We start from the raw sequence: 272062 nt of genomic DNA on the forward strand, positions 1-272062 counted from the left end.
AGGTGGCTAATTTTTGTATTTTAGTAGAGACGGGGTTTCACAATGTTGGTTGACCAGGCTGGTCTCAAAACTCCCGACCTCAGGTGATCTGCTTGCCTTGGCTTCCCAAAGTGCTGGGATTACAGGCATGAGCCACCACACCCTGACAAAAATGAGCTTTTTAACTAAGCACAAAGCCCAGATATCAGTTAATAAGAAAAAAGAGAATGAAAATATTCAGAGACAATTGGCAATTTCTTTTTTTTTTTTTTTCTTTTTTTTTGAGACGGAGTCTTGCTCTGTCGCCCAGGCTGGAGTGCAGTGGCGCGATCTCGGCTCACTGCAAGCTCCACCTCCCAGGTTCACACCATTCTCCTTCCTCAGCCTCCCGAGCAGCTGGGACTACAGGCGCCTGCCACCACGCCCGGCTAATTTTTTGTATTTTTAGTAGAGACGGGGTTTCACCGTGTTAGCTAGGATGGTCTCGATCTCCTGACCTTGTGATCCACCCGCCTCGGCCTCAAAGTGCTGGGAATACAGGCTTGAGCCACCACGCCCGGCCACGACAATTGGCAATTTCTGTCACAAATCCTTGGTTAGTGTTACTTTGGGTTTTTTTTCTTATTTGTAGAAGTTTTTTTTATATGTAAAGGAAATTATCTCTTTGCCTGCTACAGGACTTACAAATGATTTATTTCATTGTTTATTCTTTTGACTTTGATTATGGTATTTTGTCATGTAACTATTTTGATTTTTTGTACAATTTATCAAGGTTTTCTTTTTTTTACAGTTTCTAAATTTTGAATCATATTTAGGAATGCCCTCTCATGCCAAAGTCTATCATGGCTTCTTCTAGTACTTTCACAAGGATTCAGAGCTTGAAAGATTCAACCCTAAGGTCAGAGACCTCTTGGAACCAAATTTCGTATCTAAGGTGTAGGCAATAGAAGTGGCAGCTGGCTCACTGGTTACTGGCTGGGATAATTCCATTATCTTTGGAGACTTATTAGAATAGTCTGACTCTATAATAGTATTGAATGGGACTCAAAGATTAATGCCACTCGCAGGTGCCTGCAGCATGGTTACAGAGCCTGGATGGCCATAGTACAGTAAGAATTTGCACTGAGTGAGATGCAGGTGGTGTTTCTGAAATGGAAAAGTAGCCAAATCAGAAATTTATTAGTAGGAAACACAAAAGGAATCCAAGGGATGTTCATCTGTAAACCTGAGAGAAGGTATTTTAAAACTGTCACTGTTCACATTGGCAGGTGACTACTCACTCTAATAGCTCCTTCCTGCCTCTGGTGATACTAATGGACAGGGCAAAGTTCCCCAGCATACCCCATTACAGCCTGCAGCCACAGGGAGTTAGCGAGGGCTACACCCCTTTGCCTGGACATGACTAATCTCTTATAAATATCTTATTGATTTTGGTAGGCTGCTAATTATTTTTCCTGGAAAAAAAGTAATTTAAATAGGATGTGACATTGATAATGACATAGTTTGATTCAAAACACATTTTTAAAAATTTGATGAATACACAAAGAGTTGTTAGTCAAACATCTATTAAACTTAGTCAAACATCTATTAAACACAATTTCCAAAGCTGAATTCTAATGTTGTTTATAGCTCTGGATTGAAATAGTCAGAGAATTGAATGTTCTTCTGGAGGTATAGGAACAGAAAGTTAAATGCATAGCAGTTGGAAACATCACCATAATTTGTTCCTTCTAAAACCAATCAGACCCTGAAAAGCATTATATCATATACTCCAAGAGAGTGAGATGAATATTTGAAACCAGAGATAAACTTAATGCCACACATTAAAATAGCACTTTTCAAAAACAGTGAGATTATCTCCTTTGCTCCTCATCCTCACCCAGTGGGGTAGATGGGACACCAAAAGGAGGAAACTAAGTAATAATCAACTTGCCCAGGTGGCTACAGAGATAGTTTTTGGAAAAGCTACAATACAACCTAGAATTCCTGATTTTCAATTCTGATAAGTCATTTGACAGTAGCCAAAAGTTAATAAGAAAATAGTTTTTAACATGACTTACATGGCCCTTTCATTTCATGGGAAATTAAAACCATGGTGAATCTAAAGATTTTGTCCCCAAGCCATGCTGAGACTTACGGGTTATCATACTATTGGTTGATAGGTCTGCTTTTCCTTCTATGGCTAAGACAACTAGCACTCACCAGATTATTTTAGTAACTGGAAGAGGAAGAGGGGAACACAAGTGCCATACATGACCTTGTGTGACTCCACAAACTCTTTTTAAGCTTCTTGGAGAAATAAACAAGGTTTGTTAGTTCCAGAGGTAAAATGTGTCATAATCACCAAATTGATTCCTGTAGACATCTTCCGCTTGAGATGTATGCAAAGAATTTTTGTGAGGTACAAATTATGTCAAATGTGTCCCGGGTTTTTTGTTTTGTTTTGTTTTTTTAAAAAGCAAAATTTTAAGGACTGACACAAGGGACATACAAAGGTTGAACATCAAATTTTAATCTTGAAACCTTTTATCCAGTCCTCAAATTATTAACATGAAAAGGAGTGATAAATTGCAATTTTATCATTACCATATCACTGTGTAACAAGCCCTTGTTACAAAATCTCCCTCTACTGTCTCCAAAAAACCAATAGAAAACCCATACATTATATTACCTAATGATCTATTAACAGATGAAATTTTAACCAACTTTATACCAGGAAACTATGAACAGAGGTACTTCAATCACATAGCTTAAAATATGGAGAAAAGACAGGTAAAAAAATTATCTTAACCTGTAGTAGTCTTTTTTCTTTTTAAAATTTTTATAAAATACACTAATTTCCCAAAATAAAGAATATTATGACACATTGGTGTCAACTTACACAGATGAAAGCTGATGCCAGCTTTTTCCTAACTAAAGTTCATTTCACCAAACCTTTATATATTACATGAATATCCAAGTAAAGTATTTTTTTTTAAAAATTCAACACACAGGAACATAATATACATTGTTTTTTTTAAAAAAAAGGTTAATTTAGGAATGATTTCATCTTCAACCACATAACGTATCTTTTTAAGACCATGAAACCTCTTGTCATTGCAAGACTTTTCAGTTCATGTTTCTATTTCCCAGTTTTAATTCTTAAAGGAAAAAAAAGATGAAAGGGTTTATTATGTATTTCCCATGAGAAAACTGTGGTAAGGATCTTATTCATTACCAGGCTGTCTTCCCTCCTTTTGTTTTCCGGACTACCCAGATCCATGACTGCGTGGCACCGTAATGAAATCGGTGGGAGAGGCCAATGACATCAAAGAATGTATATAAAAAGACAGGCTCTTCTGGATCCCGCCACAATTGTAAGGTGTGGGCAAATTCACTCCCACCAAGCCTTCCAGAGCTCCACAGTCACAGGAGTAGTCTCCTGGTTAACTCATCCTTGATGTCTGTCTGCTGGGAGGACATAAAAGACCATTTTCACTAATGACTTGTGTAGTGGCTAATGCATGCCTTAGCCAGAGAGGGAGCGAGTGCACTGAAGAGACCTTGGTCAGTAGTGGCTTTGGGGTAGAGAAGAGAACGCTGTTTATTTTTACACCTCCTGAATTGGTCAATTCTGAGTACAAACTCATCTTAACAGGAAATCGCAATGAAATATACACACCATGCACAGTCTATATTACTGTGGGAATCCAGTAATACATGCAAGACGTGGGGAAAGAATCACAATGGATGAATATGAACTTTTCACAGTGTTTCTTATAGCCTTTGACTTAACACGAGTGCATCACTTACCACCACTATCTCACAAATGTTTTACTTGTGTCCTGGGCATGCAGGTCAGTTGGGGTAAAATGTGAAATGACGCTTCATAGCCATTCTCAGACAGTGACTACAACTTCAATTTCCCCTACTTTCCAACCAAACAATTGAGCTGCTTCTGCTATAAAACTAAATATATTTCTAAATACATTTTGTTCAAGGGTTGTGCTGTATTCTTTCTCATTGTTTCAGTCACTTCATTCTAGGAAAATTAAAAACCCACACAATTAAATTGAGGACTAGGTCTTCAGGGTGATTCCTACCAAACTAGAAAGAGAGGGAATCACTAACTTCTCTTCTCTCAAGTTTCTGTCTCTCTACCTCAGGCCCTAATTGATACGGATTCATTTGTATGTTTGGTTTCCCAAAGAAGAAAACCAAATTAGAGAACTGGGATTTCAATCTTAAAGAAGCAAAACATAACCCCAAAATATAATGGTAGCAGGGAGGAGGAGAGGGGAAAATGCATTCACTCTATGTCAAAACGAATCTCTTGCTCTCAACAGGAGATAATCCAGCTTCTCCTTACCTATCATTTCATAAATTAATAATTTCTTAAAATCATAATCCAAAGAACGTATCTATTATACGAAAAGTTCAAGTTTAAAAAAGCAAATAAATTAGTTAAGCCTTGTAAACAATTGTCCATTTTAGTCATATATCTTAAAAAAAAAAAAAAGGTTTCTCTGTGTAGTAAATCAGACAGTACAAGGCACACCTTATACATCCGAATCCAGACTAACAAAACCCACACAAACATCTTCTTCACTCTGCTCGCTGGGGTAACTGTGCTGGGGCATCGGAGTCACATACCAATCCTTTGCCCATCTCCTGACCATCTGGAAGTCCACAAATGTGCTCTTTCTGTTAAACTGCTTTGTGCTACTTTGTTGTGTGAAGTGATTTTAAGCTTCTTCAGTGTCAGTCTCCTCATATGTTTTCCACAAAGCTTCCTGGGAAAAGGCCAGTTTTCCCATTACGTTGTAATGTGCCTTTGAACCAGCCATCCTCTCGTTTTTTATGAACAAACACAATATCTCCTTCTTTAAGTTCAAGTTCTGCCTCACTCTGAGGAGGATAGGAAACCACCACCCTGTGCCTAGAAAAGAAAGAGATTTTGGTTAAGGCGATTCAAAGCAGTGATTTTAAAAAATGGTGTACTGTTAGTCTGCACGAACCTTCAACATAAATAGGAACTAACATTAATTCATTTATGATTGTAAAACAACTCAAAATACTGCTATTTTCTGTTTAGTAGAGACTTAGTACTAACAAAGACTGGATTTGGATATGTGTGTCAACCCACTACTGATGGCCCAGACTGGTTCATCTGAGTGACCTTAACAAGGACAGCCATCCTTGTTCCCTACCAGTGTTTGTATCTTGGCCATAAAGGAGAGTTTCATTTCATTTCCCGAGAGGGGTATCATTTCTATCCCTCCCTCTTCTCCAAGGAAACAGGAGTGAATTTATTTGATTGGTGAGACTGGGAGAAGTAGCTGAGCAGGGGGGGTTCAGTCCTCTCTGAACCGCCTGCCCACAGGCTAAGGAGGCTCTGCTCCACCTCTATGTTGTAAGCACACAGAGGTCAGGAAGGTGAGTCTGGAAGTCTGTCTCTGTGTCCCTGTGTCCCTTACACTGGTGTTTGACATGGGCGAGGCAGCAATTCTGAGGAAGGTAATCTGCCCTACATACCCAGATTATCCCTTGGGAAGGTAGTCCCAAGGTCCAGACATGGAGGGGAGGGCTGTGGCCACAAATTCAATCCAACATTACCAGTAATGAGGTTGACATTCTCATCTCTATTATTCTGACATTTGGGTCTGTTTCTCCTTGGCTCAGAATTTGGAGTTAGTGGGAAAGGTGTCATTATCGCTTAAAAATGGCAGAAGCTTAGTTGGTTTAATATTATCTATGCCCCTGCCTCCATGCTCCTTAGCTTTCCTGTGCAGAATTACAGCTTATAGGAAACGAGAGGGAGGTGACTTGTTTTACACTCTATATCCTTTTATCTTTCTCTATTTTTCCAGCATTATTTGCATTACTCCTCTTCTCAACAAAAGGGGGGAAAAGAATGGTGGTGTATGGTAGCCAACCTCCAAGATGGCCCTAGTGATCCTTGCTTCCTGGTATTCACACTCTTGTGTAGTCTCCTCCTATGATGCACAGGATGACCTGTGTGGCCAATAAAATGTTGCAGAAATGACAGTGGGTGATTTCTGAGGCTAGACCATAAAAGGCATTATGGCTTCCACTTTACTTTCTCTTGGATCAGTCACTCAGGAAAACTGGCTGCCATGTTGTGAGGACACTCAACATCTCTATGGAGAGGAAACACATGGTAAGGCACTGAGGCCTCTTTCCAAAAGCCTAAACTAACCAGAAAAAGTGATGTGAATAAGCCATCTTAGAAGGGGATCCTCCAGCCCCAGTTGAGCATCAGCTCAGGCTGATGTCTTGACTACAATCTCAAGAAATACTCTAAGCCAGAACCAACCAGATGAGCTGTTCCATAATTATGTGACCCACAGAAAGTGTGAAATAATACATGCTTATTATTGTTGTAAGCCACTGACTTTTGGGCGTAACTGGTTACATGGCAACAGATATCTAATAAATACATCTTTCACTGTTTGATGCTAAGTAATGAGTAGTCAGTCATAAAGTTGATTTTGGGTTTCTACTTTCATTTGGTTCTCAAAGTCAGAAAATGAGTTTATAGCCTCATGGGACCCACTCCTGACTGAAAGTGAAAAATGTTATGGCTTCAAAATGATAGGCAGAACAAATTCTATACAACTGTCCCCAAACTTCTGAAACCCATTACAGCCTGCCCCTTTCACCAATTCCCATTCCATATAAACCAAAATCCATTTAAGAAAGACCACAGCAAGAGTCCCAGACTATTACACTAAAAAAACACATCTCTGCAAAAGGTAAGTGGCTGCTTGAACAACCTGAGCTCCTTTGGCACAGGGACCAAATTACTATCCAAGATCTGAAGCAAAAGCACAGCACAGAAGTTGGCTTATCATATCTGAGAAAGGTTCAGCTAATTCAAACATGAATATTCATAGACCACAAGGCTGGGGTTTGATCAAGCATGGAATGAGGAAGGAAGCATGACACAGTGGGAGAAACACTGGCCTAAGGATTGACACAGTCTTTAAGGTCAGTTAGAGCAGCTTAACTTTGGGCCAGTTATCTCAGCTCTCAGTCTGTTTCCTCATCTGTAGAATAGGACTGTAATGAGTTAAACAAGTATGATGCTCTTCGTATGGTGTCTGACAAAGAGTTCAACCTGAAAATATTAGCTCCCATTATGATCATATGGCTTAGACAAGAGTAGGCAGAGGCCTGGCACTTCAAGGAGGTGAAGAATGGGCCAGTCAGTGGCTGGACATCTCTAACTAGGAAACGAACTCAGGCCACAACCTAAACATTTCCTGAAAATGAGATTTGACAAACTTTAGATCAACACAGTTAGGGTTTTGGAATCCCTTCTTTGATATCTTTATTTTATTTTGAGACAGTCTTACTTTGTTGCCCAGGCTGGTGTGCAGTGATGCAATCACAGCTCACTGTAGCCTTGACCTCCCAGGCTTAACTGATCTTCCTACCTCAGCCTTCCGGCTGGGACTACAGGTGTGTGCCACCAAACCTGGTTAATCTTTTTACTTTTTGTAGGGATGGCATCTCACTATATTGCCCAGGCTGGTCTTGAACTCCTCGGCTCAAGCAATCTTCCAGCCTCAGCTCCAGAAAGTGCTGGGATTATAGACATAAGCCGCTATGCCCAGCTCTCTGACACCTTTAAAAGCAAGACAAATAATTTCATCATGAATTTATCTGAAAGAAGGATCCAGATGACATTTCTCAAGTCTAATGTCAACATGCTAAAAATCCATGAAAAAGCAATGATGTAGTTGCCATGTGGGGCAAGTTAAACATTTAAGGCAAAGCTTTATAATTCTGGGAAAAAATGTACAAGTGACTCAAAACATATTCAGAGTAGACTTCTCATGAGATATATTCCCTACTTGTTCTCTGTGAGCTGCCTTAAAGGTGAAATGGAATAAAAATGGTTATTGAAAAACTTGAAGTAAATTAGATTAATATATGCATTTTATAAAATGCACTAAACCAATTTTGTCAAAAAAAAATTTTGAACTAGAACTGCTGCTGGGCTAAGAACATACTCTTCCTGCCAAGTTCCCAGTGGGAGCAAATTTTCATTGCTACGTTTTATAAACCTCTGGGGGGGCGGGTGGAATGAGAAACTATGTGCATAATGGAAACTGTGACACAGTCTTGATCGTATGAAGACTACCAGGTGCAGGAGTAATAGACTCTACTTAGAAATCTTCCAGCTCAGGTCCTGATCTTGAGCCTTGTGAGGTGGTTTGCAGTTTTCTAATACAGATTTGTAAGGCCAAATACTGGGCATAACTGGCCAACTATTTCAGGCATTGAAAGGCTTTGCCAAGTAGAACATTTACAGACCAACAAACAGATGTTAAGGCACAGCTGCAGAGGCCCTTTACATCTGCTGCTCCACCCTCTGCCTCACTCGGATTATGCTTTTCTTTATATGAACAGGGGTTTGGGGAAGTTCTGAACCTCAGGGGTCAATGGATACTCTCCCATGACCTACATGGGACCTGCTGATCTACCTTCAAAATCTGCATCCCATCCACTCCTCTTCATTGTCACTGTCACTATCCTGGTTGATGACTTCATTACCTTCCACCTCGTCAAATATCTTTTTTTTTTAAGACTGAGTTTCGCTCTTGTCACCCAGGCTAGAGTGCAATGGCACGATCTCGGCTCACCACAACCTCCGCCTCCTGGGTTCAAGCAATTTTCCTGCCTCAGCCTCCTGAGTAGCTGGGATTACAGGTGTGTGCCACCATGCCCGACTAATTTTTGTATTTTTAATACAGACAGGGTTTCAATATATTGGCCAGGCTGGTCTCTAACTCCTGACCTGGTGATCCACCCACCTTGGCCTCCCAAAATGCTGGGATTACAGGTGTAAGACATGGGGTGGGTCCGGCATCCACCTGGTCAAATATCTACCTTTCTTGCTTCAAGTCTCTTCCTGTCCCCAACCCAGTCTATGCAGAGCTCACATACTAATATTCTTAAGTGGCAACTCTTCTTAAGTGGCAACTCTATTTGCAGCTACCCACTGCCAAAAAATCATTAACAGCTTTACAATGCCTGTGAGCAAGGTTAATCCTCAGCCTGGTATGCGAAGCCCTTGGTGATCAGGCCCTAATCTCTTTTTACACAGCTGTAGCTACTACTATCACCACAAAAGTCCCAAACACTCCCCTAAGCCTGAACATGTCCCCTATTCAGGGCCTTTACTTCCCCCACGCCACACCTTGGCTCATGCAGTTCCTTCCAGTGGGAGTCTCCTTTTGACACTATCTCTCCCACCCATACCCTATCACTCTCTCAAAGCCTGGCTCCAGTTCTCCCCTGTGAAATCTCCAGCCCCATGGCTGGAGGCAATTTCATGCTTGACTAAATCGCAGAGGCCTCCATGTATATGTCTTACAGCACTTAGCACAGTCTACATTGTATTATTACCATCTGTGTCCGTCTCGTTTATTCTACCAAGCCATAAGCTGCTTGAAGGGTGAGATGATGCTAAATTCACTTTATATGCCTCATAGTACTTAGTATAGTACCTTTAATTCTTAATAAGCATGTCAAGTGGCAAAAAGAAAAAGCCTAGTTGTATAGAAAAACTGTTTTTTAAAATGTACAAAGCTCCTTAAAAAGGAATGAAATTCTGACACGTGCTACAACAGGGATGAACCTTGCAAACGTTATGCTAAGTGAAATAAGCTGCAGGCACACAGAAGGAAGACTATTGCTTGATTCCACTTATGAGATGCCCAGAAGTCACTTACGGGGAGAGAAAGTAGAAGGGTGGTTGCAGGGCCTGGAGGAGGGGGAATGAAGAGTTAGTGCTTAATGAGTACAGATTCAGTTTAGGATGAGAAAAAGTTCTAGAAACGGATAGCAGTGAATGGTTGTATGACAACATGAATGTACTCAATGCCATTGAATTGTACACTTGAAAAAATAGTAAATTTTCATGTATACTTTACCACAATTTAAAAAATAAGATATATGAATGAATAAAATTTTTTGTTTAAAAAAAAGGTAAAAAAAAAAGGAAAGGAAAAATGTATAAAGCTGACTGGCACCTCGGTTGGAAAGCACCCCTTGTTCCCTTTGAACAAAGCACTGTGGAGGCATTATGGGGTGACCAGAGTGGCTCACAGACCGGTCCCTGAATGGCCTCTGCCTCTTGGCGGCTGTGTGACCTTAACTCAACTTTTGGTGATAACTGCCAAGGTAGAATTCAAGAAACAGAGTCTTGCAATATAAAGAAGCTCCACAGACTTCCAATGCTATGGTATTTTAACTTCCATCTGAATGGGCATTTACAATCTTTTATTAGTATACATTTCCTGTTTCCTTTATTTTTCTAGCCTCTCTGGTGTTCTCTGTAGTTCATACATTTTCATTTCTAATCGCCCCTGGTATAGCCCAAATTGGCTCCCATGTTGCTCTGGGAGGCACTCAGTTCATCACTCTGACCTGGGTGAGTAACCACTTACTGCTTTCTGCCAGTTGCCACAGCAATCTAATATTCAATTAAGTATTTCACTGGCATAACCATACTAGTTCCCTTTGTAGCTTGCTCCAAGTCCAAGTAAATTACGTCCATTTCTTCACCCAGTGGGTTCATTGTCACTGATTCAAAGAAATTAATCATGCTGGTTAAGCCCAGCTGCCTTTCTGTAAATCTATCTCTATCCAATTTGTATGTTTCCAAGTGTTCTAGCTTAATCCCTGATCAAAGATCATACATAGGGTTTTTTTTTTCCCCCCAATTTAGGAGATGAGCTTATAGGTATGTGGTTCTCAGTTTAATTCCTACATTTAAAAATACACACAGATAAAGATGACTTGCTGTGTCTCCCTGAACTCTTTATATATATATATTTTTCTTTGGAAGAAAAACCTGTCATATACTTTCTTTTATTTGCCATCCCTTCTGAAATATTTTCTTTCCACTTTCTCTTTGCAATTTCCTAATTATTTTTTCTCAATCCCTCTAAAATAGAGCCTAAAATATTTGTTCTATTGTTTCTGCTGTCATCAATTATACATTTTCTGCCTCCAGGATATAGCACTATTTCTTGCTTGTTTTCTTCAGTCTCTCTAACAAACACAGAAGAATCCTTTTGTTCCTAAGAGAATTCTCTCTGCTGACACCAAGACCTGTCAACACACTTCAAGGTTCGTCCTTCCTTACTATGAGATTGCTTAAGCCTTTACACCACGTGGTTGCTTCTTTCCATTGACAGCACCGGCTGCCCCAGTCACATTCTTTTTTTTTTTTTTTTGAGATGGAGTCCCGCTCTGTCACCCAGGCTGGATGGAGTGCAGTGGTGCAACTGTGGCTCACCGCAACCTCCACCTCCCGGGTTCAAGCATTTCTCTGCCTCAGCCTCCCGAGTAGCTGGGATTACAGGCGCCCGCCACCGCGTTTGGCTTTTTTTTTTTTTTTTTTTTTGTATTTTTAGTAGAGATGGGGTTTCACCATCTTGGTCAGGCTGGTCTTGAACTCCTGACCTCGTGATCCACCCACCTTGGCCTCCCAAAGTGCTGGGATTACAGGCATGAGCCACCATGCCTGGCACATTCTTTTACTTTAGATGTATGAGATAGGGTCATGGTTTGAGAGGAAATTTTATGCTTGTTCTCATTATAATCTGTAGATGAATCCTACCTCATAGTGTCCCAATAATATAAATTGAAAAATACTTCTGTGAAATTCTACCAGTCAGTAGAATTTTTACCAAAAGAACCCTGGGCTCCTTCTGCATTTTGCCAGGGCAAGAGTTGTTGATGCTTGTATTGTAAATCAAGGATTATTCCTAGATTCTGAAATGTTTTCTCAATCATACTGATATAAAAGTTAATCTTTCCTTCATTTTCAGCATTGAACACTTTTTATTGTGTTGAAATGTTTAAAATATGAACACAAGTAATCCCTAAATTCTATACTTGGTGGCTTTTAATTAATCAAAAAATTTCATTCCCAGTGAATAATATAACATTTTCCTATATGTTACCGCACATTTTTCCTGTTATTTTTACTGTGAGACAGATCTAAGAATCCAAGGTAAATAAATACTATTACCATCACTGTATGAAAGCAAAGGCTGTGGAAAGTTGGTCAGATTGGCTATTATATTTAATATTCCATTGAACATATGGATTATAAAAATATAAACTTGGGTAGAAATCTTCTCCAAAGACCCCTTTCCCACTTGTAAAAATTTAAATGGTTATACAAAAAAACCTATCAAAGAATTCCAGCATGCCCGGGCCCATCTGTCCTGTCATTACATTCTCCATGTTCCCTATCTGATGTGCATCCCCCGCTCCCTGAAACGCCATCACCTGTCTGCGCTAGTAATTCCTTCTTTTCAGATGAACTGAACAGCAGGAGCCTGCTGTTAGAAAGGAGCCCCTCTAAGAGGAAGGGACCGGAATGCAGAAGCCGCAGAGACTGAGGACATCTGGCAACTGAAAAGGAATGCACTGGGGGAGGGAGGCTGCAGTGCCCATGCCAGTGCCTAGGGAGAGTCTGGGCAAAGTGAACCATCACTCAAAAGAGTCACACAAATACCACAAATGAGGGGGAACACAGGAGAGATGCCCTCAGGGCTTGAAGGAAAAACTGCAGATCAATGCCTGGAGGGAGGGAGGGAGGCTTTGTGACCAAGAGAAAGCAAACAAGTAACTGGACCAACTCCAGGGACAGAAGGTGCTATCCCTGGAAAGCAGACCAATACAGCAGGAAAAAGGTTGACTCTTAGAATAAGAGATTCAGTGAATTCTGGACAAAATTTCAAAGCTTTACTAAGAGCACAACAGATGAGAGGAAAGATAAAATGATTTCATTTGTAGGGAGAGAACACTTTTTAAGGGCAATGGCTCATTTTAAAACTGGTTTTATGGGGGTTAGAGCTATAGAAAATTATTGTACAGCACTATAAAAATAAATATCATAAATTGTGGCTGGGCTCCATGGCTCATGCCTGTAATCCCAGCACTTTGAGAGGCTGAGGCAGGTGAATTGCCTGAGCTCAGGAGTTCGAGACCAGCCTGGCCAACATGGCAAAACCCCGTCTCTACTGAAAATACAAAAAAATTAGCCGGGCGTGGTGTGCGCCTGCAATCCCAGCTACTCAGAAAGCAGAGGCAGGAGAATCACTTGAACCCGGGAAGTGGAGGTTGCAGTGAGCCGAGATTGCACCACTGCACTCCAGCCTGGGCAACAGAGTGAGACTCCCATCTCAAAAAATAATAATAATAATAATAAATTGTGAGCTTTGTACTTAATGTAAGTAGGTTTGAAATTTATTCTTTTCCATTTTTCCTAGTTTATTTTTAAGTTAAAAAGTGTGCCAAAAATATGAATGCAGGCCTCAGGTTTTGGTGGATACAAATATACCTATGGCTTCATCTGAAATACAGAGGTAAGGTGAATTTAAGGCATTTAAAAACATAACACTTTATAGTAAGATTTCAAGTCGGCAACATAGAAAATGCTACCAAAAAAGCAATACCTCCACAAAGCAGAAATTTGCTTTATTTATGAAATGCAGGCACAGAGGAAATGAAGCTTACAGAAACAATAAAACAGATGACACTTAAGACAAATACTATATATTTATATGAGATATAAAGAGTCCACTATTTTGAGTATACTTCATGATGCTTTCCTATGTAATGAACAGTGCTTCATTGTTGAGTTTAAATAATCCTAGTAGCTATTTGTCTCATTAAATAATATATTTTCTTTCCTAACACATTCCTAGAACCCCAGTGGGGTATCAAACAGAACTGCTCCCTTTTGTAATAATTATTCAAGGCTGGAATCACTAAAACAGGGCTTATTACTCTGAGTGTAACTGAATCAAGTCACTTGGTCAGGAGGAGAGTCAGAACTGAGACTGAGAACTTAGCCATACCCTTCTGGCTCAGGAAGAAGAAGAGAGTTCTTCGCTAGACATCGTGGCTCACGCCTGTAATCCCAGCACTTTGGGAGGCTGGGGCAGGAGAATGGCTTGAGTCCAGGAGTTCAAGACTAGCCTGGGCAACATGGGAGACCCCGTCTTTACAAAAAAATTATCTGGGAATGGTGGCACAGGCTTGTGGTCCCAGCCACTCAGGAAGCTGAGGTGGGAGGATCACTTGAGCCCAGGATGTTGAGGCTTCAGTGAGCTGTGATTGCACCACTGCACTGAAGCCTGCGCAACAGAGCAAGACCCTGTCTCAAAAAAAGAAGAGAGTTCTCTTAGCTGACAGAATTCTCTAATTCAAGCTTGTCCAACCCGTGGGCATGCAGTGCAACACAAAATTCATAAACTTTCTTAAAATATTGTGAATTTTTTTTGCGATTTTTTTTTTTTAGCTCATCAGCTATAATTAATGTTAGTGTGTATATATATGTAATGTAAAATATTTTTTAACAGTATATATGTGTGTGTGTGTGTGTGTGTGTGTATATATATATTTATTATTATTATTATTATTTTGAGATGGAGTCCTGCTCTGTCACCCAGGCTGGAGTGCAGCGGCATGATCTCCACTCACTGCAACCTCTACCTCCTGGGTTCAAGCGATTCTCCTGCCTCAGCCTCCCAAGTAGCTGGGATTACAGGGACTCGCCACCACGTCTATTTCTTTGTATTTTAGTAGAGACAGGGTTTTACCATGTTGCTGGGATTACAGGCATGAGCCACCGTGCCTGGCCATATGAGTATATTTTCAGTGTGGCCCAAGACAATTCTTCCTTCAGTGTGGCCCAGGGAAGCCAAAAGATTGGACATACCTGCTCTAGTTGCTTCACAACTAGCAGGAAACGATGTAAATTTTTAATAAAAAAGGCAAAAAATTTAAAAAAAAAGACAGCAATTAGTGGCAATGGAATAGAAATAAGAAAGAAGTAAATCCATGAACAATTTCCCAGTGATTGACAGTTTTTACCTGGACACAATTCAGGCATGGCAGAGTAGAGAAAATAAAGGAAAAGGAAGGCTGGGGACCAACCCATTAAGAAACACGGAAGGAAAAAGGAAAACAGAGTATGTCATGCCAAGTGGGAAAAGAAATTCAGTGCTTATTTTCATAAGCTCAGTTTCAAAACATTTAGGAAGATGTGGCAAAACATCTTAAATATCACAATAATGTTCCAGCCTAAAGCCTGTTGTTCATTTTTTAGTTTTTTCCTGGAACGAAGTTGAACTTACCTTTCACAAACGACAGGTCTAGACTCATTCAAGACAGGACCCAGGGAGGAACAGGCCTGGCGAGGAGGTGGAGCGATGGGAACTGCGGAGTCCAGGGAACTTGCCTTCCTATGAAAAGCATCCTGGGCCAGGGCTGCTCCTGCCACTGCAGTCGTGACCGGTCCGTCCCCGTCCACAGGGCAGGAGCCTGCCCTGCCATGGCCACCTCCTGGTGGCAGTTCGGGCCCCACCGCTCCCTGGAGAGGAAGCTCTGCACTGCCCAGCTCCACTTCTAGGGTGGGCGATGCTGGAGGAGACACGCGGGGCTTCCGTTTAGTGGAGGCGCCAGAAAGCAACTTCAACAAACCCTTTTTTTCTTTCTGGAAAAAAAAAATAATGAGCCTTAGTTGGAGAATGACAGTACTATTGCTGGTGTAATCTAAAGGGCCCTATAGTTCATTACTACTTTTTAATTTTTAATTTTAATTTTTGTGGGTCCATAAGTAGGTTTATGGGGCCTTATGGTTTCAATGTTTGGTTTGATCTTTTTACATTATTTCTGTTGATAACTGGTTATTCATAATCTGGCCACCAAGTTTTGTGTGGTGCTAACCTGACCTTTTGCTTCTCCTCCTTCTCCCTTTCTGCTATATATTTTTTTGTTTGGTTTTGGACATTCCGTTGAAGTAGGATAAACCGATAAAAAAGATGTAAGACAATAAAACTCACCCAACTCACATCCCAGGTTTGGTAAAAGCATTAGTAGATATTTTAGGATAAAATGGAAATTTCAGATTATGGATTTAATTTCCTGAACTTCTGCCTATCCTATCTCTAATTACTGTAAGAGAGCTGACTATATGCAGAATTAAATGTAAACCTGACAGCACTTTATTCCACAGGCATGGATGTGAGCCTTATCATTTACAGGCAGTGATCAGAGTTAAGAGCTAACCCACTTCTCACATGTCGCCACCTTGATTAAATGTAACAAGCCAATAAAACAGAAGTCAAACCACATCTCCCTTGCAAGTACCTCCTTGATTAGACATCCATTTTAAGGAAAGCTTCAGTATATTTATAAACAAGTTGATTTCTCTTTTTGCAAGCAAATATACAAATAAGCGTGTTTTTGTTTGTTTGTTTGTTTGTTTTTTCAACTATCTCAATTCCACAGAAGCCATCTCTTGAATTTTTGTCTCTTGATACTTTCTCTCTTTGGTCTGCTAGGAAAATCAGATGTCAAGAGAGTGCTCCTTCATTCTGAAACCTTAAGCGTGAATGTTCTTTCTGATGACCAAGCTTAACATGATCCTTTTAAATTGTTTTACCAAGATGTCAACTATATCATTAAGTTCTCTGAATGGAAGCACTGCTTGAAAATGAAACACTTCATAGAGAACTATTTCTTTAGAAAATTCTGTAGGCAAATTGGAATTATTAAGGCCCACTAACAGGGAAACAGAAATTATAAGGGACCTGCTGAGGAATTTTTCTTGGGAATAATAGCTTAGGCTCAGTAAAAACTCCTTGGGAAAATGAATCTAAATCCCTAACAACATTGTTCCATTAGAGACAGTATGGCAGAAAAAAGGAGACAAAAGCAACTTTTATCAGACTATGAGGAAGCATCCCAGGGACAGTGCACCATAGTCCCCAGTTACCTAACGCTGCTCAAGGACATGTGAACCCATGGGCTAGAAATGGGAAGAGAGGGTGGGAGTGGGTGCTAAGGTCATTTCTGTACTTGCTTGACCTGGGCTATAGATGAGCAGAGCCAGCTGATCCCCGCCACCCTGCAACTCTCCCGGGTAGAGGAAGATCCTTTTGCATTTCTCTTTATAGCCTGTCCTCAGCTGATCTTATGCGCTTTCGCTTCACTCATTCAATGCCACATTTTCCGTGGGGCTACTATGTGCATTCTAATGAATGTCCTCACAAACTTGGACTGCCTGCATAAGTGCAGTGGCAGTGCTGTATATACCTCTCTATCTCACCCAGTGCCTAGTGCAGGGCCCTACACCCACTAAAGCTTAGAGGCTGAGAAAATACTGGAAGAGGATGAAACCAGTGGAAGGAAGGAAAAATATAGCTAGTGCCAGGCCTAAGGAAATAAAGGATATGTTGGATTCCCCAGATCCAGAGGCAATAAAGCCTTTCAATGAGCCTTTCAATAAAGCCTATAGTCAATGAAGTGGTCTGACTAAACACCTGCCAGTGCTGCTCTGTACTTATTGTAGACAGCCTGAGGTCTGGAAGGCCAAGAGATGACATGCAAAAGAATAACGTCCAGTAGCTTCTACTTCTAAGGTAGCAGTCAGCTGCAACTTCCAGCTATTCTTGCCATGACGTAAGAAAGCACACGCTAGTCCACGGACCCCCAAAGGTCCAGTGAGAACCTCAAGTCCATTGATAAATTACAATCTCAGCAAGCCACGGCTAAAGCCGTTTCTTAAAAGCTCAGTTCTGAGCACTCAGTAAAATATCAGATAACTCAACGGCACTCAGGGAACAGCCTCTAAAGTGATTAAGAAGAAAGATGACTTAATTCATCTAAAGTGATTAAACACATTAAATACAGCTTGCTTTAATGACTTCTAAGGGATGTCTTATCATCATCAACTGATGCTGACTACCCACAGAACAGAAGGCAGAGGATTAGGAATCATGGCAGGGCACAAGGGGTAAGGGGTGGGAGGTGGTAATACAGAAAAGATGCTGTCCTAGTTCCAAGGAACCATGCTTTCAATGGCATATTCTGATTTTTTCTATGTTAGCAGAACAATGTTCCACTTGAGAGAGATCATTTTGCAAACTCAGACACTTAGCATCTATGAGCACCATTATTTTTTCAAAAACCAACAGCAGAAATGAAAACTAAATGAATTAATAAAGACTGCATTCAGGCTGGGCACAGTGGCTCACACCTGTAATTCTAGCACTTTGGGAGGCTGAGGCAGGAGGATCACTTGAGCCCAGGAGTTCAAGACCAGCCTGGGCAACATAGGGAAACCCTGTCTTTACAAAAATAAAAATAAAAAAATTAGCCAGGTGTGGTGGTGCATGCCTGTGGTCCCATCTACTCCGGAGCCTGAGGTGGGAGGGAGGGTTGCTTGAGCCTGGAGGTTGAAGTTGCAGTGAGCTATGACCATGCCACTGCACTCCAGCCTGGGTGATAGAGGGATACCCTGTAGCAAAACAAAACAAAACAATACAAAAAAAAAAAAAAAAAAAAAAACACCTGGGAGGAGGAAGAAAAATCATTTGAACAAAGAAAATGAACGTTAGAGGCCGGGCACAGTGGTTTACACCTGTAATTCCAGCACTTTGGGAGGCCAAGGCGGCAGGATTGCTTGAGCCCAGGAGTTTGAGAGCAGCCTGGGCAACATAGCAAGACCCCATCTCTACCAAAAAAAAATTACCTAGGTATGGTGGCTCATGCCTTTAGTCCCAGCTGGGAGGATCACTTAAGACCAGGAGTTCGGGCTGCAGTGAGGTATGATTGCACCACTGCACTCCAGCCTGGGTGACAGAGTGAGACCTCGTTTAAAAAAATAATAGTAAAATAAAAGAAGAAAGAAAGAAAATGATCAGTAGAGACTTCAAGAAAAATGTTCAGAAAATAAAATGAATATTTAAAAACCAGATAGGACCTCTGCTTAAGAAAATCAAGAATAATAAGCCAGGTGCCGTGGTGTGAACCTGTAGTCCCAGGTACTTGGGAGGCTGAGGTGGAAGGATTGCTTGAGTCCAGGAGTTCAAGGCTAGCTTGGGCAACATGATAAGACCCTATCTCTTAAAATAAGCAAATAAATAAATGAATAAAAGAACAATAGGAAAGGTCCTAAAACACTGAAGAAAATCTGTGGTTGGCTCCTTAAGGGAGAGTCATTGGGAATTTGGGGGCAGGGGATTTGAGACACTAAATGTTGACCTTATGTGGCCCACCTGTAGGAATGCTGGCTTTTAGGAATGGATCTAGGATATGGCAGAGTGCATGTTGACCAACACCCACTTCTGCTGACTCATATGGAATTAATGTCAATGTCAGGCGAGACTTACAAAGCACCTCTAGAGATTCTGAAGTTATGCGTAGAAAATGGAAGCACTTGGGTAGATACCAGCATCAGAGGTGGTTCCTCCTCTTTTTCTAAAGCAAGGGTTAGAACTTAGAGAACTTAAGCACAATTACACAATTGTACTAATCAAAAATATTTTTTTTCAGGCCAGGCGCAGTGGCTCATGCCTATAATCCCAGCACTTTGGGAGGCCGAGGCAGGGGGATCACTTGAGGCCAGGAGTTCAAGACCACCAACATGGTGAAACCCTGTCTCTACTAAAAACACAAAAGTTAGCTGGGTATGGTGGTATGTGCCTGTAGTCCCACTACTTGGGAGGCTGAGGTGGGAGGATTACTTGAACCCAGGAGGTAGAGGCTGCAGTGAGTCGAGATCACACCACTGCACTCCAGCCTGGGTGATCTAGTTCTGTGACCCAGGCTGCAGTGCAGTGGCATTAACATAGCTCACTGTAGCCTTGACCTCCTGGGCTCAAGCCATCCTCCCACCTCAGCCTCCCAAGTAGCTAGGACTACAGGCACATACCACCATGCCCAGCTAATTAAAAATAATTTTTTTTTTTTTTTGGTAGAGATAGGGTTTTGCTAAGTTGCTGAGGGTGATCTTGTACTCCTGGCCTCAAGTGATCTGCCCACCCTGGTCTCCCAAACTTTTGGGATTATAGGTGTGAGCCACTGTGCCCAGCCTTAATCTTTTTAAAACAACAAAACACAATAAAACATATATACATATACATAAGTATCCCCAAAGATTTGGAGACACATTTTCCTGGAGATTAGTTGATCAAATAATGAAGACTTTCAACTGAATATGAAGTTAGCAGTATGTCCAGATAAAGTTGTTATACTGATGACGGTGGAAAATATTAGGGATCTCATAGAAGGAAGAATAACAATGGTAGAAAAGGTCTAGGATTTCAAACAGGAAAGAATTGAGACGAAACATAGAGTTTCAGATGCCTGTTTATCAAACCACGGAGTGCAGACACCAAAGTTAGCTAGAGATTTTAACACAAGGACAAAAATGCAGTGTCTAGAGATCCCTGAGACTTTGCGCAACAGGACTTCCAAATAAAATACTGTTCAAAGGAGTAGCCGGTTAGAAGAGAAGCTGCGACAGTCCCATCTGTACATTACAAAATTATATTTCTCTGTGGAACAGCAGCAGTAACCCACTGCAGAGCAGCTGGGTACAGAGAAAAGGAGGGGGCAATAGACACGCTATCATGTGGGAGATGTACCATGGACTGCTGGTAGGTTTAAGTAAATGGATGATGATGCTCACAAAATGACGAGGAAAGATAGAAATAATGAGGGCGTTATCAAATACCTAGATATCTGCTGTAAGTCTCAACTGAAACTAGGATCTCTAATACACTTTTTCCTTGCTGATAGTTTAATCTCACAGAAAGTTGAGCAAACTGCAACTTTGGATCTAATTCTGATCAACTAGAGGGAGGGCAGAAACCAGACTGGTGGAGATGCTCTGCTGATGAAGCAGAAATATTGAGAACTTGGAATAAAGCATGGAAAAAGAGGCTGATGATAGTCAGGTTTGAACTTCATAGTTTAAAAGAACTGATTTTTAAATGTTCAAAGAAAATATATGCATGACCTGAAACCCAAAAGGGAAGATGCTTCAAGAGGAATAGGAAGGCTCTCAAAAATGAAATTCTAACCATACAATTGCAAATCATCCCTGCAGATGAAAACATAGAGGCATCTAAAGGTACTGATGTGATCTCCCAGGGAGCAGCCTAATGGCTCAAATTTTTAAAGGGCACGTACAAAAAGATCAAGAGAAGAGCCCATAACAAAGAACATAACGTGGCCCATAGCAATTCAAGAAGGCTTAAAGATCAGAATGAGCTTAAACTTGCAAAAATGCTAAAGACAAAAAAAAATTTTGTAAGAGCTCTTTTAAAGTTATGTTTGAAACAAGAAGAACAAGAAAGACACAGACCCGCTGTGGAGGATGGTGGTTCTTGGATGGCAAGAAGAAAGGAAAGGATAATCTTCAGACTGGAGGGGAAGAACAAACTTTGACGAGAGGGAAATGAGTGAAGAGTTGGGATTTAGAGATCAAATGATTACTCTTAACAGGCTGAATTCACTCCAGGGTACAGAGAAAAATAGCAGAAGAAATGCAACCAATAACCTTTGATAATCTGGTGAATCTGGGATGAGGGTCAACTGAACAGGCAAGGAAAGGCATGTGCAAGTCCCAGTTTTCCTTTTTTTTTTTTTTTTTTTTTTTTCCCCTGAGACAGAGTCTCACTCTGTTGCCCAGGCTGGAGTGCAGTGGTGTGATCTCGGCTCACTGCAACTTCCGACTCCCTGGTTCAAGTGATTCTCCAGCTTCAGCCTCCTGAGTAGCTGGGATTACAGGCATGTGCCACCACACCCAGCTAATTTTTGTATTTTTAGTAGAGACAGGGTTTCACTATGTTGGCCAGGCTGGTCTCAACTCCTGACCTCAGGTGATACACCAGCTTTGGCCTCCCAAAGTGCTGGGATTACAGGTGTAAGCCACCGCGCCCGGCCCCAATTTTCAAACACATGACACCAAAGCACTTTGCAGACCATCTGGGAAATTCTAAAACAGTATTAAACAAAAGATTTATGAACATTTAGAAAGGGAAATAAAACTCTTCCAGGAGACACTCACTAACAATAAGTCACAGCAGAAATGATGGGGCAATGGGGAGAACTCTGTGGATGGGAGGATGATGTAAAAGGCAGGTGAATCTCAATGTGGCATCTGGTGAGTTCTCCCAGGACATCCTTGTAGATGTGATGGAGAAATTATACTAAAGACACTCTAGTCATGAAGATTCATGATTAAGTGACAACAATCATGGAATTACTAAATTTATATCAACCAGAAGTCTCTTTAGTGGACTTGGAACACTAAATGAGGTAGGAGATTTAATAAGGGAAAATTTGAAATCTGTGATATGAGGAATAGGAAAAGAAAACTTCAAGGGTATAGCATTAGAGAAAAGACACAAGGGGACACACCTGCAAATACCTCAGGGCACCATGTAGAAAGGAGATCTGCATTTTCTATGTGGGCCCTCAAAATGAAGAACAACGGTTGGAAGGTTGAGTTGAGTTACAGCTGTCTGAAGATGGCACAGGGCAGTCTTGGGCTAGGGCACTTCTTGGTCAATGGGGCACGCACCTAGGCAGAAGCCATGGCCGTTTGTCAGGGATGGGTGCTCCACAGGATGACCAGTAAGGACCTGTACTAGATGGTGCCGTAACAGGTTAACTCAAACTTTGTGGTAAAAATCGGGTCCTAAAATCAAGGTGTGGCAGGGCTGGTTCCTTCTGGAGGCCACTGGGGAAGAATCTGTTCCCTTGTCTTTTCCAGATTCTAGAGGCTTCCTGTATTCCTTGGCCTGTGGTCTCATTTCCCTATCATTCCTACCTCTGCTTCACCATCACATCTCCTTCTCTGGCCCTAAGCTTCCTGCCTCCCTTTTAAGAACATCCTTGTGTTTACATTGGGCCCACCTGGATAATTCAGGCTAACCACCTTGTCAAAAGGCTATTAATTTAATAAAACCTGCAAGGTCCTTTTGGCCATGTAATGAAACATCTTTAAAGGTTCCAGGGATCAGGAGGTGGACATCCTTGGGGAGACACTATTCTGTCTACCACAAGTACCTTTCAAGCCTTAGAGATTTAGTGAATTCTACATTGGAAGGGCCCAGCTGAAGATTCCCTGTTCTTATCAGTGGCAAGGGCTCTGAGACACATTGTCGTCAAGCCTTAAAATGTAAACCATAAAAATAATTATTTATAAATATATTAACAAAGTTGAACATGTTGGCTTGAGTGCAAGTTTAATGTAGTTAATTATAAACACTGAACAAATACCAATCTTTTTCAAAAACTCTCATGTTAACCGAACAATTAAATATTAACTTTTTAGTAGGCCATAAAGTTTATTTCCTTATAAACTGCTGTTTACAGGCTCCCTTAACCATTTAAATAGAACGACATACATTACCACTTAACCAGGTGGCTAAAAGTCTATGATCACCCTCAAACTTCCCAGAACTGGTATAGAACTTCAGGGGAAATGTGTAAAATATTGAGGAAAAAGTAATAATGACAATAAAATTATCCAGATCTGTTACCATCTCTTCTTTTTCTTTTTACATTTAACCACTCTCAATTTCTCTTGCCTCCAATCACCTGTCTCTAAACCCAACCATCGGTTATTCTTTCCAATATAACTTTCCATTTATATTTTCTTTAAAATTCAGCCCCAAATGAGACATTAAAAAAAAAAAAACCAAAAACTATGGATTTAGAAAATAATGTTTCCTTATATTTCAAGTCTTACCTCTCAAGGAACCATGCTGCTTAAGGTCAGATGTACTGGGCCATGGACCAGTACTAGCCTGTGTCCTGTTAGGAACCAGGCTGCACAGCAGGAGGTGAGCTGCAGGTGAGCGAGTGAGGCTTCATCTGTATTTACAGCCACTCCCCATCACTTGCATTACTGCCTGAGCTCCGCCTCCTGTCAGATCAGCAGGGGCATTAGATTCTCATAGGAGCATGAACCCTATTGTGAACTGCACATGCGAGGGATGTAGGTTGCACACTCCTTATGAGAATCTAATGCCTGAGGATCTGTCACTGTCTGCCATCATGCCCAGGTGGGACCATCTAGTTGCAAGAAAACAAACTCAGGGCTCCCACTAATTCTACATTATGGTGAGTTCTATAATGATTTCATTATATAGTACACTGTAATAATAATAGAAATAAAATGCACAGTTAATGTAATGAGCTTGAATCATTCTGAAACCATTTCCCCGCCACCACCCCTGGGTCCATGGAAAATCTGTCTTCAACGAAACTGGTCCATGGTGCCCAGAAGGTTGGGGACCACTGTTGTAGATAAAATAAATCCATAAGTAACACTTTTGATCAACAGTTTCATCCCCCTCACACATATATATTTTTAACAGAACTCTTATCAAGCAAGACTCACTGAGCAGGAAGACTTGAGGACAGCAAAATGATGAAAGAATGAGTAACTAAAGGGAAAAGGAAATTCCTCCACGAGACTGTAAGCTGCACAAGGAGGAGTGACTAAGTCTCATTCACTGTGGTCCCTCTAACATGCAGCACTGAGTCTGGCAAGTAGTGGGCGTTTAAACACAGAGAAACATGAGCTCTAGATAAGAGGATGGAGTGGTGCCTGCGTTTCTTCCCCACTCTACTCCTAGCACCTGGCATAGTGACTCACACATAGGGAGCACCTGAGGGTTTGTTGAACAATGAGTCCTCTCATTAGCTAAAAATGACAGACACAACATAAGAAGAAAAACAGAGAAGTAAGTAAAGCAGAGAAACAGTAAGTAAGTATGGTCTTACTTTGCTATCCTTGTCTGGTTTGGTTGCTGAACTGTTCCCACAAGCTGATGAAGCACTGTCAGGAGATGTGGGGAGTCCAGGGAGAACGGTCACTATCCGGCCACTGGGCTCAGCCTCCAGAGAAGCACTGGTGATGCTTGGGGAGGTCAGTGGAGCAGCTGCTGCACAGGCCAGAGGGGCACTGGCTCGACTGATACTGATGGCAGCAGTGTGCGTGGCTGAGCCTGGCATCAGAGGCGCAGGTTGTGGGGAGGCCAGCGAGTGATGGGACAGGCCCACAGATGCAGGGGTGAGGCCGGCGGCATTCTGTACCTGGATGGGTGTCACTGCTGCCGTGGGGCGTTCCTGGTTGTGCGCTGCAACTAGTAGATGGAAAGAGGGAACACAGCAAAATTCAACTATCTAATAGATGCTGCTCACCAAAACATGAGTCATTTCACTGCATCAGACCATGATGAAAGGCTGCTATTGTATTTATTACAATAAAGATGGGATGGACGGTGGCCTAAAAGCACTTAATCTTAGCTGGATCCCCAGACACTATCTATTGTCCTTCCAGGTCAGCCCTTGAGTCTACTGAGTGCCTGGAAGCTCAGTTTTGACCCAAGTCCCTTTACTTAGGAGACAGCCTCTCCACAGTGTTAGAGACACTGAGCCAGTTTTTGATGGTATTCTACAGTGTCAAGCGATGTCTCCCTCTAGTCCTTTTCCTATTATTCATTCCCTTTTCTTATGAATCATTTTCCTTTTTTCTGTTTTTCTGATAGAGTTCACAAGCCTTTAGTTTACCCCTCATCCCATTAGTTACCCAAGACTCTTGGGAAGGTTTTCAGTGCTACAGAACTAAGAAAGCTGTTTAAGATCCCATAGGGTCCAAAGTAGACTTGTGCTTACGTTAATCAGAAATGATCAGCACACCTGTTAGTAGAGTATCACGCAATGTCACATGGATGGTAGTAGTGAGATTTGAGATCATATGATCTCAACTATAGAAGTCAAAATTTCAAGTACTATTGACATTCTTAGGATCAGCCTAATTTCTTTCAGACTTTGGATCTATCCATCAGGCTTGAAGTAATACACAGGGCACGCTTAGCCCAAATAAACAGATACAAGGTGCCACTGAGTAGACTTTGCCTAATGTTGTTCATTATTTTAATTACATCTACATTTCTCAACATCTGTCATAAAAGATCTACTATTAGGCAGGTAAGCCCTTTATCCTGATATGTTCTGGCCTGGGTTCCTCCTTACCTGTCCTCACAGCATTGCGGGCCTGGTTGACTGTCATTTGCCCCGTCATGTGCAACAAGACCTTAGCCTGAGGACTTGTCTGGATGTGAGCTGCTGATACCACAGCTGTGGGGACAACACTGGGACTCCCAGCCACGCCATTTCCCTGGAGCTTCTGGGCAGGCCCTCCTGCCGTGGAAGGACTGACCATGGTCACCCCCCGACTTGTCTGGCCAGCTGTAGACATAGGGACTTTAGCTTGGGAAGCATTTGTCACCGCCCTGCCAAGACACAAACATAGATGGAAAGCCCAGTCCATCAGCAAAATGACAGAAAGAACAATTAAATGCAAGAAAAATGACTCAGAACTTTAAACATAGAACATTTTAAAAAATGAATGGAATTATTTTTATAAAGTTTAAGAATAGAAAATTCAAAGTAATGATGGCTCTGAGACCGAGAAAGGTCTTGAAATATATTCTGAGTCACCAGAAACCATACGTCATACTCTGCTCAAGAATACACAGTTATTGCATTCAGCTTTCCATAACAAGACCAAATATCTCCACTGACTTTCAAGGCCCTGGATTCTCCCCCTTCATCTATAGAACAAGCTAGGATCATTCCCTGACAATATCCCCATTTCCATATCTTTGCTCCTGTTTCCTGGCTTCCTACTTGCCTCCAGCTCCACATCACACATGTGCCCGTGTACATGCATGCACACACATACACACACTAGTGGAAAGTCCTCTCCGTCTTCTCTTGACATATTGTAATCTCATTTATGTTTCAAGATCCAGCATGAACACTGTCAGTTCAAGAAGCCTTGCCTCAGATTCAGGTTTAAGATCTTATGATTCTATTGTTTCATGTGGATTTCTTCTTTCATTCTGTTTCTAAACTCCACAATTGTTTATGCTTTGGCCTTTGATTACAAAATGTGGTATATTATTAGTAGTAGTAGTAGTATTTTTTTTGAGACAGAGTCTCACTGTTGCCCAGGCTGGAGTGGAGTGGTGCGATCTCGGCTCACCCCTCTGCCTCTCAGGTTCAAGTGATTCTCCTGTCTAAGCCTCCTGAGTAGCTGGGAATACAGGCATGCGCCGCCATGCCCGGCTACTTTTTTGTATTTTTAGTAGAGGTGGGGTTTCACCATGTTGGCCAGGCTGGTCTCGAACTCCTGACCTCAGGTGATCCGCCCGCCTCAGCCTCCCAAAGTGCTGGGATTACAGGTTTGAGCCAACGCGCCTAGCTGTTGTATTATTTTTTAAATAAATTCTTTATCAAATACTGCTGACTTGGTAAGTTCCTTGAAGGCAGGGCCAGTGTGAAATAACTCTCCTGTATTCATCCTGTATTTGCACATGTTCGGGGTTACAGCCAACTCTAAACATCTATTTACTCACTGAATGTAATTAAGTTCAGTATAGTTTTGTGTAATGTGTTTTTTTCCATATTCCAAATTCATTTAAACGATAACAATTCTGTATATAGTAACTTTCTACTAAGAAAACACTTCATTAACTTGAACATCCTTATTATTTACCATGAATGACAGAATTTACTGTAAGCACATATTCCTCTAGAGTTAAACAAACAGACAGATTTTTTTTTTTTCCTTAGTATGGAGTCTTGCTCTGCCGCCCAGGCTGGAGTGCAGTGGCATGATCTCGGCTCACTGCAGCCTCCGCCTCCCAGGTTCAAGTGATTATCCTGCCTCAACCTCCAAAGTAGCTGGGTCTACAGGCACGTGCCACCACGCCAGGCTAATTTTTTTTTTTTTTTTTTTAGTAGAGATGGGGTTTCACCATGTTGGTCAGGCCTCAAGTGATCAACTCCTGACCTCAAGTGATCTGCCCACCTTGGCCTCCTGAACTGCTGGGATTACAGGCGTGAGCCACTGCACCCGGCTATACAAGCAGAGAGACTTCTAATAATTGGTTTTTGATAAAAATGTTTGATAAAAAAATTTTTATAAAAATGTTTTCCTTCATTAACTTTATTTTTTTGTTCTTTGTTGCATTTCTCTTATCTATTATTATCATTATTTTGCACCAGGGAGGTTCTATCTGCCATTTTCTGGATGGGATGGATTCTGAATGTAGATTTTAACATACACAGAAAAGAATGTTTATATTGATTAAAAATTTGCAAGTCAAATTAAAGTTAACATTCTGTCACCATCTGCAACAATAGTGATTTTCATTTGATTAGGCTGCTGGCCAACCTATAAATCAAGGCCAACAGCTGACAAACATGTCAGTTCATTAAGCTATTTGTTTAAAATCAGGCGGTTTGAGGAAAGATTTGATGCAGTTAGACCTGGACTGTATATTAAATGGCTGGTGGTCAAAAACTAGGGCTCCCTCAGTGTTGATTTCATTACAGGTCATTTAACTGTTTCCAAGGCTTCTTTCCTCAGTGACCAAAAGCTGAACTATCTTTACATAAAATATATAAAATTTTGCATATCTAAAGCTCCTGTCACTCTATAACAGGGTTTCTCAACCTCAGTGACATTTTAGGCCAGATTATGATTATTTTTTGTGGGAGGCTGTCCTATGCATAGGATGTTTCACTCTTAGCCTCTATCCACTAAAGCCAGTAGCACCCCTAACCTCCAGTCATGACAATCAAAAATATTTCTGGATATTGTCAAATGTTCCCTGGGAAGCAAAACTGCCCTCAGTTGAGAAGGATCTATGGCTATACTTAAAATTTTTATTTCTGACTATATTATAGAATTCATTGTCAGAATTCAGAGGTAATTACCAAGTTAATGAAATAAATATAAATCTAGACCACCAGGGTTTGAGTTTGAGCACTTCTTCACTATGTGATCTCAGACAAGCTGTATGATATCTCTGTGCCTCAATGTAACAGCAACTAAGAAGTAAGGTTAATCAGTGTAATGCATTTATAAATCTGCCTGCCTGGCATATAGTACGCATTATATAAACACATAAGTATTAATAATATAGCTTTTCTTTGTATCAACACTATGCCTTTTCTAGTAGAAAAATACTGAAAATGGTGTTGTTGAACCTTCTCCCATTAAAGCAAATAACTTAAAACCCAGTACATTTACTGGTAGAAACCTATAATTTCACATATATCCATGTGAAAATAAGCTAAAAATTTTAGAGTTAGAAGGGATTTTAGCAGATGTAGACATGGATTTTTAAAACCTTGGCTATGTAACAGGCAATTATAATGTGAAAGGAATCTGGATAGGCTGAAAACCATGGAAAAGAACAAAGCTTCTCTGTTTAGAACATAGTAAACAATGTATTCAAAACCATACCTTGTGACTGGTGCCACATAATTGCCAGGGAAAACCCCTATCTTGCTGGTATGCATGGATGTCCCTTTGAACCAGCCATCCTGGCAGCGCTCAAACACTAAAAACATCTCCCCTTTTCTCAGCTCTAGTTCATCCTCTTTCCGAGGAGTGTATGGATATATAGCAACATACCTAGAATAGAAAATAATATTTGATTTCAGGTTGAGTAACAGACAAATCCCAAGATGCTCAAAATTCTTCCTTGGTACAAAGTGTTGAACATTTTGTACAAATGTAAACTGAAAGTATAATCCTTTAATCTATAAGTAGCATTGACAATTCTCCATTGAAAGAGGTTTTGCTGTCTACATTTTAAAAGTAGGCAGAGGCCTTCCTGATTAAGAACCTGTTCCTCCCAGTGTGGAAGTTACTATCCCGCCAAATAGTATTTGCATAGTGTGAAAGAATTAATGCAGTTTCCAAGAGTGCCTAACTTGCTACCAGAGATTATGTACCCACTGGGAAAACTGAGTTCTTCAAATGGCACTTGTTAGGCTTGAGAAGTAGCCCCAAATGAGAACATATGGTAAGAAATCCCACTGGGAAGCACAACACGCTGGCTTCTACACACAAGCTGAACCTAGAGGCTTGAGCTACACCTGCTTTTTATGCTCAGTTCTAGGGAAAAAGACTGAATTTGAAAAAATCAAGGGAGAACAAAGTCCAGATCACAAAACGTACAAGACAACCCCAAGATGCAAGGTGACTGTGCCCACGAACACATGGTAACCAGGCAGGCAACATTAACCTATAGTTCTTACCAGTGCTCTAAACAGTTGGTGTATAAAATTACACAATGCAGGATCCACGAAGACCTGGCTGTATTCTGCCATAAATAAACTCTCAACAGGATAAACTTTTCTGGATACTCATTGCTGAGGACTTAAGCTTTTTACATTCACACTGCAACTAGACCTAGATATGATTTGTGAAGAATACCTTTCTGTTACTAGTATTCTTATGCAAGAAATGAAAATAAAGATAAAAAGTTCAAACAGGAGTTGTACAAAAGAGGCAGTTTCATACCCATATAATATTCTGGCAAGCTCATGTATCAGACTGATTTTCTTTCAGCAGTTCCCTAGTTACATGCATGACCAGGTAGAAGTTTGCAGGACACAGACCGCTTGGTGAGCCATAACGCTGTCATCAGCTCATGTCAGAAAGGTGTTTCTTGACCTCTGAGGTTTGGACTTCGTTTAAATGAACACATAAGCGTAATAGACGACACCCTCACTTACACACTGGGGCGAGTCTGCGGCCGTAAATGTGCAATCTGGTCAGTGGATCCTGCCATGGGCCTCGGTCCCATTCCAGCAGCAGCAGCAGCAGCGGCGGCGCCTGGTGGTGTGGAGGCAAGGACAGTGGCAGCCAGGAGAGGGGGTGGTGGAAGAGGAGGATTCAAAGTCTAGTATAGGAAAAACATAAAGAGAAAGGGAAAAAAGGGAACAAAATACTGATTTACATCTTCCTATGGAAGGTGGGAGAGAAAAAGAATCATAAATCCATAGAACAAGACTTTAATGGAATCCACACAGGGCAGAATCAGCAGACTAACTGATATGAAAGCCTGCTTCTACAAATTCATCTCTTGTTCTCCTTTAAAATCTTAAAGCCAAAGCAACCTTTTCAGCAAACAGGTAAGTAATCACCCTTGGGAGGAGGGAAAGAAAAAAAAATGAAACAATAGCATGTAATCTTAAGATTAATAGCATTTTAAAGTATGGACTTGGACAAGGATCCAAATGCCTTTCGAGGCGGGTAGCCATGTCATGCTGCTTGCTAGGAATTAATTTGTGATTGTTTCTGTAATCTGAAACTTAAACACAACACACAATGTAGCTGTACTATATCTCAAATCATTCTTTCAGAAGAAAATTTCCTTTGATGCCTGGTCTACAAAAAGCCCAAACAATAGTAAGCCACAGTCACTGGACCATTGTTGCTACTTTTGCTTATTCTTTTCTTAACTTTGCCAGCTTTTGAAATTTGGTACTATCGAGGCTGGTAATCTTTAACAAGTACACCAGTGAAAAGCTGCTGGTTCCTTTATGGGCACAGCCTAATGGGGTTCTGCCTACAGGATTCCATGCCTTTTGAAAATCAATGGAGCAATTGTTACCTTCTGATCTATAAACCCAGATAATTCTTTAGGGTCTGTATACTGAAACTCTTGGGAAAACAGGCACACAAAGACTGCCTGAACCGCTACCTCATCCTCTCCAGATCTTTGAACCACTAGATGTAAAAACTAAGTCAAAGGAGAAATAAGAAGACTAAAGAATTTACCTAGTTAAGTGTAAATGGCTTCTATATGTCAGCATATTAACAAAATAAAGATCCAATGATTTCTAAACAGAGCTTATCCCAGTCATCTTATTTCTGTTTTTTGGAATAAAAATTTGAATTTCATCACCATTCACTATAATACATCTGGCTATTAATATAGACATACATAGTTCCAGAAACATAACGAACTGAGTGGAAAAAAATTTCAAATTTCTAGACGTACGCTGTAACTATTCGATGCATTATGTTTAATTTTTTGCTAAAGCGACTTTCAATAAAGATTTTTCCCACACTGTAGCTAAAGTGGTTGCAGAACATTTAGTGCAGAAACAAATGAGGTGCAGAGCCACTTACAAAGTGCAAACCAGGAGAAGGCGGAGGTTAGCTCAAAAAGTTGGAACGTCAGGAAAATGTGGCTCACATTCTCAATTCAAAATATGGCAGCATTAAGATTTGTTATAGCTCGCCAGGCGCAGTGGCTCACGCCTGTAATCCCAGCACTTTGGGAGGCTGAGGCGGGCGGATCACGAGGTCAGGAGATCGAGACCATTTTGGCTAACATGGTGAAACCCCATCTCTACTAAAAATACAAAAAAATTAGCCGGGTGTGATGGCGGGTGCCAGTAGTCCCAGCTACTCGGGAGGCTGAGGCAGGAGAATGGCGTGAACCCGGGAGGCGGAGCTTGCAGTGAGCCAAGATTGCGCCACTGCACTCCAGCCTGGGTGACAGAGCAAGACTCCGTCTCAAAAAAAAAAAAAAAGATTTGTTATAGCTCTGGAATTTGCATGTACTGAGGCTTAGAGCCTCCAAAACCTTTAACCAGGAGAAGGGCAAGCATTTATCCTGTTAGGCTTCTTTCCAGTGACAAAGCAGAGATAAAGATAATCCTGGTCACAGCAAATGTGACCTGGACAGTTCATGGATAATAATGCATCAGCAGTTTGACAGGTGAGATAATCGGTCTACACTGTATATAGAGTAATATATGGAGAAACTGTAAAATTACCACTTCACTGATTTCCATTTAAATCTTTCTAAGCTCAATCTCAAAACAGTGTGGCTGTGGAAAGGCAGAAAACTAATGGCATGTGCTCAAACAGAAATTAAAATCATCTATTATAGCTTAACTTTATTAAAACAGAGGCTGTACTAATTTGACCTAAAAAGAAAAAGACAAAAATCATCTATGCACCTGATAAAAACATGTCATCTTTTGTAATATAAATAAAATTTTGTAATAAAATATAAAATCACTTTTTGTCACAAAATACACTAAGTTAAATGTTTCATGTACATTACTTTTGCAAACAGTGAGAGTTAGACGTTAAGATATGGCATCAAAGAGGATATTCTGAAAGATCCCAAAGGTTCTTCCTGACAGAAAAGAGTTCTCTCTCACTTTCTGTGGCTGAAACATAAATGGTTTAATAAAATTGGGCAGATCTTTTCCCAGTGCATGCACGTTTGCATGTGTAAATTTGTGTGTATGTGAGCAAACAGATGAAGATCAAGAAACTCTGATTAAAATCAGATTCCTAGATGTTGCTTGCCCCTGTGGGGTTGGTAAAATGATAGGGTTCTGGTGACTCCAGAGCTGTGACAGACTAGGAAATTTTGTGGGTTGCTTTATAAACAACCTAAACCAAAATAATCTGGTGATGTGGAAGTTCAAAAGGTAATCCACTGTGTATTGTGCTTCAGGCAGTTTGCTGTCCTGCAAGACCTGAAATTTCCACAGAGTAAAACCACACGTAGCCTTTCATTCACCCGGAGGTGACCTGGAGTCCTGCTTATTATTTCGTAGTCCAGGCCAGCCCAGGCACCAGAGGCCAAGTATACACTCTCTACTACAGGCAAAAAACAGCTATGGACCTTCTAGAAAATGACACAAAATTCACATTTTGTTAACAATATTCTGCTCACCAAAACTAGGACTTAAGAATGGTGTGCTAATGGGAAATGGTCATATTTTGCCATGTCCAGGTTCTCTTCTCCTGACCCAGTGATCTTGAAAGAAGAGACAGTGTTACATCACTGAAGGAGCATGGCCTTTGGGGTCAAAAAAAAAACATAGATTCCAACCCTGGCTCAGCCTCTTGGGGCAGTCCTCAACTTCCTTCCCTTGCTAGAGTGAGCACCCAGGGAAGAAGTGTCTTCTCTCTGAGTGGGCAGCATTTCAGAACACTGGCAGGTGACAATGCTAGTGACACTGTGAGTGAAAAGTTCAAGTATATGGGTGTGAAACTTCTCCCTTCTGGCACTCTCCCCTCTGCTTGCCCTTTCATGCAACCTGCCCAGGTAGTGATTGGATCTTAGGATCTGGCTAAAGAGAGGGGAAGTGGTCCAGTACGTCTCAAACTTGGGCCAAGGGCTACAGGCCAGCTTACCAGTAAAGTGCTTTGCATTGGAGCTTTGGACACAAGTTCAACTGAAAATAAAGGGTTCATTTCCTTTCTAATTATCTCTTACGTGTGCATCTCCCTCACACACTCCCAGGGTAGAAAAGTGACTGGCAAGATAGACTAAGCCTTTCTGGGTCCCTTGGGCAAATATCATTAATATTCTCTAATCTACCACTATTTCTTTCTAAATGTCTGATTTCCATTCAGCCCACTTTCAACCCTACATATCAACATGTCTGAACAGTCCTTGTGTGTACTGAACTCAGATGCATGAATACTGGTTGATGAGGGAATGGTTCAAGCTACTACATGGAGATGCCTGTTGAAATTGGTCAACAGTGTTACCAAGTTCAGCAGCATTACCATCTACATGCATAAATTATAAATTTATTGTTCCACATTTGATCTACAAGAAACAAGAGAGATATGTATATCAGTTAAGTGACTCTGTAAATTCCGTAAGGTCTCTATGTTTCACTATACCAACCTGAGAGATGGAGTTAATAATTAGAAATAGTTTATGTAAATTGTCTTTCCCAGTGCCCTGGAACACAGCAGAAGCTCAATAAATAGAAGCTATTGTTATGATTAATGAGATTGTGAAGTCAGGGACTGTCTCACCCGTCTTTGTATTGGTGGCACCTAGCTTTGCTGCTAGAAGATAACAGATCCTCAATGAGCATTTCATGAATGAAAATACACTATGTGCTTCTATCCCCTTCTTAGAACAATATGGTATGGAATAAGAGGTCTCAGTTCCCGAGATGCTAGAATCCTTTCCTGTTGCTGCTATGAAAGTTCTGACCATATCCTACTCTTCACCCTGATTTTTAGATCTCCTGCCAATTCCAAAGGCTCTACTTCTAACTTTCAAACTACCAAAGTTGGCAGCCTCATCCTCTACTTCCAATTCCCTGAACCCACCCACAACAGTAAGTTCTGCTTAGCCTCCACCATGGCTACATATTGGCTATTCTGAGAATCTGACATTCAACTTTGTTTAAATACACACATACAAACATGTATGTGTATAAAATTTTTATTATTTTTATTTTTGTTTTTTTTAGGAACAGCATCTAGTCCTGGCTGGAGTGCAGTGGCACAATCATGGTTTACTGCAGTCTCAACCTCCTGGGCTCAAGTGATCCTCCTGCCTCAACCTCCCGAGTCGCTGGGACTACAGGCATGCACCACCATGCCCAGCTAATTAAAAAAAAATTTTTTTTTTGTAGAGACAGGGTCTTTCTATGTTGCCCATGCTGGTCTCGAACTCCTGGCCTCAAGTGATCTTCCTACCTCAGGCTCCCAAAGTGCTGGGATTATAGGCATGGGCCATCACACCCAGACTAAAATTTTAAAATTTGGAATGCAATCTGTTTATAAATTGGCCATGAGTGGTATTTACCTTTATTGACCTGACTACCTTATAATACCTTGCAGTTAACCACCTCTTGGCTGGTCCAGAGGATCGGGGATTATTCATCACTTGTTTTAAAAGGCCTTCTGCCATTATGCAGAAGATACGAGACTAAGATCTTCAACCTCCTCCCCTAAAAAGCGATTTTAAAAAAATTACTACTATTAATAGTTTGATGTCTGAATTAGATACATGTAATACCAATATTGCTCATAATGATGGATATTTAAAATTTTAACTGTTACATGTGAAATGTATGGGACAATGTTTATAACTTCGTTCTGCATAAAAGATTTAAAAATCTCAATTCATGAAAAAAAGCATTGGAAATAATTTTCATTTTTTATTCTACTGGTGGCATTTATTACCTATAAATCTATACCACGAAAAGCCTGCCTTCTTTTCTACCAAGCTGTGTGCCATTGCTGTAATAGTACTCACAGTCTTCGGAACCAATTCAAATTTTAAATAGAATGCTTGACACAATTAATATAAGATGCAGAGGGCTCCTGCTACTGAGATTTTCCACTTAAACCTGACATATTACATCTAAAACATTTCTGCCAACCTACCAGGCACTCTGAGATCTAGACATCTCCTGGGATGACAGGCAGGTTTGTTTATAATTAGGTTTTCATTAAATGAAATTGGCACAGTAGACATACTGTTTAATCAACCTTCCTCTTGCTTAACATGCAGGTTTTCTTATATAATCCTAAAATAAAATGGCTGAATGTAAATTAATTTTTGTATATCCATGTTCTCTTGTGACCTGTCTCATTGATTTGCCTCAGAGTGAGCCTCCAGGTAAGAGCAACTGGCCATTTACTACATTGTATAATTTTCAGCCCACAAGAGCTAAAATTAAGCCAGCCTTATGTCTTTTCCCACTACAGGTTGAATATCCCTTATCCAAATGCTTGTGACCAGAAGTGTTTCGGATTTTGAATTTTTTTAGATTTTAAAATATTTACTTCACCAGTTAAGCATCCCAAATCCAAAAATCCGAAATCCGAAATGCTCCAATGAGCACTTCCTTTGAGCTTCATGTTTGTACTCAAAATGTTTCAGATTTGGGAGCATTTTGGATTTCAGATTTGAGATGCTTAACCTATAATTAAATTTTCTATTATCTGAAAAGTTAAGTCATTTTCTTTCCCTTAAGAAATCAAGTTAGAATTTTATCATGCAAGGCAGTCATCTGGAAATGAAAATATCAACTCATTGTGTACGCGTACTGTGAGTGGGAAGGAAAGGAGAGAGTCTCCCCTGGAGATGAGAGGTCATGATGGTTAAGGAACTTGGCTCTGGTCAAATATCCAGGGCTAATAGAATCTCAGGGAAACCAAATTTCACTAAAAGTTAACTGAAATTCATCTTCTCCCCAGATGAATCCAGGCATCTTCTCCTTTGCCAAGCAGCTGTACTATCAAGAAAGTTGTAACTGTTCAGGAAACATTAAAAACGAAAATAAAAAAACAAACAAAAAACACCTTTAACCTCTAGCTACAACATTATTAACTTCCATTTAAATACAAGAACATGCTTAACTCTAAAAAGTTTTCAAAAGCCTAAGTCAAGCTAGGTAATAACTCTATATTTATTTATATCCCACCTTGTTTCTAAATCAGTTTTCAATTATTTATAGATGTATCAAGACAAAATAAATAACAAATAGGAAAAACAAGGCAAATGGAAAATGAAAACAATAAAACCAGCCGGAGCCAACATTTTGACTAATTATGTTGTGGAGTCTTTGCTGGAGGGGCTACAAATCTGGCCCTAAGCACTCTAGCAGAGGGAAATAAAATCTTTACAACATGTATAAAACCCACAACCTAAAAACAAACCAGCTGCTTAGAAGCCTCCCTATTCCTGGTACAGACAGCAAAGAAAACTGTAACAAAGTGAACCAGGCCCAACTTGCAACAGCCCTCAACCGAGCCCAAAAAGGAGATCAATAATGTTCATCCCTTTCTATGATCTAACTCTGTGAAGTAGATACTTACTTTATGGCTAGGGGTACTGAGGCTTAAAGAGGCAGAGTACCTTTTCCATGGTCATATAACAAATAAATGGCAGAGCTGGGCTTCAAACCCTGACTGTTTCACCGCAGGCCTGCACCCCCATCATCAGGACACACCAATGGTATTCTCTGCAAACAGCACAACTTACGACTGTGGGCAGGCAGGGTGATGCAATGGTGTAGGTACTAGGGCAGTCTAATTTAATGATCTTTTCTATCGTAATTCAACTCAGCACTGGAGCAAATAGAAAATATAAGCCAAAGCTTTGGCCTGGATGAGAGATGTCTCACAACTGCTAGTTCCTTGCTTACAATTTTAGGAAACAAGGTCTTAAACAACAGTCTTTCTCTACTACCGAAGGTTGCATTTGCTTGTTGCTTCCCTTTTAATTTTCTTTCCAGAATGGCCCTCTTCTTTGTATCTGTATCTCCTGGCTACCCTAATTCTCCCTATTATTTTCCCATTTGGATGTTTTTAAGCAATTAGCTTAAAAACAGGATGTTTTGTTTTCAGAAGGGAAATCAACATAATCTAAGGGGGCCTTCCAAGACTGAAGGTGTCTTTAAATAGCCACTGCTACAGACCATATGGACACAAGACAAGAAATTAAAGAATGAATCTTTAATGTAGAGATTTGGTATCGATCTGTCATGTGACTCAAAGTAAACCACCTTCAGGACCTGTTTCCTTAGTATTTCCATAAATGTGTCTTTATAAGAAATAAGCAGGATCTAGAAACTCAAAAGAAATAAAGGTTAAGCTTCAGAAAATCAGGTTGAACTTTAATGAAAATTAAATGTATTTTTGAGTTCTTCTAATAGCTTCAGGCCACTGATCCTCACTGTTAAAAATTTTGCAGGATGCAGGCAAGGGACTTTCTAATGTTTTGTTAAGATTAACAGAGATAATAGATGAAAGATAGAGACCCACCTCACCTAACAAGTATGAACATACGCTGCAGGTGTTAGGAGGTGGAGTGTGCCAGATTAACATGACTAAAGACCTAAAAGAGAAATAAAAATGGGAGAAACTATACTCACTCCAAGGGCAGCTTGGTAGGGAACATCTGATGGGAAAGTAAACGAGGGGCCAGTTGTCACTGGGCTGCTTGGGGGCGGGGTCACAATTAACCCGGTGGTACTTATATGAACCTGCCGAGAAAAGAAAAGTTATTAAAAAGAAGACTATGTTTAATATAACAGAATATACTGGCTAAACCTTAGAAAGGCAAGTCACATTAAAAAAAAAAAAATCTGTACTTTCTGTTATTTGGGGAAGGTAGAATCCCTTTTAGTCTGCTCAACCCAAATTTACCAGTGACCTAATTTGAACCAGGCATTTTACTAGATGCTGGGGAGTGATGTGATAAATACTGGTCACGACAGTGTCTTACCTACAGAATTCAACTGCCATTGGCTTTCACGGTAACACATTGCCTCATTTTGTATGCCACCATGAATCAAACCGGCCTTCCAATGGTCAGCCTGGTGCTCAACTAGCCTCCTAACAATTTCCCTGAAGATCCTGTTAAGGTGGGTAGTGGCTGAACACTCACCTGTCTATCAATACGTTAAATCTATGTGAAATTCTTCAGGTATTTTGCTATTTTCAGGATCATTTTTCATGACTTCTACCTTTCGGTGGGGATGCATAATTAAAATGCAGCTGCCTAGACATGCTTAGAGCGGGCAATTACTTATAAAATCTTTAAAGGAACAATGTCAAGCCAAATTAGTTGTTTTCAAAGGTGTCTTATCCATGATACAACCCAAGATTAATTTACTAGAAAGAAATTGAGTTATTCAGGTCATTTCATTGCCTGTGTTAAGTTACTCGATCAATTTCACTCAGGTTGCATAGCAGGTCCAACTGCAGAATGCAGTGGTGTTACTAGAAGCTACAGAAGTAGGGGGATGGGTTCCTGCACAAATGGAAGTGTTTCTTCCCCTCCAGTGTGAATAGAAGCAATGTGGTTGGCTGGTACCTGCCTCCCTAAGAAAACAATAACCCACCCAAAATGCTAGGTTTTATAATAAAAATGTAATCCCAAACACAGTTTTCTCAGTTCCCACACATTGAAAAAAAGATTGTCAGGACAAAGAAAAGCTCAGAGGTTAGTTCCCAGAGGACCTAATGGAAACTTTCAGTTTCCCACTGGGGTAGGCCCAACCAAAGCCAGGCATAATCAGCATCACGGCATGTAATTTATTTTCACAAATAAATCTATGCTATACACGGAATCTGCAATCTTTTAAAATTCATCTGTATCTATTAGTCTATATATTGATTGAACTAAAGTTTGAAACTAAGTAGATCCAGGCGGTGGCACCAAAAAGAGTTTCTCCCCAAACCCAGTTTCTTTCTTTTCTTCTTCTCCTCATTATTTTTCATTAGACAGGGTCTCACTATGTCGCACTTCTTATTAGACAGAGTCTCACTATGTTGAGCAGGCTGGTCTTGAACTCCAAACCCTCATTTTCTATTTTTCCTGTGAACCAAAGTCTATTTCCAACCTATTTCTAACGGGAAGCACACTGGTTTCAAAGTGGACATGAGGCAGGAGAATCGGGTCTGAAGGCAGGGAACCTAAGGCTGTTTCACGCTGACTTCCCAGAACTAAACTGAAAAGAAAACCTTAACTTTCCACGCCTAAGTAACAAATGGACCAAAGGCTACTTTGCAAACCCCCACCTTTTCTGAACCGCAGGTGGGAAACTGAAAGTACCTCTGACTGGTTGCTTTTTGTAACCAATCAGCCATTTGCATAGGAGTATAGCTTTGTAACTTCACTTCAGCCTCTGATTGGTTGCTGTCCTCAACCATTGATTGTGGGCCAAGTCTTCGTTTGCATAGAAGTGCAACTCTGTTAACTTCACTTTAGCCTCTGATTGGTTGCTTTCCCCAACTACTGATTGTGGGCCAGCACTTCATTTACATGTGGTGAATACCAAGTGGCCAATGGGAAACCTCTAGAGAGTATTTGGGCCTGAGAAGACTCTGTATCCAGGGCCCTCGAGCCGCTGCTCGGGCTGCTCCCATACTGGTGTGTACTTTCATTTTTAACAAATCTCTGCTTTTGTTGCTTCATTCTTTCCTTGTTTTGTGTATTTTGTCCAATTCTTTGTTCAAAACGCCAAGTACATGGACACCCTCCACTGGTAACAGACATTATTATCAAGGAACCCTTGGGGCAGAAAAAAACTTACCAAAATACAACTTCCTGGGCCTGACCCTATACATATCTTAGAAAGATATCATTATTGATTGACATTTCTCTAAAAGCCCAGAGTGGGAGACAGAATAATTAGCTGTTAATGACCTCATGGTTTTGGGATAAGTCCCTTCATGTCTCTAGGCCCCTGTGAGCAGGTGGACCAGAGGCTACCTAAGGTATCTGCCATCACAGGCACTTCAGGGAAGCACTGACATGGAGAATCCTGCAAGTACCCCTTCAATACAGGGCTTTCCTAGCACTGCAGTAAAGGAAGAGACAAAGTCACCAAAGAATGACTAAACGCAGAAGGACAAGAAGTAGAAGTAAACCAGTCTGAAGGGCGAGTATGTCTAGAATAAATGCCCTGAATAGGGACAACCTGAGTTTCTGCTGGGCTTACCCTTTTCTCATGGAACTGCAAAAATTAGTTGTCTCCTCTACAAGAAAGGCTAAGTAAAGTGGGGAAGAGTTGGGGTAAGCAAAAAGGAGGTGGGGGTGGGGGTTTCTTGCTTTCCCTGAGGCCACTGAATACAAAGATGCCATAGAAACACTGAATATTATGAATCACTCCTCTGGAGGCCAAAAAATATCCTAAGTGTGGTCAGAGGAGGAGACAAAACATCTTGGCTGCTTGTACCACCATGTGCTTTTACAGACACTCATGTCACAGTCACAGACACTCATGAACATCTATCTGATCTGGTGACCCACCCGGAAAGCACTGCCTATAAGTAATCTTCCAATTTATGTATTTGAAAGTTCAGCCATCACTCAATAGTCACTAAATATAATAGCAAGCAAGCCCTTTGGCTTCCTTCTTGTCCCTTTCACCTTCCAGCTGCCAGCAATTTGGACGTGACAGTGACATCTCTAATTGCCATATAGAAACAAGGGCATAAGGACCCACTCATATGGTGTAGACATGAGCTGGAAGGTGCCGAGGTCCCTAATAACTTTGTGGTGCTATTATGCCAGCACCCAACTGCCTATATCTAGATTTCATTGGGATGAGATAAAAATGAACACTAACATTGTTAAGCCCCTTACTTTCAATTTTCTAATCAATTCAGCCAAACTTAATCCTAACTATATTAAAAAATTACAAAAATTAGATGGGTGTGGTGGCGCACACCTGTAATCCCAGCTACTCGGGAGGCTGAGGCAGGAGAACTGCTTGAACCTGGGAGGCGAAGGTTGCAGTGAGCCAAGATTGTGCCATTGCACTCCAGCCTGGGAGACAACAGCAAAACTCCATCTCAAAAAAAGAAAAAAAAAAAGAGGCTGTGCGTGGTGGCTCACACCTGTAATCCCAGCACTTGGGGAGGCTGAAGTAGGTGGATCACCTGAGGTCAGAAGTTCGAGACCAGCCTGGCCAACATGGTGAAACCCCATCTCTACTACAAATATAAAAACTAGCCGGGTGTGGTGGTGGCGCCTGTAATCCCAGCTACTTGGGAGGCTGAGGCAGGAGAATTGCTTGAACCCAGGAGACGGAGGTTGCAGTGAGCAGACAGTGCCACTGCACTCTAGCCTTGGTGACAGAGTGAGACTCCATCTCAAAAAAAAAAGAAAAGAAAAGGAAAGGAAATTGTAGGCAAAGGTTAACAAGTGTAAGGAAAAGGAAGACAGCAATCAGGTCAATAGCAGGGAACAGATTCAGCAATGGGTCTCAGTTAAATCTACAGCTAGGCTCTTTGCTGGGCAGGGGAAAAGGAGAGTCCTGTTTTAAATGGTCTCACATGAGCCATTTCCCCATACGCACTGATCTCCATTGTTGGAAGAGTTTTTGCACGTCACAAATGCTACACATGCTCAATGCTCTATTGTGGCCTGAGGTGCCCTCCAATGTACACAGTGCCCTAGATAAGTAGTGTTTTCTGTAAACCTCGGCTGGAGAAACCAGGCAGCACTTCAAACACCTCCCAGCCTCTTCTAGAAATAACTTCTCCCTGAGGCAACACTCTGCCACTGAAAACAGAACAAACTGGAATATGGAAGGAGGGGTGGAATGGTTGAAGGGGAAACTTTTAATGGAACACAGAAAGAGCCTTGTTTCCTAAGCTACTTGAACCAAAACAAAAATAGCTCTACTTTTATAGTCTTCATTCCCAGCTCTGGTGTGGTAACGTCAGGCATGCTCACACCTGAATGCTGAGCGCTCTGCAAAAGATGAAAATGCTCAGTATATCTTCTTTTCTCTTTTCATTTTCTCTAATGCCAAAAGATTATTGTCCACTCTCTTAAAGCTATTCCCATTCTGAGCTGTCACTATTCTTGGCAGAAGCTTGTCTTTTATTTCAAGACAACGTCATTGTGCAAATGTTGCTAGGTCCCAAGATAAAAAGCACAGAATCAAAATGATTCCATTTTCTCTTAGTGAGTGGCCATCTTCACTAGCTCCCTCCTTCAGAACCTTACTCAAAAATCTTTAGTTCTGAACCTTTCTGGATTAACCTCACTTTGCCCTTCCTACTCTGATCTATGATCCATGTCTTTTTCTCACATGGATATGATTAGTTACATATAAAACGACATGGTTCCCCTCTCTACCCATTTTTCAAGTGACTCATTCATCCAACAAATACATGTTGAGTGCTTTCTGTATGTCTTATGTCTGCCATTTAGAATATCATCAGTGTACAAAACAAAGACCCTTGCCTTCACTGCACTCATGTTCTAGTTGTGCGTTGTGCGTGTCTTTATTTCTCAGTAAGAGTTTCATGGCCCTACCACCTAAAAATGCCACAAAACAACAATCCCACAATCCCATTCAGAAAGTGAATGCATTTAACTTGAAACACGCAGTATAAATCTAAAGGAGCAGGGTCAAATAAATGAGGCTGAGGCTGTGGCTCATACTTGTAATCCCAGCACTTTGGGAGGCCCAGGTAGGATGTTCACTTGAGGCCAAGAGCTTGTTACCAGCCTGGGCAACAAGGTGAGACCCCATCTCTATTAAAAACAAACAAACAAACATGAGGCTGAGAAAAAAATGGCAAGGGATATCAAAAACTGTATTTTACATTTTCATTCTGTGGTCCAAAATAGGCACTTACTAGAATGTAAACTTTTTGAGGACCAGGACTGGTATTTCTTTCTTTTTCTTTAAGGGGACATAATTTCATTTTAATGTTTAAAGAAAAAAAAAAACCACCATAGCTATATGGTGGAGCAGAATGTAAAATCTGCATGAATTTTCAAGATGAAACATGAGACTTGAAAGAAATTCCTTCTGCTTGTGACAGGCAGCTTTGAACTAGATTCTTTGACCTTTAAGTTGAGCAAAATACAGCCATCACCTAAGTGGATAATGATAGCAGCCCCGTGGCTTGGGCAGGGTTATAATTAGGTTCTTTTTGTAGTGCAGAATTAAAGCCTAACACAGCAAATTGCTATATTTTATATATCATGGTATATACACAGTGCCTAGAAGGGTCTAAGAGTAAAGTGCTCAATAAATGTCTGCCAAATGAATGAATGAATGATTGAATGAATGCCCCAGTCATCCCATATATTTTTATAAACCTAAGAATAATGCGTGGCTATTTTTTACATACCAGTCCAAAGTTGTAATGAACTAATGAGCTTAGAAAGTGTGAGGTCAATTTCTAATTTAAATTAAATGCTTCTTTCTGTCCTTGCTCTTTTTCTCTTCTCTATAATTCTGGGAAGCCTACATATTAAGGTAAGTTACATAGATACAAGCAACTACAAACGTCACGAGTTTGGACCATGGCATCTTAAATCTGGGTGGAGATAAAGTTTTAGTTGGCAAGATCTCCCAAAGCAGTACTGTGAGAAAGTTCTGTAAGGCTGAGTGATTGCTTGGTGAAACTGGTAAGTATTATATAACTCATCTTGTAAGTTCTGATCTTTCCTTTGAAAATGACAGAGTAGTTAGTTCTGGGTTGATACACTCAAGTTAGCTTTCCCTTTTCCATTTTTCCACTTACAAAATGAAGACAGGTTTTGCTTCCCAGAAAAGTTACTATCTTCAGAAGTTCAAAATAAGCAATGTTTGTCAGCCAGTGAGCAAACATGTTTGTAAGTTGATCCTTTTGTGGGTGAGCACTTTTTATATAACACTTGTTTGAGGATTTACCTGAGAAGGGGCACTGCAGGAGAGCCCAGACAGCTCGCTGATCCGTGCAGCAGCAGTGGGGTTGCTGGAGCTGATGAGGACAGGGGGGCTGATCTCCATGGAGTGGCGGTTCTGGGATGCCTGGGAGGACTTGTTGGCCATAGTGAGGGAAGTGAAGGAGTGCCGCTTTTTGGTGTTCTTCTTGGTGTCGGAGTGCTTTGGGGCAGTGCTGCTCTGGGCTGCTGCCGAGAAACATTCTCCAGCATCAACTCCTGGCACAGGAGGCTTATCCCATTCTATCAGCTGCTTAGCAGCCGAGTTAAACTGCAAAAGCAACCAACAAACCAACACAAGAAGGTTAAACAATTCCTAAGAATTCCCTGAGGTTTATTTCCAACATGATTTCATCCAAAATTTAAAGTCACTACTTTAAAGTTTGCCTATGCAGTGTCTGTTTTTCCCATGTGAGATATCTCTTCTCTCAATATCGGGACTTCATTGTATCTATATCACAGGTAGATATTAAATCAAGAATAAACAATTCCATTGCAAGACTGAAAGAGTAAAAGACAATTTTCTTAAGAATTTCCATAATGTCTGATTTTAAAACTTGCCAATAACAAATGAAAATTTATTTCAGCTCACTGTGAAATTTCGAGAAGAGCAATCAAAATGGTGTATTTGTCACCCTTTTCGTGACACCCTGTTGCACAATAATGGTTGGGTATTTGCTCAAAGCACAACTGAACAATGAAGGGGCAACTTCTGGGTTTGGTAAAAATGAGCAAGAAGACAAAGAATAAAACCATTCAAAATGAACTCATGTGCTTCCATGTATATTTACCTCCTGCCTTTCTTTCTGTATTCTGGGAGAACCTCACAAAAAGCTGGCAGAGACTCTTAATATGTTTTTTGTCATGTCATTGTATCAGCTATCATCCTATGTGCACATACTTTAAATCATAACAGGGTAAGACATGAAATTCAAGTCCTATTGGCAAGTTAACTTCATCTATCTGAAAAGCCCCAGTGTAAATTAAGAGTACCAGGGGTCAAAATCTGTGCACTCCACTGATATTATCAGCAAGAAAGGAAAGAACACAAGCCTTTTGTTTTCCCTAGGGTAAAATAAAACATTTCCGGAAAGCTTCAGTGACAATAAGCTGCATATAACTTACCCAGATATTACAGTAATGGAAACATAGCTCAACCTCTCAAAAAAAATTGAGATGCAAAATAATAAACTTTTAAAAGGTAACTTAAATATAATATTAAGGAAAACAGTGATTTTTCCATCTCGGCATTACACATTGGGCACTTCACAAATGTCTTTATATAAAATAATATCATGTACTATTTTTCCCACTTAAATTGTTCAGGCTATGTCTTCTCATCCTGTTGATAAGATCACTCTACTAGAAGAACGGAAACCCTCTCAGTCAATATTTTATGAAATGAACTTGCTTTGGAACAACCGCTTCCTCACAAAGCCATGTTAACTGGAGCTCAGCAGTCACTGCTTCTACAGATGATTGCAAATTGACTGACAATTTGTTCCTAAGGCTCCTTGGGGACTCAAATTCAGGTGGCTTGTCTCATCTATAATTAGTAAGATAAATCTTTATCAAACATGACCATATCTCTCCTTCAGACTTTAAGAAGTTTCTCCACTTGATAATCATTCAGAAATAATAGGCAGTAACGCCAGAATAACACCCGTCAATGCCTGAAGTACCAATGGCGGGAGAAAGATCATAAAGACTTCTTCTGGTATGTGTTTAGGGATGAAAATGAGATGCTAGTAAAGGGTGGCCCTATTACAAGCATTTTCATGGCAATTGGCCAGGAGATCCAGAATTTACAAATCCTTTCTTGGTCTAGCTATCCCACCTTGAGAATAAAAAGCCCAAATGAAGCAAAGTAATGCTTTATATTATAGTGGGGGTGGCCTGAACCTCACCGTAGAGCTCTAATAAACTGCAGTGAACCATGGAGGGGTAGGGTCCTCTTTCCTGCACAGGCTGGGTGTAAGGAGCCTGGAAACAAAGCAGATTGAAAAGCTACTTCATCTCCTCCATCCCAAACACAACATCCTCATGAAATGAAGGGCCAGCGCACCTGGCAATGCTGGAGAAAAAGGAGCCAGAGAATGTCTTCTTCCACCATAAGCTTATTTAGACACCTAGAAACAAATCTTTGAAAGTGCAAACCTAATCAGTGTGCTGGAAACTGACTGATCAACTCAGCACTCCTGTCCCAGTGAGTAAGAAGTAGAGGAGGGAGTTGAGAAAACTTTCTTCTCATTGAGGCAAAAAATATGAATAGAGGAAACTATCAAATCTAGTTGATATCATGTTTAGATTAATTCTGGGGTCAAACAATAGGCTCCATTAGTGGTGCCTGTTTTGAAAGGTTCTGAAAAATTACTATAGTCTCATCATGGTCATACCTGGCTGGCCAAGTGTCAGTTATATATTCAACATTGTGTTAGTATTTCAGGTTTCCATATGCTGTGCTCTGGTATAAACATCTGAGGATTAAAATATTGTTCCCAATATTTCCTGCTGCTTTCTCAACAGAACAATACTGGGTGCTTCCTTTGTGTCTTTCTTCATATCATATATTCTCCATTAAAATAAATACACATTGAGCATCTATTTTTGGGGGGGCTGGGGGGAAAGGTCTCACTCTGTTGCCCTGGCTGAAGTGCAGTGGCACATTCATTGCTCAGTGCAGCCTCGAACTCCTGGGCTCAAGCAATCCTCTTGCCTCAACCTCCTGAGTAGTTGGGACTATAGGTATGCAACACCACACCCAGCTAATTTTAGTAGCAATGAGGTCTCATTATGATATCTAGCTGGTGTCGAACTTCTGAGCTCAAGCGATCCTCCTGTCTCAGCCTCTCAAAGTGCTGGGATTACAGGCGTGAGCCACTGTGCCTGGACTCTGAGCACCAATTATGTGCTGAATAATGTGCTTGGTGTTAAAGATCTACAAATGCAGAGAAATGATCTCTGCCCTTAAGGAGCTTACAAACAGGCATAAAAATAACCCAGTGCTTTCCATAATTTCTTATGTCTAGCTACTTTTGCTCAACAATATGCTTTTTGAGATTTATCCATATTGCTCCATGAGTCAGTAGTTCTTTCTTTTAAATTGCTGTGTAATATTCTATTGTGTAAATACACTATAATTTATCTATCCATTCTACTGCTGATTAACATGTGGGTTTTCTTTCCTCCTTTCCTGTCTTCCTTCCTTCCAATAGACAGTGGCTATTAAGAACAATGCTGCTGTGACTAATCTAGTTATGTGTCTTTTGGTGGACACAAGCTCCCATCTGGATATTGGGTACATGTCCAGGAGTAGAACTGCTGGACCATAGGGTTGGATGCTTGGAAAAATTCATGCAGAATCATGTGTATGCAGGTAGACACATCCTGGAGTGGTGTAACAAGCCAACTGGCAAGTAGAAGACCACAGTTCTAGTCCTAGCACAGCCATTACCTAACTTTGGGGCCTTAAGGGAGCCATCTTACCTCTATTGTTCACAGCTTCCTAATCTATAAAGTAAGTTGGAGGCAATGATTTTTAGGTCTCTTTTAGCTCTCCACATGTATAATGCATAATCTCACTTTAAATGGACAAGTTTCATTTTTATTTGATTTCTATTCCTCTAAATAGCCTAGCATATTTTTTTCTGCATTTGATTTTTATGCATGGACAGTAATATTTGTTAGCAAGATGCTGTCATACTTTAAAATTACTTGAGATTTCTTCTGAAGCAGCACATATTAGTATTAAAAAACACTGCTCCTTGCTTCCTGTATCAGTTCCAGAGAAAATCATAAAGTTAAGACTATTTGGTAGAGGCATTAAGTAAATCAGGCAGAAACATAAAGCAGCTTTTGCTGTAAGTATAGCAACCTTTGGTAACAATAGGAAACCAAGAATCTGATAGCTTTTAGTAGAATTTTGATAAAATTCATGTATGAATGTTTGAGCTCAGTAGTGTGAGCTTTCTGTGACATTTATCTAACTATGACCTTTAATGTTAGGAGTACACTCATCACCTGCAAAATAAATTTGTATCCTAAAATACCTTCTTCCAAGCATTTGGTAAGGAGCTTTGATAAGACTTAGGTTGGATATAAGGTAAAATTCAGTATACTGGAGATAAAAGCAGGGACTCTATTTATTACTCTTAAAATTCTTATGCCCCTTTTTGGAGAAAAGTCTAAAATGTAGAAAGAATGTGTTTTTGAGAGTTATCAGAAGTATAAATAAATATGAGATGAAATACTGACAAAAATAATATCAATAAAAACAACAAGGCAGCTTAAGAAATATTAAAATAAACTTTTTTGTGTGTATGGTTGCCCTCTTTGCTAGAGAGAATATAGCCTTTTTTAAAAGGCGGGACTTACAATATTTTAAAGAGAAAAAATTTTTTAATGAGAACTAAGTTGAATAGTTACTATTTTATAGGAAGCTTTACAGATGAATCAGTCTGTAGCTTCTGAGCACTACAGGATACAAACAGTAGATCTGAGAAGTAATTATTTTAATTCACAACCCACTAGAGCAAGCTTGTCCAACCCACGGTCCTCTACATGTAGCCCAACACAAATTTGTAAACTTTCTTAAAACATTATGAGATTTTTTTTGAGGTTTTGTTTTTTCTTTTCTTTTTTTTTTTTTAAGCTCATCAGCTATCGATAGTGTTAGTGTATTTTATGTGTGGCCCAGGACAATTCTTCTTCCAATGTGATCCAGGGAAGCCAAAAGATTGGACACCCCTGGTATAGAACATTATGAAGTAAAAAGTGAAAGGCCTCAGCCAGTTCCCCACATCTGTCTCTTCCCAACCCACTTCCCAGATGGATTTCCATTTAACAATTTAAAACATATCCTTCATTTTCTATGTAGATGTTGTTATACATGTATCTACTTTATTGATTTTTAACACAAATAAAACCAAGCAATCCATTCTATTCTCTCATGAAACAATATTTCATGAACATCTTTGCATATCAATAGGGACAGGCTGATAGCATGGTATTCCATTTTATAGAGACGTTGCCATTTACTATGTCTTGGCAGGCTCGTACAAGCATATCCATAGGGTAAACTCCTAAAAGTAGAATTTGCTAGATCAAAGTGTAAGTTTAAAAATCATTTTTTGAAGTAACAAGGTGTATTATATTGTTTTAACTTGTATTTCTATTTATTAATGAGATTAAGCATCTATTTTCTTTTTTTAGGATTTGCTTATTTCCATACTCTATCCATATTTCTACTGGATTATTAGTATTTTTCTTATAGACTGATATAAATACTTTTTTTTTTTTTTTTGGAGACAGGGTCTCCCTCTGTCATTGAGGCTGGAGTGCAATGGCACAATCTCAGCTCAGTGCAACCTCTGCCTCCCGGATTCAAGCGATTCTCCTGCCTCAGCCTCCTGAGTAGCAGAGATTATAGGCAAGTGCCACCACGGCCCGGCTAATTTTTGCTTTTTTTTTTTTTTTTTGAGATGGAGTCTCGCTCTGTTGCCCAGGCTGGAGTGCAGTGGCGTGATGTCGGCTCACTGCAAGTTCTGCCTCCCAGGTTCACGCCATTCTCCGGCCTCAGCCTCCTGAATAGCTGGGACTACAGGTGCCTGCCACTAGACCTGGCTAATTTTGTTTTTGTATTTTTTTAGTATAGACAGGGTTTCACCGTGTTAGCCAGGATGATCTCAATCTCCTGAGCTCGTGATCCACCTGCCTCGGCCTCCCAAAGTGCTGGGATTACAGGTGTGAGCCACTGCACCTGGCCTTAATTTGCAATTTTTTTAGTAGAGATGGGGTTTCACCATACTGGTCAGGCTGGCCTCAAACTCCTGACCTCAGATGATCTGCCTGCCTCGGCCTCCCACAGTGCTGGCATTACAGGCGTGAGCGATTGCGCCTGGCCATAAATACTCTTTTTATATTATGTAAAGTGCTCTTTAACTTATATGTATATATGTGTGTATATATTTATGTCTATTAAATTTAAAATAATGTTCTAATTTGTTATTTATCAGTTTTTTTCCACTATTGCATCTTGATTTAACATCATGCTTTAAAAACCTTTTCATTCCACAATTGTTTTAAATAAGAAACCTACATTTTTTCCTACTTTTTAAAATGTTTCCTTCTTTTCATTCTTTCTTTTTACATCTCCGTCTGCGAACCATATGCCCATCTGGTTTTGCATAAAGAATAAGGTCGGGAAAGCATTTAGCACTTTGTTTTTCCACATGACTCAGCAGTTGTCCTATCATCATTTAAATAACAGTCCATCTTTTCCTCACTGGTTTGAAATGCCATGTTTTAAATGTAGCACTTCAACATTCTACTGCATCACTAAGTCCAATGTTCCTTCCCCAGATAAGTCAGTCACTTTGAAGAATATCAGGGAATGAATGAAATGCTATGGAATGGAAATTCATGCCCATTTACATCCTCTCAGCAGACATGAAAATATTTTGCCTCACATTATAGTCCTTTGCAAAATGGTCCATAATGGCAATGAGAAACTGGTATTCCCATTTGTCTCCTATTCTTCCCTACAATTTAGGTAATAAGGTTTTTGTTTTTGGATGACCTAAATATAAAAGCAAGCTCAGCCTTCATTTATAATACAAGACTTACCCACAGAAGAGGAATAACTAAGAGACTGAAGGGATTACTCAAGAGTCTTTTAAAATTGATATGAAAGCCTCCCTCAGGTAACAGCTCCATTAAGGTCTCTGTAAATATTTGTTGAATGAATAAAAATGTTTGTCTCTTAGAACTATCAAGGGAAGGAAGTGCTGCCTCTAGCCCAACACTATGCAACTGAAATATAATATGAGCCACACTTGGAATTTAGATTTTTTGGCAGCCACATTTTAAAAGACAGAAAGAAATAGGTAAAACTCATTTTAATAATACATTTTATTTAGCCCAATGTATCTACACTATGATCACTTCAACATGTAATCCATGTAAAAAAGTACTGAGATGGGTACATTCTTTTTTTGTACTATGTCTTTGAAACCCGGTGCGAACGGAGTGCTTCCATCCCACTCAGTTTGGACGAGTCTCGCTGCAAGTTGCTCAACAGCGACATGTGCATCGGATGGCACAGCTCTAGACTCTCCATAGCTCCTGTAGGGAAAGAAGCTGCAACACAGGGTGGCTGTGCTCCCGAGGCTCATTAAGCACAAAGAATTTGCTGAACAGAGAAAAGAAGACTGAAATGACTCCCCTGACCCCCTATGGCCCACATTTCTGAAGCCTCCTGGGTCCTGAAGCAGTGCACTGGCAGCAACTACAAGGGTTACTCATTTAAGCAGTAGGACAGGGAGGAACACGGACTCCTAATACAAGCCTCACTACATCCTGCCAAGGGAAAAGGATTTTCAAAGTTAACTACCTGGCTGCACTAGGTTAGGAAGGTGAAACATCAGTTATGTAGTTCTTCACTTATTTTCATTATCTTCACTTCTGTTGGCCCTAGCTGTTAAAAACAAAATAAACTAGAATTTTCTTGTTCAGGTTCCTGACTTTGAAATGTAAGGTATAAAAAGAGGGTACATGTCATTAAAAGCCTAAAAAGAATTTTAGCTGAGGTAGCTGAAAAAGGGACTGTCAGAGAAAACCACAGGAAAAGCCCTGAACTTCACACCGAAAGGTTTAGGTTAGAGTTAGGTCTTTGTCCTCACTGGTTCAGTAACCTTGGGTGGACCATATAAATTCCATGGTTTTGGTTTCCCTAGCTGTACAAAATGGGAAGGTAACATCAATTTTACACACCCCAGGTAGAAATGGGCATGGGTTAAAATGCTCTGTAACATGTAAAGTGCTATATGAACATGAGTTATTCTTACTACTCAGAGTCCCAGCTTGCCATTAACTTGCTTTGTTGACTTGGGCAAGTCATTTGACCTTGGGTATGCCTCCCATTTCTCATTTGTAACATGAAGCAAGACTTAATGATCTGTAAAATTTTGTGCCTAGGTAAAGTACAATACCTATTCTCAACCCAAACAAAAATATCCCATTCAAAATATTCAATAGGCAAAGACCTCTGTGTTGGGAATAGGGTCCTCAGGTATTCAGTGACCAGAATCAAACCTAATGGAGCCTTTTACTTACCCAAATGTTTTTTGAGTGACTGTTAAAAGCCAGGCACAGTACTAAATGAGGGAAATAGGGAAACAGAGACACATCTTTTCTGACTCATGATAAAAGAAAACCTAAGAAACAGCACGATGGATTAAGGATAGGAGGCACAAATTTACGTGTCTGCATAGCTTGGGCAGTTGAGGTCAATGAATGAAGAAGGCCAGATAGAGACCAACAGAGAATGGCAGGCACACTATAGTGAACTATGGTCAACTGGGGAGTGTCTGCTTTCTTTCAATGGGCAACTGCTTGGCAGGGTCAACTGATTTTTTTTTTTAAGGAAAGCTTATGTAAAACCTCCTGAGTTTACATCTTAACAACTAATTTTTAAAAACCACTCTAAGTCAAGCATAAAAGTCATGGGGATCGTACTAGTTGGTGATCTCTGATTTAGGGAAGAAATAATAGAGAAGAAAATAGTAGGGGTAAGAGGAAAAGCAAAAGGCCCTCACAATCTCAGAATCTACAAGAAGACCTTGCAGTTTCCCAGGCCAACCATCCAACCAACGACCCGGAAATGAAAAAGGCAAAGAGTTTCAGAGAGATTAAGAATAGTGTACTTAACCCAGCAATTCCACTACTGGGTATATACACAAAGGAAAAGAAATCATTTTACTAAAAAGAAACCTGTACTTGTACGTTTATTGCAGCACTATTCACAATAGCAAAGTCACGAAATCAACCTGAGTGTCCATCAACGGTCCACTGGATAAAGAAAATGTGATATATATGCACCAAAGGAAATTATGCAGCCATAAAAAAGAAAGAAATGATGTCTTTTGCAGCAACATGGATGGAGCTGGAGGTCATTATCCTAAGTGAAATCACTCAGAAACAGAAAATCAAAAACTGCATTTTCCCACTTATAAGTGGACATAAAGATGGAAATAACAGACACTGAGGATGCCAAAAGTGGGAAGATGAGAGGCAGGTGAAGGCTGAAAATTTACCTATTGGGTACGATGTTCACCATGTGAGTGATAGGTACATTAAAAGCCCAAACCTCACCAATATGCATGTAATACCAATGTAATAAACCAGCACATGTACCCCCGAATCTGTAAAAATATATATATATTATACATTATATATAATAATGGTCATATCATATATACTATATATAATAATGGTCATATTATATATATTATATATAATAATTATATATACATACATATATAATAATGTTGGTCAGGCTGGTCTCGAACTCCTGACCTCGTGATCCACCTGCCTCAGCCTCCCAAAGTGCTGGGATTACAGGTGTGAGCCACCGCCTGGCCTAAAAACTATATAAAATATATAAAATAGTATCTATTCTATATAAAATATATAAAATAGTATCTATTCTATATAAAATATATAAAATAGTATCTATTCTATATAAAATATATAAAATAGTATCTATTCTATATAAAATATATAAAATAGTATCTATTCTATATAAAATATATAAAATAGTATCTATTCTATATAAAATATATAAAATAGTATATATTCTATATAAAATATTTAAAATAGTATATATTCTATATAAAATATTTAAAATATTGTATATTCTATATAAAATATTTAAAATATTGTATATTCTATATAAAATATTATATATTCTATATATTCTATATAAAATATCATATATTCTATATATTCTATATAAAATATCATATATTCTATATATTCTATATAAAATATCATATATTCTATATATTCTATATAAAATATCATATATTCTATATATTCTATATAAAATATATATATTCTATATATTCTATATAAAATATTATAAATTCTATATATTCTATATAAAATATTATAAATTCTATATATTATGTTTTATATATATATATATATATATATATACACATATATATATTTTTTTTTGAGACCAAGTCTCGCTCTGTAGCCCAGGCTGCAGTGCAGTGGCGCTATCTCGGCTTGCTGCAACCTCTGCCTCCTGGGTTCAAGCAATTCTCCTGCCTCAGCCTCCTGAGTAGCTGGTATTACAGGCGCATGCCACCATGCCCAGCTTATTTTTGTATTTTTAGTAGAGACAGGGTTTCACCATGTTGGTCAGGCTGGTCTCGAACTCCTGAACTTGTGATCCACCTGCCTCAGCCTCCCAAAGTGCTGGGATTACAGGTGTGAGCCACCACCCGGCCTAAAAAATATATTTTTAAAAAAGAATAGTGGTAGATGTTATTGAGAGGACAAAATGACAAAAACAAGAGCTAAGAAAAGTCAGTTCGTAGCAAACAGGAGGAAAATTTCAGAGACTGGAGTGACCAGAGGCTAACACTAACTGCAGGGAGTAAGAAAGCAGAGGCAGAGAGCAGGGGTAAGCGATTCTCTTGAGAAGTTTAGCAGAAGTAAGAAAAAAGGTAGAATCATAATTTGAGGGGAGTGTAGTCAAGGAATAGGCTTTTGGGGAGAGTAAAAAGCTGATCATTTTCCTATATTAAAGGATAGCCAGGGGAAAGGGAATAACTGACATGCAAAACAGTAAAGATATAATAGATGTGACCAAGTTCCTGGAGGATGAAAGGCCTGGGCAGAGAAGACAGCAACCGCAAAGGAAGAAAAACCCTTCCCAACTGTGAACAGTGAATGTGCATACAAATTTAAAAGTTCAACCCTGAGAATTAAGTATAAAGAGGTACAAATACCTATTACTTTTGGAGCAACAGATGTACAGTCTATTCATGGTGCTGGGGAGAGAGACCAATGGATAATTTTTAAATTGGTCTCAGTTCACTTCACTGTGTTTACTGGATCTGACAATACATGAAGTTTTATATATATGTTTCTATTACATATTTGTTCACTGAATGCACACCATAAATCAGAAATGTCTGTTAGCCAAAAGTATCATTCCAATGACAAATTTTATTTTCTACAACCTGATTACCAGATGTAGGGATACTATAAAAGAAATATACATGTATCTCAGGAGGTTATGAACATGGAATTGTCATTAATTCTAAGTGAAAATTTGTCAATGTGAAATGACACACTGACAGAAATTCCACAGTGATGTGTAATCAGCTAATAAATCAGTGAACAAGTATTTTCCCCTACCCTGGATACTTAAAGCACGTGTGGATGTGCATGGGGGCAGGGTGGGGGAATGGTGATCGCCAAGAAAGAATCTGGCACAGAAAGAGAATACTGTACCAAGGATATTGACCATCAGGACTTTGCACGTTTGTTTGAGATCTTCCTTCCTCTAAACATACAGAGGAATTTTCGCCCCACAAATATGTGAAGCCTAATAGGTACATTATCACTAAACTTTATTTTAAAAAGCAATGTTGTTTTATAACACTTAGGAAAAATACTTTCCTAAAACATTCCATTTCATTCTAGAGAAGCCTGTTCCCCATTGATGTAATAAAGATGCTCCTGTTCAAGTCATTTATATGCCACACATGCACACACATGCTGGACCAGTATAGAATATTCATTCAGTCTTTTTTACACGATATAAGACATGACTTAACATTTGATTAATTAAAATGAATCTATTCTGCTTATTAAAGCTTTAGTTACTGGAAAAATTTAGTGTGTATATAGCAATAATAAAATATTTAAATAATAAAAATAAAAAGTTGAAAAGACATTAAAATATCATGGTTTTAATTAGTTTGTGATTTTTCTCATAAAAAAGGCAACCTCAGATATTTAAAATTGTTGAGTAGTGACTCATTTCTGAAAATTAACCTTTTAGGTGTGAGAAAATGAAATGTTTCATAATTTGTTATGAAACATTAAAATGCCCTATACACTTTTTAAGCAAAGTTGGATAATAATAGTGATTCTGCCCAACCATTAGGAATGCTAGTTATTGAATGTGCTCTGAGACTAGGGCAGGGCAGAAGTCTAGGGAAGCGATGAACTGCAGAGTGGAGGCCACAATTCCTTTCTCGATTCCTGGCTCTGTGTCCCCCTGAGCAAGACATTTGTCTACAAAATGGTAAAAATAATTAAATTATAGGTTAGCTACTAGAGTGTTTGTTAGACAGTCATAAAAACTGATGTTTAGTAGTACTACAATTATATGGAGAGAGGCAAAATCATGTGTGTAATATCATTAAAGCATAAGGAAAAAGAATGGAAGGATATTTACCAAAATTATACGCGATGAGACTTAGGATTATTCATTTCCTTTCCAAACGTTCTGGAACATGATTATATTGTAGAAATAAAATCATTAAAAATATCCTTTACATAAGATATGGCTCTAAGAAACACAGGAAAATAATAAATCATCAACAAACCTAATTATACACTTAGCATGTTCCAGGCAAGTAAGAATGGTACAAACGGGGTACTGTAGAAGTTCAAAGCAAGGAGAGGGGTTTTTTTTGGTTCTGTTTCATAGAATTTGTTTTGTTGCATACGAAAATTAGGGAAGAAAGGCTTCATGAGGAATGATAGTATTTATTTGGACCTTGAAGGTGAGCTTTCTATACAGACAAAGAAATATCCCTGATGAGCTGTAAAGAGAGCAATTCCAGGGTATGTTTTCCAGGAATTATCAGTAAACTTAGCTAGGGCCCTGGGTACATGTAGCAAAATATGGCCAGGTTAAAGAACTTGGCGATTCTTTAGGGAGTCATTGTGGACCTTAGATACCATTTGGTGATTAGCCTAGACCTCTGATTAAGGCTATGCAGGAAATCTGCGTTTTTATGTTCTATGAAACTACCTAGAGTACTGGAAACTGTCCATTCGTGAAGTGGGAACTCCATAAACATTAACCGATCTTTACAATCTCAGCTCTCTCAATGTTTTCCTGATGGAAAGCAAAAAGAAACTCTTAAATTAGAAAGAAGCCTCTGAATAATAGATGGAGCATAAACTACCCTAAATCCTTACCTAAACAACTCCTTTTTAGATTGAGTCTTTAGCCATATTTATTAAACAGCTGTTCCTGGAGCTCAGAGGAGACCTGCTTTTGCCTTTAGAACTTCAGGAGCCAGTGCTCATTTTTCCTTTTCCTTCTATTGTTCTGGCAGAAGGAAAAGCAATAATTACTTGTATCAAGTGGATAGCATTCAGAAGATATGAAAACCTACACCATGGGACATAGTCTACAGTGCTTAAAAAAAAAAAAGCTACTCAAAGGCAGATCCAATGTATTCAGTCAGAATTACAGATGAAAGTATGGTGCTAAGCAACGAGTAATTCTCCCTTACTGACTTCTCAACAATGTCTTTAAATTTCACTTACAAAAATTTATTTACTTCAGGTTTGAAAGGGAAATTTGGATGCTAAGCAACACAGTAATTCCCTCTTCCCAACTTACCCACAATCTCCCTAAATTTCTTTTATAAACATTGATTTAACTTTTTAATTTTTAAAGGAAAATAATACATCTAAAGGAAAAAATATATCCAAAAGTATAAATGACGCTATCTTTTTATATAGTTCAATCAACTCTTTGATTATTAGATCAAAGGTTATTATTGTGCCCCTCTGCTATCATTATTCTCAAGAGGAAAGGCTTTTAGTTAAAAAATAAAGTTAGCATTGTTATTCTTAGCTCCTCCAGGGGTCACCTTGGCAACTTCAAACTATGTACCTACACTTCTACTTCTTATTCTTTGGAACACAGACATTACCTTCCAATTCTCTCATTCCCTAGAAGAGGAAGCTAGCACCCCTACCTTTATGGCCACTTGTGCTCCCTGAGCCCTTTGATTTCCCATTGTTAAGGCTGATAACACACTCTATCCATAGCCAGAGAAATGTCTCCCATGATTTGTCTATGGTTGATTCTAGAAGTTGAATACAACTAATTACTCCAAACTGTACACTTTAAATATGTGTAGTTTATTGTATGTAACTTACGTCAATAAACTTATTTTAAAAGTGAGGATCCTTGACAATAAGTCTGTCCTACCTCAGCTCAAAGTAAGTCAAAGGAGAAATTACAAATAGGTGAAAATTCATCTCAGAAAGAATCAGTGAGTCTTTTCTTCTTAACATTTTATTTTTTAAATTGACAAATAAATTTGTATATCTTTATCATGTATAAGATGATGTTTTAAAATATGTATACATTGTGGAATGGCTAAATTGAGCTAATTAACATATGTATTACCTCACATAGGTATCATTTTTTGTGGTGAGAACACTTAAAAATCCACTCTCAGCATTTTTCAAGAATACAATAATATACTGTTATTAACTATAGTCACCCTATAGAACTCTTGAACTTACTCCTCCTACATAACTAAAATTTTATATCCTTTGACCTACACTACCCCCAGGGGGGTCTTCTCTACAAAGCTGGCCCTCTACATGCATTTTAGGGCCTCATGTCCGACGAATGGAGGACTGACTGCAGTACGCCATTTTATGTGAGGGACTTGAGCATCCGCAGATTTGGAAACTGTGAGGAATCTGAAACCAACGCCCTGTGGATACTGAGGGACAACTGTATTCAAGAAATAAATAACCAGTAGAGATTACAAGATCTAAGCCATAGAGTATTGCTACCATTAATTTGGGAAAATTCTAAACTAGGTACAATCAAATAGCCTAATTTTTAAAAAAACAGGAAAAAATCTTGCATTAAGGTCACATAGACCAGCTGGTCTGAAGAATGTAACATCCTGACGTAACACCAAGATAAACCAATGATAAGATATACACATAGGCAGTGAATGATGGGAGAATTAGCTGAAAAATGTAGAAGTTGACAAAATCTACAAACATGTTTGTTTTGAGTTTAGAACCTTTCATTATAAAAGTTCATAGGTTTCTCATTCATTCAACCAATATTTATTGAAAGCCTACTACAGGCGCTGTGCAAAGACCCTGTGGAACCGGCCCTTGGGAGTTTGAATTCTAATGGGGAAATGGAGGGTGAGGGGTCAGCTACTAACCACATCAACAAATAACTGGAAATACTCACAGAGAGAAAAAAGGGTTAATAATTTCTAGGGATAATAATAACAATGGTGATAATAATCACAGCCATCACTGACATTGCTCTTGCTGGTACCAGGCACTATTCTAAAGTATCACTGGAACTTATTATTTTACAAATGAAGAGCCAGGCCCAAAGTCACTTAGATAATTGGTAGTAGAGTCAAGATTGGAATCCTGGCCATCTGGCTCCAGAGTCCAAGCTTTCTCCCACTATGGCACCAGTATGTGTTTGGGGTACAACAAGTGAAGAGGAGGCACTCCCTTAGATGAGGTGAGAGAAAGTCTGTCAGAGGAAGTGACAGCTGACACGAGATCTAAACAAATGAGAAATGTAGCCCTTGTTTCTAGCAGTAACTACTGAGTAAGAATAGTTGTCTATGAGGCCACTCCAACTTCAGGCCTTCTGCACATTACCTTTTATCATCTACAGCAGAGGAGCAAGTTGCTAAATAACTTTTTTGGTGTTGAAAAACTGAGTGGGCGATATTTCAAACAAATGACTAGGAATCAAAATAAAATGAGAAACTTAATAAAAATTTATAGTTCACCGTAAGCCTACAATACACAATTATGTTTGGGAAGCATCCAAAATTCCATATTCAGCACTTATTTCATTCATATTTTTTGCTTGCTTAAGAATCATGTCATCCAAACTTGAATGAATGAGTCAGCTCCAAATTAATAGGGTTAAAAATCTTTCCTTCTATTTTACAGAAAACTAGTGTTTTTGAACAAAGAAGCAGATTAAAAATCTGTTTTTTTAAAACTGTATTCAGTCCTTAAAAAATATACCTTTTATATCATGGCATGGTGTCTTCAAGAACTGCTTTTAACCTTTACTATTTTCCAGCTTACACAAGTGAAGAAAGGGCCTGTCTAAATTGAATAGAACCCATAACCTCTAAGGCTCAACCAAAGAGAGGTCTGAAAGAATCTCCGGAGGGAAAGGGTGAATGTGATCAAAGCAAGAGAACCCTTACCCTTATCTTAAGAGCTCAACAAGGACTCCAAGGCAAAGAATCCAGGGCCATTTATATAGCCATTCTTTCCCCTACTCACTTCTCCCAACCAGCCTTGAAAAATTTTGTGTTCTACTTTAATAAGCAAAGTGTTTTGCATTATTAAAAGGAGATGTGGCTGGGTGCGGTGGCTCACGCTTGTAATCCCAGCACTTTGGGAGGCAGAGGCAGGCAGATCACCTAAGGTCAGGAGTTCGAGACCAGCCTGACCAACATGGTGAAACCCCGTCTCTACTAAAAACACAAAATTAGCCGGGCGTGGTGGTGCATGTCTGTAATCCCAGCTACTTGGGAGGCTGACGCAAGAGAATTGCTTGAACCCGGAAGGCAGAGGTTGTAGTGAGCCAAGATCGTGCCATTGCACTCCAGCATGCGCAACAAGAGCGAAACTCTATCTCAAAAAATAAAAAAGGAGATTTGTTTGCAAGTCACTGTACCACCATCGCTATTTTATCACCTTACTCCAGTGCACGTGGAGATCACAGTCCACAGTCACAGGATGTTGAGGAAGAAAAGGATAGTTGAGGACAGGAAGGGAGGGCAAACTATTCCAGTAGCATTTCTCACCACCTCAATCCTCTCTTTACCCACCTCCAGTGCTCAGCTCCTTACAGTTTACCTTCCCTCCTAATTCCACAGCTCCACATCTGAACCTCTGACCCAGAGATTCTACTCCAGGTCCACAATCCTACCCCAAGGCCCATCCCGTGCAGACTTTCTGCCATAGGCGAGTTCCTTGGGCATATCCATTACCTAAGTCGGCCAGCAGGAGTTGAGGGGGAGTTTCAGCTTCTCTCATTACACATGGTAGTTAGGTTCTTTTATTTGATTATTACCATGCTCTGGTACCCTCTGCGTGATAGTCTAATCTGAGCTCTAAACCACTATGCATAAGACATAGTGGTGTCAGACCCTTGGAGATACATCATCTCATTCAATCTTCTCAAAACTTCTAGGAGATAACAGTTTTTGGCAGGACTGTCCAAAAAAAGCAAAATACCTAACACTGATGGAGACTTAAATGTCTATTTATAAGATATAAGAGAATTATTTACCAATTTTTGTGATGCAGCCTGTTTTTATACTGGGATTGTCTGGCCCCTGAAGTGGGGCAAATATGAATAGGTTTACAGAGCTAGAGAAAGACCATTACTTAAGAAAAAGCCCCAGTTTTTATTCCTATAGTTTGCTTTACCACAGCTAAGAATGCCCTGTAAGACAATCGACATTACTGAAATAGTTGAATTTCAGCAGGTTGCGATTGAAGTCTGCCTCCACTTTATTCCCCTAAGGGCTAAACCAGGTGTCACTAATCCCTAGATTCTCTGCTCCCTACCAGGAAGTTCAATCTGATGGCTTGACATCAAAGAAATGTTCATAGGCTCCTAAAGATAGACAACTTGTTTACCACATCTCAAATGGCAAGATTCTGGTTCAAGTGAGGAAAATGCTCATTTGAAAGAAAAGAAGCAGAATGAAAATACTTTCTACTTGGGCAGAAGTTTATCTTTCCAACTTAAGTCAGAGTAAATAATCCTGATGAGTCAAGTGACTTGAGGTGACTCTGGATTTGCCATGGGTGGATCTTTTATGCCTATCTGCACAATTCTACACTCGCCCAATAACAAAAATATAGTAATCCCTTTTCATGCATCACAAACCAAGTATCAGCATGTAATATTGATAATACCTAAAAAGTAAAGACAGGCTTTCATTACTAATCCTGTGCTTACCCATGCTCTTCAGTGTAACTATTCAAATGCTTGGAAGTGCTTGTAGTTTTCCATTACCCACAGTTAGAATATATACATAATGTACAGGAAGGACCGCCTGTGAGTTAAGGGTTGTTTGGTTTTTTTCTGTTGTTTGCTTTCAAAGGAGGAAAAAAATATTTCAATAAACAGGAACATCTGAAGAGTATGGATAAAATTCAAGACTCATACATGGTTTGAATTACTTTCCCATGGATATACAGTAGTCAAATTGATTTTTTATGAAAACGTTGGCAATCTCACTCTCCATGGAGGAAATTGAGTGCTGGCTACAATGATACAGTTTGTCATTTTAGTTTTCAAGATCATGCCAAAACAAATGCCTCAGATAAAAAGACTGCAAAATAAGTGACAGTGGTTTTTCAGTTTTACATGCTTAAGATATGTGCTTTGATATTTTAAACAACCGGATTACTTTCAATTCCCCAAATAATCTTGTGCTCTCTCTTACTTTTTGGCTTTTGAACATGCTGGTCTCCCTGTCTGGATGTCCTGCCATAAAATACACCTTTTCCATGTCTCTTGGTTAACCCTTATTTATCCATCACACAGATATCTACTAAGACCTCACTTCTTACCAGAAGCCTTCCATGGCCTCAACTAACCTTGAATGGTTGTCTGGGCCACGCTTCATTCTTTGAAAATGCCTTCGATTTTATTTTCAGCAAGAAATTCTTATTCCCAAAGGACATTTAGTTTATGATATATGATGTAATGAAAATCTACTATGAATTGTAACTCCTTTATGTTCAGCTTGTAGTATTCTTTAAAGTAATACAACTATGTGACTACACATACTCTCTAAAAAGACTTTACTATGTCAAGCTTGGCCACAAGCTTTCCAAGCAAAGCTGATTTAAAAAGGGAAAGGGGGCTAAGTAGTTGCTGGGATGGGATGGAGGAAGATTCATTGACTTATTTAACAAATGTTTATTGAAGCCCTACTTTGCAAATCACTATTCTGGTTCTGCTGATGCAGCAAGTAACCAAAGAAGTAAGTAAAAAATAAACAAATAAACTTTTGTCCATCTTACTTAAGAACTTTATCAACTTTCTACTCCCACCAAAGCCAGCAAATGGAATAAACAGGAAATAGTGTAGGTGACTGACAATAAGCATACAGTGACATTTAACAAGACATAGGAATGCTTTTAGCAGGGAGAAAAAGTAAACAGTTTCAAGTATCTCATTGTCTTCAATAATTGTTGGATAGGATGGAGGAATTCTTCCTGATCTGTCCAGTGATCTGTAACAGGGCATTCCTGGTGCTTTTTGTTGTGAGGACTTCTTAATACTCAAATTGCATAATCAAGATTTATTTAGTAAGCTGAATATTAACACAGTTCAAGTTTCTACAGATTAATTTACCTCAACATATGAAATTGGAAATATTCCTATTTTGTCTGCCAGCATTCCTTCAGCCCAGTTTTCATCCACTCTTCGGATCACAGTCAGAACATCATCCTGAAGAAACAGCAAATCATTAATCTACCTGATCATTAAGCTGTACCATTAAGCTTGTCATTTAATTTTCCTTTTCAATAAAGAGACTCATGTTTTAAAGAGTACATGAATAAAAATGCTATGACATATCTTTAGTACATGGATTAAAAGTTTTCATGAATTAAACGGTAGCTACCAGCCCACCTGGTGTCCTTTCCAACTGTTACAAAGCTATGAACTCCTATGCAAGGGAGCTGGCTGCTAACTCTTAAGATCTACAAATTGCAACCTCAAATGATACCTACCCTAGCCTCCTGAGTTTCTGTTTTAGATTGATTCTCAGATGCTCCTCATTTTCTGAAAATAAACCAAATGCCTACTCAAATGTACATCCTACCGCTTTTCTCCACAAAAATCACAATATTCTGCTTAAAACTCCAAACCATTTTATCAATTCGGCAGATATATTCCTGTATGCTTTTAGGCAAAGAATTTTACATATAAAATATGAAAGTAATGACATTTCATTTGGTTATTCATAATTCAGTACTTTAAAATCCCTGAGTGGTGCATACACCCTTTAAAGTGGCTTAGAAATAAATTCAGACTCTAAATATGAAAATGATACCACATAGAGCATCAACCAAGATAATCTTTCATATAAGAAGTCTGTGCATAAAATTACCTTCCTTGTGACTTAAAGACTGCTTCTAGGCATTTTCAGAAGCATAGTGAGTAGTTCACACAAACCTTGTATTTTTTTTGCAAAAGGCAACACGAGCTATATTTCTATGTATCTGGGTACAGAGGTAGAGCTAGCAAACAGAAAACAAGCGCATTCTACCTTTACCTTTGCAAATGGAAGGCAATCTTTGTCTGCTTCCTTGTCTTTCACTTCAAAGTCATAAAGTGCTTTGCACTGAGGTGGGGGCTGAGGTAACGGTTTAATAATCTGCACAAAGTTGGTGGGGAAAAAGCCATGGATTCCATTGACTTCCCCATGGTACCAATTTTCATCCACTTGTCTTCGCAAAATGATGATGTCACCTTTGCTGAATTTAAGGTCTCCAGGCTCTTTTCCTTCGTAGTTGTATAATGCTTTGGCACATGGTAACTGAGGTATACCCTTTAAAAAAAAAGAGGGACGAATTTTAATAAAATAATGGTCCTAAAATGTCTCTGAAAATACAACTGCGTTGTCATTGTTTTAAAGTCAAGGTCAAATCCACACTGTAACCCTTGAAGAAAATCTCACACAAAAACAATATATATGTGTTACCAATAAATAGAAAACACAAAACAATTGTCCATAGTGACATAAGAACAGTACGACACCCATGCACCAGCCATGATTTAGGCTTCTATTCTTAAGTTTAACTTGGTGGGTGTTTTGCCTTGTTTCTTTGAGGTTATCAGTATATGAAAGCATGACTGCCAGGTCTGCCTCTCAAGAACTCATAAAAAACAAGCTTAACTTCCTACATTAACTACTTTATTCATCAGGATAAATGATAAACACTGAGGAGAAATGATAGATACTGAGGGGAAAAATTTAAACCAAATTTATTAATTTACTAAACCGCTTTTAAGCTTGGTTGATAAAAATCAGAGTTCGGCTTTTAGGCAAATCTCTTCCTGATATTGCTTTTAATGTGGGCAGTAGGTCTTACTCTTTCATGAGCTCAACGAGTATTTAATGAGGGTCTACTCCTGGATACAGCAGTGAGTGAACAGTCACAGTACCTGCCATCCCCAAGTTTATAATCTGTAAGTGTATAGACACGTGGTCTTTTACAGCCTAAGATCATTCAACTTTGCTCTTTCCTGGAAGAGAGCACATTGTTAGGCTGATAAGCTAAGAGATGAGGAATTTAATGTTCCTGCATTGCATTACTGTTTTAAATGACAAGTTTAAAATTGTGTACATAAACCCCAGTGCAATTTAATCATCAACTGATTAATATGATACTTTTCAACGGCATTGGGGGTGCCCAATCTTGAGCATCAGTTGTCACTTTAAGATCTTTGGCCTCTCTGAGCGCTGTTGCGTATCGTTGATTCAGGAGATAAGTGGCAAATCCAACATGTCTATAATAATTCCCTGAACAAGATTACAGGGCTCCTGCTTTTGGAGTCTTTATTTATTTATTCACTCTTCCAGAAAACATTTATCAAGCTTTTACTTTTTTTTTCTTTTTTTTTTTTAAGACGGAGTCTTGCTCTGTTGCCCAGGCTGGAGTGCAGTGGTGCAATCTCGGCTCACTGCAACCTCTGCCTCCCGGGTTGAGTGATTTTAACGCTTCAGCCTCCCAAGTAGCTGGGATTGCAGGCAAGCACCACTATGCCTGGCTCATTTTTGTATTTTTAAGTAGAGATGGGGTCTCGCCATGTTGGCCAGGCTGGTCTCAAACTCCTGACCTCAAATGATCCACCCACCTTGGCCTCCCAAAGTGCTGGGATTATAGGCATGAGCCATCGCACCCAGCGCAAGCTTTTACTTTTTACCACGCAATGTGCAAGTGCTGATGACTTAAAGAAGAATAAGACAGTTCTTTTCTTAAAGGATATTAGTAATAACTACAATACAGTGTAATAAATGTAATGATAAAGATATGCACACCATTTATGGGGACAAAAAACATAGGTCTCTCGTGTTTGGTGAGTAGGAAAATGAAACACTTTCTGGAGGAAGTGACACATGAGCCAAGTCTTAAAGGATGCACAGGAATTAGTTGTCAAGGTTGGAGTGAATGAATGAAAGAGAACAGTAAGGGCATTCCAGGCAGAGGGGTCAGCACCAGCAAAGACCTGGAGGTAAGAAGTCACATGTGCAGCAGGACTGGGGAGCATAAAGAATGCAGTATTCCTAGATAAGAATTATGGAACATAAAGGAGAGGTAGGCAGAGGCCAGTTTATTGAGGGTCTTGTATAACATATGAAAGAGTTTTTATTGCTGCGTTCTTCTGGTAATGGTAAGTCATTTCCATGTTTAATGCACAAACAGACTTAGGTCCTATGTGCCAGACAGATCAGTCTGGCAGTAGTGTGGAAAATGGACGTGAAGTGGGCAGGCAGGCAGAGAGCTATGTGCAAAGCACAGGCCTCAACTAGTTGAATATTTTTTAAGTTTAATATTTCCAATGAAGTAGAGCAATATAGTTAGCATTACTTATATCATTGTCTGCCCCCCGACCCGTAAAAAGTGGATCAAAGTTTTATACCCTTGATGGCAACAGAACTTCATAACACAATTTTCAAAAATTAGTTTGGTTTCTACTTAGAGACTTAGAGTCTGGACTACCTATAAGCCAAATTTGTTTTGCTAAACATTTGTTTAGGAATATTAATTATTGCTCTCAAAATGCTATTGGCAATCATCTTGCCTTGGCTTAGTCCATGTGATGTTGTAGTTGGTTAATTAGAACTTCCCTGAGAGGCCAATGTCCTGGGAAGACAGGGGTTGAGCCTTCCAGAGTAATGACACCCTCCTGTGACCTCTGACTTTCAGACTCTGTCTTAAGATCTGGCCTCCAATGGCGTCACTCCTGTTACTCTGCCTTGACCTAATCTTGTAAGCAATTCTGCTGTGCCCAGAAAGGAAATGCCCACCAAGAACTGTGGTCATTCACAACGCTGTGTACTCTGGTCACATTACATTAGTGTCCAACTCTGGGGAAAGAAGAATTCTAATTTTTCTCTACCCTCACAGATGCCTCATTATATTCTCCACTATATTATGTATTTCTTCAAGGCTAGTTATCACAGCTTAACAATATTTCCAAAAATAGGTTTGAGGAAATAATAGTAAAACACAGCAATCGACAGAGAGAGAGAAAGAGAGAGAACTGGCAAGTACTGTACTAAATCTCTTGTACAATAGCTAAAGAGACTCTGATCAGGCAGTATAGGGTATTGGCTGGAAGCACAAACTCCAGAGCCAGATTGCAGGATGTGAATCCCATTTACTAGCTCTGTGATTTGGGGCAGGTTAACTCGCTGTGCCTCTTTCTTCATTTGGGCTGTTGTGAGGATTTAGTGAATTCATATATATAAGCCACACCTTAAATGACCCAGCAGGCAGTACATGCTACATGTGTGAACCATCATCATTGTCATCATCGTCATCATTACCCAGTGTAAAAAGCCTCTTTACCAGTGAAATGGGGCACCTGACAATGCATTTGTCTCTCCACAGCTGGATGCTTTCCCTTTTAGATGAATTCACATAGCAATTACATTTTTAATACATATTCACTGTATAACAATGCAAAGAATGTTCCTCCTAGGAAGTGTTCAGGATTTTGAAATGTGCATTTCTGAAGCACACATTTGTTTTCTGAGTAGAATCCATTCATCTTCTGGTTGAACAGAAGAAATTACAAATTCACTGACATGCACCGTTTAATAGGGGATGGCATTTTAGATGTGGCTGTAGTTCATCTTGACAGGGCTAATGTAAGGCATTGGAAGCCTGCATGAATTAATTGAAAATCCCATTACAAACTCGGTGACAAATAACTCTATTCACCATTATGGCCTGTTTTTCTCCCTACCTCAATTAGCTCTGTTTGGCCCACTCTGTCCAAATCCATGCCAGCCAAACCCATGCACCAAGATACAGATTTAGCACTCTTAGAAACCATTCTGAACTGCTCCTTGAAGAGATCTGTAAAATTCCAAACGACCCACAATATGGTTTTTTGTGATATGCTGATGTGGGAACTGAAGGAATTTATTTCTTTACAGATCACTTCCACACACCAGTGGCCTAATGGACTTATTAACTTTTCCACAAAACAAATCTATTACATGTTCCTAAAATCATCAAGGATTCTAAATAGACCAGTGGCAAGGAGAAAGCTTACTATGATAACAGTGATATACATTATGGTTAGCCTAGGGTTACGTTTCCGTGATGCAACTGAAAATTCATTAATTCATCCCAACTTGCTAAGTCTTGACTGCTAAAATTGTTTCAATGATCAGTAACCACAAAGAATCATAAAGCTTATGACAATCTAACCCATGAACAAACATTTGTGCATCTGGCTGTGTTTTTCTATGGTATTCTTTTTCAATTAAATTCTACGAGGCTAGAAAGCCAGTTTGGGTCAAGTTTCTAAAAAGAAGGCTTCCCACATTAAATAAAATGAATTCTACTCTGATTTTAAATCAAGCAAAGTTCAGTGATCTTTGAAAGACTTATTCCCACACAGACTGCAGATGATTAAGGATAAACGGTTAAACGACTTGGAAAAGCAATAAAAGAACACATTTTCCTTTTGCAACATCTGAAAGATAAAGCCAAAACAATTGGTTTGATAGCCTAGGACTACTCTGTGGATAAAATATGTCTGGAGCCCATGGAGGCACTGCCCTCTCATTCATCTCCTTCGAAAGGTCTGAGAGTCATGTCATCACTGGGCCCTCTGCCCTCCAAGCCTTCTGCAGGCTTTCCAAACTGCTGCTTTTCTTCTGTATCCTCTCATCAGGCCAAGGCCCCCAAGGATCCACAGAGCTTACATTTCACTTGGAGACTTTCACTTGGCTACACATGAAAGGGACGCTTAAAAGGAGAGAAAGCCAAAGAGAAACCGACTCTGCAGTCTAACCTTGGGTTTGCGGCTATCATTCACACTGCCAGCTTTATCAAAAAGCTTGGCAATTTAGACAGGCAAACTGTTACAGTAATTCTGCATCTAAACACATTTTGATAAACATCTACTATATTGTTCATTTAAAAAAATAAGTATGATAGTGGGCCAGCTTTACATTTCAAATAATTTTTGTTTCCAAATCATACATACAGGTTGTCTTTTAAGATATTAAAATCCTCATGTGATCTGCCTATAAATATTTTTGATTAAATGCTTTAGACTTCCATTTCCATACCATCAGCTGTATTCCAATACATCTGGCAAAATGCTACTTGATGAACTAGCTGAGATTCTAACAGGTAAATAAAACATTCACTGCCAATTTATTTTATAGACTCTAAATGCCAATGCCTAGATGTACGTGCAAGACAGCCTCTCTAAATTCAAATTCCTTCATGCATTTCTTACTGCTCCATAAAGTAAAAAAGATTCAATGACCTCCTAAAAAGAAAATCTAGAAGACACTCTTGTAGTGGCAACAGCTATAAAATGTGTATAGTTTAATAACTCAGTTATATCTAAATTGGCATCAATGCTGGCTGATTTTAACTTGACTTTCAGAAACTTTCCAGAAAGAACTGAGGCACAAAGAAATCATAGTAATAGAAAGTACCACACAGAGTAAGAAGTAGAAAAATGGGTGGAAGAAACAATTTTTTTAAAATGTCTTTTGGGCCAGGCACGGTAGCTCACACCTGTAATCCCAGCACTTTGGGAGGCTGAGACAGGCGGATCACTTGAGTCTAGGGAGTTCAAGACCAGCCTGGATGACATGGCAAAACTCAACTCTATAAAAAGTACAAAAATTAGCACGGTGGTGGTGCACCTACAGTCCCAACTACTTGGGAGGCTGAGGCAGTAGGCAGAGGTTGCAGTGAGCCAAGATGGCGCCACTGCACTCCAGCCTGGGCAACAGAGTGAGACTCCGTCTCAGAAAAAAAAGTAAAAAAAAATAGAATGTCTTTTGTATAACGAAAAACATGTTGGCTTTTCCCTACAAAGTAAAATATCTGTCAAGATATAATAACAGCATTTCATGAAAATATTGATTCTTTAACAGTTAATAACTCCTAAGTATTGTTCTCAAGATATCTACATCAGATAATCACTCAAATATGATTTGGCCATCACTACTAATGTTTCAACTTCAATGACAGCCAAGACGAATATTAAAAGTTTTATTTTTCCAAAGTGACATCAGAAGGGACTGAGAATCCCATAATTCCACAATAGTCCATCTTTCATTTGTTCTTTCCTTTAACATTTATTTCTGGAAAGCACTGTGCTGGGGAATTTTTATCTGACAATCATTTTCTTAATCTTCTACCTCCCACCTACCCCAAATTCACTACATAAAATTTTCTAATCATACTAACTTTAATCAAATCTACCAGCACTTTACGGATGGCAGCTGCAAATAAACAGAAATTAAGACAAAACGTGTTTCTTCATTCACATGTCTTCTTTTTGCCCTTATTCTACTATTCCAGTGTCCCCTTTTCTTGCATGCTCATTTTCTCCAGCTTTCTCCAGAAGTAGACTCTGCAGCCAGCCAGCCTCCCTCCTTATTCCAGACCTGGTTCAAGTTCCATACCAGCTCAAGAATGTGGGCTGACCAAGGCCAGCCTTTGGGCTTTTTTAGCGCTTGGTGGCTCCTCAGCACACACTCTGTGCTGTCTGCTGCCCTGCTCACGCTCATCTGTGGGCTCCACACCCTCCATCTTCTCCTTACCCAGCTCCTGCAATCCAATCCACCATCGCTAATGGAGTGTCTAACCCAGCTCTTGACCAAACAGCAATCAGTCAATTATAGTCTCCAGCAGCCTTGCTGTTTTGCGGGGGGCATTAATGGTTTCAGGGGCAAGGTAGAGGGAGAGAAAAAAAAAAAAACTAGAGATAAAGGAAAGTAGATAAAGTAGCTTTCTTACCAATTTCCCTGGGCTGTACTCTCATCATTAATCATTTGCATAATGAATTTAGCTGAAGTCAAGAGTATATTCAAACACCCAGAAAAAAAAAAATGAACAACAGTTTTCCAAATTTCAAAACGAAAAAATGCTATTAGACTCTTCATTAAATGTTTTTTTCTAGAAACTAAAATACAGAAAACAAACTGAAATACATTTGTCCCACCTCCTGGATTTTCCTCTCCTACAAGTACAGGAGAACCTGAGGGGGCACTCAGGGGCATGTTTAAAAGGCAATGTTGCAGGAAAAGTGGGCTAAGGGGCATTGCTTAGTAAATACCTATATTTAGGAGGCAGAAAAAAGAGAGATATAGGAAACTAGAGAGGTTGGACGAAAACCAGCAAACTATAACCACAGTAACAAGGATAATTCCTGAAACACGGTTTTGTCCACATCACCTATGTCTTTACAATCTGGAGACAGTTCCCAATTACCTCTTAAATCACATTAATGGTCTAAATCATGAGTTTTATGGCCCTCCATTTGGATTGTCTGTTCCACCTCATATTTTCCACCCTCAGCAAGCAAACCAGTCTGCTGTCATCACCTCCAACTTCATACATGCCATCTCTCCTCCACCAAAATTCATCGAGAACAGTCCATTTCTCCCTCCACCTCCCCACTTTGTATATGTATCATGTGCCTGATAATTATGCAGCATTTCTTTCACTTGGATTTTTATGTCTGTCTAGGATGACTGCTTTTGTTGTTTGGAATCAGGTGTAAATAAGGCCAAGATCAATGATCTGATTCCTGTGTGGGTCAATAGGACAGTCTCTATTTCCCGGATGTGACAGCCACTACTTGTCCATCAGGACCCAGCCCAGGCATTGCCTCCTTGGGGAAGCTTCTCCCAACCTTCCTCTACCCAAGTCTAGAGAAGGTGCTGCTCTTTTTATGTACACCTAGAGTGCCTTATGAATACTGTTATCATGGCCCTTATCTTACTCAGTTTATAACCTATTTCTTCCTGCTAGACTGTAACCTCCTGGAGACCTGGGACTATGTGTTATGCATCTTTGTATCATGAGTACCTACCTCAGTGTCTGTGAAAAACTTCTTGCTGAATAAATTAATGAAAGAACAAAAGTTATCTCTAGTGGACTGAGTGGTAAGGTGTGGATAGGTTAAGTGGAAAAAGAACACATCTAAAGGAAAAGCAACTAAAAAGATGATTCTACTGACAGGCTCAACAGTTTTACACAAATTGCAAAATATATACAAACACGTATTTATGTGTCTCTGGGAACTCCTCATGAATGGTAGATTGCTAATCCATCTTTTTGAAACTGTCCTCCCAAGTACACAGCAGGTGGTGGGCACTTGATTCTGAGACATGGGAGGTACAGAAATACTGAAGGAGACATTTTTATTACCATTTCCTAGGCTGCTGGGAAACCTGGGGCATGCTAAGGTGCTACAGAAAAACCTGGGGAAACATGAGCAGGCACTGCAAATTGGTATCAACTTCACTGTGTTCTAGACACTAGAACTAAAACATAGTCCGTTCTGGAAATGGGCAGTTGAGTGTCTTATACTAAGCAAATGGCTGGCATTTGAAAAATGTGAAACAAATTATGCAGCAAACTACAGCAAATAAATATTTTCCTTATAAACTCATTTGGTGGTTAGGAGGAAACAGTCATGCAGTTGATATGGCATTTCTCTTGGATGGCCTTAGTACCCAACTCACAGATAAATCATTAAAGAAAACAAATTTTATGAATTTCTCCAAGTGAAGATAGCTATTGAGAATGCAGTCACTCAAGTAAAATGCAAGAAGTTTGTGTCACTCATTGCCCTGAATATTAGTTTTCTGTTTCATCACATGTTTAATAATTACAATAGTATTTTGCAGAGAGCAGGAATATTTACTGGGAAGATTGTCTGCAGTAACTTGAGTTACCATCTTGAAGACTCATCACAGGATGGGGACTATTTCCTGGGAAAAGGTCAAGTTTCTACCTATTTGAAAAACAGATTCCCGGCAAAGAATCTGCCCTTCTCTTGCCACTGCCCTGCCCTAGGCCTCCAACCTGACCCTGGGGTGTAGAGCTAAATAGGGAGGAATGATCATGTACCAGGAATTCTGCTTGCATCTTATCTAATCCTACAGAAATCCAGGAAAGTAGGGAGATTCAGAAACACAAAGGTCGAGAGGGGTGTGTTGAGAACATGTTTTAGTATTAAAGAGGTTGGGTAACAGCCACATGCAGTGGCTCATGCCTGCAAACCCAGCACTTTGGGAGGCTAAGGCAGGCAGATCAATTGAAGCCAGGGGTTCACAACTAGTCTGGGTGATCTGGTGAAACCCCATCTCTTAAAAAACTAAAAAAACAAAAAACTAGCAAGGTATGGTGGCACGTGCCTGTAGTCCAATATTGTGCCACTGCACTCCAGCCTAGGTGACAGAGCAAGACTCTGTCTCAGAGAAAAAAAGCAGGGGGGCGGGGGGGAGTCAGGTAAGGCCTCAGTGAAATTCAATTGCCTATTTTTAGTTTTGTCCAGTGTTTACATTAATACCTTGGAGAGAGGATGCTCATATAATTTAAACATAAGGTTAAATGTAAAAGATAGTTCATAGTTTCAGAATTAAAGCAATATTGAAATAGACCTACACACATATAAACAACTAGACAAAAGCGTCAAGGCAATTCAACTGAGAAAAATAAAGTCTTTTCAAAAGATGATTTCAGAACAATTAGAAGCCCATGGGGAATAGATGGGGATGAATCTTGAGCCCCTACCTCACACTATATACAAAAATTAATTTAAGATGAATCCCAGACTCAAATGTAAAAGCTAAAACTGTAAGTTTTATAGGGGAAACAAGAAATTACCTTAGTGATGTGTAGGGAGGGAAAAAAAGCCTAAATTAACCATAAGCTGACAAATTTGACTGTATCGAAATTGAAAAATTAGGTTCAACAACAAAAGACATGAAGAAAATAAAAATGTAAACCACAGATTGGGAAATATATATATATATAATAAAGGACTCAAATCCAGAATTAAAATGACTCCTACTAACCAACAATTTGATTTAAAAACAGGCAAAAGTTCTTTCCCATCTTGCCAGATGGCGGTGAAAAAATTGAGAAGCTGGATACTAAAGAGAAGGAACCCGAAGCCACGAAGGCTGATGCTGGTGGTAAGGTGAAAACGGGTAATTTCAAGGCTAAAAGCCCCAAGAAGGAGAAGCTCCACTGTGGCCAAAATCCTATCCTTATTAGAGGAATTGGCAGATATTCCTCATCTGCTATATATTCCAGAAGTGCCATGTACAAGAGGAAGTACTCAGCCAATAAATCCAAGGTTGAAAAGAAAAAGAAGGAGAAAGTTCTTGCAACTGTTACAAAACCAGTTGGTGGTGAGAAGAATGGTGGTAACCTAGGTGGTTAAACTTCACAAAATGCCTAGATATTATCCTACTGAAGATGTGTCTCAAAAGCTGCTGAGCCACAACAAAAACCTTCAGTCAGCATGTGACAAACTGCGAGCCAGCATCACCCCAGGGACCATTCTGATCATCCTCTCTAGGTGTCACAGAGGCAAGAGAATGGTTTTCCCGAAGCAGCTGGCTACCGGCTTGTTACTTGTGACTGGACCTCTGGTCCTCAATTGAGTTCCTCTAGAAGAACACACCAGAAATTTGTCATTGCCACCTCAACCAAAATTGGTATCAGCAATGTAAAAATCTCAAAACATCTTACTGTTGCTTACTTCAAGAAGAGGCAGCTGCAGAAGCCCAGATATCAAGAAGGTGATATCTTCGACACAGAAAAAGAGAAATGACCAGTGCAAGGGTGATCAGAAAGCTGTGGACTCAAATTTTAACAAAAATCAAAGCCATTCCTCAGCTCCAGGGCTACCTATAATCTGTGTTTGCCCTGACAAATAAAATTTAACCTCACAAAGTGGTGCTCTAAATTTCTTAAGAACCTAATTAAGTAACTGATAACATTAAAAAATAAAAACAAGCAAAAGATGTGAATACACATCTTGAAAAGAAGATGTTTGTATAGCCATGGAAGGGCACTCAACACCATCAGGCAACTGCAAAATAAAACCAAAATGATATATTATAATGCGTTCATTAGAATGATTAAAATTTAAAGACTGACAACAGAAAATTTTCTAAAAAATGTGGAGCAACTAGAATTTACATAGATTGCTAGTGGGGGTCTAATACTGATTGAAAAATTCTTATAAAGTTATATGTACATTTACTCTTCAATCTACCTCTCTTAGGTATTAACCCAAGATAAACGAAAACATACATCCACACCCAGATTTGTACAAAAATGCACATCACAGCACTATTTATAATACCAAACACTGAAAACAATCCAGATGTCCATCAACATGGGAATAAATGGAATCCTGTTTAACTATTTCAAAAAATGAATTACTGACACATGTGAGTAAAAAAAAATACTATATGATTACATTTATAAAATATTCAAAAATAGGTGAAACGAATCTCTTGTGGTAAAAATCACAGTAGTTGCCCATAGGAGGTGGGCAAATGAGTGAAAGAGGGTGTGAGGGAAATTTCTGAGACTATAAATATATTCTGTATCTTGACGGAGGTGTTAGTTATCCTGGTGTAGAAAGGTATCAAAACCTACTAGATCGTACACTTAAGAACTGTAATTCACACATACAAATTTTACCTCAATACCAAAGGATATTAAGGTAACACTGGAAGGCCAAGGTGGTAGGATATCTTGAGGCTGGGAGTTCAAGATCAGCCTAGACAAAATAGTGAGTCCCTGTCTCTAAATAAAATTAAAAATAAATTAGCTGGGCATGGTGGGACAGGCCTATAGTCCCAGCTACTCAGGAGGCTAAGGTAGAAGGATCACTTGAGCCCAGGAACTCCAGGTTGCAATGAGCTATGATTGCGTCACTGCAGTCCAGCCTGGGCAACAGAGTGAGACCTCACCTCTAAAAACAAAAACAAAAGCAAAAGTATCACAATGAGTAACAAGCCACACTGGCTTTCAAGAGAATGGCAAAATGAGAAAAACAAGAAATCTGAAATTCAGAGGTATGGAGATTAATGCACATAAAGATGTCTACTTTTCCAAAAGGAAATTACAGAACAGAAATGATTGTACATAATGTACTGTCACTCCTAGAATCTGACCTTATTAGCACCAGTCAGTCTCTCACTAGATGTCCAGGATACATTCTGAATCCCATAAACAAAAGGAACAGAGAAGTTTGGCATATTCAGTAGAGAGAGATAAAGATGATAAAAGTGTTGGAAAATATTGACAGAAAAGCTGTAGAAACTGAGATGTATTAGTACAGCAGTATTATTCTAGAATAAGTCTTCAAATACCATGAAAAGGTCTTACACAAAGAGAGTAAGTCTGATTGGAACTCGCTGAATAAAAAAATACAGGCTTAAACTCATGCATGCATTATTTAAGTTGGATAAAGGAATTTCCTGACAGAGAGGGTTGTTAAATATTGCAGTGGATTATGATATCTTTCACTGGAGACTTTGAAAAAATGAACAGTCTCACGTTTGGTTCTGCCCAAAGGCAAAGGGACAGACTATGACTGATGATCTCTAGTAATCTATGATTTCTTTGGCAATCAAATCATCTGAGAGAAAAAGTTTATTCTTGATGATTTTGTCCTTTGTTTCTTAGGGGTGGAATCTCAATAATAATGATAGTGATGAGGTATGAGAGAGTGAGCAGGGAGGAGACATTTGGAAAGAAAATGAAATGAGAATATGAATTCGCCTACAGAAATCAAATCAAGCCAGCTTCAATACTCCAAAGTCTGTCATGACCTTCTACAATGTCATTAGGAAAAGCAGAAACAAGCTCAGCTGTGGTCAAACCAAGCTGCCTTTTATCTTCTTATTTTTGCTGTAGAGAGTAATACATAATATGTGCGTATTACTGTTACTGTTCTTCAAAGGAGCATTCTTCTAGCCAATTAAATGTGAAGTTTATATAGCAAGGATTAAACAATTACTTCAGGAAAATATCTTCTTACTTTGAAATAAACTTATTACAAGGATATAGAACCAATCCTGTGAACCCTATAGGGTAGGCTCAAAGTCTTTAAAACATAATTAAGTCTTTTCATTAAAAAAATAACAAGAGACCGGGTGCAGCAGCTCACACCTGTAATCCCAGCACTTTGGGAGGCTGAGGCAGGCGGATCATATGAGGTCAGGAGTTCAAGACCAGCCTGGCCAACATGGCAAAACCCTGTCTCTACTAAAAATTAAAAAGTTAGCCAGGTGTGGTGGTGCATACCTGTAGTCCCAGCTACTTGGGAGGCTGAGGCAGGACAATCACTTGAACCCGGGAGGCGGAGGTTGCAGTGAGCTGAGACTGCACCACTGCACTCCAGCCTGGGCAACACAGCAAGACACTGTTTCAAAAAATTAACAAAAAATAAAAAATAAAAACTCAGACATCCATGGAAAACTGGTTTTGTTTAAAGGTGAGAGAAGGAAGGAAGATCTTTGGACCACTTAAAAATTTTTTATTTAATCAAAATTTACTGTTATTTTTCACTTTTTCTTTTGAGACAGGGTCTTACTCTGTCAACCAGGCTGGAATGCCGTGGTGTGATCAGGGCTCACTGAAGCCTCGACCTCCTGGGCTCAAGCAATCCTCCTGTCTTAGCCTCCTGAATAGCTCGGTCCATTGGAAATGAGGCTTTAAAAATACTTTGTAAATATTCTGTGGTACTAAAATGAGTGTTACTAGAAGATCCTAATTGCCTTTATGCTCTAATTTCTCCATTATTCGACTGTGCAAGAAATGCTACTGGAAAAAGTAATATCCATTTGCAATGAACAATTTTATCAATAGATAGATTAATGGGCAGTTTTATTGAGGCTTCCTTAAAAAAAAAAAAGTCTTCCAATTCAAATATACTGATCACCAAAAATAAGAAATGAGAGCAACTTAAAGGGAAATGGTTTACTAAGCCAGTTGCAGCAAGCCCAGACCCAAATGTTATTTTGTTCTAAATAAATAAATAGTAGAATATGAATTACAGGTGTTTTCAACCAAAATGAACCATTTATATTAAAATGACACATTTTTTTCTGTTTCTAGGTGATTAAATAAATAGCAAAGAAAATCAAGCAAGAGCCCATGCGTGCACCTGAGACTACTTTTGTTAAGCATTTCGTGTATACTGCATAAGAAGGTAACAGATCATGCTAGCTGTATTCCTACTAACGAAAAATTTAAGATGAGAAAATTAATAATCGGAATACTTTTGGTCATGGCAACAGACTAAATTACTATTTTTAAACATCTTGCCAATATATTAAAACATATGCTTTTTGAAAATTGTTTAACTAAATTTTTTTTAGGCAAAGCAACTAATTTTACATGTTCACCAGGCTGTGAGCTATGTGAGGGCAGGGCTGGAGCTCATTCATCTTCATATCCTGGGGGCGCAACACACAGCAAAGAATCAGCTCATTAGATGACTACTTTTCTGCTGCTTCTTCCTTCATTCCATCCTATATAGATCTGCCAGATTCATCTTCCTGAAATACAACTTTTATCATCACATCACCTGTCTGATCTAATCTGTCTGATCTGTCTGAAATACAACTTTTACCATCAGAGCATGTGTCTCATCTGGAAAAGAAGAGCTGAAAAATGACACAAGGGTTCAGAGATACAGAAAACAGCTCTAAAAAGATCTAATATTTATCTAAAGTGAGTGTTACAAAGAAGAAAGTGACAATAAGGAGGAGAACTGTAAAAGAAATACAGTAATTGAAGGAAATTTTCCTGAACTAAAAACACTTGTCTTTAAACTTAATTTTAGGCTAAAGCTACTTCCCTATATTTAAGTTTGACCTAAAGGTTTCTCCACACATAGTGAAGTATAACCTAACCGGATTTGTAAACAAACTGTAACCTACTCTTGCAGGAATCAGAGTTCTGGCCAATCGCAGGCAGCCAATTGTTCAAACTGGGTTCAAATGATGCAAACACCACGGTGTAACCAATCAGGTTGTTTCTGTACCTCACTTCTGTTTTCTGTGAATCAGAGAGGATTTCTGTCCATGAATCCTCTCTGACCACACAGCAGCACCAGAGTTGCTCTGAACCTATTATGGTTGGGGGAACTGAATTGTTCTTTGCTCAATTAAATTATGTTGAGTTTAATTTGTTTCTCTTTTAACACACCCAAGATCTCAGAACAGTCTCATTAAGTGCTAAGCAGATTAATGAGGGGGAAACAGACCGTATTCAGGCACATCTCATTACAATTCAAAACTCCAAAGATAAGCGAAAAATTCTAAAAGATTTGGGTCAGAGGAGTTTACCTGGTACTGGAATGTAAGTAGAATATGACTTATTGATAGTAATATAGGAGAAAAGTAGACAGCAGAAAAAAGGCTTTACATTTCTAAGGGAGCATGATTTAGAAGAACTTGGCCAGCTAAACTGTTAAATATGTGTCTGAACAAAATACTGATTATTTTTGAACACCCCAAATCTCAGAAACTTTATTACCTGTGCCTTTCAAGTGAAAACTATAACAATTATGCAAGGAAGTATCTCCCAGCCTACAATATTCCCCTCACAAAAAACCACAGAAGACTCCTAGAGAAATGAAATGTGATACAAGAAATGTGGATGGCTCAATATGATCTAGAAGAGATGAAGAAAATGAAATTTTAAAAAGATCCACTGGATCTAGAGGTGGGGCAGGGTCTGGTGAAAAGGTTACATCTGCTTCTTCTCCATCCGCACTGCAGTGAATCATGTTTATATAATCATAATACTGCAAATGCTATTTTTATGGGACTTGGGGAATTAATTACAGCTACAGAATAGAATGTTATAAACTCTGACAATATCAAAATAACAATACACTGAACTAAAACCAAGAGTTAGGCTTAAAGGAAGGTGGGAGGTAGAAGTACTCTAAATTTTCCACTCTGAAATTGATACTGTATGAGCCTAAGAAAGCAAGAGCTGAAAACACATTATTGAAGGCTTGGGTCACCCCACCAGGTAAAAAGCCACGACCAGCTCAGCTGCTTGCTGAAGGCAAAGGGAATACAGAATGAGTAGTAGAAGAAGGCAGTTATCAATACCGGCTAAAACCATGTGTCCAGTTACAGAAAGGAGGACTGTACTATCATGAGTAATTCCTCCTTATTTTAAGAATATGCCTGTACATGGATATACCTGTACTCAGAAAATATCTTCGTTTTACTTCCTTTCTTCTTCCTTTATCATGTAACATGAGATTTATTGACTTCATATCAGCATTTAAATGTCATTAACTTTATATAATAGCATTTAGGTTAAGGATTAGGGCATTTTCAGTTGTACAAAATATAGTTGTATTATGTTAGGTGTAATTATGACCTTATTGTTTTTATTTGGAGATTAAGTATGATTTAAGGAGATGTGTATGGGGCTAAGTTGACAAGGGGTGAACTATTATGGTTCACATTAGGTGTCAACTTGATTAGATTGAGGGATGCCTAGATGGTTGCTAAGGTATTGTTTGCTGGCAGGGGTGAGGGTGTTGCCAGAGGAGACTGACATTTGACTGACATTTGGGCTGGGAGAGAAAGACCCACCAATTGGCTGCCAGCGTGGCTAGAACAAAGCAAGCGAAGAAGGTGGGATGTAATGGTAACCAGTAGAACTAAAGAATAGAAAACAGTAATAGCACTTACCCCTGGAAAGCAGGACTAGGGTAGGAGAGAAGAGAGAGGGACACTCTTGCTCTCTATTTTAGAATCTTCTGTGAGGTTATGTATTTTCTATCATGAACAGGTATTACTCTAAAACTAAAATGTGTAAGAAAAAGTGTGTGAAATTCTAATACACTTGCTATAGAGTATCTTGTTTACTAAATAATTAAGATATACAAAGAGGAGTAATAATAAAAAAGATAATCCACTGTATCCACAAACTGACTTGAGAAATAAAGCATTATAAATGCAATTGAAGCCTTCTGTATTTTTCTTCGCCAACCACATAGTAGATCAACTTTTAAAAGAAAAGAAGCAAATCTAGATGGACCCTTACTATTGTCCCTGCTCATCCACCTAGTCCCACTCCTACTTGCTCCTGACCATTCCTGATTAAGATATTCAGTTGCACCAAATAATTGACTCAGGCACCTTAACAAAATATTAATACGACATTAGTAAAACTCCCACCGTGCCCCCTTGTTATTCAGACTGTATGTCTTATAATAAATACAAGCTTGCTGTGCTAAGTTTTTTCTGGGATTAAAAAAAAGAAAAAGTAGCAAAAGAACACAGTAAGTCCAGTGATTGAGGAAATGAAAAACAAGATATAAATTGTCACTACAATCATGCTCCCTGCTTCTGCAAGACCTTGTGATTCAATTAGTATGATTTCACCTTAAGTGTTTGTGTCTGAGGAGCTGGTGATCCTGAGGCGCTGTAGATCCTGGGGTCTGGAGGGTTACACATGTTAGCTCTGGAGAAAACAATAAAAGCCTAAATACCTTCCCTTAATTTGAGAGGGGTTAGCTTATTGAGCTTGTGAAATATGTGGAAACCACTATCTAACCATTTACAAGCTACCGTTTTTTTTAATAAGCTACTTTTAAAGAGGAGGGGTAGCAAGTTGGCCATGTCTTAGAACCTTGGTTATGAAAACTTCATTAATCAGAGACAAGATTTTTAAATGTTTAAAAGAATATGGCTATTACCCTCTTTCTCACCAAGTCTTTTAGAAAAATAAGATCACCCTACCCACACACCACCACTACCAAATACCTGACTTTAAGGATACGGCTAATGCTAGTTCTTCAATTGTAATTTCCTGAGTTATATATATATATGGTGACTGAATTCATACCTGAAGCAGCCCCATCCTGATAACACAATAAAAACCAATGCTTTTCTTGAGACAGGGTCTCACTCTGTCACCCAGGCTAGAGTGCAGTGGCGCAATCATGGCTCACTGCAGCCCCGACCTCCGGGCTGAAGTGATCCTCTCTCTTCAGCCCCTCGAAAGCTGTGACTACAGGCACGTACCAGCACACCTGGCTAATTTTTGTATGTTTTGTAGGGGTAGGGTCTCTCTATGTTGCCTAGGCTGCTCTCAAATTCTTAAGACTCAAGCAATCCTCCCGCCTCAGTCTCCCAAAGTGCAGGGATTATTGGCGTGAGCCATCGTGCCAGGCCAAAACTGGTGCTTTTCAAGCTTTAATGAGGGCACGAATCACCTGGAGTTCCTGTTAAATGCATACATAGTCTGATTCAGTACCTCTGGGTGGGGCAAGAGAGACTGCATTTCTAACAGTCTCAGGTGATACTGATGCTGCCCAGGGAGCCACACTTTGAGTAAAAGGGGAATCCAGTATCAATCTCCTTCCCAATCTCCTTTGGGTGTTTTTCTTTCTCAATTGCTCCATCTTCTGACATTTGCTCTTTTCTAACTAAATTTACTCCCAAGATGATCTCATCTATTTCCTTCTTTTAAAACCATTTACACAAGCCATTCTCAACCCTGACTGCATATTAGGATCAACTAGGGAGTCATTTTTTCTTCTTCTTTTAAAGTTTTCTAAAGCCCCACCCCAAACCAATTAAATAAAAATCTCTGGGGCTGGGTCAGAAGCATATGGATTTTTAAAAGCTCCTTAGTGACTCTCATATAAAGCGCTAAGAACTGTGGATCTACACAACGATGTCTCCCAGATCTAACCTCAGCTATAACCTCTCCCCTGCGCACCAAGGGCCTACTTCACATCTCCTGTTGAATATCTAATAGGCATCCACAAATCAACGTGTCCAAAACAGACCTCTTGGTTTCCACCTACCCCCATCAAAACCTGATCCTCTACCAGTTTTCCCCAATGTCGGTAAATAGCCCACTGTTCACCTCGTTGCTTGGGCCAAAAGACTGGGCTTCACCATGATGCCTCCGTTCCCATTCTTTCACATTGCACATCCACTTAATGCATCAGCAAGTCTGCCAGCTTTGACTTCAGAACAACCCCCAGTCAGTCCACTTCTGACAATTTCTACTGCTACCAGCCCAAGCCAGATCAACACCATCTGTATTGCCACTATTAACACCCTAGCACCTATTATCCACAGTCTTGCCTGTTAACCTCAGAACGGCTTTCCCTCCCACTTGAAATACAAACTCCTTCCTGTGGCTCCCAAGGCTTTCTATCATCTGGTCCCGGCTAACCTCTCTGGGTCCCTCTCCAATTCTTCTCCCATCCCTACCTCCTACTCCTGCTACACTGGCCTTGTTGTTGCTTCTTGACCACTCCAGGCTCTTCCCTGCCTCAGGATCCTTCTCTTACTTTTCCTTCTGCTTAGAATATTCTTTACAGGCTTATTCCTAATCATCATTCAGGTCTCTGCTCTAATGTCATCTCAGAAGGCTTCCCTGATTATCCCACAACAGCCTCAACCCAACCAGCACCCAACACAACTTTCTCACCCTGAAATTTCTACCCTGCTCATTTTCTTCATGACATTTATCATGACTAGGCACCGACCCACCCAAAACCACTAGACCATAAGCTCTAAAAAAACTGTCTTGTTCAACAGAGAATCACAGGCCTATATCCATACCTGGGGCAAGTTGTATGCACTTAATGCATTTTGCACTATTTGTATCTTCCCTCTCCCCCCATCCCCCAATTCATAAATTGAAACCCTAACCAGTGCGAGAGTATTTGGAGGTGGGACCTTTGGAAGGTAATTAGGTTTGGTTAGTATGAGAGTGGAACCACGGGGGATGAGGTCATGGGGTGGAGGTCCCATGATGGGATTGCTGCCTTTGTAAGAAAAGACACAAGAGAGATTCCTTTCTCTTCCTCTCTGTCCACATGCACACACCAAGGAAAGGCCATGGAGCACACAGTAAGAAGGTGGCAAGCCAGGATGAGAACCTTCACCAAGAACAGATTCTGCCAGCTCCTTGAGCTTGGACTTTCCAGCGTCCAGAACTGTGAGAAATAAATCTCTGTTGTTTATACTCCCCAGTCAGGTATTTTGTCCTAGCAGCCCAAGATCCCTAAGACACTGGTGAAAGGAATAAACAAGTCAATGGGGAGCAGCCTGGATGGATCTGTCATGTGCCCCCCAAGCTCTGGGACTGTCCATCCTTTGGAATATGTAGCATTTTCATCAATAATTTGAATGACGGTACATTAGGGCATATTTAATTTGCCAGTGACACAAACCTGTAAGTCATGCTAGCTACCTTACATGTTCAATAACAGAAATATGATTTTAGAATATTTTCATGGGTGATCAATTTTAACTGAACAAAACAAATATTAATTTTAACTGAACAAAACCAATATTAATATTTACTAAGATGAACATAAATGTTGAGGGTTTTGTTTGTTTTTTTTTGAGACAGAGTCTCACTCTGTCACCCAGGTTGGAGTGCACTGGCCTAATCTCGGCTCACTGCAACCTCAGTTTCCCACGTTCAAGCGATTCTCCTGCCTCAGCCTCCCAAGTAGCTGAGATTACAGGCATGCACCACCATGCCTGGCTAATTTTTCATATTTTTAGTAGAGACAGGGTTTTACATGTTGGCTAGGCTGGTCTCGAACTCCCTGCCTCAGGCAATCCACCCGCCTCAGCCTCCCAAAGTGCTGGGATACAGGCATGAGCCACTGTACCTGGCCAATTTATATAGTTCCTTGATTAAAACCACTTGTGCTGGGCATGGTAGCTAGGATTAAAGGTGCATGTTACCGTGCCTGGTTAATTTCTGTTGTTGTTGTTGTTGTTGTTGTAAAGATAGGGTTTCGCTATGTTGCCCGGGTTGGTCTTGAACTCCTGGCCTCCAGTGATCCTCCTACCTTGGCATTCTTTAGGAGGCTGGGATTTTGGTGCTGGGATTACAGATGTAAGCCACCTCCCCCAGCCTACGACTCTTCAAAGCACTGTTGGTTACTTATATTTGATGGATAATAAGCCATCTTTAAGTACAGCACTTATATGTAATTCAATTATTACAAAGCAAATAAGGGATGGTATGGCATCCTATGTCAACCCTGCACACACAGCTGCCTGGTAAACAGAAGAATACCTGTCATTATGGTTTTGCTTATCTTTCTGCCCTTCAATTTCAAATTTTTCAGAAAACATAGATCATTTTTCTAAAGACTTCCTCAGCTTGTACACCAGAGAATCTTTATAATCACCCACTTGTACCAAAGGGGACATTTTTCATTCTCTAATTAAATAAGAAGACAAATAAGCAAACGCCAATACTTGCAAGAACAGAAACAAAGAGCTATTATAAAAGTAAGCATTGAAATTATCCCCACACTGATTTTAATGAGCACACAATAAATTTGCAAATGCAATAAAAATATATTAAATACACATGAAAGAACATTCGTAATCAATTCTGTATGTCCACATCACTGAAAGAATTAGTCTAAAAGAACTATGTTAGATGTTAGTTTTATAATTAGGCACATTTCAACTATGTGTTAACTGTCTGATATACTATTTAAAAATAAACCATTCAAATGTTTTTAAATATCTATAATGCTTTCAAGTTGCTTACATATATGTAAACAAGTTTCCATAAAGTTTAGAGGTTAAAAGATAGAGGAAAGATCTTATATGTAGGTAACAGATATAGTTTCCTGTATATTTGAATGAAAACCTTACATATGTGTATGTATATAATATATATATATATGCTCACGTTATACATACACATATATATGCACCTCATATATGTGATAGTTAGAGGCCTTGGTTCTCTCAGGCAAGATCCTTGAGAGTAAAAAAGAACTTTTTTTGGTTGGGCACGGTGGCTCATGCCTTTGGAAGTCTGAGGTGAGTGGATCGTTTGGGGTGAGGAGTTTGAGACGAGCCTGGCCAACATGGTGAAACCCTGTCTCTACTAAAAATACAAAAATTAGCCGGGCATGGTGGTGGGCATCTGTAACCCCAACTACTCAAGAGGCTGAGGCAGAAGAATCGCTTGAACCCAGGAGGCGGAGTTTGCAGTGAGCCGAGATTGCACCAGCATGCTCCAGCCTGGGAGACAGAGTGAGACTCTGTCTCAAAAAAGTAAACAAATAACAACAAAATTTTTTTTTTAATAAGCAACTATGTTTATTTTAAAAAATAAGCATTGTTATGTTTTGAGGCACAGAATCACAGGGATTTGGGGCTAAAAAACCTTAAGAATTATTTAGCCCAACTTCCTCACATCAGGACGAGGAAGTACATTCAATGCCCAAAAGTCACACAGCTGGTTAGCAGCAAAGCCAAGACTTGGGCCCAGACCTGGGTGGACAGGGCTCTGGAACACAGGTACTTTGGTTCTGACATACTGTGGGGGCAAGAGGAGTCTGAAGGTGATGAAAATGCAAACGCACTGTCCCAAAACAGGTTAGATGAGGTATAAACTGGGATCTCAGGCGCCAAAATTTATGGGATTTAGGCCTTTCTCTCCTGAATGTAAAACCAGTCCAATCAGGCCTAGACCATGTATGCAATAAATTTGTGTTTCTTTGCTATTCCCTAATGTCTCAGTCTTTTCCCATTCTTAGATGCACAATCCATTAGATCCAGATCAACACAAACTGCTCTCCCCCAAAATGGGTTGTACTCTTGAAAATTGCTTTGTAGTATGGAAGAGTTTTAGGTAATATCAAGTTACTTATTTTTCACTGATAGCTTAATACAAATGTAAAACTCCTGCCAAATGCTGGAAGTCCAGGGAAAAATACATTGCATAGTAGACCCTACCCATGTGTGCTAGGCATAATAATGGCCCCCAAAGTAGACCACACCCCAATCCCTGAACCCCATGAATCTGTTGCCTTACATGGCAAAAGGGATTTTACAGATGGAAAGATTATCCTGGCTTATCCAGGTGGGCTTACTGTAATCACAAGGGCCATTAAATCAGGGAACTTTCCCAGATGGGTTGAGAGTCAGAGGGTAACATGACTAAGGGAGAATGGTCACAGAGATGCAACTTTGCTGGCTTTGAAGACAAAAGGAGAGGACCACAAGCCAAAGAATATTTCTTCTAGATAAAAATGTAAATAAGGAAACATTTTGTCCTTAGAGCCACCAAAAAGTAACATAGCCCTGCCTACACCTTGATTTTGGCCCAGGGAGACCTGTGTCAGACTTCTGACCTACAAAAGTATAAGTTAATAAAATTACTGTGTAGTTTTAAGCCATTGAATTTGTTGTAATCTGTTACAGCAGCAAGCGAAAACTAATACAACCATATGAACCAATATCCGAAATTCTCATCCTTTGGCCAGTCTGAGGTTCAATACCAGACATAGTAACCAATACCAGCAACAGACATAGCCTTGTATCATACCTCTCTGAAGAACTTCCCACTCTCTTCAGGTTATATACGGATAACTTCAGTAGAATGGTGCACAGCTTGAAAACAGAAAAGAAGGCTCCTGAGAGCCCCACGCAAAGACAACACTGCACAAACTTTGAGTAAGTTCAATTTCACTGTTTATTTTAGCTCATTCTTTGAACTACATTTGCTTCCAAGTGAAACAAAATTTACTTTGAATAAATTTTGCAGTGCTCTACTTGAAACAGCTGGTTGGACTTTTCAAAAAGCATCTTGTCAGAATTATGTATTTTTTTTCCTAAGACATATTCCACCCACTAAGTCATACCAGAAGCCTTGGTAATCATGGTGGATGGTGTGAACGCAAATCCCTTAGATTTCCATTCTGCAACAAGCTTTCTTGGAGGAAGGTGTGAATATATCAAACATCTTAGATGTAATGCTAAAGAAACCTGCATAAACTTTGGCCACATCCACTGCATGGGGACGTAAGCAGAAACAAAAGAAAAAACTTGTAGTTCCAGTGCTGAACAGCCAAAGCCAGACCATCTGCGTGACAGCAAAGGCTAAAGAAACAAATGCAGCAAAACGCAACCCAGGCTTTAACTGATTCTTTCCTTTCCAATTTCTAATACAGTATGTCCCAACTTGAAAAGGGATTACCCACGAAGAATAAAGAGGTATAGAAAAGAAAAAGAAGAGTTAAACTGAAAACCTGTACAGAAAAATGCACCCAAACCGGAGAGTCTGAGGACTCGTGTTCCAAGTCCCGCTTGTATAAATACTGATCCTCCACCTCATTGAATTGTTGACATTACATAATTAGCCAGTTACAATAATAACACTGCAGCTTAACACACTGCCACAACCGGAGGAATTTTAACTACTCTAGTGAATTGCCCCTCACCAGCTACATCTGTGCTGGTCTTCAAAGCAAAAGTGGGGAAAGAAAAGAGATGGCCGTTTAGTATGCAGACTAACGCAGAGTAAACAAGGGGAGTCTGGCCTATCCAGCATTTGGGTTCTTGGGGTTCCCCTACCCGCTTGTTTTTTGTTTTTATTTAATTGGTTTGGTCTTTGGTTGTTGCCTACTTAAGTAAATAATATTCAGTAAAAGCACTTCATAGACACTGTGAAATCGTTAAAAAAATTATATTTATATCAGATTACTGTGTACTTGAAACAAACTCACTTATTCTTCAACTTCATAAACTTCAATATAAACAACAAAAAAAGTAAACCCACCACTTTTAGACACTTATTCTTTAGGCTTTTTAACTCTAACATAAACAAATAAGAAAATATTGTTAAATATCCTTAGAAATCTTGAGCACCTATTAGCATTCTCAGCACTAGCCAGACGAAGGGTTTGAAGGGTTTCACCTGCCAGCAACCCTTTCTTTTCTCTTTACTCACAAATTCACTCTAGGGACCAGAGGATGCTGTATTCTTTTCTTAGTAAAATAGATGAAATCTGAAATGTAGCCTAACCCAGACACAGAAAAACCACATATAAAATTCGAATGTTCTTAGACATACTATACAGTGAGCCGTGCTGAAAATAATAGCCTTTCTGTGTAATTTATCCTGTTTTTCTCCTCCCTTATTTGGTACCTCAGCTTCTCATTCCTCCTGATCTGATGTCTCATACCCAAAATTCTTTTAGCCAACACTCACCTTGGGAAAGCCTTTTTTTTTTTTTTTTTTTTTTTTTTGAGACAGAGTCTTGCTCTGTTGCCCAGGCTGGAGTGCAGTGGTGCCACCTCAATTCACTGCAACCTCCGCCTTCCAGGTTCAAGCGATTCTCCTGCCTCAGCCTCCTGACTAGCTGGGACTACAGGCTCATGCCACCATACCCGGCTAATTTTTGTATTTTTTGTAGAGACGGGGTTTCACCATGTTGGCCAGGATGGTCTCGATCTCCTGACCTCATGATCCACCCGCCTCAGCCTCCCAAAGTGCTAGGATTACAGGCGTGAGCCACCGCGCCAGCCCTGGGAAAGCCTTTTAAGTCCTCACTCCTGAAGGTTAATAAAATCTTTCAGGTCCCCAAAATCTGAGGCATCATGATGATGATACCTGAGTGTGTAAAAATCCTCCCAACACTCCTTCATCTACTTTATGTGGATAATTAATACATTCATGTCAATTTAATTCCTTATCTTGCCCAATTGTTAATATCCATTATCTCCTTTACTCCTTTGGAACTCTTCTAAGATTATGATGCCAGAGAAGAGTGGATACTGGCCTGACAAAAATGTTCTGTTATTTATGTGCCCACCACTATGTAAATCCCCTTATCCTGCTTTATTTCTCTTCATAGTCCTTACAGTCCATCACATATCCATCTAACATATGATATTCTATTAGACACCTCTTTGAGTTTTTATTTGTCTCTCCCACCAAAATGAAGAGAGAAACCATATTTGTTTTATTTACTGCTGTATCTTCAGGGTCTGGAGCTATGCCCAGCACATAGTAGGCACTCAATTTTTGTTGCAGAAATAAATGGAGATTTTGTGACTTAAGTGGAAGAATGGAATAGAATATTTGAAATGGGGACTATTCCAGAAGATCCAAATATGCAGTTGCCATACTTAGACCACATATCCTTGATTCAAGGCAATCAAATTAATAATTTTAAAGTTATTTGTGTTTTACTCTATAAATGAAAAGATAATACATTACTGCAACTGATTTGCTAAAAATAGCTGACTTTTATATGCGAATCAGGTAGAATACACTCACAAAGGAGGGTGACCCAAAAATCACTGAGCAGTTGCTTGTGTATGATAACAAAGTGTAATACAATTCATGTGTTTCAGCACTTATATAATTAATTAAGAATGCCAATATATTTTTTCTTTTCAAAGCATTCTTAATTTCTTAATTGCCTAGAAAATTTTAAACTTCTTACAAATATTATGATGAAGGTTTTGAGGGTATAGAAACTAAGGTAACATAAACCAACTTCTACAGACTAAAGTAAAAGAGACATTTTATTAGTCTCTATCACAGACTAATTTGGGCATTTCAGATCCAACCTTGCTCTAATATGACTTATAAAAGGCTTACGGCAAATATGGCTGGTTTCACTGTTAATGATTCCCCTCTCCTTTCTTCCCTCTCTTCATAGCAGGCTTTATCGCAAGAAAACTTACAGGAGGCAAAGTGTTCAAGTGTAAAGAACGATACACTGACTATCCAGATATGAGAATAATTTACTCTGTTTCCTTGAAGAGATTACACCACAAAATAGATACGTTAGTAGGTAAAGAACTGCTTTCTTCCAACCAAAAAAAAAAGGAGAAAGGTGGTTTTTAGTAGTTTTAGTTTTGCCAAAACTACTGAAGTTGAAGACTTCCCAAAACTACTAAAGGAAGACTGAAGTGGAAGGACTGCTTGAGGCTAGGGGTTTGAGACCCGGCTGAGCAACATAGCAGGGCAGGGAGTTGGGGCGGGGTGCGGGCATGGTGGTTCATGCCTGTAATCCCAGCAGTTTGGGAGTCTAAGGTGGGAGGATCACCTGAGGTCAGGAGTTCGAGACCAGCCTCGCCAACATGGCGAAACTCCATCTCTACTACAAAAATTAGCCAGGCATGGTGGAAGGCACCTGTAATCTCAACTACTAGGGAGGCTGAGGCTGGGAGATTGCTTGAACCCAGGAGGCAGAGGTTGCAATGAGCCGAGATTGCATCACTGCCCTCTAGCCTGGGCAACAGAGCAAGACTTCGTCTCAGACAAAGTCTCGCTCTTGTCCCCAGGCTGGAGTTCAATGGCGTGATCCTGGCTCACTGCAACCTCCGCCTCCCGGGTTCAAGTGATTCTCCTGGCTCAGCCTCCCGAGTAGCTGGGATTACAAGCGCTTGCCACCATGCCCAGCTAATTTTTGTATTTTTAGTAGAGACAGGGTTTCACCATGTTGGCCAGGCTGGTCTCGAACTCCTAACCTCAGGTGATCCACCTGCCTCAGCTTCCCAAAGTGCTGGGATTACAGACGTGAGCCACCATGCCCAGCCAAAACAATTTTTTTTTTAATTAGCTGGGTGTGGTGGTGTACAACTGTTGTCTCAGCTACTTGAGGGACTGTGGTGGGAGGACTGCTTGAGCCTAGGAGTTCCATGCTATAGTGAGCTATGGCTGTGCCACTGCACTGCAGCCTGAGCAACAGAGTGAGATGCTGTCTCTTTAAAAAAAAAAAAAAACTGGAAAAAAAAAGTCAACAAGAAGCAAATGTGTTAGGACACGACTGCTTGTTGGAAGCCTTTGCTAAAATACTAGAAATGTAGGAAAGAGACTTTTTATTTCTATAAAATCATGAAGTTTATGAGACTACAAAGATAAAGCTGACAGACTGTCTCCATGAGCAGGGCTAACAGGAAGTTTTGTTTGTTTTTTAAAGCAGTAATAGCTTATGTCATTCTTTTGCCTAAATCTGTTACCTGGGATGTAGCAGTAAGGAGGCTGGAAGGTGTTCACAAACAATCTTTGAGGACTAATGCAAATTCACTCACATGAATGCATGGACTGCTCTGAAGGTACCAGACCTCAGGGCACTCCCACCGGCAGGCTTACTGTGAACCGACATCCCCTACTTCTGAAATCCATTTGGTATGGCAGGAGATCTCTTGCGGGATGTCTACATTTTCAGAACAAATTATCTACTGACTGCTTTGGCCAATGTGCTTTTTCACCTCTAAATTTTAAGGTGTTTTTAGCTTTATCAGCAATACCAGAGCACATCACACGTGCACACATCCAAATAGATCTCAGCTGCCACACTTGAAGATTCTAGAAAGCCAGATGGCAGGGCCATGAAGCACATGTAACCAACATGGGCTGTGAAGTCAGTCAGACCCGGGCTTGCATCCAGGTGGCTTCACTTCATTGCAAGCTCCTTCACTTCCCTGAGTCTCACAGGAGGATAGCTATTCCTTTCCTTTTGAGCCAAATTTAACAATGTAATAGTATTCTGAAGGGAGCTAAACCTAAGGACCTTTAAATTCAATCCACGGAGACCACTAATTAACTATGAGCCACTAAAAAGGAGATGCCTATCACAGGATGAGGAAGGCTGGTAGAGAAAAGATTCCTGACTTCCTAATTATCTGAGGTAAGAAAGTTTTGTTTTGGGGTATTTATTTATTTATTTTTTGCACACTGGCTAAGAATAGAATATGCCAAAACAAAGTCTGCACTCTAGGGTGTACAATCTAAATCATATCTTGATTAGCATCACCTAAACCTAAACTGGACTAAGCAGTAGAAAACGGACAGCAGTGGGCAAGATTACACTTGCAAGGGATTGTCTGTGAGATAAACAGTTTTATTTCCTGACTCCAACTCTAGGTCCCTCACCTTAGTTTTCAAATAGTGAAGTTACAGGACCACGAGGATAAAAGCCTCCTCATTCCAGACGTCCTGCAAGTGTGATCAGGGGTTATCTGCTTCCTAGAATGGAGTTTCCAGTGGAAAAGGACAAGGTTTAATAGGAGTGTCAAGATTTCCTTCCCTATATATTAAGATAGTTACCTAAAAACTGTTGTTCTTTCATTTTGTTCAATCATCCCACAAATATTTATTAGGTCCCTAACACATGCCAAGCACTGTGCTAAACATTGAGGATAAAATGAATGAACAAGGCAGATACGGCCTCTGCAATCTGGGATCCCACACCTGAATGCAGGGAGAACAGCCAAGAGAGAAACAGCGGTGGGAGGCAGTGATAGCCTGCCGCTACAAGCCTCACACAATTGATGAATACTAGACGTAGCAAGGAAAAGGGAAGAATTCTAAAATTTTGCAAGTGAGCTGCAGTCTGAGCTGATCTCTTTAGCTGCCCAGAAAAAACAAAACAAACAAACAAACAAAAAACCCACAAAACATTACTCACAGGGAGCATTATTCTTTTCTTTTAAGGAAGTATTTTAGTTGTTGAAAAGGGATAACTAACTGCTACACCCACAAAGCTGGCATGGATAGGAAAGTGAGATAAAGAAAGGTGAAGGCCTAGGGTACCGAGAAGGTGGGTGTAGTTTCAGGTTGGGAGTGGAGGGAGATGAGCTGACTACAGTCACAGCCACAAGCCTGAGGAGGTTCTCAGACCCATAGGAACTTGAACTATGTTCTAATTCCACCTCCTTTACTCCCCAGTCTTCAGAAGAGTCTGTGCTAATAACAGCTTTGGGTAAATAAAGCTTTGAGAAATGAAGGAGAGGGAAATTTTCTCTGCTTGAGGCAATGAGATCCGAGAGGGGGCAGCAATCATGGGTGGAAAGAACTACACAGGGTAATGAAGAATCAAATGGGGAGGCAGGATTCCAAGACTAGAGACCAGAAAAGTGCCTGTCATAAGCTTATTCGCACATATCTTCACCCATACACTCTCCACTGCCTGCTTCCTCCCCAGGAATCCTCAGAAACACTTAGGACAGTAGACCTCCCAAAATACATGTGATGGAGACTGGAGTCATTTTATTTGACTAGTAAGGAAAGACTGTCACCTAGATGAAAGATTTAAAGATCTGCAGGTTATATAGAAAAATTAGTACAAGTAAAGGAATGATAACTTCTCCAGCAAGAGCGATGACTGCCCTATTTTCTAAATAGAGAGTATGGTAGCTTTAAGGAGAGTAGTAGCTGGAAAATGCCTGGACTTATTGTTAACAAATTTTGGGGGCAATGAAATAATCTGTATAACAAACCCCATGACACATGTTTACCTATGTAACAAACCCGCACATACTGCACATGTACCCATGAACTTAAAAGTTAAAAAAAAAACGAATTTATTTGGGCAGTATAGGTATCCCACTTTATAAAACTGGTATTATTTCTCAGAGACTAACTATAAAACACTTATTTCTATCAAATCCCCTATTTTCTTTCTGATTCCATTATAAAACATCCTGTTCCTTCAGGTGCAAAAAATAGAATTACACTATTATAAAAGGACCCTTTAAGTTGACTTATGTTGTTTTAGAAAATACCAATGTTAGCAATAAAATTTCTACAGATACAAACATTTTGACTATTAAAAGTCAAGAAAATAAACTGAACTTAAAGGAGAGATTCCCATCATATCAATAAGGAATCTCTCCTTTAAGTTCAGTTTATAGCACCATCCCCATTACAAGTCATATTAAGATCTGGGCGTGGTGGCTCATGCCTGTAATCCCAGCACTTTGGGAGGCTGAGGCGGGCAGATCACGAGGTCAGGAGATCGAGACCATCCTGGCTAACACGGTGAAACCCCATCTCTACTAAAAATACAAAAAAAAAAAAATTAGCCGGGCGTGGTGGCGGATGACTGTGGTCCCAGCTACTTGGGAGGCTGAGGCAGGAGAATGGTGCGAAGCCAGGAGGCGGAGCTTGCAGTGAGCGAAGATGGCACCACTGCACTCCAGCCTGGGGACATAGCGAGGCTCCATCGCAAAAAAAAAAAAAAAAAAGAAAAAAAGAAAAGAGTCTCTTTAAAACCTAAAGGCTTCCATTTTACACAAAAATACTCTTTTTGCTAACTCTTAAATTATTAGAGCAACCTGCAACTCTTTTCCTAGTTTCTGGTTAAAAGATTTAAATTAGCTTGCTTATATAGTGTACATACGTATATATGTATGTATGTGCTGACTGATTGAAACAGGGTCTCACCGTGTCACCCAGGCTAGAGCGCAGTGGTGTAATCTTGGCTCATTGCAGCCTCCCAGGCTCAAGTGATCCTCCCATCTCAAGCCTTCTGAGTAGCTGAGACTAAGATGCACGTCACCATGCTTGGCTAATTTTCTAACTTTTTGTGGAGATGGGGTCTCTATATTACCCAAGCTAGTCTCAAACTCTTGGGCTCAAGCAATCCTGACTCAGTCTCCCAAAGTGCTGGGATTACAGGCATGAGCCATCACGCCCAGACTACAGTATATTTTCTTTACAACGAATTTCTGTGTGTGTGTGTGTGTGTGTGTGTGTGTGTGTGTGTGTTAGTTGACAAGCAACTTTTTAAGCTTATTCCCTTTTTCACTAGAGTAATCTCCAATAACAACAAAGTAATAAAAGTCTGATTAAAGACAAATTATCTGACCAGGCAACTGCAATCTATAAATTAGTTCAGCAAGCCAATGTCAGATGTAAAAAGTTACCAGTAAAAGGAAGTAAGTGTGCTTTGGAACAAACAGGGAGGATATTGTTTGTGTTGGGTTGAACAACACGTTGTCCATCCCCCTGCAAATTCATATCTAGCTGGTACCTCAGAATGCAGCCTTATTAGAAATAGGGTCTAGGGTCTTCGCAGATGGAATCCGCAAAGTTAAAATGAGGTCATGCTGGATTTGTGTGGACCCTAAATCCAATGCCTGATGAAGGCCATGTGAAAACACAGAGACATCAGAGTGAAGAAGGCTGGGTGGTGAGAGGCAGACAAAATGATGCAGGCACAAGCCTAGAATGCCAAGGACTGCTGGCAACCACCGAAAACTAGGAAGAAAGAAGAAGGGATTCTTCCTAGAGCCTTCAGAGAGTGCATGGCCCTGCTAACACCTTGATTTCAGACTTCCAGCCTCCAGAACTGAGAGAGAATAAATTTCTGTTGTTTTAATCTACAAAGTTTTTGGTAATTTGTTACAGCACCCCTAGGAAACTCATACAGAATCTTTGACCAAAAGGCATGATTGGTGAAAAACAACTTTCCCATGGCCCATTCATTCTTAAAGTGAAATACTAATGCAGCAAAGATACATAGTACTAGTGCAAATTCCTACTTCATACTAACAACCACACAATCTTTACATTTCCTTCATCACTCTCACTGTAAACAATAGTGTCCACAAATCCAGGCAGCTCTGTGCACCCTGGACTGCTGGAAGGTTGAAGCAAAACCTAACTGCAAAACTGAAAGGCCCTGTATACAGCTTGTTACTCTAATACTATAACCATTAAGAAACGATACATTGCTTTTCTCTAATTATTTCTGAAACCCTCCCCTTATTTACAGTATAAAAGCTAATGAAAATGTACTTGTGATCATTGTAATTCACTGAAAATCTGACAGGAAAAAAGCCCACATGTAAAAACATCGACACACTCAAAATCTTTAAAGCTTTCTGGCTTATGTAACAATTTCAACCTGTATACGGCAGTTCAATAAATTCTAAATGAAAAGCTTTATGCAGAAGTGGCCAAAATTGGCAAAATAATTTCTTCCTTACTCCCTCTATCAATTTGGTGTGTGTGCTTCAAGCTTTCAGCAAGGAGTGTTAAACACATGCTCTTCTCTTCTATAATATTTTGGTGGTTGCGTCACTAAGAAAATAGTTTGTCAATGTACCACTTGTAACTGACTTTTTCAATGGAATTATGTAGTTACCTCAACCTCTTCAAAAAGATAAATATAGTGCAAAAGCAAAAAACAACAAGAAGAAAAAAAGAAAATGAAAACTTCCAGGGATACAATTTAACTGTCTCATTCTTGTAGAAAAAAGATAGTTTGGGCTTAAATAGTTATTCTGAAGAGATTCTTGTCAGTTCAAGTAGAAGCTTTTGTAAATGTCTAAAATGAAGCACATTGTGGTTCTCACAATTCTATTTCCGTTGATGCAAAAGTGAATATTTACCACAATAAGCAAACACAATACCATTTCCCAAAACACTTAAATTCAGAAAAAACTATCTGCAATTAGTCAACTATGTCATAAAGCAGGCAGCACCTCGTGCTGACATTTTGCTGTTATTTTAGTCCCATTAAAACACTTTTTAAAAAATATCTGGTATTCTATTTTGACCAGTCCCACATGGGGCCAAGACTGGCAGAAGTCATGGTAAGTTAGCATGAGTTTTCTTACTCCTCATCACAGCTCTGGAGGTGAAAAGCCAGAACAAGATCCATGTCAGGGCAGGAAAGAACTACATGTGAAAAGAAAGCAGGTACACTGTTGCTTTCCTCTCCCCAGGACTCCTCTACAGATCTTTCAAATCATAAAGTTTCTGTTGCCACGGCTATCAGTGCAATACCACAGGTTAAAAATAAAACCAGTGGTGGCCTATGCTGTTAGAGAAAGTTGGGTGCATAGGAAAAGGCAAGCTTTGGGACCAGGCAGGCGTGGGCTCCTATTTCTGACCCACTGCTGGTTAGCTGTGTGCTCTTGGGCAAGTTGCTCAAATCCCCGAAGTTTAATTTCTTCATTCAAGGGTTGTAAGGCTGAAGGGAGATCAAGTATGTAAAGCACCTAATGCTACTCAAGTCTACTGCACTCAATAAATGTTACCTCCTTTTCAAATGAAATTATATCAAGCACTCTCTCAGACCACAGTGGAATAAAACTGGAAATCAACTCCAAAAGGAACCTTCAAAACCATGCAAATACATGGAAATTAAATAACCTGCTCCTGAATCATTGGGTCAAAAATGAAATCAAGATGAAAATTTAAAAATTATTCTAACTGAGTGACAATAGTGACACAAACTATCAAAACCTATGGGACACAGCAAAAGGCAGTGCCAAGAGGAAAGTTCATAGCCCTAAACGCCTACATCAAAAAGTCTGAAACAGCACAGACATTCTAAGGTCACACCTCAAGGAACCAGAGAAACAAGAACAAACCAAACCTGAACCCAGCAGAAGAAAGGAAATAACCAAGATCAGAGCAGAAGTAAATGAAATTGAAACAAACAAAAAATACAAAAGATAAATGAAACAAAAAGCTGGTTCTTTGAAAAGATAAATCAAATTGATAGACCATTAGCAAGATTAACAAAGAAAAGGAGAGAAAATCCAAATAAGCTCAATAAGAAACAAAACGAGAGACATTACAACTGACAACACAGAAATACAAAAGATCATTCAAGGCTACTATGAACACCTTTATATGCATAAACTAGAAAACCTAGAGGAGATGGATAAATTCCTAGAGAGATACAACCCTCCCAGCTTAATCAGGAAGAATTAGATACCCTGAACAGACAAATAACAAGCAGAGAGACTGAAATGGTCATTTTAAAATTACCAAAAAAAAAAAAAAGTCCAGTACCAGATGGATTCACAGCAGAATTCTACCAGACATTCAAAGAAGAATTGATCCCAGTCCTATTGACACTATTCCGCAAGACAGAGAAAGAGGGAACCCTCCCTAAATCATTCTATGAAGCCAGCATCACCCTAATACCAAAACCAGGAAAGGATATAACCAAAAAAGAAAACTACAGACCAATATCCCTGATGAACATAGATGCTAAAATCCTTAACAAAGGACTAGCTAACCAAATCCAACAACATATCAAGAAGATAATCCACCATGATCAAGTGGGTTTCATAAAAGGGATGCAGGTATGATTTAACACACACAAGTCAATAAATGTGATACACCACATAAACAGAATTAAAAACAAAAATCACATCATCATCTCAATAGATGCAGAAAAAGCATTCGACAAAATCCAGCATCCCTTTATGATTAAAACTCTGGGCAAAATTGCCTTACAAGGGACATACCTCAATGTAATAAAAGCCATCTATGCTAAACCCACAGCCAACATAATACTAAATGGGGAAAAGTTGAAATAATTCCCTCTGATAACTGGAACAAGACAAGGATGCCCACCGTCACCACTCTTCTTCAACATACAAAATTAATGTACGCAAATCAGTAGCTCTTCTATATACCAACAGCGACCCAGCTGATAATCAAATCAAGAACTCAATCCCTTTTACAATAGCTGAAAAAAAAAAAAAACAAAAAAAAAACCTTAGGAATATACCTAACCAAGGAAGTGAAAGACCTCTACCAGGGAAACTACAAAACGCTGCTAAAAGAAATCATAGATGACACAAACAAATGGAAACACATCCCATGCTCATGACTGAGTAGAATCAATATTGTGAAAATGACCATACAGCCAAAAGCAATCTACAAATTCAATGCAATCACCATCAAAATACCACCATTATTCTTTGAGGAATTAGAAAAAACAATTCTATAATTCATGTGGAACCAAAAAAGAACCAATAAAGCCAAAGCAAGACTAAGCAAAAACAACAAATCTGGAGGCATCACATTACCTGACTTCAAACTATACTAAAGCCATAGTCACCACAATAGCATGGTACTGGTATAAAAATAGCCACATAGACCAATGGAACAGAATAGAGAATCCAGAAATAAACCCAAATCCTTATAGCCAACTGATCTTCGACAAGGCAAACAAAAACAAAGTGGGGAAAAAAGCCTTTTTCAACAAATGGTGCTGTGATAATTGGCTGGCCACAGGTAGGAGAATGAAAATGGATCCTCATCTCTCACCTTATACACAAATCAACTCAAGATGGATTAAGGACTTAAATCTAAGACGTGAAACTATAAAAATTCTTGAAGATAACACTGGAAAAAAAACCCTTCTAGACACTGGCTTAGGCAAGGATTTCATGACCAAGAACCCAAAAGCAAATGCCATAAAAACAAAGATTAAATAGCTGGGACTTAATTATACTAAAGAGCTTTTGCACAGCAAAAGAAACAGTCAGCAGAGTAAACAGACAACCCACAGAGTGGGAGAAAATCTTCACAGTCTATACATCTGACAAAGGACTAATATCCAGAATCTACAATGAACTCAAACAAATCAACAAGAAAAAAACAATCTCATCAAAAAGTGGGCTCAGGACATGAATAGACAGTTCGCAAAAGAAGATATACAAATGGCCAACAAACATATGAAAAAAATGCTGAACATCACTAATGATCAGGGAAATGCAAACATGAATAGACAGTTTGCAAAAGAAGATATACAAATGGCCAACAAACATATGAAAAAAATGCTGAACATCACTAATGATCAGGGAAATGCAAATGAAAACCATAATGCGATACCACCTTATTCCTGCAAGAATGGCCACAATCAAAAACTCAAAAAATAGTAGATGCTGGCATGGCTGCAGTGAACAAGGAACACTTCTACACTGCTGATGGGAATGTAAACTAGTACAACCACTATGGAAAACAGCGTGGAGATTCCTTAAAGAACTAAAAGTAGAATTACCATTTGATCCAGCAATCCCACTACTGGGTATCTACCCAAAGGAAAAGAAGTCATTATATGAAAAAGATACTTGAACACACGTTTACAGCAGCACAATTCACAATTGCAAAAACGTGAAACCAACCCAAATAGCCATCAACAAATGGATAAAGAAGCTGTTTCATATATATATACATATATGTTTCTTTTATATATATATCACATATATGTGATATGTTTCTTTTATATATATATCATATATATATGTGATATATATATATGATGGAATACTACTCAGCCATAAAAAGGAATAAATTAATGGCATTTGCAGCAACCTGGATGGGACTGGATACTATTATTCTAAGTGAAGTAACTCAGGAATGAAAAACCAAACATTGTATGTTCTCACTTATAAGTGGGAGCTAAGCTATGAGGATTCAAAGGCATAAGAATGACACAATGGACTTTGGGGACTCAGGGGGAAAGAGTGGGAAGGGAGTGAGGGATAATAGACCACAAATAGAGCTCAGTGCATACTGCCCAAGTGATGGGTGTCCAAAATCTCACAAATCACCACTAAAGAACTCACTTATGTAACCAAACACCATCCGCTCCCCAATAACCTATGGAAATAGTGAATGAATGAATGAATGTTAGCTCCTTTTCCTTTTCTCCTCCTTCCCCCAGGTAAGTTTAGGTTTAAATTTTAACTTTCAGCAGAAAAGCTGCAGATGTGTTAGCTTCCAACAGACAATGCACAAGGACTCCACCCCCAGAGAGTTATTTGGGGGATATTTATTCTTTTAAACATAAATAAGTGCCTGCAGCTATTCCAGGGCTGTTATGTTTTACTTCAGTATATACAGATATTAAGTCTGCAAGTTAAAACTGTCATTCCAAAATTGTTCCCTCTAGGACAAATAAATAGACATTTACCCCGTTACTAAGGATGCTACGGCTTATTGTAATGGCTGAGTAATTATTACAGTGCAGGTCCTGTCAGGGAACACATCACTCACTATGTATAATAAGGAGGTAAGGTCTCACCACACAGCCCTGCCAGTCACCTGAAGGAAAGGTCCCTCCGCCTGGGAACTGCAACTGAATATGAGTTTTCTATTTAGAAGTTAACACTCAGTGATGAAAAAAGATAGAGTCTACGAGCCTTGGGAATAAATTAGCTGTTAACTTCAAAATCTGAACAAAAGGGACTGTTTCAGGTTTATGTTTCTTTGTTACTGTTACTGGTATTCTTTTCCTGCTTTTTCCCTCCTTAGATATTTGGTAAAGTCTTTTCTCAGCTGTACTAAGACAATCTCAAGGATAGAGTCTTTTTTTCATGTTTGTGCCAGACTTGTAAAAAGGGACTAGCCTACTACCTTCGTAGTCAGCATGAAATATGCTGGAAAACTACCAAGAGAACATCCCAACATTTTTTTAAGAAAGCAGAGACAGAGACACATACTCAGAGTGTATGAAGTTCAGGTAGTCGTCATCTAAAAATTTTTCTAGACAGTACTAAAATTGCATGAGTGTCTGTTTTAGGCTTTTTGTACTATAAAATAAAGCATATAAAACTGCACAAAACCAAGATGTGCAGTTCAAATATTTGTCACAAAGGGAAACACTCATGGAACAACCACCAGGACAAGACACAGAGTTTGCCAGAACCTAGAAGTGTGCCTTATGACCTTACTAGTAACTACCCTCTCCCTTTCCCAAAATGCAACCACAATCATGGCTTTTGCCTAAGTATGCATCCTTAGACACTCTGGTTTTGTTTTGCCTTTTAAAATGTTATTTAAATGGATCATGCAGGCTGTATTCTTTTGTGTCTGGCTTCTTTTGATCTATATTATATTTGTGAAATTTATCCATATGATTACGTGTGTCAGTTTATTACTTTTCATTGAAGCATACTATTCCACTATACAAATATAAAACATTTTATCCATCTAATCTTGGTGAACACTTGAGCTCTTTCCAGGTGTTAGTTATTATGAATGATGCTATTATGAATGTTCTTGAATGTGTCTGTTGTTTGCATTTCTGTTAAGTGTATTCTAAGGAGTGAAACTGCTAGATCATAGGGTATGCATTTCATAAACTGCTGTACCAGTCTCCCAAAGTGATTGTATCAATGCATGTTCCCTACCAGCTGCATATGAATGTTCCTGCTGCCTCACATCTCTGCCACACTTTGTGGGTATAGTGGTTTTGTCTCTCATCTGTAACAAATGACATTGAGCACCTTTTCAAAAGACTATTTATCATATGTTTTAACTCTCATACATATATTTTAAAACCCAACAAGACATTGATGTTGTTTTGTATGGTCATTAGGTATTTAGATTTTTCCACACAGTCACATTTATAGTTGCATTTTTGATCTTTCATCTGAGATAATTTTTATCCTACCTAAATAACATACTTTAACATTTCCTTTAGCTAAAGTCTGTTTGTTGGTATCAAAATTTTCCAGTTTGGCTGAAAATGTCTTTATTTCACTCTCATACTTGAAGAATATGGTTGTTGGGTATAGAACTCCAGGTTGACAACTATTTACTTTCTAGATATTAAAGATGTTGTTCCATTGCCTTCTGCTGGCTACTGTTTCTTCTAAGAAGTCAGCTACTACTACTGGTTATAATTATACCTCCTAGGAAAATTTGTCTTTTTCCCCCCACTCTGGTTGCTTTCAAGATTTTATCTTTGTTTCTGCTTTTATTAGCATTACAGTGATATGTCTAGGTATGAGTTTCTTTTTTATTTATCATTCTTGGAGTTCACAGGATTTCTTGAGTTTGTAAATAGAAGTTATTTATCAGTGTTACGAAGTTCCCAGCCATTTTCTATTCAAATACTGCGGTGCTCCACTTTAGTGCTCATCTACTTCTGAGATTCCATTTACAAGTATTTAGAAATCTCGTACCATATCCTTTAGGTCTCTTAACCTTTCTTCTATATTTTCCAGTCCTTTTCTTCTCCATATTTTCTTTTACATATTTTCTTTCAGCTCTTTTTCAGTGTGTTAATCTTTTCTTTAGTTGTATCTGATTTGTTATAAACCTATGTAGTGAGTTGTTTATTTTGGTTATAATAATGTGCAGTTCTAGAATTTGCACTGTTGTCTTTTATACTCACAAGTTCTCTTGAATTTTTGTCTTTGCTTGAAAACAGTAAGCACAATTATTTTATTTTTATTCTTTTAATTTTTTTTAGACAGAGTCTCACTTTGTTGCCCAGGCTGGAGTGCAGTGGTGCAATCTCGGCTCACTGCAACCTCCACCTCCCCAGTTCAGTTTACAGGTGTGCACCATTATGACCAGGTAATTTTTATATTTTTAGTAGAGACAGGTTTTTGCCATGTTGGCCAGGCTGGTCTAGAACTCCTGACCTCAGGTGACCCACTCACCTTTGGCCTCCCAAAGTGTTGAGATTACAGGAGTGAGCCACCACGCCCAGCGAACACAATAATTATAAAGTCTATTTCTATAATGCCAATCTATGAAGCTTTAATGTATTTTTTTCTATTGCTATTGTTTCCCTAGTTTTTGCTGATATTTTCTTCCTACTTCAAGTGTGTGTTTACAGTAAGTCCTCACTTAACATCATCAACAGGTTCTTGGAAACTGTGGCTTTAAGTAAAACACCATAAAATTAAGCCAATTTTTTCTTATCAACATTACAATGAAACACATTGAACAAAACAATGTTATTCAAGGACCTGCTATATGTGTCATTTCACTTAAAATCAGTTTCTGAGAACCTATAGACAATGTTAAGTAACGATGTACTATATTTTTTATGGTGTGCTACTGCTTTTGCAAAACTGTTAGTAGAAGTAATTTGAGAACTAGGATATTATTAACATATTCTTCCAGGGAATTTAAACTTGTTCCCGCCAGATCTTGTGGGACTAGTACTGTAGAATCACCTTAATCTAATTTCAGGGCATGAGAAAATTAGAAGCTGGACTTCCTTTCTTCCCGATTTTGGACCCATAATTCTTTACTATGTTATAACCTCTCCAATGCCTCCAAGCAGACTTTTTTATACTTTATCTTGCTTTTCTAGTCTCCTTCATCAGGAATGTTAATCCAAATTACTTGCTCTACCATTACAGAAAGCTCCTGGCCCTGTGTTTCATTTTAATAAGCTGTTCCTTTACTATATCACCTTAAACCCTATAACTTAATCTATGAAGTAGGTCTATTATTGCTTTAGTTTTATCCAATAAGACATGTTAATCTCTATTTTTAAGTCTGTTAATTAGTTTTGCCTATTCAAAAAATAATGAATAAAAAAGCACTCAAAAAAGTAAAAGAAAAGGTCATCCTTAATTCTATTACTTTAATTTATTATTATTATTTTTTGAGACATTGTCTCACTCTTTCATCCAGGCTGGAGAGCAGTGGCACTATCTCAGCTCACTACAACTTCCACCTCCTGGGTTCAAGCAATTATCCTGCCTCAGCCTCCCGAGTAGCTGGGATTACAGGTGCCTGCTACCATGTCTAATTTTTGTATTTTTAGTAAAGATGGGGTTTCACCATGTTGGCTAGTCCGCTCTTGAGCTCCTGACCTCAGGTGATCCACGTGCCTCGGCCACCCAAAGTGCTAGGATTATAGACATGAGGCACCACGCCCAGCCAATTCTATAACTTTTATTTTTACTTATAAAAAAGCCCACCCAGCAGGGCGCAGAGGCTTACAACTGTAATCCCAGCACTTTGGGAGGCCAGGGCAGGTGGATCACCTGAGGTCAGGAGTTCAAAAACCAGCCTGGCCAACATTGTGAAACCCCGTCTCTACTAAAAACACAAAAATTAGCCAGTCGTGGTGGTGCCCCTGTAATCCCAGCTACTCAGGAGTCTGAGGCAGGAGAATCGCTTGAACCCAGGAGGCAGACGTTACAGTGAGCCAAGATTGCGCCACTGTACTCCAGCCTGGGCGACAAAAGCAAGACTCTGTCTCAAAAAAAAAAAAAAAAAAAAAAGCCCACCTTAGAATAATTGTCTTTGTTGTTTTATGTCTTATAAAACAGATTGTATCCAGAATGATGTAATAACCCTTTCATAAGTATAAACTTACTGACACTTTTTTTTTATAAAATCACAAATTCAAAGACCTGATACTACTACAACTAATAAATGATGAAATTTCTTCAGCACTTTTTGGTTAGAATAATATTATATTATATCCCTTTAAAATACTACTAAAAGTGGACTCCAGATTATAATAAGACTCTGATCAAGATAAAATACACAAAGTTTCAACTGTTTTCTTTGCTGTATAAGAAAACTGTGGTTCATACACTTGCTCAGACTGCCAAATACAAAGTGACCCCTCAAAATTAGAATGTTCTCCTTTAAATGTAGAAATGTAAAGGCTTCATAATACTATTGTGCTTTAAGAAAAATCAATTGGTCCAAATTATTGCATCTAATGAGATTTTCCAGGCTTTCTGGCAATATTTGTGAGTTGGAGAAAAAGGCAAATTGCCTTATGGAAACATCTGAAACAAGGTCCTCTGTCTCCATCTTCATTTGCTTTCCATAATCACAAATTGGTTTTCAGGTTACTGTGGCTTTCAACACTTTAAACCACAAATGAAGGCCTAATTCTTAGCATACTGGCACAATGAATACTTTTAACATCCCCAGTTATATTAATATTAGTGTTCTCCTTCTGTACTGCAAACAGTCTACAAATAGAGTGAGTGTTAAATCAGCAGATTCTTCATGCTTAACATGCTGTAATTTTCCATAGGACTAGTCAATATAAATGTATACTTTAAAATATACACATTTGTGAATGTCCACAAAATACATATATTTGTTTTTGCTCCTTTTTATATTATGCTAAATATAGTATATATGTATTAATACATGCATCCTGATTTGTATATTTTGAAACATATTTACATTATTAGAAATAATGCATTCTCTATGGAAATACATCAAATGATCTTTTTTAGAGCATCTAATTTGTATAAATCTTTACACATGTATACATAAGTATATTAAGCAAAACGATTACTAAAGAGAATAAATAAAAAGAAATTACACCTAGACATATTATCATAAAATTGCAGAACATCAAAGACAAAGAGAAGACTTTACAAGAGAAAAAAGAGAATCTAACAAAGAAATAACAATTAGGCTGAAAACAGACTTCAACGGAAACAATAGAGGCCAATGGTTTGTGGAAATATCTTTAAAGTGCTGAGAGAAAATACATCAGTCTAGACTTAAAACAAGAACAAGAGAAAAATAATGACCTGTGTAGAAAGATAAAAACTGAGAGGATTTATTACCAGCAGGATTTTGCCCACTGGAGCTTCTAAAGGAATACTTTAAGGACAATACTTCTAGAAAGCAGGTCTGAGTTGTAAGAAGGAAAAGGAAGCAAATAAATTGGTAAAATAGTGGCAAACCTAAACAATCAATAATACAATAATAAAGTCTAGGGTTTTAAAAGGGCAGCATGTAAAGTAGGAGAGAAGCAACTGGAGTTGTATTTGAAGATCCTCATGGTATTTGGGAGGCATTTAATATCAGGTTTAGACTGCTGGGTATGCATGGACAATTTCAAAGGTACCCATAAAATAATAAAAACAGTGTACAATTTCTACGTTTAGAAAAACATTAGCTGCTGTTACAAACCCCCAGATTTCAGTGGCTTAACACATCATTCTCATAACAGTCTAATGTTTGGTTGGCAGGTGGTTTTCCTCTACACAGACGTTCAAAGACTCGGGTTCTTACCATCTTGTGGCTTCACCAACCATTAGGGTCTTATAATCTTGTGCATCCAGAGAGCAGAAGTGAAAAGGGGCATGGATGAGGTCCAAGCACTCCCTAAAAGCCTTGGCCCCAACATGGTAAAAGTCACTTCTGTTCACATCCCACTGGTTAGATCTCAGTCACACAGTATGTATAACAGCAAATGGTCCTGGAAAATGTGGCTTAGTGTATGCGCAAAACAAAAACAAAAAAAAAAACAGAGGAGACTAATACATTTTTGAGAGCAGCAAGGAGGTTCTGTCACAGCTTCCAATCCACTGGGAATAAGAAAACAAAGAAAATTCAAACAATTTAAAAAGAAAGACAATAAAAGAGAAAGCGAAATGGATAAAAAGGTGTGACAAATATAAATAAAGTACTAAGGTAAGGTGACAGTAACAACATCAAACATTCAGCAAGCACGACACATGTAAATTAATCTACCAGTTAAAAATTAGATATTATAATGTATTTTAAAACAATAACAAAATGAAGCAGTATGCTCTTTATAAGAGGCACACCTAAAACATAAAGACATAAAAGATCGACATCATGAGAAAATATTCCAGGCAAATATGAACCTAAATAAAGTTATGTACTACATCAGTATCATTTTAAAATGGACTCCATCCAAAAAAAAGGAATAAAGAGAGTACCTACATAACGGTAAATTTAACAGGAAAGTATACTAATTCCATATATTTAAATATCTATTAAAATAGCCTCAAATATGTATACAGCAATATTTAATAAAAACACAGAAGAAATTAATGAACCCATCATATAGTCAGAGATTCTAAAATATGTTTGATGCAGAGGACATGTGTAGTAATGCCAAATAAAAGTACACACTGTTTTCACATACATATTTCCAAAACCTGTTTATATGTTAAGCCACAAAACCAGTCTCAATGGAGTTCCAACAATAGGTATTATATAGACCATGCCCGTTAATCACAAAGCAATTAAGTTAAAAATCAATTATATAAAAATAAAATCTCCATAGTTAGAAAATTTTAAAGCATTTCTAAATAACCCATGAGTCAAAGTAAACACTAGAAAATAAATATTTACTTCAGAAAAAAGAAGTATTTACTTCAGTAAGAATGAACCACAGCTCACAACAGGGATGAATCAGAAACATAATGTGAGGAAAAAAACAAGTTTCATAACTTACATATACCTTACATAATCTTTCATATATATCATATGTATTACTATGTGATACACTGGCACATATATTTGTGACCAGTTCAACTACGTGCTCCCTTTACCATTTAAAAATCTTTCTACTTAACAGAAAGTTCCACGGCTATTCACTCTTCTCTTCCCAATCACAGATTAGGAAGATACTTTAGATACCAGAGTAGTCTGGTGAGACAGGTATATCAGATTCCAGAATAATTAGTCCATCCCAACTGAGATGAGTAAACTGGTAAGTTTCTAGAGCTTAATGGGTCAGAACAGCTATGAGGTCCCTGTCTATAATACTTGGCCCTTTCAAAGTAAAATGACAGCAGTAAGAGAACAGAAGTCTTCAGTGTGCTCTCGAGCCAGTCAGACACAATGTCAGTTAAATAAATTTTAAAAACACAACAGGATTCCAAATATAAAGAAATTAAGATGGCAAACAATAATACAGTATTGTCACCATTTCTGATTACTGGCAATTTGAAAAAAACCTTTTCTATGATAAAATTTAAAATATACGATCAATATTTTTAAAATTAACATCTTTAAAAGGATTAAATTTAGTGAAAAGTAGCAGGAACAATGAAATTTGGAATTAAAGTTTCTATCAGAAAAACACCACGGCCTCTCCATCTACTGCCAGAGCTGGCTTTAACAATTAATGAATACTTATTCTGCAGGGAATTTGTTGATGCAAAACCAGGAAACAATTTATCTCCACTGGGAATACTTTGAAGAAGGGATTAGAGCGGGGCTAGGGCAGGGAGGATCTGTAAAAAACAATATTTGCCAAACTAAAAACACATAGGCACACATGGGAATTATTTTACTTTCAACAAGTTCTGAAAGTAGTAACAAAACCAGGGAGAGTTAAAAGAATAATTTAACACTGATGTTTCAGGAATGCTAAAGGAGACTAGGCATTTAGACTTCATGTTGCTAAGTGTGTTCATCTCAAATCTAAAAGCCACTTTCATAACAACTTTGCTATTCCTTAGCATTTTGTCTCTTTAGGCAGCTTATTTCCCAGTCAAAGTTATAATTTTGTATTCATAATACCATAATCATTTCCATGGTAACTTCCTGTGAAGTCACAGAGAAAACACTATTGACTTCTCCTGAGGCTCTGATTTCCCAGTTGAAATCATATGTTGATTTTATTTTTTCCAATGTAAGTCAAAGATTTACTATTAAAAATCCTGGGGATGAGGTCTTAACACAGAAAACCCATCTGTCGTCGCTACAGAGGCAAGTAGAGAAACCTAGTAGCACAGGATACTTGGTTCAAACTGCAAGGACCTGTACCAGGAGTCAGTGAACTTGGGTTCACACCCCAGCTCTGACAGCTATGAGAGAGGAGTCTTTGGACACAGTATCTAATGTTCTCAAGTTTCCCTTTACCCATCTGCAAAATGAAAAAGTATCTCATAATGTTGTGAGAATTAAATGAGAGACAATGCTGTCAGCTTAAAAAAAAAAAATCTCACTCCCCCAAATTTACAGTTATCTCTGACCTCAGGATATAGATACTGAGTTGCAATGGAAGTACTTATTCAGCAAATATTTATTAAGGGCCTACTTCGTGTTCTTGGTGCCGGGAAGACAAGGAATAGTGTTAGTGCTTTGGCCCTAACATAAACTGTTTCTTTATCCTGATGCTTCAGTTTAATGTTTACCTCCCTCCGTAGGAGGCTAGTTCTTGGTATGAGGTCAACCTTGACTCTCAGCCCTCTCTATTTTTCTCTTGTGCCCACATATCAAGGCAAATAGAGTACACATTTTAAAGCCTCAAACAGTGAGCCTCTGTGTGGATGAGAAATGAAGTCCAGGCTGGGCAGCACTGTTTCAATTTACCATCTCATCTGAAGGAGGGGATGTGGTTCCTTTTAAAGGACAATGTATAATGAATAAAAACCTTCAGCTTACAGCTAGCTTATAATTAGTATTTGGGTTAATAGCACAGTGACAATTGTCTGAACCTCTGAAAACACAAGGGTAGTAAATACCGACCTTCAGAAACCAAAGCATCAGTTAATTCCAAGCCTGCCTAACTCCCTATTTCTACAGAAATAACACAATTTTACCTAGCAACTTCAAGAAAAGTGGAGAAATAGCTTATGACAAAAAGAAAACCTAACCCCTTTGAATCCCTTAGATATGTTGTTGTCATCAGATACTTAAACTTTGTACCTAAAGTAAAGCTTAATAAATTTACCATTATAAATGCTGAGGTGGTCTTCAATAAAAGAAACTTTGAAAAACTGGCAATTGTGTGCTTTCTGAGCAGGAAAACAATTTAAAATGTATATATCTAAAGGAAGAAGACATAGCATTCTCTATCTAGATAGCAATGTATATCCTCCTGAACACTATTTGGGATAGACGGCTCTTGGAGAAAAAAAGGTCTATGGTAAGCATGGAAGGGCTCTGAGAAGTTCTGCAACAAAGAAACCTGTTTGTTGTTAAGAAAATGCTAAACAAGCATTTTCCAAAATTATTTGACCAAACGTCTCACAGAAAACACTTAAGAACATGCTGTTATTTAGTAAGCCACACATTCACATAGCTGCTAAAGTGTATCACAGAGTATCAACTCATAACTCAAAGCATCTTGCTCTTTGTAGTTGAAAGAGCAAATAAAAATATCCCAGAACTGGCCAAGCACGGTGGCTTATGCCTGTAATCCCAGCACTTTGGGAGGCTGAGATTGGTGGATCGCTTGAATCCAGGAGTTCCAGACCAGCCTGGGCAACATGGTGAAACCCCACCTCTACCAAAAATACAAAAATTAGCCAGGCACGGTGGTGTGCGCCTGTAATCCCAGCTACTTGGAAGGCTGAAGTGGGAGAATGGTTTGAGCCTGGGAGGCAGAGGTTGCAGTGAGCTGAGATGGCACCATTGCACTCCAGCCTGGGCAACAGAGCCAGACCCTGTCTCAAGAAAAAAAAAAAAAAAATCCTGGAATTCTGTTCTAATTGCTCTGCAATCCCTACCAGAAACAAGAATTTCCTTCTGTAAGTGTATGGAATATTTAAATGATAGAAAAGAATGTAAGCTGTTTTGCTTGTTTGGTTGAAGATACACTTATACCTAGAACAGTATCTGGTACACAAAAATAACTGTGAAACGAATGACTGAATAATCTCCATAGTTTTCTTATCTTCTCTTCCATACTCCCTACAAGATACTAGAGATCTGTGATTCTACAAAATTATGTATTTAGAAGCACATTACAGAAAATAACGCAGACACTGGTACTAAACAGATAGGGTTTTAAAGTCTGGTTGCACTACTAATTAGCTATGTGACCTTCAGCAATTACTTTTTACAAAACGGGAATAAACTTTTTATCCCACAGGACTACTATGAAGAAAGCGCCTGGCATAATCTTGGCACATCGAAGGCATTCAAAAAATACCAGTCGTCTCTCTTCACTCCCTCTAACTCTAACTTATTTTAACCTCATTTAAACTTTGAGGAAAAAGAACTCAAGGGTAAGTAAAACTTCCTGGTGGATTATCAAATGAGATTAGGTAAACCAAAACAAACAAATCCCACAGAGAATATGATGAAAACAGAGTTACTTTCTAAAGACTGCAGCACTGTTCCTCAGGTGCTTCCCAAAGGTTCCGAGTACTGTAGTTTACGTTTCAGGTGTGCATCTTCTTTTAATCAAACTAATTCAATGAAATTTCCAGCACCTCATTTCATTCAATCATCCTATTCTCTGTCAAAGGTTTTATCTCCCTCAAAATCAAAACAACATATTTTTATAATAATGTCTCTTTCTCCCAACACTCAAACAAAAAACTTAAACCAAGTTTAACACTCCACATATATTAGAAACAGCATGAAGTAATGAAGTAGAGTATTCAATACACAATTAGTTTACAGAAATTACACTAACTCTTACCTGGTTATCACATATATTACCTTCTCTTTTTTTTTTTTTTGAGACGGAGTCTCATTTTGTCACCAGGCTGGAGTGCAGTGGCGTGATCTTGGCTCACTGCAATCTCTGCCTCGTGGGTTCGAGTGATTCACCTACCTCAGCCCCCTGAGTAGCTGGGACTACAGGCATGCACCACCACGCCCGGCTAATTCTTTGTATTTTAGTAGAGACGGGGTTTCACCACGTTGGCCAAGATGGTCTCGATCTCCTGACCTCGTGATCCACCCGCCTCGGCCTCCCAAAGCATTGGGATTACAGGCGTGAGCCACTGCGCCCCGGCCACCTTCTCCTTTTGAAGAGTCTGAGCTCATATTTTATCTTGTTTCTGACATTTGAAAAAAAAAATTCTAATATTAAGAAGCTGCTTGCTGATTTTTAAAAAGGCTTCACGAGAGGACTGAAGTTTCTTTTTCTGGGTCAATCAGTCATTAGTAAACTAAGGAAAAGGAGGAATCATACATTAAAAGGGAAATTTACTAGCAACATGCAGTGGAGTTACCTGATGTGCTGACAGAGTAACAAGGGAGTGAAGGGAAATAGCTTCATTAAATGAACTATTTATGTTCCAGTAAATCCAGTGTTTTAAAATTCTGACATTTGTTTTGAAACCAGATTCAGATTTTGTACATAGTATTTCTTTGTTGGCAAGAGCTGGAAGAAAGTTAATGCCAGTAAGTCTAGCTTTTTTGCATATGCTTTTTGTGTGTTAGGGTATCAGAGGACCTATGAATCAGGTCAAAATTAACACCACATGTGTATGTCTTTGGAGAAACAGAAATGACTTGTCAGATTTCTATCATAAAAACTAATTTATATTTTTGTAATCCCACTGATAAGGTAGTAATAAGCATGGCAACTCTCCCAAGTGCTATCTCTTTTATATTAATAACTGGTTTTGTAAAAATAAGATCAAATCACCAAAAAATGCAGGCCAATTTCCAGGCATGTCAACATACTGCCTGCCCTGAACTCCGGAGCACAGTGCAGCACTGAGCATATCCTTCTTGGGTTCTTTTTTCCCATTTGCTCTCATTAAAGTGTTGACAAATACGCACCTGTCAGAAAATCTTCAGCATATTTTTTCACTCTGAAAGGAGCCCAATGACGTTAGCAGGACTAATAAATTTCTCTTTCCCTTTCTTGAAATTTACCAACGTACCATACCAACACAATGAAATTTTTCTGACTCAAGGAAAGCAAAAGAGACCCCAGGAATATTTAAAGAATTTCTCAACCACAGATATAGACATGTACAAAACCCATATCCTGACTTGAGAAAACAAACATGCATCCAAAGGAGATTTCAAATCCTTGGCAAAAATAGCCTATGAAAAAAGCAATTTTTGGCTCATTGGGGACATTTACATTTTGGGCCTTTTACAACTGGTTCTCTCCTTCACTGCTAACATTACAAAAACAATATATTCATATTTTTAACTGATAGCTTTAAATGGAATACATAGTGATAAAACTGGGGAACACAGCAAATGCAAACATTAGTGACAAAGAAAAGTCTCTTTCAAGATCAATAATTTCAAGGATTTTAGAACAGTGGTGCTAAAGAGCATCTCTTGCATATCACAACTCTCAAGAGAACATTAGGAAAATACGATAAAACCTATGGAATCTTCACTGCTATAAATGACAGCACTTCTAAATATTTGAAAATGATATCTTAGCATGCCACACATGATTCAATCTAAAATGGATGTTTGAAGTCCCACTGGATTCATCCCCCTTTGCAATCATTTAGTGATCCACGCCCACCTAGGAGTTTGCCAGCACTGCCCTAGAGTCTAATATCCATTCAAGGGGCTGGGGGAAGGGGGGTGGTTCACACCCATAATTCCAGTACTTTGGGAAGCCAAGGTGGGAGGATGGCTTGAAGCCAGGAGTTTGAAACCAGCCTAAGCAACATGGTGAGACTCCGTCTCCATAAAAAATTTTTAAAAATTATATAAAAACAAAAAATGTCCATCAAGGGATTCACTTTAAATAAATGAAGTCAAGAAACATTTGGGACAAGTGCTTATTATGTGCAGTGTTCATCACCTGCTACAAAGATAAATTATACAGAGAATCCCTGCCCCAAGCTAACAGGATACCTTGGGTGCATCAAAGGTCTAACCTTTATAGGGTGCACAGAGGAAAACACACAAGCCATGGGAGACATAAGAAAATGACATGTAGCATTGCATTCATTTTACCAGTGGGAAATAAAGAACCAATAAGGTCAATGACAAAATGAATAGAGAATTATCTATTATAAAAAGAAAGAGGCCAGGTTCAGTGGCTCATGCCTGTAATTCTAGCACTTTGGGAGGCAGAACTGGGATCACTTGAAGCCAAGAGTTCAATACTGGCATGAACAACATAGTAAGACCCCATTTCTCTTTTTTTTTTGAGACAGGGTTTCACTCGTCACCCAGGCTGGAGTGCAATAGTATGATTGTAGCTCACTGCAGCCTTGATCTCCCAGGCTCAAGCTATCCTCCCACCTCAGCCTCCCAAATAGCAGGGCTACAAGTGGGTGCTACCATGCCTGGCTAACTTTTTTCTCTAAAGCAGAGACAAGGTCTTGCTAGGTTGCGCAGGCTGGTCTCAAACTCCTAAGCTCAAGCAATCCTCCTGCCTCAGCCTCCCAACAGGCTGGGATAATAGGCATCAGCCACAGAGCCTGGCCAAAAGACGCCACCTCTACAAAAAATAAAAGAATTAGTCAGGCATGGTGGCATGCTCCTGTACTCCTAGTTACTCGGGAAGCTAAGGCAAGAGGGTCACTTGAGCCCAAGAGTTTAAGGTTACAGTGAGCCATGATCGTGCCACTGTGCTCCAGTCTAGGTGACTGAGTGAGACCCTGTCTCAAATAAATAAGTAATTTTAAAGAGTAATGAGATCTAATTTCTGGATATTATACCATTTGCTAAACCAAAATTCCTACATTTTAAAACAAGTCATATACGAAAACCTTTTAGGATTAGACTCTGGCCTCTGAATCAACAATACCCTAAGAAGAACTGCCAAGACTAGAATTCTGTCCATAGTATGTGGTCAGCTCTGCAGTGGTCTTTCTCATTCTTGAGGCAGTCCAGGTTCTGGATGCTTTGAGCTTTGCTATGAAGATAAACCCAACTCTAGAATGTGATGGCTGGGCCAGTCCCAGTCAATCTACATCTACGTAAGACACTTGTTTAGAAAGCTCCCTTTTTCTTAACTCCTTGTCTACTATGTCAAAAGCCAAGACTCAGCAGAGGACAAGAGACAGTTGTTTATACAGGTGCCACTTTCTAAAGGGTCCTCACAGAAGCAAACCTCTCCCCGCAGAGCTGGACTCAGATCACAGGCCTAATGACACCATGGGGGGTGTCAGTTGGGGTGGGGGGATCCTGCACCAAAGAGAGAAGCAGGGTCCTGGGATGAGGGGGATGGCAACCAAAACAAAATTGAATGAGCATAGACTCTACTTTGCCAGGCTTCCACATCTGGGGGTAGGATGCTATGCACTAGGTAACATGAAACATACTAAAATAAAAGCATACTTGGAAATGTAAAGATTGAACCCAGAATTGCTTATTTAAGTCCTCAAGTTCTATTTTTTTTTCCTAAAAGGAAACCACATTCCTTCACTAACCCTCCTTCATCCCCACCCCCCACTGCCTGACCCCAAGTAATAGCCGTTTCTGTCCAGAGTTTAAATGACCTCTGCCCTTCCACCCACTTTATCTTCTATAGGAATTTCATTCATCCTTTTGTTGCCCACTGGAACACATTGTGCCCTCATTTTCCCTCTCACTTTTAATCATATGCCTAAAGAAAGTCTTGTAATAGGCAAAGGAAGCAGCAATGGGTAGGGGAGAAAAGATGAAAATTAAGTCCTACTGTGATAAAATTATACTTCTTTTTAGTAGGACAGACACAAATGTTTCTTAAAAATATGAGTGTATGTGTATGATATAATAATAAATAATTGTTTTCATTCCTAATTACTAAATTAAGAACATATAATCTAAAAGGCAATTAGTCATCTTAGTTATACCAATTTCACTCTGTCTTAGTGCCCCGAGGAGAAGAGGAGATGACACACACTGAGTTTTGAATCAGGCATCAAACATCTAGTCTGAAGCTGCATCAGGCTTGGCATCAAACATCTACTCTGAAGCTGCATCAGGCTTGCCTTATCTCTCTGCCTCCTTCATTCAGGTCCAGCTCCTGGAAAGCTACCCAACATTCATTTCAAGTCCTTTGTAATTCAAGGGAAAGCCAAGAAGTAGGAGTGGGCCTACGCAGAAACCCCTGGGCATGAATAAAGATTGAGAACTTTTCTCAAGATAGTTACTGTGACTAAAAAAATAAGCAAGGGACTGAAAAAAAGAAAAAAAAGAAAAGAAAGAAAATGAGACAAAAGATGAAAAACACACCAAACAAAATAAAAAATGCAGTAGGACAGGGCGTGGTGGCTCACGCCTGTAATCCCAGCACTTTGGGAGGCTGAGGAAGGTGATCACTTGAGGTCAGAAGTTCGAGACCAGCCTGGCCAACATGGTGAAACCCCATCTCTACTAAAAATACAAAAATCAGCCAGACACGGTGGCACGCACCTGTGATCCCAGCTACTCAGGAGGGTGAGGCAGGAGAATCGCTTGAACCCAGGAGGCGGAGGTTGCAGTGAGCTGAGATCATGCCACTGCACTCCAGCCTGAGTGACAGAACAAGACCCTGTCTGAAAAAAAAAAAAAAAAATGAGGCAGCAAGTTATAGAAAAAGAGTGTCCTTTCAGCCAACTTGTCCTTCAGTTCTCAGATAAGGATCCACTTCATCCGGGATGCTTTCCCTGATGCCAAGTCAGTTTAAGGTATCGTCCCCCGGGAACTCTCCTACTACATTCCTCATCCTACAGCACCTATCCTCGTGGACTGTAATTAAATAGTTAACAGTCCACCTTCCCTACTGGAATAACAGAGTGAGGACAGGGACCATATCTTGCTTGTAATTGTAGTATTTTCAGTATCAACATTAGCTCATGGTGAGAGTCAGTAAGCACTATTAGAAAAGTAAACAATATAAGTTCAAACCCTGGTCCCACCATTAACTCACACTGTGACATAAATATACTCAAGTTTGCTTATCTGTAAAATGAAGATAAGAAGATAGATAACACTGTAATGTACCGGAAAGTGTTGGTGCAATTCATGCCATGCAATAAATGTTAACTGCTTTTTCTTCACGCCCTTTCTTTTATTTTTGGAGACAGGGTCTCATTCTGTTGCCCAGGCTGGAGTGCAATGACACAATCACGGCTCACTGCAGCCTTGACCTCTCAGGCTCAAGTGATCCTCTCTCCCTAGTCACCCAAGTAGCTGGGACTACAGGCACGCATCACCACACCCAGTTAATTTTTGTATTTGTGTTTTTTTGTAGAGATGGGGTTCGCCATGTTGCCCAGGCTGGTCTCAAACTTCTGAGCTCAAGCAATATGCCTATCTTGGCCTCCCAAAATGGTGGCACCACAGGCATGAGGCACCATGCCTGGACTCTACACACCATTTTATTAGTTCTCAAACCTCTATTCTGATAGGTCCTTTCCTGCCTTCCTCTCTCACTAATGCATCTCCTCCTCACCTCCATCTGGAGTCTTTCTGCTATTTTACCCTTCTCTCCTCTTGCCCTTCCCTCCTACTCTCCTTTCAATATTTATTTCCCTTACATATTTGCATCATCTTATAATGAAGAATTATTTGCATTTGAAAACTGAACTTTACCTTCTAATTCACATGAAGACAAAACACCTTATATGACTACTTGGCTCATACTCCAGATATGCTTTAACCTATGATTATTTGTAGAATGATTGAAAAATCTGAGTAAATGCTAATTATATAAATTACAGTGAAACATTATGCAGATTTTAATCTATCACTTCCAAAAGTGGTGTAAGCCTCTTTTAAAATTAAATAAAACCCTACTAAAATAGAATTACATTTATGTAAATTATGTATGCAAAATATTTTCTTTTCATAATAACATGTTAAGTTTAGCCTAAAGTGGCCTCCTTACATATTTTAGGTTCTGCCTAAAAGTTTCTCCATGCATAGTCGACTGTGACCTGACTGGATGTGTAAAAAGACTGTAACCTACCCTTGTGTCAATCACTGAGTTTCAGCCAATTAAAGGCTGTTCATATCATATTCAAATAAGGCTCAAAACATCAAGCTATAATGAAGACAGTTGTTTCTGTACCTCAGTTCCATTTTCTGTACATCACTTTCCTCTCTCTGTCCACAAACCTTCAACCATGCACAGTGCCGGAGTCTCTCTCAACCTATTCTGGCTCAGGGACTTCCCGATTTGCAAACTGTTCTTTACACAATTTAGCTTGTCTAAGGTTTCACTTTTAACACATGCATAATTTAGCATAATTATTACTTAATTTTTGTGATGCAGCTTTAATGCTCTCAAAAAACCCCACTTTCTCAAAACATATTTATTTTTATAGAACAATGCAAATAAGGACAAAAGACAAAACACTTATATCCTTAAACCCAAAATCCCATAAAATATCTCTACTGACCTTTGGTGAGCAGGATTTAGTATTATGACCCATTCTCCAAAGAAGAAACTAGCCGGGCACGGTGTTGAGCACGGTGGCTCATGCCTGTAATCCCAGCACTTTGGGAGGCCAAGGCGGGCAGATCATGAGTTCAGGAGATCGAGACCATCCTGGCTAACACAGTGAAACCCTGTCTCTACTAAAAATACAAAAAATTAGCTGGGCATGGTGGCAGACGCCTGTAGCCCCAGCTACTTGGGAGGCTGAGGCAGGAGAATGGCATGAACCCGGGAGGCGGAGCTTGCAGTGAGCTGAGATTGGGCCACTGTACTCCAGCCTGGGCAACAGAGCGAGACTCCGTCTCAAAAAAAAAAAAAAAAGAAGAAGAAACTAAATCAAAGAACGCCAAGCTACCACCTCTCCCTGGAGAACTGAGAATAAGCAGGTTATCGCAATAGCACTTGTCTACTATGAATAAGGGACGAGTCTAAACTGTACTTAGTACAATTCAAATGAAGGCCTGCGTGCTTCTAGAGCATTTTTCATAATTAAAAGGGGGGAAGTGTTACGAACAATTAAAGCCTAGATACAGATGTGTGAATGTATGTGTGTGGTTTATGGATGAAAATATTCTCAAGTTATTTCAGTATATGTCAGAGAATCTGTCAGATGCCAATCAAACTGGCACGTCACACTGACTCCATCCCAAGTCACCATCTGGATAACTGCACTCCTGACACCATCTCTTGGAGAGGGGGCTTTTCAATGTAATGAAAATATCAGAAAAATTGCAAAAGTCACTGTTACATGTTTTTTCCCAAATGTAACTAATCATTTCACCTGCCATTCCATTACTTAGTTTTTTGTTAATAATGTTGGAAGTAATAAAGGTTTCTATAAGATCTTGTTTTCTAATTTTTTTTCTTTTCTTTTTTTTTTTTTTTTTTTTTTTTTGAGACGGAGTTTTGCTCTTATTGCCCAGGCTGGAGTGCAATGGCACGATATCAGCTCACTGCAACCCCCGCCTCCCGGGTTCAAGCGATTCTCCTGCCTCAGCCTCCCAAGTAGCTGGGATTACAAGCATGTGCCACCATGCCCAGCTGATTTTGTATTTTTAGTAGAGACAGGGTTTCTCCATGTTGGTCAGGCTGGTCTTAATCTCCCGACCTCAGGTGATCTGCCTGCCTCAGCCTCCCAAAATGCCAGGATTACAGGCATGAGCCACCGCGCCTGGACTATTTTCTAATTTCTAAAAGATTCTCTGAAATATTTAATCAATTACAAAGAAAAAGTAAAACTTTCTGGCTTGATACAAGAGAATGACACAATAATCCCAGGACTTTTTAATATTTAAGCAAGTATCTATATGTTTTTTCCCTTTTCATAATTTCCTTCCATTTTTTTCCCTTTTAAAAAGACTCTTTTACAGCAGTTTTAGGTTCACAGCAAAACTGAGCAGGAAGTACAGAGAGTTCCCATATACTCCTAAACACAGACAAGCACAGCCTCTCCTACAGTCAATATCCCTAACCAAAGGGGTACATTTCTTAACAATCAGTGAACCTACATTGACAAGCATCATCAACCTAAGTCCACAGTTTATATCAGGGTTCCCTCTTGGTGTTCTATGCCATGGTTTTGGAAAAATGTTTAATCACATGTACCCACCATTACAGAATCATACAGCATAATTTCAGTGTTCAAAAAAATCCTGCGTGCTCAACTTATTCATTCTCCCTGCCCCTTAACTTCTGGCAACCACTGATCTTTTTACTATCTCATAGTTTTGCTTTTTCCAGAATGTAATATAGTTCAAAGGACATCTTGGTTGCTTCCAAGTTTTGGCAGTTATGAGTAAAGCTGTTATAAATATCCATGTGCAGGTTTTTGTAAAGACATAAGTTTTCGACTAACTTAGGCAAACACCAAGCAATGCACTAGATCATATAGTAAGAGTATGTTTCGTTTTGTAAGAGACTGCCAAATTGTCTTCCAAAGTGACTGTACCATTCTGCATTTCCACCTGCAATGAATGAGAATTCCTGTTGATCCACATTCTCACCAGCATTTAGTGTTGTCAGTGTTCTGGATTTCTGTCATTCTAATAGGTACCTGGTGGTAGCTCACTTTAATCTGCATTCCCTAATGACATGTGTGTGAAGCATCTTTTCATATGCCATATGTATATCTACTTTGGTGAAGTGTCTGTTCAGGTCTTTTGCCCATTTTTCAATCCAATGGTTCATTTTCTTACTATTGAGTTTTAACAGTTCTTTGTACATTGTATATTTTAGCTAACAGTCTTTTATCAGATATCTCTTTCACAAATATTTTCTCCTAGTCTAATTTGCCTCATATTCTCTTGACAGTGTCTTTTGCAGAGCAGAGTTTTTAACTTTAATGAATTTCAGCTTATCGAATGCTTCTTTCATATACTGTGCCTTTAGAATGCATCTAAAAAGTCACCACCAAATCTAAGTTCATCCAGATTTTCTCTTCTTGGAGTTTCATAGTTTTGTGTTTCACATTTAGGTCTGTGGTCCATTTTGAATTAATTTTTGTGAAGAGTATAAAGTCTGTTTCTAGATTCATTGTTTGCATGTGAATGTCCAGTTACTCCAGCAGCCATTTGTTGAAAACACTGTCTTTTCTCCATTCTATTATTTTTGCTCCTTTGACAAAAGGTCACTTGACTATATTTATGTGAGTCTATTTCTGGGCTCTCTAATCTAGTTCATTAATCTGGTTTGTCTTTCTTTCACCAACACCACACTGGCTTGATTGCTGTAGTTTTACAGTAAGTCTTGAAGTTGGATAGTGTGAGTCCTCTTTGTTTTTCTCCTTCAATATTGTGTAGGCTATTATGGGGCTTTTGCCTCTTCATATAAACTTCAGAATCAGTTTGTCAATATACACTGATATAGTTTGGATGTCTGTCCCCTCCAAATCTCATGATGAAATGTAATCCTCAATGTTGGAGGTGGGGCCTCGAGGGAAGTGTTTGGGTCATGGGGGCGCATCTCTTATGAGTAGCTTGGTACTGTCCTTGCAATAATGAGTGAGCTCTCACGAGATCTGGCTGTTTAAAAGTGTGTGGCACCTCCTCCCTCACTCTCTTGCTTCTGCTCTTGCCATGTGAGGTACCTGCTCCCACTTCATTGTCTGCCATGAGTAAAAGCTCCCTGAGGCCTCACCAGAAGCCAGGCAGATGCCAGCACCATGCTTCCAGTACAGCCTGCAGGACTGTGAGCCAATTAAACCTTTTTTTCTTTATAAATTACCCAGCCTCAGATATTCCTTTATAGTGATGCAAAAATGGACTAAAACATCCACAAAACAACTTGTTTGGATTTTGATTGGGATTGTGTTGAATCTATAGATCAAGTTGGGAAAAAAACTGACATCTTGACAATATTGAGCCTTCCTATCCATGAATGTGGATTATCTCTCATTTGTTTTTTATTTCTTTCATCGGATTTTTGTAGTTTTCCTCGCACAGATATTGCATGTTTTGCTAGCTTTATAGCTATAAGTATATAGGTCCATATATATGTGTATATATATATAAGTATTCATTCTTTTAGGTGCTAATGTAAATGGCAATGTGTTTTTAACTTCTAGTTTCATTTGTTGATGCCATATAGAAAAGTGATTGGCTTTTGTGTATTAACCTTGTATCCTTCAACCTTGCTAATTGACTAATAAGGACTAAAAAAACTTTCAGGAGTTTTGTTGTCAATTCTTTTGGATTTTCTACGTATATTATCATGTCATCTGTAAACAGACATTTTTATTTCTTCCTTCCCAATCTTTATACCTTTTCTTTTCTTTGTCTTATAACATTAGCTAGGACTTCCTGTATAATGTTGAAAAAAAGTGGTGAGAGGGGACATCCTTGTCTTGTTCCTTACCTTAATGAGAAAGCTTCTCTTTTCTCCATTAAGTATGTTGTTATCTGTAGGATTTGGGGTAATTTTTTTTCTTATCAAGTTGAGGTAGTCCCCTCTATTGCTAGTTTACTGCCAGTTTTTATCAAGAATGGGTGTTGAATTTGGTCAAATTCTGCATCTACTGGTATGACCATATAGTTTTTCTTCTTTAGTTTGTTGCTGTGATGGATTACATTAATTGATTTTTCAATACTGAACCAGCCTTGCATACTTAGGATAAATTCCATTTGGTCATTGTGTATAATTCTTTTATACATTGTTGCATTTGATTTGACAATATTTTGGTAAGACTCATACATCTATGTTCATGACAGATATTGCAGTTCCTTTTCTTGTAATGTCTTTATCTGGTTTTGGTATTAGGTTAATGCTGGCCTCATACAGTAAGTTACAAAGTATTCCCTCTGCATCTATCTTCTGAAAGAGACTGTAGAGAGTTGGTATAATTTCTTCCTTCAGTGTTTGGTAGAATTCATATCTGGGCCTGGGGATTTGTTTTGGAAGGCTATTAATTACTGATTAAATCTCTTTAATAAATATAGACCTATACAGATTGTCTCTTCACTTCCCTTAGTTTTGTTTATTATTGAAGTTTCATTATATTTCTCTCAGAAACATCAAATTCACAGATTTATTATCTATAAATATGTGGGATACTAATTTGTTTTCTAATAGTCAAGTAATGTATTTTTTGTTTTTTTTTTTGTTTGCTTGTTTGTAACTTCTTGTGTGTGTGAAGCGTGAAGGGTCTCACTTCATCGCACAGGCTGGGGTGCAGTGGTGCAATCATGGCTCACTGCAGCCTCAACCTCCTGAGCTCAAACAATCCTGCTGCCTCAACCCCCCAAGCGGCTGGGACCACTGGCACACACCACCATGCCTGGTTAATTTTTGTATTTTTTGTAGAGACGAGGTTTTGTCCTGTTGCCCAGGCTGGTCTTGAACTCCTGAGCTCAAGAGATCTGCCCACCTTGGCCTCCCAAAGTGGTGGGATTATAGGCATGAGCCACCATGCCCAGCCTAATAGTCAGGTAATGTAGTATCTGTGATATATGTTAGCTATATTTGTATCAGTAGTTTAAGGCAGGCAAAATATTACTATTGAATCTTTAGAAGTCCATATTCTTAGTTTGTTATAACACATTTGGAAAAAAAGAAATAAAGAAATAAAAATAAAAGTCTATATTCTGAAAAAGCTTCGAAAAAATTGGAAATTATAATGTTTTAGAAATTATAATTGTAAATTATGAAGTTTAAGCATTTAAAAATTTTCATTATTTGTCTTCATGAGAACTAAATTAAAGATATTCAGCTATTTTTAATTTTTTTCTAGAAGATTTTGAGATATATTTTCTGGCTAAAATTTTCCATAACTGTTCTTGCTCCTTTTATTGTTGTTGTGAGGATAAATAAAATCTATGCATTTACTACCATGGAGCACATAAATGTCTGTTCAGAAATAAGAAATGCTTTCTCCGCCAGGAATGGTTGCTCACCTCTATAGTCCAAGAACTATGGGAAGCTGAGGTGGAAAAATCAGTTGAGCCCAGTGGTTTGAGACCAGCCTAGGTGATGAAGTGAGACCCCCATCTCACTCAAAAATCACTAATTCAAAAATAATTTTTAGAAAGCTAGTTAATTGTCTTCAGTATTTTTCCTTCTATTTATATTTTTGACAATTTGATATTTCATTTTTCAACATTATAACTTATAATAAAGCAAAATACTATCTAGTACCTCATGCAGTACACTTCCCATGGTCTTCCATTTTTAAAAAGTGAGTTTGGGCTAGGCGCAGTGGCTCATGCCTTTAATCCTAGCACTTTGGGAGGCCGAGGCAGGCGGATCACTTGAGCTCAGGAGTTTGAGACCAGCCTGAGCAACACGGTGAAACCCCATCTCTACAAAAATTACAAAAAAAAATACAAACCAGCCAGGTGTGGTGGTACATGTCTGTAGTCCCAGCTACTTGGGGAGCTGAGGTGAGAAGATCGCTTGAGCCCAGGAGGTTGAGGCTTCAGTGAGCCAAGACCATGCTATTGCACTCCAGCTGGGTGACAAAGTGAGACCCTGTCTCAAAAAAAAAAAAAAAAAGTGAGTTTGAAATTTAAAATTTTCTTGCTATTTCTTATATAGTCAGACAAGGCTTGGTTCAACACCCTGAGCTGGGTTGGCTTGACAGGACTAGCACTAGACCTGACCCAGAAGTAAAGGCAATTGTGGGAAGAGCAGACGGATCTGGGAAGAAATCTAGAAGCCAACGAGCAGAACACCAAAGCTTGTCACTGGGCAACAGAGAACTGGTCCAACAAAGCTGTCACCATCAGAAATGTGTGTCACCAGGTCAGAGAAACAGGAAATCAAGGCAGGTAACGGGAGACAAAATCAAGGAAAGTCAGTTGGCAAAAGGGCCCAGGACACGAGTCTGGAACTCGGGTAACTGAAAGAATAGGAAGTACTAGAGACAGAAAGAAAAGCCTAAACCTGAAAGGTGTACAAGACAAGTTACTAAACCAGGGGTTCTGGACAAAGGAATAAGGCAAAGGACTACAAGGTCCTGGCTAGCTAAGCATCAGATATGAGGAATAAAACATTGGCCTGGGAGAAGGGAATAGGGAGTTACTGTTTAATGGATACAGAGTTTTAGCTGGGGAAGCTAAAAAAACTCTATAGATGGATTCTGGCTAGTGATGGTCGCTCAACAATGTGAATGTACTTAATGCCACAGAACCGTATACTTTAAAATGTTAAGTCTTATGCACATTTTACCAAAAAACAAAAAAAAGTTTAATGAGGGAAAAAATGTTTTCCAGCTTCATTGATCTAAGCCACTGGGTCTCTTCAATTTCCCTGAGAACATTCCTATGGTTTTCCAAATCATCACAACACAAATAATATTCTTTTAGATTGAACTTCCAGCAAGAAATTAATTTAAATGTGAATGCTATTATCCCTATGGGGAATAAGCAGTAGCCAGGGTTTGCATCAGAACTGAGTTTGATATAGTCATTTTTATCTTAAATGTATATGTATGCAAGTGTGTAATATATATTATTATATATTGATTATACATATATCAATATGTTAATGATATGTGTAATATATGTAAATATAATATAATATATAATATAATATAAACATATTCTATCTATAATATAGAATATATGTTTATATATAATATAGAATATAAATATATAATATAGAATATAGAATATAAATATATATTATAGAATATAGAATATAAATATATATTATATAATATAGAATATAAATATATATTATATAATATATAGAATATAGAATATATATTATAGAATATAGAATATAGAATATATTATAGAATATAGAATATAATATATATTATATAATATATATAATATAAATATATTATATATTTTATATATAGTATATATATATTTGCCCCCAAAACAAAAGCAAAACACTGGCCTGGTGCAAAAACTCCTTTTACCCTTTCCCTGGAGCCAGGAGAGCCTGGGGATAAGATTCAGTCACTCACAGGGAAGGGCAGCTGCAGACCAGGGACCAAAAGTGAACACCACCATCTCAATCTAAAATGCAGATACAGCCAAAGACTAATTTAAGAATTAGAGCAGCATTACTGCCTTTTTATAGCTGGTGAAAGCTAGTGCTGAAACACATATACAGGTATGCAAACTAGGTAGCATCATACTCAATAAATACATGAATTAATTGATTCATTAATGGAAAGAAGCATTTAAGAATAAAAAATGTCAAGTAAAAGTAATCCAGGAGTAAAATTTTGCTTTAAGTAATTAGGAGTCAATGATTCATTCAAGGTACCTTCAATATATTCAATAAATAATTTACAGTATTTAGCAGTCAGACTTAACAGACTTTGCTCTCTAAAATATGCAAAGAATCATGATTCCTCCCTCCACATACAACTTCCCAAAAAGTTACCAGACTCAAACTCCTTAATAACCCTTTCTTACATAACAGAGAATTCACAGTAAGCTTAATTATCTGATTTCCCAACTCACAAAAAAATTACAATGAGGAGCTGATAGACTCAAGCATAAGAACAGTGGAAGAAGGAACAACTGACCTTTACAGAAGACAGAGAAAACCCCAGAGTCTGTATTAAGACAAGGTGCAACAATGAGTATACATACTGGCAACCCTAAATCATCAGGAGAGGGTTAATTTATGCCAAATCGTTTCTGTTCAATCAATATAAGGAATACTTGATGTATTCAAGAAAGTATTTAATAAAAATTACAGAAATTTAAAAAGGGCTCTGGTATTTGGCGTAACAAACTCCAGTTAGGTATATATTCACCCATGACAACACCTTACTTCCAATAAAGGAGTCATTACTTTATTTTCAGGTTTTTCCTCCTAAAAGAAACTATTTCAAAGCTATCAGAGATTATTCGCTTACAAAAAAAACCAAGAACCCCCAAAACTAATGTACTCTCCTCTGAGATCTCTAACCAAATATTTGAGGGATGGTGTATAAGGGGCAGCTTGTGTTTGTTCTTCCTTGTCTACTGTTTTGTATTTCCTTCAGGCCTATTTGCAGGCAGAGGGCCAGTAGACAGCTGCTCTAATTACTCAAAGAACTCAAACTCAAGAACTGTGTTCATGCGTTCTTGCTGTTCAAACCAGGGGTTTATAAATTTTGTAGGTGAGAATACTTCTTCATTTTTATCCCTCTACTACTTTCTCTCATTAATTATTAGAAAATCAATTATTTACATGTCACCCTGTATGCAATCGTTATTCACTTAAATGTCATGCTTTTTATTCCTAGATTTTTATTTTGTCTCAAATGACTAAAATGGTACTTGGATAGACAGTTTGTTATTAGCAATCAACTTCCAGGCAATCAGTACAAACTAGCGTGTGGTACTCTAAATTACAGGAAAGACAGAAGAGAGAAAAAAAGAAAAGAGAAAGCAGAAATGTGGATTTTGCTGCAAAGAAATACCAAAATTATTTCCAATCAGTCAAAGTGAATCATCTGTCTACCAACATGCCTCATTTTTCATTGTCTATAGGTAACTTAGAAAAGAGTAACTAATGCAAGGAATAGTTTTGTTATAAAATGTGCATAATTTTGACTGCTTTAATAATGAAATTTAAATTCACATGTATTTTCTTCTTTTCTATGAACTTCTTTTAACCATAACTGGAAAAAAAATGTCAAGTGGTGTCCACAGCTAGCTGACACTTCACATGAAGATTGAAGAAGAATAAATTTCATTTTAAATACATGTTCCTTCGCAAGTTCTGTGATTAAACATTTACGCTAGCTTTCCTCGGTCAAAAATGAAAGAACCGAATGAACTTCTGTTTGATCCTCTCCTCCACAGGATAAATTTTCCTTTTTCTAGTACATTTAGAGTGCATATTTTGGCAAGTGTGGAGTAGGGAGTGGGGAAGGTGTTGTGGGTGGGGAACACTTGCTTTCTTCCATGAGAGCAACCCCTGCCTGGCCTTCGGAGAGATTTTAGCAATTCCCAATCCTGCCCCACTTCCAGCAGTCTGGGCACCTGGGCACCCAGCTCCAATGGGATTAGCTTTCACTGTACTGGATTCCTCTGTCAAACAACTGACCCGCAAACTCTATAGTTACCATCATGCAACACAAAGCTTGAACATACTAACAATCTGTTACTATTCACTGGTGTGTAACGTACACAGGAATGTGAAATTACATGGAAATGCAATCCGGAGTAAAAATCTAAAAATTCATACATTGTATTAGGTTAGTATTTATAATTTCCAAAAACAAAGTCATTGAAGAGGTCATGATTTTTGTTAAAATTAATGAGATTAAAGGTCAGGCACAGGTTAAATTTGCCTTCAAGGCAGAAGTTTAGCAGACAAACAATTCTGGTTTACTTAAAAGTACATGGTCTTTGAACTCTCGTGTTGAAAGAGTTGAACACAACTAAACTTTAATGTGAAAAGGTCTCAAGTAGTTAATCAGAAATGAGAGGTGCACATAGCATTTTATACTGTTTTCGATTTGCTGACACAACATCATTCTGTGCTCTCTAGTGAGCAAAAGTAATCCTCAATAGCATTAAGACGAAAGGCTGAACACAAAACCGCAGGCAAGTCAAGTAGTGATTTTATTCTTTTTGTCATTTTTCTTTCAAGTGGAAGATCCCTAACACTCTCTGCTCCTGACAATGTTTATAAACAGAACTCTGAGAAGCATCTGAATGTAAAAAAAAAAATAGGTCTCTCCAACAAACTGTGATAGACGATCAACCAGCTGAGTCCTCTTCCAGATGACATGGGGTTGGAAGTACTTTTAAGACCTAGTTTCCACAAAAATAAAACTCTTAAAATTACTCAACTTGCTGGGTCTGATCCCTATGAAAGAAAAATAGTGTATAACATAAGATATACCATAATCAGTTACACCAACAACTCAGTTCCGAGAAAAGTTTGAAAACATTAACATTGGAAAAGAAAGTTCAATCAAAGACATGCATTAGGCTAAAACGTTCTTTATGATAGCACTTCATTTTAACATATAAACACTATGCTCCTCATAACATACCTTGTAATCTATAAAATAAAGGCAACATATTTTATGTCTGATAATAAAAAAAAGTTAACGCTAAATCCTAGATGACAAAACACTTCATCTTTTACCCCATAAAATTTGCCCTGAATTTTAAAATTCATCACTTACGTAATATCTGAATTCTACAACTCTGATAGCCTTTTATTAGCAGGCTATGTAAAGATACAAAATCGTTACACAGTACAAACAGTGAACTGCTAAGCTAAAGTATAACCTTTTTGCTTAACTGGATAGACTAAAGTAATAATAGACTATGTAATACAAACTTCTCAAAGTAAGTCTTCCTCCCCTCATCCATCCAAAAAAAACACTACTAATAGTTTTTCCTTGAACATCTATACATTATCAAGTGTAGGTGTCTACTATGTAATAATAATATACATTCAAACCACCTTTTTGGGTTTTCTTAAATGTAGGCTTATCTTCTGCCCAAAGCAAAGATACTGCAATAGAAAATCAGCAATCATTAGGCTGGTCATGGTGGCTTACGCCTGTAATCCCAGCACTTTGGGAGGCCGAGGCAGGTAGATCACTTGAGATCAGGAGTTGGAGATCAGCCTGGCCAACATGGTGAAACCCCGTCTCTACTAAAAATACAAAAAATTAGCCATGCATGGTGGCAGACACCTGTAGTCACAGCTACTTGGGAGGCTGAGGCAGGAGAACTGCTTGAACCTGGGAGGTGGAGGTTGCAGTGAACTGAGATTGCACCACTACACTCCAGCCTGGGTGACAGAGCCAAGACTCGGTCTAAAAAATACATATATATGTATTATATATATATTTTTATACATATTTATATATATATAAATCATTAACTGTTCTGTATATTTTGACAACTTCCTAAGAGGAATTTAAGATAATAGAATTTCATTCCAAATTAATAACATCGTTAAGATAAATACTGTAACAAAATAATAACAAAGTCTCCTTCAATAAAAGTGGAATAGTAATCTGAGGACAAATTTCAGTCAGTTTATTGCTTCCCTTGTTAATCTTTCACCTTCTAAAATGCATTTTACAACTAAAACTGAGAAAGAACTTATGTTAACAACTCTCTATTTTGTGACACTTTAACTTTAATGGAACATGTTTATTCCTTCCTGCTCCCAACGACACTTTCAATACATGAGTTCAGCTAAGAAAACTCAGTTCTAAAACGGCAAGTTCTCAGCTGTCTATGAAGCCAAATGGGCGGCTATAAATGCCTGTGTGGACAGCACCCCTGTCCTCGCATGGATTTTTATGAGGCACCATGTGGCACCCCTCGTGGTTTGCCCAGCTGCAGCTCTTCACAAGGCGGGAAACACATGTGACATTGCCTCCAACTTCCTCTGCCTTCCCAAGTGGCATCAGTCCTCCAACACGCAGACTCACTTTAAGGCACTGACCCTGGACCTTCCTGGGGCCTTTCTGCCAGGAAGATATAAAAGAACATCTATTCATTCCATTGACAGGTAACAGACCCTCATCAAGTGCAAGGTGCTGCACTCAACATGTAGGGATAATAACATGCAATGGCCACTAAGCATGGATCAGAAGGGAAGATAGAAATATAAGCCACCACACCTCTCAACAAAATGCAGCACATATAATAAGAAATACACATCACATTCTATGAGAGTTCTGAGGCACTGGCAAGATCAGAGAAGGCAATGTGAAAGGGGTGGTGGCTAAAATGGCCCTAAAAGGATGGGTAGGAATTAGAGATGCAAATAAAGTACACTATGGATAGTTAAGAAAAGAGAGGGAAACCAGAGCATGAGGCAGGCAGGGAAGAGACATCCGCTCACTCATTCAGACAACGAATGTTTACTGAACATATGGTCCCAGATGTGGGGGATACACCACGACACACCATGAATAAGACAGACAGTCACTGATTGCTTGGAGCTTACTTTCTTTTTTAAAAATTATGTCCTTCTTTCCATGTTCAAATATCTAAAGGAGCTTACTTTCTAATGGGGTGATGGGCAAACATATCAACAAATAATTATAGAAGTTAATTTCAGGTTGTGATAAGCACAAACAAAAATAAACCAGGGTAAGAGCACAGTGGGTGGAGATAGGTAATCAATAAGAATGTGATATGTGAGCAGAGACTGGATTCAAGTGTGGAAGAGGTGATCCTAAGGAAGGGAGCCAAAAAAGCACAGGCAAAAACCCTGGGGCAGAACAGCTGGGCATATTTAAGAACAGCTAGAAGGCCAGTGTAGCTGGAAGAAAATACGTGAATCAAAGAGGTAAGAGATGTTGCTGGAAAGATAAGTACAGGTAAGAATGAATGTTTCTCCTTAAAGGCACCATTGACATTTGGGGCAGAATACTGTGGTCCTGTTGTATTTAGCATCATGGCCCTTGTGGCACTAAATGCCAACAGTACTGTCCTTGTAACAATTTAGAAGCTCCACTAATTTCTAAACACTCCTATGAGGGACAGGAAGCAGGCAGTACATCCCACTGAGAACCACTGAGACAGATCCTGTATGGCCTTGTGGTCATAAATATGATTTTGTTCTAAGTGTAAGGAAGAAGCCAGTAGAGAGCTATAAACAGAGGAAATGGCATATTGCCTATTTCTAGAAGGCCATTATCTAACTTCCTTTTTTTTTTTTTTTTGAAATGGAGTCTTGCTCTGTGGTCCAGGCTGGAGTGCAGTGGTGCAATCTTGGCTCACTGCAACCTCCACCTCCTGGGTTCAAGTGATTCTCCTGCCTTAGCCTCCCAAGTAGCTGGGATTACAGGCTCACACCACCATGCCTGGCTAATTTTTGTATTTTTAGTAGAGACAGGGTTTTGCCATGTTGGCCAGGCTGGTCTCGAACTCCTGACCTCAGGTGATCTGCCTGCCTCGGCCTCCCAAAGTGCTGGGATTACAGGCGTGAACCACCACCAGCGACCTCTAATTTCTATCTTTAAAAAATGTCTCTGTCTACTATATGGAAAACTGGCTCCAGGGGATAACAGTAGCTGCAGGGGTAACCAGGTACAAGACTACTGCAGTAATGCAGGAGATTATGACAGCTTGGCTTGGGGAGGTGCTCAGATGTAATAAGATGAGGGGGATCTTGAAGACTGAGCCATCAGGATTTGCCTAATGTGGCTTCACCTAGCTAGAGCAGAGTATTGAAGAGGGGAAGTCAAACATGAGGCTGGAATGGAAAATTGGGGCCAGATTCCCTGAGGGCCTAGAAAGCCAGCCCAAGGGACATGGAGTCTCATTCTGTAACAGGGTGCCCAAGGGTTTTATACTTTAAGCAGAGTAATCCAACAGCAGTTGGGAAAGAGGAGAGACTAAAAAGAGGGAGACCAGCTCAGACAGAGAGAGACCAATTACCACATGCCTGGGAGTAAAGAGAGCAAAGCTCTGCATTGATAAATTCAAAAGGTATTACCAAGACAAGGTTAGTGCCAGTTAATGACCAGCTGACCCTGAGATTTAACCCTGGGCAACAGAGGGATGACAGGGACATGACCAAAGCTAAGCATCATGAAAGGAGAAGAGGATTTGAAAAGGAAGGTAGTATGACCTGCTTCGGCTTCAGACATATTAGGTTTGAATGCTGGCCAACTTCACAGGTAGGAAAAGTCAGCTGGATTTGTGGAACCAGAGCTCCAGCACAAGTGAGGGCTGGAGGCAATTGTTTGGGAGTTATCAGCAAGATGGTGACCCCTAAAGTCACGAGACGGAAAGAGGATCACCACCAGAGAAAAGGCAGACCTCACAAAACACCTTAGATAGAACGCTAGGGACATGAGGAAGGGAAGTCATTTCAAGAATCATGCTGTGTGCAAGAGGGTTAAAAGCACAGATGTAAAGGAGGGTAAGCTGGGTAAAAAGCCAATGGATTTAGTGACTAAGAGAGTCTGGAGACTGTCAAGACTGCAGTTTCATCAAGACAGAAAGGTGACTGCAATGTTAAAGAAAGTGAGTCAGTCTGAGGAAATGTGGATGAGCCTACACTATTTTTCAAGGATTGGTTATAAAAGGAAAGTGATAAAAGTGATGGTAGCTTGAAGGAGTAGCAGAGTTGAGGGAAGGTTGGGTGAGTGTGTGTGTCTTAAAAGTAAAAATAATTAACTTGCAGAGCTTAAAGAGCAGAATCCAGTGGAGAGATTGAAGTTGCAGGATGATATGACCCACCAATGACAAGAAAACAGAAGAGATGAGCAGAGACATGTTACCCTTAGAAAGAGGAAGGGACACCTGTTCCTCTGGCAGATAAGGGAAGATGATCAAGCAGTGGCTGCCATGTTGCTGACAGCCCCCTTAAACACAACAGAAGAAACAATGAATAAAGCTATTATATATATAGCAACACACTTCTGATAACCACTTCTAGGAGAAACAATATTCTGACTAATGCCATTATTCTACTTAATGTCGTGACATCAGAACAACCAAATGTTGTGAGTCATAGTTTGTCTCTTTTGTTTAGTGCACTTAATATGAATGAAAGAGGTAGGTGGATAAGTACCTTTGGTAAGTGAATGAAGAACCCCCCAGACAATGCAAATCACGCTATAGATAAAAGAGTATATTTTGTTTCTGAAATTAATTTAAACTCCCACTTGGTTTGTCTTTCACAGTCACTTGACATTTATAATTCAGTTGCAAATTCATAAATCAAAAGCATTCTGCTTTTCATCACATTTGTCGTGTCTACATATCAAGGTTTTCCTGGTCACCATAACACTACCATTCCATAGCAGTGAAAAGCAAAATACATGGAATGCTATAATGAAGAAAAATTTGAGGGAGCCTGATTTAAAGAAAAAAAAAAAAGAGCAAGAAAGATCAGAATACATAAACTAAGTAATTAATGAGATCATCAAAGCCCATGCTAATCTCATTTAACCATTCCTTACCCCCCTAGAAAGGGAGATACAGAAAGGCACACAACAGCAGCAAATGACTTTAGGTCAGTAGCTTTTTTAGAAATTGGCCACAATGCACCATCAATTTGATAGGAAACTATTGTAGATAATAAAACCTATCTTTGTAAATCTATTTTACACAGTATGCCAAAACTGTCAGTGAAGCTAAAGTCTTATAATAACTGTGATTGGGATGATGAATTGAATGTGTTAGCCTAGCATTAGTCACCTAATTCTAAATCTAAATTGTACTACCTCAGTCACCTAACTGCTTTTAAAAATACATAAGAGGCCAGGCATAGTGGCTTATGCCTGTAATCCCAGCACTTTGGTAGGCTGAGGTGGGAGGATCACTTGGGGCCAAGAGTTTGAGACCAGCCTGGTCAACATAACAAGACCCCGTCTCTACAAAAAGTGAAAAACTAGCCAGGCGTGGGGGCGCTAATCTCTAGTCCTAAATACTCGGGAGGCTGAGGCAGGAGGATTGCTTGAGCCCAGGAGGTTGAGGCTTCAGTAAGCTGTGATCATGCCACTGTACTCCAGCCCGGGTGACAGAGCAACACCCTGCCTTGAAAAAAAAACACATAAGAAAGAACCAAGAGTTTAATTAATTCCAATTAGAAAATGATAAGAATGGGAAATAACAAAAATCATTAGACTATAACATCAATCAATAACCTATTTCCAAAAAACTCTGAATTAAACACTAAAAAATTTGAAATGGCAAATGAAAAACAACTATTCTCTCTTATGTGCATTTGAAAAATGTTCCTCTTGAATAAGCTGTATTTATCACCAAATATTTCATCTTTCACTGATAGGTACATGACAAAGTGATTCATGTACTATCCATGGACTACAAAAATATGTAGTTGTCTTAACAGGTATCAGGCATAGAGTTGGAATTTATGCTTTAGAACTTGTAATGGAGCCCACAGCAATAGAATGTTTAAAATCTGAATTAGCATTTGATATTCTGAAACAACATTTGGCAGGGGTAGCTGGGATCCCTGGGTGTTCCATAACATCTATGCATTATTTATTTTACTATACTACCATACTGATCTACAATTACTCTCTCTGTGTGCCTTTCTCTACCAGTGGCCTGGAAACAACTTACAGGTAGAAAGACCACATTATCTACAGCCATAGAACAGTGCCCATCGAAGCCAGACCCAGTTACTTTTAAGAGGAATGTCAAAGGGCTACGGGATAGACAGTGGAATTTCCCATAGGAAGATGTACCATCCCTGGACACAAGAACAGAGTTTATTGCATTTTTCAATTCAGGAAGAGAAACTTTTCAAAATAATGTCACAAGAGCGAATGAAGGGAACTCTACAAATCACAGTCATGAAGTGATTCAGAATCCCAAATGCCTGAACTGAATTTTATTAAGGATTTCATTTCCTATAAAAGCAACATAATGCATTTTTAACTACTATTTTTTTCACGTAGTTATCTCCCTATTCTACTTTTTCAGCTGTTTCCAGGAACAGTGAGCAGACCATCATTGAATAGAATATATATTAAGTACATATTCTAAATGTATACCTTCTGCAAGAATTAAAAATCTGCACTAGAAAATACTGCCTACACAGGCAGATAGTCTTCAAACACAAGTAGACCATCTAAACACATTTCAGTAGACATGTGTTTCCCACAGCTGCTGTAACAAATTAGCACAAACTTCATGGCTTAAGATAACACAAATTTGTTATCTTGCAGTTCTGGAGGTCAGAGTACAAAATGGGTCTCTCTGAGCTAAAATCAAGGTGTTGGCAGCGCTGTGTTTTTTTTCTGGAGGCTCTAGGGGAAAAATCTGTTTTCTTGCCTTTTCCAGCTTCCAGAGGCTGCCTGCATCACTTGCCTTGGGGCCCCTTCCTCCATCTTCAACAGGAGGTTGAGTTCCTCATCACATAACATCACTCGGACCTTGTCTTCTGCCTCGCTCTTCCACTTCTAAAAGCCCCTGTGATTACACTGGACTCATCCAAATAACCCAGGATCATCATCTCCTCTCCAGGTCAGCTGATTAGCAACCTTAACTCTTTGCCATGTAATAACACACGGCTCTGGGGATTAGGATGTAAACATCTTGAGGGGAGGGAAAGGGAATGACACATTAGTCTGCCTACTGCAGCATGGAATCATCCATCAGTACACTTTCTATTTTATTTTTCATACAGACTCACAGACATATACCACACCCATACCCAAAAGTTTTTTAGATTTCCCTGCCCTAATTTGATAATTCTAGACTAATTCTAATGAATACTTCCACAAGTGTCTCCTATAATTTTGTAATGTTAGAATTTTACTTTAAAAAACCAAAAAAAATTCTGTTCTTCGAAAAACAAACAAATTCCAGATGGTTCCAAGAGTGCAAACCTGAAAACAGCTTAACCTGATTTATTTTTTTTAAAAAAGGCATGACAGTCTCAGCAGGAAAGAGCTCTTTTAGTTTACAGGGTTTGATACGTAATATAATCATACTTAAGAGTTTTGTTTTGTTTTTTGTTTTCTGTTTTGAGACAGGATCTTGTTCTGCGGCCCAGGCTGGAGTGCAGTGGCTTGTGGAAAACTGAACTCATCTTTATAATTCCTTTTTTATTGAGACTTACCTAGAATAATTAACATTTGAATTTAATTAAAAACAGTTCTTTTGTCAAACTTAACCCAATTCTCCAATACTTTTGTAGGTCACCTTCTTTAATAACAATCAGAGGAAGAATTTTCTGACTCTTCAAAACAGCAATCTAAATATAATACTTTATTGTACAACACATGATGTCTTTTTTTTGTGTCCCAAATTGTGTTCCTTAGAACACCTGGAAACATAAATTGGTATACCACCCCCCCACCCAAAAAAAAAACCTATTCGGTGGCCACATACATTTGGAAAAGGACGTATACCATGCCTCTCTTTTAGAGGGTCACAATGCATACTAAGTGTTAAAAGTCCTCTAACTTTGCTTAACATCACTGTTTTCAGAACGTTTTCCTAACATCCCTATAAATAACCTGGGCTGAGGCAAGAAAGTGAGAAGTGAATACTAATGTAGAGCATATCTCCACAGAGTATTACTCATGAGTAAGCCCCACAGCTTACTCATCACAACTGGGAACAAAACCAGCCCCACTTTATGCTCCTGAGAGTATACGACGGATGAAAGGCATTTCAAATATCAAATGTCAAATCAATGCCAAATTGCAACTACGATTAAAATCTACTTGAAACAACACAAATATGAAAAGGCTCCTGCTGTCTCTAATTGTATTTACATGAGTGGGTCATTTAAAAAACAATGCTTGGCCAGGCGAGGTGGCTCATGCCTGTAATCCCAACACTTTAGGAGGTGGAGACGGGTGGATCGCTTGAGGTCAGGAGTTCGAGACTAGCCTGGTCAACATGGTGAAACCCAGTCTCTACTATAAATACAAAAATTAGCCAGGCGTGGTGGTGCACGCCTGTAATCCCAGCTACTCGGGAGGCCGAGGCAGGAGACTGCTTGAACCCAGGGACGGAGGCTGCATCACGCTGCTCCAGCCTGGGCCACTAAATGAGACTCTGTCTCAAAAATAAAAATAAATAAAAATAAAATAAAAAACAATGTTTAATTCAATATGACTTTAAATGGTGCACAGCTAAATGAACCTACCCATGTTTATAAAGAATCCAAATGTATCTGATTCAAAATACTGACCCTCAAATAGAGCCGTGGATGCCCCATCCACTACACATAAGCAAGAGACAGATTTATGAAAAGCATTTCAAAATGTTTTTTCCTTCATAGAGAGTAATAAATACTCAATTAAAAGGAATTAAGGTTAATTCTAAAGAGATGGGAAATTTCCTTTAGTTTTCATTTGTTTTTCTATAAAAAATAGAAATATTTCAATCTAAAATAAAAACCTCAAAACTAAAAATATTAAGTATCAATTATTCAAATATCACTGATTCCACGTGGGCGCAGTGACTCACACCTGTATTCCCATCACTTTGGGAGGCCAAGATGGGCAGATCACCTGAGGTCAGGAGTTCAAGACCAGCCTGGCCAACATGGTGAAACTCCATCTCTACTAAAAATACACAAATTAGCTGGGCGTGGTGGCACACACCTGTAGTCCCAGCTACTCAGGAAGCTGAAGGAGAATCATTTGAACCCAGGAGGCAGAGGTTGCAGTGAGCTGAGATCGTGCCATTGCACTCCAGCATAGATGACAGAGTGAGAAACCACCTCAAAAAAAAAAAAAAAAAATTACTGAGTCCCTCTCTAAAAAATTCTATTAAAATGACAATTATTTTTTAAGTTTATAGCCCTCAAGTATAAACAATAGGCTCAAAAGGTTGAAAAACAGTGTCTTGGTCCACTCCTGTGAGGTGCTAAAATGTAACAAAAAGGCCACCGGTGCTAGGGCATAGGAAGGCTACTTACCTTCCCAGAGCCCAAGTTTCTTCATCTGTAAATAGAAGGTGGTCGTAATACTTACCTCATGGGGTTGTTGTGAGAATTAACTGGGTTAAAGTATACAAGGCACTTAGAATAGTACTGGCACATAAGCATTCCACAAATGTGGCCCATTATTACATTATTGTTGTTCTTACTATACTTTTTCTGGTCATGTTTGTTATCCCAAATTTGTTACTCATAAATAAAAAGGAAAATAAGTTGGGTGTGGTGGCTCATGCCTGTAATCCCAGCACTTTGGGGGGCCAAGGCAGGCAGATCACGAGGTCAGGAGTTCGAGACCAGCCTGACCAATATGGTGAAACCCTGTCTCTACTAAAAATACAAAAATTAGCCAGACGTCATGGTGCATGGCTGTAATCCCAGCTACTCAGGAGGCTGAGGCTGGAGAATCGCTTGAACCCAGGAGGCAGAGGTTGCAGTGAGCCGAGATTGCACCACTGCACTCCTGTCTGGGTGACGCAGCGAGACTCCGTCTCAAAAAAAAAAAAAAATTTTTTTTTTTAAATAAATAAATAAAAAGGAAAATAAATTTCTCCTACACTCAAGATTCTAAATAACTAAGATTAGTTTTTGCTCAAAGCTGCTATAGAATACTCACTCCTCCATCCAACATAACCACCCACTATGCATTACTGCTCCCTTCCAAATCACCTGGACAACTAACGCCTCTTTCTACTTCTGCGTGAACCATCTGTTTTCAATTACTGACTCATTCACCTAATAGTCATCAAATACCTACTACATGTCAGGTACTGTTTGACATTAGACATTCAAGGATATATAAGTATCAGGTCCTGTCTTTAAAAACCTGTTATTCTAGAAGGAGAAGAAGGGGGAAAGTATTTCAACAGTTTAAAATTTTTTCCTCTAATGGAGACATATTCCAGACATAGTATTAGCAAAAAGGAAGACCTTACTGCCTCCACTGAAGGGAGAGAGCACCAGGCCAGGTTTCTGGTTAGGTAGACAGGTACTGCAGGACAGGAGAGTTTGCAAAGCCAGGCATACAGGAACTGGCTTAGAGCATTTTAAACACTGGATGGCCAGTGTGGCCAGTACGAGCGCTAGTAAGCACCTGTGAGGCAAGAAAGGATATCAGACCCAACAGGCTCTTGGAGACAGTGCCAAAATTTTTGGACTATTGTTAAGGAATTTTAAAAGGGAATGATGTTCAAATCCACATTTGGGAAAGACCACCATAGCAATGTGAAGAATGAAATGGAGGAAACAGAAACTAGAAACGGGTAGACCAAGTCAGTGAGCTTCGTGTTTTTCACAGTGTCTTCGAAATTAGTTCACTGTTACCATAACTCTGTGTGGAGTGAGAACTGTTATTCATTTGTAATGGATATGAAACGGAACTTCAAAAAGATCACAAGACTTGCCCAAAGTCACATAATAATGAATAAATGGCTAAAATGGCCTCCAGAATCCAAGACTTCTCATCATCCCACTGGTCCTTTCTCTCCAATCCCTAGAGGTTAAAATAAAGTACAAACTTTGGTCACATCCCATCCCAGAGCAGCAGTTTGGCTGCAGCAAATGAATTCAAGTTTACTTGAGTTAATAATCAGATACTTTCTGGCTGTAAGAGCATGGAACATTTATCATAGCTAAATAAAATGGGAGTTGATTGGGTAAATTTTGACAAACTGTACTTTAATCCTGAAAAATGGCTGCTACTAGATATGTTTTTACCCCTCTTCAGTGATACACTTCAAAGCCAGAAATAAGGTTCATGCCCATCAAATAAATAAGCAAGACTTCAGTTTAAACCCTAAACTCTGAACATATAATCTACTAGTCTACTGATCGGTAGTGTGAACTGCCTGGTTGTAAATATCAAGCCTTCGTATGCAGCAGATTATATTAATGGTAAACTGGGCCAAGCACAGTGGCTCACACCTGTAATCCCAGAACTTTGGGAGGCCGAGGCAGGCAGATCACCTAAGGTTAGGAGTTCAAGACCAGCCTGGCCAACGTGGCAAAACCCCGTCTCTACTAAAAATACAAAAATTAGCCAGGCGTGGTGGCAGGCACCTCTAATTCCAGCTACTCAGGGGGCTGAGGGAGGGGAATCACTTGAACCCAGGAGGCAGAGGTTGCAGTGAGCCAAGGTCATGCCACTGCACTCCAGCCTGGGCAACAGAGCAAGACTCCATCTCAAAAAAAAAAAAAAAAAAAAGTAAACCGTGGTTTACTCAGAACAGTTGGTAAATGGGATATTCTGCTTAATTTAACATTCCGGTTATCTGGAAGTCAACACGTACAGTAGCATATATATCATAAAATAATTACCAAATTTCAAAGAATTAGAATAAAATAATTTAAAACTAAAACTATATTGAGTATGATTATTCATAGTCATCATTTCAACAGCTATTGATAACTAACGTTTACTGAAGGCTTATCACAGGACAGGTACTTTTCAAAGTGTTTTATATCTATTAACTCATTGCATTACACTTTACTTCATTTAACTCATTAATAAACACGAATTGTCATTGTAAGTCATAAAAAACAAATGTGGTTGTCTTAGATGGCTTTGGTTGTTTGGCTTCTGGAAAAATGGAAGTTATATTTGACTGCAATAATTCATTGACTGATTTTCTTCGTTGCCTCCAGATAATGAGCAACTTAATCAGCAAACCACCTCCCTCTACCCTATTATTTCACAGAACCATTACTCTTTCATACTTGTCAGCTCTGCCCTTACAAGCTGACATTTCATTAAGAGACGTAATTGAAAATCTAGCTTTCAGGTAAGTCTGAGGGTCTTCCTTCCCCCACGATTTCTCTATTTCCGCCCCTGCCTCAGAGCAGCTATAAACCATTTTCTGTCCCTGTTAGTTACCATCTGCTTCCCCATCCTGTATTCTGAGATACCCTCCAACTGCCATTCTGATTCACAGCTGAAAAGCACTCCTGATTTTTTGTTGTTGTTTTTCCTTTCTGATGTCACTCTGTTAACTCTCATTCTCTGTTTGGTCCACCGGAACACCCCTGAGAAAGCAGTGTCCTCATACAAATTATTCTAGAACAGTGGATCTCCACTGGGGGCAATTTTGCTCATCCCCACCTGCCAGGAACGTGTGACAATGTCAATTTTTTTTTAAATTGTCCCACCTGGGATAATTAATCGGGGGTCCAGAAGGAATGTACCACTGGCATCTAGTGGGTAGATACCAGGTATGCTGTTAAGTATCCTAGAATGCACAAAAGAAACACCCTCCCCACCCCCCAAAAAGAATTATTCAGTCTAAAATGTCAAGAGTGTGAGGTTGGGAAACCCTGATTTAGAATATGATCTCAGACGAAATACCATGGTCTTCCAGTTCTCCCCTGAAGCAAATTAAAACATAACTCCTCAAATATACTGCCATAAAACTTAAGAACATTTTGGTGAAGTTCGTTTGGGTGAAGAACATTTACATCTAAACAATGATATCCTAATAGCTGCTTTCATGGGTGAGAATTAATTAACAAACTTCTAACACTGGACTTGCCATTTAATAGACTTTGCTATACCTCACAGCACAGCTTTGGTAGAAAGTACTGCCTGGCATTGTTTGGAAACACCCTAATACCATTTCCAATAGATCATTACAATGATATTTACTGCAAGCATCAACCTGTATTTTTTTGTACTCTAAGGGATCTTTTCTATTAAAAACAATTCACGGTAAATTGATTTCTATTTCTAAGTCGGGGTTTCTCAGTCTTGGCACTACTGACATTTGGGCCTGATAGTTGTTTGTTGGGGAGCGTGGCTGTCCTGTGCAGGGTAGGACGCACAGCATTTCTGGCTTCTACCCACGAGATGCCAGTAGCAACCCCCTCCCCTGCACCCCATGACAAAATGTCTCCAGACATTACCAAATGTCCCTTAAGAGGCAAGATCACTCTCATACCCCCATTGAGAATCACTGTTTTAGAGGGTTTTTAAAAAATCAACTTCTAATTTAAGTTTCCCACATCTAGATTTTGATATATTGGGTTTGCTAGGTACAAATATATTGAATAACTAAACCAACAAATTCCTGTATGTTGATATTCTTAAAATAGAATTCCTATAATCCTACTGTGCAAAACAAGAATGAATACAAATGGAAATTTTAAACACTAAACAGTACCCAAGTATCATCTAGCTTACATAACAACACAGTGATATCCTTATAGACTAAACTCGTCATCGAAGTATTTTGTTTATGGTTAAGTTTTTAGCAATGTCATTTACTCTCTGGCATGACAAAATTCATAATAAAAAATAGCTAATACTCATTCAACATTTACTATATTAGTGTTTTATAGTGACATGCACACAATTTTTAAGTCCCTTCCATGATATGATAACTCTGTAAGATAGGTACTATTATTATTTCCATTTAAATATGAGCCAACTGAAGCACAGAACGGTTAAGTAACTTGCCCAGGGTCACACAGGCAATCTGTGACAGAGCTGGCATTTCAGCCCAAGCAGCCTAACTTAATAACTCAATCCACATTCTTCCGTGTTATGCTACATTGCTTCTCATATAATAATATGCCATATTAATCATTACATCAGCAATGAGCATATATTATAAAAGGATTTTACTTAATTTCCTTCTTTTCTTTTCTTTTTTTTGAGACATAGTTTTGCTCTTGTTGCCCAAGCTGGAGTGCAACGGTGCAATCTTGGCTCACTGCAACCTCCGCCTCCCCAGTTCAAGCCTCAGCCTCCTGAGTAGCTGGGATTACAGGTGTGCGCCACCACGACTGGCTAATTTTTGTGTTTTTAGAAGAGACAGGGTTTCACCATGTTGGCCAGGCTGCTGTCAAACTCCTGACCTCAGGTGATCCACCCACCTCAGCCTCCCAAAGTGCTGGGATTATAGGCGTGAGCCACCATGCCTGGCCTACTTAATTTCTTTCAGTGACATTTCCTCTGCACCCTAAGTGACAAAACTGTTCTGGACAACATTTGCCTCAGGATCCTTGCCATGTGTTTTCTGACAGTTCTAGCCACTGGCACAGCATCTGTAGCCCAACTGCCCAGATCCCAGTCCTGGCTCTACCATAAACATTACGATTCTTCTCTCCCTCTAGACACATGGCAGGACTGCCCTTTCCGACCTCCTTGAAATGGAATCATGGCCTAGTAACTCACTTTGGACAATGAAATGTGGGAAGTAAAACATGTCACTTCCAGGTGGAAGCTTTAAGCCAGAACTCGACTTGCCAATTCCCTTCCTGGAAGCATGTGCTGAGATGGAGCCTTTGTCGGCTGGGTCTCTGAGTGACTCTAATGACTATAATGAGCGGTGTCCCTCTGCCAATCCACACAACGTATACCTTGAGTGAGAAATAAGCCTTTGCTGTATTAAGCATCTCAAATTTCAGGGTTGTTTCTTACTATTCCATAATTTAGACTAAGTAATATCGTTACTTATTAGTTGGTGTGACCTTAACCAAGTTATGTAACCTCTCTATGTCTGCTTCCTCACCTGGAAAATGGAGATAATAGTAGCAACTACTTCGTAGTGTTGCTATGAGAATTAAATAAGTTAATATACATAAAGTACCTAAAACATTGCCTGGCACACAGTAAGAACCCACTACTGTCCCCAGAAATTCTCATGTAAGCTAACTCATGGATATCATCACTCTGGTCACCAGTCTCTAACAATCTGAGACATGGATATGTAAATACATACATTGCTTCTATATTATTATTCCCATAATAAAATGCTAAATATGTAGGCCCAAAGGCTAACAAATAATTCACTGACAGACACAAAAGACTGAATAATAAAACCCAGGATATCATCTGTTACAAAATGGCATGGAAAAATATCTCCAAAAACTACAAAGTAGAAGAGAGACGATTGTATTTAACTGACCCAACTTTTGCTTCTGTCTCATCCCCTGCCAGTAATACATACATAAACAAGCACAAATATGCACACGCTCCCTTCTCAATGAACAGATTTAATTTGCCAGCCAACTAGAAAGAGATTCAACAGAAGGAGCCAAAAATGTGGTGCCAACTGGCTGTGTGACATGCACAGCAATGTCTCCTAATAAACCAACACCTGACGTCTAGTAAGTGGGAATACAATAAGCAGAAGAGGAGTGATATGATGTAGGAAATCAACCTGAAATGTTCCCAGACACACGGTGAAGGTGATTTGAAAGTCATACTTAGACTCGTGGATTATTTTCAAAAGCATTAATTTTCCAAAGGTGACTTTCACCAGGTGTTTATTTACCTGGGGGACAATTAAAGCTGATTTCAGGCTGGACACGATGGCTCATGCCTGTAATCACAACACTTCAGGAGGTGGAAGTGGGAGGATGGCTTGAGGCCAGGAGTTCAAGACCAGCTTGGGCAATACAGCCCAACCCCATCTCTATTTTTAATTTTTTAAAAAAGAGAGGCTGATTTCAAGAGGGGAAATGGTTATACATACCCATAAGGTAGCTGCCTACATTGACCACCAGCATGCTAAAAATATGAATTTGGGAATTATATCTCCAGCTGAATCACAGGTACAGTAAAGAAATCCAGGAAATTTGGCTGCAGTGAGTTCTGGACAGATTTCAAAACTTATTAAGGAGAGTGCCTTAAGACCAGAAGAATCAGCAAAAAGACACAAGACAGTAAAGATGAATACATATTACTGATAAAGAATTAGTAATAAGACTGAAAAGAGTATACCCTACAGTCTTATAAGAAATAAGAAATAAGCTTATTCAAGACCTGTAGGACCAATTTTAGCAAGAATCCTGCTAAATCAATTTATGAGTCCCCCCCCCGCTCCACACCCTTGAAATCTGATCACCCTTGATATATAGCTCCTCATCTCCCACCTTTGATCTATAAGTCCTTGGCCTGCCTTTAGCAAGAGTCCTATTAGGTCGGGTTAGCAAGAATCCCCCTACACTTGATGTCTCCTCTTAATAATTTTCCCCTCTTAGTGAATTTTCCTCTCCCCTCACACTCTGCCCATTGGCTATAAATTTCCAGCTGTCTTTGCTGTATTCAGAATAGAGCCCTATCTCTGTCTCCTACTGTAATACTCTAATGCAATATAGTCTTCAATAAAGCTTTACTTACCATCTCAACCAGCATCAGAATAATTTTTCCTTTAACATATCCAAGCTTGGTCAGAATTAGGGTGTACCTACACCTACCTGCACTATTAATACTCCGCACAGCAGGGAGAAATGAACTACCTACCAGGTGTCATGGGCATGGAAGGATGTGAGGAACGCTAGCACTGGCCAAATACAGTGGCCTCACAAGCCATCTTCACCTTCAGGAAAATGAATATTGAGCTGCCACAGACACTCTGCTGCCCTCTTAATTTACCATTACCATGAATCTACAGGATGCTCTGTTCCAAACACCCAGTACATTCTTATACATCTTGTCCTGATAGATGCCTGTGAGGTAGGCAGGGCTGAGAATTATGAATTGTTGTCTATCAGGCTGAAGTGACTTTCCAAAAATTGAAGTTGACAGCAATAAGGTCAAGAATCAGCTCTGTGCTGTTTTGACGGAGTGAGTCATTGCCTCCTTGAATCTGGCACATACCAGCCAACTGTCAAGGTTTGTTCTTCCACATGGTCTAACTGCTAAATACAAAGTATACTAGGTTTGTCAGCTTAGGGCATGTTTGCTTCCACTCTGAAAACATTTCAGCTGCCCTAATATATTGCTATAAAGAATTCTCTTATTATTACTGTCTTCCTCCTCATATTTAGCTCTGTCTTCCATCACTTCAAAAGAAGCATTTGTAGCTTCCCCATCCTCTTTCTTTCTAGTTGACTTTGAAGACTATCTATATAAGTATTTCTGGCATAAAACTGACAGGTAAATGACTTCAAAGCTAATTTCCGCCCCCCAACCCCTTGCCCTTTTTCAGTCTCAAGATACCATGTCAGTCCTCTATTCACTCTCAAAAACGATGGCTTAACTGCACAGTGCCGTTCTGGGTCAATTCTTAAATATACTAGAATATACTAGACACATCTGGCTCATTTAAGTCATTCTTCACCAATCTTTCTTCTTATTTACCTCCTTCTTCAACTTGGAAATTTTGCCTTTTCACAATATGTGGATAGCCATTTCTGCCAAGATTGTGCCGACAAGACTGGTTATAAATCTACCTACTTTGTAAAAGGGGAATATTTTTGTAACCATTGCATATCTCTATTAAAACATGAAAGATACACTGAAGGCCAAGTGTTCAAGTGACATGCAGGAAAAAAAAAGCTGATATTCAGAAAGCCAAGCATACAGAGAAATAATGAGAGGTTAATGAAGTGAGTTCTGAATCACAAGTGCTGTTCAGAAAACAAAAAAACACATCTGTGAAGGCTGACCTTGGAACTAGTCACTGTTATTCAGTCCATATGTATGTATGTTTTTATTAAAATAACTGTTCAAAGTTAACTTTCATCCAAGTTAACTTCTGAAGAAATAAAAAGGCATCACGTTAAGGTTTCAAAAATTTAACCATTCTACCTTTAGCAATGGTTAGTCCACCTTATTTTCACACATTTCCATCTTAATGAAAGCAAGTACATTAAAGGATACTCAGAATAGCTGCAAGGCATACCACAAGATGTACCACAAGATGTACCACAAGATTAGAAATTTTCTTTAAAAGTAATTAAGATCGGCCGAGTGCAGTGGCTGACTCCAGCAATCCCAGCATTTTGGGAGGCTGAGGCTGGTGGATCACCTGAGGTCAGGAGTTCAAGACCAGCTTGGACAACATGGTGAAACCCCGTCTCTAATGAAAAAAATACAAAAATAAGCCGGGCGTGGTGGTGTGCACTTATACTCCCAGCTACTTGGGAGGCTGAGGCAGGAGAATCTCTTGAACTCAGAAGTCAGAGGCTGCAGTGAGCCAAGATCACGCCACTTTACTCCAGCCTAGGCAACAGAGTGAGACTGCCTCAAAAAAAACAAAAGTAATTCACATCTACAGTGAGAATTACAAAGCACAAACACTCCAACTGCACACTGGAACATCTAAGAGTAAAGTCACCAAGGTATTTCTTAAAATAATCAACTTTTCAAAAGTCAATTAAAACTTCTCAAGGGGTATTATAATAAATTCAGTTTTACTTAATTTTTTTTTCTTTTTTTTTGAGACAGGGTCTCACTCTGGCACGCAGGCTGGAGTGCAGTGGTGCAATCTCAGCTCACTGAGCCTCAACCTCCTGGGCTCAAACAGTTCTCCCACCTCAGCCTCCTGAGGTAGCTGGGACCACAGGCACAAACCACCATGCCCGCCTAATTTTTTAAATTTTTTGCAGAGATGGGATTTCACCACATTGCCCAGGCTGGTCTCAAACTCCTGGGCTCAAGCAATCGACCTACCTCAGCCTCCCAAAGCTCTGGGATTACAGAGCGTGAGCCCTTGCATCTGGCCCCCTTCACTTAATTATTTAAGAAAGCAGTTTGAGAAACTGTTCAATTTAAAGATACCAACGTGTATTAAGGAGTTTTTGAGTTTTCTTCTTTAACAAATAAATAAATTGTATCTATTTGCAGTGTACAGCATTTTTAATATGTATACATTGTGAAATTATATCAAGTTCATTAACATATTCATCACCTCACACACCTGTCATTTCTTGTGAGAATATTTGAAATCTACTGGCCTAGCAGTTTTCAAGTCCATAACACATTATTACTAACCACAGTCACCATGCTGCACTTGCCTGTTTTATTCATTACCATACTTATACCGCTTGTACATAAGCCCCTCAGTAAGATGATCCATGTATTCACCAGACCAAACTAATTATCACCCAAGCATCCCCCTCATTGCAAGGAAGCCTTTTAAGTGAAGTGAAGCTTTCCTTTTTAAAACTGCCCAGGCCGGGCGTGGTGGCTCACGTCTGTAATCCCAGCACTTTGCGAGGCTGAGGTGGGCGGATCACGAGGTCAGGAGATCAAGACCATCTTGGCTAACACAGTGAAACCCCTTCTCTACTAAAAATACAAAAAATTAGCCAAGCGTGGTGGCGGGCGCCTGTAGTCCCAGCTACTCGGGAGGCTGAGACAGGAGAATGGCGTGAACCCAGGAGGCGGAGATTGCAGTGAGCCGAGATCGCGCCACTGCACTCCAGCCTGGGCGACAGAGCGAGACTCCGTCTCAAAATAAATAAATAAATAAATAAACAAACAAATAAAATAAAACTGCCCAAGTCCATGTGAAAAGTATCCAAGTTTACACATTGAAATCAATACTGGAAATACATGCTAAATACTATTCAGAAGCGACTTGAATAGATTTTCTTCAACAAACTCACTCTTCAGCCGAAAGGCAGTGAACTTCACCCCCATTTCTGCATAGGATTATCTGGTCTAATTTTGTAGGAGCTCTGTTTGCATTTTAATCCATCATCCATGGAAGTAAAGGCCTTAGGAAGTAAAGGCCTTAGGGTTGAAAGCATCTGGATGTGCTTTGGCGCAGTCCATAGCTAACATCAGCACTCCTGAACTCCACAACTCCACCCGAGGAGACAGTGAGAAAGCCAGTGTGCCCTGGAGTAGGGCCCAAGTTCAGCTGCTCCAGAAATGCCTCTACACCACAAGGACAATGTAGCTATCTTTCTAAAATGAAAAATAAAAAACACAGGCTGAAACAAAATCCTGCTGAAACACTGTGTGGGCAGAACTTGACCTTGCAGCATGGTTACTGAGATACTGCACTTCTTGGGAAATGGGGACTGGTTTCCTCCTGTGAGGCCCTCAGATGCTCGGTAAAGTCAACCTTGAGATTTCCCTCTTCTCTGGCCCTTATGGCTGGAGGCCCTAAGTCTGTTACCAGACTTGCTTGTAGTTAAACAGCAGAAAGCACAGCATTAAACACTAGATTTAAAATGTGAAATAAAATTTCAAGTCACTTGAGAGTTTTATTCAGATTTTAAATAAAATCTGAAAAGATTATATATATGAACAATGAAGATTCCATGTCAAAGAATACTATAAATAGGATCCTTTGGTGGGAAAGGAGGGATCTATAAATTCTTAATCAAATATTTTTCTATTTCAATTAAAAAAATTTTTTTTGTAGAGGAGTGAAAATTATAATGCTAAATGATTCTTTCATTCTTCCCCAAAGGAGAAATACTCTGCCTAAACCCATTCCAATCATTGATCTGATGTATAATTTAATCACAAATATAAAACTGCTTTCACTTGAAAACTTTTCTCCCCACAAAAATACCACTTATGCAGTGACCCATGTTCTAACATCTTTGTAATTTTTCCTATCAAGCAATGTTTTTAAAATGAAATATCGCTTCTAAAATTATCCCCAGTGGAAAAAGAGATTTGAAATATTAAATTCATATGTCCTAATAGCTAAGATTTGCACTTACATTTTGGATGTATTTTTCTTCAAACATTAGTGTGCATAAAAATCTCCTGGGAAACTTGTTTGAAATGAAAATTTCTGGGTCCCAGCCCCAGGAAATCAAATTCTGTGGATCTGAGGTGGGGCCCAGATACTATCATTTGAATGTGTCACCCAAAATTCATGTATTGGAAACTTAATCTCCAATGCAACAGTGATGGGAGATGGGCCCAATGGGAGATGTTTAGGTCATGGGGGCTCTGCCCTCATAAATGGACTGTCCTTTATGAAGGGAGTGGGTTTGTTATAAAAGCGCATTTGGCCCCCATTGCCATCCATCTCCTGCCTGCTCTCTTGCTATATGATGCCTTCTGCCATGTGATGATGCAGCAAGGAAGCCCTCGCCAGATCTGGCCCCTCAATCTTGGACTTCCCAGCCTCCAGAACCATGAGCCAAATACATTTCTATCATTATAAATTACCCAGCCTGTTATAGCAGCACAAATGGACCAAGACACCAGGTATGTGCATTTTTAACAGGCATCTAGGTGTTTCTAATGCAGGTGGTCCTTGGACCAGACTTTGAGAAACAGCACTGCATGAAAAAGAACTCATTTCCAAGACAGCTGTCCAGTCTTCAAACCCCTTCTCCCAATTCCATACTACTTTTATTTCATTAGACAGTTTTTAAACAATCTCTCATTAGCCTAGAATAAAGAAAACCTTTGAAATGTTATTCTCATTACAACTACACAATAAAAATACCAAAAGGCAAGGCATATAAGAATAAGGGAAAACTGAAAAGCTCACTTGCTCTAAGGTATAATTTAAAATTAGAACTGAACTTTGGGAGGTCGAAGCAGGCGGACCACCTGAGGTCAGGAGTTCGAGACCAGCCTGGCCAACATGGAGAAACCTCGTCTCTACTAAAAATACAAAAATTAGCTAGGCATTACAGCGCATGCCTGTAATCCCAGCTACTCAGGATGCTGAGGCAGAAGAATTGCTTGAACCCAGCAGGCAGAGGTTGCAGTGAGCCAAGATCGTGCCACTGCACTCCAGCCTGGGCGACAGAACAAGATTCCTTCTCAATAAATAAATAGATAAATAAATAATAAATAATAAAATTAGAACTGGATAGAATCTTGATTATGCTAGGCTAATTCCCTCAGTTTAATCTTCAAACAGTATTTTAAGCACTCCCCTATTAGTTTTGTTATCTATATTCTCCAGTTATTTCATTCATGCCACAAGGTGAGGTAATGCCTGAAATTTAAATCTGTCCTCAACAGATTCTTGCACTGGATATTCAAGAAGTCTTGCTTTCATTTACTGTTTTCCTATTTGAACTTTTTAGAATCAGAATTATTTATTTCTTCTATTTCATGATTTTCCAAAAGATGACTTAGAATGTCTAGAAATTCCCTCCTGACTACAAATGTAATTTGTTGCACTGACTACAGTAAACTTGTATTTTTAAGTTACAAATTCAGATACTTTTACTTAAATAACTGCAGACATGGCAAGCTACCCTGGAGTTGCCAAAGTCAATATGTGAAGTCTGTCTCTAGGGCAACAGACTAAAGAGTAGTAAATGAGGTTTTGAACTGCATTCCTGTTCATTTCTGATTTAGCAACAGGCTTCTACATGCTCCTATTATGCTCTGGCCATCCCTTTGTCTGATCTCAAAATTACATGGAGTGAGTTTTGGGTTGCTGTTCTAATATGTTTTAAGACATTTATTTCAATCTGTCTTGCTGTTCTCATACATGTTATTTCTAATTTTCACTACCCAGCAGATCATATTTGGCTGCCCTGCACAAACACACAAATGTGCATGCACCCACCACCATTTTTAAATTTTTCCATGTGAATTGAGGACTGTAAGTATTCAGCAGCTTAATTAAAAATCTGCAAACCCCTCCACACAATGGACCAGTGCTGATTCAGTAAGTACTTCCTGCTGCTTTTGTAAAAGCTCTTCCCAGTTTTTTTTTTTTTAAGCCACTGCACAGATGATCTCTTTCTACCCAATTCTAGAGTTTCACAATACTTCTTTTTTGTGGACTCAAGAACACACTACACCGTCAATGGCAGAATGTCAATCAATCTAAATTCTCCTACAACGTAAGTTAATAATTTAAATTCATCTAACTATAACCAGCACTGCTTGGCAGAGAAAGACACACAAGATCCAACATCCTGACTAACCAAAATGTAGGTAGAAAGAGTTAACCTAAACTGATATGTAAAGGACATTTTACAAAGTAACACATGACAGAATTTTTTTAAATTGCGCATGTGTTACCAAAACACAATGACAACCCCACAGTGCTGCACTTTTCTAAACTTTATTAGTGTTTTTTGCTGTTGTTATAACCTGTTGATTAATCTTTAGATTGTACTATTATTTAACATTTTATTAATTTAAAAGTGGTATATAAGACTGTGTGAAAAAAGGTAAAAGTTAACAAACCAAAAATACAAGTCCAGTTTTTAGAAAAGGTTTTGCAAAATAAAAGTTGCTTATTTATACAGATCACCTGACATACAGAAGTAAATATACTACAGTACATATACTCGTATTCTGTAAGCGGATATTCCATCTTAATGATAGTAGGACTGGCATCAAACATCTGCTAAAATAATATATCTATCATGCTACATTATAAACCAAAATCCTAAATTGGTCTAGATTTTGAAAGAAGTTGTTTATATTTACCACAATAAGAAGAGTAACTTGTTTCAAAGAACAAAGTAACAATCAACTTATTAAATACAACTTTAACGCTACCAACTACTAACTGTGAAGTCAGAACTGGATGGATGTTGAGTAACCTCAAAGAAGAAAATAAAATGGAACTTCCTCTTCTGAGCAAACCTACTTAGATTTAAGCCTGTATCTATGGAGAAAACGTGAAATTTTGAGTAATGATTGTGTATACTCAAGTCACAACAAAAGCCATGTTGACCAATAGTCTACATATTTAAATGTCCATGTTTCAATTATCCATCTAAATTTATCTATATAGTCCACTAAAATCTACTATATTTTGATAGCACACAGATGACATAAGCTTATGTCCTTATACCAGGGGTAGCAAAAACAGTCCAGAAAACAAAGCTCCAATTGGTCTAACATCATCAACTAACTGTCCTCAAGATCCCATTCTTGCCTACTTGGAGAAAACCGGATAATCCACCTATAAATATAGCAATGATAGTAAACCTCAGTTTCTGCTACAAATAATATGGCCAGAAATACAGCAAGTTCAGCTGATAGAAAAATCCGTATGGCGGTGGTAGGTCAGTAATAAAGACTGTAACCTTGTAACTGCAGGATATTCTATAAAGTGAAATGTAATTTGTAAGTAATTTTTAATGTTACCAGAAACCAAAGGAAGGGCAACAGGGGAGTATCCGTACAAGACCACCTTCAATAGATTCTTCCAATAAAACCAAATGTACTGAAAAGTGGTCACATTAGTTTTTAATCAAAGGCAGGCAAGACAATCATAAACATCTATGCTCATTCACCTGTTCAAATATCAATTGCTTAAGTCAAACAGGAAAACACAGTCTGCCAGGGGTGTCATATCCACTTTAAGTCAGAGCAATTGAAGATGTGATGGGTATAAAACTACTACAGAAGCCCAGATGATACTTTCACTGGCCCCTCTGAACCATGTGTCTGAAGTTGGCAAAGTCATTCATGCAAATGGTATATTACTATGCAAGGTGTTACTTCGTCAAGTTTTACTTTGAAATCAAATTATTTCAGAATATTTGAAATAAGACTCAGCTACAGTTTATTCCAAATTGAAGCATGAGACACGTATTTCATAAAGAGAGCTCAGATTTCCAAAAATAAGATTACCCCAAAAAGGGGGAGTTAACTAGAGAACACAAATTTTCCCCAGCATATTTTAATATTTCCACCTCGGTGTGCTATATAGATATTATCACTGAAGTATCAAACTGAGCTAGGAGTATGTGCAACCCCGCTCATCTGTATTCTGTCACTTTGTTCTGCTCCACAGACACTGAAGAGGTCATGCTTAATGGCCAAAAAATTCACTACGTGCCTAAAGGAGAAAGTAGGAAAAGATAGGCAGGCCTGAGGGTGTGACTGTCTATTTAAGCATGCAACTGTATTTTAAACATAATTAGACTAATTGCCTCCCAATCTTAGCTGATGCATCTGCACATGCAATTAATTAGAACTGATTTTAAAAGACCTGTTTGGAATCCTTTGTTCCCCACTTCCTACAAATCAAATTACCAAGGAGCAAATTTAATTTTTCAACTTTTATTTTAAGAAAGACACAAACTTACATTAACTGGGTCTGATCCACTAATGTAAGTCATTTAACTAGCAATTATTTCATTCTGAAACTAAAATCCCATTCAAATTTTTTCATCTATAAAATAATTCCCTGGTAAATATGACAATCTTGCAAGACTGCTGTAGAAAGAAAAACTTGAATAATCTCATAGCTCTTCATCTAAAAGAGGAAGGGGGAAGCAATAAAGTTCCATTTTGCAGGAAAATTAGAAATGTACACTATTAAAGCTACCTTTTACCATGTGCTTTACTCTCCACTGATTGTTCTACCATAAATCAAAAGTAGTTAAGGCATTAAAAGAGGACTTCAAGGGGCTATTTAGCAGAGTAAGACATGATGTGCTCACTGGGAAAAGCATAATGACTGAGGACAAAGGTTCAGACACTGAAACTGGAGATGGGGCCAGAAGAGGACAGTGGAGAGGGTCAAGAAGAGGCAAACCAAAAGGGAAGAGGTGGGGAAAAGAACAAAAGTGAGCTTGATAGGTTTAGACAGAGATTGCAGTGGTAAACAGGAGAGGCAGACACACTCACTGAGGGATCTTCCCCCAAATAAATATTTACTGAGAGAGTGAATGGTGGACGGCATCCACAGCAACATTAGAGCTATGCACCTGGTCCAGGGGAGAGTGATGAACATGTGATAAGTGAAGGAAGCCACAGAGCTGCAGGCAGGCCTGGTAACACGAGGCACGTATGAAGGTGTGAGCTAGAGCCTGGAGAAGATGCAGACTCCAGACTACCATGATCTGTGTCTGAGAGTCTGGAATCTAGAGAGGTGAACAAAGTAGCATCGCTTGATAAATGGTAATAACACATATAGGGTGGGGGATAGGAGTACAACTATATGGGCCAGAGAGAATAGGATTACTGTTCTGAAGACAATAAAGGGGTTGTGGACCTTGTGATCTGAGTCTGAGGAGGCATCATGACATTCCTGCACACGATAGAAACTGTGGAGCTAACAATGGGAATAGAAATAGGAAAAGGGCTAATATCCAGAATCTACAAGGAACTTAAACAAATTTACAAGAAAAAAACGACCCCATCAAAAAGTGGATGAAGGACATGAACAGACACTGCTCAAAAGAAGACATTTATGCAGCCAACAAACATATGAAAAAAAGCACATCATCACTGATCATTAGAGAAATGCAAATCAAAGCCACAATGAGATACGCCACTCCAGTTAGAATGGCGATCATTAAAAAGTCTGGAAACAACGGATGCTGGCGAGGATGTGGAGAAACAGAAATGCTTTTACACTGTTGGTGGGACTGTAAATTAGTTCCACCACTGTGGAAAACAGTGTGGCACTTCCTCAAGGATCTAGAGCCAGAAATACTATTTGATCCAGCAATCCCATTGGTGGATATATACCCAAAGGTTTATAAATCATTCTACTATAAAGACACATGCACACATATGTTTACTGCAGCACTATCTACAATAGCAAACACTTGGAACCAACCCAAATGCCCATTAACGATAGACTGCATAAAGAAAATGTGGCACATATGCATCATGGAATACCATGCAGCCATAAAAAAGAATGAGTTCATGTCCTTTGCAGGGACATGGATGAAGCTGAAACCATCATTCTCAGCAAACTAACACAGGAACAGAAAACCAAACACCGCATGTTCTCACTCATAAGTGGGAGTCGAATAATGAAAACACATGGATACAGGGAGGGGAACATCACACACCAGGGCCTGTTGTGGGGTGGGAGGCAAGGAAAGGGAGAATATTAGGACAAATACCTAATGCATGCCAGGCTTAAAATCTAGATGATGGGTTGATGGGTGTAGCAAACCACCATGGCACATGTATATCTATGTAACAAACCTGCACATTCTGTACATGTATCCCAGAACTTCAAGTAAAATTTTAAAAAATTCAAAAAAAGTAATAGGAAAAGGGGAAACATCCACGTGAGCAGTCCAGTTTCCCAATCTGGAACTTGGGAGCTGTTCACCTGGTGGGTGTTTGTGACTATTCAGACACAGACAACAAAGGCTACTCCAGATTGAAGTGCACTGCTTACTTTCAGTGACCTCATAGAACTACTCAACATTGTTTTTGGTGATTCCTGTGCTATGGTTTGAATGGCTTCGCTCTAAAACTCAGGTGTTGCCAATGTGATGGTATTAAGAAGTAGGGCCTTTAAGAGGCAATTAGGGACGGGCCCAGTGGCTTACGCCTGTAATCCCAGCACTTTGGGAGGCCGAGGTGGGCAGATCACGAGGTCAGGAGATCGAGACCATTCTGGCTAACTCGGTGAAACCCCATCTCTACTAAAAATACAAAAAAATTAGCCAGGCGTGGTGGTGGGCGCCTGTAGTCCCAGCTACTCGGGAGGCTCAGGCAGGAGAATGGCGTGAACCCGGGAGGCGGAGCTTGCAGTGAGCCGAGATCGTGCCACTGCACTCCAGCCTGGGCAACAGAGCGATACTCCGTCTCAAAAAAAGAAAAAAAAAAAAAAAAAAAAAGAGGCAATTAGGCCATGAGGGCTCCTCCCTTGTGAATGTGATAAAGCCCCTTATAAAAGAGGCTTCACCCACCATTAGGCTAGCTTGCCCATAGAGGGCCATGTGAGGACACAGTGTTCCTCCCCTCCAGAGGAACCATCTTGGAGGCAGAGAGTTGCCCTCACCAGATAACTGAACCTACCAGCACCTTGATCTTGGACTTCCAGTCTCTAGAACTGTGAGAAATAAATTTGGGGTATATTTGTTTTTACGAATTTCCCAGTCTCTAGTTACAGCAGCAGAAATGGACTAAGACACTCCACTGGAGATATAAGGGTATTCTCTAATTCTATGTGGAAAGCAGATTATGTACCAATGCATGTTAAAGCACACAATTATCTGCTGGTTAAAAAAACATACAAGGATCCAATCCCCCCGTTGGAGACACACAGAGCAACAGTAGGAAGGATACATTTCCAGCAAGCTGTGACTCTTTAAGTAAATACGTAGGAGGAAGCAAGTGCAGATTAAAGTACAGTAATTGTGAGGCATATGACTGCAGTCATGTTTATGAGTGACTTATACAGAGAGATTTCAATGAGTTGTACATATAACCCATACAGCAATGATTATATTAGAAAAAGGAAATTCATCTCTGACATTAATCATCAGGCTCCAGACACTCAACAGAATCGGCCCACAATATGGTTGTATTATTTTGCAAAGGAAAAAAAAAAGATTATCTGAAGTCTAATTTGAATCCACACTATATCAAATGAGGAAATATGCTCAAGTCACGACACAGCCAAGATTAATAGGTGTTTCCACCCACTCCTTAAACAGTTTTAGGTACAAAAAACAATGTCACTTCTCTTCCTAAGAATATGTTAAGCATAGAAATTTGCAGAAATGCATAAAAAAGCATTCCTTTCCATGCTCTCATTTTCTGGTGTTCTGGGTAGCTTTAAAAGTATGAACACTGAAGTACACCAATGCTGTCAGTTATAAAGGATTTGTATTCATTTCTGGGAGCTAAAAACAGAGATGCTGCTATGGTTTGGAATCATACTGCTCATCTCTTGGGTTTAAAAAAAAAAAGCTTGCGGCAAGATTATTTTTTAAATCATTCCACATTTATCTTCATAAAACAATACAAAGTGAATTGCCAAATAAGCATATATGACACTTTAATTTACTCATCTATTAAAACTGTTTCAATTTAAACATCTGAATGAATAACAGTCATTCTCCTATTTGCAATATTTTTCAACATGAGGTGTGCTCAGTAACATCAACATACATCAAGTATAACCATTCACTGATTTATTTGTTAACAAATTCTTATTGAGAACCTACTATGTACTAGGCAGTGTTCTAGCTGCTGGGGATACAGACAGGAATAAATTTAATCAAAGTCCTGGTTCTCATGGAGCCTACTGCCTATTGTGGGGTAGTGGGGATGGGGGTAGGAGGGATTAAACAAATAAATGTATAATGTGATTTTAGATAGACATAAGTGCCATGAAGAAAAACAAAGCAGTGCAAGGCTAGAAGATTGGCAGTAGAGTGAGGGGTGGGGCTTTTTTTGGATATGGTGGTCACAGAAGACCCTTATAAGGAAGAGACATTTGAAAAGAGACCAAACTGAAGGAAAGGAGCAAGCCATGTTGAGACCTGGGTAAAAGCTGACCTTCCTTCCAGGCAGGGCAAAGACTAAGTGCAAAGGCCCTAGGCTTTGGTGGTTTGATAAACAGCAAGAAAGTCTGTATGGCTGGAGCAGAATACTTAAGCTGAGGAGATAAGGTGGAGGAAAAGGGCAGGACTCAGTTATGCGACTGAAGTCTAATGGACCATTATATAGCATAGTTTTGAGCAAGAGTGACATGTCACACTAACTGAGGTTCAAGGGAGCTACTTGGGGAGACACAAGTGGACAGAAGGTTAGTTAGGAGACTATGTCAATACATAGAGCCTAACCTGATATCCTCAAAATGCTTTCACCCTTTAGGTTTTACAGGGAGGGTGGAAGGTAGGAAACTACTTTTTAAATTTCATTACATCTAAACAAATACACGTAAAGTCATGTATACACGCTGTAACACACATTCCTCTCAGTGACTTTGTTAGTCAGAATAACTGAAGAGTATTGTTTCAGATAATCTCAGTCAAGCAGCCTTAAAATCGTGCACAAAACAAGATGACCATCCTCATCCCTTTTATTATAACTAAATGAAAGTCATGTAAGAGTGAATAGTTCTTTTGTCCTTAAACAGGCTATCTGAAAAACAGAAGCATACTGTCTTTCATTGTCAATTCATGGTTCACAAAGCCTCTGAGGTTGGCTTTCGTCCTTCAAAAGCTTTTAATGGACAGGTACATTTAAGCCTTATTTTACAGATTGTGAGAAATGGAATGCACTGGGAGCGGTCCCCATCTCCCTTTTATGAAAGGAGGAAGATATCAGCAATGCAGAGTGACCTCACCTACAAGGAATGCATCAGTGACATGGAACAAAGGTGGCTTCCTTCGTAAGGAAACCCAATCTGTTTCAGAAAACTGCTTCATTACTTTTGACTGATTTAGGGCTGCGCAGCCTACTAGAAACAATTCCATTCTTTAACCTCTATTTTATTAACAAAACTGTGATATCATTCTTCCTTCAAACATTAAAGAAAAGCCTTGCATATTCATCAATCAAAACTATATTTTATTCAGATCACCTTTGATCATACATGTGTTTGTGCCAACTAAGTGTATTTTTCAGTTGAAGCCTATAAAAGATAGGTGGTGTGCCTACAAGAGCGAGGACTCTGGTATGTTCCGCAGCAACTCAAGAACCACGTGAGATGTGTTAGGTAAAGGCAATTCACTCTTGTTTCAGGTTGCACTTAAGAAGGCCTGCGTTTTCACATTTTATAGCATGTTGAGTTTTCCAGCTTATGAATTCTATCACAGCTTACTTTTTCAAACAGTGATATCAATGCAAAACAAGTTCTTTGAGAACAGAATGAATTCATTCATGGCTAACCCAGATGCAACAAACAGGACACAGAGTTGCTAAAATATTACTTCTCTCTTTCAAGATTATAAAATATCTTGTTACATATTTTTCCCCAAGGTAATGTGTCAAAAATTTACTTTCTGGAGTCAGATATACAATATTCCATAGGATCAGCTTTTAAAATGTTTTCATGACCATTGAAAAGGGCTATGAAAATTGCTACTATTCTCATTCTAAAGCTACTGATAGATAAGATAGTTGTAATCTAATTACTCCCTACCATCTGGCACCTGGGTGCCAATAATTAGCAACTCTGCCTGATTGCCAGATAATAGTCAACTGACCAGGAAAGTTGGTTTTAAGTATCAAACTGTGAATCAATTTTTGCCTCAATCTATCTTTAACCAACCTATTCTATTTTTTTGGCTTAATATCCCAGTATGTCTAGTAATGCTGCCAAGAAACGATGACCTTCAGTTCAGGGACAGAGAATAAATACGTGCTGATGGACTGATGTATTCATAAGCAAAACACAGGCTCTTTTTTCATACATTCTAAATTTCAACATATATCACTGAACATAAGGCATGTTAAATAAATCCTAAACTGGCAACAACCCACAGTAACAGGCAGGATGGGTGGATTATAGCAAAAGGGAAGTTAAACAAAAATATGACTCTAGCTAGTTGTTAATGATAAACACCCTCTGCCCAAATACTGACCTGATACCATGAAACTGGATGGAGAAAAAAGCCCTAGGGGTGGGAGGTGGGGGTGACTGAGAAATTTACATATCAGGTTAATGTGAAAAATAAACTTGCCTCTCAAGGAAAAGTTTGGATCGCAAAGAAGAAACTTAAATAAACCTAGTAACACATGAGAATTTACATAATAAATATTCACATAGAATTCCCACTTCTTACACACAAAGCTCTTCATTCATAGCATACCTAGAAACCACAGCGTGGCACATTTCTAAAGTTACCAAGCCTTCCTAGCATGTTGCTTCTCAAAATCTGCCATTCTTTTTAATCCATAAGGAAATGTTAGGTAGACCTAGTGTTACTTATTTGTAGGTATCAGATAGCTTAGTCTCCTGAGAGAAGTAATAACTCAAGGTATTTCCATGTATATAGTTAAATTGTTGATACATTAACAATCACAGAGAATCCAGCCTTGCAGCTTTCTGAGCTAGAGAGCCCATGGGCTTTTGTCATGTTTCATATCACAGCTGGCTGGCTTATGATTTGAGACTTGGAAAGGATCCCTTGGGACTAATTTATTCTAACTGCCCTTTTCTTCCCTCTTTCCGCTCCATTCTCAAGAATTTTAATTAATTTTGAATGTGCATGTTGCGTCTCATAGGATTCAAAATGTAGAGGTGCTATTGCTAACCACATTACCTGTGCTTCCTACCATCCACAGGATTACCCACCTCTGGAATTACTTAGTATACAGATGATCTGCATCAAAAGAAGCCATTATACATGTAACATTTTGCATTCTAAAAGATTTGCAAGCAGAGAAATTATAAGGTGTTTGGTAAAGATCAACATGACAGTTGGACAGCCAATTCCTATTAGATCAATTTCATTTTCCTCTATGTCAGAATGATGTGCCTGGGGGATAGGAGATAACATATCACATATTTTAACTTTTATAAGGCTTTTGACTCAACTCAGCAGAACATTCTTTCTAATAAACTAGGAAAACATGATTTCTAGACCACCATGGTGGGTGCAACCAAAATGTTTCAAGGGCCATTCTCAAGAGAATTGTTATTCAATATCCAATTACAGTCAAGTTTCATAAGGGTTTACCTAGCCTTTGAGTACTACTGTCATTGCTGACTTAAATAGTGGGAAAATGAATGTGATTAAGCTTACCAAAATATACGTGTGGTTAGACACTCAAACTTACAAGGATGTGAATGTGTTCCAATGGACCTTGGAATTCTGGAATGTGAGTAGTCATCTATCAGTTCCATCAAGAAGTATTTACTGAACTGACCACCTACTACTTTTTCCACAGTCATGAGCAGAAAAGAGGTATAAAATTCAAAAGAGCTCCTGATCTCAAGTTCCTTATAACTTGGTACAGGAGACAACACTAAAGCACAATTAATTAGAGAACAATACCAAATGGGGCCAGAGAATATTCAAAATAAATGTAATAAACAAGGTATATATGTGTTTAAGATCAGGTATCCATATGATCACAAATATGTATTAAAGCAATTGCATTTTGGATTGGCATTTTTCAATTCCTGTTGATAGTGGCCAATTGCTGACACTATCGTAAAGATTACAGAAACAAGTTTAATCCGGAGGGTAGTAAAAACTAACCACTCGAGAGATGGGGGAAACTGAATTTATCTAAGGAAAAGAGAAAATCTGAGATCTAGGCAAAGCATGAACCAGCAACGTAGTGAGTTATTTTTAAAGGTACATAACATGAGGATGTAAAAACAAGGAGCAGGAGGGTCCCATGACAGCCCTTCCACAACTTGAAGCCCCATTCAGAACTTTATCACCACACTAAGAGCTCTTCTGGACCTGAACCCAAGCACAGCAAGCAGGAGTTGGACAGCGTCCAAAGGAGAGTGACTAAAATGATTAAAATGTTAGGAAATGGGTCCTTTGAGGACATGTAAATGAAACTCAGTTATTCAGTGCAGATAAAAAGAGAGGAGGTCAGGGCTGCACCACAGCCTGCAAGGTCAGGAAGAAGAGGTACAGGGGAGCACCTCTTTTCCATTAAGGATGGGATGAAAGGAATGAGAGTACATTGCAAGGACAGGAATTTATGTTTAACAGAAAAAAGAACCTCCTCTGGCTAGGAAGATGGTAAGGCACTGGAATAAGTTTGTATCAACAAGCTTTTGAAACGTCCTTTAGAAGAGACTTTCTAAAAACCCAGTAGATGACCATTTTCAAAAAATGTTCACCCAGTGTCGTTTCTTACCCAAAACAGTACATGAATATTTTAGCTACAAAATCAGTAGGTGAATATTTTAACTATAAATAGAAACTCCATTAAAAAATATATAAACATTGAAATTTGAAGCATAGCAAGGCTCTTCACTGTTGCAGCATTTGCAAAATGCATCAGAAAAGTATATAAATGCATTTGTTTATATCTGTTTATATATGTCACAATTTTTTTAAAGGGAAATCGGCTGCTCTAGATATGAGCTATTAAAAAATAACCAAAACATGGAAAAACTGACCAGTAATAACTACTTAAGCCACATAATCTTAATGGTATGGAAGTGAGGGGAAGGGTGGGCAAGGTTGGGGAAGGGTAAGCAAAAATCAGCCACAAAGGAATAAAACACTACACACATGTGCATATGCATGGATACATACACACATACACACATACACACACACACACACACAGAGTCCAGATAGATCAACTGACCCACCCATCCATCCATCTATCCAACAGTGCATTAAAACATCCATGTTTTAACAATGGGCATAATAATCTTTCCTAACATTACTTTTTTTTTCTTTTTGAGTCAAGAGTCTCGTTCTGTTGCCCAGGCTAGAGTGCAGTGGCGTGATCATGGCTCACTGCAGCCTCGACCTCCTGGATTCAAGCGTTCCTCCCCCCTCAGCTTCTGAAGTTGCTGAGAGAGCAGGCACGAGCCACCATGCCAAGCTAATTTTTTTGTTTTTGGTAAAGATGGGGTTTTGCTATGTTGCCCAGGCTGGTCTCAAATTCCTGGGCTCAAGCAATCCTTCCTCCTGAGCCATCCAAAGTTCTGAGACTATAGGCGTGAGCCACCATGCCTGGGCTCCTTAAATTTTAAAAATCAGGACTGCACTACAAAGCACATCTAGTTTCCCTTACGGAAAGTCTTAGGAGTCTAAGTCTTTAGTATTATGCTAAAGAAATAACTAAATTGAATTTTTTAAAAATTACTTGAGCTATTATTTTCCCCAATCACAGGGAAGGAGGCAGAGAAGGAAGAAAGGGAGGGAGGCAGGGAGGGAGAGAGAAAGGGAGAAGGGAGGAAGAAAGGGAGGAAGGGAAGGAGGAGGGAAGGGAGGGAGAAATAGAGGGAGGGAGGGAGTATAGATAATGTTGCTCTCCATTTCCTTTTACAGATGAGGCCCAGAGAAGCTGACTGACTCAACCAGTGTCACACTATAGTTGTAAAACCAGAACTATCTTATGTAGTCACTAATTTATGAACAGCTTGGGTATCTGAATTTAAGCCAGCTGTTTAAAACAGAACAAAACGTTCTATGGTATTAACATATAAGTGTTAATTAATTAAATTACCAGACTACATACACACCAATAGTCTGTTTTGTTTGTTTCTTTCCTTCTTTCTTTTAGAGACAAGGTCTCATTCTGTCACCCAGGCTGGAGTGCAGTGACAAGATCACAGCTCACTGCAGCCTCAGACTCCTGGGCTCAAGCGATCCTCCAGCCTCAGCCTCCTGAGGAGCTGGGACTACAGGTGCATGCCACCATGCCCAGCTAATTAAAAAAAAAAATTTAGAAGGGGGATGGGGATCCGACTATGTTGCTCAGGCTGGTCTCAAACTCCTGGCCACAACTGATCCTCCCACCTTGGCCTCCCAAAGCACTGGGATTACAGATGTGAGCCAATCCACTTGCCCCAGAGTTTATTTTACAATATAACTGTGATATGGTATTAAAAGTTCTAATTTCTAGAAAGAGGGAAAACTGAAGATACTAATGTTTACTGAGCATGTACTAGGTCTTGGGCATTTGAGATTCCTTATCTCATGTAATCCTCACAAACTTGGAAAGCAGCTCTTCATCATTCTACAAATGAAGAAATTAGGTAAGGAAGTAACTTGCCCAAGAGCCACACAGATAACAAGGAACAGAGGAAGTTCTGCCTGATAATAAATCTCCTGCTTTTCCTATTACCAGACACTTTCTGTCCAGCAGGAATCACAGAGCACACAAAAAAGGAACATTCAGAGGAAGAAATTAATTCCTCTGCATTTCCCCTGAACATTTTTGAAAAGTTCTGTACTCTCTGGCGTCTCCCCTATGCTTAATGAATCCTGTTTTCTATATCCTGTGCTCATTCACACTGCTCTCAGCTAGGGTAAACTTATGGCCCTGTTCGCCTCAGACAGTCCTGACTTACTCCTGTTGACTCTGCAAAATTATCAACAACATCCTTTTCACTCTCAAAAATGTCCCAGGGTAGAGGATAAACGACATGGTCGCTCTGCCTAAACCCCTCACTACAGCTTCCCCCATCCAGGCTTGCCTGACCTCAAAGAAGCTCAGTTACCTGCCTCCCCGCTCTTTCAGCATAATAAATGCCCTGTCCATCAAAGTAGGGGTTCTCACATCAGTAAAAACTGAGAAAAGAAATATGGTTAGGTAATTCTAAATATGGTTCTAAAGTGCAGGACATTTTAATATGCAGACAATCTCTAATTGTTGGAATTTCAAGCAGTGTAACAACTTTAGATGAAGATAATAATCTGGCAGAACAGAGGTGGATAATTCTAGCAGATGAGATCTAGCAAGCAAACCAGCCCCATTTAGAGCTTAATCCAAAGTCAGGCTCCCTAAACTGTCCTTGCTTTTCTGCTCTACCTCACTTCTAAATCTAACAGTTCATCTGAAGGCTCCTGTGGCAGGCACAGTGTGGGCTTCTAAGGGAACATTAAAGGCAGATTACTGGTGTCAATGGGCAAATGTGAGAGCCACATGTCACCTCAATGCACCAAGATCATATCCAGGTGCCAATCTGAGTTTGTCCTAAATGTTTGATATCAAAGTTGGCTTTTGCTACGGTAATTACTTTTTAAATTTCAGGGCTACAAAAGAACTCAGATATCAGAAAAGCCTCATTTTATAAAAGAGAAAACTATGTCCTACAGAAGAGAAAACACTGGCCTCAAATCACATAGCCAGGACTAGAAAGCAGGTCTCCTCATTCTTTCCACCATATAGGTGATTCTCAGCTTCCACACATCATATATTTTCATGCTTCATATATGGAGACCCAGTACTTTTCTGCTGCCAGATTTGAACTTTCTTGGAACAGCTGCTATGTAAACATTTCAAGCTGTCACACTTTGGGGCCTTTAACCAACACTTCAGCTTCAGCAACATCACAGGCTTTGTACAACAGTGTTAACACTTCCAGTGTCTTCTTAATATTTCAGACTTGTTTTACAAAAATGAGTAGAAAAAAGAAAAATAAAAGTGCTACTATAGTACAGTTAAGACAGGAATGAAAATAATAAGATCTACCAAAGATGGCAAAAATATTTAGCCTCAGACTTCAACTGTGGCAGAAAAAAAGCATATGAAATGCTGAAAAATAATCATCACTGTGCATAAAACACAAGTTCAATAATGGGGAAAAAACTGTTCAAAGATTTTGAAAAAAACTGAAATAATAGAGATTAGTAAACTAAATGTCACTCTGGATAAAGTGGGCAAATGAAAACTTAAGGTCTGAAATCTAGTTTTATTATATAATGTTTATTCTATGTGTTTGTTTTTAAAAACTTTTAAAGTTTTTTAAGGATATTTAAAAACTAAGCAGTTATATAATTAGGAATGTAAGAATATTTTTTAGCTCTACAAGAATTGAATCTCCTTATAACATATCTAATGTTCAGCTTTTCAACATTACTGCTCACATTTCCAGGAACTTTATACAAATGCTAGGGATATTTGTATCCCACACTGACACTCTTACTTACATTGCTACGGTATTATTTTGGGGTACTTCACATAAATTAAAACTAGATATGAAGCATCCTATAGCTAACTTTAGCTTTCTTTCTGTATAAATGTTGATTGCCTAGGACCACTCATTACATATTAAAATAATGAAAATTCACTCCTGTTCATTCATTCCTGAATTGATAAGCAGTGAAACTACAGTGTTTCAAAAGGATTTTTTTCTGGCAAAAAATAATAATAATAATAATTTCCTTAATCCTTAAGGAATTTATTTCCTTAGGCTAACAGAAAAATGCTCAACATTGACAGCCCTTGCCTTTCTGCACTACGTAACTTAAAAATTCATTTGCACATCCTCCTACTGCTCACTTTTTTCATGTTTCACAACGCAAATAATCTACTATTTAACTGCTCTGTCAGCCATCTGAAATGGCACCTCCATTCCCTTCCCAGCTACCCCGAAAGAGCCCACTCACACATCTATCTTTAAAATGGCTGTGTTTACAGCCACCCATATGTCACCATTCATGAAGCAACTGCTACCATCCTCTTGACTAGGCATTGGCAGACATATACGTGACAAAAGGATTGCAGAGCCACGAAAAAGGGTGCCTGGGGCTCTGAATTTTTCTTTTTAAGGTTACTACCTTCAGAAAAAACTAAAAATCAAAATTTGTAAGAGAGCAGAAGATACATGTACTCTTTATAATAAAAGCTTTGGGAGGGTGAGGGAGTTGAAGTTTCTAAATGAGGGAGCCTTACCAGCAAGGCAGCCTCTATGCATAATATTTCTATCATATGTACACCTCACTATACTATGTTGCTATGTAAATGAGGCTTGCCTGCTATCTGAGTTCCTCACTATCCATACTATGTCACTATGTGTAGTATTTCTATCACAAGTACATCTCACTATAATATTTGTGCTAGGTTGCTACAGTATTGTGGATCCTTAGGAAGAATCCTGCCACAGCATGAATTACAAAGTCATTTGCCTTTTGACCTTAAAATTTTAAAGTCTTTTTACATATTGTCTTGGGTTTGCTTAAACTACATTAAGCAATATACTAGAGAGGGGATAGATTAATAAATGGAGTGAGCATCTGACCAGAGTGGAGAAAAGCAGGCATTCTTCCCAATAGAGTGAGTTAAGGAATGGAGGTGTGCAAAGGAGAGCTGGGGGCTCGTGGAATGCTGAGAAAAGACCACAGGCAACAGCAAAATAGTCAGGGGCTTGAACTGACATACTGCCCCTACTCACATGCCTTTTTTGAGCCTCTGATTTTATTCTTTTGCTTTTCTGAGACCAGAGACTTAATTATGGGGCAAAACAAAGCATTTTGAGAAGACAACCCAGAGAAGCAGTTTTAGGAAGGCAATGGAGAAGGACTGCTTTCCTGCTCCCCCTGTCTGTTCTACCGGCTCCCCACTGCGCCTCTTTTAGCCACTTGGAAAGAACAGACCACAGTTGCAGGCCAGGGCAGTGCAAGGTGCTGCAAGGCAGAGAAGTTAACACTCAACACAGGTTCTACAGCAGCTGATGCAAAAGCCAGGGATGAAGTGCTAAAGCCAGAGAGCCAGGGCAGAGGTGGAACTTTTCAAAGAAACTCAAGAACAAGATGGACCTCCAGCTAAAGCAAAACTAGATTTTATCTCTTTCCTCCCTTTCCCTCGGATTTTCCTTTTCCCTGCCCAGCCAGCAGTAACAGAATAATTTCTCTCCTTCAGTCACCCAAAAGAGAAATATAAATAAATAAATAAATAAGGACTGGAGCAATAGTGATAATAAATGAAGGAAACTGGGACGGGTGGGGGATCACGGTTGCCAAAGAGATCTGCATCAGGCTACTTTTCACACACAGGAAACCAACATAACTGAGTTCATGTCTGTATTTTATGTAGCTCTACAGCCAAACACTACATCCACTTTATAATCTTTTCTGTATCTTTTCAGTAACTTTGGTTCTCATCATCCCAAATAGAAATGAAATTAAATACACAGCTAAGGATCCCTAGAGAGGTTGGTACTCCACTCACTTATTCACTCATTTATTCAACAAACCTCTTGTGAGTGTGTACTCTGTGCCAGACACTACAAACGGCTCTGAAAAGTCAAAGATGGACCAAACTCAGCCCCCTCACCAGCCCCATTCCCACAACCACTCTGCATGGAGCTTAGGTCCCTATGGCTCCACATCTTTGAGCTGAAGAAATGAAGCCCAGACAAACCCCACAGCCAGCCCATGGCAGTGTTGGAACCAGAGGCCACAACTTCTGACCTCCAAACCACACTCTTCCCCATACATCAAGCTAAGGAGAGTCTGCTTTCCTGGTCCACTGTCATTGTAAAGGAGCTTTATTTGTCCTCTTTTTGTCAAAACAAAATAGGAAGCAAGGACAGTGAGGAAAGAATAACCTCTGCCAGCTGCAACTGAGAAAAGATTCCCCTGCTAAAAGCAACATGAGGTCCCAGGGAAAATGTTTGTCACTTAAGTCAACTGCAGGTAAGGGAAGGAAGCATTTGGGATCAGAAATTGGACAAGTTATTTAAAGTCTTTCAGCCACCCCTCCTACATCCATGAAATAAGAATAATAATGTATAGTGAGCCGTAAACACGCCAACTGCACTCCAACCTGGGCAGAAGTGAGACCATCTCAAAAAAAAAAAAAAAAGAATGCATAATAGCTTCTTATAGATCAATGTGAGTAGATACAGAAGCTATCCAAGTTTTATCATTAAATTAAAAACCACAAGTTGCAGAACTGCATATACAATGTGATTCCATTTCTATTCAATTTTTTGTCTGAAAGAAAACACAAAAAAACCTTGTGACAGTGGTTACCCCTAGAGATTAGGAACAAAGGAGTAGAGATATTGGAAGCCTTGATTTTCTCCTTTACATCATCTTCTACTATTACATTTCTTACCATAAGCATGTATTATTTTTAATTTTTAAAACAAAGAAAAATACTATGAGTATTCTTCTTACACTGAGTATTTTTTAAACAGAAAGAAAAATGCAATGAGAAAAATACTATCAAGAAAAATTCTATGAGTAAAAATACTATGAGAAAAATACTATGAAAAATTAAATGAATGGTACACATAATTAGTACACTTTTCTATGTGTATATTATACATCAATAAAGAGTTTTTTCAAAAACTGGAGTAGGTCTATGTGCTTAAACATGAAGAGATTTCATAGATATAGTAAATGAATTAGCAAATCATTGAATCTCCAGAGCATGAAATTCTAGTTCCGCAAAAAATCAAGAAACTATATGCATACACATATAAATGTATATGAAAAGATCTGCAAGTATATACACACTTAATAACATATTCTTCTATATGGTTGAATTTTTATTACAACCAGAATGCTTTTACATACATTTTGAAATCTACATTCTTTTTCATTTTAAAAATGATAACACTTAGGCTGGGTGCCGCAGCTCACGCCTGTAATCCCAGCACTTTGGGAGGCTAAGGTGGGTGGATCACTTGAGGTCAGGAGTTGGAGACCAGCCTGGCCAACATGGTGAAAACCCACCTCTACTAAAAGTACAAAAATTAGCCAGGCATGGCGGTAGGCACCTGTAATCCCAGCTACTTGGGAGGCTGAGGTGGGAGAATCGCTTAAACCCAGGAGGCTGAGGTTGCAGTGAGCCGAGATCTCACCATCGCCCTCCAGCCTGGGTGACAGAGTGAGACTCTGTCTCAAAAAAATAAATAAATAAATAAATAAAATGATAACACTTGACCCCAGAAAGCTGTTGTGAGGTTTCCATGATTATGGTTACATGATACTTTATGTGATATAAAAAAGAATCATTACTTTTTAAAAAAAATTATCAATTAGTATGCACCACAGACCCCCTTTCCCATACCTTCCTTCTACCCCGTTCAAGATCTCATCTCCGAGCCTCACCATCAAGCCTAGCTCAGGAATGAAGTAAAGGTCAGGGATGGGGCAGACATGAAGCCTGGAGTAACGATCAAGGATGGATAAAATAAGAGGTCAAGCATGCAACAAACATGGTTTAGCCAAAACAAACAAACAAACAAACAAACAAAACCCACCTTTTCCGTTTTAATTCAATCATTCTGAAACACACAGAAACATTTCCCTCATCCAAACCACCACATTAAATGTCTTGCTTGGGTCCGGTATGAGTTAATACACATCCTCATCCCCATCTGTGCGAAGACAACAACTCCTTTGTCCGTCAGTGTTTGTAGTGAACCTTACACGCCAGGGGAGCATGTCCCAACCACTCTGGTCCACACTTGGTATTCTTTGACCATGGACTTAATCCAAGGACCACGAACTACAAAAAAGAACCCCATCATAGATAGAGACTTATTCTATATCTTATCCCACCCCCTGATGCTTCACTATCTGCTGCCTTACTTGTTTCTTGTGTGTTACCTCCCCCAAATGTAAACTTTTTCAACAGAAACATGCATTAATGTCATCTTTGACCTAGTATAGATTATTGAACATAACTGGACCTGAAAGCTCTCTACAGGTGCTTGTTCATACATGGATGTCAAAGATGTCCCACGGCACAGTTCACAGCTGGCAGTTGCTTTCCACACCAAACCTGGAGCAACTCAGTTGTCCTAACTTTCTCCCACTACTTCCTTCAATTCTTTCTGCCAATGCCATTCCTTGGAATAAAGCCTAGAATGCCTTACTAGGGTGCTACTTAGCCCTGGAAAGCACCAAGTAAGGATCTGTATCTGGTTTGTCCATCATTACCTATCCCTTGAGTAATGCCTTAGGTACTACTGAGTCCTGGAAAGCACTCTCTCCAGACTCCAGCTACAGATCAATCCAATTTGTCAGAGATAAGAAAGTAGTAGTTTTCCCCTCTCAATATTTCCTTCATTTCCTCCAGAACTTTCTGTGCATCTGGTATATTGTCACATAAACTTCAACTTCCTTATAACATGCCTGTCTATTTTAAGAAATTATGCCAGGCAATGTGGGTAGTTGAGGGAGTAGGGAGGGGCTGAACAACTTCTCAAAGGTATTCCATGACAGAACACAGAAGGCTGGACCACTGCCAGTTTCTGGGGAAACCAGGACTGAAGGGATTGGCAGTGGACCGAGAGACCACTCAAGGGGCTGACCTTTAGGAGTATGTCTACAGTCAGAGTACAAGTTGGCTAGGGCTACCACATCCAAGGGCACAGACTGGGTGGCTTAAACAACAAAAATGTATTTCCTCACAGTTCTGGAGGCTGGAAGTCCAAGATCAAGGTGTCAGTGGGGTTGGCTTCCTTTGAAGGCAACTCTCCTTGGTTGGTAAGTGGCATCTTCTCCATGTGTCTTCACATGGTCTTCCCTGTGTGTCTGCATCCTCATCTCCTCTTCTTATAAGAACACTGGTCTTACTGGTTTAGGGCCCATGCATGTGACCTCATTTTACCTTAACCCCCTCTTTAAAGGTCCTATCCCCAAATATGGCCACATTGTGAGGTACTAGGAGTTAGAACTTCAACGTAGCAATGTTGGGGGACATAATTCAGCCCCTAACAGTCAGCAATAGGGAAAGAGGGAGAAAGGAGGTATGACCGTGCTATGGAGAAATGAAAGCAGACACAGCATTTACAGGGGAAAATAAATTTCATGTGTGTTCCCTCATATCTAGAATTCCCTACCTTTCTTTCCCGATCTCTCCATTCTTTGACACAAGCTCCAATCCCGTATCTGTTCTGAAGCCCTGCTAATCGTCTAAGTCCCAATGGTCCCTCTTTCTTATCCCAAATGCAGAGCACTTCCTATCTATCCTACCCATCTGACCCTTCACCCTACGTGGCCCTTGGGGCAGTTCTTGATGCCTTCTACATTATCAAATTTGAGGCCTCATCTTACACCATCCCTGCGGCTTGCCTAGTTCACACTTACCTTCTGTCAGTTCTTCCTAGGAGGCACACCCCTTCCTGTTTAGGTCAGCCCCTTTGAAATATTCTTCACCTCTGCCCCTTCCCTGCCCAGCCCCCATTCCCTAATTAATATCATTTCACCCTTAAGATCTCAGCTCAGATGCCTCTTCCTCAGGAAGCTTTTGAAGATCACACACACAATTCACCCTCACGCTAAATGCAGGTCTTTCTTCTATCCTCTCCCCTAGCTTTGTGTCTTAGAACTTACTTAATTACATGCCTGCATTGTTATTATTTTATTAATGTGTCTCTCCCACAAGATGGACTACACATTCAAAACCTAATGTGTCTCTCCCACAAGATGGACTACACATTCAAAAGCTAAGAATGGTTTGTCTACCATTACCTATCTAGCAGCTAGTGTAGTGCCTGGCACCTAATGAGTGCTTAAGAAGTATTTATTAAATAAAGCAACGAATAAACTAAGTATAAATTAGTATAAATCAGGGGGTCTCATGTGATCTATTTTTTGGATGAATAAATTTGCTGTGAAGTAGAGGCATCATGAAATCATTAAGTAATGATATCTAAACAGAAACATGCACAGATATTAAGAGAACTTAATGTTAAGAGATATTAAGAGAACTTAAAAGAATTTTTTTTTGAGATGGAGTTTCGCTCTTTTTGGCCAGACTGGAGTGCAAGGGTGCGATCTCAGCTCACTGTAAACTCTGCCTCCCAGGTTCAAGCGATTCTCCAGCCTCGGCCTCCCGAGTAGCTGGGGTTATAGGCACGTGCCACCACACCCGGCTAATTTTGTATTTTTAGTAAAGACGGGGTTTCACCATGTTGACCACGGTGGTCTGGAACTCTTCACCTCAAGTGATCCACCCACCTCCTCGGCCTCCCAAACTGCTGGGATTATAGGCGTGAGCCACCACACCTGGCCAGCTTAAGAGAATATTAAAGAGAAGTTAATATCTATGCATATTTATGTTTACATATCATTACTTAATGATTCCTTAAATCATTGGAACTGCGCATAAAAAGCAGAAACTATTAGGTCTAAATTCTATAGGAACTACTTAAAAACCATGCTTTCCTTATCTAATTTATATATATGCATTTTAACTTCTGCAGCTACATTTCTTAGGCCATTGACAGGTATCAGCAGTGTCCCTCTCCCTATGGCTCATTCCACTGCTTGACTTTGGCCTAAAACCAACAGGAATTCTTTACTTAGAGGTAAAAAACTGATGGATTCCCATGGTGATTCCAATCCCACACTCTCCTTTTCTCCTTCAAATTAGGCAGGAAACACTAAAATTTTGGGAACAAGATGTGCGTCACACATTGGAAATGTTCAAATCTGTTGACAACATTCAATATACTTTGGCTAAACGCATGAGGAGGCCACATGGTCACAGCCTAACCAAACACAGAACATAACTAATAAACTGAAGCAACATTCCACGTTATCACTTTCAGCTTTGCACAACATATGGAAACAGGCTCACTGCACCACTTGGTTGTGTCAGAACACTTAAGGGAGGAGGATGCACATTTGGGATTTATTACAGTCACTCACCTAAGGGAAGTGTCCAAAGAAGTGCCTTACAATATCCATGTGGCTTCATGTTACAGAATTCTCACTCTTAAAAGGAGTCTTTTCTAGAAATGTATTGACCTTTCAGGTGTTTGAACTATATGTATGGCCCTGACTGTTCTGAATATTTGAAAGCAAAAGGTACTAGTAACTTATTGAGAAAGCTTTTTTTTAAAAAAGGGGGGTGGGGGGCAGGGGATGGGGGAGGGGTAGCAGGGGGAGGGGTCTTGCTATGTTGTCTAGGCTAGACTTGAACTCCTGGGCTCAAGTGATCCTCCGGCCCCAGCCTCTGGAGTAGCTAGGACTGAAGATGCAAGTAGCTAGGGGCTAGAGGCGAGTGCCACAGTACCTGGCTCGAAAAACTATTTTAAACTAGAAAAAAGGCTGTTCTTTTTCTAAGTATTGCATCAATTGCATCAACTCAGACTACTGAATAGGTTTGTTTTTGTCCTCCATCCTCCCACAGCAAAGTAACAGACATATTTCCTGTTCCATCCACCTCAACTATTTTATCCCGGTTATAAGGCTCAAGTTTAGTTGAGTTTCTTGGCAAGTAATTTTTCTCATGCTAAAGAAGAAACATGAAGTAAATTAGGAAAAGCATATAAACCAGAAAAATAATACTAACATGATCAAAATCTCCAAATAATTTACCTATGAAGTTCAATTTTGGGAGCTTAACAGTTCAGATAAATGAGAATTACATAGTCAATTTCCATGTTAGCAAGAAAACTTAAAATTCAAAAGACATTAAGTTGAGTGTTTGAGCCTCTCCTTAAATTCCTCTTTATCGGTGAACAAACATTCAATGCATTCCTCACAACAGGTAAGGCAGTGTCAACAACTAAGATACAGTATTCCAGGAAGCCATGCCTTCCCTAGTCTAATTAACAGGGAAGCAAAACCTTTCCAAAGATGCAAATCTACACCTTTATTAAGCTAAACAGACCTACATCAGGTGTCTCAGAAATTATCAACTTGATCACTGGTTCTGGGATTAAAATATTCGAGTCCAAATAAGTAAACTCCATAAAATAAAGGAAATCTAAGAAAAGCACTGTAAGCAGATCAGTTTCACAACATGTGGGCTCCAAATAAGGAAAAGAAAACCTCCCTATCCCAAAGTTCTCACTATCTTTAAATAAATAAATATGTCAAAAGAAACCTGACAGCTTTAATGATGAAATTGTTTTCTGATCAGGTTTTCTAGTGATTAAAATGGTCTATATACTTAAATACTTCCTATCATTTACAAAAGATGAGCCTGAGAAAGAAGTAGGAAAACTATTCTGTTAAAACTGCCTGGTATCCACATCTGCGAATTATGGGATCTAATGCTATCCCAATGGGCAGTTCCTGTATTAAATGAAAGACATCACTTTTGAGTGCTTACTGAAGACATTTGAAAAAAATATTCTCATCTAGATTAATTGTTCTTTAAAAGCAGATTTTACCAGTTTGGCCAATAATTTAGAATTCCTTCTTCTTACAAAAATGAAGTTGTTTTAATTACTGATGCTCTTGACCACTTTTTATTTTTGCAAAAATGAGAAAGCACATTTTATCAGGAATCCATCACCTGCAACATAATTTATATTTATTAGAAATACCTATATTTCTAATAAATATAGATTATTTATATATATTTCTAATAAATACAGAAATTTTGTGTGACAGTTGTGGTAGCTGTCCAAATAATTAGCTTCATCTAAAATTATTTCAGCCCAAACTCAAATCCCAAGAAAAATCATTTCGATGGAAATACTTCATTTCATTCACTATAAAGCCCAACATAAAGCTAGATGTTTTAGTGTAGTCCTAAGTGACATTTTGTTGCTACAGCAACGAAACTCTGCTACCTGTAGCCATGATTTGTTAAGAATTCCACCAACGAGTAAATTCTGTGCTGTGTATTCATAAAACCAATAGAATGATTCTAAGCAACATAAAAATTAAGGCTTGATTTCCTATTTATGATTTACCCACACACATACTTACAACATATATACTACATATGTACTACATACATGTAATTATGACTCTCAGCCCCATCAAAATGATGAAATACCAAATTTCCATTTTAAAATGGGCACAGAACAAAAGCTGGTTTAGATTTCATTCACTAATTGCTACTTGTTTCCCAAAATTTATCTTAAAAGATAACAGAGACTATCTAGAGATAATTTTCAAAACAATAAAATGTATTATTTATATCCAATCTCATTCCAAGATGGGGGAAAAAAATATTCAGAGGTATAATCTATCTGTTCCAGTATGTATGGTTTCCTAAGCAATGAGTTGACTTCGAAAACACCAAGCTAAAGAATAAAGAAAAAATGTGGACATTACCACCTTTATTCACCAAACTACCTCTGTAGGCTACTTACCCTCACTGGGGGGCTCCAGGCTTGCACCCGAGGCTGCTGTCCACCCTGGGAGCTCTGCAGATCTTTTGAGCTACAATTAGCCACAGTGCTGCTCTGAGACCGTAATGCATTTGTGCAGTTGGTCCCACTTCCCCCACCAGGACCAGGTTTCCAAGGCCTCTGTTTGATGCCATCCAGAAGTCTGACCAGCAAGATGTTACTGGGAAGCTCCTCGACACCCGAGCCAACAAGAGTCCTGCACTCGGGACATCTGAGTTCATTTCGAGAACCTACGATCCCCAGCAAACATCGCTTGCAAAACGTATGCTGGCAAGGCAAGACCTTCGCAGAAGCATCAAGGCGCTCTAGACACACCGGACACTCCAAAAGATCCAACAAGGCTGATTCATCCATCTTTATCTACTTTACTGAGAAAAAATCTTCAGAAATGTTCATAGTTGTGTGCATCCCTTAAAATGACTCATGTAACATCCATTTCAGACTTTGCTCTAGAGTCATGGGGAAAAGAGAACATGAGTGTTGTTATCTAGGGGAAAAGTTCATAAAGGAGCCAAGAATCAAAAAGTACCCAAAGTACACTATTCCCTGTCTGAATAGTGTAGCTTTGCTTTGGAATGTGGGTTCCTAAACTCCAAAGTCAACAACTGAAAACAAAACAGGCTTTCTAAACAACGCAAAATTAACCCCTAAAGATATCTAGGGATTCACTGGGCAAACACAAGGCACAGAGTATTACATAATTCCCGCAGAAGGATTTATGAAGTGCAATAAGGAACATAATTTCTTAAGCTCTGAAAGTGGTATCAGCTGCCTTAATAAAGTCTTCAACTCATAGGAGAAGCTGACAGAGGCCATTGAAAGTTTCCTCTACCTGAAATTTACTTTTATATCCAACTAAATTCCCTTTTTTAAGCCACTTTAGCGTTTAAGAAACCATGCCTCATGTGATCGCTCGTGGTAAATGATCCCAATATTAAATACATATGTTTCTTTGCTGTTATTAAAAATAGAACTGTTTAATTTTGCCCAACCAAAAAGAGCTGAAGGTTGACAATTCTAAAAGACACAGATTTGCTTGAAAGCAGCTAAAACAGAAAAGCGCCTTTCAGGGCAGTAGTTGATAAACTCTGAAACACATTTCTGAACGGCCTGTCCTAATCCCATTCAGAAAAGCTGGCAAAATTATCACCAAAAGAATTCGACAATGGAATGTTGGACTGGAAACTGTGGGCATATGAAAATGAGGCCATTCAGGAAAAAGCAAGCCACTTACTGCGCCGCTCTCCCCCCACCGCCAAAATAAATGTAAAAGTGAATGCCCAGGAGAACGGGAGTAAAAAGATTTGGCTGGGAGCATTAACAGCTGTTCTTGACAAAGCCGGGGCGGGGGAGCCCCAGGGCTGCACCCCCGCTCCCACGGCGCCGAGCACAGGTACTCCCAAGCCCGCAGGGAGGCGCGGCGGCCGCTCGCCGCAGACACACCCCGGGGCCAGGTGTCGGCGGCACCCGGCAGGAGCCGGTCACGGCCTGGGGCTGCGGCCCGGCCGGTCCCAGCGTGGGGATCTCACCCTACAGCCTCCCTCATCTCCGCCTCCCTTTAGCTCAGGCCGGGGACACAAATCCCTCTACACGACTGCGGGAAGTTTTCAAGGACTTAAAAATAAATGCGCAGGCTTAAGTTGCGAAACTCAGCCCCACAGAGTGCCACGGGGAAGCAGCTTTCTAGCCCAGCCGAGATAAGGCGACAGTCCCCAGAGAGACCGCGCCATCCGGGAAGCAGGGGGTGCTGGGCTGCGCCCGGGGAGACCGCGGCACGGAGCCCTGGCAGCTTCCTGCCCGGAGAAGGCAGAGGCCGCGGGCTGCTCCGCTTCCGCAGGTCCTGATTCCCGGCCCACGGGGACCCGAGGGCGAGAGGAGAGAGAGACCGACCCAGGGCGGGGATGGGGGAATGTCGAGACCACCGCCTTCTCCGCGGCTAGGGGTCCGCCGACGCTGGGTCCCCGTCGACCCCGCGCCGGCCGCGCGCCCTACCTCGCGCCTCGGCTCCTCCTCTTTGTTCGCGGCCCCGCAGCGGCTGCGGCGGCTGATGCAGATGCGGCCCCACCGCGCTCGCCGCTCGCAGTGTCTCTGACGCCGCGGCGGCACCGGGAGACTCCTCTCTGCTGCCCCCCTCACGCGCGCACACACACCACGCCGCCGCCGCCGCCTCCCACTTTCCCAGCCAAGGAGGGCGGAGGAAGAGGAGGAGGAGGCCGGGCCGCAGCCGGCGCCCGGGGCGCAAGGGGGCGGCCCCGCGCCACAGCGCCTTCCCCGGGAGCGGGCGCGGCACCTCTTGGAGCCACCCGCCGCCGCGCCGGCCTCCCGCGCTGAGGTGACCTGCGCCCAGTACCCCGCCGGAGCCCGGGGGCGGGATTGGGGCGGCGGCCTGAGGGGGCGCTGCAAGAGCCTAGAGGATGGGGAGCGGGGCCCCCAGGGGACTACGAGGGGAAGGCTCGGGGACGGACGCCTTCTGCCTGAGGAGAACGCGCCTGAAAAATGGAGCCACCGGACGGGGAGGCGGCGGGAGTGGAGGCTGGGGGAAGCAGGAAGAAGCCCCGGGACAGGGTCCCGCCGCCTCCTCCTCCCCCCGGCGGAGCTGGGCGCCCTGGACGGACCCTTCCTCCCCAGGCTGGGCGAGTCGCGGCGCGGGAGGGGCTGGGTCCGCGGAGGCGGGGGGAGCAGCCCTGGCGGGAACCGATCCCGCTGCGCTTTGCGTCTGGTTGCCCACCCCGGACACTTACTTGGTAGAGTCGGAGCGAAGTGTTGCCCCTTAGGGCCGAGAGCGGCGTGGTGAATCGATGGGGACAGTGCCGCGGCCACCTGTCCGCACCCAGCCATCAGTCACCCCACGACCCAAACCGGAGCAAGCCTGGAGGACCGCTGACCCCAAAGCCCAAGACTAGGAAAACGGTAGTACGGACTTCCAACCCAGGCTCGGGGGCTCTGTTATCCCTGCCCTAAGTGGGGAGAATTGAGTCTGACCTCAGGTGGGCTGGCACCGCAAAGCACGCTGAGAGGCGCCTCTTTTATCTGAGCCTGGGTGGCTGCCATCATCGCAGTAATCTTTGTTTTGGTTGCCCCAAGCACACACCTGTAAACCGAAGTGGAGTTTTGAAAAACATCTTGTCCATAGGTTTTGAGGTTTTTCAGTCTCGATTTAGTGGAGAAGCAAGTTAAAATTTTGTCACTGATCTAAAGTTGACATTACTATATTTGCATTTACCATCAATTTACAAAAAGTTATCCCAAATACCCTTCCTCAAAGGTGGGCAGAAACTAGGTGGTTATAAGAAGAAAGGGTTACAACAGATGATGCAAGAAATCTCTGCCCAGCCACCAACTAGGTTTATGATTTGACGAGGAGTCTCAGTTTATCCTCTAGTCTCCAGCTAGGGCCACAGCTGAACCATTCAAGACATAAGGATCACATAAGCCTGAAAAAATTATGACAGCTAACAATGATCACTCACTGTAAATCAGGCACTGTGCTGAACATTTTTCATGCATCAGTTCAATTCTCACAGCAACCCTCTATGTCATCTTTTCTCAGCCTTGTTCTAAATAGATTCATATGCTGAGAGTCATAATGTATGAAAACCAAAAATAATAGCCCACTTCCCCTTCCATTAGAAGTGAGCAAATACATGGGCATTTGAGCTGAGAAAGACGACGGAAGGAATGAATGGAATGGAGAATTTCTAGTCCAGTTTGCAAACTGAAAGTTACTACTTAGTTCTGCATGTGGAACTGGGCAGATAGATGAAGATGAGGCTGACCAGAAGATTACAGTCAATAAACAGATAGGGATTATTTGCAGTTATTAAAACTGAAGCTCAAATAGGTTAACTTTCCCCTGGTCACACAGTAGGTAATGTTGAACCAAGACTCAGTCCCAGCTCTCTGGATTCCAAGTCCAGTTCTCTTTCCACCATTCCAAGGCCCTGTCTTTTGGACAGGACCGTCATATCCCCACCCTAGGCAAAGCAAAGCAGTGTGTCTCTTCCCAAGGGAAAGAAGAAACTGCTAATCATGTAATTACTCGAAAGCAAGGGACAGTTTTTATTGTGTTCTTATTTTGGTTTCCTATGTATTTTTAGAGAGCAGCACACAAGGTCATAGGTAGAATGGTGCAGCTCTTGAAACTCCCGGCAAAAGAAAATCAATAGTCACACCCATTTTCTTTTCTTTTTTTTTTTTTTTTTTTTTTTGAGACGGAGTTTCACTCTTATTGCCCAGGCTGGCACCCACCACACCCGGCTAATTTTGTATTTTTAGTAGAGATGGGGTTTCTCTATGTTGGTCAGGCTGGTCTCGAACTCCTGTGACCTCAGGTGATCTGCCCGCCTCAGCCTCCCAAAGTGCTGGGTTTACAGGCGTGAGCCACGGCGCCTGGCCACACCCGTTTTCAAAGAACTGAAGACAATGTGTCCCAAGACTGCAGTGGTCAAAGAATCTGGCATACATCTCATGAATATTATCTGGGATGTGGCTGCAGTTCTTTGAATGCCCCTGGTGCATGTTCTATAGTTTTTAGAACACAACACTTTTATTAGCTTTAGTTACTCCAGCTGTAAAGTGAAGTTTTAGGCAAGTTACTTTAACCTCCTGAGCCATTTTCTGTCAAATGGTGAAAAAAAAATATCTTTCTCAGAGTGTTGTGGGATGACTAGATGAGACAACATGCTGGTTCTTTGTAATCTGTATATCTCTATTAAAGTCAGATAGCATCATTATCATAATCTGCCAAGAATCACCCAGGCAGTTATTCTGGGCAAAGTCCTTTCTTCCCAGGGTCTTAAAAAAGTTTGGGACAGGCCAGGCACGGTCACTCACACCTGTAATCCCAGCACTTTGGGAGGCCGAGGCAGGTGGATCACCTGAGGTCAGGAGTTCAAGACCAGCCTGGCCAACATGGTGAAAACCTGTCTCTAGTAAGAATACAAAAAAAAAAAAATTAGCCAAGCATGGTGGCAGGCACCTGTAATTCCAGCTACTTGGGAGGCTGAGGCAGGAGAATTGCTTGAACCTGGGAGGTGGAGGTTGCAGTGAGCCGAGATTGCGCCACTGCACTCCAGCCTGGGTGACAAAGCAAGACTCTGTCTCGAATAAATAAATAAGTTTGGTATAATTCTAGTAATTGCAAAGTCCTGTCAATACTATAGGGAAAGGGGCAGTTGGGGAAGAGAAGCATGTTCATCTTTTCATGTCTGGGAACTGAACATGAAGGAAGGAATGTAAGCATGTTGTGCTTAAGATCCCTGTGACTTTGAGTAGAACCATGAAAAACATAAAACACACCCTGTGACATAATGATGATAGCTTGCGTTTACACAGTTCTTATCCTCCCAAGACTTCAAAGGTCTTTCATATATATTATCTCATCTGTCTTCTCAGCATCCCTCAGAAGCGGTAAAGACAGATATGATTATTTCCATGTAGACGGGAAACAACAAGATGTAGATAAGTTATTGCTCTAAGTGGTGACAAAAATCAGGTACTTAAATATCCAATCCAGAGCACTCTTTGGTAAACTTTGGTACTATGCTTTCACACGGATATATATACATGTGTCTGATTATCATTTTCCTTCAAACCTTGTTTCTTCTCCAGTTGCCATGATATTGGTAAATGATAGCACTCTTCATTCAGTTGTTCAAACTAGAAACCTAGGGGTCATCTTTGATTTCCCTTTTCCTCTCCATCAATTCTGCTAGCTTCTCCCTAAATATATTTCAATTTATACCCACTTTCCTTTGACTCCAGTGCCCTTTGCCCTTAAGCCACTATCACCCTTTGTCTGTCCTAAACCAGCCTCTCTGTTTCCACTCTTGTCCCCATAATCTCGCCCAGAATGTAGTAACATTCAGAGTGAGCAACAAAAAATGCATAACATATCAGTTACTACATTGCTCCAAACTCATCAATTACTTCCCATCATGCCTGAAATTTAGAGTCAAACATAGTCTTTGTCTTACAAGACTCACTGCCACTTGGACCCTGCACCACTGCATCCCAGCATAGTACTCTTTCTGTCTTCTTTGCAGCACTTTTTGCAGTCTAATTTTTTTGATTCCTTATTTATTGCCTATCTTCTTTACCTGAATATAAGTTCCCTGAAGTCAGTGACTGGGTCTGTCTTCTTTACCATTACGTCCTTCACAGCCAACACATAGTGGGTTCCAGTAACTAATTCTCAAGTAAGGAGTTAATCAAGTATACAGTTACATTTCTTGCTATCCTAAATCTACATAGATATTTAGTACCTCACTGCCCTACAGATGGGAAATCAGGCAAGCAATGTTCCAAGTTCCATTGAGAGTCTTTCTTATAAACTATCAATCAGTAAGTTTGATATAGAAGATGAGGACACATGATTCTTGATTCTTCCTCTTATGTTTCACAGTTAAGCTGCAGAAACAGCTAAACACCAGCTCTGTAACACAGAACATAAACGCAATGCCAGTTTATCTTTATTCAAGGTCTTAGTTAATGACGTCACCATCCCCTCAGTTCCCCAGGCAAGCAAGAAAATGCAGATTATCTTCAGCTTCCCCTTCTCCCCCTGATCCCTCCCCCTCCTACCATCCAGATGGATGATCCAGAGAGCATCAGAAGTGCTTCTTACATCTCTCTTTTCCTCCCAACCCTTATTTCACTCCTGCCTATCTCCTACTTGGACAATAAGTACCTGCTTCCATTTCTCTCTAGTGTACCTGATTATGGAGAGAGCTTTGGAGTCAATGTTTCTACAACCTACTAACTGGGTGACCTTGGGCAAGTTTCCAGTCTTCTGTGCCTGAGTTCCCCCTGTAAAATAGGTATAACAATACTACCTACCACAGAGTTTTTGTGGTGATTTTATATACGTTAATAAAAATGAAATGCTTAAAACTATGCCTGACACATGGTAAGTGCTTAATAAATGACAGTATTATTTTTATAGATCCACTACCTAACTGAATGACTTTGCAAATTTCTTTAATTTTTTTGAGTTTCAACTTCCTTATCTATACAAATGGATATAATATATACTTTGAAAGCCTGATGTAAAAAAACTAGGGACAAAATGAAAAACCTAGTATAGCACCTTCCTGGCACTTAGTAGGGACCCAATAAAATGTTTGTTTCTTGCCTTTTTTACTATGTATCTGTCTGCATCTGTTTCCATATAATTAGGAAGTGGATTGGATTCTATCTAAGGTTCCTTCCAGCGTTAATTATTTCCATCCCAACTGCACAAAGGACATCTAAGGGCAATGGAATCCCCTTGTATAAAGCCAAGTGGTCATGAGGCACCATAGTTGTCAGGAAACTGGGCTCTTAGAGTCAGGCAAGCCCAGAGAGGCTATTTTGGTCTGCAGTAGTGGGAAGGTGGTGCAAACTCCACTGTCTGGCAAAAAAATCTGAGCAGATGGAATATTTATAGGCACTCCCCAAGGATTTCAGTTCGATCAGGAAGGATGCTAGGAAGAAAGTTAGACTGATGAGTAGGAGGTAAGTGAACTGCATCTTCCTCCAGCCTTCTTGAAACAGGTCTGAACATTTGAGAAGCTGTTTTTTGGGTTGGTTTGTTTTGTTTTGTTTAAGACAGGGTCTTGCTTTGTCACCCAGGCTACAGTGCAGTGGCACAATATCACTGCAACCTCCACCTCCCAGCTCAAGCGATCCTCCCACCTCAGCCTCCCGAGTAGCTGGGACTACAGGCACACACAACCATGCCCAGCTAAGTTTTTGTATTTTTGGTAGAGATGGGGTTTTGCCATGTTTGCTAGGCTGGTCTTAAACTCCTGAGCTCAAGCGATCCACCCGCCTTGGCCTCCCAGAGTGCTGAGATTACAGGCATGAGCCACCACACCCAGCTAGAGAAGCTGTGTTTGACAATGAAATACCTGGAGAAAGTTAGAGTTCTCTATACGGACTAATTCTAACCCAGCCTTCAGGGAGAGATTCTTGAGGTTTAATGCAATCAGAACCACCTGCAACACTGGTTTAAAATTCAGACGTGCTCGCCTCATCCCTGGAGAGTTAGTAGGTCCAGCCTGGGTTCAAGAATCAGGTGATTCTCATGTACATGATGCTGGGACCACAAACTGAGAAACACAAATGTAGGCTTGTCCAGAGGCACATTTAAAAGGAAATAACCCAGGCACTGACCAGGGGAGCTAATTTTAAAAGGGCACTCTAGGGCTTTGTTTTTGTTGAGAAGGATATGGGATCTATGAGCCAGAGCTAGTTTGCTAGGGACAATAGGAGAGGGATTGAGTGTGGCCACCTCCATTCATTCCAGTCTGTGCCCCTCTTCCCTGCCCACCCTCCATACAGCACTCAGCCTCTCCTCTTAATAAATGCTGGACAGATTTTTAAAGGATATCAGTTTTAAAAGGGAGCTAAAATATTAGCCTGCCCAGAGAAACACACACGCTGGCCCCAGCCCACTCCAGGACCCCAAATGTGAACAGAGGTCACCCGTGTCAAGCCTCAGAAGGTCCTGTTGTTTAGTACTGTTAGATTTCAACAAAAACATGCCTGAAAATTAGATGCCTCTAATATATTTCTGACCAAAGTTCAAAGATAAATTTAACCTATATGAGGAAAAAAAAATAGGAGTTGTTCCTTTCTATTAAAACTAATTTTTCTTGTCAAATGCCATTATCATTTTAAAAGTTCAAACCTTGAAGTGGTCTTTTTGCTCACAAGCAAACTTTACCTAAACCAAAGTATTAGGGAGAGACTAGATAAATATCCATCACTTTATCTAACCATCTTCAGGAAATGAAATTCCATAATCTTCCTCGGTAACCATCTTTATATATTAAAGATTATTTATCAATTTTCAGATTTCTTTCTTTCTGATCAAATTTAAAGATAATGGTAAACTTTTCTAATGCATCTAAATAGGCCAGCTTAAAAATACACACAAAAAGCAAACATGTGCATGGATTCACCAGAAACTCAAAAATTATGACCCAGGTTTCTTTTTAAATTATAGTGTTAGGCAAAGGATGTTGGCCGCCTTTATCAGTTTTACCCACCCTAATTCATATGTGTAATCAAATACAAGCCTATATTCTCTGATTCCATAATGAGTAGAAATGATCCCATCATAACATTTTCTTCTGTTTATAGCTAACTCTTTTATTTATTTATTTATTTATTTATTTATTTATTTATTTATTTATTTATTTTTATTTATTTATTTTTTGAGACAGAGCCTCACTCTGTTGCCCAGGCTGGAGTGCAATGGCACGATCTCAGCTCACAGCAGTCTCTGCCTCCCAGGCTCAAGTGATTCTCCTGCCTCAGCCTCCCTAGTAAATGGGATTACAGGCGCATGCCACCATGCCTGGCTAATTTTTGTATTTTTAGTAGAGATGAGGTTTCACCATGTTGGCCAGTCTGGTCTCAAATTCCTGACCTCAAGTGATCCACCTGCCTCAGCCTCCCAAAGTGTTGGGATTACAGGCATAAGCCACCGCACCTGGCCAACATAACTTTAAAAATTAAATTCCATCATCTTTTTATGCCATATAAATTAATCTGATAGAGTATCTGATACATTTATTACAAAGCTTTCCCCATGTAAATTATACATATAATAAAAGTGCTGAGTAACTCATCAAAAAATTTAGTAATGATTGATGTTACTGAATTAAACCTAAGTGTAGCAATATAGAAAATAATGTTTTAAATAATCTTTCTCAAATAATCTCTTTCCCCTGTAATTCAAATAAAAGACTGTAGAGTGTTTAAAAAAATAGGAACCCAAGATGATATCAGTCCAGTTGACATTCTTTCTCTTTGACAAGATTGTGGAAGACTAAAGATTAAGATAATTTCCTTGTTTTCCATAATGCTTTTATGCAAAAATGATGATTTGCATAATTTCTTTTCAGTCTCAATTGAATTTCTGAAGCTATTTTTCAAGCAAACTTCCACATGTCTCCAGTGTACACCATCTGTCTCATCTCTCTTTCTCTCCTTTTTTAAAGTATTACAATTATCTTGTAACAGGCGCTGTCAAATCTTTATTCCCCAAGGATTCTTTCTTTTGATAAATGAAAAGGAACTGTATATATTGTTATGTGTAGTTGTATGAATGTGACAGGGGTTAAGGAAAGGTTAGATGTTCAAAGCTGTTATGGCTAAGTTGACATATTAGAGGAAATGTGATCAGGTAAGTTGGCCAGAGTTTTAAAATCAGATCCTTCACTATAGGAAAATAAAGAAATGTTTAGTCAAAAGGTCAGGGGGAGGGAGGATCTTAAAGCAAAGAAGAATTTGAAAATAGTCTGTGGCCCATACTACAAAGCATTAAAGAAAATATGGGGAAAAAAGAGGGATGGCTTTACTCACAAGCTGCAAATTACTTATAAAGCCTATTGGCATTTGGAAATGGTTGATGCTTTTACTAGGAGAATCAAGTTTTATGTTTACATAGTAAGTATATACTCAGCAGTAACTTCCAGGAAATCACATGGATTGCCAAGAAAAAGTCCTTATTGAAGCATTATTTAGAAAAAAAATCCTGCCAAAAACATTAAAGAGGCTTTTTAAAAATTGAAGTTCACAAGGAAATGCAATAGATAGAATTTATGTAGTACTCAGAATTTACAACTAATATATTTTATAGCATTTCATAAAACTTTTATTTGCGACTCAATTTCAATCAATTTGTAAAACTCCAATTACTAAAAAGTATAGTTAAAGTTACAGCTTTCCAGAGTTATTAAAGAATGGTTCGCCTTAAAAAACCAACTCTTATTTGGAGGAAAACATTTAAAATACAGTAGGTATTGGCCAGGCACAGTGGCTCATACCTGTAGTCCCAGCACTTTGGAAGGCTGAGGCAGGCAGATCAGTTGAGGTCAAGAGTTTGAGACCAGACTTGTCAACATAATGAAATTCCCTCTCTACTGAAAATACAAAAAAAATTAGCCAGGCCTGGTGGTACATGCCTGTAATCCCAGCTACTCGGGAGGCTGAGGCAAGAGAATCATTGCAATCCGGGAGGCAGAGGTTGCAGTGAACTGAGATTGCACCACTGCACTCCAGCCTGGGCAACAGAGCAAGACTCTGTCTCAAAAAACATAAATAAATAAGTAAATAAATAAAATTATATATATATATTATATATATATAGTATGTATCACTGACTTTTGAAATAGAGGACATTGAAAAAATTAACATTTACAGATGACTGTGAGCCATCATTATAAACATCAGTTACTGTACAAACGTAGTAGTTAAGACTATAGAGTCAGACAGACTTGGGTTTGAATCCTGGCTCAAAATTTCTACTTATGTGACTTTAAGAAAGATATTTAACCACTGGGCGCGGTGGCTCATGCCTGTAATCCCAGCACTTTGGGAGGCTGAGGCACGTGGATCAACTAAGGTCGGGAGATCGAGACCAGCCTGACCAACATGGAGAAACCCTGTCTCTATTAAAAATACAAAATTAGCCGGGTGTGGTTGCACATGCCGCTAAACCCAGCCACTAGGTAGGCTGAGGCAGGAGAATTACTTGAACCTGGGAGGCGGAGGTTGCAGTGAGCCGAGATCGCGCCACTGCACTCCAGCCTGGGCGACAAGTGTGAAACTCCATCTCAAAAACAAAAAAGAAAGATATTTAAGCCTTAGAAACTATCTTAAGAAACTAAGATATGAGCCTTAGTTTCATTGTCTGTAAAATGGAGATAATGGTCTCTACCTCATAGGTTGTCGTGAAGCTTAAAACAGATAATACATTTGTTTGTTTGTTTGTTTTAATTTTTATTTATTTATTTTGAGACAGAGTCTTGCTCTGTCACCCAGGCTGGAGTGCAGTGGTGTGATCTCGGTTCACTGCAACCTCCGCCTCCTGGGTTCAAACAATTCTCCTGCCTCAACCTCCTAAGTAGCTGGGATTCCAGGTGTGCACCATCACCCCTGGCTAATTTTTGTATCTTTAGTAGAGATGGGGGTTTCACCACGTTGGCCAGGCTGGTCTCAAACTCCTGACCTCAAGTGATCTGCCAGCCTCTGCCTCCCAAAGTGCTGGGATTACAGGCGTGAGGCACTGCGCCCAGCCAAAAGAGGTAATACATTCGAAGTGTTTAGTGTATTTACATGGGACTTAGAACTCAGTAAAGCTTAACCAGTCCTAGTATTATTAGTATTAGTGTTGGTATTGCCATGATTATTTTGCCTTGAGGCTTTTAGTAGCAGTTTCCTCTTGATAACACTAGAATTCTATATTTTTAAATCTTGTACAGTCATGCCACAGAGTGACTTTTCCATCAACAACACACTGCATATATGATGGTGGTCTCACAGAATTATAATGGAGCTGTAAAATTCCTGTTGCCTAGTGAAGTTGTAGCCATCATAAAGTCATAGTGCAACATGTTAATCACATGTTTCTGGTGATGCTGGTGGAAACAAGCCTATTGTGCTGCCAGTGGTATAACAGCATAGCATATACAGTTATGTATGGTACATAATACTTGCTAATGGTAATAAATGATTATGTTCCTGGATTATGTATTTCCTCTACTATACTTTTTAATCATTATTTTAGAGTGTACTCCTACTTATTAAAAACAAAACTAACTGTGAAACAGCTTCAGGCAGGTCCTTCAGGAGGCATTCCTGAAGAAGACATTGTTATCGTAGGAGATGACAGCTCCATGTGTGCTATTACCCCTGAAAACCTTCCAGTAAGACAAGATACGGAGGTGAAAGACAGTGATGCTGATGATCCCGACAGCATGTAGGCCTAGGCTAATGTGTGTGCTTATGTCTTTTTTTTAAATTATTTTTTTTTAGATGGGAGTCTTTCTCTGTCACCCAGGCTGGAGCGCAGTGGCACAATCTCGGCCCACTGCAACCTCCGCCTCCCTGGTTCAAGCAATTCTCCTGCCTCAGCCTCCTGAGTAGCTGGGACTACAGGCATGGGCCACCACACCCAGCTAATTTTTGTATTTTTAGTAGAGACGGGGTTTCACCATGTTGGCCAGGATGGTCTCAATCTCTTGACCTCGTGATCCACCTGCCTCGGCCTCCCAAAGTGCTGGGATTACAGGCATGAGCCACCGCGCACAGCCTATGTCTTCATTTTTAACAAAGAAGTTTAAAATGAAAAAAAAATATTAAAGAATGAAATCATGTCTTTTGCAGCAACATGGATGGAGCTTGAGGCCATTAACCCAAGTGAACTCAGAAACAGAAAACCTAATACCACATGTTCTCATTCATAAGTGGGAGCTAAACAATAAGTACACATGGAAATAAAGGTGGAAATTATAGACATTGGGGACTCCAAAAGGAGGGAAGGTGGATGAGGAGCAGGGATTTAGAAAGTACCTGTTGAGTACAATGCTCACCATTTGGGTAATAGGCACTCTAGAAGTTTAAACTGCACCAGTACACATATACCCATGTGACAAGCATGCGCAGGTACTCCCTGAATCTATAATAAAATAAAAAAATTTAATAGAGAAAAGCTTGTAGAGTAAGGATATAAATAAAATATTTTTGTATAGCTGTACAATGTGTTTGTGTTTTAAGCTGTATTATTGCAAAGGAGTAAAGAGATTTTTAAAGAGTTTATAAAGTAGAAAAGTTACAGTAAGCAAAGATTACTATACTATTGGAGAAATAAATTTTTTTATAAATTTAGTGTAGTTTAAGTGTACAGTGTTTATAAAGTCTACAGTGGTGTACAGTAATGTCCTAGGCCTTCACACTCACCCATCACTCACTCACTGACTCACTCAGAGCAGCTTCCAATCCTGCAAGCTCCAATCACGGTAATTGTCCCTAGACAGGTGTACCACTTAAAAAATCTTTTACACCATATTTTTACTGTGTCTTTTCTGTTTAGATACACAGGTATTTACCATTGTGTTACAGTTGCCTGCAGTATTGAGTACAGTAACATGCTGTACAGATTTGTAGCCTAGGAGCAATAGGCTAAACCATATAGCCTAGATGTGTAGTAGGCTATACCTTCTACATTTGTGTAAGGGTACTCTATGATGTTTGCACAAAGATGAAATCACCAGTGACACATTTCTCAGAACATATCACTGTTGTTAAGCTATGCATGACTGTACTTAGAAACTTTTCTTTTGTTTTCTCCTTCTTCTCTTTTTACAGCCATCAGAAGCCACCCAAACCTCTAATGGTGAGGGTTTGGAAGTGCCATATAGGAGGAAGAGTTTTGGAGGGCCCACTCCAAACATACTGCTTTGCCAGCACCTTTACTTCTCTGATATTGCTGAGCTCCAGACCCAGATTTCATTGACGTGATTCTCATTGTAAGAACCTGATCCTAAGTCTTTACACATTCTTGGCCTGTGCCATCCTCTGATGCTTGACTCTTACGTTTGGAATCCTCCTCTCCTACTCACCACCTCTTCACCCACTTTTGGTAAATAATCTTTCCCTGTAGATTTTATCTTTAATTCTTCTTGGACCTCCGTTCTCACATTTTTTTTTCTGAGCATGTTAGTCACTTGTCTTGCTTCCAACTGCTGGTTTTCTCAGATCCAGCCTTATTACTTGAGGCTTGGCAGCAGACGATTTCTTCTCACTGTTTCCACAGTAGCAGTCTTTCTCACTTAGTTTATCCACACTGCTAGCATCTCAGTAATCAATTAACCTATATCGTAAGACTTGTGAGTAGAGTGATAGAAATTAGTCAAAATGCAACAATACCATCAAAGTTCTTCATCTCCTTTTTCTTTTCTTTTCTTTTTTTTTTTTTTTTGGGGATGGAGTCTCGCTCTGTCACCCAGGCTGGAGTGCAGTGGTGCAATCTCGGCTCACTGCAAGCTCTGCCTCCCGGGTTCACACCATTCTCCTGCCTCAGCCTCCCCAGTAGCTGGGACTACAGGCGCCCGCCACCACGCCCGGCTAATTTTTTTGTATTTTTAGTAAAGACGGGGTTTCACCGTGTTAGCCAGGATGGTCTTGATCTCCTGACCTTTTGATCTGCCCACCTCGGCCTCCCAAAGTGCTGGGATTACAGGCTTGACCTACCGTGCCTGGACTTCATCTCCTTTTTCTTACCTGTATCCATCATTCCCTCCTAACCAATGTAATGGCTATGTGGCTTGCTTTCCTATCTTTCTACATGCTCATGTAACCATTTATAAAGCATATGTACATATAAAGAAAAAAAGAGGATTCAGCTAGGCACAGTGACTCACTTCTATAATTCCCAGTGCTTTGGGAGGCTGAGGCAGGAGAATTGCTTGAGACCAGGAGTTTGAGACCAGCCTGGGCAACATAGCAAGACTCTATCTCTACAAAAAAAAATTTTTTTTAATTAGCCAGACATGGTGGTGTGCGCCAGTAGTCCTAGCTACTCAGGAGGCTGAGGTGGGAGGATTGCTTGAGCCCAGGAGTTTGAGGCTGCAGTGAGCTATGATCACACCACTGCACTCCAGCCTGGATGAGATAGTGAGACCCTGTCTCTTAAAAAAATAAAAAAAAAAAGGATTCTGTTTTATACATATACATTTCTCTGCATCTTGCTTTTCCTCTCTAAAACTATATATTGTAAGAATCCTATTCAGTCAACTGGCATAGAGCTAACTTATTCTAATGGCTGCATAGTTTTCCATGAGATGATTGTATCCCAATCATTTTTCTTTTCTTTTTCTTTCTTAATTTTCTTTTCTTTTTTTTCTTTCTCACTCTGTCTCCCAGGCTGGAGTGCAGTGGCACTATCACAACTCATGGCTCACTGCAGCCCTGATCTCCCAGGCTCAAGCAATCTTCCCACCTCAGCCTTTCCACCGTGGGAGGCACACACCACCGTGCCCAGCATTTTTTTTTTTTATTTTTATTTTTTATTGGTAGAGATGGAGTCTCACTATGTTTCCCAGGCTGGTCTTAAACTCCTGGGATCAAGCATCCTACTGCCACAGCCTCCCAAAGTGCTGGGATTACAGGCATGAGCCACACCCCCAGCCCGCAATCATTTTGCTGTTAGTAGTCATTCATTATTTTGTTTTTTGCTATGAAAAACAAAGCTGCAATAAACATTCTTGTTTCTATATCCTTACGTAGAGAATGGATTCTTCAGGATGGAATTTGCTGGTCAAGGGGAATGCGTATTTCTAATGGATGTTGCCACATTTCATACCACAAAAATGGAACATTCAGATATCTATCATGAAAGCATGAAAGTATCCATTCCACATTCCCAAATCACCCTTGCTGGCTGTTGTGCTTTTACATTTGTATTACTTTGGTAGGTGCCTCATGATATCTGATATACATATATGTACATATTATATATATGTGTATATATGTATGTATGTGTGGTTATATACGTGTGTGTGTGTGTTTATTTATTTACTTATTTATTTTGAGACAGAGTTTTGCTCTTGTTGCCCAGGTTGGGGTGCAATGGCGCGATCTTAGCTCGCTGTAACCTCTGCCTCCCAGGTTCAAGTGATTCTCCTGCCTCAGCCTCCTGAGTAGCTAGGATTATAGGCATGCGCCACCATGCCCAGCTAATTTTGTATTTTTAGTAGATATGAGGTTTTACCATGTTGGCCAGGCTGGTCTCGAACTCCTGACCTCAGGTGATCTGCCTGCCTCAGCCTCCCAAAGTGTTGGGATTATAGGTGTGAGCCACCGCGCCCGGCCAATATATATATTGGGGCAGAGTCTTGCTCTGTCACCCAGGCTGGAGTCCAGTGGCATGATCTCTGCTCAGTGCAACCTCCTGGGTTCAAGCGATTCTCCTGCCTCAGCTTCCCAAGTAGCTGGGATTACAGGCGTGCACTACTGCCAGGCTAATTTTTGTAATCTTAGTAGAGACGGAGTTTCACCGTGTTGCCCAGGCTGGTCTCAACTCCTGGCCTCCAGCGATCCGCCCATCTCAGCCTCCCAAAGTGCTGGGATTACAGGCATGAGCCACCATGCTTGGCCAGTATTTTAAATTGCATTTTTTCCTGACTACTAGTAATCTCTTTTAATTAGTTTATTTGTCAGTTGGGTTTTCTCTTAGTTGAATTGATCAGTCTTTTTTTTTTTTTGAGACAGGGTCCGCTCTGTCACCCAGGCTGGAGTGCAGTGGCATCATCTCAGCTCACTGCACCCTCTGCCTCCCGGGCTCAAGCGATCCTCTGACCTCAGCCTCCCAAGTAGCTGGGACCACAGGCCGCGCTACCATGCTGCCTGGCCAATTTTGTGTGTGTGTATTTTTGGTAGAGCTGGGGTTTGCCATGTTGCCCAGGTTGGTCTGGAACTCCTGGACTTAAGTGTTCTGCCCACTTCGGCCTTCCAAAGTGCTGGAATTACAGGCATGAGCCACTGTGCCCACCCGTGAATTGATTAGTGTTTATCTCCTCAGTTTAATAAGGGCTTTTTGTATGTTAAAAAGTTAACCACTTATCTGATATTTGCATTGCTAATACTTTTCCCAGTTGGTAAATAGTCTTTTCACTTTCTCTATAACTTTTTAATTTTAAACAATTTTGAAACACTTTCAAACTTACAGAAAAGTTGCTAGTACAATATAAAGAACTTTTATTTTCCTGAGCCATCTCAGAATAATTTGCCAATGTGATGCCCTGGCATCTCACAGACATTCTCCTACATAACCACAATACAACCATCAAAATTGGGACATTAACATTCATATATTGCCATCAGTAAATTTTGCTAATAATAATAATAATCCCCAATAATATCCTCTAGATCAGTAGTCCCCAAACTTTTTGGCACCAGGGACTGGTTTCATGGAAGACAATTTTTCCACAGACCAGGGGTGAGGGGGTGGTTTCAGGATGATTCAAGTGCATTATATTTATCATGCACTCTATTTCTATTATTATTACATTGTAATATATGATGAAATAATTATGCAACTCACCATAAGAATCAGTAGGAGAAATAATTATGCAACTCACCATAAGAATCAGTGGGAGCCCTGAACCTGTTTTCCTGCAACTGGACAGTTCCATCTGTGGGTGATGGGAGATAGTGACAGATCATCGGGCATTAGATTCTCATAACCTAGTGCACAACCTAGATCCTTCGCATGCACAGTTCACAATAGGGTTCATGCTCCTATGAGAATCTAATGTCACTGCTGATCTGCACTACCTCCTGGCAGGAGCTCAGGAGGTAATGCAAGTGATGGGGAGCAGCTGTAAATACAGAAGTTTAGCTTGCTTGCCCACCACTCAACTCCTGCTGTGTGACGCAGTACCAGTGATGGCCCCTAGGGGTAGGGGACCCCTGCTTTAAGAGAAAAAAGCCATCCCATTCAGAAGCACACATTGCATTTCTTTCTCATGTGTCTTTAATTTTCTTCAACTTGGAAATTATTTCTCATTCTTGAATTCTTTTTAAGTTTATAGGCCAGATATATTGTAGAATTTGGGTTTGAAAATATTCCTCATTATTAGATTCAAATTATGCACCTTTGGAAAAAAATTCAATGAAGCAAGAAGCAACATTGTATTCCTTGTGTCAGATGGCACATGCCTTGGATTTGTTGTCCAATTTGATAGTTTATTTAAGATGATGTCTTTTCTTCTTCTCCAGCATGAATTTATGTTTTCTTTCTCTAGTATTCTTTCAGGAAGTACTTTGAAACTAAGTAAATACTCTCTTATCAAACTTTTAATTTATTCATATATTTATATGTACCAATATGTACTCATGGTTCTTAATTTCCTTCAAAGGACTATATGTGTTACTATCATTAATTCATAATTTTGATGCTTAATTTCTCCCAGTCCAGTGAAGGAAAATGATAGCCAGAAACACAGGTGTAACAACAGGCTTATTGACTTAGCCGGGCTTAATAGGGTGTAGTCAGGGAACAGCTTTGTTTTCTTCCACTCTTGCCTCAAGCATTTTTTGTCAGAAACATTTTCCTTGCTCTTAGTGACTTTTCCGATAGATCCCACGAGTTTTTCAGTCACTTCAGATTCTAACAACACTACCATTTTTAGATTATGTAGTTCCATCCAACCTAAACTAAAACCTCAGTATCTCATCCAATTCAAAGTTTATCCTCTCTCCCTAGCTCAGGCCTGATTCACTACCTTCCATGCCGCTGGCTAGGAGGGGTCTGATCGCTCCTGTTACCTACCTGCCCCCCTGTATTAGTCTGTTTTCACACTGCTATAAAGATACTACCCGAGACTGGGTAATTTATAAAGGAAGGAAGTTTAATTGACTCACAGTTCTGCATGGCTGGGGAGGCCTCAGGAAACTTATAATCATGGTGGAAGGGGAAGCAGACACCTTCTTCACAAGGTGGCAGGAGAAAGCGAAGGGGGAAGAACCCCTTGTAAAACCACCAGATCACATGAGAACTCACTCACTATCATGAGAACAGCATGGGGAAACTGCCCCCCGATCCAGTCACCTCCCTCCCTCTACACATGGGGATTACAAATTAGAGATGAGATTTGGGTTGGGACACAGAGCCAAACCGTATCACCCCCACAAGGCTCCTCCAGAGTTGGGGTGGGCAGTGTGTGGGGGGGAAGAAGGCACGCCAGCAGCGCTGTTTGCACTTTTCCCTTGCCTGTCATATGATCTCTCTCACATCACATTTTCAAATTCTAGTTCTTTCTTGGTGTGCGGCAGTTGAGCCTTTGGAGATTTCCCTGAAATTTTATCTCTTTGGGGGAGTCTTACATAAGAATCAGCTTTTAGATTTATTTCCCCTTTATACTTTGTTTTCTGTTCATTAATTTTCATCTTTATTCTCTCTTCCAACTTTATGTTTTGTTTATTTTGGTGTTCTTGTTCTAAATTTTTTAATTGGACCTTAAATATTTTTTAAATTTTTTTCCTTTTTTTTTGAGACAGAGTCTCACTCTGTCGCCCAGGCTGGAGTGCAGTGGCACAGTCTCGACTCACTGCAACCTCAGACTCCTGGTTCCACCATCATGCCTGGCTAATTTTTGTATTTTTTGAAGAGGCAGGGTTTCACCATACTGGCCAAGCTGGTCTCAAACTCCTGACCTCAAGTGATCTGCCTGCCTTGGCCTCCCGAAGTGCTGGGATTACAGGGGTGAGCCACTGTGCCTGGCCTAAGTTTTTTCCTTAATAATAAAATATTTAAGGCTATGAATTCCCATAGGAATAATTTGAACTATGTTGTGTATATTTTGGTATGAACTTTTTCCTCATTGCTTTGTATATGGTTTGTAATTTCAGTTTTGTTTACATTTTGATAAGAGTTATTTAGAATATTGTTTCTTTCTTCTTCTTTTTTTTTTTTTTTTTTTTGAGACAGAGTCTCGCTCTGTCACCCAGGTTGGAGTACAGTGGCACAATCTCAGCTGACTGCAACCTCTGCCTCCTGGGTTCCAGCTATTCTCATGCCTCAGCCTCCCAAGTAGCTGGGACTGCAAGCACGCACCACCACACACAGTTAATTTTTTTTTTCTTTTTTTCTTTCTGTATTAGTAAAGATGGGGTTTCACTATGTTGCCCAGGCTGGTCTCAAACTCCTGGCCTCAAGTGATCCATCCACCTCGGCCTCCCAAAGTGCTGGGATAATAGGCGTGAGCCACCGCACCTGGCCTAGAATATTGTTTCTTAATTTTCAAGTAATTAGAGGGTTTTTTGAGGGGTATCCCTTTTCATTACTTACTCCTTTTATTTTCTTTTTTGGATTATAATCAGGGAATGTGGCCTATAAAATCTCTACTCCTGTATATTGACTGAGATATCCTTTGGAAACAAAAACAAGATTAACTTTTGTAAATTTTCCATTAAAACACAAAAGAAATATAGTTATGAAATGTAACATTCCATACATGTTTTAGGTCAAATTTGTTGTTTGTTTTATTCTATTCTTCTGTTTCTATTTATTTTGTCTGTTAGATAATATGTGAGTCTGAAAAAGGTGTGTTAAAATCTCCTAACATAAAGATTATGCTTTATATGTTTAGCTACTACAATGATTGGTGAACATGACTTATGATTGTTATACCTCCGTTATCAATTTGCCTTTTGTCATTACATATTAATATGTATGCTGTTTGGACCGCTAATAGGACCGCCAGACTTGACTTCTTTTGATTTATATTTATCTGGTGGATCTTTTTATTTTTTGAGATGGAGTCTCGCTCTGTTGCCCAGGCTGGAGTGCAGTGGCATGATTTCAGCTCACTGCAAGGTCTGCCTTCAAGCGATTCTCCTGCTTCAGCCTCCCAAGGAGCTGGGATTACAGGCGCCTGCCACCATGCCTGGATAATTTTTTTGTATTTTTAGTAGAGAAGGGGTTTCACCATGTTGGCCAGGCTGGTTTCGAACTCCTAACCTCAGGTGATCCACCTGCCTTGGCCTCCCAAAGTGCTAGGATTACAGACGTGAGCCACCGCGCCCGGCAGTATCTTTTTACATATCCTCTGAAGTTTAACTTTTCTTTCTCACTTTGTTTAAAGTGAGTTTCTTTTGTTTGTTTGTTTGTTTGTTTGTTTGAGGTGGAGTCTCCCTCTATCACCCAGGCTGGAGTGCAATGACATGATCTGGGCTCACTGCAACCTCTGCCTCCTGGGTTCAAGTGATTATCCTGCCTCAGCCTCCTGAGTAGCTGGGATTACAGGCATGTGCCACCACGCCCAGCTAATTTTTGTATTTTTAGTAGAGACAGGGTTTTGCCATGTTGGCCAGGCTGGTCTTGAACTCCCGATCTCCAGTGATCCGCCCGCCTCAGCCTCCCAAAATGCTACGATTACAGGTGTGAGCCACAGTGCCTGGCCTAACGTGGGTTTCTTAAGTAATATGTGTTTCGGTTTTGATTTTTAAATCACACTGTCAGTTGCCACTAGTTATTATCCTACTACTTTCTGATATTAAAGTTGTGGTTAGAAATCTAAAGCCAGTCTTAATCTTTTTCTATGTAAACAATTTGTTCTTTCTATCTAGAAGACTGTAGAACTTTGTCATTACCCTTGGAATTACAACACAGTAATGGAATCTCTAGTGTGTTCCAGTTTTCATCCCCTGTTCCTTGAAACTCAAAGAATTCTGAGGATGAAACTCTATCTTTAGCTCTGTAAAATTTTCTTCACCTGTTTGTTTAAATATTGTCTCTCCTCCTTCAATTGCTTTACTCTTCTGAAATTCCTATTTATTTACAAGTTACAACTTCTAGATCCATCTTCTGGTTCTTTTATATTTGTTTTTTTGATGTCTGTCTTTAAATGTTTGCTTTTTTGAGAGATTTCTTTCCCTTGTACTTCCAGACCTCTGTTCACTTCTCAATAGTTACCATACACTTTTTCAGTACATCTGCTATATTTTTAAACTTAAAAAATCATGTTCTTGAGTTCCAGTTTAACGCTCTAATTGAAGCTCCTCAATTGCACTAATTACTTTTTCTGTTCAAGTTGCCATGCCCTTTTTCAGCAGTTCTATTTTGTTGGCAACCGCCATTTCTGGATGCTCTGCTCACTCTTCCCCATTCTGGCTTTGTTGTTCCTTTGCCTATGTTATTCACCTGGGGCCAGGTCTTCAGCAGCAGCTATCTCTTAAGTACAGGAGGCTCCATGGTCTCTGATCCTATAGACAGACAAGACTTCAGCTGGAAAATGCTTATCTTATCTTCTCTGCTCCCCAGTTTCCTTAGCTACAAAGGTTAATTTTCTCTTAGTTGTAAAGATACAAAGTCTTTTTTTTTTTATTTAAATTTTAAAAATAATTGAGACGGAGTCTCGCAGTGTTGCCCAGGCTGGTCTCAAACTCCTGAGCTCAAGCAATCTACCCGCCTCAGCCTTCTAAAGTGCTGGGATTACAGGTGTGAGCCACCAAGCTTGGCCAAAGATACAAAGTCTTATTTCATTCGCCACTCCTTGAGGGCCAGAGAGACCAGCAAGTCCTTCTAGGTACAGTTGTGTCAGCTGTAGGCTGGGTTGCTGGGTAGAATATATTACATGGGACAGACTTACATAAAAAGAATTATTCATTATTGATCTAAAATTCAATTTTTGTTTTGTTTTGTTTTTGAGACAGGGTGTCACTCTGTCACCCAGGCTGGAGTGCTGGAGTTCAATCAGAACTCACAGCAGCCTCGACCTCTTGGGCTCAAGCAATCCCTTATCCTCAGCTCCCTGGAGTAGCTGGGATTATAGGTACGCACCACCATGCCTGGCTAATTTTTGTATTTTTTGTGGAGACGGGGTTTCCCCTTGTTGCCCAGGCTGGTGAAGTTGGAATTTAGCTGTGTGTCCTTTCTTTCTCTCTTTTGGGTAAATTTGGCTGCCCTAAGGCCAGGCGTGTTGGCTCACACCTGTAATCCCAGCAATTTGAGAGACTGAGGTGGGCGGATCACTTGAGGTCAGGAATTCAAGACCATCTTGGCCAACATTGTAAAACCCCCGTCTCTACTAAAAATACAAAAATTAGCCAGGCGTGGTGGCAGGTGCCTGTAACCCCAGCTACTTGGGAGGCTGAGGCGTGAGAATCACTTGAACCCTGGAGGCGGAGGATCAGTGAGCCCGAGATCACACCACTGCACTCCAGCCTGGGCAACAGAGAGAGACTGTCTCAAAAAAAAGAAAAAAAAATTGGGCTGCACTGATCAGCTGGGTTATTCTCCTTCTTGTCTTTTCTCTTGTCTTTGGATCCCATGGGCCAAGCTCTCTTCAGTAACCTCAGAGCTGTGACCCTTGCCTCAAGGTACCTCTCAGGCCCCAAGCTCTCTCTGGCCTGAAGGATGCTCCGGCCCAGGTCCAGTACAGGCCCTCTCTGTATTGAATCCCCACAGCACCTAAAACCCTGCATGCCCTTCCTTCTGCCTCCTAGGCTCCATTTGAGAAGGAGTTACAGTTACATGGAGCTGGGAGAGGAAAAGGAGACACAGAGGTGCACGTTAGGTAGCTGTGGTAGAATATGTGAGGAAAATGATTCTTAGAGCCAGCTAACCTATCATTTAAGTAGGAAGACGGGCAAAAATATTTCCAGACCTGAAACCCCTCAGAAATCCTCTTTCTCGAGTATTTTTATGAATAGGTAATGTGAAGATGTCCTCAAGCAAACAAGAGAGTAAAACAAGAAAGAAGAAAATGTGAGCACTAAGAAAAAGTCGATCCCGGCAGGGAGCACAGTGCGGGGCCGTTCCCGAGTATGAGCGGTGCAGCAGGCCTGGAGAGGAGGAGCCAGGTCAACCGGAGCACACGCACAGAACTCCAGAAGGGAGGGGGCCGCAGACGAAACAGCGCACGGGAGAGAACGGAAGAACCTAAGGATGGGATCAAAGAGAGGCAATCTGAGTCCTTCCAGTCAACTTTTATTGAGATGTGATAGGATCATTCAGGGCCGATCACATCAGGGATCCCACTCAAAATGTACCGTATTTAGGTTCATATCCCCAGGGCCAAGTTGAAATCAAACCAATCTCTGAATAACGATATAGGATATATGTAAAAGGCCAATGAATGCGATACACTCTGCTCAAATCAGACACCTGAGGTCTCAAAATAACTCATTTCAAAACTTGGATTCCCACTTTCGTCCTGCCTCCATTCATTCTACCTAAAGAAAACCAAACTAAAAAATAGGCTTGTGGTTCCAGTCTAGCTTATAAGAAGTTGCTACTCTTTCCCACCACAAATAAAATGCAGAACAAACTGAAAAATCAACAATTCTATTCTTAGATCCATAAGAGAAGTGAAGTCACAGGGCAAACTGCTGCCCCCATAATGGAGCAACTGAGCGGAAACCCACAAGCTGAAACCTCTCAGGAACCTGTGTTGGGGAAGGGAAACCTGAATTGCAACTGATGAATTGCTGGAGGCTCAGTGTGGACAAGTTTGAGAGATATTAATAAATATTCCAGGGGACTGAGTCCCCCTCCAGGAGCTCAAACAGTTCCTCGCAGTGAATATTGGAGAAGAATCCTCTCCTTCTGGCATGGGGAGGAGAAAAGGAACCATTTTGAAATACGCCAGAAAACTGTGTTCTTAATGCCTGCCCTCAGGAGAAACTATTTAACCAGAGCCTAACCTGCTGGGGTTTCATCAGACCCTAACTGACCCAGGGAAAATAAATGCCCAACTCCAACCCACTCTAGCCATTCAGTCCACCTGTGCAGGGTGGGAACTGAGACACATCTGTGAAGTTCACAGTCCAGAGGCACAGGCTGCCTAAAGGACAGATACCTAATCGTGAAATTATAGAACACTTCCCCACCCCAACACCATACCACCACATTACTAAAGGCTAATCGACAGCAGTTCCTTTTAACCAGTGCCTCATGTCCAGCTATCAAGAAAAAATTACAAGACATATCGAAAGGCAAAAATGTAGTTTGAAGAGACAGAGAAAGCCTGAGAATCAGCCTAAAATATGTCAGAGATGGTGGAATTATTAGGCTGGAAATTTAAAACAACTATTATTAACATGCTTAGGGCTGTAATGGATAAAGTAGACAGCATGCAAGAACAGATGGGCAATGTAAGCAGAGGGATGGAAATCCCAAGAAAGAACCAAAAATAAATGCTAGAGCTCAAAAGCAGTGTAATCAGAATGAAGAATGCCTTTGATGGCTTATTAGCAGACTGCACACAGCCGAAAAAGAATCTGTAAACTTGAAGATACCTCAGTAGAAACCTCCCAGACTAAAGAGCAAACAGAAAAAGAAGACTGAAAAAAAAAAGAAAACCAGAACAGAATATCCGAAAAGAGTGGGACATACACATAATGGAAACACCAGAAGGAAAAGAATGAGAGAAAGGAACAGAAGAAATATTTGAATAGTAATGATTGAGAATTTCCCCCAAATTGTCTTCAGTCACCAAACCATAGATTGAAAAAGCTCAGAGAACACAAAACAAGATAAATTCCAAAAGAAAACTCTACCTAGGCATATCACTTTTAGACTAGAAAATCAGAGGTAAAGAAAAAATATCCTAAAAGAAGCCAGAGAGAAAAAACTTTGCCTATAAAGGAGCAAAGATAAGAATTACATGTGACTTCTCAGAAACCATGGGCAAGTAGAAAGTGGAATGAAATTCTTAGCGTGGATGGAAAAAAACACCACAAACCTAGAATTCTGTGCCCTGTGAAATTATCCTTCAAAAGGTGAAGAGAAATTAAAACTTTCTCAGACAGACAGAAATTGAGGGAAATTGTTGCCAGTATACATCCTTGGCCAGAAATGTTAAAAGAAGATCTTCAGAGAGAAGAAAAATGATACAGGTCTGAAACTACCATCTACATAAGTAAAGGAAGAGCATCAAGGAAGGAATAAGTAAGGGAAAGAAAACTTTTATTTTTCTTGTTCTTAATTATCTAACAACAGTTTGTTCAACATAATAATAGCAACAATGTATTCAATTATATATACATACAGATTCCAGAGAAATTAAAAGAATAATCAAGCAATACTTTGAATAACTCTGTGTCCACAGATTTGATAACCTAGATGAAATGGGGATAATTCCTTCAAAGATCCAGTCTGCCAAAAGTCATACAAGAAGAAACAATCTTAATAGGCCTATACCTCTTGAAGAAATTGAATTAATTAATTAATAACTTTTCAAAATAGAAAGCACCAGGGCCAGATGGGTTTATGAGTGAATTCTACCAAACATTTAATAAGGAAATTATATCACTTCTCTACAATCTCTTTCAAAAGACAGAAGCAGAGGGATTACTTCTTAACTCATTTTATGAGGCCTGCATTATTCTAGTACCAAAACCAGACAAAGGTATTAGAAGAAAACTACAGACCAATATTTCTCAAGAATGTGGTTGCAAAAATCCTAAAATATTAGCAAATCAAATCCAATGTTATATTAAAAGAATTATATACCACAACCAAATCGGAGCTATCCCAGGTATGTAAGACTGATTCAACATTTGAAAATCAGTTAATGCAATCCATCACATCAACAAGCAAAGAAGAAAAATCATATGATTATATCAACAGATGCAGAAGAAACATTGGATAAAATCCAAGACCATTTCATGATAAAGACTCTCAATAAAGCAGGAAAGAGTGAAACTTCCTCAACTTGATAAAGAATATCTACAAAAGACCTACAGCTAACATCATATTAAGTGGTGAGAAACAAGAAGCTTTCCCACTAAGATCAGCAACAAGGCAAGGACGTCTCCTCTCTCACTACTGCTTTTCAACATCATAATGGAAGTCCCACCTAATGCAATAAGTCAAGAAAAGGAACTAAAAGTATACCAATTGGAAAAAAAGAAATAGAAATGTCTTTGTTCACAGATGACATGATTGTCTATGTAGAAAAAAAAAAAAATGACCAAAAAAAAAAAAACTCTCCACAAAGCCCTGGAACTACTAAGTGATTATAGCAAGGTTGCAGAATGCAAAGTTAATGAAAAATTCAATCACTTTCCTATTTACTGGCAATAAACAAGTGGAATTTCAACTAAAACAATGCAATATCATTTACTTTAGGACCCCTAAAAATGAAATACTTAGTTAGAAATCTAACAAAATATGTTCAAGACCTATATGAGGAAGACTAGAAACCTCTGATGAAAAAAACAAGACCAACTGAATAAATGGAGAGACATTTCATGTTCATGGATAGGAGAACTCAATATTGTCAAGATGTCAGTTCTTTACAACTTGATCTATAAATTCAACATAATCCCAATCAAAATCCAAATAAGTTGTTTTGTGGATATCCAACAAACTTATTCTAAAGTTTATATGGAGAGGCAAAAGCCCCAGAATTACCAACATAATATTGAAGGAGAGCAAATTTGGAGAACTGACATTATGTAAGTTTAAGACCTACTATAAGCTACAGTAACCAAGACAGTGTGGTATTTGTGAAAGAATAAACAAATAGATCAACGGAACAGAAAAGCCCTAAAATATACACACATAAATATAGTCAAGTGATCTTTCACAAAGGAGCAAAGATAATACAGTGGAGAAAAGACAGGTTTTTCAACAAATGCTGCTGGAATGAGTAGACATACACATGCCAGAAAAAAAAAAAGAAAAAGAAAAACCTGGCCGGGTGCAGTGGCTCATACTTGTAACCCAGCACTTTGGGAGGCTGAGGCGGGTGGATCACAAGGTCAGGAGTTCAAGACCACCCTGACCAACATGGTGAAACCCTGTCTCTACTAAAAATACAAAAATTAGCTGGGCCTGGTGTCATGCACCTGTAATCCCAGCTACTCAGGAGGCGGAGGCAAGAGAATCACTTGAACCTGGGAGGTAGAGGTTTCAGTGAGCCAAGATCATGCCACTGCACTCCAGCCTAGGTGACAAAGCGAGACTCTGTCTCAAAAAAAAAACAAAAATGAAAACAAAAACAAACAAAAAACCTAGACACAGACGTTATACCCTTTACAAAAATTAGTTCAAACTACATCACAGATCTAAATATAAAACACAGAAACGAGTGGCTGAATGGATTAAAAAAAAAAAAAAGACCCAACAATCTGTTGCCTACAAGAAACACATTTCACCTATAAAAACACTCAAAGACTGAAAATAAAGAGATGGAAAAAGATATTCCATGCAAATGTAAACCAAAAAAGAGCAGAAGAAGCTATGCTTATGTGAGACAAAATAGATTTTCAAGACAAAAACTATAAAAAGAGACAAAAGTAATTACATACTGATAAAGGGGTCAATTCAGCAAAAGGATATAACAATTTTAAATATGTATACACCCAACACTGGAGCATCCAGATATATAAAAACAAATATTATTAGAGCTAAAAAGACAAATAGACCTCAATACAATAATATCTAGAGACTTCAACACCCCACTTTCAGCGTTGAATAGATCATCCAGACAGAAAATCAACAAGGAAACATCTGACTTAATCTTCAGTATAGACCAAATGGACCTAATCAATATCTACAGAACACTTTATCCAATGGCTGCAGAATACACATTCTTCTCCTCAGCACATGGATCATTCTCAAGGATATACCAGATGTTAGACCACAAAACAAGTCTTTAAAAATTAAAAAAAAATTGGCCGGGTGCGGTGGCTCACGCCTGTAATCCCAGCACTTTGGGAGGCCGAGGCAGGTGAATCACAAGGTTAGGAGTTCGAGATCAGCCTGATCAACACAGTGAAACCCCATCTCTACTAATATAAAATACAAAAATTAGCCAGGCATGGTGGCATGCGCCTATAATCCCAGCTACTTAGGAGGCTGAGGCAGGAGAATCACTTGAACCCGGGAGGCGGAGGTTGCAGTGAGCTGAGATCGCGCCACTGCACTCCAGCCTGGGTGACAGAGCAAGACTCTGTCTCAAAAAAAAAAAAAAATTTAAAAATTGAAATTATATCAAGTATCTTTTCTGACTACAATGGAATAAGACTAGAAATAAATAACAAGAGGAATTCTGGAAACTATACAAATACATGGAAATTAAACAATATGCTCCTGAATGACCAGTGAGTCAATGAAGAAATTAAGAAAGAAATTTAAAATTTTTTTGAAATAAATGATAATGGAAACACAACATGCCAAAACCTATGAGATACAGCAAAAGCAGTACTAAGAGAAAAGTTTACAACGATAAGCACCTATATCAGAAAAGTAGAAAAAAATTAAATAAACAACCTAATGGTGTATCTTGAAGAACTAGAAAAGCACAAGCAAACCAAACTCAAACTTAGTAGAAGAAAAGAAATCATAAAGATAAGAACAGAAATGCTTGAAATTGAAATGAAGAAAACAACACAAAAAATCAATGAAATGAAAAGCTGGCTTTCTAAAAAGATGAACAAAATCAACACCAACAAACTTTTTTTCAGACTAAGGAAAAAGAGAAGAAATCTAAAATTAAGTCAGAGATGAAAAAGGAGACATTACAACTGATACCACAGAAATTCGAAAGATCATTAGAGGCTACTGTGAGCAACTACATGGAAAACCTAGAAAAAATGGATAAATTTCTAGACACTTACAAACCACATAATTAAACCATAAAAAAATCCAAAACCTGAACAGATTGATAACAAGTAACAAGAGTGAAGCTGTAATAAAAAATCTCCCAGCAAAGAAAAGCCCTGGACCAGTTGGCTTCACTGCTGAATTTTACCAAACATTTAAAAAAGAACTAATACCAATCCTACTGAACTATTCCAGAAAATAGAGGATGAGGGAATACTTCCAAACTCATTCTACGAGGCCAGTTTTACCCTGATACCAAAACCAGATACAGACACTTCAAAAAAAGAAAACTGTAGGCCAAAATTCCTGATGAACATTGATGCAAACAGCCTTAACAAAATACTAGGAAACCAAATTTGACAATACATTAAAAAGATCATTCATCATGATCAAGTGGGATTTATTCCACAGATGCAAGGATGCAACTAAAGTAATACATCATATCACAAGAATGAAGGACAGAAACCATGATTGTTTCAACTGATGCTGAAAAAGAATTTGATAAAATTTAACATCTCTTCATAATGAAAATTTTCAAAAAAATTACACATGGAAGGAACATACCTCCACACAGTAAAAGCCATATATGACAGCTAGTATCATACTGAATGGGGAAAAACTGAAAGGTTTTCCTCTAAGATCTGGAACATGAAAAGGATGCCCACCTTCACTATTGTTATTCAACATAATACTGGAAGTTCTAACTAGAGCAATCAGATAAGAAAAAGAAATAAAGGCATCCAAATTGGAAAGGAAGAAGTCAAATGATCCTTATTTGCAGATGATATGCTTCCATATTGGAAAAAACCCAAAGACTCCATCAAAAAATGATTAGAACTGATAAATTTAGTAAAGTTGCAGGATACAAAATCAACATACAAAAACCAGTAGTATTTCTGTATGGCAACAGCAAACAATCTGAAGAAGTAATCAAGAAAGGAATTCCATTTACAATAGTTACAAACAAAATAAAATACCTAGGAATTAACCAAAGAAATGAAAGGTATCTACAATAAAAACTATAAAACACTGATGAAATAAATTGAAGAGGACATGCAAAAGAAGGAAAGGTATTTGATGTTCATGGATTGGAAGAATCAATATTGTTAAAATGTCCATGATACCTAAGCAATCTAGAGATTCAATGCAATCCTTATCAAAATACCAATGACATTCTTCACAGAAATACAAAAAAAAAAATTCCTAAAATTTATGAGGAGCCACAACAGACTCAGAACAGCCAAAACTATCCTCAGCAAAAAGAACAAAACTGGAGGAATCACATTACTTGACTTCAAATTATACTGCAGAGTTGTACTAACCAAAATAGCATGGTACTGTCATAAAAGCAGACATTCAGACCAATGGAACAGAAGAGGGAACCCAGAAGCAAATTCATACATCTACAGTGAATTTATTTTCAACAAAGATTCCGATAACATACATTGGCAGAAAGGACAGTCTCTTCTATAAATGGTGCGGGAAAACCGGATATCCATATGCAGAAGAATGAAATTAGACCCCTATCTCTTGCCATATACAAAAATCAAATCAGAATGGATTGAAGACTTAAATCTAAAACCTCCAACTATGAAACTACTTAAAGAAAACATTAGCGAAAATCCCTAGGACATTGATCAGGGCACGTATTTCTTCAGTAATACCCCACAAGCACAGGTAACCAAAGCAAACATGGACCAATGGGATCACATCAAGTTAGAAAGCTTCTGCACAGCAAAGGAAACAATCAACAAGGTGAAAAAACAACCCACAAAATGGGAGAAAATATTTGCAAACTTTCCATCTGACAAGTGATTAATAACCAGCACATATAAGGAGCTCAAACCACTCAATAGGAAAAAATCTAATAACCCAATTTTTTAAATGGGCAAAGGATCTGAACAGACATTCTCAAAAGAAGACATACAAATGGCAAACAGGTATATGAAAAGGTGCTCAGCATTATTGATAATCAGAGAAATGCAAATCAAAATGGCAATGAGATATCATCTCACCACAGTTAAAATGGCTTTTATTGAAAGGACAGGCAATAAAAATGCTGGCGAGGATGTGGAGAAAAGGGAACCCTCATACACTGTTGGTGGGAATGTAAATTAGTACAACCACTATGGAGAACAGTTTGAACATTCCTCAAAAACTATAAATAGAACAACCATATGATCCAGCAATCCCACTGCTAGGTATGTACCCAAAAGAAAGGAAATCAGTATATTGAAGAGATATCTGCACTTCCACGTTTATTGCAGCACTATTTACAATAGCCAAGATTTGGAAGTAACCAAGTGTCCATCAACAGACAAATGGATAAAGAAAATGTGGGACATACACACAATGGAGTACTATTCAGCCATAAAAAAGAATGAGATCCGGCCAGGTGCAGTGGCTCATGCCTGTAATCCCAGCACTTTGGGAGGCTGAGATGGGTGGATCATGAGGTCAGGAGTTCAAGACCAGCCTGGCCAAGATGCTGAAACCCTGTCTCTACTAAAAATACAAAAATTAGCCGGGCATAGTGGCACACGCCTGTAATCCCAGCTACTGGGGAGACTGAGGCGGGAGAATCACTTGAACCCAGGTGGCAGAGGTTGCAGTGAGCTGAAATCATGCCACTGCACTCCAGCCTGGGTGACAGAGCAAGATTCCATCTTAAAAAAAAAAAAGAATGAGATCTTGTCATTTGCAAGGAGGTCATTATGTTAAGTGAATTAAGCCAGGCACAGAAAAACAAAATTTGCATGTTATCACTTATTTTTGGGAGCTAAAAATATTAAAGCAATAGAACTCATGGAGATAAAGAGTAGAAAAATGATTACCAGAGGTTGGGAGGGGTAGACGGGGGATGGAGGGGAAGTGGAGATAGTTAATGGGTAGACAAATGTAGTTAGAATGAATAAGATCTAGTATTTGATAGCACTATAGGGTGACTACAGTGAACAATAATTTATTGTACATTTTAAAATAAGGAAAAGAGTTTAATAGGATTGTTTATAACACAAAGAAAGGATTAATTCTTTAGGCGATAGATATCCCATTTCCCCTGATGTGATTATTATGCATTGTATGTCTATATCAAAATATCTCAAGAACCTCATCAATATATACACCTACTGCATACTTACAAAATTTTGTTTTATTAAAAAAATTAGAAAAACCCCACAAAACTATAAAACTCCTACAAGATAACATAGGAGAAAATCTAGATGACCTTGGGTTTGATGATGACTTTTAGATATAAAACCAAAGACATAATCCAGGAAAAAAAGAATTGATTAGCTGTACTTTCTTAAAATAAAAAATTTCTGCCCTGCGAAAGACACTTTTTTTTTTTTTTTTGAGACAGAATCTTACTCTGTCACCCATGCTGGAGTGCAGTAGCATAATCTCAGCTCACTACAGCTTCCACCTCCTGGGTTCAAGCGATCCTCCTGCCTCAGCCTCCCGAGTAGCTGGGATTACAGGCATGCATCACCACACCTGGCTAATTTTTGTATTTTTAATAGAGATGGTTTCACCATGTTGGCCAGGCTGGTGTTGAACTCTTGGCCTCAAGTGATCCACCTGCCTCGGCCTCCCAAAGTGCTGGGATTACAGGCGTGAGCCATTGCGCCTGGCTGAAAGACACTTTCAAGAGAGTAAAAGACAAGCTACAGACTGAAATAAATATTTTCAAAAGTTATATCTGATAAAGGATGGTTATACAAATATACAAAGTACTCTTAAAACTCAACAATAAGAAAACAACAACCCAATTAAAAAAATAGACCACAGAACATAATAGGCACTTCTGAAGAAGATCTACAGATGACAAATAAGCTTATGAAGATACGCTCATCATATGTCATTAGGAAATGCAGCAAGTGCAACTTAAAACAACGAGATACCACTACACACCTATTAGAATGGCCAAAATCCACAACTCTGACAACACCAAATGCTGAATCTGTATTAGTCAGGGTTTTGCAGAGAAACAGAACCAATAGATATAAAAGAAGATTTACTATATGGACTTGGCTCACACGATTATGGAGGCTGAGAAGTCCCACATCTGTCATCTGCAGGCTGGAGACTCAGGAAAGCTGGTGGTGTAATTTACTCTGAGTTTGAAGGCCTGAGAACAAGGGGAACTATTGATGTAAATCCCAGTCTGAAAATGATATGAGATGTCCTAGATGCAGCAGTGAGGAAGGTAAAAAAGAGGAGGCAGGGAGCAACTTCCTCCCTCCTCCACCTTTGTTCTGTTTAGGCCCTTAATGGATTGATTGATTGCTGTTGTGGATGACAGCCACAATGGGGAGGGCAATCAACTAAATCCATGGATAGTCAAATGGTAATCTCATCTGGAAACACCCTGACAGACACACTCAGAAACAATGTTTCATCCAGGTGCCTCTAAACCCACTCAAATTGACACATAAAATTAATCTTCACAAATCCACCCCTGTCAACTTCGTACCCATGCATACCTCCCCAATCCATATTAATAAAGACAACATAAAGTCTTAATTCTGCCTAACATACCACAACTATCCTGCAAACAATCAAAAGCGCACAAACCTCTTCCCTAGGAAAGGAGGTAAGGTCCTTTAGTGATACTTAACTCTTCTCCTTCGTATCTCATAACTCAGATACTATGATGTAAAGTTAACAATACTGAAATACTATGATATAAAATCAGTACATCTAAGGTTACATGATAAGGCAATAAGAAAGGAAGGAAAACAAAGATTATATACACATATATTCATAGCAACATAGGAGAAAATAATCATGACAATTACAGTCCTAACTGATCTTGTAGTCATGGTGGTAGCTAGTATTTTTAACTATGGGTGGAGGAAGGAGGAACCTTCTACTACATGTTCTGTATTCCCTTTGCCTTCAGCAAGCTCCTCAGCTGGTTGTGATTCTTCTTTGGCGTGGTGACCCAAAATTTTATTCCTGAAGGATTTGGGACATTAATAATCCTGGCTGGACTGGGTTTTTGTAATTTAATCACAGGACGTAGTAATACTAAGAGATGCCCCACGTGACCTCCTGTATTCCACATATGCTCTTTCTTTGGTTGTGGTTGGTCTACCACAACCAAAGTAGACCAACTTTCCCTTGGGAGTCAGGATCAATCACCCCAGCCAACACCATGACTCCCTTTCACGAGGAGACACAACAATGATTCCACTGAACTGGAAGGTAAGACCAGCCACAGTAGGAACTCTCATTCATTGCTTATGGGAATGCAAAATAGTACGGCCACTTTGGAAGACAGTTTGGTGGTTTCTTACAAAACTAAACATCCTCTTCCCATACGATCCAGCAATTGTCCCCTTTGGTATTTACCCAAGGAAGCTGAAGTATTATTTCCACACAAAACCTGCATACAGATGTTTATGACAGCTTTATTCATAATTGCCAAAACTTGGAAGAAACCAAGATGTCCTTTAGTAATTGAATGGATAAATGAACTGCGGTATATCCAGCCAGTGGAATATGACTCAGCAGTAAAAAGAAATGAGCTACCAAGCAAGGAAAAGACATAGAAAAGTCTTAAATGTCTATTACTAAGTGAAGGGAGCCAATCTGAAAAGACAACATACTGTATGATTCCAACTCTATGACAACCTGGAAAATGCAAATCTATGGAGACAGTAAAAAGTTCAGTGGTTTCCAAGGGTTGCGGGGAGGGAAAGGTGAATAGGCAGAGCACAGAGGACTTTTAGGGCAGTGAGACTACTCAGTATATCATTACAGTGGCAGAGACATGTCACTATAAATTTGTCCAAACTCATAAAATATGCAACACTTAGAGTGAAACCTAATGTAAACTATGGACTTTGGATGACAAGATGTGTCTGTGTAGGTTGATAATTTGTAACAGATGTACCACTCCGTTGAAGGAGATTAATAATGGGTGAGTTGCATGAATGGGGGCACCGGGTAGATGGGAAATCTCTGTACCTTCCACTCAGTTTTGGTGTGAACCTAACACTGATCTAAAATATAAAGCCTACTAAAAAAAAAATACACACACACACACACACACACACACACACACACACACACTTTTGGCTAGTGAGGAAAAACTCATGTGTGTGTGTTATCCAATATATCCCTATCTCTTGATATAAAAAAATAGCTTTCAAAATTTTTGTTTGGGGCCTGGTGTGGTGGTGCGTACCTATAGCTCTAGAGCTTTGGGAGGCTGAGGCAGGAGGATTGCTTAAGGCCAGGAATTTGAGACCAGCTTGGGCAATATAGTGAAGACCCTGTCTTTAAGAGACCTTGTCTCTTAAAAAACTAAAAAATTTTTTTTATTAGTTCAGTTCCCTCATCTGGTAATTGAAGCAAATAAGAGTACCTTAAAGAATTGTGGAATTAAATGGGTTATATACAGGGAACAGTGTGTGGGATATGGTAAGCACCATGTAAGAGTTTGGTGTTGTAATTAATGAAGGACAGCAATGCTTTATACTACTGGAAGAGCTCCAGCATAAAACTGGTAATAGGAACAATGTAAATTTGTAACTACCATAGATAATTATATCACTATGCAAATAAAACGTGAAAAAAATTTCCTTAGTTCCTGTAACTTGGTAGTAGCTGCAACCTCAGTGCTTGCTTTGTTGGCATCTACTTGAAGATTGTGCCAATTAGTGCAAACAGAAAAGTAGCACAATGGATTTAGAGTCATTTTGTTCAAAATAAGGCAATACTTTCCTATAAAGCACTGTATTTTACTGTAAAAAAATTAAGAAAAGTTAAAAGCAAACTGAATATAGATTTAGACCAAAGAGAAAATTTAAATATTTTTGTACTGAGAGAACGTGATGCCATCTCCTTCTGGGTAGACAATGACAAGGCCCTGAAATCCTGTGAGCATGAAGTTTGCTTGGATAATGAGATTGTCACTGTGACCTCCTCTTGGCTCAAGGCCTCTTGTTTATTTCTGGTTTTCAGTCATGCTCTTGGCATAGCTCAAATGCTCAAGAATATTTATCATCCCTGTTCATGTTTCCAAAGCAGACAGGATTTGCTGTTCCCTGCCATGAGAGGGGAATACAGAGTGAGGACACCTGCTGTGGGGTGGGACGGGGAGGGGGGCGCCTGGTGTTCCCTGGGCCATGTCTTACTAGGAGATAGATTGTATGTCTCAGGTCACAGGTGTCCCAGCCTGTGGTTCTAGTGGGTCTGTGACCATTAGTCAGCCTGAACCTCCCTTCACATCCTGTCCCCTCTGTGTAAAGTATTCCTCCTCCCTCTATCTTCTCCTTTCTAGCAATTGGGAGGATGAGGGCAGCTTGAGGTTCTCTGTGGCTGCTGTGTAAGTGGACTAAGTGGGCCCTCAAAGTCTATTTTTCAGAAGGGAGCAGAAAACCCCAAAAGGCTTCATTTCTAAGCTTCATCCTCCAACACAGTTTCCTGGAAACTCTACTCACCATTAATCGTTTATGCCCTGCTCCACACTTGACCAGCAAAACTCCGATCTAACCTTCCTATTTGTGAAAGCTCTGGAGGGAAAGAGGAATGAATGGGAGAAGTCAGGGCCTAAACTCCTTCACATGCCTAATGCTTCATGTGCATCAAACCCTACACAAAACATTTGGAAGAGGGGAAGGAGGGAGGAGGCTTAGTATTTAATGGGTACAGAGGTTTCATTTGAGAAGATGAAGAAAGTTCTAGAGAATGGATGGTACTGATGGTTGCCAACAATGGGGGTGTACTTAATGCCACGGAACTGTACACTTTAGAAGGGTTACAATGGTAAATTTTATGTTTGTATATATTTTACCACAATTTTGAAAAGATGCAACTAAAAAATAACCCCAATATTTACAGTAAGCAATAAGCATCTGTGTATCTACACACACAGAAGAATGAATATATTTATTCATGTCAATTTCTTATTAGAATGATCAAGGTGATTATAAATTTTCTCATAATAGTCCCAGGATGACAGGCAAGTATAATACTGTGGAGTCAGATGGTTCCAGATCTGAATTCTGGCTCTGCCACCTATTCAGTATATTATCTTGGGCAAGTTATCAATCTCTTGAGCCTCAGTTTCCTGATCTTTTAGAGGTATAGAATCTTACACATGGCATCAGTTTCAATGAACTAATACATAAAGGACCTAGTGGCAGATCTGGCAAAGAAGGGACACTCAAGTGTTTCATTCATGTCTGTGTTTCCCCTTTCAGGTGCAATGCAAGTGGGTCTACAGGCAATGCCCACTCCTGAGAATCCTGTTCCACTTCCAAGGAGCTCCAGGAGCTCTGTCTGCTCTATTGTGAATCCAACTCAATTTGGTATCCCCAGGCTTATCAAAAATCAATCCTTACACTGTGGGCTCATTATTTTATAGGAAGATTGGAGTCACACTCTATTTACAAAGTCTTTGAGATAAGTGATGACCTGTTGGAAAAATGCTTATAGTTTTAGAATTACCACACAATGCCTCTGACAAGACCTACTCCTGCTGGGATGAACTGGTTTCATGTGTATTAGATTATATGCCAAGAAAGACTTGCCTTAAGACTGGCCCAAAAGTCCTGTCGGTCAAGACTCCAAATCAGCCTCCAAGCAGGTACCATAGAAATCCAAACCCTTAGGCTGGCCCAGCAGGTTGACTTCAGAGGCAGCCAATCTGTGTGTGTATCTCAAGCTTGGTAAAAACATGCAAGTATGAAAGCAAATTGAGCCATAATCTCCACAAATTAAATAATAAAGTAAACTTCTTATATAAGCCAAATCATGATTAACAGCTACACTTTACTATCAGGGTAAGATAATTTGTGTTAAGAACTCATGAAAGTAATAGAATCATTCTGTGATGGTTTCAAGTATTTTCAAGCTTTACATCCTGTAATTCTAGGCTCTCTGGGACAATCCTGCTTTAGAATTCCTTCCATAGGTGATTAGGTGTAAAGTAGCTAGCCTATCCCCAGTGTTGACAAAGTGAGGTCACTATGAGCTGTCAACACAGAAAAGAAAGGACCTTAATACAACGGCTGCTGATGTTCAGGTGTCAGGGAGGGTGTGTACATGAGGCAAGAACCCAGCCGTGCAATGAAAGCAAGTTGGAGACAGGCTGGGATCAGAAACCTAATATATTTTAAGACTAATTTATTCTAATGGCCACAACAGATAAGCCACGTTGCTCACCACCAAACAGGCCACTCATGAAGCCTTTATATGTCCATGGTGCACAGCCAGTAGCATCTATTTTGAAACTTTTTCCAGACCAAAACTATTTCTGCCTTGCTTTATAGGGTGAGGAATCCAGGGTCTCAGGGTAACATTTGTTTAAATACTAAGGTGAGTCCAAAGCTGTTCCTGAGAAAAATGTATATTAATGTGGCCACTCTTTGTGAATGTGGGATACCTTTCTACTCTGTCAAAATCATAGGCTAGGCTCCACAACTTCCGTATTTGAAGATCACCTCTATAATCACCTCTTTTGGCTTCCTAAAAAGAGCTGATTTGAATTAGCAATAGAGAACACCAGCAAGTGCAGCCCTTACCAGGGAGCAAATGGTTAAGCTTTTTGCCAGCTGATATGGTTTGGCTGTGTCCCCACCCAAATCTCATCTTGAATTGTAGCTCCCATAATTCCTACATGTCTTGGGAGGGACCCAGTGGAAGGTAATTGAATCATAGGGGTGGGTCTTTCTCATGCTGTTCTTTTGTTAGTGAATGAATCTCATGAGATCTGATGGTTTTATAAAGGTGAGTTCCCCTACACAAGCTCTCTTGCCTGCTGCCATGTAAGATGTGACTTTGCTCCTCCTTTGCCTTCCACCATGATTGTGAGGCCTCCCCAGCCATGTGGAACTGTGAGTCCATTAATCCTCTTTCCTTTATAAATTCCCCCGGCCGGGGTATGTCTTTATTAGCAGCATAAGAACAGACTAACACACCAGCCTAGTCTTACAAAGAGCCCTATTGAATGGCAATATTTTGGGAGTGTCATAGAGATGAGGCATCTAGAATTCAGCAATTCTAGGCTCTGTAAATTCTACTTAATTCAAGTTAGCCTGCTGAACACTCTACTGTAGACCCTATTTACTGAGTGCTTAGTGCTAAAATCATCTTAACTGGCTTACAGTTCAGTGTTTAGCATTCAGTTTTTATTGAAGAGGGCTGTAAGTACCAGTTCCTGTGAAATCTGTTTTTGTAGTTGTTGCAAAAGAAGAATTCCATGGAAGCCATGATCTCTTGCAGTGGCATCTCATTATACATGCATTTAACTTATGTGAAGTAGATATTTGTGCTTGGACAGTGGGTACAGAGAGGGAAATAATTGAAATGATATAACATAAAATACTATAAAAGTTATATTTTGCATATGTTCTATTGATTATTATGCTGTATAGGTCTACATATATTGTGTGTATGTATACTTCACTTAATCAACAATATAAAGAGTTTTATTAGAGGAATTTGGATTAAACATGCTTTTTTCCTCACACCCTAATCTGGAACCTAATTCATGTGGAAAGCCGGTCATCATCCGCTGGACATGACGATTGACATCACCACTTAAGATGCCGTCTCCGGCCTGGTGTGGCTCCTGTCAGGTGAGGCCCTGGATTCCGTGAGCAGAGTTAAGACCCATGTGAAAAGTTCACCCTAGTAAAAGGTGCAGTTTCTTGCCTCGGTCCAAACGTCTCAGCATTTTCCAATCACATGTTGGGCAACTCTCCTGCACAGCCCACTTTCTAGACCTGAACTCTGCCAACTTGTTAGGGCGGCTGCGTGCTCAGGGCACAACCTTTGGCTTCTGCTGCCAGCCCCTGTGTCACTTGCTCATCAGCTTCTCGGGAGCAGGACCTGTCTTACTCTCTGTTTCACAAATGTTTAGTAGAATATCTGGCACATAGTAAATGGCAAATCAATATTTGTTGAACAAAACTTAATCTGCATGTGACTTTATCCTTGTTCCCACTGCTGCATTCCTGAGAACAGAGCCACTGGTAACCTCCCATTCAGCAAACATCCTTTCCTGTGTCCAGCCTTGGAAGTATCCCTTGGAGTAAATCTCTCTGTAAAGTCCCCTTGCAAGAAACACTTTTTAATGCCAGGCACGGTGGTTCACGCCTGTAATCCCAGCATTTTGGGAGGCCAACGCGTGTGGATCACCTGAGGTCAGGAGTTCAAGAGCAGCCTGGCCAACATGGCAAAACCCTGTCTCTACTAAAAACACAAAAATTAGCCGGGTATGGTGGTGGGTGCCTGTAATCCCAGCTACTTGGGAGGCTGAAGCAGGAGAATCGCCTGAACCTGGGGGTGGAGGTTGCAGTGAGACGAGATGGCGCCATTGCACTCCAGCCTGGGTGACAAAGTGAGACTCCATCTCAAAAAAAAAAAATACTTTTTAGTATCTGATATTAGGAAAATACTTTCTTTTCCCCTAAGGAACTAGTATATTCTACTTTTTCAAGAATAAGAGCCATGTAAACTATCATCTCTCCCTTTCTCTGTCTCTCTCTCTCTAAGAGGGGCCAAGAACCTCAAAATAACTGTAAACTCAGTGAGAGCCACTGTATTGACCCTTTCAGTTGCATCATGTTTATATGACTTCTTCTTTTAGATCCTGATTTTCAGCTTGGGGATTCTATTGCAGTTTTTCTCAAAGTGTGGCCTGGGAACACCTGTATCAGAATCATTGTAGATGTCTGCTAAAAATGCTGATTTTCAGACCCCTCACAGACTTGTTAATCAGAAACTCCAGAAGTGAGATTCAGAAATTTGCATTCTACACAAAACATCCCAGGTATCCTAATGCTCAGTTAAGTTTGAGAATCTATGGCCTATTTTTTTTTTTTTTTTTTTTTGAGATGGAATTTTGCTCTTGTTACCCAGGCTGGAGTGCAATGGCACGATCTTGGCCCACTGCAACCTCTGCCTCCCGGGTTCAAGCAATTCTCCTGTCTCAGCCTCCTGAGTAGCTGGGACTACAGGCACCTGCCACCGTGCCTGGCCAATTTTTGTATTTTTAGTAGAGACAGGGTTTCACCATGTTGGCCAGGCTGGTCTTGAACTCCTGACCGCAGGTGATCCACCGGCCTCCGCCTCCCAAAAGTGCTGGGATTACAGGCGTGAGCCACCATGCCCGACCTCATTTTTATATGTTATTTGTTGTAAAACACTCAACATTCTTCTTGGAAGAAAAAGAAATTTACATAAGTGGTATAATATAAGAAAATATGCTGCATAACATAATGATGATGGCCTTCAGGTAATGTTAACAGCATTACTTAAAATAATTATTAATGTATTATCTTAATTTTTTTTTTTTTTGAGACAGAGTTTCACTGTTGTTGCCCAGGCTGGAGTGCAATGGCTCGATCTCAGCTCACTGCAACCTCTGCCTCCCGGGTTCAAGGGATTCTCCTGCCTCAGCCTCCTGAGTAGCTGGGATTACAGGCGCCCACCACCATGCCCAGCTAGTTTTTTGTATTTTTAGTAGAGATGGGGCTTCACAAGACCAGGCTGGTCTTCAGCTCCTGACCTCAGGTGATCTACCTGCCTCGGCCTCCCAAAGTGCTGGGATTACAGGCATGAGCCACCACGCCTGGCCATTATCTTAATTTTTACTTGACCTTTGTACAATGGTATGAAAATAGTTCTCTATCAAGATTTATTCTGTTCACAACATTCTACAAGTGACTATTTTTCTTCAGAAATTATGACAATATTAAGTGGGTGTATTAAGTAAAACAAGAAATCGGTGCCTAAGAGTTAGAAATAAACTAACATATACGTACAATAAGATATACTGAGGACCACCAAGCCCCAGGAGCTGCACTTTGTCAGAGAAACACTGTAACAAGCAAGACTCAGTTCCAGCCCTCAGATTGCTTATGGTCTGATGGGAAACGTAGACAGGTAAACGGGTGAAACCTCTTGCTTGTGTCCACAGCAACTGGCAGGGTCTGCAGGAACAGGCCATTGCCAGAAAGAAAATCATCTAACTATTATCTACACAGAGTCCAGAACATGATGCAAAACCAACTCTTTACTGTCCCCAGTGGAAAAAATCTTCAGTCCATATGGCAACAACCAGAGGGCCCTCCTAGAATCACCATGCTGCTGGCTTCTTCAGTTTCTTCCTCTCCCCACCGTGGGCTTAGTCCTAGCTTCTTGCAAGGGGTAGGTTCCGATTTCTCCTTAAAGACTGTTGCAGAGACAGAATTCCAGTCTCTCTGATTCTTCCCAGGGGCATATCTAAAATATCAGCAAACTGTTCTCTCCCCAAAATCAGCGGACTCGCATTGAATCTCCGTTTTAGCAAAGCCCAGGCTCCACGCCTCCCCTGGGAGGCGCAGAAACACAGGACAGTCCCTCCTACCCCGCCATGCAGGCAATTGCTGCACTGCTGGCATCCCCAGCTTGGGACCCAGCACAGAAGCCAGACATAGCCCCGGGAGCCAGTGGCCAGAAGGAGTGTTCAGGGCACAGGGACCAGACGAATAAAAGCTGGAGACAAAAGAGAACGCTAGGCCAGGCATGGTGGCTCACGCCTGTAATCCTAGCATTTTGGGAGGCCGAGGCCAGCAGATCACCTGAGGTCAGGAGTTCAAGACCAGCCTAGCCAAAATGGCAAAACCCATCTCTACTAAAAATAGAAAAATTAGCTGGGCATGGTGGTGGGCACCTGTAGTCCCAGCTACTCGGGAGGCTGAGACAGGAGAATTGCTTGAACCTGGGAGGTGGAGGTTGCAGTGAGCTGAGATGGTGCCACTGCACTCCAGCCTGGGCGGCAGAGTGAGACTCCATTTCAAAAAAAAAAAAAGAGAGAGAACACTGGTATTGAGGGAATTTCAAGCCATTCTAAATGCCCGGAGAAGTAATTTTAAATTCTACTCATATTTCAAGGTTTCATTTAAATCACACCTTATCTATGAAGTGCTCTGGGATTAGGCTACTCTCATTTATCTCCTCCCTTTCTAAGCATCTACGATATCTATCATCATGTGGCACAACCTTATGTTTCATTCTGTAGGGACTTCTGTTGTTCACTTGCTTGATGTGAGCAAACTGGTTTCCTTAACTAAACCATAAACTACAGGAGGGCAGGACCATAGTTTAGAGTTTTGCTTTATGATGACAGTTTTATTGAGCTATAATTCATATACCACACAATTCACCCATTTAAAATGTACAAGTCAGTGGGGTTTTCTTTAGCATGCTTATAAGAGTGGGGCAACCACCCTCACAATTAATTTTAGGACGTTTTCATCATCCCCCAAAGAAACTCTCCTGCAGTAGCAGTCACTCCTCATTTTCCACACCCAGGCTGTGGGTTGGATTGTGTCCCCTCCAAAAAGATTATGTTCAAGCCCTCACCTCCAGAACCTGTGAATGTGACCCAGTTTGGAAGTGAGGTCTTTGCAGATGTAATCAAGTAAAGATGAGGTCAGACTCGATTAGGGTGGGTCCTGAACCCAACATGACTGGCATCCTTATAAGACTGCAATTTGCATGCAGGGACAGAGACACACAGGGGAGAAGACCGTGTGAAGATGGAGACAGAGATTGCGGTGAAGCAGCTACAAACTAAGGAATGCCAAGGATTTAGGGGCAAACCCCAGAAGCAAGACAAGGCAAGAAAGTGTTCTTCCCTGAGTCCTCCAGAGGGACCGTGGCCCTGCCGACGCTGACTTCAGACCTCCAGCCTCCAGAACGGCGAGAATACGTTCCGGTTGTCCTAAGCCACCCAGTTTTATTCAGCAGCCCTAGGAATCTAAGGCACACCCCAACGATGCTCCCCACCTCCACCCCCTAGTAAACCACCAAACCACTTTCTGCCTCTGGAGATTAATCCGTTCTAGACATTCTGTATAAAAGGAATTACATAATATGTGGCCTTTTGTTACCGGTTTCTTTGACTTAGTATAATATTTTTAAGGTTCACCTATGTTGTATCAGTACCTCATTATTTTTGTTGCTAAATAATATTCCATTGTATGGCTATATCATATTTTGTTTATCCATTTATCAGTTGATAGACGCTTGGCTTGTTTCTATTTTTTTAGCTATTATGAGTATTGCTGTTATGCAGATTCAGACAGGTTTTCATTTCTCTTAGGTGTATACCTGGAGTGAGATTGCTGAGTCATGTGGTAACTCTATATTTAACCTTTTGAGGAAATGTTACACTGTCTACCTAAGTGCCTGCACCATTTCATATTCCCATCTGCAGTGTATGAGGGTACCAATTTATCTGCACCCTTGCCAACACTTATTATCTATGTTTAAATTGCAGCCATCGTAGTGGATGTGAAATGGTATCTCTTTGCGATTTTGATGTCAATGTCCCGGATGGGCAGTGATGATGAACATACTTTCATGTGTTTGTCAGCCACCTTTTTTGGAGAAATGTCTATTCAGATCCTTTGCCCATTTTTAAATTGAGTTATTGGTCTTTTTGTGGTGTAGTTATAGAAGGTCTCTGTTTATTCTGAATAATTGGATTGTCTTTTTATTCTTGTATTATTTATATACTTTATAGTTTTAAAATATTCCTCAGTTTGCCTCATGATCCTGAACCCATGAGGAGGGTTATCCTTATGCTCTTAGACATTTCTGGTGTTCTAAGAAATCATTGGTTTTTATTTGATATTTAATGAATGGCCTGGAATAACATATTTCAGAGCTTTCAGGTCAACTTTGGGGTAAAGAAAGGAACCTAATATTTACTGACTGCCCACCATCTGCCAGATGTTGTTCGCATATGTGTGATCCTCACCCCAACCTAGGAAGGTTCTGTGTTATCATCTCCAATAAACAGGTAAGCACAAAGAAATTAAATAACAACAGTTTTTTAAACACCCTGCCCCTTTGTCCCTTCATGATGTGGTAAAACAAAGACATATCAAAACCAGAGGACTTGCTTGTCAAGTTTCTAATGCCTGGAAAATGTCGCCTTGGTACTTCAAGTCTTATTCAAGGAACTATTAAACAGTTTATATGGTTTTTCAGCTCATAAATTAATAAAATCCCTTCAAATGTTTCCCTTAAGTGAAGTATAGGAATATAAGTATTGTTCCAAGTCTTCTGTTAAAAATTGAAGCACAGAAATGGGACTATGACTAAATTAACTGAATAGTAAAAAAGAGCTTGTGATTCAGGAATTCAGGGAGAGAGTTCGTGAGCTCTGCAGGGGTAACCTGTATGTGCATGCTCCAAAATCCACCGGCACTTTCCCGGCAGTCCAAAGTGCAAATGGTTTCTGCAGCTCATGATTCTGGCTCCAGGCCAGCACCATGCTCACTTGAATTGCAGCCAAACACCCTCGGACTCATTGCCTGAACATGTGACTCAAATGCTCGCGTTCCCGCTGCTCAATGTACCCTCATGGAGACCCCCTGACATCAAATTCTCAAGGATCTCATTTCATTTTTTATAGACAAATGTCTTCACCCTTCCAACTCTAAAGATAGATGTGAGGTGAAGATATATTCTGCAGGGTTTGAAAGCTCTATATAAAGTCCCCCAAACATTTAAAATCTGGAGATTCATCTCTGGAAAACAGTGCATCTGATCATCTTGATTTACAGCCTGTACTGGAAGTTTTTCTTTTAGAAAAAAAGCTATTTGCAAACCATTCCTGTTTGTAAATAAATTATTTTCCTAAATATCAAAGGAAGACATCAGAAAGTACAAAAAGAAATAATAAATGGAATAATTTCTTGAAATTTACCCAAATAGATAATGAGCAAGACAACTGATAGCTCTCAGAATAAATATTCTCTGAGAGTAAGACTAATACGATCATGCCAATAGTTTAGTTTGACTTATTTTCATAGGGCTGCCCAAACAGATATGGAGAAAGGAATTATTTTGCCATGAGATAAGACTTAATCATCCCTGGGAAAGGGAATCCACAGGAACATTTTTGCTTATGCAACAAAGATCCTGTTTATACTGCATGATTCTTTGCAGTTTTTCTCTCCCATCCCCTGTGGCTGTGTAGTTCTATCCTATTTGTGGCCCTGCTTCTAGATTGAGGCCCCATAAAGCAGGCTGCACAACGCCTGCAGCACATTATTTCTTGAAGAAATCCCAGGGAAAATAGACAGTGAAACTTAGCTTCCCTGGTCTTAGAAAAGGGCAAAGAAATTTTTGTTTCCCCCAAAGGCCAGTTGAAAAATGTCGTGTTGCCCCAGAAGTCCAGCCCTGGCCCTTCCTTGCTGCAAAGAGTCAATTGGTGCCTCCAGGTCCTTGCTTTTCCTTGACGACAGACTGGTGTAGTTTGAGACATCCCTGGCCCTTATCTCAGCCCAGCCCTTTGAAGCACTTGACAGCCGCTGCTGCTGCCACTTGCTTATCCCAAGGGAGGAAGTAGCTTCTGAAGGCTTTGAGGTCCAGTTCAGTCTGGATGTTTGAAAGGGTGAAAGGTAATTTTAATATGACTTCTAATTTATGTGATGCTTACATTTTTTTGAATTCTGTGCTTCCCAGGGGACACAGTAATTGAAAGTGTTTTTCATCCCATAGCAGGAAGGGATGAGGGTTGATGGATCGATTTTCCTCTGATTGTTAACCCTCCACCTCTCCTTCCCCCTCAGCTTTGCTGTGTGTTATGTCTGTTTGTCTATCATGTCTGAAAACCTAGTTTGAATTACAAAATAGGTTGAGAGGAGCAGTGGGTGAAAGGATGGAGTTTTCTCTTCGATAATTTATTCAGTGGGTGCTAAAGATTTGGGGATCTTCTTGTCTTGATTGAATGGTGTAATGGTTAATACTGAGTGTCAACTTGACTGGATTGAAAGATACAAAGTATTGATCCTGGGTGTGTCTGTGAGGGTGTTGCCAAAGGAGATTAACATTTGAATCAGTGGGCTGGGAAAGGCAGACCCACCCCTAATCTGGGTGGGCACAATCTAATCAGCTGCCAGCACGGCTGGAATATGAACAGGCAGAAAAATGTGGAAAGAGAGACTGGCCTAGCCTCCCAGCCTACATCTTTCTCCCATGAGGGATGCTTCCTGCCCTCGAACATCAGACACCAAGTTCTTCAGTTTTGGGACTCGGACTGGCTCTCCTTGCTCCTCAGCCTACAAACGGCCTATTGTGGGACCTTGTGATCATGTGAGGTAATACTTAATAAACTCCCCTTCATATATATTCCATTAGTTCCGTCCCTCTAGAGAACCCTGACAAATACAGATTTTGGTACCAGGAGTGGTTCTAGAGGGACAGAATATTAAGGATGGAGTCATTTCATTGGTTTTGGGGTTTCTGGAGTTTGCTTCTTAATATGATTAGACCCAAAAATGCTAAAGACTTTACTTCTAATGGTATGGAGAATGCTGATAGTCCTTGTCGTGAACTGTTTAGAGAGTTATGCAAAATAAATGCATTTGACACTCCTGATTCATCACTCATGAGAGGCAAAGAGTTTAGTGACTCTATACGTAATAACTTTGACCATATGTGGAGAACCAGGGAGCATAATGAAGCTGATTGGTTACTTCTAAGTTCAATGGACAAAGTGATGAAAGAAAATGATGAACTCAGGGATTCTGTCTCCCGGCTTCAGAAGCAGACACTGAGCCTCAAATCTGCTAAGATTATCCTAATGAGAGTCTTATCGCCTGTAGAAAAAGAGCTGAAATTATGGAAAAACAGACACAAGCTCTTATCATGTTGAGTGGCTGACCTGCAACAAAAGGTGCATCCACAGCCTTGCCAGGTGTCTACTGTTAAAATGAGGGCATTGATTGGAAAAGAATGGGACCCTGCAACATGGAATAGGGACATGTGGGAGGACCCTGATGAAGCTGGGGGCACTGAGTTTGTAAACTCTGATGAACCTTTTTTGCCAGAGGGAACATCTTTCCCATCCCCAGAAGGGGCAATATCCCTCCCTGACCCATGCTGCCATCAGCCTTTCCATCTCTGTCTGAGGAGATAAACCCTGCACTGCCTGAGGCAGCAGTGATGGCCTCCCCTGAGGCAGCTGCCAGGCAAGATAATGTTGATTCTCCCCAGGAGCCACCCCCAACACCCCTGTTTGCTTCCAGACCTATAACTAGACTAAAGTCCTGGCAGGTCCCTGGAGGTGAAGTTGAGAGTATAACCCACGAGGAGGTGTGCTACACTTAAAAAGAACTGCTTACATTTTCTAATTTATATAAACAGAAATCTGAAGAACAGGCATGGGAATGAATACTAAGGATGAGGGCTATTATGGTGGGAAAGGCCAAATGGAAGCCATTAGAGCTTCCTCTACCTAGAAAAATAGTAAATCAAAAACAATATTGCATCCCTGGAGGGATTACAGAGATTAGTGCCACCATTAAGGACTTGAAAGACGCAGGGGTCATTGCTGAGGCTTGAGTAGGTAAACAAAGCGGCCTGGAAGCTCCAACTGGGTGGAGCTTTCCAGAAACGCAGTTCAAGGAGGCCTGCCTGCCTCCATAGACTCCACCTCTGGGGGCAGGGCATAGCCACCAACAAAAGGCAGCAGAAACCTCTGCAGACTTAAATGTTCCTGTCTGACAGCTTTGAAGAGAGTAGTGGTTCTCCCAGCACAGTTTGAGATCTGAGAACAGACAGACTGCCTCCTCAAATGGGTCCCTGACCCCCGAGTAGCCTAACTGGGAAGCACCCCCTAGTAGGGGCAGACTGACACCTCACACGGCCGGGTACCCCTCTGAGACAAAGCTTCCAGAGGAATGATCAGGCAGCAACATTTGCTGTTCAGCAATATTCACTGTTCTGCAGCCTCCACTACTGATATCCAGGCAAACAGGGTTTGGAGTAGACTTCCAGCAAATTCCAACAGACCTGCAGCTGAGGGTCCTGACTGTTAGAAGGAAAACTAACAAACAGAAAGGACATCTGCACCAAAACCCCATCTGTACATCACTATCATCAAAGACCAAAGGTAGATAAAACCACAAAGAAGGAGAAAAAAACAGAGCAGAAAAGCTGAAAATTCTAAAAATCAGAGCACCTCTCCCCCTCCAAAGGAACGCAGCTCCTCACCAGCAACGGAACCAAGCTGGATGGAGAATGACTTTGAAGAGTTGAGAGAAGAAGGCTTCAGACAGTCAAACTTCTCCGAGCTAAAGAAGGAAGTTTGAACCCATTGCAAAGAAGCTAAAAAGCTTGAAAAAAGATTAGACGAATGGCTAACTAGAATAACCAGTGTAGAGAAGTCCTTAAATGACCTGATGGAGCTGAAAACCATGGCATGAGAACTACGTGACGAATGCACAAGCTTCAGTAGCCGATTCAATCAACTGGAAGAAAGGGTATCAGTGATTGAAGATCAAATGAATGAAATGAAATGAAGTGAGAAGAGAAGTTTAGAGAAAAAAGAGTAAAAAGAAATGAATAAAGCCTTCAAGAAATATGGGACTATGTGAAAAGACCAAATCTACGTCTGATTGGTGTACCTGAAAGTGATGGGGAGAATGGAACCAAGTTGGAAAACACTCTGCAGGATATTATCCAGGAGAACTTCCCCAGTCTAGCAAGGCAGGCCAATATTAAATTCAGGAAATACAGAGAATGCCACAAAGATACTCCTCGAGAAGAGCAACTCCAAGACACATAATTGTCAGATTCACCAAAGTTGAAATGAAGGAAAAAATATTAAGGGCAGCCAGAGAGAAAGGTCAGGTTACCCACAAAGGGAAGCCCATCAGACTAACAGCTGATCTCTCAGCAGAAACTCTACAAGCCAGTAGAGAGTGGGGGCCAGTATTCAACATTCTTAAAGAAAAGAATTTTCAACCCGGAATTTCATATCCAGCCAAACTAAGCTTCATAAGTGAAGGAGAAATAAAACATTTTACAGACAAGCAAATGCTGAGAGATTTTGTCACCACCAGGCCTGCCCTAAAAGAGCTCCTGAAGGAAGCACTAAACATGGAAAGGAACAACCGGTACCAGCCACTGCAAAAACATGCCAAATTGTAAAGACCATCGAGGCTAGGAAGAAACTGCATCAATATAATGAGCAAAATAACCAGCTAACATCATATTGACAGGATGAAATTCACACATAACAATATTAGCCTTAAATATAAATGGGCTAAATGCTCCAATTAAAAGACTCAGACTGGCAAATTGGATAAAGAGTCAAGACCTGTCAGTGTGCTGTATTCAGGAGACACATCTCACATGCAAAGACATACATAGGCTCAAAATAAAGGGATGGAGGAAGATCTACCAAGCAAATGGAAAACAAAAAAAAGCAGGGATTGCAATCCTAGTCTCTGATAAAACAGACTTTAACCAACAAAGATCAAAAGAGACAAAGAAGGCCATTACATAATGGTAAAGGGATCAATTCAACAAGAAGAGCTAACTATCCTAAATATATATGCACCCAATACAGGAGCACCCAGATTCATAAAGCAAGTCCTTAGAGACCTACAAAGAGATGTAGACTCCCACATAATAATAATGGGAGACTTTAACACCCCACTGTCAAGATTAGACAGATCAACGAGACAGAAAGTTAAAAAGGATATCCAGGAATTGAACTCAGCTCTGCACCAAGTAGACCTAATAGACATCTACAGAACTCTCCACCCCAAATCAACAGAATATACATTTTTCTCAGCACCGCATCGCACTTATTCCAAAATTGACCACATAGTTGGAAGTAAGGCACTCCTCAGCAAATGTAAAAGAACAGAAATTATAACAAACTGTCTCTCAGGCAACAGTGCAATTAAATTAGAACTCAGGATTAAGAAACCCACTCAAAACCGCTACACTACATGGAAACTGAACAATCTGCTTCTGAATGACTATTGGGTACATAACGAAATGAAGGCAGACATAAAGATGTTCTTTGAAACCAATGAGAACAAAGACACAACATACCAGAATCTCTGGGACACATTTAAAGCAGTGCATAGAGGGAAATTTATAGCACTAAATGCCCACAAGAGAAAGCAGGAAAGATCAAAATTGACACCCTAACATCACAATTAAAAGAACTAGAGGAGCAAGAGCAAACACATTCAAAACTAGCAGAAGGCAAGAAATAACTAAGATCAGAGCAGAACTGAAGGAGATAGAGACACAAAAACCCTTCAAAAAATCAATGAATCCAGGAGCTGGTTTTTTGAAAACATCAACAAAATTCATAGACTGCTAGCAAGACTAATAAAGAAGAAAAGAGAAGAATCAAATAGATGCAATAAAAAATGATAAAGGGGATATCACCACCAATCCCACGGAAATACAAACTACCATCAGAGAACACTATAAACACCTCTATGCAAATAAACTAGAAAATCTAGAAGAAATGGATAAATTCCTGGACACATACACCCTCCCAAGACTAAACCAGGAAGAAGTTGAATCCCTGAATAGACCAACAACAGGCTCTGAAATTGAGGCAATAATTAGTAGCCTACCAACCAAAAGAAGTCCAGGACCAGACAGATTCACAGCCGAATTCTACCAGAGGTACAAAGAAGAGCTGGTACCATTCCTTCTGAAACTATTCCAAACAATAGAAAAAAAGAGAACCCTCCCTAACTCATTTTATGAGGCCAGCATCATCATGATATCAAAACCTGGCAGAGACAAAACAAAAAAAAGAAAATTTCAGGCCAACATCCCTGATGAACATCAATGCAAAAATCCTCAATAAAATACTGGCAGACTGAATCCAGCAGCACATCAAAAAGCTTATCCACAACGATCAAGTCGGCTTCATCCATGGGATGCAAGGCTTCTTCAACATATGCAAATCAATAAACGTAATCCAGCATATAAACAGAACCAAAGACAAAACCACATGATTATCTCAATAGATGCAGAAAAGGCCTTTGACAAAATTCAACAGCCCTTCATGCTAAAAACTCTCAATAAATTATGTATTGATGGGACATATCTCAAAATAATTAGAGCTATTTATGACAAACCCACAGCCAATATCAGACTGAATGGGCAAAAACTGGAAGCATTCCCTTTGAAAACTGGCACAAGACAGGGATGCCCTCTCTCACCACTCCTATTCAACATAGTGTTGGAAGTTCTGGCCAGGGCAATCAGGCAGGAGAAAGAAATAAAGGGTATTCAATTAGGGAAAGAGGAAGTCAAGTTGTCCCTGTTTGCAGACGACATGATTGTATATTTAGAAAACCCCATCATCTCAGCCCAAAATCTCATTAAGCTGATAGCAGCTTCAGCAAAGTCTCAGGATACAAAATCAATGCGCAAAAATCGCAAGCGTTCTTATACACCAATAACAGACAAACAGCCAAATCGTGAGTGAGCTACCATTCACAATTGCTTCAAAGAGAATAAAATACCTAGGAATCCAACTTACAAGGGATGTGAAGGACCTCTTCAAGGAGAACTACAAACCACTGCTCAATGAAATAAAAGAGGATACAAACAAATGGAAGAACATTCCATGCTCATGGATAGGAAGAATCAATATTGTGAAAATGGCCATACTGCCCAAGGTAATTTATAGATTTAATGCCATCCCCATCAAGCTATCAATGACTTTCTTCACAGAATTGGAAAAAACTACTTTAAAGTTCATATGGAACCAAAAAAGAGCCTGCATTGCCCAGACAATCCTAAGCCAAAAGAACAAAGCTGGAGGCATCATGCTACCTGACTTCAAACTATACTACAAGGCTACAGTAACCAAAACAGCATCGTACTGGTACCAAAACAGAGATATAGACCAATGCAACAGAACAGAGCCCTCAGAAATAATACCACACATCTACAACCATCTGATCTTTGACAAACCTGACAAAAGCAAGAAATGGGGAAAGGATTCCCTATTTAATAAATGGTGCTGGGAAAACTGGCTAGCCATATGTAGAAAGCTGAAACTGGATCCATTCCTTACACCTTATACAAAAATTAATTCAAGATGGACTAAAGACTTAAATGTTAGACCTAAAACCATAAAAACCCTAGAAGAAAACCTAGGCAATACCATTTAGGACATAGGCATGGGCAAGGACTTCATGTCTAAAACACCGAAAGCAATGGCAACAAAAGCCAAAATTGACAAATGGGATCTAAACTAAAGAGCTTCTGCATAGCAAAGGAAACTACCATCAGAGTGAACAGGCAACCTACAGAATGGGAGAAAATTTTTGCAATCTACTCATCTGACAAAGGGCTAATATCCAGAATCTACAAAGAACTCAAACAAATTTACAAGAAAAAAACAAACAACCCCATCAACATGTGGATGAAGGATATGAACAGACACTTCCCAAAAGAAGACATTTATGCAGCCAACAGACACATGAAAAAATGCTCATCATCACTGGCCATCAGAGAAATGCAAATCAAAGCCACAGTGAGATACCATCTCACACCAGTTAGAATGGAAATCATTACATTAAAGTCAGGAAACAACAGGTGCTGGAGAGGATGTGGAGAAATAGGAATGCTTTTACACTGTTGGTGGGACTGTAAACTAGTTCAACCATTGTGGAAGACAGTGTGGCGATTCCTCAAGGATCTAGAACTAGAAATACCATTTGACCCAGCCATCCATTACTGGGTATATACCCAAAGGATTATAAATCATGCTGCTATAAAGACACATGCATACATATGTTTATTGCAGCACTATTCACAATAGCAAAGACTTGGAACCAACCCAAATGTCCATCAATGATAGACTGGATTAAGAAAATGTAGCACATATACACTATGGAATACTATGCAGCCATAAAAAAGGATGAGTTCATGTCCTTTGTAGGGACATGGATGGAGCTGGAAACCATCATTCTCAGCAAACTATCGCAGGGACAAAAAACCAAACACCACATGTTCTCACTCATAGGTGAGAATTGAACAATGAGAACACTTGGACACAGGAAGGGGAACATCACACACTGGGGCCTGTCGTTGGGTGGGGGGAGGGGGGAGGGATAACATTAGGAGATATACCTAATGTAAATGACGAGTTAGTGGGTGCAGCACACCAACATGGCACATGTATACATATGTAACAAACCTGCACGTTGTGCACATGTACCCAGAACTTAAAGTATAATAATAAAAAAGAAAGAAAGAAAGAAAGATGCAGAGGTGGTGATTCCCACCACATCCCCATTTGGGTCTCCCATTTGGCCTGTGCAGAAGACAGATGGATCTTGGGGAATGACTATAAGTTTAACCAAGTGGTAACTCCAAATGCAATTGCTGTAGCAGATGTGGTTTCATCGCTTGAGCAAATTAACACATCTTCTGGTACCTGGTATGGAGCCATTGACTTGGCAAATGCCTTTTTCTCCATTCTTGTCCAAAGCCCCACCAGAAGCAACTTAACTTCAGCTGGCAAGGCCAGCAATATACCTTTACTGTCCTACCTCAGGGGTATAGCAACTCTCTGGCTTTGTGTCATAATCTTATTCAGAGGTACCTTGATCACTTTTCTCTTTCACAAGATACAACACTGGTCCATTACATTGATGACATTATGCTGATTGGATCAAGTGAGCAAGAAGTAGCAAACACACTGGACTTATTGGTGAGATATTTGCATGCCAGAAGATGGGAAATAAATCCAACTAAGTTTCAGGGAACTTCTACCTCAGTTAAATGTCTAGAGGTCCAGTGGTATGGGGCCTGTTGAGATAGTCCTTATAAGGTGAAGGATAAGTTGCTGTGTTTTGACCCCAACTACAAGCAAGAAAGAGGCACAATGCCTAGTGGGCCTATTTGGATTTTGGAGGTAACATATTCCTCATTTGGGTGTGTTACTCTGGCCCATTTATCAAGTGACCCGAACGGCTGCCAGTTTTGAGTGGGGTCCAGGACAGAAGAAAGCTCTGCAACAGGTCCAGGCTGCTGGGCATGCTGCTCTGCCCTTTGGGCCATATGACCCAGCAGATTCAATGGTGCTTGAGGTGTCAGTGGTAGATAGGGATGCTGTTTGGAGCCTTTGGCAGCCCCCATAGGTTGAATCACAGCAGAGGCCTCTAGGATTTTGCAGCAAGGCCCTGCCATCTTCTGCAGATAACTACTCTTCTTTTAAGAGACAGCTCTTGGCTTGTTACTGGGTTTTGGTGGAAACTGAACATTCAACTATGGGTCATCAAGTCACCATGCATCCTGACCTGCCTATCATGACCTGGGTGCTTTCTGACCCATCTAGCCGTAAAGTGGGTCATGCACAGCAGCATTCCATCATCAAATGGAAGTGGTATATATGTGATCGGGCTCGAGCAGGTCCTGAAGGGACAAGTAAGTTACATGAGAAGATGGCTCCAATGCCCGTGGTCTCCATTGCTGCCACCTTGCCTTCTCTCCCCGAGCCTGCACTGATGGCTTTGTAGGGAGTTCCCTATGATCAGTTGACAGAGGAAGAGGAGACTAGGGCCTGGTTCACAGATGGTTCTGCACGATACGCTGGCACTACCTGAAAGTGGACGGCTGCAGCACTACAGACCCTTTCTGGGACACCCCTGAAGGACAGAGGTGAAGGGAAATCTTCCCAGTGGGCAGAACATCGAGCAGTGCACCTGGTTGTGCACTTTGAATAGAAGGAGAAATGGCCAGATGTGTGGTTGTATACAGATTCATCGGCTGTAGCCAATGGTTTGGCTGGATGGTCAGGGACTTGGAAGAAGCATGATTGGAAAATTAGTGACAAAGAAATTTGGGGAAGAAGTATGTGGATGGGTCTCTCGGAGTGGTCGAAAACTGTGAAGATATTTGAATCCCATGTGAATGCTCACCAACAGGTGACCTCAGCAGAGGAGGAGTTTAATAATCAAGTGGATAGGATGACCCATCCCGTAGACACCACTCAGCCTCTTTCCCCAGCCACCCTTGTCATCGCCCAATGGGCCCAAGAACAAAGTGTGCATGGTGACAGGGATGGAGGTGACACATGGTCTTAGCAACATGGACTTCCACTCACCAAGGATGATCTGGCTATGGCCACGGCTGAGTGCCCAATTTGCCAGCAGCAGAGACCAACACTGAGCCCTTGATATGGCACCATTCCTCGGGTTGATCACCCAGCTACCTGATGACAGGTTGATTATATTGGACCTTTTCCATCATGGAAGAGCAGAGGTTTGTCCTCAATGGAATAGACACTTACTCCAGATATGGGTTTGTGTCAAACCCATACATAACTCACAGAATGCCTTATCCACCGTCAGCGTATTCCACGCAGCATTGCCTCTGACCAAGGCACTAACTTTATCACTAAAGAAGTGCAGCAGTGGGCTCACACTCATGGAATTCACTGGTCTTACCATGTTCCCCTTCATCCTGAAGCAGCTGGATTGATAGAATGGTGGAATGGCCTTTTGAAGTCACAATTGCAACACCAAGTAGGTGACAATACTTTGCAGGGTGGAGGCAAAGTTCTCCAGAAGGCCGTGTATGATCTGAATCAGTATCCAATATGTGATACTGTTTCTCCCATAGCCAGGATTCATGGGTCTAGGAATTAATGGGTAGAAGTAGAAGTGGCACCACTCACCATCACCCCTAGTGATCCACTAGCAAAATTTTTGCTTCCTGTTCCTGCGACATTATGTACTGCTGGCCTAGAGGTCTTAGTTCCAGAGGAAGGAATGCTGCCACTAGGAGACACAAGAAGGATTCCATTAAACTGGAAGTTAAGATTGCCACCTGGACACTTTGGGCTCCTCCTACCTTTAAGTCAACAGGCCAATGGGCTCCTCCTACCTTTAAGTCAACAGGCCAAGAAGGGAGTTACAGTGTTAGCTGGGGTGATTGACCCTGACTATCAAGATGAAATCAGCCTACTACTCCACAACGGAGGTAAGGAAGAGTATGGATGGAATTCAGGAGATCCATTAGGGTATCTCTTAGTATTACCATGACCTGTGATTAAGATTAATGGGAAACTACAACAGCTCAACCCAGGTAGGACTACAAATGACCCAGACCCTTCAGGAATGAAGGTTTGGGTCACTCCACCAGGAAAAAAAACCACGACCTGCTGAGGTGCTTGCTGAAGGCAAAGGAAATACAGAATGGGTAGTAGAAGAAGGTAGTCATCAATACCAGCTATGACCACATGACCAGCTGCAGAAATGAGGACTGTAATTGTCATGAGTATTTCTTCCTTCTTTTGTTAAAAACATATTTGTGCATGTGTACACATGTACTAAGAAAATATCTTCATTTTATTTCCTTTCTCCTTTATCATGTGACATAAATTTATTGACTTCATGTCAGCATTTAAGTATTGTTAACTTTATGTAATGGTATTTGGGTTGGAGATTGGTGCATTTCTGATTGTACAAAGGATAGTTGTATTATGTTAGGTGTAATTATGACCTTATTATTGTCTTTATTTGAAGATTATGTATGATCTCAGGAGATATGTATGGGTTCAAGTTGACAAGGGGCGGACTTGTGATGGTTAACACTGAGTGTCAACTTGATTGGATTGAAGGATGCAAAGTATCGATCCTGGGTGTGTCTGTGAGGGTGTTGCCAAGGAGATTAATATTTGAGTCAGTGGGCTGGGAAACGCAGACTCACCGTTAATCTGGGTGGGCACAATCTAATCATCTGTGGGCACGGCTAGAATATGAACAGGCAGAAAAATGTGAAAAGGCTAGACTGGCCTAGCCTCCCAGCCTACATCTCTCTCCCATGCTGCATGCTTCCTGCCCTCGAACATCGGACACCAAGTTCTTCAGTTTTGGGACTCAGACTGGCTCTCCTTTCTCCTCAGCCTGCAGACGGCCTATTGTGGGACCTTGTGATCATGTGAGTTAATACTTAATAAACTCCCCTTTATATGTATATATATATATATATATTCCATTATTTCTGTCCCTCTGGAGAACCCTGACTAATATAAATGGTTACCTTTAGTTGGGTTAAATCCAGTGAATTCCTTTGGATGTGTTCTTCAGTTGACTTAAAAAAAGAAAAAGAAAAAAAATTTTCAGTGAATTCTTGAAAGAATTAAACAGACTGGGGATAGAAAATTGTATGTTACATAAAAATATGTACAAACATTATTTTAAATATAAATCTGTATTCCTACTTTACCAAAAAGCTGATTATATTGATGATAATAATGCAATTTTGTTGGTTTGGGAAAATGCAAAATCACCAGACTAATTGCAACAGCACTTCTGCAATAATGCTACTGATTTATTGAATACCTACTATGTGCCAGTCACTTATTGAATATGATTTCTAATAATCACAGGGAAGATATTATTATCTCCACTTTACTAATGAGCAAACTGAAGTTCAGAGAGGTATCGATCATTTGTCCAAGGTCTGAGTGCTGTGGAATTGAAATCAAAGTCCACCAGCATTTATCAGACCAAGTAGGTCTGAAGTTCCTAATGCCGAATACAAAAGGGCACAGTTATCTAGGATAAATATAAAATGCATGAAATGCCAGGGCAACAGGCAAACCAGGACATACGATCACCTACACTATACAGCATCATCTTGAGAATATGTGCACTGCTGCCGCAGTCTTTGCAAACAATCAAATATACAAGGGGTTGAGAAAATAAAGTACAGTTATAAGGAGTATTCAACAGAAGAGTGAAATGTAGCAAGATAGAATTGGAGGGTTAATTTCAGGTAAGTTTTTGAAAGCTCTAAGAGCCAGGAGAGGAGTTCACTCTTTATCCTGTAGTCAATGCTACATAGCTACAAACATTGGTATGGTGTTTGACAAGTGCTTTCATATACACTATTACACCTGACAATGAAAGTATGATAGTTGGTACTTCCAGAGAGGTTATGTGACTTTCCCAAGACTGCTAAACTGGTAAGCAGTAGAGTTCCCTGTTTCTACAAAGCCTAGGCTTTTCCTACTTTTCCATATTACTTGCTAGTTTCTAAAACATCCAGTCCCTTGAGATTACAAGTTATCATCAGAAACCACAACAAAAAGCACACTATTTCACATGGAAGAATAGCACACGCTGACCCATTATTCTGTTAGCATGGGTTACAATCATTTTCCTAGAAGAGCATTAAGTCCTATACAATAGACGTTAGGAACAAGAGGCTGAGGCAGGCAGATCACGAGGTCAGGAGATCAAGACCGTCCTGGCTAACACAGTGAAACCTCGTCTCTACTAAAAATACAAAAAACTAGCCGGGCATGGTGGCGGGCACCTGCAATCCCAGCTACTTGGGAGGCTGAGGCAGGAGAATCCCTTGAACCTGGGAGGCGGAGCTTGCAGTGAGCTGAGATCACACCACTGCACTCCAGCCTGGGCGACAGAGCGAGACTCTGTCTCAAAAAAAGAAAATAAATAATAAAAAAAAAGGAACGAGAAAATGATTATTTGTAACCTTTTCTTGATCATGAATGTCCTAAATACCTTATAGAAAAATTAAGAAGAAAAAATATATAAAGAAGAAAACAAAAATCCTTTATAATTTTACAACTGAGAGATAATTTTAACACTCTGGTGCATTTTCTTCCAGTCTTTGGCATACCCTAAAGCTTGAATGTCATTGCACCCATGCCATCTCCACCTGCTGTGACCCTATCTTTGGAATACCCATCTCCACCTGCTGTGACCCTATCTTCGGAATACTTCTCAAATCCATCAATTCCTATGAGCTCTACCCTCATATATGCCACCTCACCTCGTGCCTAGATTAGTGCATTTTCCCAGCAGCCAGTCTCCTGAGCTCCAGTCTGGCATATGCTGTCCACATTCATTTGGCGTACTGCAGACAGAGGAGTTTTTGGCTTGTTTGTTTTTTGAGACAGAGTGTTGCTCTCTTGCCCAGGCTGGAGTGCAGTGGTGCGATCATGGCTTATTGCAGCATCGACCTCCTGGGTTTAACTGATCCTCCCACCTCTGCCTCCCAAGTAGCTGGGACTACAGGTGCATGACACCACGACAAGCTAATTTTTTTTTTTTTTTTTTTTTTTTTTTTTTTTAGTTTTTTTGTAGGGATAAGTTCTCACCCTGTTGCCCAGACTGGTCTCAAACTCCTGAGCTCAAGCGATCCTCCTGCTTTGACCTCCCAAAGTGCTAGGATTACAGGCATGAGCCACCCACCCAGCCCAGAGTAATTTTCCTAAAATGCAAACTGTTTAAATGCCTTGAATGGCTTCCCCTTATCCATAGGATAAAACTCAGGCTATTTGACTATTTGCCATGTCTTTTTTTTTTTTTTTTTTTGAGACAGAGTTTCACTCTATCACCCAGGCTGGAGTACAATGGAGCGATCTCAGCTCACTGCAACCTCCGCCTCCCGAGTTCAAGTGATTCTCCTGCCTTAGCCTCCCGAGTAGCTGGGATTACAGGAGCCCACCACCACACCTGGCTAATTTTTGTATTTTTAGCGGAGACAGGGTTTTATCATGTTGGCCAGCCTGGTCTCCAACTCCTGACCTAAGGTTATCCGCCCACCCTGGCCTCCCAAAGTGCTGGGATTACAAGAACGAGCCACCTCAACCAGCTTAGCCGTGGCTTTCAAGGCCCTTCACCCCACTGCTCCCACTTCCGCTCTCTCCACTGGGGCCTCACAGTCTGCCTGCCTTCCCACCTCCCCACGTGGCTCTACAGACCTTCTGAGCCATGCCCTCTGTCTGGAACCTCCCAATGGCACTCTCGCAGCTGGAACACTCCTCCTCAGGCTCTCTGCCTAACTGCTTTTCAGTTTTCAAACCTCAGCTCATATTTTAATTTTGGGGGGATGATTTATTTGACCCCCTGCCTCTCTCTGCCCAGGATTAGAGGCTTCTGCCACAATCTCAAGTTCTCCCTCTGTTCCTGTGATAACACTTATCTCACTGTATTATTATCTTCTTGTTTCACTGCCTGTCTCCTTTCCTAGATTGTAAACTGTGAAGGCAGGGTCTTATCTCTTCTATTCCCCACTCTATACCCCGCATGTGTCACAGGACCTGGCACAGGGCAGGCATTGAATATTCTTCACTAAATGTGTGTGTATGGGGCAAACATGCATACACCAATATATAGCATATGAAGTGTTTAATAAATCTGTATACTTTTCCCGCAGATTATTCTGCATTTTCTTTGTAGAAATTAATGTTATCTGTGTGTTAGATATGAGTTCTAAATTTCTTTTCAAAGAATTAATATGTCAGTATGTTCAATTCTTTGCCTTCTACTTTTAAACTTAACTTCTTCGTAAAGCAACCTTTTTCGATTACCTACTCCATCCTGACTCATTCCAATCACCTGCTCCACCCTAACTCATTCCAATCACCTGCTTCACCCTAACTCATTCAGATTATCTGCTACTTGCTCTGCCCTGACTCCCGTCAAAGCACTCACCCGGTCATTCTCTTTAAATTAGCCAGTCAGAATTAGTTTAGCCTGTGCGGTCTAACACTAGCCAATAGGGAAACGACACAGCAGCAGGGGCCACGTGCGTCATGGATAAGAACCACTTCCCCTCCCTTGTCCAAGTGTGCGCTCACCATTGCTCCATCTGGAAGGGTGCACCCTTCTATAGAAGTAACTTGCCTTGCTGAGAATTAAAAAGAAAATTTTAGACTCGAGTGCTATTCCTTTTGCGGCACCAAAACTTTATACATAACATGTGAATAATGACAGTTTTGCTTCTTCCTTTCTAGTCCTTATCCCCTCTGTTTTTCCTTGTCTTACGGTGCAGCTAAGATCTCCAATGCAATGTCAAATGGATGTGCTGATAGTTTGCATTTTTGTATCTGATTTTTTTTTTTTTTTTTTTGAGACAGCGTTTTGCTCTGCCACCCAGACTGGAGTGCAGTGGTACAGTCATGGCTGATGGCAACGTCAACCTCCTGGGCTTAGGTGATCCCCCCACCTCAGCCTCAGGGGTAGCTGGGACTACAGGCACCAAGTGCCTGTATTGTATTTTTTGTAGAAATGGTTGCCCAGGCTGGTATTGAACTCCTGGGCTGAAGCAATCTGCTCGCCTTGGCTTTCCAAAGTGCTGGGATTACAGGTGTGAGCCACCGCTCCTGGCTGCATCTGATTTTTTAAAGGGAAAAGTCACGATTTTGACATTAACTATCATGCATGATAGAGATTTTTGATTGATACTTTTCATCATTTTAAGGAAATTCTATTCTAGTCTTAGTTTAAGAAGCTTCTCTTCATAAATTATGAATGAATGAATGAAAAATTTTATCTGTGAGTTTTCTGTTTCACCAAGATGGTTTATCTTCTTTAATCTGTTAATGCATTGAATTACATTACATTGCCTAGTGTTAAAACATCCTTACATCCTTGCAATTGGTCTTGATACATTATTCTTTTACAGTATTGTTTTGCAGAATTTGATGTACTAACATTTTATTCAGCATTATGAAGTCTATGTTTATTAGTAAAATTGGCTTATAATTTTCTTTTATTTTGCTATTTTTGTCTGGTTTTGAGATCAAGAATATTTATAGTCTCATAAAATGAATTGGAAAACTTTCTCTTTTTTTCTATTCTCTAAAACAATGTATATGTAATAAAGATGACCTAGTCCTTAAATATTTGATAGAACTCATTTATAAAGCTATCTAAACCCACTGCAGGTTTATACATATAGATCTATTAGCTGAAGCTTGTTAATTGTTTGGTTCAAATCACCTGTGTCTGTATGCCTTTGTGTATTTGCAAAATTCTTAATTTGTCTTTTACATGCAAATTTATTTTTCTACACTATCTGTTCTGCTGTACAGTGCCTTCAAAGTATTTTGGTTATGTCTTACTTTTGTTTCATCCTTTTTATCCAACTCCATGTATATGTCCACCTGCATCTTTATTTATTTTTCATATCTTATGTATAATTTTGCAATGTTAGTATTTTCCTGTAATTGTTTGAGATCACAAAAAGGTTGCTTTCGAAGGTTGACTTCCATGTTTTTCTACTGTAAATCATCTTCCAAAATATGCATTTGCTCTGCATCTTCAGGGCCATGCTCTTTATTCTTTTCTGAACTATCATGGTCCCTGTATTGTTGTTTCAGTTTATTCATCTTTAAGTAAGGAAATCCGGAGGAAGCATGTGTATACAATCTGTTGGAAAATATCTGGCTATCTACTGGATCTGATGACCTTGAGTAACACTGTTGTACCTGCATCTTAGTGCATGTTTCACACAATGTCTTAATTAGAGAGGCTTTTCCCACAATGCTCAGCCCCTGCCACAGCCCTTAAAGGGCCATGCTGCTTTTTCAATCTTTGAAGTCTTTGGACAACTTTACCGATGGGAAATTTCATATAGGTCCTCCCTCTGCTGATTGGCCATAGCGTAATGAAAAAAAAGATCATCAATTAATTGGCTTGTGACACCATAGCTGTGAGATAACAAATAGGTCTCGCCTCACATACCAACTCCCAGTGGGTGTGGTGGCTGCCTGGGGAACTTTGTTGAGAATGATTCTGAGGCCCTCTCTGGCTCAGTGGGAAAGAGTGCTTTCATTAATGAGTTATATCTGCTAGGGGCATGGGAGCAGGGAGTGGCAGGATGAATGCCACCTATCTGCTGCCCCTGTTCTAATGGCTGTCCACAGGTGTGATATAAGATATAAAAATTAATAGTAAGCTGGGCTTAAAGGGCCTGGCCTCCTTGAAGCTTTTAAGGGACTCAATTCCACAATACCCAGTGATATATGACAGTGGACTTAGCTTATGAAGTGCTTGCCCCAGGCACCAGTGATCTGAAATTGTCCAAAACTCCAGAGAATGGCAGACTAAACACAGGCGAATTGTGTAATCAAGTGGCAAACTGCCCGAGCGATGATCTTTCTAGGTGTGAACACACCTAGCTTCACTGCCTTATCAGAGTTGGGCCTGCATAAACCTTTGCCGTTCTTTGTTAGATCTGGCTGGGATCTTCGCCCCCACACTCCCACTCTCCCCTTACCCAAAAGAGGCTTAGCCCTCCTCATTCCTTGTTCGTCATTCTGCACAGGGTTGGGGGGAAGTGACACAGGCCTGTCCATTCTTAGTTCAGAAAGTAGTCCCCAAATGGTATGTGACCTCAGTTGGAATTTTATATACAAGCACTTGAAGGAACCACTTTCTCTAGAATCCAGAATTGCGACTGGGATGATGAAAGCCTGGAACTCTCTGATGCCTCCAACATAGTGAAGACACCCATGTGTATTGGGAGGGAAGGAAGCTGACAGAGAAAAGCAGAGGCAAGAGAGAGAGAGAGAGAGAGAGAGAGAGGCAGAGGCTAAGAGAGAGGGGACACCTGCTGACATCTCTAGAGTTTCTTGAACTTTTGATATGTACTCCATTCCTGGACTTGATCATATGAGTCAGTACATTCATTTTAAATTGAACTATTTTGATTTGGGATTGTGTCTCTTAAGACTGAAGGAGTCTTAACAAATACAATGGCAACTGCTTTTGTTAACTGTCAATGCTGGTTGGTTTGCCTCTCCATTTTAGAGGTGTCAAAGGAAAATAAATCTTGGGACCCCAAAGTCACTAAGCCAAGGGGAAAGTCAAGCTGGGAACTATGTCAGGCAAACCTGCCTCCCATGTTATTTTTAAATAAGACCGCTACAAAATAAAAAGCTACATATCTCCTTCACAATTTGGCCACAAGGAAATTCCTTGTGGACAAAGGACAGACAGAACTCAAAGTCATCCCTCTGAGTCTCACCTGAGACAAATGCTCATCTGAGTGCTTCCTCTGCCCTATTGTTTAGGTGAAAATGCAGATTCACTGAGCCAGACTAAATTGTGTATTCGGTGCAAAGCTGATCAAAGACTCAAAAGAATGCAACCTTTTGTCTCTTATCTCCTTATGACCGCCTCAAGTTGTCCTGCCTTACCAGACCAACCCTATGTCTCCCTAGAATGTGTAAAAGCAAGCTGTACCCTGACCACTATAGGTACACGTTGTCAGGCCCCCCTGAGGCTGTGTCACATGTGCGTCCTTAACCTTGGCAAAGTAAACTTTCGAAATTGATTGAGACCTGTCTCCAATACCTTTTGGTTTACAGAGGAGATTCATGATTCATGAACAGAGGCCTGTGTTGCTCCCATTGCCTCTGAGCCTCTCCAGAGGTCCCAATACATCCTCCCTCACCCTCAGCCATGCTGCCTACAGGGAATGGAAGTCACAGAATGAATGTGTTGAGAGGAGACTCCTGCAGGTGGGTGGCAGGGTTTGTGGCTGAGAAGAGAATTCTACTACAGTGTGGAGTGGCCTTCTGGTTAGTACTCCCTCCCCACCCTAAAGCTAGAAGAAGATTGTAGCAAGATTGAAATATTTTCCCACTTCTTTATAGCCATCTTTTTTCTTCAATTCAAAAGGCAAAGTGTACATACATAGAAATTTATTTCTCAATTCAACCCACAAAGATGCAGTTTCCCAGAGTTTAGCATATAGCTTTCAGTCTATAATGTTGCCAATTGGTCTTCTGGGGCTCTCCATGAGTGATTTAATTAAAAAGAAAGGAAAGATGAATAGAGTACTGTTGGTTTGCAAAAGTGACGATTTGGAAATTCCTGGGCAGGTACATTTCCACGGCATGGTAAGGATTCTGGGAAGAACAGCGCTTTGGCACTGCCTGTGCGGCCCAAGGCAGCTGGAAGGGGTCCTACAGATCCTGGGGAAAGGCACTAAAACAAGAAAAGGAGTGGGTGGTTCCAGAGACAAACTTCAACAGTTTCCTGACTTTGCCTACAGCCCGCCCTGACTGGTTTAGGCTTGTTAACGAAAACATTCTTCCTATTCCTTTCTCCTGCCTAGTTTTGAATGATGACAGTGCTGTAGATATGATGCCTTTATGACATTTAACCACAAATGGCACCAATTAGTCATCTCATAAAGTTCAACAGCGCCAGGACGATCCCTTATCTCAGCTCTCTGGGGCTGGGAGTGGGAGATCGGAGTGGAATATGTGACTCTAGCCTGAAGAAAAGTTGTCAACAAATCAGTTCTTCATCTAATCTGAGGTGACAAGTGGGGTGATGTATTCCAGCTAAAGCATTCTTGGCTCCAGATGACTTTGTAAAGATAACAAAATGTGTTCATGTTCACATGTTTGTCAATGTCTCCAGTTCTGGCCTCGGCAGCTTTTCAGAGGCAAAAACTTCCCTCTTTTATTCCCTGTCCTAACTGATGAAAAGGTGAAGTGTTGTAATAGATCAATCTCTTTACAATCTATCTGCTTTTTGACCGATAATGCTGACATAATTTTAGGGAATTGTAAGAGAGGAGATAGCCTTAAATTAGGCATTTACAGGGGACGGAGAGAGAGGTAAAGTGGTACTTATAGCTTCACTGCAGGAGATTTAAGAACAATATCTGTCGATGACTGTGAAGAGTCTGAGATTTAACCTACATTCAATTTCACAAGTTAACCTGCCATAGTTCCATGGATGCTGGTAGAAGGTATGAGGCCCCTGGGGTTAGAGACAGAAGACAATTTATTACTCCCAGTAATAGCAATAGTCAAAGTATCAGCATATTTGCACTGGTAAGACCCACTTCCCACAGGGTGATAGGAAGAGGGCCAGATGACACTGAAACAATCCTATACATGCAGTCAGTTACATTACAAGGACAAAATCTTGAGTTTAGGCAACCTGAATCTTTCATCAGGGGCCATAATCTCACCTGCCTTTTGCTCCGAAGGAAAATATTATGTCTATCTTCCAAGACTGATTGATAAACAAACATCCTTGAAAAGATAATGCAGAACAAAGAGCAGTTAGCCTTTGCTTATGAGAGTACAGGAGTGTGACAAACCTGTGGGAAAATTTCTCCTAACAATGTGCAACCCTCATTTCAATACTGTTGCATTAGCTTCCAGAGATTTGCCATAACAAATCATCCCAAACTGGGTGGGTTAAAACAACACACATTTCTTCTTGTGCAGTTCTAGAGGTGAAGCGTCTGTTGGCATGGCCCTGTTTCCCCTCAAGACTCTAGAGGAGTAGCCTTCCTTGCCCTTTCCGGTTTCTGGTGGCCCCTGGTGTTCCTTGGCTTGTGGCTGCATCACTCTGGTCTCTGCCTTTGTCTTTGCATAGCCTTCCCCTCTTAGCTCCTGTGTCCCCATCTATGTTCTCTTATACGGACTCGTTTCATTGGATTGAGTTTAGGAAATCTGAATCTTTCATAAGGGGCCATATAATCCAACATGATTCTACCCAGATAACCCTACCCAGATACCCAGATAATCCAACATGATCTCATCTCGACATCCTTAATTTAATTAATCTGCAAAGATCCTTTTCCTAAATAAAGTCACATCACAAGTTCTGGGGGTTAAGAAGTGGATATATCTTTTGTATGGGTGGGTGTCATTCAACCCAACCATCTCAGCTTCTGATAAATTTTCCATGAATACCCTACTCCATCAGCCATGCTGATTAAACTGACTGACAGAGGCTGAAACCAAATCTATTCAAATAGTCTTTTTTCTTCTTCTTTTTTTTTTTTTTTTTTTGAGATGGAGTCTTGCTCTGTCACCCAGGCTGGAGTGCAGTGGCGTGATCTTGGCTCACTGCGACCTCTGCCTCCCAGGTTCAAGCAATTCTCCTGCCTCAGCCTCCCCAGTAGCTGGGACTACAGGCACCCACCACCATGCCCAGCTAATTTTTGTATTTTTAGCAGAGACAGGGTTTCACCATGTTGGCCAGGTCTTGAACTCCTAACCTCAGGTGATCCACTCACCTTGGCCTCCTAAAGTGCTGGGATTACAGATGTGAGCCACCGTGCCCAGCCCCATTCAAATAGTCTTATGCAGAATTTAATTAACAAGACTTGAAGCAACACAATGTGGCCTATTTACATTGTGGAACTCAATCATATCCCCCAGAGTCCCAGCCTCAAGTTGAAACCAATCCTATAAACCATCATGGTCTAACTTGGAAATCCAACTAGCTTGCTCTTTGTGTTTTGACTTTTCCACTTGGCTTGAGGTATTATTCCAGATACAGCAGGATGTATTAGCACAAGGAGGAAGTCTTGAGCAATTCAATCATTCCTAACAATCCTGGCCAGTGAATTGAAGCTATCTGAATGCCTCACAGGGCTGAGGTTTGTTTTCCCAAAATACTCAAAGCTCTTTTATGACTATACTTAAGGGGTATGTGACTATGTTTCCAGAAGAGAGGCAAGTTAATGTCTGGCTTCCACATAAGAATTACAGTTTCTGAGATGCACATGGTGCCCTAGGGAAGAGATGTTTGCAATTGCCGATGCCACTCAAGGAGGACCTACATTCGTTGGGGACCACGGTTCATGATGCTGCAAATATATTCTCCTGGTTGGCTGGTTGGCATTAGGGTTTTCCACGAAGAACAGTTGAATCTAATCCTTGTTTGTGGAGGAACTACCTGATAGCAGTGAGTCTAACCTGACCTTTTTGTCCATGCCACCAGCTGGTGGCATTTGTTTGTTCTGGGCGATGATTGAGTGATACCTACAAGAAAGGGAGGGGCAAAGACATCTAGAGGTCTTGGCAAGTGTGTTGAATGGGGTGGCAAGAACAAGTGTGTTGAATGGGGTGGCAAGAACTGGGGCTATCCCCTGCTGCTTCTGTTAAACTTCTTGGTAAGATTAACACGAATGGAAATCAAGTCCTGGTGATAATTATCTGGCAGAGGATGGCAGGCCCAGTAGTTAGTTAAAGGCAAGGCACTTACTGCATTGGAGTGTTTTCTTTCCTGGGGAAGATCTCAGGGTATCTTCCCACCCTCATACTTTCTGGGGTTGGAGGAACTCTCTCCCCAGCTCTCACCACCAGAGAATCATTGTGTTCATTCCAGTGGTTACTCATCTCCTACTTCACCCACATCTTTGTCTAGATAAATTAGGTGCAAGAGGGATAAAGGCATTTTTTTTAAACTTTTATTTTAAGCTCAGGGGTACATGTGTAGGGTTGTCATATGGGTAAACTTGTGTCATGGGGGCTTGCTGTACAGATTATTTTGTCACCTAGGTTTTTTTTTTTTTTTTTTTTTTTGAAACTGAGCCTCACTCTCTTGCCCAGGCTGGAGTGCAGTGGCCCATCCTTGGCTCATTGCAACCCCCGCCTCTCAGGCTGAAGCAATTTTAATGCCTCAGCCTCCCTAGTAGCTGGGATTACAGGTGCATGTCACTGCACTCAGTTAATTTTTCCCTATTTTTTGGTAGAGACGGGGTTTCACCATGTTGGCCAGGTTGGTCTTGAACTCCTGGCCTGAAGTGATCAGTCTGCCTCGGCCTCCCAAAATGCTGGGATTACAGGTGTGAGCCACCGCACCTGGCCTCATCACCCAGGTATTAAGCCTAGTGCTCATTAGTTATTTTTCCTGATCCTCTCCCTCCTCCCACCCTCTACCCTCCAATAGGCCCCAGTGTGTGTCGTTCCCCTCTATGTGTCCATTTGTTCTCATCATTTAGTTCCCACTTACAAATGAGAATACGTGGTACTTGGTTTTCTGTTCCTGCATTAGTTTGCTAAGGACAATGGCCTCCAGCTCCATCCATGCCCCTGCAAGGACATGACCTTGTTCCTTTTTATGGCTGCACAGTATTCCATGGCATATATGTACCATATTTTCTTTATCCAATCTGCCATCAGTGGATATTTAGGTTGATTCTATGTCTTTGCTATTGTGAATAGCATTGTAATAAATATACATGTGCATGTATCTTTACAGTAGAATGATTTATATTCTTTTGGGTATATACCCAGTAATGGGATTGCTGGGTCAAATGGTATTTCTGTCTTTATGTCTTTGAGGAATCACCACACTGTATTCCACAAAAGCTGAACTAATTTATATTCCTACCAACAGTGTATAAGCATTCCTTTTTGTCTACAACCTCTCCAGCATCTGTTATTTTTTGACTTTTGAATAATCACCATTCTGACTGGTGTGAGATGGTATCTCATTGCGGTTTTGATTTGCATTTCTCTAATGATCAGTGATGACGAGCTTTTTTTCATATGTTTGTGGGCCACATATATGCCTTCTTTTGAAAAGTGTCTGTTCATGTCCTTTGTCCACTTTTTAATGAGGTTTTTTTTTTTCTTGTAAATTTGTTTAAGTTTCTTATAGATGCTGGATATTAGACCTCTGTTGGATGGATAGTTTGCAAAAATTTTCTCCCATTCTATAGGGTGTCTGCTCACTCAGTTGATAGTTTCCTTCGTAGTGCAAAAGTTCTTTAGTTTAATTAGATTCCATTTGTCAATTTTTGCTTAGGGCATTTTTATAAAACTTACAGAGATGCGTTATATCTTCCATTTTGGCCCATGTGTGCCAGCATAGGGAGACTCTGAGCAATGTATTCAACCAGTGGTCATCGTCCTGGTGACCCGGGACATGTCAATCCAACAGGAGAATCCAGACTTCTTAGGGTCCCATTTGAGACAGACGGCCACTCAGATAGTACAAGCCTGGCCAGCTGGGGGTTACTCCTAGGAGTAAGAAAGACACACCATACACAGGAAGTGCTAGAGAAGAATCCCAAATTTCCAGAAAAGGTCTCCTCCCATTTTGTCAAGTTATTACCTAGGAAGCAGCTGAGAGAAGACGATCACTTTCTGGGGACAGCCTCACTCAGTGACCAAACTGTTTTAGACACATGTGGGAATCTGAAGGAAGTCAGGGACGTTGAGTCAGAAATCTTTTTGAGTTCAGTTTTGAGGAGGCCATTGCAATGGCCAGAGGCCTGTGGATGATGGGAGCATGGAAGGCCTACTAAATATCTTGACTATTAGCACTTGGTTGAATAGTTTTTGCAATCAAAGGTGCACTGTTGTCAGACTGTAAACCATCCAGAAAGCCAAAAGCTTATCACAGAGAAGTTTGAAGGGCCACTGTGGTGTGAGTAGTTGGCTTTACACACTGCAACAGCAACATTGTAACCTAAAAGAGTTGTCAACAGGCTGGGCACTGTGGCTCACACCTATAATTCCAGCTTCTTGGAAGGCTGAGGTGGGAAACCAGCCTGGGCAACATAACCAGACCCCATTGCTACTAAAAAAATTTAAAAATTAGCTGGGCATGGTGGTGCAAGCCTGTAGTTCCAGCTATTTATGAGACTGAGGCAGGAAGATCTCTTGAGACCAGGAATTTGAGGCTGCAGAGAGCCATGATCACACCACTGTACTCCGTCCTGGGCGACAGAGCAAGACCCTGTCTCTAAAAAACAACAACAACAAAAATTATATATATAAAAAAAGTGTCAATAATGGTGAGGCACCCCCAGTAGGTACCAGAAGGGGCCAAAGGTTCAATTTATTCAATCTGCCAGGAGTTTACAGAGGCAACACCCTGTGAAATGTGGTCTCCCTTGCCACAAGACAAATGGGTCCATTTATGACAGGCTCCACAGTCTGGCATGCAGCAGTAGCCTCTCCATTGGAAACAAAGAGTCCTTTACTGCGTGCCAAGTCTATAACGGTGGATGTTGCCACATCTTATACAATGATGATGGATCGAGGTGGCAATGGTGGCAGGGTGGATGGTACAGGCTCAAGTTTGGTCCCCGTTGGTCCCACAAGAGAATGGGCCTTTAATGTGGGTGTTTATGTGAGTGATCCAGGCGGTTCCAGCGGCAGCCACAATTTGTTCTCACAATTCAAAGTTCACAGTTCATTGGTCCAAAGATAGGTGTCTTTAATGTATAGTTTTCAAAGTGGCATCTAAGCCACCAACAATCACCAGAGAGTCAGTAAAATCATAACTAGCTTCATCAAAAGGAGTACTGGCCAGAGTGATGAGAATGCTCCTGTTTTCTGCCCACACAGTAGAACGACCACCTCTATTTTTGGTTCTGCATAGCTGGTGCTAAAGCTGAACAGACACAATAGTCCAGTGACACCGTCAGGTACCAGCTTAGCCAAATCACCAGTGAAGCCGGCCCAGGCACTGAGGGGAACACTGTGAGCGCGGGACCACACTGAGCCAGCAGCTTTGCTGCAGGCGGTAGCATGGGGATGGAATTTCCCCCAAAGGAACAGCTGCCACTTTTTCACGTAAAACCAAGATACTGTGGCAGCCAGGCCAGCTGTGTTCTTGAACCTACTATTTCCATTTGACAAATGAGGTGGTTGGGCCCTTCCCACTGTGTTAGTCATGGAGTCAAAGTTGACCCACCACAAAGTGAGAATACAGGATGAAGACTCACAGGCTTCTGAGAGTCAGGCCCTCCTTTTTGACAAGAGCCCACTAGTGAGCTCAGAGCTGCTTTTTAAAGAGGGTGGACCTGGTCACAATGTCATGGAAGCAACAAGTCCAAAATTCCAAGAGGTGGCTCTGGATGAAGGCTGACTCCTTTTGCCAGAGTCTCCAGTTGGCAAAGTCATCAGTTGCAGAGACATAGAGCTGAGGTTTCATTAGGATTGCTGAGCCCTGAAGCTGGAGAGTGTGTCTCAGCTTGCTGGACAGCTTCTAATGCAGTCTGTTTGGACCCTGCTCATATCATGCTGATGGAAAAGAAACAATGGGATACCCAGTGAGGTGCACACCGTCTCCCATATCCAAAGAGTACATTAAGGTTCTGGGCATCCTTTTGGGTGATGGGGGTGGGGGTGCTGAAGAGATAGCAATTTTTCCCTGACTACCAGTGTGGCTGTAAATAGTCCCAGGAAACTTTGCCTGGTGAGCTAGTTCCTGGATTTTGTCAGGGCTTATCAGCTTCACCTGCTGGCATGCTAATACCATTCTCAAGGTCACTGAGACTGGCACTTATGGCTTGCCAACCAACAGGACGTCATCTACATAACCAAAGCTATGGACATCAGAGGGTAGAGGCCCTTGCACTAAATTCTGACCCCTCCCCTCCACTAGTAGCAAGTGGCAGAGAAATTTAGGTGCTCATGGAAGACTACTGCAAATGTATACTGGAGGCTTTGCAATGTGAATGGGAACTGTTTATGATGCTTAGGTGCCAGTGGTATGGCAAAGAAGCCATTGGTAAGCATGCGAAGTGCCATTGGTCTGCGTAATGGATTCAATTACAGTTACAATGTCTGGAACAGCTGGGATATGGAATCAGCAACTGAATTCAGTAGGCAATAATCTACTGCAAGCCTCTGCCTCTTGTTAGCCTTTTTTCCTGGCCATACAGGCCTGTTGTATACAATCCTTACTGACTTTAAATTCTTAATCAAGATTATTCGCCCCCTTGGGAGTCTATATTGTTTCTGTTGGAACACCCCAAAGGGTGCAGGGAGGGGTCTGCAGAGCAATGTATGTGTTTCACTAACTTGTCTCTAAATGTGACTCTTCTGAATCAGGAGAACCCCCTCTAGACAGTTACAATACAAGGATGTAAAACATTAATAATAATTATGCATTCAGCAGTGGAGTCCACAACAGCACACATTAAATTGGCTCAAAGGGCTCTGGCACAAGGCCACTGTAGCTTCCCTTCTCCACTGCAAATCTTGCCCAAATTCCATTGGTTAAGTTGGGAATTCTCTCTTTCCACAGGACCAGAGAGGACAGTGACTTGGGACCTGTATCTAATAGGTATCTAATAGATCCATAAAATTGGAAGTCTCTCCTTTCCCCTCAAATCTCCAGCACACTTGGACAGATGAGTATGACTTTTGAGGCCTGATGTGGACCAGGGAGACCTTAGCTTCACCTCTAATTGTTTTTCTCATTAAAGTGGTTAAGCTGAAGTAGAGGAGGAGGAAAGCAATGAGTCGTGAAGGAGAGAGTGGCTCTGCCCATTAAACAAAGCTTTGCATTTACTTTCATAGAGCATGGCTCATTGCTCCAGCCCAATGAACTTGCATTGCCTTTGGCATTCACAGGGTTCCACATTGGATGGCAATGTCCTTGTGGCTGATATCATTTATTTCAAAAGGCAGAAGAACCTTCTGCCCACCCACAACAAATCTTGGTACTAGTAGTTACAATGGGGTGGACCTGAGGCTGCTCTCAGATTGGCAAGGAAGCCCTCCATCTGGAGGGTAGTTAGCAACAACCAAGGTAGTTGGGGAGTTGTCTTTGAATTTACTTCCTGGTGTTCAGCCTGCAACCACCTTCCCGATTTCTCCTCATCAACGGGCAATGAAGTGGAAGACCATTGATTGTCCTGTTGACCACAAAATGGAGTCAACATGCCTCTGCCAACTCCCATGGGCTTCCATTAGGTCCCATTATCTCACTTACAAGACCCTTGCTTTCCTGTTTCAGAAGTCACGTCTCTGTCAGCCTCCCATCCTCATCTCCAGAATTGTCAAGAACTGTGACAGGTCTGAGATTTTAGCGCACTCACAAGTTAACAAGTTAGCCTGGTACAGTTTCTTAGATGCTAAGGGACCATTTATTACAGCACTAGAAGTAGCCTTAGTATCAGCATTTTTTCACAGGTTCCCTGATCCCCAGTTCCTACAGGGTGACACAAAGAGGTCCAGATGACATCTTGGGTTGTGTTCTAGGAGAGGAACCCTGAGCTTAGGGAACCTACATTTTAAGTGGACAACAAGCACACCCGCCCTTTGCTCTAAACAGAGACACTCTATCTCCTAAGGCGGTTCACTAAGCAAACCTCCGTGAAGAGAGAGTCCAGATCAAAGGGCGGTCAATGTCTGCCTCACAAGATGTGCAGACACACTGGAGACCCACAGAGAACTGCCTCCCAAAAATGCTTATTTTCATTTTATTCTTTCAGGTGTTCACAGTTATTTTGAAATATATCTCTGTGGCCTAAAATATTAAAGACAATGCAACAAAATTTGTACTATCAAAATCATTAGGAGAGAATATTCAATCTTCACCTGCAGAATGACTCTAAGATGGGTAATGATGATGCACCTAAGAAATAGCTGAGCAATATCTTTTATGGGCTTTTAAAAAAGGAAACCTTTTATTTTGAGGTAACTGTTCATTCACATGTAATTGTTAGAAATAAAACAGGAGATCCCATATACCCTTTAACCAGTTTTCCCCAATGGTAACATCTTGCAAAACTGTAGTACAATGTCACAACCAAGATATTGACATGGATAAAGCCAAGATATAGAACATTCCATCACCACCAGGATCCTGGATGTTGCCTTTTCATAGCAGCAATATCTTAACCCATCTTCCTGGTCGTAAGGTAAATCAGTGCCTTAGCTAATTAGACTGCCACAGATCAAAGAGATAGGATGGTTTACACCAATACCAGAAAAACATTTTACAAATTATTTTTGTAAATATATGTAGAATATATTTCACATATTTTTGTAAATATAAGTAAAATATATTTCACATATTATTTTTGTAAATATAAGTAATATGTGTTTTATATATTAGAACATACAGTAACAAAGTAGATAAAAAAAAAACGCCTCCACCACTATTTACCAATTTGGTGTATTTTCTTTCAATCTTTTTTTATTTGCTGAGAGAGAGAAAGAGAAATGGGAGGGGTGAGAACTAGTATTTATCTACCTACATATTTATGTATCTATCAGATATATTTTTGTTACATTCTGGAAATCAATAACATCAGTGAAAAGGAGAGAAAATTCTTACCCCCTGTTCCTTTAACCTTTACCGCAGAAAGGCAATGGGTGGGGCAGCATGTTTTATGGGCAGTTTGTGAGATCTCCAAGACTCTAAGGAATTACAGTGACCCCACACAGCAGGCACAGGGACTGTCCAGCCACAGGTGGATGGCCAGGGATATCCGCAGGGGCTGAAAGAGAAGCACTCCCACCAGCTTCTGGGTTTGGTCAGCAACTGGTGAGAGACTGGACAACTGAAGAATGTGCCCCCAGTGGAACATTTTCAATAACCATTAGGCTTCCAATAAAAAGAAGTTAGAAGCAACAGTGTGAAAGATGTGACTGTTTCCTCAGAGGTCAAAGCATGAGTCACTGTGAATTAGGCAGTCAAGGGATGGCCCTTTTTTGTGCACTCACCCCCCTGTCATCAACCAGAGTCATTGTTCCTCTGAATACCCCTCCCCTTTCAATGCCAGGGGGTTCACATCTGGTGGTGACAGGAGAGTTTTGCCAACAGGATTCCAAATGTCAGCAGGCTGACTGGTCAATGCTTACTCAGGCAAGCCTTCCCAGTGAAACCATAATTACCTCCCGCTCTCAGAATAGGATTAACAAATGCAGTTATTTGTGTACGATCCTTTTACACACGACCTCATGCATTTTACTCATGCCAGTTAATATTTCCCATTAGAAAAATCCTCTTATATGAATGCCATGATAAATAAATTATTGGCATTTAAAAAAACCTTGTTAACCAGAAATGGCCACAAGAGTGAAAGTGTTTATACCTTCATACAATAATACATTTCTCTTTTTATTTTAAGACTGTTTCCTTTCATTCAGTTTATGAGTAAGGCTGGGAATCAATTAAGTTTTAAGTGCAAAGACAAGGGATATGATTCCTAAAAATAAAAGAAGATAATTTTGGTGTACTTTAGAGGTAATTATAGCAGGATTTTGTTCAAAAGTTTCCCAATATAACTATATGACTTATGAAAACCTATCTCAACGCTAGTTTCATCACCTATAAACTGGAGGTAATTCACGCCAACCTCACAGAGATGTTTTGATTCAGTAATGAGTCTTGTCTTTTGTGGCAGTTCTAGAAGCTCCAAGGACAGGTGCTGCCAACTGTCCCAGTTTAGCCTGTGGCAGTCCTGCTAGTGAAAATCTCACGTTCACCCACTGGTCCTGGTCCTTATCAGGAAAAGAGGGCTAAACTGATGTTTCAAACTAAATATGATTAACCAGCTGGCGATTATGAGCAAGGCAAACACTCTCCAAGCCTCCCTTAATCTATAAAATGAATGTGGAGGAGAGGGAAGTAGTAGCTAGATGATATCAGAGACACCTGACAGCATATTAGATTCATTTAGGGATATTTAAACCGCTAGTGTCCTGACCACACCTGACACCAATTAAATTGAAATCTGTGGGGTTTAATCAGCATCAGTGGTTTTTAAACTCCCCAGGTGATTACACTAAACAGCCAAGATTGAGAACCATACGACTGGATATCTAAGTCACTGTTCCACTCCAAAATTCAATGATTCTAAATAAAATATTTGAAGCATTCTAAAAAATAAGACATTATTAATGTTATTGTGGTCACTGGGCCATACATTTCCAATGCAGACACCACAGTATTTGACTTTAAAAGAGAAAGTTGAAATAAAGTTTAAAAAAAGGCTGAATGCAGTGGCTCATACCTGTAATCCTAGCACTTTGGGAGGCCGAGACGGGCGTATCACTTGAGCTCAGGAGTGTGAGACCAGCCCGGGCAACATGGGGGAAACCGTCTCTACCAAAAATACAAAAAAGGTAGCCAGGCACAGTGGCAAGTACCTGTGGTCCCAGCTACTCGGAAGGCTGAGGCGAGCGGATTGCTTGGGCCCGGGAGGCGGAGGATACAGCAAGCCGCTGCACTCGAGCCTGAACGAGAGTGAGCCTGTCTCAAAAAAAAAAAAAAAAAAAAAAAAAAAAAGACCACAGTATTCTCCATAGAGTGAAGTTGTCAGACATGGAGATAGCGGGACTGTGACAAGATAAGATTCTTTATAGAGGGATTATGCCTCGTAGTCCTCAAACCTGCTTCAACTGTTATAATCTCTGACCAAGATTACAATAGGGCAAGATCTGTGAGTAATGATGGTTGCTGATGCAAGCAATGTGGCTTTGGGAAACTAATTTCATTGTATTAATCTTATTAATCTCATCAGTATAGGAGGCGTCAGACCACATTGTGTTATCTCAATGGTGCACGCCAGCTTTAACCTGTAGAGAAAAGAATAAACCTCAGTAAACCTTGTGTCTTGTTTGCTGGCTCCAGGTCTCCTTCGGCCTCTTGAACGCGGTGCCATCCCTATCCAACTCAATAGACGTCTGGCAGGACAATCATCCACAAGAATAATGAGTTCATAAATCCCAATAAAACATAACATTCTATCAAGAGCAAAATGCAGTTCAGAATTATGTTTCTGTTGATAAACTATAACTATATTTGAGTTATCACTAAAATTTTAACCAGGAAATGAAAAGTTTTAAAGTTTGTTTTTATGTATGTACATTTTAATAGAACACAAAGATTCTATATGGATCAAAATTTCTCCAGCTTGATTGATAGTTTTTCTGTAGAATATATAAAATGAATAACACTTCTTTTCTTTTTAATTGAATGAATATAAGTTTATATATTTTAATTAAGTTGAAATTTCTTTCTCCTTTTTCTGCTTTGTTTTACATAGGGTGTGCTATTCATAGTGAAACTTAAATAGATTGTAGACTATTGGTCAAGGTTGTACCCAAACTAGAGGGGTGTATTAGTTCGTTCTTGTACTGCTATAAAGAAATACCTGAGACTGGGTAATTGTTCCATAAGCTGTATAGGAAGCATGGCAACATCTGCTTCTGAGGAGGCCTTGGGGAGGTTTTACTCATGGCAGAAGGCAAACCCAGAGCAGGTGTCTTATGTAGCAGGAGCAGGACCAAGAGAGAGAAGGGGGAGGTGCTACACACTTTTAAACACCCAGATCTCACAAGAACTCACTATCATGAGAACAGCATCAAGGGGATAGTGCTAAACCATTCATGAGAACTCTCCCCCATGATCCCACCACCTCCCACCAGGGCCCACCTCCAACACTGGGGAATTACAACTGAAGATGAGATTTGGGTGGGGACATAGATCCAAATGGTATCAAGGGGGAATGCAGCTGTCTGTAGTGACTGATAAGGCTTTGGTTTATATCCCATTAGGGAGAGGTTAAATGTGTTTTTTGTTGTATGTTTTGGTTAGATAAAATCCTTTTAAAAAATGTAGGTATGAGGTAAAAGGTGCGTGTGGCTTTTGCCTATCCAGGATCTGAACCCTGTCTCTGTGTTTGGGAAATTCTCCACTGGCTATGTGTGGAAAGGAGCAGATCCCGCCTTTTGACTGGAAAGATGGAAAAGACCAGATCACAGAAAGATGAGAAAAAAGCCAGCACTCATTTTCCCAGGCTGCCTTGCAACTTGAGAATGATCACATGACCTAGCTCAGCCACTGAGAGGCTTCAATCCAGAACTTCGAATCAGAAACAGTGATACAAAGAAAAGGAGGCTGTGGAGAATTTATTCTTTTGGCAGCAGTGGCAGCAACACTCTGTTTCCACAGATGGCGGGGGCAGCAGTCCTGCACTGCTGCTGGTGGAGTGATGGCTTTAGCACAGGGATCCAGGGTTTAGAGCAGCAAGCGTCCTCCCTACAGTGGCTCTTTGCTGTGACTTAGACTATAGTTCTAGCCGCCTTGCTGAACTAGGTTCCTGAAGATTTCTCAGATATGGTTTCCAACACTCCTGCTGACTTCATGACCTTCCCAATATCCTCTAAATAAATTCCTTTTCTACCTGTAATTTAAAAAACCCAGCATAGTAAGGCTATAGCAATAACTTTGATGAGCATACTTTTAGGGGTAAAATAGCACAGAGAACAGGGAAATCCTCCATTATTTTGTTTTGTCAAAGGGATGGACAAGGTGCTTTGGTCTTTTGTTTTTCTTTTAACTTCCTTTTCCAACCAATGTTTGTGGCCATGAAAGACTCTCTCTCTCTCTCTATATATACACGTGTATATATATGTGTATATATATATACACGTGTATATATATGTGTATATATATATACACGTGTATATATATGTGCATATATATGTACATATATATACACGTGTATATATGTACATATATATGTACATATATATACACGTGTATATATGTGCATATATATGTACATATATACACATATGCATATGTATATATATATACAAACATATATATACACACACATATATATGTATATATATATAAAATATGGTTTGGCTCTGCATCCCCAGCCAAATCTCATCTCAAATTGTAATCCCCATAATCCCCATATGTCAAGGGAGAGGCCAGTTTGGAGGTGATTAAATCACAGGGGTGGTTTCCCCTATGCTGTTATCAGGATAGTGAGTGAGTTCTCACGAGATCTGATGGCTTTATAAGTGTTTGATGGTTCCCCCTGCACATGCTCTCTCTCACCTGTTGCCATGTGAGACATGGCTGCTTCCCCTTCTGCCATGATTGTAAGTTTCCTTAGGCCTCCCCAGCCATGCAAAACTGTGAGTCAATTAAACCTCCTTTGTTTATAAATCACCCAGTCTTGGGTAATATCTTTATAGCAGTGTAAAAATGAACTAATACAATACACATGCACACATACATATATGCATGTATATGTATTTCCTAGTCTATTTCATAAGATTTCAGACAGCTTATACAGAAATATACAATATATCAAAATCACATTAAATGTAGACAAAAATGTATTGAAAGGAGAAAACATTCACAGACATATAAAATAGAGCCAGGAGTAAAATTAATGCCAGGACATTTACAATGATGTCCTATATAGTTGCTAAACATGAAGCAATACATTTGATTATAAGCTTCCTAGTAGCCAACAGGTAGAAATGTGATCAATTACACAATACATAGTTAAAACACAAACTAGTTGCTTGTGAGAAATATATCTATTTCTATTGTTAAGACCAGATCATAATTTTCCCAAGGGTCTTTAATAGGGTATAGTGTAAGAAAATTAGCACAAATCTCAACAAAGAGGGGTTGTAGGATTTTTAGCGCAGTAGGTAGCTATGTTTGGAGTGCCTGAGTTAGAGTATATCTTTCACTGTCTTAGATTTTGCTCATGTATATGCAGCCATGTCACATGTGCTGGGGGCTGTTCAAGATAAAATCTGAAAGAAGTAAAAGGGAAACTTACAAATATTGGGCGCTTGTTGTGGACCACAGACTACGCAAGACATTTTATGTAGCTTGCTTAACTTCAACAATAGTTTGAGGCAGTCCCATTTTACAGATGTATAGCCTGCGAAGTAACTTGAGCTAGGTTTCCAGGCTAGAATTCACTTCTCTCTGGAGGAAATTTCACCAGTCAAGGGATTTTCTCAGGGCATATTACTGTTTTATGTAAAAGTCTGTGATCCAAATAAGCCTCTTATTTAGTTGTTTGTTTGTTTGGTGAGACGGAGTTTCGCTCTTGTTGCCCAGGCTGGAGTGCAGTGGTGTGATCTCGGCTCACTGCAACCTCCGCCTCCCGGGTTCAAGTGATTCTCCTGCCTCAGCCTCCCGTTTGCTGGGATTACAGGCGTGCGCTGCCATGCCTGGCTAATTTTTGTATTTTTAGTAGAGACGGGGTTTCACCATGTTGGCCAGGCTTGTCTCGAACTCCTGACCTCGGATGATCCGCCTGCCTTGGCCTCTCAGAGTGCTGGGGATTACAGGCGTGAGCCACTGTGCCCGGCCCTAAGCCTATTTGTATTAATTGACTTAAGAATATTGATAAAGCTTTAACAAGTTTCTGAAGCTCCATGCTGGATGCCCTGGGAAAACAAAAGGGAACTGAGTATAGTCCCTTTCCCAACTATGGAACTCACAACTTAGTGTGTTATTCCTTGTGATGTTTTGATTAGGTGAGCATATATTTCAAATAAACATGAGAATTCCATTACAAAGTTCTATGGTCACAAATCAAGTCTTTATTCTGTGTTGTATTACTTATTTTAAAGACTGTATTGTACTTTGTAACAGCCTTTGGCTAACATAATGAAGTAGTTGACTCTTTCTAAATTTTACATCTTCAATGTTAAAAAAGCTCTGCATTGAAAATTCATTCTCAGGCAGAAGAATGGAGAAGGGAATAAGACCTAAAATACTTATGCTATAATTCCAGGGCCCTTCAAAACCAACCCTTCCTCTTCTGTGAGCCTTTCCCTGATAGTGTGCAACAAGGATTGAAATCTACACACAGTTGCTTCTTTCAGTAACTTTAAGACAATTTGAGAACGATTGACCATCAATAGATATACATAGATATAAATGACAGATTTCAAACTGAGTAAATATTGCTTTGGAAAACAGAAACATGGTCCTTACCGACAGAAAACAGGACATGCAAGACCTTTTGAGTTGAGGTCTTGGGTTGGGGTTTGAGCAGGCAAGGGGAAGTAAGAATAAAGGTGCGGACTATTCAGAGAAAAAAGTTAAAGAGTTGTGACTAAAGGAGCCCAGAAGATAGATTCTACTTTTGTGAGCGAAACAGTAGACAGCATGTTGAAGAATGGCACATAATATTATTGGGAGATGGAAGTTGGAGAGTGAGAAGCCAAAATCTGAAAAACAGAAACTTTTTCCAGATCTAATCTGGAGAAAAAGCCAAAAGTATTCATCCTGTCTAAGCGAGTTTTTTCTGCTCTCCTGAATGTCTATAGGTCACCTTTAATCAGGTACATTCCATTATAAGTGTCGTAAGTTTCAGCGTTCTAAGAAGCATTTTTGTGCCATCAAGAAAAAAGAATCAATTCAAATACGTCATTGTGATTCCATCAGACTGCACAACTTGGGGCTTGGAAACAATAATGGCCGCCAGTTTATGCAGCTAATTACCTGATGACCTCTTTCAGAGTGACGTCAAGGAAGGGCATAACCAGAGTCACGAAACTGCATTTGGCAGTACAAGGAGCCGTGACTGCCAAAAGGTGCTGTTTGTTGAAGCGTGAAACGAAAGTAAAGCAAGATAAAAAGAGCTTAGTCCTTATAAAAATAGTATTGTTCTTCATTAATGAGCTGTTTTTAATCAAGTGCTCTTAATCAAGAAAGCTTTTCTCAACTAAAGTTTTACATTTCCATTTTCAGGTGAGAACCTTTCTGTGCCAAATGTAGACGTTATCAGATGAGGCTCAATAACTTTTATTGGAATGCTAGAGGGGGTTTATCATTTTAATTGCTTCTGTCTCATTAATAAAAGATACAAACTTTATACTCAAGATAAATTTTAGTTTCTAGAATTTCCACAGGCTGTAATGGATTTGTTTATTCATCCAACTCAATAACCATTTATTGAATACCTACTCTAAACGAGGCCCTGCACCAGACACTCACTAGAGATGCAGAGGTGAGTGAGACACAGTCCTGGCTCTAAGAACCTCACAAAGCCTTTAGGGAAGAAATATCAACTCAATCATTTTGATGCAATATAGGAGTGCAAAAGTTTGCGGTAAATATAAAGCATTGAGGTGTTCCCAGAGAAAGGAGGAATGAACACTGCCTTGGGATGGGAGGAGGGAATGGAGAATGGCAAAGATTAAAGTGGCCACCACCAAATGGAAACTCAACTCCTGAATATGGCATGTAAATGAAAACAAACACCCCAACCAGCAGGTACCAACCTTCAGCCATCTTTATATGAATTTAATAATTTTTACATATCTACATATTGTTTATAGCACTGTTTACTTGATATGATTTTTTAAGATGACTCTTTTAAAAAAATTAATTGGACCGGCCGTGGTGGCTCACGCCTGTAATCCTAGCACTTTGGGAGGCTGAAGTGGGTGGATCACCTGAGGTGTCAGGAGTTCGAGACCAGCCTGGCCAACATGGTGAAACCCTGTCTCTACTAAAAATACAAAAATTAGCCAGGCATGGTGGCAGGCACCTGTAATCCCAGCTACTCGGAAGGCTGAGGCAGGAGAATTGCTTGAACCCAGGAAGTGGAGGTTGCAGTGAGCTGAGACCATGCTACTGCACTCCAGCCTGGGCTACAGAGCAAGACTCTGTCTCAAAACAAAACAAAACAAAAACATTAAATTGTCTGTGGTGTGCAATTACATTTCTCTAACAATATTTGCAGTGAGCAATGTTGCCTGCAGATCACTTTTTAACATGTTTGTGTCCTCTCTCAGCTTCAGCGTGCTTTTGCTTCCCACAGTCAACACTCGTGACTTTTCTTTGACCAACTGTACTTCAGCTAATGGGGCAACTTTGCCTACACCCGCAGAGCCCTAGTACCTGAGAATTTAAGTTCTGGAGGTGGCATTTAACCAATGCCTGAGAGGTATGGGAATATGAAAGCCTAGCTCCATTACTTAGGTTTGGGGGTGTTCCCCTGGGAGAGCAGGATGAAGCTCCTACCCTTGGCAAAACTTTGCCTTAGATTTCACCCTTCCGTGTCCTACCCCCACCTTTCTCCATACCAGTCTCGCCTGGGGACACTTCCTTAATAAATCCCTGGCCTACAAATCCTGGTCTCAGTATCTGCTTCTGAGGACTTTGATTTAAGGAAACAAAAACCCCTCCCACCCCCATCTCCCTGCCTTGCTAAAAAAGAAAAAATGTTCCTCCTTGTACTCACAAAATATCTTGGCCATGTATCTCAGCGGTACACACAGCTCAGGAAGCACTCATCTGACACAGTTACATGCAACTCCACTGAACAGAAAACCTAGTTCTATGGCGATACTTTATATTCCTCTCCAAGGAGGGGCTGTTTAACAGGACTGATTCTCTTGTTAGAAAGCAGTCTTACTTTTTAGCTGTATCATCTCTATTAATTTTTTGTTATCTTCAATCTTTTTTTTTTTTTTTTGAAACAGAGTCTCTCTCTGTTGCCCAGGCTGGAGTGCAGTGGCACAATCTCAGCTCACTGCAACCTCCGCCTCCTGGGTTCAAGCGATTCTCCTACCTTAGCCTTCCGAGTAGCTGTGACTACAGGCACACGCCACCACACCCAGCTAATTTTTGTATTTTTAGTAGAGACGGGGTTTCACCATGTTGGCCAGGTCTCGAACTCCTGATCTCGTGATCCGCCCGCCTCGGCCTCCCAAAGTGCTGGGATTACAGGTGTGAGCCACGGCACCCGGCCTGTTGTCTTTAATCTTTTACCCACCTATTTTTGTCTTCCGCTAGTCCTCTGCCCATTCTGCCTGCCTCAGGCCAACTCTGTTTGATTCCCCCCTTTCCGAACGAACCTCCATTTTCACGTGCCTACAGTTCTTTACATTGGAAAACAAATTCTCTGCCCTGTTTAGAATAATCTTTTTAACCTAGTCATTCTCTTTTGGCAAGCTTTATTAATTCTTATGAGTTATTTATTTTTTGTCATTTTTCTTAATAAGATTATAGATATCTGAAATCATTATATATATATATATATATATATTTTTTTTTTTTTTTGGAGACAGAATCTTGCTCTGTCTCCAGGCTGGAGTGCAGTGGTGCAGTCTTGGCTCACTGCAACCTCTTCCTCCTGTGTTCAAGCGATTCCACTGCCTCAGCCTCCTGAGTAGCTGGGACTACAGGCGTGCACCACCACGCCCAGCTAATTTTTTGTATTTTAGTAGAGACGGGGTTTCACCACGTCGGCCAGGATGGTCTCGATCTCCTGACCTGATGATCTGCCCACCTCAGCCTCCCAAAGTGCTGGGATTACAGGTGTGAGCCACCATGCCCAGCCTGAAATCATTATATTATATATTTTTGTTTATTTGCTTATCCTCTAATGTCCCCACTAGAAGTTAAGCTCCAAAGAGTTGCACTTGGCTTATCATGTTACCACTGCACCTGTGCCTAAAACAGGGCCCAGCGTTAGGTAATAACACTCAAATATTTGTTGAACAAATTGTGTGATATTTTCAAAAACATAATTTCAAGTTCAATTCTCTATTAGAATTCTTCCTTTGATTATTCAGTATACCTATATATGTCTATCATGTTTGTGTAGGTATGCCTGTAACTTTTTTATTAAATAAAAAATATGAGGAAATGGACCACTAATCTATTGTGGTCATCTCTGAGGATAGAAAGTCTTCAGCAAATCAACTTTTATACCCAAAATACGTATGTGTTTATAATTACATTTTATCATCAATAATAATAGTAGAATCAAGACTGCCTGCAAAACTATTAATAATTATGATTTTTTCTTGAGTCTCACACACAAATTCTCTGTCTTCAGTTCATGGACATCTTTCAACTTCCAAATATATTTGAAATGGAAGTGGAAATTTTAGAAAGAAAAGTAGAAATTTTGTAAGTAAACAATATAATAATTGAAATAAAAAGCTAATTGCAACCAAGTGTTGGCAGAGATGTGGAGCAACTGGAACATTCCTACAGTACTGCAAGGAGTGTGAGATTGGTACAACCACTTTGGAAAACTGCTTAACAGTGTCTACTAAAATTGAACATATGAATATCCTAAGACTCAAAAATTCCATTTCTAGATATATACTCAACAGAAATTCATACATCTGTCCACCAAAAGACATGTAGAAAAAGCATTTGCTACAGTTCTGTTCAAGATATCAAAAAATTGTAAGTAGCCCAACTGTCTGTCAACAGCAGAATAGATAAGTAAATTGTGGAACATTTTAATAATGAAATATATTAATGAGAATGAACAAAGTAAACAAACGGCACTAAGTGCAACAACATGGCCGAATATCACAAACACCACGTCAGGCAAAAGAGCCAAACACAAAAGCATTCATATTATATAACTCCGTTTATATATAGCTCAAAACAAAGCTATCATTTTAGAAGAAAAGACAGAGGTTATCCTTGAGGAGTAATGCTAGAATAGAACTTCTGGAGTGCTAATAATGTTCTCTTTCTTTATCCATATGCTGGCTACATGAGTGTATTCTCTCTTTGAAAAGCAGAACATGTAGACACATGGAGGGGAACAACACACACTGGGGCCTGTGGGAGGGGGTTGGGTGGGGGAGGGAAAGCATCAGGAAGAACAGCTAACGGATGCTGGGCTTAATACGTAGGTGATGGGTTGTTCTGTGCAGCAAACCACCATGACACACGTTTACCTGTGTAACAAGCCTGCACGTCCTGCACAGATACCCTGGAACTTAAAATACAAGTTGAAAAAAAAAGTAATTGAGTTGAACAATTATAATTGGACACTTTTCTGTACTCATGTTTATATTTAAATAACAATTTTACTTAAAGGAGAAAAAATTCAATAGGAGGTTTAAAGAATAGCTTAGATTCAGTGGTATGCTGGTAAACTGGCTTTGAGAAAAAAAAAAATTAAAGCCCTGATTTGTAGTATTTGCCAAACACTATATTGTAATTATTCTCATCATGTTTGAGGTTAGATTATCAATGGTTTTACAACAAGTTCATGAAAGTCCTGAATATTTAATAATCAGATCTCACAGGTTGGAATGAGGCAGTTCCAACACACCAATGAGTCAACACTGATGATGGAAGAATTAACTCTAGAAATGCTTTTTACATTACAGTTAACTCATGTTCTTTAAGTCTAGATATGCCTTTTGCCTTATAAAAATAAAATTAGTATATTATAAAAGTTTCAATTTATAAAAATGATATATAGCCTAATAAGATTGCTTCAAGGCCAGGCACGGTGGCTCACTCCTGTAATCCCAGCACTTGGGGAGGCCGAGGTGGGTGGATCACCTGAGGTCAGGAGTTCAAGACCAGCCTGGCCAACATGGTGAAACCCCACCTCTACTAAAAATACAAAAATTAGCTGGGCATGGTGGGGGATGCCTGTAATCCCAACCACTCAGGAGCCTGAGGTAGGAGAATCACTTGAACCCGGGAGGCAGGGGTTGCAGTGAGCCGAAATTGCGCCATTGCACTCCAGCCTAGACAACAAGAGCGAGACTCCATCTCAAAAAAAAAAAAAAAAAAAGAAAGAAAGAAAGATTGCTTCAAAATATATAAAGCAAAAATGGACAAAGCTACAAGGAAAAATGCATAAATTTATTATCATAATGGGCTATTTGGACATATATTTCTCTGCAATTGATGGAAAGTCAATAAAATTCTATAAATAACAGTTGAATAATACTAAATTGAAAGTTTACCAACGGAGGCCAGGCACAGTGGCTCATGCCTGTAATCCCAGCACTTTGTGAGGCTGAGGTGGGAGGATTGCTTGAGGTCTGGAGTTCGAGACTAGGCTGGGCAGCAAAGCAAGACTCTGTCTCTACAAAAATTTAAAAGTTAACTGAACATGGTCATGTACACCTGTAGACCCAGCTACCTGAGAGGCTGAGATGGGAGGACTGCTTGAGTCTAGGAGTTTGAGACTGCAGTGAGTCATGATTTTGCCACTGGACTCCAGCCTGTGTGACAGAGTAAAATCCTGTCTCAGAAAAAAAAGAATTACTAATGAGTATGTAGAACATTGATTCCACTTCTTCAGAATGCACATTCTTTTAGGAAAAAGTATATCTCAACAAATTTCAACTAATTGGTATCATATAAAAAAAAATCAGCAAACTATGCTGTGTAGGCCAAACCCAGCTTGCCATCTGTTTTTATAGATAAAGTTTTATTGGAACAAGTCATGCTCATGTGTTTATGCATTATCTGTGACTGGTTTTGCACTGCAGTGGCAGAGCTGAATAATAGCAACAGAGAAAATTATATGCTATTGGGATCTTTATTGAAAAATTTTGCCAACCCCTCGATATAGACTATATTATTTGACCATAGCATAACAAAATAAAATAGTCCAAAAAAAGTTTGGAAACTTAAAAACACAATTGTATATAATACATAGGTCAAAGAAGAAATCAAAAGGGAAGTTGGAAAACAATAAAAGTTGAACAATAACAAAAATAATACAAAACTTGAAGAAAGCAACTACAGGAGTACTTGGAAATGCATATCCTTGTAGGATTTAATAGAAAACAGGGAGACTTAAGATTAATGAACTAAGCATCCAAATTCAAAAGTCAGGAAACTACAGGTTCTAACCAAGCAGTGGTAACAGGGATTGGATATACCCTCTTGCATAAAACAACTAATAATTGGATAAAACATATGAAACAATGATTTTCAGACACTGGACATGAGATAATAGAGGATGATGATCACCAAAAGATAGGAACAAAGTGAGACCTACAATTTGCCTCAGCTTAATGGCCAGAGAAATGTTTCATGCTGAATCACAGACAAAGGCAACCCTGGTGGGGCCCCACAGCCTTGTTGACTTGAAATGAATCTGAGAGTCTAAAGAGACCAAAGAGGCCGGATCTCACAGGACGAAGTATCCGAGAGGAAAGAGCCTCACAGACAGACAGCTCCAGCTTCAACTGGACTAATGCATGTATAATCGAAGTCCCAGAAAGAGGGGAGAGGGATTGGAAAAGAAAAATATTTTAAGAAATAATAGCCACTTCATGGCTGGGAGCCGTGGCTCACGCCTGTAATCCCAGCACTTTGGGAGGCCGAGGCGGGTGGATCACGAGGTCAAGAGATAGAAACCATCCTGGCCAACGTGGTGAAACCCCCTCTCTACTAAAAATACAAAAACTAGCCAGGTGTGGTGGCACGTCTGTAATCCCAGCTACTTGGGAGGCTGAGGCAGGAGAATCTCTTGAACCAGGGAGGCGGAGGCTGCAGTGAGCCAGCATCATACCACTGCACTCCAGCCTGGGTGACAGAGTGAGACTCTGTCTCGAAACATAGGAATAAAAATAAAAAAGAAATAATAGCCAATTAATAGAAACAGAAAGTAGAATGGTTCCTGCTAGGGGTTGGGAGTGGGTGGGAAGTTGTTTAAGGGATTTGGAGTTTCAGTTGAGAAGACGAAAAAAGTTCTGGAGATGGATGGCGGTGATGGTACACAATAATATGAACACACCTAATGCCACTGAACTGAACACTTAAAAATGATGAAGATGGTAAATTTTATGTTAGTATTTTTTGTCACAATAAACAAATAATGGCCACAAAGTTTCCAAATATGATGAAAACTATGAGCCCACAGATCCAAACACCAAGTATGAGAAACATGCATAAAATGACACTAAGACAAATAATAAAAATCACTGATAAAGACAAATTCTTAAAGGCAGCCAGAGAAAAAAGATGCCCAATTTATAGGCAGTCTGATGGCAAACTTCTTGTCTGAAACAATGGCAACAAGAAGACAGCTAAGTAACATTTTTTAAGGCCTAGAAAAAACCTCTAGTAACAAGAATTCTATAAACATAACAAACATCTTTAAAAAAAAGGCAAAATAAACATATTTTAGACGTACGAAAGCCATAAGAATTCATCACTAGAAGACCTTCCCAAAAGAAACCCATTTTACATATTAATATATAAATAGACTAAAGTAAAAGGATTAAAAATTAATACCAGCTAACATTTGCCAAATGAAAGCTGGAGTGGCTATACTAATATTAGACAAGGTAGATATCAGAGCAAACAATATTAGGATAAAGAGGGTCATTTTGTAATGAAAAAGGAGCCAATTTATCAAGAAGACATGACAATCCTTAAATGTTTTCGTATCTAATGATAAAATTTCAAAATATATGAAACATAACCAGATATGACTGCAAGGAGAAGTAGATTAATACACAATTACAGTGTCTTAGTTCTCTTTTGCTGCCTAACAAATTACTACAAATTTAACACTGTAAAACAAAATCCATTTATTATCTCATAGTTCTGTAGGTTAGAAGTCTGGCATTGCATGACTGGGTTCTCGACCTAGGCTCTCTTGAGGCTGAAAGCAAAAAGAAAACCAATCAAAACCCTACACTTTAACTTTGTTCCCCTGATTTTTAACTTTTTGTCATTTCTCTGTATGTATTATTGACTGTCCATGTCTTGAAAGGTTGTTGTAGTTATTATTTTTGATTTGCTCATTGTTTAGTCTTTCTACTTGAGTAGTTTACACACCACAATTACAGGGTTATGACATTCTGTGCTTTTCTGTGTACTTACTATTCCTAGTGAGTTTTGTATCTTCCGATGATTTCTTATTGCTCATTAATGTCCTTTTCTTTCAGGTTGAAGAATTCCAATTAGTATTTCTTGTAGGACAGGTCTGGTGTTGATGAAATCTCGCAGCTTTTGTTTGTCTGGGAAAATGCTTATTTCTCCTTCATACTTGAAGGATGTTTTTGCCAGACATGCTCTTCCAGGGTAAAAGTCTTTTCCCTTCAGTACTTTAAATTTATGATGCCACTCTCTCCTGGCCTGTAAGGTTTCCACTGAAGAGTCTGCTGCCAGATGTATTGAAGCCCCATTGTATGTTATTTGTTTCTTTTCTCTTGCTGCTTTTAGGATCTTTTCTTTATACTTGATCTTTGGGAGTTTGATAATTACATGCCTTGAGGTAGTCCTCTTTGGGTTAAACCTGCTTGTGTTCTATAACCTTCTTGTACTTGAATATTGATACTTTGTCTAGGTTTGGGAAGTTCTCTGGTGTTATCTTTTTGAATAAACTTTCTACCCTTATCTTTTTTTCTACCTCTTCTTTAGGGCCAATAACTCTTAGATTTGCCCTTTTGCGGCTATTGTCTAGATCTTGTAGGCATGCTTCATTCTTTTTCATTCTTATTTCTTTTGTCTCTTCTGATTGTATTTTTAAACAGCCTGTCTTCAAGCTCACTGCTTGTTTCTTCTGCTTGATCAATTCTGCTTTTGAGAGACTGGTGCATTCTTCAGTATGTCAATTGCATTTCTCAACTCCAGAATTTCTGCTTGATTCTTTTTAATTATATCAATCTCTTTGTTAAATTTCTTTGATAGAATTCTGAATATCTTCTCTGTGTTATCTTGAATTTTTTTTGAGTTTTCTCAACACAGCTATTTTCAATTCTCTGTTTGAAAGGTCACATATCTCTGTCTCTCCAGGATTGGCCCCTGGTGCTTTATTTAGTTTATTTGGTGAGATCATGTTTTCCCGGATGGTCTTGATGCTTGTGGATGTTTGTTGGTGTCTGGGCATTGAAGAGTTAGGTATTTATTGTAGTTTTCACAATCTGGGCTTGTTTGTGCCCGTTCTTCTTAGGAAGGCTTTCCATATATTCCAAAGGACTTGGGCTCCAAGCCCAGTAATGCTGTGGTTCTTGCAGATTCATAGTGGTACCGCTTGGTGGTCTTGAATAAGATCCAGAAGAACTCTCTGGATTCCTTAATGTTCTCTTCCCTTACTTTCTTCCAAACAAATGGAGTGTCTTGAGTAATATCCCATATGCACAGGTAACCAAATAAAGAATGGACAAATGGAATCACAGCAAGTTAAAAAGCTTCTGCACAGCAAAGGAAACAATTAACAAAGTGAAGAGAAAACCCACAGAATGGGAGAAAACATCTGCAAACTTTCCATCTAACAAGTGATTAATAACCAGAATATATAAGGAAGACAAACAACTCTATAGGAAAATAATCCAATTAAAATGGGCACAAGCTCTAAATAGACATTTCTGAAAAGAAGACATACGAATGGCAAACAGGTATATGAAAAGGTGCTCAACATCATTGATTACCAGAAAAACAAAAATCAAAATTATAATGAGATATCATTTTACCCCAGTTAAAATGGTTTTCATCCAATAGACAGGCAATACCAAATGCTGGCAAGGATATGGAAAAAAGGGAACCCTTATACGCTGTTGGTGGGAAAGTAAATTAATACAATCACTATGGAAAACAGTTTGGAGTTTCCTCAGAAAACTAAAAATAGAGCTACCATATGATCCAGCAATCCTTCTGCTTGGCATATATCCAAAGGAAAGGAAATCAGTCTGTCAAAAGGATATCTGCATGCCCATGTTTGTTGGAACACTGTTCAGAATAACCAAGATTTGTCAGCAATCTAGTGTCCATCAACAGATGAATGAATCAAGAAAATGTGGCACATAGACATGATGGAGTACTATTCCAACATAAAAAAGAACGAGATCCTGTCAGTTGCAACAACAGGGATAAAACTGGGAATCATCATAAGCCAGGCACAGACAGACAAACTTTGTATGTTCTCACTTATTTGTGGGAGCTAAAATTAAACAATTTCAATTAATTAATTATTTCAACTAAAACAACTGAATTCATGGAGATAGAGAGTAGAAGGGTGGCTAACAGAGGCTGGGAAGGGGAGTGGGGGTGGGGGTGGTTGAGGGGGAAACGTGGATGGTTAACGGGTAGAAAAATATAGTTAGAGTGAATAAAATATAGCATTTGATAGCACAGCAGGGTGACTACAGTGATTCTTTATAACACAAAGAAAGAATGAATGCTTGAGGTGATGGATACCTATTTATTCTGATGTGATTATTACACACTGCCTGCTTGTATCAAAGTATCTCTTGGACCTTGTAAAAATATGCACATACTATGTACCCGCAAAAGTTAAAAATTTAAAAAATCAAAAAGAAAAAATGGAAAGATAAAAAGTTAAAGATATGCCAGTTAAGTCACTAGTTAAATGTATATCAGTCTGTTTGTATTACTGTAAAGGGATACCTGAGGTTGGGAAATTAATAAAGAAAACAGGTTTGTTTGGCTCATAGTGTCGCAGGTGGTACAAGAATCATGGCACCAGCATCCGTATCTGATGAGGGCTTCAGGAAGCTCCCACTTATGGCGAAAGGCAAAGGAGGAAGCTGCATGTGCAGAAATCACATGGCCAGAGAGGAAGCAAGCCGGGAAGGGAGATGCAGGCTCTTTTAAACAACCAGCTCTCATGGGAACTCACTCACTACCACAAGAGTGGCACCAAGTCATTCCTGAGGGACCTGCCCCCACAACCCCAACACTTCCCACCAAATCCCACCTCCAGCATTAGGGATAAAATTTCAACATCAGGGCCGGGTGCAGTGGCTCACACCTGTAATCCCAGCACTTTGGGAGGCTGAGGCAGGCGGATCATGAGGTCAAGAGATCGAAACCACCCTGGCCAACATGGTGAAACCCCATCTCTATTAAAAATACAAAAATTAGCTGGGTGTGGTGGCGTGTGCCTGTAGTCCCAGCTACTTGGGAGGCTGAGGTGGGACAATCGCTTGAACCCAGGAGGCAGACTTTGCAGTGAGCCAAGATTACGCCACTGCACTCCAGCCTGGTGACAGAGCGAGACTCCGTCTCAAAAAAAAAAAAAAATTTCAACATCAGATTCAGAGGTGTCAAATATCCAAACTATAGCAATGTAATTTTGAAATCTAGCTGAGCAAATTTTAGCTGAAGTTCCTTGATTGGGCTTCATGGACTGGGAATAATCGTCCACATCCCTGCCATGCAGGCTCTCAGCTCCTGCTGACGCACTCTGGGTTTCACCCTATGAGTCATTATTTTCCAGCTGAGCAGTTTTATCAGACTGCTTTCTGTCTGTAGAATTTGTGATATCTGATATTCTTCTTTCATTTTGTACACACTCTGTCCCCTTTGGTCCAAGCCGTAAGTGTTTCTGCTGGTATGAAATTCTCAAGAACCATATGGGTCTTCAGTTGATTTACTCCATTCAGAGAACTAAACCCACAGATCTTTTGGATATAATCTTTTTT

At 39.9% G+C, this 272062-nt stretch overlaps 1 protein-coding gene and 1 pseudogene across 2 annotated transcripts; one reads left to right on the forward strand and one right to left on the reverse strand.

Moving 5' to 3' along the window:
* Nucleotides 1-2471: 2471 nt before the first annotated feature.
* On the reverse strand, nucleotides 2472-179451 carry SH3RF1 (SH3 domain containing ring finger 1). 2 transcript variants are annotated; one of them, XM_003821807.5, is made up of 12 exons: nucleotides 179115-179451; nucleotides 177084-177571; nucleotides 64826-65101; nucleotides 63901-63996; nucleotides 44638-44940; nucleotides 38362-38472; nucleotides 30427-30593; nucleotides 29147-29317; nucleotides 25861-26120; nucleotides 24607-24968; nucleotides 15153-15511; nucleotides 2472-4897 (listed from the first exon to the last, which is right to left on the reverse strand). In XM_003821807.5, the coding sequence occupies exons 2-12, from the start codon at nucleotides 177474-177476 to the stop codon at nucleotides 4729-4731; spliced, it is 2667 nt and encodes an 888-aa protein (XP_003821855.1). In that variant the 5' UTR covers nucleotides 177477-177571; nucleotides 179115-179451; the 3' UTR covers nucleotides 2472-4728. The 2 variants fall into 2 exon arrangements, with proteins under 2 accessions (XP_003821855.1, XP_034815290.1); XM_034959399.3 differs by lacking the exon at nucleotides 38362-38472 and having other exon boundaries at nucleotides 179115-179440.
* LOC130541484 (large ribosomal subunit protein eL6-like) lies at nucleotides 69327-75530 on the forward strand (annotated as a pseudogene).
* Nucleotides 179452-272062: the final 92611 nt, after the last annotated feature.

The sequence above is a fragment of the Pan paniscus genome, chromosome 3 (genome assembly GCF_029289425.2).
Source record: "Pan paniscus chromosome 3, NHGRI_mPanPan1-v2.0_pri, whole genome shotgun sequence".
NCBI lineage: Eukaryota > Metazoa > Chordata > Mammalia > Primates > Hominidae > Pan > Pan paniscus.

Bases quoted from the DNA above. Each gene is read 5' to 3' on its own strand.
- SH3RF1 (XM_003821807.5), bottom strand. From the start codon at position 177,476: ATGGATGAATCAGCCTTGTTGGATCTTTTGGAGTGTCCGGTGTGTCTA. The intron at 30,594-38,361 runs GTGAGTATAGTT...TTCCTATACTAG, and splicing joins CCTACCAAGCTGCCCTTGGA to ACTTTGAATCCTCCTCTTCC. The intron at 29,318-30,426 runs GTAAGTGAGGGT...TTTCTATTCTAG, and splicing joins CCGCAGACTCGCCCCAGTGT to GTATGTTGCTATATATCCAT.